We start from the raw sequence: 234669 nt of genomic DNA, 5'->3' as shown, positions 1-234669 counted from the left end.
CAACAAATAAATAATAATTGATTCATAATAAATAGTATCCATTATAATAGAATTAACTTCATGTACATTAATAACTTATCAGAGTACCATTATATGAATAAACTAAGTGTACAGAAAAAGAAAATAATTTAAATATTTTCTGAATTACAAAAGGAGGATATATGGGTACTAATTGATCCCCATTGCAGAATAGTTTAATCTATACATTATAAAGCCCACAAAACAACAATAAATATTATACCAAGATTAATCACCAAATTAATAATAACTATTATAACAACTCACTGAGTTAATAGAATTGATATATGGGTCACATGAACAATGATGACGTATCCCCCGGGGGGTCAGGTGACACAAATCCAGGAACTGAAAGGATGTATTACGAGAGGAATATGCATAAGGGCGTCACTGATCCCGTGATGGATCATGTGACGAATGTAAACAAAGGACGCCAGCGTATGAAGCAGGGATCAGCTGAGGAGACACATGACCGCACTGAACCCTGAAGCTCCGGGACTATCGGAGGACCAGAGCGCCGTCCCGGAAATCACCTGTAAATGCAGGTAGGGATAACATTGATTACTAAAAAGTACAAGAACATCAATTGGCCATTCAGGGATATACCTGGTAACGGAAATGACATACATACTCTCAGAAAGTATGATTGGTAGAATTGAAACGGGTAGCTACACCTGCTTACAAACAGAGGATATATAAACCCCGCAATCTAGACTAAACACCATTAGCACCTCAACCTTTGATAAAGCCGGTTACAGCAGGCGAAACATCGAGGGGGGGGGGGGGCTGTCAGTGTGATATTTTAACAGCAGCATTGGGACAGTAAATCAAGACTTTGACCTAAATAGAATAAAATTTAAAAGGAATTATTCCTTGGAATAGAAGTGGCCTCTGGATAGGAGGAGTCATATATCTTAATTTGAAGGGGAATATACTATATTAACCCAAAACTGACCCAATTACTGTGGTTTTAATCCACATCATTTTTTGATTTCTCACAATACCAATTTTATTAAAAACTAATAAAAGTTACATTTTAAGTTAGGGTCTCCGAGTTTGGGAAATTAGTCCCAGGAGGGCGTAAGCCTGAGTGGGAATTTGAGAAAGTACTATATATATCCCGTGGAGACTCTTTATGGGTAATTTGGATTGAAATGTATGCTGCATGGACGGGAAGTCAAATCTGTGCTAGTTCGCAAAGTCAAATCATCCGGCGTCTAAGCTGAGATGCCGGATGATTGTGAACAGTCCCATTCAAATGAATGGGATCGGTTCTGGTTTCCTTTTCCCTCTGGCTCAGCTTTTGCAGTGCCGGAGGAAACTGACAACAAATGCCACATATATGTAAAGGGGGCCTTAGTGTGTGTGCAAAGGTTCTTTTTTTTTAATCAAAACTGTTTTCTCTACCTTAGACAGATTATCCACTTTCCAAAGGATAGTGGATAAGATGTCTGTTTGTGGGGTTCCCACTGCTGTGGACCCCCGCAATCTCGGTAGCTGCTCCATAGCATAATCTCTACTGAGCACACTTGCTCTGTGCATGCTTGAGGGGTGTGTCAGGGGATGGAGCATCATGACAACTGGCTGCATCCCCTGTTTCTTCATTCATACAAGTCTATGTGAGGGGACGTGACTATGGCCATGCACACTCCCATACACTTTTATTTGGGGTTGCATGGCTTTACGTCATGGGTGGTGGAGCTATGATGTCACGATGCTCAGTCCCCTGCATCGAACAGTTATCACGCATAGAGACAGTATGCTCTGTAGTGATAATGGTGTTGCCCCGCTCCAGATATTTGAGGTGTCCCCAGAGGTGCAAATCCCCCTATTAGACATCTTATCCCCTATCCTTTAAATAAGGGTTAAGATGTCTACTACGGAGTAATCCTTCAATAGGTGGACTGTTAGGCCCTTTCCTTGCCCGCCTCCAATTATTTGTCTAGTGTTAAAGGCGAGAAGGCTCTTTCACTTATTTCCAAGCCTAACCCATAGAACAGCATTGTGGAGGTGTCTGGGCTGCAATGCCATACTATTGACAACACACCCCCTGGATGGCTGGACCAGGTTCCTGGCCAGTAAATCGTGTAAGGTTTTTCATCGTTTATTAACCTCTTCAGGACATAGGGCATATGGATACGCCCTGGCATCCCGGCATATCGCCCAGGGGGGTCATTATGCCCCCCCATGTCGGCGATCGCCGCAGACCGCTGGACAATTCAGTCCAGCGATCTGCGGCGATTCCGGGTGAATCGGGTCTCCAGTGACCCGGAATTACTGGCTGTTCGGGGCCGTCTCTGACGGCCCCGAACAGCCAGAGCCTGCAGGGGTGAGGTGGCACTGGTGCCACCTCACGATCGCCCTGATTCGTCGGCCGGATTACCGGCCGACCAATCAGGGCGCCTGCTGCGGGTGTCACTCCCGCACCCGCTCCTCTTCCGGAGGACTTGAGCGGGTGCGGGACGTGCACCCCGGGTGCTGGGGACCCCGATCCCCGGCGTCAATGTTGGGATCGGGGCCCCAGGAGCAGCGGCGGCGGCGGTGACGACGAGGGACTGACTCTCCGGCGTGGATCGTTGGAGGTGAGTGACAGCCTCCTGCTGTTGCTTAGCAACAGCTCCCAGCATGCAAAAAGGGCATGCTGGAAGCTGTAGTTATGCAACAGCAGGAGGCAGACCACCACAACTCCCAGCATTCCCTTATGGGCATGCTGGGACTTATGGTTTTGCAACAGCTGGAGGCACATTTTTTCTATGGAAAAGTGTACCTTCAGCTGTTGTATAACTACAACTCCCAGCTTGCACAAACAGCTAAAGTGCATGCTGGGAGTTGTAGTGGTGCATCTGCTGGTTGCATAACTAAAACTCCCAGCATGCCCGTTGGCTGTCGGTGACTGCTGAGAGTTGTAGTTTTGCAACAGCTAAAGGCACACTGGTTGTGAAACTCAGAGTTTTTTTTTTACCTAACTCAGTGCTTCACGACCGGTGTGCCTCCAGCTGTTGCAAACTACAACTCTCAGCAGTCACCGTACACCCTGCACCGTACATGCTGGGAGTTGTAGTTTTGCAACAGCTGGAGGCACACTGGTTGTGAAACACTGAGTTAGGTCACAAACTCAGTGATACATAACCAGTGTGCCTACAGTTGTTGCAAAACTACAACTCTCAGCAGTCACCGACAGCCAACGGGCATGCTGGGAGTTGTAGTTATGCAACAGCTGGATGTCCCCCCCCCCCCAATGTGAATGTACAGGGTACACTCACATGGGCGGAGGATTACAGTAAGTATCTGGCTGCAAATTTGAGCTGCCGCAAACTTTCTGCTGCAGCTCAAACTGCCAGCGAGAAACTACTGTGAACCCCCGCCCGTGCGACTGTACCCTAAAAACAATACACTACACTACCACAAAAAATAAAATAAAAAGTAAAAAACACTACGTATACACATACCCCTATACAACCCCCCTCCCCTCCCCAATAAAAATGAAAAACGTCTGGTACGCCACTGTTTCCAGACAACTCCCAGTATTGTCGGACAGCCGTTGACTGTCCAGGCATGCTGGGAGTTTTGCAACAGCTGGAGGCACCCTGTTTGGGAATCACTGGCGTAGAATTCCCCTATATCCACCCCTATGCAAGTCCCTAATTTAGGCCTCAAATGCGCATGGCGCTCTCACTTTGGAGCCCTGTCGTATTTCAAGGCAACAGTTTAGGGTCACATATGGGGTATCGCCGTACTCGGGAGAAATTGTGTTACAAATTTTGGAGGGTATTTTTTTTTTACATATGCAAAAGTCGTGAAACACCTGTGGGGTATAAAGGTTCACTTAACCCCTTGTTACGTTCCCCGAGGGGTCTCGTTTCCAAAATGATATGCCATGTGGGTTTTTTTTTGCTGTCCTGGCACCATAGGGGCTTCCTAAATGCGGCATGCCCCCAGAGCAAAATTTGCTTTCAAAAAGCCAAATGTGACTCCTTCTCTTCCGAAACCTGTAGTGCGCCAGCAGAGCACTTTTCACCCCCATATGGGGTGTTTTCTGAATTAGGAGAAATTGGGCTTCAAATTTTTAGGGGTATTTTCTGCTATTACCCTTTTTAAAAATTAAAAATTTTTGGGAAAACAAGCATTTTAGGTAAAAATTATTATTTTTTTTTTTACATTTGCAAAAGTCATGAAACACCTGTGGGGTATTAAGGTTCACTTATCCCATGTTACATTCCCCGAGGGGTCTAGTTTCCAAAATGGTATGCCATGTGGTTTTTTTTTTTTGCTGTTCTGGCACCATAAGGGCTTCCTAAAGGTGACATGCCCCCCAAAAACCATTTCAGAAAAACGTACTCTCCAAAATCCCCTTGTCGCTCCTTCCCTTCTGAGGCCTCTACTGCGCCCGCCGAACACTTTACATAGACATATGAATTATTTCCATACTCGGGAGAAATTGGGCTACAAATACAAGTAAAAATTTTGTCCTTTTAACCCTTGTAAAAATTCAAAAATTGGGTCTACAAGAACATGTAAGTGTAAAAAATGAAGATTGTGAATTTTCTCCTTCACTTTGCTGCTATTCGTGTGAAACACCTAAAGGGTTAAAACACTTACTGAATGTCATTTTGAATACTTTGGGGGGTGTAGTTTTTATAATGGGGTCATTTATGGGGTATTTCTAATATGAAGACCCTTCAAATCCACTTCAAACCTGAACTGGTCCCTGAAAAATACTGAGTTTGAAAATTTTGTGAAAAATCGGAAAATTGCTGCTGACCGTTGAAGCCCTCTGGTGTCTTCCAAAAGTAAAAACACGTCAATTTTATGATGCAAACATAAAGTAGACATATTGTATATGTGAACCAAAAAAAAATTTATTCGTAATATCCATTTTCCTTACAAGCAGAGAGCTTCAAAGTTAGAAAAATGCAAAATTTTCAAATTTTTCATCAAATATACGGATTTTTCACCAAGAAAGGATGCAAGTATCGACAAAAATTTACCACTATGTTAAAGTAAAAAACTTTCTCGGAATCAGAATGATAACTAAAAGCATCCCAGAGTTATTAATGTTTAAAGTGACAGTGGTCAGATGTGCAAAAAACGCTCCGGTCCTTAAGGCCAAAATGGGCTCCGTTCTGAAGGGGTTAAACTTGTTCTCCTACACATAGCCTCTTTTTTTTTTTTTTTTTTTATCTGGATATTGTAATACATTTTTAAAATCCCCTGAGCCCTTACTTTCTCCTTAAGGGTACATTCCCACACGGCGTATTTGCTGCGTATTTGCTGCTGCGTATTTTATTTTCTCTGTTGAAGTCAATGGGTAGAAAAATACGCAGCACCAAATACGCAGCAAATACGCAGCAAAATACACCGTGTGGGAACGTACCCTAAAAGTTAGAAATTGACCTAGCTTTAGGCCTGACTATTAGGAAAAAAACATCAGTGGTACCAATGAAGCTGGTTTTTGTTGCCCATCTTCCTCCTCCATGTCTAATCATTGTGTACATTTGTAATTTTATTTATTTATTTTAAAAAAATCACAGTAAAGTGTAAAAGACTATAGGACATGAAACATATGTCATCCACTGTTTATTGCCACTTAATTAGGGTGTAATGTGTTTGAACTCATTTTTTAGATACATGAACTAGTGTCGCAAAGTTCAGGACATGTGCAACTTGTTTATTTAAAGAAAAAAAATGATATTGTCAATCATGACAATGGTTAAGCTAAAAAGTGCTAACCCACACAAACACCATCATTATATCATGAATGAACAATAACTAAGGGCGATAGAACAGTGATGTCCAAACTGTGGGACTCCAGAGGTTGCCAAACTACAAATCCCAGCAAGTCCAGATAGCCAACGCGTGTCTAGCCATGCTGGAGGCGCTCTGTGAGTTTGACTGTGGTAACATCTGGCGGGGCACAGATTGTACATGCCTGCCTTAGGCAAAGGCTTATTTAATCATTTTTGACAAAGATAAAAAGCACAATAATAAGGAATAAACTATAAACCATACATAAAATGTAAAAAAAAAAAAATTACCTCCAGCAAGTGTATCTGAAAATCCAACATATGGGCAAAGAAGAAAAGAACGCCACAGACACACACGCTTCCAAAACACGAGGTTTATTTCAAAGTTCACAATGTTTAAATAGACAAATCATATAATTAAAGGGTACCTCTCATCAAATAAACTTTTGATATATTTTAGATTAATGGATGTTGAATTACTTTCCAATAGCATGTTCATAAAAAATATGCTTCTTTCTATTGTATTTTTCCCGATCAGTCCTGTCAGCAAGCATTTCTGACTCATGCTGGAGTTCTAAACAATCAGAGCTGCCAGCCTGCTTTGTTCTCAGCCAAACAGGCTGTGAACAAAGCAGGCTGGCAGCTCTGAGTGTTCTCCTTTGTGAACAAAGCAGACTGGCAGCTCGTAGTGTTTAGGACTCCAGCATAAGTCTGAAATGCTTGCTGCCAGGATTGGTAGGGAGACCCCTAGTGGTAATTTCTTCAAAGTGGAAAATTAAATAGAAAGAAGCATATTTTTTAATAACATGCAATTGTGAAGTTATTCTGCATACATTAATCTAAAATATCTAAAAAGTTTTTTTGATGAGAGGTACCCTTTAACCTGTTAAGGACCAAGGGCGTAAACTTACGCCCCTAGTCCCCCTCCCGTGATATAACGCGGGCTTACACGGTAACCCCTCATCATATCGCGGTGGGCCCGGCGTCATAGTGAAGCTGAGACACGCCTCTAATAGCGCGCCTCTAATAGGCTAAAAACGAAAGTAAAAGTGCCCGGCTAGCTCAGGGAGCTGTTCGGGATCGCCGCGGTATAATCGCGGCATCCCGAACAGCTGTAGCACAGGAGGAGGTCTTCTTACCTTCTCCTGCGCTGTCCGATCGCCGAATGAATGCTTCTAGCCTGAGATCCAGGCTTGAGCATTCAATCGCCCAAAACACTGATTGATCCATTCCTATGGAGATGGATCAATCAGTGTAAAAGATCAGTTAATGCAATGTTATAGCCCCCTATAGGAGCTATAATATTGCATAAGAAAAACCTTTCAATGATCCCTTCCCCTAATAAAAGTTTGAATCACCTGGCATTTCCAAGAATAAAAAAAAAACAGTGTAAATAAAAATAAAAATAAACATATGTGGTATCGCCACGTGCGGAAATGTCCGAATTATAAAAATCTACCGCTTTTTAAACCGCAAGTTCAATGGCGTATGCGCAAAAAAATTCCAAAGTCCAAAATAGCGTATTTTTGGTCACTTTTTATATCATGAAAAGATGAATAAAAAGCGATCAAAAAGTCCGATCAATGCAAAAATGATACCAACAAAAACTTCAGATCACGGCACAAAAAATTAGCCCTCATAGCTCCCTGAACATGGAAAAATAAAAAAGTTATATGGCTCAGAAAATGACAATTTTAAACGTATAAATTTTCCTGCATGTATTTATGATTTTTTTTCAGTAGTAATACAAAATCAAACCTATACAATTAGGGTATCATTTTAACCGTATGGACATAGAGAATAAATAAAAGATGTAATTTGTAACGAAAAATGTACTACGTAGAAACGGAAGCTCCCAAAATTTACAAAATGGCTTTTTTTTTCAGTTTTGTCGCACAATGATTTTTTTTTTCGTTTCGCCGTAGATTTTTGGGTACAATGACTGATGTCATTACAAAGTAGAATTGGTGGCGCAAAAAATACGCCATAATACAGATTTTTAGGCAAAAAATTTAAAGAGATGATTTTTTAAAGGTAAGGAGGAAACAACGAAAGTGCAAAAAACTAAAAACGCCTCGTCCTTAAGGGGTTAATAATGACTAACACACTGCCGATATTAAAATCACCTGATTACTACACATTATAGCATATCTTACAAAACGAGATGCACGGCACATGCAGCATCCCAATCAATATGCACAATAATGATAGAAGAAGCCGGGACAATACGCATGTGTCAGCAGCGCAAAGACAAACACAGTTAGGCTGAAAGGCCGACCAATGAGGAAGCATCTATCAGAATTGACATCAGCACCCGAAAGCGGCCTGTCAGGAAGCACACACACAGAGTGTCACAGGTAGAATACAGCTGAAATACGCATGCGCCAGGGACAGCGAACTATATGTGCACCCAGGAAAACATAGCCAAAGAGGCAAGGAAACAGGTAACCAATCCGGTCACTGCCCAAATTAACAAGAATGAATATTCATTTCAGGGGAGTGGAAAAAGCCAGCAAGAGGGGCCGCCCCCCACCAAACAAACACACCCGCACAGCAGATGTTTTGTCCACAGCATGAAGTATCCATTACGCCGAGGGTGGATGACAGTAACAGCCAGACCAAAAAACTACAGAACTTCCTGAAAAGCAAACAGGTCAGTAAAACAGCATAAACTGGGGAAACATCTAATGCAAGTAAATTACAAAAATGCTTTACTATAAACAAACTTTGTCTTGCAGTCTGAATTTCAAGTTGTACTTTTTGGCCAAGCAGTTGAGGTGTATAAAAAAGGGATTAACTGAATGATAATTAATCATAGTTTACAGATCAATAAGATTGAAAGAAAGGGTAAATTTAAAACATTAGAAGCAGCTGCACATGTGCTACTTATCCCCACACAGCTTCTATACATGTGGTTATAGTGAGAACTCTGAATGTCCCAGGTGTAAAAAGAACCAAGCTGACTTTTTACATATTATCTAGAGCTGTCAGGTCATCCAGCTTTAAGATTTGAAGGGCCAGTGCGCTCATTAGTGTAATTCACCTGTGGCTCATTGATAAATTCCTCCATCCTCCCATGCCGGATCTTTGTTGCCTTGTGCCTGAGAGAAAGCATTCCTGAATATTGTCTTGCCGTGTATCTGACCCGTTGCTCTGTGACTCGACCTTGCTCCTCTGCCGCCTGTCTACTGACCTCCTGCTACGTCCTGACTACGCTACTGTGCCGCCTGCCTTAACCTTCTGCTATCCTGACTATAAGCTGCCTTATCCCTCCTGTGCCTCGCATCTCCTCAGCCGCCTGTGTGGTCGAGCCATGCCAGGGGTAGCGACCTGGGTGCCACCTGCCGCAGCAAGTCCATCCCGCTTTGTGGCGGGCTCTGGTGAAAACCAGCGGCACCTTAGACTCCGCTCCCTGGTACTGTCCGAGTCATCTGCCACACAGGTCCAGCGGATCCATCGGAGTTCCTGTCTTCGGAAACGTGAGTGTTACAATATGTCACTTTGTCAAGCACAAAAAAAATAGAGGAACTACGTTTTCAAGAGGTGGTGAGTGTTATCCTTTCATCTTTATACTCGTGTATATATATATATATATATATATATATATATATATATATATATGTGCAAAGTCCAGGAATCACAGCACAAATAGGTCAAGGATCTTCATAAGCTGGTTTCTTTATTCACCCCAAAAGTTACAACGTTTCGGCAACAATAGCCTTTATCAAGCAAGAGGTGGTGAGTGTTATCCTTTCATCTTTATACTCGTATATATATATATATATATATATATTCCAAACAAAGAAGAAGCGGCACTCCAAAGTAGCTTCAAAAGCTGTGGTTTATTCACCCATCATGTGAATGGTGCACAAGGGATACAGAGTCCTATCCTAAGCAGCAGAGCACCCACTTGGACCTGGAGTCCTATACACGGCCCTTTCTCCATATTGCAATATATATATATATATATATATATATATATATATATATATATATATACAGTGATCCCTCAACTTACAATGTTCTGTACTATTCTTTACCTGTGCCAGGAATAGCTGCTCCACGTGAGGGCGGCTCCATGTTACTTTTTTAGGACATTGTGTGTACTGTACAGGACCCTGAAGAAGCTCCTCTCCTCTGCATAGACATTGATTTACAGCTCCCAGCAGATCTTTCTTACTTTTATATGTAAGGACTTGCTTTATCTGTATTAGTTATCTACTTATTTTTCTTTAATCCTTCTTTAATATATATATCAATTTTTCCCCTCATTCTGTCCACAGGAGGAGGGAAATGGGAGAGACTACATTGAAAATAAAAATGGAAAAATGGCAAACTGTTTATAGATTGATTATGTAAATTTAATCATATGTAAATTATGCGTTTGTTAAAAGAATGAAAGTACTAAAAAAATTTTTTTTAAATTACACCTTCAAACCTTTTCTTTTGTCCACTCACAGCATTACTTACTGCCACTATTAATAGCACATGGACTGGTTGTTAAGATGTTTCTGTCATCTAGTGACAAAATATCAGGCTACCTGACACAGCATTTACTGTATATCCAGCTACAAGCAACCAATACAGGTGAATAAAGAAATATTTTTATGACTTCTCTTTATATATAATTGGAGAAATTCCCTTTGGTTTATATCCATCTGTTTCCGCACATAGAATTTTATTGTGTGTATCAATGTAATCAGTGAATTCTCTTAAAAAGAGGATTTGACACAATTGTTTCACTGACATGATTTATACCTCAATTAAAATTGATACGTGTCAGACATTTCTTTAGATGGTCTACAATTTTCTGGAACGTTCATGTAAAACTGTTATTACACACAATAGGTTTTAATGCACAAACACTATTTTAACTTCACTGTCCGTATAAAGGCCACACATGAACATGTCTACTAGCTTCTGCTGCAATACAGATAGGGACACCTTCAGCTCATTAGATTGCTAGCTCATCAAAATGAGAGATGTTTTACTTTATATTACATGCTATTTTGGAGGGCAAAGGGTTAAATGGCTCAGGGTGCAAGCAGTATAGGATATGACCCACTGGTCAAGAAAAGGTTTATATTGTTAACAATAAATGTCATTTTGTAAGTAATGACTGCAGATTCAGTAAGGGAATATCAGCTGAAATTGGATACGTTTCTTGATGAAAAAGCACAATGGATTTACAGGAATTTGAAGGTTATGTCTTTAACTCTTCTCAAATGAAAGAGCTTTCTTCACACAGAGAATTGAATTTTTTCACCAGACTCCTCCTTGCTATTGCTTATCTTCATTTACTCAAATGCTTATCGGGGATATAATGTTATTAGATAATGTGCATTAGGTGGGAAATAATCAGCATAGGCGTATACATAATTCAGAAGCATTAGTATTCATGTGTGTCTCTCAAGTGTAATCCTTGTGTCTTCATCACTGATCAGACAGGAGCCACAATGAGTTTTGCATACTACAAACTGTGTACTTTTTAATAAGATTTTAAGATATTTTTAGTTTAGTTTTAATATACAATAAGCTGTCAGCTTCACAATCAGATCAGGAGTGTCTTTGCTGCCATAGAAGGCTTGATACCTCAGGCTTGTCACCACCTCAGGTCCTAATATTTATTGTACAGAAGATTTATTTAGATATTTCACAATATTTATTGATCTGTTATTTTGTCAGTTTATGTTGGTATTACTGCTATTTAGACACTTCATAATATTTTATCTTTACAGTTTGTGGTGAACAAAGGCATCACTGTATGACCATACACCATGTGTGCAGAGGCCCCTACAAAATGTATTACAGAGGGGACCATCTAAAATGAGGTTGCCACTGAATTTGATGCAAGGTAAAATGGAACTATAGCAGAAAAACTAGGAAAAGTCAGCTTTTATCTAGAGTCACAGAAATTTATTCATGTAAAGTGTGTTTATATTTATTTAATGTATAGAAAATATATGTACAGGATCTTAGTGGTTACGGTTGTGTTATATAAAATGTTCAAGGACCTTAGAGGTCATGTGATGTATCCATAGTTCGCTGGGTTCATAACTTGCAGGTTTGCTGACCAATGAGCTTTGTCCAGCCCCTTATTATATAAAGGGCTGTAGTCAATCAATTATCTCTCTTCTTGACAGACTACAAAGCAAGCACAACTATCTCATCAGCATCAATTCAATTCAACTAGGCCCAAAGCCTAAGAACCTGAAGCCATAAAACGTGAGTTACCCAAAGCTCCATCTATCAAGTCCTGTGTGACTACTAACAGCTCAAATCCTCTAAATTAGTAGCACAGTGGCCTGCATAAAAGCTCATTGCTTCTAAGTCCCAGCAAACCTGTGAGGAACCTGTATGCCATTTCACTCTTGAAAAGACTGTTATGTTAAAGACTGTTTCATAAAATCCGCAAGTAAAGTTTCTTCAGTTTATTCCTAAAATCTCCTGTGGACATTCCGTTATTTCTCCCTGCCGTTTGTGGGACGGTTGGCGGTAGGAACATTACTATTGAGGAAACCTCACCCTGGCATCACTACATTCAAGGGTTAATACCACCAGACCCTACATTATTACCACAACACCCTAGACACCGTTACTCTCCCGGCACCACATATGTAATCACTGGTGTGGGATATATATCCTGTGTAGTGCTCAGATTTAACTCTGTTTGTTACTGTATGTAATCACGTATATGTGGTATATATCCTGTGTAGTGCTGGTAGGGCTAGACTGGGACCAAAAAAAAGGCCTGGGCATTTAAGACCATGTAGCTAATTTTTTTATTTTCTGGGGGTTCGACTGCTAAGACCCCCACAATCACCTTGGTTCAAGTGGCTCTCCAGTTGTTACAAAGCTACAACTGCCATCATGCCTACAAAGCCTCAGGCATTTTGGGAGTTGTAGTTTCTAACAGCTGGGGAGCCAAAGATTGGGGTACAGTTTCACCCATCATCACTGCAGTACTTACAAAAGCCTGCCGTACTGATGGGACATAGTTAAGCAGAATACACAATTATTTCAATGACTCACAGGTATTGTATTCTCTATAGTCTCTTCTCTATATATTCTCTAATTTCTTGGCTCCTCACTTTGTCAGCAGATCCTCTTCTTCAACATAAAGAAATCACTTTTATAACCCTGCCAGAATCTGCACCTCCTAAAAATATTACCACACACTGTTTTTCCCCTCTGTCCTCCTTCACCATACCCCCCCCCCCCCCCCCATGCCCTTTGGACAATCTCTATATTAGAAGGTTCCCTTGACAATAAGCTAAGTACAAAATAGTCATTTGCTTGGACCCGCAGCAATCAGCAATAATCTATGAGGAAGCCAAGCAGCAAAGCTGGGGATACAAATTAAACATATGGGTGGTTACACTTTTGTTCTATCGGAGATAAAAAAAACTGTCAAAGGAGTGTGACAGCTGCTTTCTCTCCATTGAAAACATATGCATGCTTTTCTGAGCCATGCGTACCAATGTATGAGGGGATTGGGAGGAATAAGTGTTTAATAAACAAATGTAAGAATGTTTGTTTGATGCTGAAAAAAACAACAACTCAATGAGAAATGTCCACAGCACAGTATTATCATCACCAATAAAATGTACATTTTCGGAATATAGATGTACTATATCTAATATGCAGTTATGTATCAGATAAATAGTGAAGTGAAAATAAACTGCCTAGGTGAATTAGCAGTTAAGTTATTTTTGCACTTTGTTATTTTCAAGTGCCATTTTTCATTTAATCCAATAGTATCAGAAAATATATAGTTCACTAGTACAAACTAACTGGCAGCAGGGATGTGCACACCTAGATTAGAAAGGGGGCTCAAACACCTGCCCTTTTAATGCTCCTCCTTCAGGTGCCCTTTACCTGGATCATTATGTGGGTGCTGTGGTATTTTATTAAATAATGTTAATGCTGGGCCTAACTGGTGATCAGAATCCAGCAAACTTCTGGCTGACAGTAGTAGTTATTGGACTGAGATCCACATCAATGAAAGGAAAAAAACAGGTCACTACGGCGCCAACTGCTACAATAGATTTATGAGATGAAACACAGATATAATAAGCCTAGGGTCTATTCATAGATGCTTATTAAAACAGTCCAGCATGTCCACTTCAGGTAATATTATGTGACTGAGTTATTTGTGATTATACTGTATACATACCTATTGACACTTTACATATCTGGCTAGGACTGATGTGGTTGGCTGCCCCTCACCTTTTTTGTGGGTTGTTTGTATTTTAAGGGTGGGTTGTTTTTAGTGGGAGGGTCCTGTCATATTTGTATACAGTCATGGCCGTAAATGTTGGTACCCCTAAAACTTTGTAGGAAAATGAAGTATTTATCAAAGAAAAGGATTGCAGTAACACATGTTTTGCTATACACATGTTTATTCCCTTTGTGTGTATTGGAACTAAACCAAAAAAAGAGAGGAAAAAAAGCAAATTGGACGTAATGTCACCAAACTCAAAAAAGGGGCTGGACAAAATTATTGGCACCCTTAACTTAATATTTGGTTGCACACCCTTTGGAAAAAATAACTGAAATCAGTGGCTTCCTATAGCCAGCCAGAATCTTGGACCACTCTTCCTTTACAAACTGCTCCAGGTCTCTCTTATCGGAAGGGCGCCTTTTCCCAACAGCAATTTTAAGATCTCTCCACAGGTGTTCAAAGGGATTTAGATCTGGACTCATTGCTGGCCACTTCAGAACTCTCCAGCACTTTGTTGCCATCAATTTCCGGGGGCTTTTTGACGTACGTTTGGGGTCATTCTCCATCTGGAAGACCAAAGACCTCGGACACAAACCCAGCTTTCTGACACTGGGCTGTACAGTGCGACCCAAAATCAGAGGCAGCAAAACAACCCCAAAACATAATTGAACCTCCACCATATTTCACTGTAGGTACTGTGTTCTTTTCTTTGCAGGCCTCATTCCTTTTTCGGTAAACAGTAGAACGATGTGCTTTACCAAAAAGCTCTATCTTGGTCTCTTCTGTCCACAAGACATTGGCAAAATGTAGTCTTGCTTTTTTATATCTCTGTGTCAGCAGTGGGGTCCTCCTGGGTCTCCTACCATAGCGTTCCATTTCATCGATGGATAGTTCACACTGACACTTATGCTCCCTGAGCCTGCAGGATAGTTTGAATATCTTTGTAACTTGTTTGGGGCTGCTTATCCACCATCCGGACTATCCTGCATTGACACTTTTCATCAATTTTTCTCTTCTGTCCACACCCAAGGAGATTAGCTACAGTGCCATGGGTTGAAAACTTCTTGATAATGTTGGGCACTGTGTACAAAGGCAAAATAAGATCTTTGGAGATGGACTTGTAACCTTGAGATTGTTGATATTTTTCCACAATTTTGGTTCTCAAGTACTCAGACAGTTCTCTTCTCTTCTTTCTGTTGTACATGCTTAGTGTGGCACACACAAACACACAATGCAAAGACTAAGTGAACTTCTCTCCTTTTTATCTGCCTTCAGGTGTGATTTTTATACTGCCCACATCTGTTACTTGCCCCATGTGAGTTTAAAGGAGCATCACATGCTTGAAACAATCTTATTTTTCCACAATTTTGAATGGGTGCCAATCATTTTTGTCCAGACCATTTTTGGAGTTTGGTGTGACATTATGTCCAATTAGCTTTTTCTCCTCCCTTTTTTGGTTTAGTTCCAATACACACAAAGGGAATAAACATGTGTATAGCAAAACATGTTTTTCTGCAATCCTTTTCAGTGAGAAATACTTAATTTTCCTGAAAAGCTTCAGGGGTGCCAACATTTAGGGCCATGACTGTATATGTGGTTACCAATAAAGGTTTTGTACATTTTTGGATATTTATTGATGTCCTGGTATTCTTTGTAGTGGTGTATTATAGATTTAGTATTGTTTTCTACCATCACTTATATTTTGGGTTGTGTAACTGCTAGGAGTTGTAGGTTGGTAATTTATGTTTCCACTTGTTTTTTTCTGGCAAAAAATGCCAGAATAAACTTTATTTTCTGCCATTTTTTCCTTTGTGTGGAAATTGCATTCTTGGCCCCTTTGGTGTTTTTTAAAGAATTTAGTTGGGTACCAAACATAAATAAATAAATAAAAAAGGATGCATTAGGGATAGAAAAAATTGTATTTAACGAAAGTTATATTTTTTAGAACAAAATTTTTAGTAATTCTTAAACAGGAACCAATTTATGTGTGCGGGCAGGGACCTAAAAATGTAGCCGACCATATTAAAAATGTATAAAAGGGCTATTTAATTGTAAAAATAATATTTTTTTATTATTAATTTTGTGAAACTTTTTATTAGTAATGCATTTTAATTATGTGTTTAATAAAGTGCGTGTTTTTTCTTCTTTTTTCTTTATTTTTTTAATTTCTCTGCTCCCCTGCACTGTGCTCTGTGATGTGAAGTTCTCTTCACATCACATATTCGTATATGCCGCTAAGACTTGTGATTGGCCAGAACCATCTGACCAAACACCGCTCTCAGCGGGAAATATGAATCTGTGATGTGAAGAGAACTTCACATCACAGTGTACAGTGCAGGGGAAAGGAGAAGCGGCCATGCCGCCCCCCTCTTCTATAAATAAAAAATTAGTTTAAAAAAAGTAAAAAAAAACACACACAGTTTATTAAACACATAATTAAAATACATAATTAATAAAAAGTTTCACAAAATTAATTATAAAAAATACATTATTTTTACAATTAAATTGCCCTTTTATAAATTTTTAATATTGCCGGCTACATTTTTAGGTCCCTGCTAACCCACATAAATTGGTCCCTGTTTAAAAATTAATAAGAATGTTATTCTAAAAAATATAAACGCCAAAGAATAGTGAAAAAACATCAAAAGGATAAAAAAAGCCAAACTGAAAAATGCTAAGTGGAAAAGGAATTTTGCGATTTCTCTTTGATTTACAACTAACATCTGGCCGTACCGTTTTTCTTTGCATTTTTGAAGAAGAAAAAAAACAAAAAACTTAGCCCAAGGAATCTAAGTACAGATTGATATGACTGCCATATAAATACTTTTATATATCTCATATGTATTCTTTTAAGCTTAAAGGGGGACTCTGTCCTTAAACAACTTATCCCCTATCCAAAAGATAGGGGATAAACTGTCTGATCGTGGGGGTCCCGCCGCTGGGAACTCCTGTGATCTTACCTGCAACACCCTGGTCATCTGGTGCACGGAGCGAGCACCAGAGCACTTGCATAAGCAAATCAGCAAAAGTTGGCAGTCGATGTATATCAATCATCCAGCAAGATGCTGGTGGTGTGAATATTCCACAGTGGGAAAGCGGGACACTGAACTCATTTCGAGGTGCTTTCCACCTTTTTCAACAGTAGTAGTCCCTAACTTGGACATTGGATATTTATAGCCCAGTGATTCAGTCAAGTCCTTACAGGTGTAATATAAAATGGGCTTACAGGTAGGGAAGGAAGACCCGTAATGGATCATAACACATGATGAAAACGTAAAAATATTGAGTTAATTCAACATTAGGATAGACAATGATGTAAAGTTAAAATGATAACAAAAGTCTGCTTGCTACTGTGGAGTTAAAAATGTATACTTTTTGGAAAATGAATGAATTTGTAATCAACACAACAACATCAAGACACTTGATGTAAGTTTTACTACTAAATAAGCTTTCCTATTCCTATTTTTCCTAATTTTTTTTAGAATATATACAGTACAGACCAAAAGTTTGGACACACCTTCTCATTCAGAGTTAACTCCAAATTGGCAGTTAATCTGGTAAAAATTGCAATGCTTCAGATTTTTAGTTGTACAATTAGCCATAAAATCATTAGCTCCTATTCACACAGCAGCGTTATCCATATGGAGGTGGTTCATTTATTTATTCCAAGTATATCATGTTTCACTCTCACGCTTCTTTTACCCCTATCCTCCCCCCCTGTTCCCCCCACCTCCTTCAGCACAGTTCACCACCATAGTTCCTTATTGGTTCATCATATAGTCATACATGCATTTAAAAAAAAAGCCATTCCCAGCGTGGCCTTGATTTACTGCCACCCGCAATCTCGGTTCATAACGTAAAAACATTACTACTCGCAAACAGCATTTCGCTAAAAGGGAGGAGTGGGCTCTATCTCACCACTTCAGGGGTTTTTCCTCCAGGCTTGGTACGGGTCCCGGCAGCTGCCTTCCCGACGTCAGGTCCCCGTAGCAGCTAGTGTCTCTCTGCAGCCGCTCAGCGGGCACAGTCACGTGACTTCCCCAGACTGCTTTGCGCTCCAAGCGCCTGCTTCCTGGCGCGCCTCCTCCTCACCTCCTCGCAGCCAGGTCTCTTTTCTTCACCCTGGGTGCCTCTCCACCTGTACGCCTCCGCCACTATCTGCCGCAGCACATACGCAGCGCTGTCTTCTGGACCGTCCATTCCCGTATCCTTAGTTAAAAACATAACCCAGCCGCCGGGATGATTCATTTTTCCACCCCAGTCAGGGCCATCCAGTCTGGGGTTGTAAATCATATTTACGGGGGGAGGAGGGAGAGAGCTCTGGAGCGTTCAGAGCTGACGAGATCACATCCTATTGTCACGTGACCTCACATGGGACAACCCCAATTACTTTGAGGTCCAAGATCAGAGAGGGGGAGTAGTAAGGGAAGGGAGGAACGTCTTAGCAGAGTTCTGGGAAGAATTAGGTTGGAAGGATGTATGGAGAAATCTGAATCCCGGAAGAGAAATGTTTTCCTGATACAATTTGTCCCATAAAACTGCATCACAAATCAATATGATTTTGGCCAATGATAGTGGGGCAAGGGTTATCAAAAAAATTGTCTATGAACCCAAGGGTTTGTCCGATCACTCTGTGGTGGTCTGTAACTTTGGGTACGATGGTCAGGATCCCCACCAGAATAAGAATAGAAACATGGTTTGAGGTGGAAGAAGTAACGAAAGGCATAGAGGAGGAGATCAGTTGGTTTTGGGGTACCAATAAAGGCTCTACAGATCTGTTTATGGTATGGGATGCTTTGAAAGCATATCTGAGGGGGATCCTGATGAAAAATATAGCCCATTTTAGGAAAAAAGTAAGAAGGAAAGAAGATAATCTGGTAACTCAGATTAAAAAGTTGGAGGATGAATATGCAAGTAATGCAGGAAAAGAGAATTGGGAAAAATTACAACAGGCACAAAAAGAATATAAGGAGTTAATGCTTGAGAAGGCCCAACATATGATATTTTTTTGGGGACAAAAGCGATATGTTGAAGGGGGGAAATCCAATAAATGGCTTGCCGGTATAATAAAAAACCAAAAGGAAAGTACGGAAATTATTAATCTAGAAAATAAGCAGGGGAAGATAGTGACAGGTCAAGAGGAGATAAGACAAATAGCGATGGAATACTATCAAACATTATAGAAGAGGAGACAAGAAGGATGAATGACGCTATTAGTTTGGGAGAAGTCCAGGAGGCATTGAGAACGTGTGCGGGTAATTCCGCCCCAGCTTCAGATGGATTTACATTTGAGTTATATAGGAGATTCCAGGGGTCCCTGTTGCCCTGCCTGTTGGAGATTGTTAATTAATCCTTGGAAAGGGGGGCTATGCCACTCTCGATGTTTGAAGCAGGGATAATATTGATCCCCAAGAAGGGGGTAGCAGGGAAAAGATGGAAAACTTCCTGCCAATATCGCTATTAAATACGGACTATAAAATCCTGGCAAAGATTTGGGCAGGGAGACTAAAAAAAGTTCTTGGTGAGGTTATAGTAGAAGAACAAAGGGGATTCCTGGCGGGTAGGAACATGTTTGGAAATATACACAGGACATTTCTTAATATCCAAACACATGGAGTGGACCCCCGCTCCATCCTGTCCTTGGATGCTAATAAAGCGTTCAACCGGGTGGAGTGGGGATTCCTTTTTGGGGTGGTGGAGAAATTTAATTTTGGCACGTTTTTTCTTAAAGCTATTAAAACTGTTTACTCTGCACCTACAGCAAAAATTAGTATTAATGGGAATCTGTGTGACACAATATTCTTAAAAAGAGGTTCAAGGCAGAGATGTCCGTTATCATCGTTATTATTTGCACTTTTTATAGAGCCGTTAGCAGCCATGGTTAGGAGCACTGGGGTTTTTCAGGGGTTCGGGGTACAAGGAGATAGAGAAAGAATGTTGTTATACGCTGATGACGTCCTCCCGTTTGTCAGGGACCCAGTGGAGAAGGTTCAGGAAGTAATCCGTCTGGTGGAAAAGTTTGGTTGTTTTTCAGGAATTAAAATGAATTGGCAGAAATCCGGACTTCTTCCACTGGATGTAGAGATTGAGGTTCCAATTGGCCCTGTTAAAGTGTTAAAGGTAAATGATAGTTTGGAATATCTGGGCATTAAGATCTCCAGGTTTGCCTCGGATTTTGAGAGACTAAATCTAGTGCCCCTGATGGGGAAGGTAGTGGGGGAAATAAATACCTGGAGTAAGATGAGACTAAGTATGGCAGACAGAATAGGACTGCTTAGAATGGTGTTACTGCTGATGATAATGCATTATTTGAGAGCCTCTCCTATGTGAATTAAAAACATGTTCTTTAAAAGATTAGAGAGTAAAATAAATAACCTGATTTGGGGACAAAAAAGGGTTAGGTTAAAGAGCCAGTACCTGTACCACCCCTTAGAAAAAGGGGGTTTGGGTATCCCCAATTTTGCCCACTATTTCATAGCATCACAATTAACATTGATCATTCAAGAACAGCAATCTTTGGTGGTTTTCCTTGAAAAGGGGAATACAAAGTACGGGTCAATATGGGAGCTACTGGAGAGTGGGAATCTAAAGAGGGATATCGAAGACGGGAGTACAGTGAAAGAGTTATTGGGACAAGTGTGGGAAAATATGAAGGGAAACAGGGATGGCAAGTAGCGTTTGGTGTACCCCAATATGGGAGAACGAGAACTTCCCAGAAATAAGGAAAATTGCAGAATACCTGAATTGGGGAAAATAAAGGAATTAAGCTGGCGGACCATGTTTGTTCAAACGGGGAGATAATAGATTGGAAGGGGTTGAGTGAATGGTTTAATTTAAATAATAGAAACTATTTTGGTTATGTACTGTCAGGATCCGGACTGGTATGCGGAGAGGACACTGGTGGTGGATCCTCTGTGTCAGTGAGGTGATGGCGTGGGCCGTACCAGGGGAACGGAATCTAAGGGGTTACTGGTTTTCACCATAGCCCGCCGCAAAGCGGGATGGACTTGCAGCGGCAGGTAACCCCCAGGTCGTTCCACCCGATAGCGACTCAACCTCACTGACAGCTGAGACAGGCGCGGTACACAAGGACAAGGCAAGAGCAAGGTCGGACGTAGCAGAAGGTCTAGGCAGGCAGCAATGGTTCGTAGTCAGGGGCAACGGCAAGGGTCTTGGTACACTGGCAATGGAACACACAGAAACGCTTTCTCAGGGCACAAGGCAACAAGATCCGGCAAGGACAGGAAGGGGAAGTGGGTTTTTATATGTTTGGAAGGTGTAAGTACTGATTGGGCCAGGCACCAATTAATGGTGCACTGGCCCTTTAAATTTCAGAGAGCCGGCGCGCGCGCGCCCTAGAGAGCGGTGCCGTGCGTGCCAGGACAGAACAGCAGGAGGACGGAGCAGGTGAGGTGATTGGGATGCGACCCGTGGGCGGGCGCGTCCCGCTACGCGGATCGCATCCCCGCCGGTGATGACAGTGCAGCGCTCCCGGTCAGCGGGTCTGACCGGGGCACTGCACACAGAAGAATGCCGCGAGTGCTCCGGGGAGGAGCAGGAACCCGGTTCGCTCGGCGTAACATGTACAGCTTAGGGACGCCTTGAGACGGGAAGAAATGAAAGAAAAATTTAAGGTAGTTAGTTATCACATTACAGCATACATTAAGACATCACAGAGGGGAAAGAAGAAAATAATGAGCTCCCTATATAAAATAATAGGGGAGAAGGGATGGGAGGACGTAGTACAACGATTAGGACGGGCACGAGATATAGGAGGAATCACAGAAGAAAAGTGGAAATTGGTGTTAAAGAATATTAGGAGAACCACGATTAACCTCTTCAGGACATAGGGCGTATGGATACGCCCTGAATCCCGAGTCCTTAAGGACCGAGGGCGTATCCATACGCCCGTGGGAATTCCGTCCCCCACCGCTAGCCGGTTGGGGACCGGAGCCGGATGCCTGCTGAAATCGTTCAGCAGGCATCCCGGCATATCGCCCAGGGGGGTCATTATGCCCCCCCATGTCGGCGATCGCCGCAGATCGCTGGACAATTCAGTCCAGCGATCTGCGGCGATTCCGGGTCAATCGGGTCTCCAGTGACCCGATGACCCGGAATTACTGGCTGTTCGGGGCCGTCTCTGACAGCCCCGAACAGCCAGAGCCTGCAGGGGTGAGGTGGCACTGGTGCCACCTCACGATCGCCCTGATTCGTCGGCCGGATTACCGGCCGACCAATCAGGGCGCCTGCTGCGGGTGTCACTCCCGCACCCGCTCCGCCCCTCTTCCGGAGGACGTGAGCGGGTGCGGGACGTGCACCCCGGGTGCTGGGGACCCCGATCCCCGGCACCCCTGTTGGGATCGGGGCCCCAGGAGCAGCTGCGGCGGCGGGACTGACCTGCAGCGTCTGGATCGTTGGAGGTGAGTGACAGCCTCCTGCTGTTGCTTAGCAACAGCTCCCAGCATGCAAAAAGGGCATGCTGGGAGCTGTAGTTATGCAACAGCAGGAGGCAGACCACCACAACTCCCAGCATTCCCTTATGGGCATGCTGGGACTTATGGTTTTGCAACAGCTGGAGGCACATTCTTTCTATGGAAAAGTGTACCTTCAGCTGTTGTCTAACTACAACTCCCAGCTTGCACAAACAGCTAAAGTGCATGCTGGGAGTTGTAGTGGTGCATCTGCTGGCTGCATAACTACAACTCCCAGCATGCCCGTTGGCTGTCGGTGACTGCTGAGAGTTGTAGTTTTGCAACAGCTGAAGGCACACTGGTTGTGAAACTCAGAGTTTTTTTTTACCTAACTTAGTGTTTCACGACCGGTGTGCCTCCAGCTGTTGCAAACTACAACTCTCAGCAGTCACCGTACACCATGCACCGTACATGCTGGGAGTTGTAGTTTTGCAACAGCTGAAGGCCCACTGGTTGTGAAACACTAAGTTAGGTCACAAACTCAGTGATACATAACCAGTGTGCCTACAGTTGTTGCAAAACTGCAACTCTCAGCAGTCACCGACAGCCAACGGGCATGCTGGGAGTTGTAGTTATGCAACAGCTCGATGTCCCCCCCAATGTGAACGTACAGGGTACACTCACATGGGCGGAGGATTACAGTAAGTATCTGGCTGCAAATTTGAGCTGCCGCAAACTTTCTGCTGCAGCTCAAATTGCTAGCAAGAAACTACTGTGAACCCCCGCCCGTGCGACTGTACCCTAAAAACACTACACTACACTACCACAAAAAATAAAATAAAAAGTAAAAAACACTACGTATACACATACCCCTACACAGCCCCCCTCCCCTCCCCAATAAAAATGAAAAACGTCTGGTACGCCACTGTTTCCAGAACGGAGCCTCCAGCTGTTGCAAAACAACTCCCAGTATTGTCGGACAGCCGTTGACTGTCCAGGCATGCTGGGAGTTTTGCAACAGCTGGAGGCACCCTGTTTGGGAATCACTGGCGTAGAATACCCCTATGTCCACCCCTATGCAATCCCTAATTTAGGCCTCAAATGCGCATGGCGCTCTCACTTTGGAGCCCTGTCGTATTTCAAGGCAACAGTTTAGGGCCACATATGGGGTATCGCTGTACTCGGGAGAAATTGTGTTACAAATTTTGGGGGGTATTTTCTGCTTTTACCCTTTTTTAAAAATGTAAAATTTTTGGGAAAACAAGCATTTTAGGTAAAAAAATAAATATTTTTTTTACATATGCAAAAGTCGTGAAACACCTGTGGGGTATAAAGGTTCACTTAACCCCTTGTTACGTTCCCCGAGGGGTCTAGTTTCCAAAATGGTATGCCATGTGGGGTTTTTTTTGCTATCCTGGCACCATAGGGGCTTCCTAAATGCGGCATGCCCCCAGAGAAAAATTTGCGTTCAAAAAGCCAAATGTGACTCCTTCTCTTCCGAGACCTGTAGTGCGCCAGCAGAGCACTTTTCACCCCCATATGGGGTGTTTTCTGAATCAGGAGAAATTGGGCTTCAAATTTTTAGGGGTATTTTCTGCTATTACCCTTGTTAAAAATAAAAAAAAATTGGGAAAACAAGCATTTTAGGTAACATTTTTTTTATTTTTTTTTTACATTTGCAAAAGTCGTGAAACACCTGTGGGGTATTAAGGTTCACTTTATCCCATGTTACATTCCCCGAGGGGTCTAGTTTCCAAAATGGTATGCCATGTGTTTTTTTTTTGCTGTTCTGGCACCATAAGGGCTTCCTAAAGGTAACATGCCCCCCAAAAACCATTTCAGAAAAACGTACTCTCCAAAATCCCCTTGTCGCTCCTTCCATTCTGAGCCCTCTACTGCGCCCGCCGAACACTTTACATAGACATATGATGTATGTGCTTACTCGAGAGAAATTGGGCTACAAATACAAGTAAAAATTTTGTCCGTTTACCCCTTGTAAAAATAAAAAAATTGGGTCTACAAGAACATGTGAGTGTAAAAAATGAAGATTGTGAATTTTCTCCTTCACTTTGCTGCTATTCGTGTGAAACACCTAAAGGGTTAAAACGCTGACTGAATGTCATTTTGAATACTTTGGGGGGTGTAGTTTTTATAATGGGGTCATTTATGGGGTATTTCTAATATGAAGACCCTTCAAATCCACTTCAAACCTGAACTGGTCCCTGAAAAATACTGAGTTTGAAAATTTTGTGAAAAATCGGAAAATTGCTGCTGACCGTTGAAGCCCTCTGGTGTCTTCCAAAAGTAAAAACACGTCAATTTTATGATGCAAACATAAAGTAGACATATTGTATATGTGAACCAAAAAAAATGTATTCGTAATATCCATTTTCCTTACAAGCAGAGAGCTTCAAAGTTAGAAAAATGCTAAATTTTCACATTTTTCATCAAATTTACGGATTTTTCACCAAGAAAGGATGCAAGTATCGGCAAAAATTTACCACTATGTTAAAGTAGAATATAAAAAGAAATAATAACATAGCACTCCACTTTGCGGTGAAAATAGTAGTAAATTTTATTCTTGCAATCCAAAAATATATGTGACGTTTCGGTCAAACATGACCTTCCTCAGACCGGATTGCTGCGGAGGAGAGGTGGAGTTAAGGAGAAGACGGTATCCTGTGACCGTGTGGCAGGTAAGTGGAAATGGCGACAGAAGTCGCATGTGGATCGTCCACATGCGACTTCTGTCGCCATTTCCACTTACCTGCCACACGGTCACAGGATACCGTCTTCTCCTTAACTCCACCTCTCCTCCGCAGCAATCCGGTCTGAGGAAGGTCATGTTTGACCGAAACGTCACATATATTTTTGGATTGCAAGAATAAAATTTACTACTATTTTCACCGCAAAGTGGAGTGCTATGTTATTATTTCTTTGAATCTACACGGGTTGGGACCCTAACAGTGCACCCACGCTTAGACAGAGAGTGGCGTATCTTCTATCAACATTAAAGTAGAATATGTCACGGAAAAACTATCTCAGAATCAGAATGATAACTAAAAGCATTCCAGAGTTATTAATGTTTAAAGTGACAGTGGTCAGATGTGCAAAAAACGCTCCGGTCCTTAAGGCCAAAATGGGCTCCGTCCTGAAGGGGTTAATGCAAATAACAGGGTGTCCTTTTTGATGTTAGCATATCGAGCACAATACTCACCACAATTTCTTTTTAAAGTTAAGGCTAGGGAGAATTCGCAATGCCCCAAGTGTGGGAATGAGGGAGTCAACTGGTTACACATGATATGGAACACAAGGTTGCAGAAATTTTGGAGTGCGGTTTATGGAATAATTAAGGATAGAACAGAAGTGGTCTTGTCTTTTGAATCCAAGATTGCAATATATGGATTGGAGATAGTGGGAACCAAATATACAGACCTTTTACTGGGAATATTAGGAGTGGCAAGACTCTGATTCTTAGGAAATTGATGGCCCCTGTAGTTCCGTCAATGGAAGAATGGTTGGAAGGTGTAAATAAGGTTAGAATGTATGAGTTGTTGTTCTTTCAGAATAGCGCAAAAAATAAAAAAATTAAGAATAAATGGCTACCCTGAGAGAAAGGAGACTGAGATAAGTAGGAAATGAAAGTAATGAAAGTGTTGTAAGAGTTGTAATAACAAATTTTGTATGCAATAAGATTTCTAAAATAAAATAAATAATAAAATAAAAAAAGCACCAGCAAAGCACCCCCACACCATCACACCTCCTCCTCCACACCAGCACACCTGTGAAGTGAAAACCATTTCAGGTGACTACCTCTTGAAGCTCAACAAGAGAATGCCAAGAGTGTGCAAAGCAGTATTCAAAGTAAAAGGTGGCTACTTTGAAGAACCTAGAATATGACATATTATCAGTTGTTTCACACTTTTTTGTTATGTACATATTTCCACATGTGTTAATTCATAGTTTTGATGCCTTCAATGCGAATCTACAATTTTCATAGTCATAAAAATAAAGAAAACTCTGAATGAGAAGGTGTGTCCAAACTTTTGGTCTGTACTGTATATATATATATATATATATATATATATATATATTTTTTTTTTTTTTTTTTTTTTTTTGCCGCACATTACTTTTATACACCATCTGGGTTCTTATTACATAACAAAATAAATTAGCATTGCACTTATGTCCCACATCACTACATCATTTCTGACTTGCATTAAGGGAGCGGGGCATGATGTTATGAGGGGGCGGGGCTATGATGTCACAAGCTCCTGCCGCTGGCTCCAGAGTTCGGAACAGTTTGTTCCAAAAGCTGAGCAGCGGAGTACCCCTTGTAACCCTGATATTCTACCCCATTGGTCTATACTAGCAACTTTGCTTCTCTCCTAAACTGTCCCCACATGCATCATTTCTTTGCAGTAAGGATATTTTATTTCCTGATATACTGTAACAGGTTATCGATTTGATAGAAGGGACCACACTTCTGCTCATACATCAGCTATTTACTATATTTAACCCCTGATACCATTTAGTCAACCCTGCTTTTTTACTTTTACTGACACTACTTTTGAGATATAGGTTGTGGGCTTTGAGGAGTCGCCCTGTTCTTTTGTGTCTATTTGCATTTAGTGCCGTTCGGTTGGTACCAGAGCAGACACTCGGCAACAGAGTGGGTGAGCCGCCTTCTCCTTGTTTTCTCTACATAATTTAAAAATCTGTTAAACTTTCTGGCACCAGTTGATTTAAAAAAAAATGTTTTCCAGTGGAGTACCCCTTTAATGCTGGGCATCACCATGATCAGTGGTCTCTAGAGATGTCGCAAATTGTTCGCTGGCAAACAGTTCCCGGCGAATTTAGCATGTTCGCATTCGCATCGCCGGGCGAACATATGTGAAGTTCGATCCGCCCCTATACTTTAACATTGCAGTAGACTTTGACCCTGTGAGTCAGAGTCAGCAGACACATTACAGCCAATCAGCAGCAGTCCCTCCCTTCCAGACCCTCCTACCTCTTGCACGGACACCATTTTACCCTCATTCAGCATGCTGCAGGCTTAGGAAGTGGAGGGTCAGAGAAGCTGCTCCTGCTGTATAGGGAAAACGATAGCTAGGTTGCTGCTAGGTGGTGTATTCAGGGTCCAGTTTATTTCTAAATCACTAGTGTAACATCTGCTTTAAGGACAGCACCCAAAAAAGCCCTTTTTAGGGCTGAAAGATATCAGTCCCGGTTGGGAGGGTACCCCTGGTTAAAAGGGGTACTCCAGAATCAAACTTAAGTTCCGTCAAGCAACTAACTACTACAGTATTCAAAGGGCTGAAAGATATCAGTCCGTGTGTCTTGCAACAGCTGGAGGCACCCTGGTTGGGAGGGAACCGCTGGTTAAAAGGGGTACTCTTGAATCAAACTTAAGTTCCTCCAAGCAACTAACTACTAAAGTATTCAAAGGGCTGAAATATATCAGTCCATGTGTTTTGCAACAGCTGGAGGCACCCTGGTTGGGGACCACTGCATAAAAGGGAAACTCCGCTGGCGAGCTTTTTTTCTTTAACCTCTTCAGGATGCAGGGCGTATGGATACGCCCTGCATTCCGAGTCCTTAAGGACGCAGGGCGTATCCATACGCCCGTGGGAATTCCGGTCCCCACTGCTAGCCGGTTGGGGACCGGAGCCGGATGCCAGCTGAAATCGTTCAGCAGGCATCGCGGCATATTGCCCAGGGGGGTCATTATGCCCCCCCATGTCGGCGATGGCCGCAGATCGCTGGACGATTCAGTCCAGCGATCTGCGGCGATTCCGGGTCAATCGGCATAGCATAACCAGCAGGGGTGAGGTGGCACTGGTGCCACCTCACGATTGCCCTGATTCGTTGGCCGGTTTACCGGCCGACCAATCAGGGCACCTGCTGCGGGTGTCACTCCCGCAACCCGCTCCGCCCCTCTTCCGGAGAACGTGAGCGGGTGCGGGACGTGGACCCCGGCAGCTGGGGACCCCGATCCCCGGCGTCCCTGTTGGGATCGGAGCCCCAGAAGCGGCGGCGGCGGCGAGGGACTGACCTGCAGCGTGGATCGTTGGTGGTGAGTGACAGCCTCCTGCTGTTGCTTAGCAACAGCTCCCAGCATGCAAAAAGGGCATGCTGGGAGCTGTAGCTATGCAACAGCAGGAGGCAGACCACCACAACTCCCAGCATTCCCTTAGCTTTGCAACAGCTGGAGGCACATTTTTTCTATGGAAAAGTGTACCTACAGCTGTTGTATAACTACAACTCCCAGCTTGCACAAACAGCTAAAGTGCATGCTGGGAGTTGTAGTGGTGCATCTGCTGGTTGCATAACTACAATTCCCAGCATGCCCGTTGGCTGTCGGTGACTGCTGAGAGTTGTAGTTTTGCAATAGCTGAAGGCACACTGGTTGTGAAACTCAAGAGTTTTTTTAACCTAACTCAGTGTTTCACGACCGGTGTGCCTCCAGCTGTTGCAAACTACAACTCCCAGCATGCACCGTATATGCTGGGAGTTGTAGTTTTGCAACAGCTGGAGGCACACTGGTTGTGAAACACTGAGTTAGGTCACAAACTCAGTGATACATAACCAGTGTGCCTACAGCTGTTGCAAAACTAAAACTCTCAGCATGTACAGTCTGTCAGCGCATGCTGGCAGTTGTAGTTTTGCAACAGCTGGATGTCCCCCCCCCCCCCCCCAATGTGAATGTACAGGGTACATTCACATGGGCGGAGGTTTACAGTAAGTATCCGGCTGCAAGTTTGAGCTGCGGCAAATTTTCTGCCGCAGCTCAAACTGCCAGTGAGAAACTACTGTGAACCCCCGCCCATGTGACTGTACTCTAACAACACTACACTACACTACCGCAAAATAAAATAAAAAGTAAAAAACACTACATAAACACATACCCCTACACAGCCCCCCTCCCCAATAAAAAGGAAAAACGTCTGGTACGCCACTGTTTTCAAAACGGAGCCTCCAGCTGTTGCAAAACAACAACTCCCAGTATTGTTGGACAGCCGTTGACTGTCCAAGCATGCTGGGAGTTTTACAACAGCTGGAGGCACCCTGTTTGGGAATCACTGGCTTAGAATACTCCTATGTCCACCCCTATGCAATCCCTAATTTAGGCCTCAAATGCGCATGGCGCTCTCACTTTGGAGCCCTGTCGTATTTCAAGGCAACAGTTAAGGTTCACATATAGGGTATCGCCATACTCGGGAGAAATTGTGTTACAAATTTTGGGGGGTATTTTTTGCTTTTACCCTTTTTAAAATTTAAAATTTTTGGGAAAACAAGCATTTTAGGTAAAAAAAAAATATAATTTTTTTACATATGCAAAAGTCGTGAAACACCTGTGGGGTATAAAGGTTCACTTAACCCCTTGTTACGTTCACCGAGGGGTCTAGTTTCCAAAATAGTATGCCATGTGTTTTTTGTTTTTTTTGCTGTCCTGGCACCATAGGGGCTTCCTAAATGCGACATGCCCCCCGAGCAAAATTTGGTCTCAAAAAGCCAAATATGACTCCTTCTCTTCTGAGCATTGTAGTTTGCCTATAGTGCACTTCAGGCCAACTTATGGGGTACCTCCATACTCAGAAGAGATGGGGTTACAAATTTTGGGGGGTATTTTCTGCTATTAATCCTTGCAAAAATTAGAAATTTGGGGGGAAACACATTTTTGTGACATTTTTTTATTTATTTTTTTACATACGCAAAAGTCGTGAAACACCTGTGGGGTATTAAGGCTCACTTTATTCCTTACGTTCCTCAAGGGGTCTAGTTTCCAAAATGGTATGCCATGTGTTTTTTTTTTTTTTTGCTGTTCTGGCACCATAGGGGCTTCCTAAATACAACATGCCCCCCAAAAACCATTTCAGAAAAACGTACTCTCCAAAATCCCCTTGTCGCGCCTTCCCTTCTGAGCCCTCTACTGCGCCCGCCGAACACTTTACATAGACATATGAGGTATGTCCTTACTCGAGAGAAATTGGGCTACAAATATAAGTATAAATTTTCTCCTTTTACCCCTTGTAAAAATTCTAAAATTGGGTCTACAAGAACATGCGAGTGTAAGAAAATGAAGATTGTGAATTTTCTCCTTCACTTTGCTGCTATTCCTGTGAAACACCTAAAGGGTTAAAACGCTGACTGAATGTCATTTTGAATACTTTGGGGGGTGTAGTTTTTATAATGGGGTCATTTATGGGGTATTTCTAAGATGAAGACCCTTCAAATCCACTTCAAACCTGAACTGGTCCCTGAAAAATAGTGAGTTTGGAAATTTTGTGAAAAATTGGAAAATTGCTGCTGAATTTTGAATCCCTCTGGTGTCTTCCAAAAGTAAAAACATGTCAATTTTATGATGCAAACATAAAGTGGACATATTGTATATGTGAATAAAAAAAAATTATTTGGAATATCCATTTTCCTTACAAGCAGAGAGCTTCAAAGTTAGAAAAATGCAAAATTTTCAAATTTTTCATAAAATTTTGGGATTTTTCACCAAGAAAGGATGCAAGTTACCAACATTTTTTACCACTATGTTAAAGTAGAATATGTCACAAAAAAACAATCTCGGAATCAGAATGATAACTAAAAGCATTCCAGAGTTATTAATGTTTAAAATGACAGTGGTCATATGTGCAAAAAATGGCCGGGTCCTAAGGAGTAAAATGGCTGGGTCCTTAAGGGGTTAAGGACTGAGCCCTTTTTCACCTTAAGGACTGAGCCCTCTTTTGTAATTCTGACCATATGCATTAATAACTCTGGGATGCTTTTACCGATTGTTTTGATTCCGAGACAGTTTTTTCGTGACATATTCTACTTTAACACAGTGGTAAATTTTCGTTGTTACTTGCATCCTTTCTTGGTGAAAAATCCCCAAATTTCATGAAAATTTTGAAAAATTTAATTTTTTCTAACTTTGAAACTCTCTGCTTGTAAAGAAAATGAATATTCCAAATAAATTATATATTGATTCACAAATACAATATGTCTACTTTATGTTGGCATCATAAAGTTGACATGTTTTTACTTTTGGAAGACATCAGAGGGCTTCAAAGTTCAGCAGCAATTTTCCAATTTATCACAACATTTTCAAAATCGGAATTTTTCAGGGACCAGTTCAGTTTCAAAGTGGATTTGGGGGGTCTTCATATTAGAAATACCCCATAAATTACCCCATCATAAAAACTGCACCCCTCCAAGTATTCAAAATGACATTCAGAAAGTGTGTTAACCCTTTAGGTGTTTCACAGGAATAGCAGCAAGGTAAAGGAGAAAATTCTAAATCTTCATTTTTAACACTCGCATGTTCTTGTAGACCCAGTTTTTGAAATTTTACAAGGGGTAAAAGGAGAAAAAGCACCCCAAAATTTGTAACTCAATTTCTCTCGAGTTAGGAAATACCTCATATGTGTATGTAAAGTGCACAGTAGAGGGCTCAGAAGGGAAGGAGCAACAATGGGATTTTGGAGAGTGAATTTTGCTGAAATGGTTTTGGGGGGGCATGTCACATTTAGGATGCCCCTATGGTGCCAGAACAGCAGAAAATCCCACATGTCATACCATTTTGGAAACTACACCCCTCAAGGCATGTAACAAGGGGCCCAGTGAGCCTTAACACCCCACAAGTGTTTGACGACTTTTCGTTAAAGTTGGATGTGTAAATGAATTTTTTTTTCACTAAAATGCTGGTTTTCCCCCAACTTTTACATTTTCACAAGGGGTTATAGGAGATAATACCCCCAAAAATTTGTAACCCCATCTCTTCTGAGTATGGAAATACCTCATGTGTGGACGTCAAGTGCACTGCGGGCACACTACAATGCTCGGAAGAGGAGTCACATTTGGCTTTTGGAAAGCAAATTTTGCTGAAATGGTTTTTGGGGGGCATGTCGCATTTAGGAAGCCCCTATGGTGCCAGAACAACAACAAAAAAACACATGGCATACTATTTTGGAAACTACACCTCTCAAGGAACGTAACAAGGGGTACAATGAGCCTTAACACCCAACAGGTGCTTGACAAATTTCCGCTAAATTTGGATGTGAAAATGAAAAATTAGTTTTTTTTTCCCTAAAATGCTGGTTTTACCCCAAATGTTGTATTTTCATAAGGGGTAATTAGCAGAACTCGCTGTAAACCCGCCCATGTGAATGTACCCTGTACATTCACATGGGAGGGGGGGGGACCTTCAGCTGTTGCAAAACTACAACTCCCAGCAAGCAGACAGACCATATATGCTGGGAGTTGTAGTTATGCAACAGCTGAAGGCACGTTGGTTGCAAAACACAGAGTTTGTTACTTAACTCAGTGTTTCACAACCAGTGTGCCTCCAGCTGTTGCAAAACTAGAACTCCCAGCATGTACAGTCTCTCAGTGCATGCTTGGGGTTGTATTTTTGCAACAGCTGGAGGCACACTGGTTGCGAAACACTGAGTGTTAGGTAACAAAATCATAAGGGGGGGGGGAAATTCCCAAGGGTGGTGCTCTAAAGTATAACTTTTAATAAATCATCATAAAATAAAACCATTAACATATGTGACCCATTAAAGTTATTAAACAATATAGGTACCAAAAAAGTGCAACTCAACGAGTTTCCACTGTATATGACAGTTTCCTCAGGGGAATAGCATTGGTACAATGACTGCAGCCCAATTCTGGGCAAAATGCAATAGTCAGAGTCTATATTATTGGTATGCAGAATTTGCCAGGTTTTTAGATGAGCCCTGGTTAGTGGGCCCTGACATCCAAAAATGCTACTCATAATATGGTGTGTGGTTCCATAACCTTATATTGAACTGAGTTATTATAGTTCACATATACTTGTTACTCAAGATAGTATATTCACAATAAAATATAAAATTGTTTATGCCTATACCGGACTGGTTGGTATCCCACCGTGACCTAGGAATAAAGGACAGCAGAAATAGGAACAATTACTTCTTGTTCAACCAGTATGTGGGGTTGTTTTAGTAAAATCCATCACAGTATCTACCTGCCGTCACCTAGGAAACCTGTAAGTAAACAGAGGAAATAGAATTCCCCATCAGGGGTACTGTCTCACTCCTGAGTACCTGTAAGAAAAAGAGTGCAGGCAGAGGCCTGGCTACTCACGTTTAGATGTCTGAGTAAATGGAGCAATGAGCGCTACCTACAGTGGTAGGGAGCAATGCTGCTGGCTACTGGCGCTCTGCTCGAACTTGCCGGTGTCCGGCCTAATATCCAGAACATCGCGCTCGCGTGACCCGCGTCAAATGACGCGAGCCCCGCTCACCCAGATCGCGATGCCGCGATCTCGTGAGAGGCGCATTCATGCGCATCCATAATAAAAACATGACCACGCCGCAGTGCGCTCATGTGATTAGTGCAGGTGACATGATGTAAGTCCCGTTCCGTAATGACAGACATATATAGCAATAGCGCCACAGGGCTATAAATAGTGATTTAACACTAATAGATAGACGGGCATGTTAATAAACCAGAAGGCTGATGGGCAAATCCAATTTCGGTGTAATGCCCATAACTGTGACATCGGATATGGTACAGGGGAGGGAAGGTGCTGAAGCAATCAGGCGATCAATTCACAGTATGAAGATAACGGATGAGGTAAGGCACGCGTAGAGTCACCGCAGTCGCAAAAATTTTTTGGGGGGGAGAAATGAGAATATGCATATCAGAATTTTTTTTTTTTTAAAGACATTTTTAACAATATTATAATAAGAGGTGAATGAACAAATAGATGAGAATTAGAGGTGGCTACCCCAACCAATGTGGGAACACTAACCAGGGGGGAGGGGAGAAAAGGGGAGTAGACAGGGGCCTAGTGGACCTGCCCTAGGTCCCTAAAGCAGTCCTAGTTGTGAGCCCTAATGCCTAGGCGGGGTGGCCTCCCTAAAAAAGGCGGTCCCGCTCAGGAACCTCCTGGTAGTCCCTATAATGCACGCGGCACCCCATTTGTAATCAGTCCCCGGAGCGTGTTCGCTCCGGGTCTGATTACAGGCGACCACCGGGCCGGCGGCGTGTGATGTCACGCCTCTGCCCCGGTGTGACGTCACGCTCCGCCCCTCAATGCAAGCCTACGGGAGGGGGCGTGACAGCTATCACGCCCCATCCCGTAGGCTTACGTGCAAGATCCCGGGCCGTGTGCAAGATCCCGGGACTCCCGCGATCAGGCCTCTTATCCCCTATCCTTTGGAGGATGTATAAGCACCAGAGAACCCCTTTAAGTCCTGATCCATGTGTAGGACCCCCAGTGTCTTTCAAGTATAGATCTAATAGGACTAGCGGCCAGATCATATGTGCCTATTATCCTAGTGGGACCATTTGTTTGCTCCTTCTTACGGGGAACCAACAAGTCATCCCTGGGGGTCCATCGAGCCTGTTGAAAGGCTCTCCTAAGGATGTAGTCTGGATAACCTCGATTCCTGAATCTAGTTCTCAGGTCATTGGCTTGTGTCAGGAAGTCCTCCGTCCGTGAACAGTTCCTCCTGAGGCGGAGATACTGGCCCCTCGGTATCCCCCTCTTGAGGGGGGCCGGGTGCCAGCTCTCCCACCTCAGGAGGCTGTTCGTTGCTGTCTGTTTGCAATGTAAGGTGGTTCTCAGCGCGCCCCCCTCATCCTTTTCACTCATCAAGTCCAAAAAGGCCAAACTTGTACTACTGATTTCAAATGTAAAGTAGAGGCCAATAAAATTCATATTAAGGGACTGTACGAATGCTCGGAATTCGACCTCCGACCCCTGCCATAAGATCAAGATATCATCAATGAATCTTGACCAAAGTAGGGCAAGATCCCCAAACTTTTCCCTCTCGTCCACAAAGACGAGGCTGGCCTCCCACCAGCCTAGGAGCATGTTGGTGTAAGTGGGGGCGTAAGGGCTCCCAATGGCCGTGCCCTTAAGCTGGTGGTAGATCTGGCCATCAAACAGGAAAAAGTTGTGCGTGAGGACGAATTCCAGCAAGCGTCATATTAAGTTGTTATGTGCTTGCAGATGGTTACCTCTAGAAGAGAGAAAAAATGAAATGGCCCTCAACCCCATCTCGTGGGGGATGGATGAATAGAGGGCCTCTACATCAATACTTGTAAGTAACAAACTCAGTTTCACAACCAATGTGTCTCCAGCTGTTGCAAAACTGCAACAATCAGCATGTATTGACAGTCGAAGGGCATGCTGGGAGTTGTAGTTTTGCAACAGCTGGAGGTACACTGCTACAACTCCCAGCATGCCCTTTGGTAGTCTGTGCATGCTGTAAGTTGTAGTTATGCAACAGCTGGCTGCACACTTTTTTATAGAAAAAATGTGCCTCCAGCTGTTGCAAAACTATAACCCCCAGCATGCACAGACTACCAAAGGGCATGCTAGGAGTTGTATTTGGAACTCCAGCTGTTGCAAAACTACAACTCCCAGGATGCCCTTTGGCAGGAAGTGAACAGCAGGAAGTGAACAGGCCTCACCTCCTGCTGTATCCTTCCACTGGGACCGCCACCGCTGCTGCTGCCGATTCTGCTGCTCCTGTCGCAGCCACCGATCCCGAGGGGACCCCCGTCGGACCAGGGCAAGGTAGGAGACCCCCGCCGACGCCGACCTCCGCCGTCCCTATCGCCGCCCAGCAGGGTCGTTCCAACCGATCAATCACATGATCGTGAGGCGGAACCCGTGCCACCTCACTCCTGCTGGGTAAGGGTGAATGGGGCTGTCTCGGACAGCCCCATTCACCCTTTTTTTCTGGGTCACCAGAGACCCGATTGACCCGGAAAAGCCGCAAATCGTTGGTCTGCCGACATGGGGGGGGGGGCCTCAGGACTCCGCCCCAGGGGTTTGCACGGGGTGCCTGCTGATAGATATCAGCAGTCACCCCGGTCCCCGCCCAGCGGCGGGGACCGGAATTCCCACGGGCGTATCCATACGCCCTCAGTCCTTAACCCCTTAAGGACCAAGGACGGACCGTTACGTCCTTGGTCCTGCTCTCCTGATATAACGCGGGGTTACACAGTAACCCGGCGTCATATCACGGCGGGCCCGGCTCAGAGCTGAGCCGCGCGGCTAAAAGCGAAAGTTGCCGGCTAGCTCAGTCCGGCTGTTAGGGATAGCCGCGGCTAATCGCGGCATCCCGAACAGCTTATAGGACAGCGGGAGGGCCCCTACCTGCCTCCTCGCTGTCCGATCCCCGAATGACTGCTCAGTGCCTGAGATCCAGGCATGAGCAGTCATGCGGCAAAATCGTTGATCACTGGTTTCTTATGAGAAACCAGTGATCAATGATGAAGATCAGTGTGTGCAGTGTTATAGGTCCCTATGAGACCTATAACACTGCAAAAAAAAAGTGGAAAAAAAAGTGAATAAAGATCATTTAACTCCTCCCCTATTAAAAGTTTGAATCACCCCCCTTTTCCAATAAAAAAAAACACAGTGTAAATAAAAATAAACATATATGGTATCACCACGTGCGGAAATGTCCGAATTATAAAAATATATCATTAATTAAACCGCTCAGTCAATGGCGTGCGCGCAAAAAAATTCCAAAGTCCAAAATAGTGCATTTTTGGTCACTTTTTATATCATTTAAAAATGATCAATAAGTCCTATCAATGCAAAAATGGTACCGTTAAAAACTTCAGATCACGGCGCAAAAAATGAGCCCTCATACCGCCCCATACACGGAAAAATAAAAAAGTTATAGGGGTCAGAAGATGACAATTTTAAACGTATTAATTTTCCTGCATGTAGTTATGATTTTTTCCAGAAGTCCGACAAAATCAAACCTATATAAGTAGGGTATCATTTTAATCGTATGGACCTACAGAATAAAGATAAGGTGTCATTTTTACCGAAAAATTTACTACGTAGAAACGGAAGCCCCCAAAAGTTACAAAACGGCGTGTTTTTTTTTTCAATTTTGTCGCACAATGATTTTTTTTCCGTTTCACCGTAGATTTTTGGGCAAAATGACTGACGTCCTTACAAAGTAGAATTGGTGGCACAAAAAATAAGCAATCATATGGATTTTTAGATGCAAAATTGAAAGAGTTATGATTTTTTAAAGGCAAGGAGCAGAAAACGAAAATGCAAAAACAGAAAAAAACCCGGTCCTTAAGGGGTTAAGGACTTTAAAACGGGGGCGTATGCATACGCCCGCCGTCCTTAAGGGGTTAAATGGGCACTGTCAGATACAAAAACTTTTGATATGCTGTAAAGCATGCAAAACCAATAGGTTTTGCAATTGCTTTCATTACAAAATTTTCAGTATTTCATACTGAAAAAGCCAGTCAAACTGCCCCCTCTGCCTGCTTAGACACATACTAGTCCTGCTGTGTCCATGCATCATCACATATGTCATGGACACACTTCCTTGATTGACAGCTGTGAGTGCAGGGCTCACAGCTGGAGGAAAAATCCTCCCACTGTCAGCTTGTGTCCCACTACTGTCAGTCAGGACAAGCTGGGCGTTGTAGTTTTGCTAATGCTAGGGGAGATGTGAGCAGATAGCATACTGAGGGAGGGGGTGGAGACCTGCACCATGAGGCCACGCCCCCTCTATTTGAGAGGAATTCAGACTAGTGAGCTAAATTAAAGGTATGTTCACACTGAGGAATTGGAGAGGAATTTCCACAAGTAATTCTACTTGCTTTTTCCTCTCCAATTCACTCAGCAGTGAAAACCCCATAGAGCTGTGCAGAATTTCTGCCCCTCAGTTCACACTGAGGAATTTCCTCAAGCAGAATTCTGACAAGGAAGTATGTTCCGCTTGAAGAACATGTTCTTTCTTTCAGGCGGAATCAGTGTCGTTCTCCCATAGAGATCAATGTTATTTTATTTTTTGAGTCAGAAGCATTTCCACGCAGAATCCGCACGGAATTGACGTGGAATTCGCACGGAATTTCCGCATGAAAAAAAAAATGTTATGAATAGAAATACTTGATACTCCTCCTCCGCATGTAACCTGCATTTCCGCGTGAAATTCCGATCAAAATCTCTGTGAGTTCTTGTGGAAAAGTAACAATATTTTGAGGCAGAAAATTTCTGCTTGATTTCCGCCCCAATAAATAAAAAAATAAATAAAGGTGCTAGACACATAAAAATTTGATGAACAGGATTAGGTACTGAGTGATTGATATATATATATATATATATATATATATATATATACATTTAAAAAAATTGTTGGCCCTGAAGAGTACGCTTTAAGGCAAAAATAGGCTGTCCTGAAGGAGTTAATGGAATTCTGCTGCAAATGTTTGATGTTAAACGTTCTGATGCTGAACTGGATTAAATGGGGGAGATTTATTAAAACCTGTCCAGAGAAAAAGTTGCTGCGTTTCCCATAGCAACCAGATTGCTTTTTCATTTTTCAGAGGCCTTTTCGAAAATGAAAGCAATCTGGTTGCTATGAGCAACTTTTCCCCTGGACAGGTTTTAATAAATCTCCCCCAATGTTCAATCCTCTAGTGCAGTGGTCTTCGACTTGCTGACCTCCAGATGTTGCAAAACTTCTGGAGGTCCGCGGGTTGAAGACCCCTCTAGTAGAATTCACCGAGGAAGTGCTGTCTGTCATTAGGCATTAAGCGCCCATTGCAGACAGCACAGATCCATGCAGGGATTTTCCTCTAAAGAGATACCATTCTATAAGCTCCTACTACCCTGGGACTTCTAATAACTTTGGGGCTGACGAAGTAGTCATATATAGCGGACCAGACGCAGTAGAAAAGACTTTCCTGATCAGCTGTGAGCCATTTTCCAGATACCTCACAGACCATACTCTGAGGTAGTCCTGATTCTGCACCTCGGTAAAACACATCGCTGGTCACATAATAAAGTAACTGGAGGTCCATGCTTTATTATGTAGCATCTCGTTTCCATGCATGTACTACAGACACCATGGAAACGCGCAGCAGCCTTCAGAAGAACCGCGCAGCTGTGTGAGGAGAAGGATGGTGGAGAGAATAGTCAGCGACTGGCATGTTCTGGCGCCACACAGACTGAGCGGTACCGAACACAAGACGAGAGGCGCAGTCTAGCTACTGGATGCCGCCTCTGCCTCCACACAGGTCCTAACGCCACCGCCAGGGCTCGGTGATTTCCCCGTACTCAGCAACTCCAGAGACAACCGCACGCAACATTTCTCTCAGACAGCACTTCTACTGCTCCGCGCCGCGGCTTATATAGCCCTCTAAAAATAGCCCTCTGTACACTGCCATGTAAGGCAGCGGAGAGGATTCCCTTCAGCCAATCCGAGCGCTCGTTTCCTACCTTTCCCCGCCCACGAGAGAAGCTCGGCAGTCTAATTGGCCCTGCGGTCTGTTGCATCCCTCTGCCGTGCGAAGACACGCCCACTCCCTCCCTGTTATCCTAACTTGGTCACGAGCTCTCTCCAGAGTGGCAGATTTTTTATTTATTTATTTTTTTTAACAGGAAAAATGTTACGCATGCGCACCTCATTTAGCGAGGGGAGGAGGCTGAGGAAGGAAGAGGGGAGGAGTTTACTCATCTGCCAGATCTGGAGGAGGAGGTAGAAAGTCTCTTAAGAAGCAAAAAGGGGGGGGGAAGGCTAGGAGAGAGAGGATGAAAAAAAATTGAACCACTTCTTTCCCCCCCTTCCTCCTAAAATAGAGAGCAAAGCTTGCGTCCATGAGCAGGCAGCTGTGGTACACAACAAATAGATGACAATTCCATGTCAGTGAGTTTGCATCTCTCTTCCTGGTCCAAGCTGTGGAGTGAGCACAGCCCTGCCAAGGATTCCTTGGACCCATCTCATCCACTGGATTCTTGTTCTGTCTCCTCATTTCTCCAATGCTTGGGTTTGATTGATCAGCACTTATTCTGCTGCCTGTGCTTTCCTTCTCCTGACTGTAATAAGCACTTCTAACCACAGGACTTGGGATCTATCTTTGTCATAAGAGGACAGCCATCCAGGATTATAGAGCTGCTTAGCTTTCCTTGTGATCTTTCCCTGCAATCATGGATGTTTTGGCTAGTTATAGCATATTCCAGGAGCTGCAGATTGTACACGACACGGGCTACTTCTCAGCAATGCCATCTTTGGAGGAGAATTGGCAGCAGGTGAATGATTTCAATTAATCCTGTAAATCTTTAACACTTTCACATTCATTTTTGGGAAATTCCCTGGCATCTTGCACTACCCTAGTAAAGCAGCTCCTTTCCAATGTCACCAGCCATCAGCAGGCTTTTCCTAAAAGCATCAGGTTTTTTTCTTGTATTCTCCATGTGGCTGTACATGCAGAGAATAAGTTAAAGGGCTGGCAGTGGCTTATAAGTATTGTCATTTACTATTAGATGACACTGATTTTTGGTTCTATTATATGAAGCTGGTGACTTCTTCCATGCTGCTGCTTTCTTATATCAGCAAAAATCCCATGACACTTAATCAAGTTATTTCGTTACAGTGCCATGATCTCATTCACACATATGATCAGACAGTGCTGACTAACAGGAACAGTAGGACTGATATATATATATATATATATATATATATATATATATATATACTGTATATTGTTGCATTTGGTGGGTGCCAATTGTCTGTCTCCATGTGCTGCACTGTAATACTGTAGCAGAATGGGAGCTGGGGAAGTCACTTACAGTATTAGACAAAAGAGTTGCCTTGAATGTATGTACTATGTGTACTAGGTACTGTCTATGGCACTGTTTCCCAACCAGGGTGCCTCCAGCTGTTGCAAAACTACAACTCCCAGCACGTCCGGACAGCCAAAGGCTGTCCGGGCATGCTGGGAGTTGTAGTCTTGCAACAGCTGGAGGCACTTTGGTTGGGAAACACTGGTCGATGGGAATGGATGAATGGATTCATGAAATGTGTTTTATATTGAGCAGTTGCTGATGCTGGACAGCTCTAAAACATATACACACATATGCATTAGTCAAAATGATGGAGGGGCAATAAATAGCCTGGGCTGCTTTGTTATATTTATATAAACATGGTCTTTATTAGTAAATACTGTACAAGTTCAATGAAGTAAACTTCTGAATTGACATGTTTATGGCTACAGAAGAATAAGATGTTGGATGCCTCAGATCTCTTGTGCTCACTGCTGAAGTTTCATGTGGTGGATACATTGTAGCTTGGATTCAGAAATGACAATGAGCAAACAAGAACATAGCTTTTCATTGTTTGTCCCCATGCCCCTTTTATATATGTGCAGGAGAGAAATGACATGCCATGTGGTCTCAGCTAATGAAAGGAATTATTACAGGTTTTCACTCTTGTTAATAAAAAGAACTACAACTAGTAGGTCAGTACTTTGAATCAGTTGCATATTAATAATAGTCTAGACAGCTCAATGCAAGATAATCTGTTGACATAGCCAGCATGCCCAAGGCACACTGTATGTGATACTTTGGCTGCAGCTGTTGCCTGCCCCAGTAGGAAACCATAACAGCATTTGCACTTTAGAACAATAGATCAAAGTACAGTAGAATCCCCATTTAAGTTTGGAGAGTCATAATAAATAGAAATGCATGTATGTGTCTCAGGTCATTTGCTCCAGCCTCAGCTGGCTATTAATAGGAAGATAGCTTGGGAGATGCTTTCTAATTCCAAGCATTTTAGCCTTGACAGCCTTGACTATAAGAGAATAAACCAAACCAGTAAGTGCCAGTTGCGGTGTTGGTTGCCATGCTCATTTCTGTGCTGCTTTCCTTTGACTTTTCCATGCAAATGGTTGCCATGCAGCCATAATAGGGACAGCCATATTTCTCCTTGCAGATAAGAAGATGATACTTTTACATGTGTTGTATGTCACAGATAATTGTTCCAACAAAGAAACCAGGCACTAAATCTTCTTGTTTGGCTATTTTATATGGAGCCTTGCATTGACGTTTGACTTGAGTTCTCAGTAACTAGAGGAAATTCCTGGAATTCCAGAACAAAATAAAGATTCTTGACTTTTATTGCCTACATCCATAGCCTTGTGAAGCTTCTTGCCTATGGGTATTTCTCCAGTGTATCTTTAAGGCTTGTCATACATTTTCTCAGTTCTTTTGAAGACTTTGAATGTTATACTGTAGGCCAAGCTTTACAGGATAAGAGGTTTATTATTATTATTATTATTATTATTATTATTATTATTTATGTATCTTTTTATGCTTTGAAGCATGTACCATGGGCTCCATTATTTACGCTTAAAAATGATCCGTTAAGATAACCTTCCATTCTGCCTCTGAACACCAATATGAATAATTAAAAGAAGGCCCAAAGAGCATTGCCCTAATGTTTAATAATTCAACACAAAATCACTTGCACAACCATTAGTTTTTGAAGCCTGTGTATGGATTGGAGAGATGCATTGTTTCATCATTAACCTCTTTTCCTTTTTATTACCTACTGGAAAAAAAAAATATTGAAGAAATGGCGACTTAGAAATGAGGTCTAGGATAAGCACATGGTGTATTCGTAGGATCAGTATTAGCTCTTAGATCTTTGAAGTGCTTGCTGATATTTTTTACAGAGGACACATGGTGGCCGGCATGAATACCTAATGACATTGTCTAAAGGAGGATGCTTGTCTCATTTAAGTTGGAAAGAGGAAAAAAAAAAACACCTTATGGATAAATAAGGGACTGACATAAGGGTATCCACTAAATTACTGCTAACCATAACCCTTATTTTACAGAATAAGCAGTTAATTGTAGACTTGTTTATACAATAGTAATTCTTCAAGAATAGAATTATATTACACACACTAGTGCATTTTCAGAATGATGACTTTGTGACATACTAAATTCTTGCAATGTTCTCGACGGACTGGTGGCCAGATATGCAGTAGATTGCATCTGAAGCTCATGGTGGCATTGCACTGTGACATGCATAGTGATAGGAGTAATGTAGCTCACTTACATAATAATGGGAAATGAGCACAAGTCGCTTTGCCATGAAACTCTGTCCATGTGTCTGCATCAAAGTCACCCATGTAGAATGAGCCTGAGGGCTGCAGGAATAGGAGCTCCTATGGTCATAGTTAAGCAATTATTTATCAATAATTATGGCATATAACACAGGTCTTATTATGAAAGGTAGATAAGCAATAATTCAAGAAGTCTATCTTCTATTTAATACACTTAAAGGGGTACTCCCCTGGAAAAAAATTTGTTTAAATCAATTGGTGCCAAAAAGTTAAACAGATTTGTAAATTACTGCTATTTAAAAATCTTAACATTTCCAGTACTAATCAGAGCAAATCCCCTTAGCAAACCTATCCTGCTCTGGACAGTTCCTAAAATGGACAGAGGTGTCAGCAGAGAGCTCTATGGTCAGACAGAAATGAAATTCAAAAAGAACTTCATGTGGAGCATATAGCAGCTGATAAGTACTAGAAGGATTAAGATTTTTTTAATAGAAGTAATTTTCAAATCTGTTTAACTTTCTGGTACCAGTTGATAACATTTTTTTTTCCATGGTAGTACCCCTTTAAAGTTACAGCAATGACCAATGTATTGTTGTAAGGATCGTAATTTTTATGGTTGATGATGATCAGTGAGTTGCAGTTAGGCCTCATTCACATGGCAGAGGCATATGCAGAATGCTCTATAAAGGTGCACTTAATCCATGTGGCTCTTCACTGTATAGTGCTGACGTTTCTCCCTTGGAAGCAATGCTTTTAGGGGAGAATAGCTCTGTGTTATGGCAACTGATAAAGCATGCCATAATTTATTTTCCTGTTGGAGTCATTTGGAATTTTGGAATACAAAAAAGGGTTGTATGCCTCTTGAAATCAGATGCATACAGAGATACAGAAAGACCCTAAAGGTCTAGGAGCACTATATTATGACTGTATATGGCCTCACTGCATGAGCACCTACAGTGTCTTCGATAAAACAAATATTTTGTACAAATAACTGCATGCACTGATAAAAGTGATACATTACAGTAATCAGGTTCTATGTCACTAAATCATGTGCCACATGCGAGGATCTATGCGCATGTGCCACTTTCGCAGCAGCAGCTACCTGCAGAAGAGAAATGTTATGTATACATATGCTGCCTAAGTTGCTCACCCTACCGCCTTCCCAAATTTGTAAAATATTGCCCATACTTACTTTCCCAAATCTTAAGTGACGCTGCCTGCCCTGTGGATGGTATACAGAGAGTGCTAAGTGAGTGATTGCAAAATCATTATTAGAGTAATGCTTAAAGGAGTAGTTATAGATCGCGCGGGGGAGTCTGAACGCTGGGACCCCCTGCGATCTCCTGAACGGGACTTTCAACTCCCTCCAAAGGTTTGTTACTGATGGTAGCCTTTGTTACTTTGGTCCCAGCTCTCTGCAGGTCATTCACTAGGTCCCCTTGTTTCGTTCTGGGATTATTGCTCACTGTTCTTGTGATCATTTTGACACCACGGGGTGAGATCTTGCGTGGAGCCCCAGATCGAGGGAGATTATTGGTTGTCTTGTATGTCTTCCATTTTCTAATAATTGCTCCCACAGTTGATTTCTTCACACCAAGCTGCTCGTCTATTTCAGATTCAGTCATCTTCCCAGCCTGGTGCAGGTCTACAATTTTTTTCTGGTGTCCTTTGGTCTTGGTCTTGGCCATAGTAGAGTTTGGAGTGTGACTGTTTGAGGTTGTGCTTGTTTGTAGGTGACCAAATACTTATTTTCCACCATCATTTCCAAATAAATTCTTTAAAAATCAGACTATGTGATTTTATGGATTTTTTTTCTCATTATGTCTCTCATAGTTGAGGTATACCTATGATGAAACTTACAGGCCTCGCTCACCTTTTTAAGTGGGAGAACTTGCACAATTGGTGGCTGACTATATACTTTTTTTGCTCCACTGTATTTTAGTGCAACTTTTAATATGTCTTTTTACTTCGAAATTACAAATATTAGTCTTTACATAGTACAGTTGAAAAAAGACACTTCTCCATTAAGTTCAACCAAAGAGGGTAGGAGATGGGGTATGGGTGAATAAGGGGAGGGGGATGTGATTCTATATTCTTACATATGCATTATTGTTATTTTGTTCTTAGAATGTAAGCCTGTTTTGAAGCCATCAATTGTTCCAGCTGTGACCAGTTCCTGAGGTAGATTTTTCCATAAATTCAGAGTTCTTATGGTAAAGAAGGCTTGTTACTCCTGAAGAATATATCTTTTTTTTCTCCAGATAGAGAAAGTGCCCCCTTGTCTTTTTAGGGGTTTTACTTGGAACAATTTTTGTTCATATTTTTTGTATGGGCCATTTGTATACTTAAATAATTTGATCATTTCCCTCCTTGAACTTCTCTTCTTAATAGTAAACAAATTCTGTTAATCTTTCCTTGTAACTTATATGTTCCATGCCCCTTTTTATTAGTTTTGTTGCGCACCTTTGTACCTTTTCCAGCCCCAGGACAGGTGATGCTGTACCAATGCTTTATAAAATGGTAATATTATGTCCCTGTTTTATCTGGCCTTGGAAACAGCTGCTTGACATTGCACACTGTTTTGTAGTCTATAATCTGTAAGTACACCCAGATTCTCCTCTACCAATGACTATCCTAGTTTTAGACCCCTAGGAGATATGATGCATGCAGGATATTATTACACAGATGCATATCTTTACATTATCCACATTGAACCTCTTTTGCCAGGTCGATGCCCAAACACTTAGTCGGTCCAAGTCATCTTGTAACTTATGTACCATACACCATACTGTGCTACAAAGCTTGGTGCCATCTGCAAACAAAACCATTAATCCCATCCTCTATATCATTAATACATCAGTTAAACTTCCTGTGCTGCATGTACCTGGATGAACACATAACTGTGTAGAATCTGCTTCTGGTTTTAACTACCATATAATCCAAAGTATTGATTGAATGTATCATATGAGAGGAGATAACATACATTTATGGTTAAGTTCACATCTAGGCTCCTTTTAGGCCTCCTTTGCATCTTTGTAGATTTTATTTAATTTTTCCTTGTCATTTAAAGGGTACCTCTCATCAAAAAAACTTTTGGTATATTATAGATTAATGTATGCAGAATAACTTTACAATTGCATGTTATTAAAAAATATGCTTCTTTCTATTTAATTTTCCACTTTGAAGAAATGGCCACTAGGGGTCTCCCTACCAGTCCTGGCAGCAAGCATTTCAGACTCATGCTGGAGTCCTAAACACTACGAGCTGCCAGTCTGCTTTGTTCACAAAGGAGAACACTCAGAGCTGACAGCCTGCTTTGTTCACAGCCTGTTTGGCTGTGAACAAAGCAGGCTGGCAGCTCTGAGTGTTTAGGACTCCAGCATGAGTCAGAAATGCTTGCTGACTGGACTGGTCGGGAAAAATACAATAGAAAGAAGCATATTTTTCATTAACATGCTATTGGAAAGTTATTCAACATTCATTAATCTAAAATATATCAAAAGTTTATTTGATGAGAGGTACCCTTTAAACAAAATTGTGACAGAGGTCATGAATGGAGCCTACGATAGAGATGCGATTGAAGCCTGATGCCACTGTGAACACAGCCTATCACCTAATGTTTCCTATAAAAATAAAATAAAAAAGTAATGTAATTCAATCCAAAGGAGACCATTTGAATCTTTACACATTCTGTCATAAAAAAAACAATGACAGAATCTTTAAAAAGGTTTTATTATTATTAAAAATAATAATAATAAAATATATTTTTTATTTTATTTTGTGGACTAGTTTGGGAAGGGTTCTCTTTCTATTTCTATAGGGGAAGGAGGTTAGTTTCCATGACACCCAATATTTCATTAGAGAGGTACCAGTTGAATCAGCTCCAGGACCTTTGTTCTTGATGCTGTGTGTAATAAGACCTCCAACAATGTGACCCTTATGACATTCCAGTGACGTTTAATGTTGTTATGTAAATTTCCATTTAATCATTAGTGATTTATTCACACTGTATACTATAAATAGTCACTTCATAGTTCTCCCACAACATGTGTTTAATAATAGCTTGTCTGAAAAGTAGAAGTCACGTTGGTTTCCCATGAGCTGATGTTAGTGAAGTTGTAACTAGAGAAGTTTTGTCACAAGTTATAAATGCTATTTATTCAGACTAATATTATAGTCCAAGTGTGATCAGAGAACAGTTATCAGAGACTTTTATCATATTCTCTGTATTTTCTATATTGTGGTTAATATAGGACTGAATTTTAAATTATTAATGTTAAATCTCAAAGGGGTATTGCAGGGAACTCAACTTATCCTCTATCCACAGATAGGGGACAATTGTCTGATTACGGGGCTCTGTCTACTGGGAACCCCGGCAATCTTCTTTACGGGGTCCGACAACGTTTCTCAGCTTGTGATTGGTGGAGCAGGCTGTCATTCCTGCTTGTCTCAGCAAGTGACGGCTTGAACACATGGGAGAATATGGGAGGGGGGTGGGGGGTTCCAGCAGTCAGACTCCCTTCTATCAGACACTTGTCCCTTGTCGTGTAAACGGAGTTATGTTGAGTTCCCCGTAATACCCCTTTAAAGAGAAGTTTCTATAGCGATCTTTTTATAATAGTATTAATTTAATTTAGCTGTACAAAAGGTTAAAACCATAGCAAGTCTGTCAAAGAAATTTCAGATTCACCTTGTTTCCCTTATAATTTTTTCCAGAATGCAGACAGTTATTCATGGCAGCAGTCTTTAGTCTGAACGGGATATAGACTTCTGCAAATCAGTCTGTGCTTCCCTGATAGATCAAAGGCAAAATGTGGATCATTTTAAATGCTTCTAGTAACCGTACAGCCAAAGGTAGCTAGTCACACAAAAGCTGTATCACTTTAAGCAATATGTTCCTTGCACCATAGATAATAGGATGGTTATGTCCTATCTATATTAAAGGCATGGGTTTTCCATCTGGCATACTCATAGCTTGCAATTTTCTGCTGCTTTTCTGTCTTGTCCTTGTATATGTGACCCTTACTAATTCCTTGGCGTCGCTTTACCCAGGAGATAAGAGAAAGCCTTTGGTGATCTTATTTATATGTATCACATAAACTTGAAAAATAAAATGTTACATTTTATATTTTGATTACGTAATCTGAATAAAGGTTTTCTAGCTCTTAGTTTTTTATATTTTTTGTAACATAAAAGCAGTTTGTTTCTTTGTATTTTTGTCTATTTCATTATCGGTAGGTAAAATTAGATGTCAACTATGCAATTTATATTGTGCTGTTACTAGAAGTGATTTAAATCAAACAAGAATTCTAACTGAAGTTTTGAATACTGTATTCTAAATCTAGAGTATACCTGAAAAATTATATTAAAGAAAACATTATTATGTGGGATTTTATTGAGCTACATATTAACCAATGAAGTAGATGGTCATCTACTTCATGGGTTAATATTTAGCTCAATATTTAGCTCTTTTTTTTTTTTTTTTTTTTTACAAAATCTGACAGTGAAAAGATATTCTATAGATACAAGAGAGACCATATAAGGCTATGGGCTCAAATATTTGGAGGTTGTACAGAGATGTAATACACTGGTGTTCATGAAGCCATAAGTCAATCAATATGGCACTGTTTTATAACTGTTTTATATACTGTTTTGTAACTGTTCCTATTTTATAATATTCATAGTAATTTTGTGACAAAGTCCCTGCAGAATTACAATAACATTTTAGCTATAAATTTGTGCTTACTGTAAATTATCCTATTTGCAGTCCAGAAGCTGAGCAATAGGGGTTTCAGTCTACATGTTCTTCTAACATCTGTGAAGGGGATTCCTTCTAGACTTCTGTAATCCCCGGATTTATTCCCTTATTTATAAATCCTCTTAAATGAAAATTCCTGGGTAGCTAGTTAGTGGACCAGTATCCTATTTTACAGCATTATAAAAGGTAAACTGAACAGACCCTTTTTTTTTTTTTGTGAACAAGGTAATTCAGTATATGAACGTTTTGCTTTTTTATTTTACTGATTAAGGTCACATTCACATGTGCATATTTTCTGCTGCGGATCTGCTGTAGATTTGCTGTAGCATATTTTTCTACCCATTGAGGTCAGCAAAATCTGCGACAGCAAATCTGCAGCAGATCTGTAGAAAAAATACACACATGTGAACGTACCCTTAAAGGAAAACTGTCAGATATTTTCTCCTGCACTATCCACAGGTACTAGTGGATAGTGCGGGAGATGCTGATTCCAATGAGCCCTACCTTACCCGGAGCCGCCTGGCAGTTCGCCCGCAATTGTAGTTTTATTCTATGTGTATATCTTGCTGCAGCTTAACTGGCACTGATGTCAGCGCCGCTTATGAATATTCTGCAGCTCTCCCTCTCTTCGCCGCTTCTAACTGGAGGGAGGTGGGATGAATATTCATAAGTGCCAGTTAGCTGCAGAAGCCCCGTCCGTGCCAGTTACAGCAAGATATACACATAGAATAAAACTACAATTGTGGGGTGAACGGCCGGGCGTATCCAGGTGAGGTAGGGCTCATTGGAATCAACGTCTCCCGCAATATCCACTAGTACCTGTGGATAGTGCGGGAGAAAATATCTGACAGTTTTCCTTTAAGCCAGATATGTAAAACACATTCTAATCTGTTCCTAATTTCTGATTGTAAGTTTTTTTTTTTTTATGGGGCAGCCATATTGTCTGAGCTTTCTGCACTGCATTTCGAGATATGCTTTACAGCAGCTCTATGGAGAGACACAATAGACAGATGGGGACTCAAATGGGAGAGTTTTCTATGCACGTGTGTCTGATTATTAGGTTTGATGCAAGATACTAGATTTTTTTTAAATAGATCATAAAATGTAAGTATGTTTCTCACAAAACTTGCTTAAACAAAGGTCATTTGCTGATGACACAATCCCTTTAAAATTATTTTACGGCTAGATAACTAGAGAACACCCCAGGAATATTTTGAGTGCTCTTTGCTCTCCCAATGACTTATGACTCTTTTATCATAGCCTCTCACTCCTGTGTTTAGTTTTTCTCCCATGTGGCACCTGTTCTATGAAAGTCAGTTCCCCCAATGCATTAAATTGGCTCCTAACACTCTCAGTTTTATATATGGTTTAAAACTGATTTCTTCAGGGAGGCATTAGTCACAAAGCCATGGTCCATACACATCCTGACTTGGTTACAGAAATGTCCATTCTACTCTGCCCTCAGTTAGCTACCCTTGTAGAATGGCTTTTTATATCTATGTTAGCTCAGATACTTGCTGGGTTTAAAATCCCATTTATTTTAAATCCCTTTGCCAACACAAAAGACGGGTCCCTTGGACAAAATCAATAGCATTTACCCATCAACTTATTCCTCTTATTTAATTTTGATTGTAAGCTCTTATTCACGTGGACCTCTCTGATTTTGTCTCATTGTTTGCTCGTTTTGAAGCCCTTGTTATTTTACCTGTTGGTTAATGGGGCTACGGAATATTTTGGCACTATATAAAGTTTTATTAGCATTATTGTTATATCTCAAGTTGGTCACTATCGATTAGTTTTTCTAACAGTTTATATATTCTACAAAATCAAACATTTGACATGTTTTTGTTTCCTTTTCTGCCCTTCATATCACTGCCATTTTCCATCTGCTGCTTTTGACCGAATGACTAATGTACTCCATTAGGCTTATAAGCAGCAGATACCCACTGGTGTTTATTTGAATAAATTGTAAAATAATAGAACACTGTCTGACAAGCTGTTGCTATTGTATATATTCCACTATGTCCACTCACCCTTTTCTGCCATTCAGTCTAACTTTTTGGCTGGCTCATTAATCTTTTTTTAATAGGTTTTCCAAATGAGAAGTTGGATTTTCTCTATAGCTAGGTCCGTGGCCATAGAGCGTGATAAGCACACTATAAGGAAAGATAATGCTTATAAATCTTGTCTCGAGTTCTCTTGCACTTGCCTGTAGGCGTAAATTTAAATTAGGTAAAACAAGGAAAATAAAACCTGGCTTTTTCTATTAAGATCAAAGAATAAGATTGAAAGGGAAATTGATCACAGACTCTCTTTCCACATCCAGGTCAAGCAGTAACTTTGCAGGTGCACTAATAGAGCTCATTGATTTGCTTTGCTGACCATCCTTACTAACCAGGTGGTTCTATACGGGAACCATAATGGCCATTGGTTGGTGCATCTCATTGGCTAGAAATAAAGGGATATTACCAAGGAGACACTTAGGAGCACATGCATCAAGCTCATTGTGCCATTTTTATTGGTGTTTTGCTATATTTGGTGTGTTTCTTCTATGCCAAGGGGATTTTTTAACCATCTTATCCATTGGTCAAGTTTCCTTCAAAAGAGCATATTTTGGCAAAAAAAAAATTCTAAGCCAAAACTGAAGGGGGCCTACGTAGAGAAAAACTATAATGCAATCATATGCACCTTTTCTGTGAAAACTGACCAAAATACTGATGTATAAAAGTGGCCTAAGATGTGCATAATACAGCTGTAATGCTGTCATTAGACTTATGGTCAGGTCCACAGACACGAAAATCCGGCAATACAGTCATGGCTGTAAATGTTGGCACCCCTGAAATTTTTCAAAAACCTGAATTATTTCTTACAGAAAATGATTGCAGTAACACATGTTTTGTTATATACATGTTTATTCCCTTTGTATGTATTGGAACTAAACCAAAAAATTGAGGGAAAAGCTAATTGGACATAATGTCACACCAAACTCCAAAAATGGGCTGGTCAAAATTATTGGCACCCTTTCAAAATTGTGGAAAGATAAGATTGTTTCAAGCATGTGATGCACCCTTAAACTCACCTGCGGCAAGTAACAGGTGTGGACAATATAAAAATCACACCTGAAAGCAGATAAAAAGGAGAGAAGTTCACTTAGTCTTTGAATTGTGTGTCTGTGTGTGCCACACAAAGCATGGACAACAGAAAGAGGAGAATAGAACTGTCTGAGGACTTGAGAACCCAAATTGTGGAAAAATATCAACAATCTCAAGGTTACAAGTCCATTTCCAGGGATCTAGATTTGCCTTTGTCCACAGTGCGCAACATTATAAAGAAGATGGCAACCCATGGCACTGTAGCTAATCTCCCTGGGTATGGACTGAAGAGAAACATTTATGAAAAGTGTCAACGCAGGATAGTCCGGATGGTGGATAAGCAGCCTCAAACAAGTTCCAAAGATATTCAAGCTGTCCTGCAGGCTCAGGGAGCATCAGTGTCAGCGCAAACTATCCGTCGACATTTAAATGAAATGAAATGCTATGGCAGGAGACCCAGGAGAACCCCACTGCTGACACAGACATAAAAAAGCAAGACTACATTTTGCCAAAATGAACTTGAGTAAGCCAAAATCCTTCTGGGAAAAGGTCTTGTGGACAGATGAGACCAAGATAGAGCTTTTTGGTAAAGCACATGATTCTACTGTTTAATGAAAATGGAATGTGGCCTACAAAGAAAAGAACCCAGTACCTACAGTGAAATATGGTGGAGGTTGAATGATGTTTTGGGGTTGCTTTTCTGCCTCTGGCACTGGGTGCCTTGAATGTGTGCAAGGCATCATGAAATCTGAGGATTACCAATGGATTTTGTGTCGCACTGTACAGCCCAGTGTCAGAAGGCTGGGTTTGCGTCTGAGATCTTGGGTCTTCCAGCAAGACAATGACCCCAAACCTGGAGCAGTTTGCAAAATAAGAGTTGTCCAACATTCCAGCTGGTGTAAGAAGCTTATTGATGGTTATAGGAAGCGACTGATTTCAGTTATTTTTTCCAAAGGGTGTGCAACCAAATATTAAGTAAAGGGTGCCAATAATTTTGTCCAGCCCATTTTTGGGAGTTTGATGTGACATTATGTCCAATTTGCTTTTTTCCCTCCCTTTTTTGTTTTTTTTCCAATACACACAAAGGGAATAAACATGTGTATAGCAAAACATGTATTACTGCAATCCATTTGTGTGAGAATTACTTCATTTTCTTGAAAAATTTCAGGGGTGCCAACATTTACGGCCATGACTGTATTATGCTTGTGTGGCCTTAGACTGTATTCATTGTATAATTGCCTTTTCTCACCTTTTTACACTACAGTTAAATACTTTATAATTAAAAAAAAAGAAATAAAAAATGACAAGTTGCATTAGTCCAGTTGTCAATAAGGGACGACCACTGGCAGCTAATTTTTTTGTTACGGATTCACCACAGATTTCAATTCTGCTACATACTGAGAAAGGACTGTGTGCTGACGTGTGACTTTATGCATTAAACAAAAGTGTCCCTATTTAGTTGTTGAAGGCGTAATTTGACATTTATAAGGATGCATTGTGGGCAGGATATATAATCATGCAAGTGTACCTCTAAATCATCACAAAATAAGTTGAATTTAATGCAGTTTTGGCAAATAACTCGTATGATTTTCTATCCATCTTGTGGAATTGTGAAAAAGAGAGATTTATGGTAATTGCCCCAAAATTGCTCTTTAGTAAACGTAGCCCACAAAGACTGATTATAAAGTCCCATATGTCAAGAGGATCACTGAAATGGTTTTTCTGTGTCAAAAAAAGGGATCTTCGTTTTGAGAAAGAAATTGCCGGCATTATTACATTTGAATCTTTGCTGGCTCCATATAATTGTGTTTTATCAGCAGAAGCCAGCACTGCTGCATATGTCTGGACTACTTATTACTCCTCACTTTTATTATCTAGTAAAGCTACAGAGACAATTAGTAAATGCATTTTTTATGGTTGGGTCTCGTGAAAGTAAAATGGATCACAAAGAATGTGTCCTTTCATTGATTTAATTAACATAGACTTTTATAGTGAGTCTAAACCTTAAATTTGCTAAATACCCCTTTTTATGTATGAATAGCCTTGTCCAGGTTTTTTTTAATAGACCTTTAATGATAAAGGTGAATTATTTACAGTATGTGACATGGGCTTATTAATCATCCGCCTCATATTCTTTATGCTTCGTCTGCTGATGTACCCACTTTTTTCATAGAGATAAGATTGATCGAAAAAAGCATTTCCCCAAAAAAGAGAAAACAGTGCCCTCCAAACGCCCTTCAGTTGTACTCTCCTATCAAGTTTTTCAAATTCGAATAAGTCATTTCCTTTAGTTATAACTGTTTCTGGATTGCAAGCTCATTGCCTCCCCGCTGCACTCATCACCCAGCTTTCTTAAGCTCTTGAATAGCAAATCTGCTATTGTGTGAACCCAGTCTTACAGTGCAGTGTTTGATACTGTAATGTTGACCACCTGTCAGCGAGTAAGCTCACTAACATGATTTAACTGGCATCTGTACAGGGTTAGGATGTATTGGAGTACGTTCACATATGCATATTTTTCTACATATTCTGCTGCAGCTTTTCTTCTGCAGATGGATGGCAAAATCTTCTGCAGGAAATCTGCAGTAAAATATGCACATGTGGACAGACCCTTCGGCAAGAAATAATCTATTTGTAAAGCTCATGTGGAGGAAGCAGGACAAATTTGCACATATAAGGATCTGAGCGACTTTATTAAGGGCAAGATTGTGACATCTCAACCAGGGCTTCTCAAACTCTTTCTACAAAAGCCTAACCCCACAAACCAAAATGATGCCTTAGCCTTACCAGTCAGGGGGATGCCTGGGCCTCACCATTAGTGGTGAAAGTTCATGTGCAAAAATTAAAATGTTACTCAATCTACTTATTATTTGTCTCCCAAGCTCAGTATAACATTAAAACCAGAGACTGTTTCAGTACTGGAAAGGACTGTGCAGCTTATAGTGAATTTTGTGAAACCTGCCTCCCTAGCTGTGACTCTCCAACAACTATAGGGTGCCTTTAAAGGACTGGATCAGGGCATCTCCAAAACAATGGTTGTTGTTGTGTTCGCATTTTGTCTTTATGCCAGATACCAACAGACACCTTCAAAGATCTTGTGGGGTCCATGTCCTGATTGGTCAGATTTGTTATGGTAACACAAGATATCCATACAGATATACAAAATATCTAGTGTTAAGCAGGTGGCTTCGCTGATCATATAGTTTTTGCAATGGAAAAACTTGCATGCAACAGTGCAGCGCTTTCCTTACTTTAACCCCTTGCCACAAATGGACGTTAATTAACGTCCTTCTGTGGCTCACGAGGTATGAGACACGCTGAGCAGGGGAGAGCACATCATACCCAGTGGGTCCCGGTTGCTATAAGCAACCAAACCCACGGCTAATGCCAGACATCACCGATCGGGCTGATGTCCGACATTAACCCTTTAGACGCGGCGATCAAACTCGGAACCGCCGCAGTGAAATTCCTAAGTCCAAAATAGCGTGTGTTTGGTCACTTTTTATATCATGAAAAAATGAATAAAAAGCGATCAAAAAGTCCGATCAATACAAAAATGGTACCGTTAAAAACTTCAGATCACAGCACAAAAAATTATCCCTCCCTTCCCGTAAGTGGAAAAATAAAAACGTTATAGGGGTCAGAAGATGACAATTTTAAACATATTAATTTTCGTGCATGTAGTTATGATTTTTTCCAGAAGTAAGACAAAATCAAACCTATATAAGTAGGGTATCATTTTAATTGTATGGACCTACAGAATAAAGATAAGGTGCCATTTTTACAGAAAAATTTACTATGTAGAAACGGAAGCATCCAAAATTTACAAAATGGCATTTTTTTCTTCAATTTTGTGGCACACTGATGTTTTGTTTTTTCTTTCGCCGTAGATTTTTAACCCTTAAGGGGTTAATGACTAGAAGTAGTTGCTTGTTGCCTCAGGGCCTTACATATTGTAAATTATTAGATAAAATCCACACTAAGGCCCAAATATATCAATCTGATGACACCAAAATTGTCTGGTTTTGTCCGTAGCGACCAATCACAGCTAAGCTTTCACTTTACCAGAGCTAAAATGAAAATCTTCCTTTCACATGATCAAATTCTGAGAAATTATAGAAGGAAAGCTAACAGACATATTTAGAACTTAATTATATGTTACAAACTGATCAATCATTATTATGTACAATTTGCAATTTACAGTATTTGTTTTATTTCGGCTCCCACACATATTGAGATTTTTATGCAATTAAATTAAATGTCAAAAATTGATCAGTTACATTGTGATGTTGCAGGGATTGCAAGTAATACATCTCCACATAGTACGTCTGGCTGTGTAAATAATGGAATTACATTTTTTTTTTAATGAAAGGCTGTTTACAATGCAGTTAATTCTATATTCACATTTTCTTGTTAGAGAAAACTAATATCACGACACAAAACTTAATTCAAGCATCACTTATGGGTAATGCCTTAGGGCTTGCGTTACTACAGTGCCCTTTGGATACTGCTTCTTTTTTTAATCAACATTAAGAATGGATCCTAAAAAAGAAGGCTAAAAAAAATAGTTCAAAAAAAAAAAAAAACTTGAGGAGTTAGATTTTATTTATTCTTCAATATTCATACACCACAATGTTGTATCTTGCTTTATTTTTAAATGTATAATAAAACAGTATGATAGTCTAAAAAAGTAAAACCTAAATTACTGGCAGATTATAATAGCGTGAGCAAAATACCAAAGTATCCACCACAATTATCAGTTCTTTATACCTAATTACAGTCTATAGCTGACAGTAACGCAGTGCTCCAAATGTGAGCGAAAGAATGTGTCACCCATACACTATAATTGAATTCCTAGAAAGCACGTCTGATCACGATTTTGAAAGAGGTAGTGCCCTACAAGAAACCACCCATTTAGTTTATGCTCAATGATGAATAACACACATTTTCTTTTTTTTCCCCTTTATTGCTTTCGACTTGCAATGCACTACACTGCAATGAAAACCATTAGCTAACTGTATTGTTTGTTATTTCCATAATAGTTTTAGTGCACAATGTAAAGTGTATCCCAAAACAAAAAAATCACAACTCATAGGCGGTTCTGGTCCTGTGTCTGTATGTTGCTCTCAATGAAGAATCCCGTTTTTATGGCACCATGAGCTGGAGCTACTTAGGCAGGATTCACATATATCAGTCGTCCGACACAGTTTCCCTCCGGCGTGCACTGGGGGAAACTGATGCTAGAACTGATTCCATTTATTTCAATGGGACAGTTCACCATCTTTCAGTGTCTCAATTTGGACGCCGGATGGTTGGACACAGCGGAGAGCATTGGACAGGGGAACGCATCTGGCTATACAACTGATGCCAACTTGTCATTAGTTGTGGCATCAGTTGCTTTGAGATCTGGGCTGAGTTGATCTATGCAGGATGCCGGACATATGTGAACCCAGCCTTACTTGAATGTAAAGTGTATGTCCATATTAGGTAGTATAAGGGGAATGTGTGAAGCAGGACCCGCTAAAATCAGCTGATGGTTTTCATCTTCATAAAATACATTCATTTAAAAATATGTCATGTGGCTGGTATAGGACATTACTATAAGAGCTGTAGTTGTCACCTCCTTGTGGTTCAGATCACGCAAAACGTGGGTGTAAAATGGACTGAATTGGTTTGTGCTCCATGGTTAAATTACTATGAAGGCTGATGTATATTCTAGGATCCTCATATAGTGAGACAGTGAGAATATATTATTTCTCTGTAATGCTGGCTCAGGAGGTCTGTAAAGCTTTAAAGCTTCACTTTATTTTTACAGAGAGTAAAATGTCTATATGTTTCCTTTTAAAACCACTGACTAACAGCTTAACATCTGGTATGGAATATAAAATATTTCTTATTTTGAAATCTTTGGCTTGTACACATTAAAGTGCTGGAAAAATTGTCAAGCCTACTGTGTCATTTTCTAATGGATTATACAATTGTGGCCTCTCTAGAGCTCTTAAAATTCCACCGAGAAAGAAAGATAGTTTAATAAAGCAAGTCAGGTGCTGGCACAAATAGCGTGGAAGATATCCAACATATTTTCTTCTATCAGGCTATACGTCAAGCTCTGATGGCTGTCTAGTCGCTCATCAGATGTTTCTTCAAGTGGCCTAATCCCTCTTCTGATGCCTTGGTGCTGGAGATAATTTTTTTTAGTAGATTTTTGTTTTAATTCCATAGCTGCTGTAGAAATAGCTGTGACTTTTATCCATCCTAAAGTTTTTTTGCCTTTTAAACCCTAAGGTAAGAATTTATCTATGTCCCTGTGTGTTATAAATAGAAAGAGCTGTTTAATTTTTCTTCCAAGACCTACATTGGCAGTAACCCACTTTCCTTATGCAGTACTAAAACACATAAGGTTCTGCGTTCTTGTTCTTTACCAGTAAATAGGGCAATGGAAGACAAATAAACTAGACCTTATAATATGCAAAAATAATAAGAGGTATACTATAATACATATGTTCACCATTCACCCGATTAGTCTGCGGTGCTATAGTGCTAAATCACAATTTCTATATACATCATAGACATTTGATGTACATGAAATGTGGGTGAAAATCTTAGGCAGTGAACCGGTAGATGTCACCGTCATTAGAGACCATAGCATCTAGTTTGTTAGAGGGAGGAGCCCTCACTGTCCTCAATTGTAGTGGCTTGTGTTTGTACAACTTGCTAGATGCAGTTGTAGCACAATACACTGTCATACAGAAGTATTGCAATGTATTGTGCAAGTCAAAACAAAGTAAAACATTTGGTACACTTTTTTATATTTAAAAACTATTAAATATATCTCTAAAAAGAAAATAATAGTGGTATCGGCACACCTATAAAAGTCTAACTTTTAAAATTGCACCAAAAAAAATACTGTTTTTAGTCTCTTTCCTCCCCCAAAAAATGGAGGAAAATAATTAACAAAAAAATCACAGATTCCTTTCGGGGAAAAATACAGCTTGCTCTATAATAAACAAATCATCACATATTGTGGGTCCATAAGCAGAAAATAAAATTATGGTGCAAGATTATGGGGTTTAAAACACATTTTTGTAAAGTAGCATAGCATAACAAACACTATATAAATCATACTACGATTAAACCCAATGGTGCAAAACAATGGTGGAATCACATTTTTTTCCATCCCATCACAGAAATAATAACAATAAAAAAGATTCTTAATACATCATTTAGTACATTAAATACAACTTGTCCCACAAAAAGTAAATCCTGTCATCTCCATATGGAAAGGAAAATAAAAAATGTTATGGCTCTTGGAAGATGGGTATAAAAAAAATAAAAAACAGTTGCCACAAATTGTGTTGGAAAGAGGTCAAATACATTTTTTTTGCCTCCTTCCTGTATGTACTTTGGATTGCTTCGACTTTTAAAGGGGTACTCCGGTGCTAATACATCTTATCCCCTATCCAAAGGATAGGAGATAAGATGCCTGATCGCGGGGGTCCCTTCGCTGGGGACCCCCATGATCTTGCATGCAGCAGCCCGTTACAATCAGTCCCCGGAGTGTGTTCGCTCCGGGTCTGATTACTGGCAATCACGGGGCCGGAGCATTGTGATGTCATGTCCCCGCCCCCGTGTAACGTCACACTCTGCCCCCTCAATGCAAGCCTATGGGAGGGGACGTGACAGCTGTGGGATGCAAGCCTATGGGAGGGGGCGAACATGCTCCTGGGACTGATTGTAATGGGGTGTTGCGTGCAAGATCACAGGGGTTCCCAGCGGTGGGACCCCCGCGATCAGGCATCTTATCCCCTATCCTTTGGATAGTGGATAAGATGTCTTAGCGCCGGAGTAACCCTTTAAAGTGGATTATTCAGGATCTGGTGGGTGTCAGAAATAGCTCTGAAGCGACTAAACATCAGGATTTTTTGAGGGCCTGTTGGTCCTTATTGTAGGGAGTAGCATACCTGTAACGTTTAGATTGGGGATTTAATTTATATGTTTCTAATATGTAGAAAATAAAAAGTTAACAATTCCAAGACTTACCACATGAAATATATGTATATTTTATAATTATCATTGACCCAATGGCCCATTGTACTTTCCCTACTTGCTGTAGGAAACTCTCTATGTCAAAGCTGCATGCCATTGAAGATCTTATGCCCAAAAATACAATGCACTATTTTTTGTAACCAGAAATGTCCAAGAAGTATGACTTTTGACCCAGAATAAACATTCATTCTGGTATAAGAGGGCTGTATAATTATTTTCCACAACGAGCATATACCATACTTGCCAGGTATCAAGTTGCAATACTTTTTTGTGGGTTGCTTGAATGTATTGGATTTCCAGTGCAGTGCAGCTATCACAATACATTCTATCTCATTTTTGTGTGACTTGAATTGTAGTGAATAAATATTGTGCAGCCAAAGATGTCATGTAGCACAGGACGTGGAATGTTTCCCTAACATAGTACATAGGTAAACCTGGTGACTGATACAAGGGGAAGTCATCTGTCTGGCACATTTACTTTTTGCCACTGCATGATCGGACAAATGCAAATGGTTTTCCATAGAGGAAATTAATGTTTATCTCATTTGTTAAAAGGGAAGTATTATCTTCTGCTTAAACACCTGGAAAGAGCAATGTTATTGTCTGTTTGGAGCTGTTCCAGTTTAATGTGTGCATTCGATGTTCCATATGAGTTTTTTTTATATTGTGTACTACATGCGGATGTAAGGATGCGTCACATGACATGTAATGTTTGTTATGCTAAGATGTGTCAGATATGCATTAGCAGGGGGTTATCCAGGAAAAAAAACTTTTTTTATATATCAACTGGCTCCAGAAAGTTAAACAGATTTGTAAATGAATTCTATGAAAAAAATCTTAATCCTATCAGTACTTATGAGCTGCTGAAGTTACATAGTAACATAGTTCATGAGGTTGAAAAAAGACTAGAGTCCATCAAGTTCTACCTATATCCCTAATGAGTCCCTACTGAGTTGATCCAGAGGAAGGCAAAAAACCCTCATACTAGAGGTAAAAATTCCTTCCCAACTCCAAATATGGCAGTCAGAATAAATCCCTGGATCAACGTTCTGTCCCTATAAATCTAGTATACATAACCAGCGATGTTATTACTCTTCAAGAATGCATCCAGACCCGTTTTGAACTATTTTACAGAGTTCACCATGACCACCTCCTCAGGCAGAGAATTCCACAGTCTCACTGCTCTTACAGTAAAGAACCCCCGTTTGTGCTGGTGTAGAAACCTTCTTTCCTCTAAATGTAGAGGATGCCGCCTTGTTATAGATACAGTCCTGGGCATAAATAGATCATGGGAGAGATCTCTGTACGGTCCCCTGATATATTTATACATAGTTATTAGGTCTCCCCTAAGCCTTCTTTTTTCTAAACTAAATAACCCTAATTCTGATAATCTTTCTGGGTACTGTAGTCCTCCCATTCCCCGTATTACTCTGGTTGCCCGTCTTTGAACCCTCTCCAGCTTCACTATATCTTTCTTGTGCACTGGTGCCCAGTACTGTACACAGTATTCTATGTGTGGTCTGACTAGTGATTTGTACAGCGGTAGAATTATTTCCTTGTCGTGAGCATCTATGCCCCTATTGATGCACCCCATGATTTTATTAGCCTTGGCAGCAGCTGCCCGACAAGGTTGAGTTGTTCTTTTCTGTCTAAGTGCTCTCTGATGATACCTGTCTCGGGAACTGTCCAGAGTAGAAGCAAATCCCCATAGCAAACCTCTTCTACTCTGTGCAGTTCCTGAGACAAGCAGAGATGTCAGCAGAGAGCACTGTTGCCAGACAGAAAAGAACAACTCATCTTCAGCAGCTGATAATTATTGGAAGGATTAAGATTTACAAATCTGTTTAACTTTAAAGATAGAGGATGTGAATTGATTAGATTTATAGTTATTCCACCAAGTATTTTCTAATTGACATTTATCACATTTAATGTTGATTTTACACAATGCTGGATACATATAATGGACTTAGAAATGTTATCCACTTTTGAATAGTCTTGAATTGTGTAAACATTTATATAGGAATATAAGACAATTTTGACTTACTTTTAGGCCTCTTGTCCACTTTGCTTTGCACTGCATTACATAGTTGTTATCCCTTAAGCAATCCTTAGAGGGATTGCCCATGTAATACATTGCTTGATGGAGCTTGACAATGTTTTTTCTTCTGGCGAACACATACAGAATCTGACCAAAAACACCCTCTGTAAGCTTCTGTAAGACATCAAAGGCATATGGGGTACATTAGAGTCCAATAAGAGTCTTTACAATAGTGTAGGTTGTGCAAAGTCATAATACAGTATTTTCTAAATATATTGATAGATGCAGTGGCTATTATTTCGTGGTCTATGAGCTCTCACCCTACAGAATTCCATGCAGAAGGAAATTTGTAAAATAGACCTCATATAGGTTGTGAATTTTTAGGCATGATGTAGTTAAGAAACTACCATGTGGTTGTACTGCACAGTCTTCACATACTTTTCTGTGAATGTAATGCATTGTTGAGGAATAGTAATGTCACCAAATAAGGAAAGGTTTAGGGGAGAGATGTGACGTTCAGATGTAATCTTTGTAATATTCTTCCATTAAACAGAGTTGTTCATGTTTTCATACAAGAAATACATGACGTTCAACTTGTTCCAGACAAGACATCATGACTGAGGCCTAGATGCTCTGCCAGGGCCTCAAGCTCAAATAAGTGCTGCTGCCAAGGCTTATCTCGTTGGCTGAGAATGCCATTTCCCTAAGGGTTTTAACGCAATTAACATCATCTCCTCAAGCCCATTCTTATTTTCCTTGCTATTTGACATTCAATTTGGAAAGAAATAGCTCAGAATTAGACCATGTCTTCTGCAATTACTAAAATTCACTAAAAACCCATCAGTCTCAAGTGCCTTCTATCTTTGAAAAACAGGCGATGGAATATACAGCAATTGGGGCAACTCTTGAGCACAAATTCCGAGGAATGACATTCTCATGTGATATAGAGAAATGGAGGCATTGTTTCAGGATGCGATACCTATGATGCCTGTAGTAATAATTATAGGGTATTTTTAACAATGTGCTTGTTGTTTTTCACATATACTTTTGTAAAGCCAGATATGCACATATCATTTTTGTGTTTTTTTTTTAACTTAGGCTATGTTCATATATAGTGTTTGCTGCAGATTTTATGCTGTGTTCAATTATTTATTTATTTACTGTATATTGATCCTTTAGGTAGAATTAAGGACAGCATAAAAACTGCATCATAAAATCTGTAGAATATACACATTGGGGGAGATCTATCAAAGGATTTAGACTGTTTTTTCATGTCTAAATTTGTCGCACAGAAAGTCGCAGTCTAAATATTTGCGACTTTTTTGAGAATTTTGCTTTAGAGGATTTTTAGAACATGATGCATTCTAGTCTATTTTAGACAGAAAAAATGCATTGGTGCTGAATTTATCAAAAGCGACTTTTCAGCGACAAGTCGCATCGGCTGGAAGTACGCTGAAATGTCAGACCATGCTGGAGCAGGTTTAAATACAGTCTAAAGCATAAATACCAAAGTCTGTGCGCAGAATTTAACAAGAGCAATAGAAAGCAGTATAGACGAAAAACTGCAGATGGTGCTTGCTTTGTAAAACAGCAGATTGGTGGGGGTGCAGAGAGTAGGCAACCACCAATAGTCTGATATGATATTGATAGCTTATCCTAATAAAGGGTCATTAATTCTTTGTCTCTTGCTACTTTGTCTCTTGCTACTTTAACCCGATAACGACCACGGACGAGTATAGACGTCCAGGTTGGCGGCCGTTCCCGCACCTGGACGTCTATACTCGTCCATTCTTCTCGTGGGTGCTGCCCAGTGCACCCTCGAGATCGCGGCAGGGACTCGGCTGTATCACACAGCCGGTACCCTGCTGCACTGCCAGGACCGAAGTAAACTTCGGTCCCGGCAGTTTTAACCCTTACAGCCGTGGTCGGAAGTGACCGCGGGCTGTAAGTGTTATGACAGAGGGAGGGAGCTCCCTCTGTCACTCCTGCAGCACCCCGCATCGCGATCACGGGGTGCTGTGTGTGTCCGCGGCTGGCCGGGACCTGCCGCACTGCCGGGAGTGAAGTTCACTTTACTCCCGGCAGTTTAACCCTTACAGCCGCGGTCAGAAGTGACCGCGCGCTGTAAGGAGTTCTGATAGAGGGAGGGGGCTCCCTCTGTCTCCTCTGCAGCACCCCGCAGCGCGATCGCGGGGTGCTGCTGCATACCTGGGCAGCCGGGGGTCCTACAAAGACCCCCAGGTCTGCCCCGGGTATTGCCTGAAAGGACGTGCCTAATATGCTGCCTGCTAGTGAAAACTGGCAGGCAGCATATAACTGCAATGCTTTGGAATACTAAGTATTCCAAAGCATTAAAAAGTGTAAAAATAAATAAATAAATAAAATAAAAGTGTAAAAATAAATAAAAATGTAATAAAAGTGTAAAAAAAAAATAAAAAAAAAAATAAATAAAAATAAATATATATATATATATATATATATATTAAAAATACATTTATTAAATGAATCTAATTAAAAAAAATGCATAATGTGTAGGATCGCATTGGCGGACATCCGCAGCATGTAATATGCTGCGGATGTCCACCATGTGATCCTACACATTATGCAGCAGTCACGGTAATGAGCTCGCTGCTGCGGCTGGGTAGCTTTGTGTGTCCACTCATAGCCGCAGCAGTGATGGATATATTCGCCATGAGCGGGTGCTTATTCCCACAACATGGCGGATATATCCATCAGGAGCCTTAACTGTCACAGACAGACGCGTTATACTGCCAGCCGACCAAGGACTAATCAGAGTGGTCCCTGGTGCAGCCAATAACTTGTAGGAGTGCGGTATATAAATGGGGTCACTTGTGGGGGTGGGGGTACTGTTCTGCCCTGAAAGCCAAATGGCGCTCCTCTCCTTCTGAGTCCTACCACACGGCCAAGGAACCATATATGGCCAAAGCGGGGGTATTTCCGAACATGGGACAAGCAGCTAACTAAAATATAGGGTGCATTTCTTTCAATATCAGAAGTGATGTACAAAAAATATGCCCCCCAAATGATGCATTTGTGAAAAATTGCAAATTTCGAATTTTTAACACTGACTTTGTAATAATTCCTGCCAAAAAACTATGGTGTTAAAATACTCACTGTACCCCCTAGTGAATACCTTGAGGGGTCTAGTTTTTAAAATGGGATCATTTGTGGGGGTGTTCCTATGTTCTACTACCTTTTAATTTCTGCAAACCTTGCATAGCACACAAAAAAAGATGTACTTTTCACATTTTCAAAATTTTCAAAATTTCAAGTTAAATTGTTAGGCTTCTAACTAATTTAAAATGTTAATTAAAAACAAAAAAAATGACGTCAAAATAAAGTAGACATCTGAAAGTATAAGTTTCATAAACTATTTGGTCAGTATGTATAAATATATGCACCCTATTAGTGTTAAAATAGCAAAAAATCGTAATTTTTTGTAAAAATTTCATGATTTTTTGCATTATAAAAAAAAACTACAAATTATATCGGCTTACTTTTACTATGTACATGAAGGACAACTTGTGACAAAAAAACGATGTCAGAATTATTGTGATTGGCAAAACGTTACCAGAGTTATTCTCTAATAAAGACAGACATCCCCGATTTGAAAAAACAGGCCTGGTCTTTCAGGGGCGTACAGGTTTATTTGTATTGGTCCTTAAGGGGTTAAGGATTTTCCTTAAAATGAAATGTTACAGATGTACCATGTGAAGGAACATGGAGTTCCTTAGTTTCTATGATATGGACCCGTAGGGACTCAAGTCTACCACATAGAAGGATTTATGGACACATTTTTGCTATGCATGTAAGCCATAAATGAGGTTTTCTGAGCTTTTTATAAAAATTCACTTTTAGGTGTATATTGTATAATTTTATGAATAAAAGACTATACTAACCTTCTAGCCCCCTGCGGCTCCAGTGCTGCCAATCAACAGTTCATTCTGGTTGTATTAGCTAAAACTGCAAAGTGCAGTCCTGGTATGTGACTGCTGCTCCCAATCATAGGCCACAGTGGTATTCCTAGTAGGTGACCACTTTAGCTAGTGATAGTGCCCTATGTGTTACAGATGGGAAAGCAATTTTTGATCTCATCTGTCCCTATATTTTTGTTGTATTTTGTAAGTAACTCTGCCAGAATTCCCATACAGTAGGCTGCTGCCTTTTAAGGAGCAGGGTTTTGGTGAAGTTTTTAGGTTTCAATAACATGTACGGTAGCTTAATAATGTTTTCTTAATTAAAGTATCATTAGAATTCTATTTATGGCAGTGCTAGCTTAAGTAGACTACATGCTATTACTTTTTCTTGCTTAGGGCTCCATATAGCAATAATCCTTCAAATTTACATCAGGTGTTTCATTCCATGTCATCATCGACAATTGCTACTTAGTACCATGTTTCATAGACTCTGAAGATGGCTGCATATTTGATCATTTTTGCAATGTTTAAGGTTTTATATTTTTGTGTTTTTTTTATGTCTCCAGGTCTGGATTTATGCTTTCCTTGTGCCTTGTGAAAATCACCATAGTATTTTCTCATACTAGTCTGTAGTGGTTTTCTCATGCACCTACAGACAGCTTTTTATTCGGAAAATGCTCTATGCTTTTAATTCTTGCTTCAGGGGTTATGAGTGTAGGAGGCTGCCTTAGGGAATGACTACAATTTTGTTATTGTTGTTTTCTATGTTATTGTTGCTGTTGCAAAGGAATGTGCTGTGATAGAGAAGAAGGCTCTCCATCGTTCTTAGTGCTTTACTCCTTTGTTTTGCAGCACTTCTATATTTTGTTCTTATGCCTCTGTACTTTTCCTGTGTCTTTATTGTTTGTTGTGTTTTATGTATATCTTTCTCTTATGTGAACATAAACTTTAATCTTCAATTCATTGCGTATATGGGAATCACGATTACTATGCATCGACTGTTTATGTGTACAAAAATGCTTTTCCTTCGAGATTGATCTTTCTGCTGTCTCTCCCTGTTCTGAAGCAATATTCTTTGCCATTGTGTCTTCAATTCCCTTCTTCATTACTTTTGATTACTGGTGATAAAACTGCATGTTTATTGCAGTCTTTATTATTTCACCTTTGCACTGACCTAAACCCCTCCTTTATTTCTCTGCCCGACAATGATGCTATAATGTAATGCCAGTTTATATTTGTGTGCCAGGATCTTCAGAGGTACATAGCTATTAACCCTATCCAAGCTAAATACGTACTTTGAGAGGGCAATATGTTTGCTGCATTTCGATGTGCATATATGGAGCCTAATGATCATGCGGCACAGAAGTTCCATGCTGTTGAGTATAACAGAGGGACTGTGGACCTGTACACTATGTGGTTATTGAATTTTTACTCTAATGCAGTGGTAATGCAATATCCCCTTTATTTCTACTGTGTTATTTTCTGTCTGCATGCTCAGCCAACTGTATCATCTGCTCTCCAAAAGTAACAGTACTCTAAGCTTTATAACTGTTTTTTTGTTTTTTATTGTCTCTATCTTTTTATGTTTTAAGTTTTGGAAGAATAAACAGTTCTTGTCCAGATTTTAACACTGATAAACAACAAAAAGGTCATGCGCTGTATGTATATATATATATATATATATATATATATATATATATATATATGTATATTTTTTTTTTTAGCTATATATAATGAATTGGATTAGGAATTAGGAATGCATTCATTTTTCAAAGAGTATGTGTCATCTGTTCCATAAATGACCAATTGTTTCAATCAAATTTATTATCTTTGAACACAGTTTGTAAAAATAAATAAATCTCAAAATAAGTTTGTGTGTAAAATGTGCAAAATTATAGTAAGTGACTGTCTTTCCATATACTGTTGAAAAAAAACTTCCGTAATTTTATTTTCTTTTTACAGTATTTGCATTGACAACCACTTTTGCAGTGACTTTTATTATACACATTATTAGATTAAAAATACACACATTTTATTCCTATTTTACAGACATATTTTGCTATTTACTTTACAATGTGTGACCATAGCCTTTCTGTTCTGTTAAAACAGTTTTCCTCATACAGATAACACAGGCTTACACCATTCACAATCGGTGATGGTCACAGCTCCCCTCCTCTATGACTTCTAAACGGGTCACAGAGCATGGTCAAAACATTCTCTTATAGAAGTCAATAAATTTGCTCCAGATTACTATGGTGTATGTTGCTGCTGAAAAGCATAACTCTAAATGCTGTAAACAGCAGCTCAGACAAGATGGATTCCCTTATAATCATGTTAAGTAGATAAAACTCTACACTCCCAGCACATGCATTGAATGTATTTATGAGACTCAGTGACCTAATGTAGAACACGTGAAACATTCATGTCCTTTGACACATGTTGGGAAGGTTACCACTGACATGCCCTTTTTACTAGGGATGCATAAAAAATTTAGGTTGTGCCTGGCTAAAAACCGAAACCGAAAATGCATGGCATTTAATATAGTTTTTGTTTTTGTATAACTTTTTTGGGGGATGTAATGTGACCAAAATCAGCATTGCATGCATTTTTTGCATTTGGAATATTTTTTGCATTTACGCTGTTCACAGTGCAGGATAAGAAACATAATAATTTAATAGTTGGGACAATTACGCACACGGCGATATGTTTATTTTTATAATTTTTTATTATGTTTTATATGGAAAATGGGAAAAGGAGGGTGATTTAAACTTTTAATATGGAAGGGGTTAATGGGTGTTTTTTAAACTTTTTTTTTAACACTTTATTAGTCCCCATAGGGGACTTTTAGGAGGAATCATTACATTCCTCATACAGATCAATGTAGTTCCATAGAACTCCATTTATCTGTGTGCTCTGTGCTCATTTGGTTGAGCCTGCTTTGCCAGGACAACAACGATGGAGAGGTTAACTCTCCGGCTACATCCACAGGGGATCACGTCCCCGCAATCATGCTGCGGGGCGTCAACTTTGACAGCGGCAATCTAAAGAGTTAATAGCCAGCCACGGCGATCGCTGCATGTCAGCTATTAGCAGCATTATAACGCCTCAAGAAGTAGCAGGGGTCTGCAGGTTATGGTCGTTATTACAGGCAGATGTCAGCTGCTGATAGTAACAAGCATCTCCTCTGTATGACACGCACCCGACCCGCGGGCCCGCATCATGTCCTCACCCGACCCATGACGTACATGTATATCATAGGTCGGGAAGGGGTTAAGCCACGCCTCACTAACCCCCCCCCCCCCCCCAATAAAAAAATTGTCGGCAGAAAACTCTATCAGCCGAAAATGCTTAAAGGGGCTGTATTGAATAACATAGTTGGTAATGCATTATTCAATGCAGGGGATTCCTAAATACCACAATTTCTTTGGTGGTACATATCACAGCTTTTTATTGAAGGTATTCATCGGGACGTTATCCCAACATATAATTGTTTTGATGGAAGGCTGCAATATAATGTAAGCAGAGCCTATTATGTAAATCAAGCAGACCTGACAATTTTAATCCGCTGATAAGCTAGTATTAAAGGAAATGAAGGATTGGTTGTCTTGAATTTCAATATACCAAAATATGGACCCAAGGTTAGTAAGGGGCCAAAACTACAATAAATCCAAACCCCAGGGCCAAAGCCCGGGGTAAAAAAAACAAACATATGCACACTCCTAAAATGTAACTATTAATAGTGTCACTTAAAATGTCCCCAAAGTTAAAATGGCACATGACAGGATATTTTGCTGTCAACTGTAAATACAGAGAACACCTCTCTTAGTACTGGTGATTTGTGGCGCTGCAATCTACAGCAATTAACACCTGTCTATGTGTCTTTAAAAAAAACGGCATTTTCAAGAGGTATATTGTGGCAAGGTCAGACACAAAATGGCGGAAGGGGGTATTTAAAATGATGCCATCTAACATCATCATCAGTGGACCCAATAGTGCAACCAATCAAGAACCTCCTTACATAGCCCTATTTGCACATAAGTTTGCATCGCATAATTGGCATGCTATGAAAGACAGTGACTCACAAGCTCAATTATTGAGAGATGAAAGAGCCGTTGATACATTGTATGAGCTACTGTCAAAGAGTGAGGGATGAGAGGCAAGATTTGAGGCTCCATATACGGATATGAAACCTAAATCTAAAATGGTACCATCTTTTTTCTCAGTACCCCAATATTGAGATTTTTGTAGATATTGTAACACAGGAATTAAGGAATATCCATCCGGGAAGGTGCATGGTTAGCTCCAATTTGGATAAAGATGAATATGCTGCATTGGCTTCACTCAAGAACAATGATACATTAGGGATTAAGCCTAGTCATAAGGGAGGAAATGTGGTCATTATGGATAAAGAGGCATATGTAGATATGGTAATGGCACTTCCATCAGACACTACTAAATACGAGAAAATAACACCTGACCCCACGAATAATTACTTGAGTGAGTACAAGAAGTTGTTAGGATCAGCTAAGGACAAGGGCCTTATTACAGAGGATGAGTATAAGGTACTGTTTAATCCCCGTACCACTATTGCAACTTTTTACATACTTCCCAAAACACTTTTCCCATTAGAGATAGACCTATAGTTTCTGTAAATAACTGTCTTACACAGGGTGGTAGTATTTATATTGATCCTGTTTTATCTTCTTTTGTCACTACACCAGCTTCTTACCTGCGCGACACCAAGGATACTGCATTGAATTTATCTGACATGTTGATTATCTGACATGTTGAGAGTTTATACTCAAATATCCGGCATGAATTAGGCATAAAAACTGTCTCCAGGTTCGTAAGCACAAAAAGTACACTATTTCACAATCACAATAATTTCATTTTGGCACTATTAGAGTTTATTCTTACGCACAATTATTTTCTTTTTGACGGTACCTTCTATCACCAGACACAGGACAATGCCATGGGGGCTTCCTGCGCACTGAATTATGCAAATATTTTCTTAGGGTGGTGGAAGAGCATGTTTGTTTTTTCTGAGGAGTTGAGTTTGTTCACTGAGCACATATTATTTTTTTTTCACTACATAGACAACGTCCTTATTTTGTGGGACGGGACGCCTACCTTGTTTCAACAATTCGTGGAGGCCTTAAACTATAATGAGATCGGAATCATCTTTACGTCATAGATAGGGGGACAGTCTATGAACTTCTTAGACCTGACCATCTATATATATGGGGATAACCATATTCAAACTGACATATATTACAAGCCCACTTCCACTAATTAATTCCTACACTGGGATAGCTGGCACCCTAGTTGGCCAGTACCTCAGGGCAAGGAGGAACTGTTCAGAGGAAATCAACATCTTGCGGGAGAGCGCTAATCTCTATCAGAGATTTAGACAGAAGGGCTGTCCCCAACAACATCTTAAACACACATTCCATAGAGCCTGCCATTCTGAGAGGAGTAAACTCCTGATGGCAACCAATAAGCCAACTGCTCCTAAACAGGTGAGGTGCATTGGCACCTATGATGGCATTGTGATCAGGTTATGCCAATCTTGCGCAGGCATTGGCATCTACTTGCGAGAGACCAGGATTTATTGCCAGTTGTGGGAGCAAGACCTAGTGTGACATACCGGAAAGGACCAAGCCTGAGGGACCAATTAAATAACCGTAATATAGGAACGTATCCTGTGGTCATTGCAGCTTTTGTCAATGTGTATTGAAAACTAAAGAGGTTATCAACCCAGTGGATAACCGCAAATACCAAATTTGACAGTTCATCAACTGTGGCACTAGGAATATCATTTACATTTTGATTTGTTCATGCCTCAAAATATATGTGGGGAAAACCACGCAGGAATTCCGACGAAGAATGTCACAGCATCTGAGCACGATCAGGAGAGGTGCGGAAACACCAGTGGCAAGGCATATTCATGTAGTACATAATGGACGTATGCAGGATTTAAAGTTCATTGGCCTTTGCCAATTGAAGCTTGGACCTAGAAAGGGTGACCTGGATGCCTGTCTTTTTGTATCAAAGAATACTTTAGTCCCTATTATTTAGTGTGTTGGACAACTTAGGTGGCTTAATTATGACAATGATAGTTTAGAGTTCAGGCTGACACTAATTGATATGGGGGACTGTGATGGAGATTTCTCCCATTTGTCCACCCTTGATAGGGGGTTTATTAATTATAGACATACTCAATAATCAGATCTATTGATCTCCTCCAACCAAGCTCAACATGGACCATACACGTAGATTGTTTCTCACCATATGACCTGTGGATTCGACCATACATGTAGTTTGCTTTTCACCATATGACCTGTGGATTCAATTTAGACACATGCATACCATCATCAGCTTCTTTTAATATGCTTGGATCATGATATGATTAGAGAAACTTTATCCGAATGTTAAAGACTGCCATTGGCATAGACAGTTGATGCAGATCCAGGCAGTGAAGATATAACTCACATTATTCTCCAAATATACTTATTGGTCCTTGGAGACTGTTGTTTTGAGGATTAATCTTTATTCATGTTAATGTGAGAATTACATTAGTATTATAACCAGTTGATTATCATCTCCACATTTGTTAAAATGATCTTTGCCAGGAATACTGTTACATCACTGTATTATTATAGGGATACCTACAGTTAGCAAAATAATATGAAATTATTTCCATTAACATAATACTACCAAGCAAGCTATAGGGACCAATACTGCCATTCATACTAATTAGTAAGTTATAGACATGGTTACTGTATATGTAGCAAGATTAGTGACTGCCTATTCAGAGACTAAGTGTAATGACATGCGCACTCTCATTCAGCACAGAAAATCTAGGTGTGTGCAGAGAAATAGAGTGGATAGGAATTTCACAGAACGTGCACCTAGCAGGCAAGTGAGGTGGTAAGTCACGGCTGCGCATTCTGATGACCGGAAGATAACGCACCGTTGCAATGAAACACGTCAGTATCCACAGTCTTTGTGATAGGTCCATAGGAGATCTGTACCTGGAAGTACAGTAATAGCCAGGTGAGGTTTTTGTATGGCCAGTTTATTTTGGGCTATGTAAGGAGGTTCTTGATTGGATACACTATTGGGTCCACTGAGGAAGATGTCAAAAGGCATCATTATAAATACTCCCCTCTGCCATATTGTGTCTGACCTTGCCACAATATACCTCTTGAGAATGCCGTTGTAACAGCGAAACATGTAGAGGTTGGCATGTTGTGCAAATTTTAAAGACACATAGACAGGTGTTAATTGCGGTAGACTGCAGCGCTGCAAATAACCAGTACTAAGGGAGGTGTTCTCTGTATTTACAGTTGACAGCATAATATCCTGTCATGTTCCAGTTTTAACTTTTACTTTGGGGACATTTTAAGTGACACTGTTAAAAGTTAAATTTTAGGGGGGTGTATATAGGGTTTTTTTTTACCCTGAGCTTCGGCCCTGGGGTTTGGATTTATTGAATCTCAATATGCCCCATCCTTAACAAGTTAAACTTAATACCCTGATCCCTATTGAAATAAACAGTTATACTTGAATATCAACATTTTGAATCTTTTTTTCCATGATAGGTTAACCCATATACCTCTGTCCACATTAAAATAAATACACAATTGTGTTGTGTGGTGCATGTTGTTTATGGTAGAGTCAGAAAAGATACTGTAGTCATTAGTTGACCATACATGCTGTATGGTTTGTCTCACCCATATTTTGCTTAATACATATTCATCCAATGAGGTTAACACTAAAATGACCATTACTGCTCATTGTATCATAAAATAAGTGAAATTCATGAACCTTATGCTGATGTTTATTAGAGCAGTTTAATGGAGCAGCCTTCCTGCCCAAGGTTTATTGCTATGCTGCTTTATTGGTAAACTAGCTGAGTACCCGGCGTTGCCCGGTTTTTCTTCCTAATCCTTGTTGGGGAGGAAAATAAACAAAGGAGGAAGCTTTTGAATTCATATCCCGTCCTCATATATTCTCATATCCCAACCCCACATCCCGACCTCCTATCCCATCCTCCTATCTAGACCTCCTGTCCCGACCTCCTGTCCCGACCTCCTGTCCCGACCTCCTATACCATCCTCCTATCCCGACCTCCTATGCTGACCTCCTATCCCGTCCTCCTGTCCCATCCTCCTATCCCGTCCTCCTATCCCGACCTCCTATCTCAACCTCCTATCTCAACCTCCTATCTCAACCTCCTATCCCATCCTCCTATCCCGTCCTCATATCTCAACCTCCTATCCCGTCCTCATATCCCGTCCTCCTATCCCGTCCTCCTATCCCCACCTCCTATCCTGTCCTCCAATCTCAAGCTCCTATCCCGACCTCCTATCCCGTCCTCCTTTCTCGACCTCCTATCCCGTCCTCCTTTCCCAACCTCCTTTCCTGTCCTCATATCTTGACCTCCTATCCAGACCTCCTATCCCGTCCTCATATCCCAACCTCCTTTCCCGTCCTCCTATCCCATCCTATTATCCCGACCTCCTACCTGACCTCCTATGCCAATCTCCTATCCCGTCCTCATATCCCGTCCTCCTATCCCTACCTCCTATACCGACATCACATCCCATCCTCATATCCTGACCCATACCTCCTATCCCGTCCTCCTATCCAGTCCTCCTATCCCCACCTCCTATCCTGTCCTCCAATCTCGAGCTCCTATCCCGACCTCCTATCCCGTCCTCCTTTCTCAACCTCCTATCTCAACCTCCTATCTCGACCTCCTATCTCGACCTCCTATCTCGACCTCCTATCCCATCCTCCTATCCCGTCCTCCTATCCCGTCCTCCTTTCTCAACCTCCTATCTCAACCTCCTATCTCGACCTCCTATCTCGACCTCCTATCTCGACCTCCTATCCCATCCTCCTATCCCGTCCTCCTATTCCGTCCTCCTTTCCCATCCTCCTTTCCCGTCCTCATATCTCGACCTCCAATCCCGTCCTCATATCCCGTCCTCCTATCCCGTTCTCCTATCCCGACCTCCTACCTGACCTAATATCCCGTCCTCTATCCCGACCTCCTATCCCGACCTCCCATCCTGCTATCCCGACCTGTAATATGTGTACCAGGTATTGAAATAGCTCCAGCCGTACGGAAATTATATGGGAACATACATTTCCCATTGATTTGCATGGGACTTTAAACAAAAACCCCTACCCTCACAAATGTGGATAGTTAAGGGTTAAATTAACTATCCTATATTTGAAGTGGACATATAAGTAACATGTGACCAAGTATTATCGAAATATCTCCAGCCGTTTGGAAGTTATGCGGTAACATATATTTCCCATTGACTTGCATGGGACTTTAAACATAAGCCCCGCCCCTGGCAAATGGGGGTGAGGAAGGGTTAAATCACCTATTCTATGTTTGTTGTTGACATATAAGTAACATGTGTGCCAAGTTTCATGTTAATATCATTTTGTTTTTGAAAGTTTTTGTGGAACATACACACATACATACATACATACATACACACACACACACACACACACGTTGAGTTTTATATATATAGATATGCACCTGTCTTATGCACAGTCTGTGGTTTCTTGCCTCTGTCATTTTCCTCATGTGACTCTTCTCGAGGCATCCTGGTCTGCCAAAAACTTTCTAATGGTCTACAGATGTAGCAGACTGTCACTTTACTCCCTAGGGTTACACACAAATCACTCAGTATTAATATACGTGCTTAAAAAGTAAAAGTACTAAGGTACTGTTGTTTAGCAGTAAAAGTAAAGTTCCCTAAGGTGTATAGACACAAGACCACGATCCATGTTACAATTTTCGAAAAGGAATGTAAGCCATAAATTACGACCATAGTATTATATAACTTTACACTTACTTTTAAATATATGCCCAGAAAATAACCCAATATATAAAAGGCTGCTTTGACTGGTGCCCAAAGTTGTCATCCATCACCCACAGACTAAAATGATATCCTTTCAATCTTTATGTCATATCTACTTTTGATAATTTATTAATTAAATGCATGCCATTAAAGCCTAAAGGTGATAGTTGCCACTGTTAGGGATCAATTTATGGGAATTTGTCTCTTGCTCTATATCATGCTTAAAGCTGCAGACACAAGCATACGGCTGATAGGCACATTAAACAAACTATACTTGTCTCTCATCTAATGGCTGTATGCCACGTCTTAACCCAAAAGTTGTAGAGACCAGACTGAGCTGCAGTATACACTTCTTCTAACTCCTTCACCATCCATGCCCTGCATGATTGATGTGTAAGGCTCAGTGATTGAAGCCAAGCTAGGGAGGGTGGTGGACAGAGGAGGCATGCATGCAGCAGCAGCCTGACCTCTACTACTCTTTAGCTTAGAGGCAAAACATGATTTTATAACTTTGCAAACAGCCAACAACTAAAAGAAATGTATCTGTTTATTATTATTTTTTTTAATCTCCCTCAGCTATCTGCCCATGTTCTCAACTCTCAGCATGATATGGCATCTGTCACTCGGAATAGGTTTAACATGTACTTTATCAAAAGTTATTGAAAAGCTCATGACCTATCAGTTTAATGGGTGCTTGTCACAGAAGCCATGGGGTGGCATCAGTCACCTGTAGCCTACCATGTTAAAATGTATGCTTTTAACCTATGCTTTTTGATGGACTCTGCAGGATGAAATAGTTTACTAACTCATTTTTTTTCTAGTATACAGACATATACCAGCCTGACTCAGGCTTCCATGTAGTAATGTAAGGTTATGGATACATTTACTTTTTACACAATGAACATGTCTAAAAAAAAAAATGCTAAGAGTAGTTATAAAAATGTCTGTCTGAGCTGGGCATTACTTGGCAGAAATTGTCCTGAAGCTCTTTATCTGGTCAGATGCTTGTTTGAACAGTAGAACACAATATTTAACACAAAGCTCTTATTTGTGGTATTCTGCACTAGATGTCTCTATGTTTTTAATTATTTTTCAACTCTGAAACTCCTTTTTGTCTGTTTTCCACAGTATTGGATGCAGATACTGGAAACATACATGGTCATTCGCTGAGTAATCTTTTCTCTCTGTCTGTGCCAAAGATGCTGATGTCTTCACTGGAAAAAAGCAATTCCAGGAAGACAGATGAAATGCTCTTGCATAAGGAAGCAAAATGCTATAGTCTCTGAAGAAAGGAATATCTCCAGGCAGTAGGAGAATAGATTGTCTACCAACATGGTCTTCTTCAATTTATTTTATATGTGGTCTTCTGCATATCTAGTATCTATGGTCAAGTTTTATTAAAATACTACAACGTGCACTATAGATAAGGCATTGGTAAGATTATTTGCACGTTTATAGTCAGATAGGCCTATTGTAATAGATGTCTGTCTGCTTTAGCAGCATTGGTAATCCTTCAGTTAAGTAGAACCCTACAGGCCATAATCATTTGCTTCTCCTATCTGAGTATATTGTAGATGAAACTCTGCAAAGAGCATTTCTGCTGAAATTGAATTGCTTTTTCCTTAGAATTGTTGCACAGATTTATAAAGAGATATTTTAGGGCAGTTACTAACACTGGCGATCCTGACAGCACATTGGTGGTTGTGGGGAACAGTATAGTATGTGCAGTATCTACCAACAAGTAACACACCTGGTGAAAAATACTGCACCTATAGGACAATGCCACTTACCTTTTCTTGAATTTAGTTGAACGGAACCTGTTACATAGCTTATGCTCCCCTTGCTGTAGTCAGCATTATGTAAGGACAGTGGTCTTTTACTCCAGAAGGCCATAGAAGAGTCACCACAGCTAGGCAAGAGTCATCGTTGCCACACAGATTTTTATTTCATACAAATCTGGTCTAGTATAGTTATTAAAGGGTACCTCTCATCAAAAAAACTTTTGACATTATAGATTAATGTATGCAGAATAACTTTACAATTGCATGTTATAAAAAAAATATGCTTCTTTCTATTTAATTTTCCACTTTGAAGAAATGACCACTAGGGGTCTCCCTACCAGTCCTGGCAGCAAGCATTTCAGACTCATGCTGGAGTCCTAAACACTACGAGCTGCCAGTCTGCTTTGTTCACAAAGGAGAACACTCAGAGCTGCCAGCCTGCTTTGTTCACAGCCTGTTTGGCTGTGAACAAAGCAGGCTGGCAGCTCTGAGTGTTTAGGACTCCAGCATGAGTCAGAAATGCTTGCTGACAGGACTGATCAGGAAAAATACAATAGAAAGAAGCATATTTTTCATTAACATGCTATTGGAAAGTTATTCAACATTCATTAATCTAAAATATATCAAAAATTTATTTGATGAGAGCTACCCTTTAACTGCAATGATGATATCTACCATTAAAAACCCAGTATATCAGCTTGACTTGTACATATGGATTAATGGAAGAGGAACATTTGTGGACATCATAAATAATGTGAAATTGAAGCTGAGTATATTGTAACAGATTAGTAAAGCTTCTTATGGATCATATTATACTTTCATGGTTTAATGGCCTTTGCATGACATATTCAGAGATCACTGTAATTCTATAATGTATTATATATTGTGTTCCTTGTCTACATGTATCCTGAATTTGCACAATAGACATGGAGTTTCTTTACTTATAATGTTGTTCCGCTATTAGAAGCAGTGTTATAAATTCATAGGTCATGGAAATATTTGCTATTCAGTGGATAGCTTCATTGTCCTTCCTAAACTTTATTATGTCCTCTGCCAGCTTGCCAGGGTAAAATTCTTTTTACACTATATAATATAGGTCTGTGCAGTGTGGTGTATATATTACTGCTTCTTGGGAATGAGTAACCCTCCTTTAGTAGCTTCCTAGAAACTGCAGACATTGCTGAATTGGTTGACTTATCTATCAGAAGGCATTTTGTTCTTCTATATCCTGTATCTTCGTGAACATTTCTCTTTACATTTTGAAGGAATACAGGTTTCTAAGTGACAGATTGAGAAGATCTAGAAGAGCCGGCTGTTAGTATTTTTGTATCATATACAATCACTTCTGCATAAATGTATGTATCTCATTGAAAATGCAATGGAATGATAATGCATTGAAATAAAAGTGCTCCAGGCAAATAAGTCTTGGGAAGAGTGTAACAATACACTGAAGTCACTATAATGCAAATGGAGCATGTAATGAGTGAATATTACTGCGAGCTATATGTTCTAGTCCTTACAGCAAATAGAATATCAAGGTGCATATTTTGCTGCTGTGGTTTGACACAACTCTCTGAGAATCTAAATATTTCTGTAAAAATGATCATTTATTAACATGATTCAATATGTGTTTTAAAACTTGTGAGTTGTTCTATTTAGGTGTAATAACTGCGCTTTTTTTTAATGTTATGGGTCGAAGGATGCTGCTCATCTATTCGCAGTAAAACATAGTTGCTTTCATTCTGAAACGGCACCATTTTTGTCTTAAGTTTGCATGTGGTACGGCAGCTCAGGTCTATTAAAGTCAATGGGACCAAATTGCACTACCACACACAACCTGAGGACAGGTGTGGTGCTGTTTTTAGAAGAAAGCAGCTATGTTTTTTTAAATTCCTGGATAACCCCATTAAAGTAGGGATTTATGTTTTATGATTTTTAGCCAGGAAGGATTTTCCCTCCCTAATATGAGCAAAATTGTCTACTCTTCTCTTCTATGTCATAGGGATCTTCTCTACTGGAGAATAGGTTTAACTAGATGAACTTAGTAAACGTGTTACTATGAAACAGTCACAACAATAGTATAAAATAACTTTACTGTAGATGTCAGTTTGTAAAATTTAAACATTAAATTAAAGGGGTTTTCCAGCACTTTAATTTTACTTAAAAATTTTTCCAGGCTAGGATTAAAAATGTTTTCAGTACTCGCCTGCCTGATAGCCCATCGCAGCCATTCTGATAGTACCTTGTCCATGCTTCTCACTACTTTGTCTCAATACAAGGAAGTTCCCACTCCGCCAATCACTGGCCCAAACAGTTCGCTGCTGGGATTTGATTTGCTATGTGGCATTTCCTCCTGTACAGACAGAGAAGTAGTTGTAGTAGTGATCAGCAGGGACTGGGAGCTGTTGGAAGAGCAGCATCATGGGACCATGGTGTGTAAAGGTCTTTTTATTTTTAATCTTCAGAAGAATTTAGATAGTCGGCACTCACCCCAAGGAAGCACTAGATGTGAAAATGCTGCTGTTGCCTTCTGATCTATCTTCTGATTCTCCCTGTATGCCCCCCCCTTTTTCTACAGAATATATATATATATATATATATATATATATATATTAACGAAGATGATTTTTTTTAAGAAAATGCGATGAGTGTCTACTATCTATATTCTTCTAAAGATTGTACTATTGCACTTCGAGCACCACGATACATCTTGAATATAAGTAGCTATCCTGTATATTGCTGCCCAGTGTACGTGGACAGTATGAAGTAGCGACAGTGCTAACCCACTATTGTTCTCTACCATTACTCATTTTGATTTTAATTTTTTTTTGTCCCAGCCTGGACACTTTTATAATAGAAGTAAAAGACCAGACAATCCCTTTATTGTCAGTGTCTAAAAATACCAATTTGCCAGGCATGCTGGTTATTGTTTTATACAAGAAGAAAAGGGGTCTAGCACTGGCTAGTTACAGCCATAAATCTATATTCAGGCCAATAAAAAACAAAGATCCGTCAGTTCCTATTCTGATTAATTTTGGGCAAACTAGGAAGTGAAAATTTAAACCTTAAAGGGGTACTCTGGTGGAAAACATTTTTTTTTAATGAACTGGTGCCAGAAAGTTAAACAGATTTGTAAATTACTTCTATAAAAAATCTTTACCCTTCCTGTACTTTTTAGCAGCTGTATGCCACAGAGGCAATTCTGTTCTTTTTTAATTTCTTTTTTTGTCTTATCCACAGTGCTCTCTGCTGACACCAGATGTCCGTATCAGGAACTGTCCAGAGCAGGAGAAAATCCCCATTGCAAACCTATGCTGCTCTGGGCAGTTCCTGACACGGACAGAGGTGTCAGCAGAGAGCACTGTGGACAAGACAAAAAAGAAATTGAAAAAGAACAGAATTTTCTCTATAGCATACAGCTGCTAAAAAGTATTGGAAGGGTAAAGATTTTTTTTAATAGAAGTCATTTACAAATCTGTTTAACTTTCTGGCACCAGTTGACTTATAAAGACCTAAAAAAAAATGTTTTCCACCAGACTACCCCTTTAAATGGTTACTCTCTTTAAAAATCCTTTTTGCTAGTGCACTCCTTATGGTAAATAAAAAATCTTTCTAATGTACTTTGTATAAAAAAAGGAGTTTTCTTTGTTTTATTTGTGTTTAAAAAAGCTACCACTAGGTGTCTCCCTACTTGCCCAGAGCACACTTTTCCCCATCTTTTGCACATACATTGGACTTTTGCTGGGCTGGCAGAAGTCCAAAATCAGGAAATACTGAGGGGTGTGTGTGCAAGCTTATCCAATCATCTTACACACTGAACTGCTCTGGGCTGTGTGTAGCAGAGTGAGGGAGGAAGTTCTCCCCTGTATGGCTTCAGTTGATGTCACAGCCTGCGGGGGAATGCCCCTTCCAAGTTTGTGAATCTGACTGAGACAGAGCAAAAAATACAGAGCAATATCAAGGTAGAAATCTAAAAAAAATTATAAAAAATAAAGGCAGGGGGTGGTTAATCATAATGGGGGCAGTGAACTGGGAGGATTATAAAGTTTAACAAGATCATGAGAGGTACTCTTTAAAAAAGCTGTAACTGCCAGTGCAGGTAGTTTCCCTTTGAATGTTAATACCAGCACTGAGATACACATTATAAACACAGTATACAGGAAAGAAAATGGTATGGTAATCACAGTGATAAGAAAAAAATCCATGGGTGGGAATGGGCGCAATCCTAGATGCTTTTTGCCAGGAAAGAAAAAAAGGCTATGTATGATAGCTATAGACTCACAATGTCTGATTATGGTGATTTAATGCATATCTTTCTTTCTCTAACTGTATAAGTAGGACAATAACTAATGTAACTCTTCAGTAGATTGGACCCCTGAGTCGTATAGAGAGGTTATTAAAAGGGCACTCGGATGATAAATTAGGTTTTTTCATTCATGCTGCTCTGTTTCTGAACTCTTTGGTTGTTTGGGACCTTTTCGAAGTGGTATAGAGGAGGTGGAGTTCTACAGAACATTTTTCACCCATAATGATTTCTGTCCACATGTTCACCTTGAGCATCACTTGTGTTTTTTTTTATAACGCGTAGAAGGAAAATACTGTGCACTTCTGGCGGTCAGGTGAGTTATTCTTCAGCTGTCAGGCGCTTTCGTTTGCTGTATGTCCTTTTAATCAGTAATTCAGGCTCAATGGATTAATTTTGTTAGTGCAGAACAGATAATAATTACCGTATATACAAGAAGGACAATTATGTTTAGCCAATTCATCAAATGAACGGATTTAACTGTGCTCGACAATTACATGACAAATATTTTTTGAGGGTGTGTACAGCTATAAAACCATTTGCAATGTTTATTTGTTTTTAGTCAATTTGCAAATGAGACTTGCTACTTTAATTTGGAGTCTTCAGAGTTTTATTAGTCGAGTTTTATTAGTTCTTCATTTTAGTAGCCTGTGTTCTGTATTATATAAAACTGTTTTACAATTGTATTGATTATCCAAGTTCTTCTCCTCTCTTGAGTCCAATAACAATACTTCTGTTCCTGAACTACCACCAGTCACAGGTGGTTCCTATTGGTGTCTATATTTTAATATGACAGTGGAGTTTAATTCATAACAATATTTTCACATCTCTTACAAACAATTCTTATTATAAAAAATGTATGTTTCTATAGTTGAAGAACCCTCCATAAAAACTTTTATATAACATTTGTAAGATCCATATTCAGATTACTGTGTGGGGGCCCCCGCTCCGGCCAGGGTTGTGATGTGCCACTCTGGGAGAGTACTGAGGCTCCATACAGGAGATTGCAGGAGGGCCCGAGTGGTCAGACCCCCCCAGTGATCTGAAACTTATCCCCTATCCTGTGAATTTTAGGCATAAAACTTCTCTTTTAAAGGAGAAATGCAGCAAAAAACTTTAACTCTCCCTGTGCCCAAGCTGCAAAAACTTAAAAAACAAACTTTACCTCACCTTCCTATGTTCCCCATTGTGCCAGTATCTGCATCCCATTCCTCCGGCACTGCTCGTCTCTCGCTTCTTATCCTCGGAATGTCACACTCTGGTCAGCGTATATCGCTTGCCGCAGCGATGTCTCGCCTGTGCCGTTGATAGGCTGAGCGCACTGTCATGTAAGCAGCCGGCCAGAGCCGGAATGTACAGTGGGGCAAAAAAGTATTTAGTCAGCCACCAATTGTGCAAGTTCTCCCACTTTAAAAGATGAGAGAGGCCTGTAATTTTCATCAAAGGTAAATCTCAATTATGAGAGACAGAATGGGGGGAAATAATACAGGAAATCACATTGTAGGATTTCTAATGAATTAATTGGTAAATTCCTCAGTAAAATAAGTATTTGATCACCTACAAACAAGCAAGATTTCTGGCTCTCACAGACCTGTAGCTTCTTCTTTAAGAGTCTCCTCTCTCCTCCACTCGTTACCTGTATTAATGGCACCTGTTTGAACTTGTTATCAAACTCCACTATGACCAAAGAGCAAAGAGCTGTCGAAGGCCACCAGAAAGAAAATTGTAGACCTGCACCAGACTGTGAAGACTGAATCTGCAATAGGCAAGCAGCTTGGTGTGAAGAAATCAACTTTGGGAGCAATTATTAGAAAATGGAAGACATTCAACACCACTGATAATCTCCCTCAATCTGGGGTTCCACGCAAGATCTCAACCTGTGGCGTCAAAATGATCACAAGAACGGTGAGCAAAAACCCCATGGGGGGACCTAGTAAATTACCTGCAGAGAACTGGGACCAAAGTAACAAAGGCTACCATCAGTAACACACTACGCTGCCAGGGACTCAGATCATGCAGTGCCAGACATGTCCCCCTGCTTAAGCCAGTACATGTCCGGGCCCGTCTGATGTTTACTAGAGAGCATTTGGATGATCTAGAAGAGTATTGGGGGAATGTCATATGGTCAGATGAAACCAATGTAAAACTTTTTGGTAAAAACTCAACTCGTTGTGTTTGGAAGAGAAAGAATGCATCCAAAGAACACCATACCTACTGTGAAGCATGGGGGTGGAAACATCATGCTTTGGGGCTGTTTTTCAGCAAAGCAACCAGGTGGACTGATCCATGTAAATGAAAGAAGGAATGGGGCCATGTATTGTGAGATTTTGAGTGAAAACCTCCTTCCATCAGCAAGGGCATTGAAGATGAAACGTGGCTGGATCTTTCAGCATGACAGTGATCCCAAACACACCGCCTGGGCAACATAGGAGTGGCTTCTTAAGCATTTCAAGGTCCTGGAGTGGTCTAGCCAGTCTCCAGATCTCAACCCCATAGAAAACCTTTGGAGGGAGTTGAAAGAACGTGTTGCCCACCGCCAGCCCCAAAACATCACTGCTCTAGAGGAGATCTTCATGGAGGAATGGGCCAAAATACCAGCAACAGTGCGTGAAAAACCTTGTGAAGTCTTACAGAAAATGTTATTGCCAACAAAGGGTATAAAACAAAGTATTGAGATGAACTTTTGTTATTGACCAAATACTTATTTTCCACCATAATTTGCAATAAATTCTTAAAAAATCAGACAATGTGATTTTAAGGATTTTTTTTTTCTCATGTCTCTCATAGTTGAGGTATACCTATGAGGAACATTACAGTCCTCTCTCATCATTTTAAGTGGGAGAACTTGCACAATTGGTGGCTGACTAAATACTTTTCTGCCACACTGTAGGAAGGTGAGTTAATTATTTGTTTTTTAGTTTTTGCAGCCCGGGCACAGGGAGAGTAGTTAGACAGTTTTTGTCCCAACCTTTCAGATTTTTGTCAATGAATAAAAAAATCTTTATCATTTAAAGTCTAAAACCTTAAAGGGGTATTCCAGGATTTTTTATGCTATGCTACAGGGGCTGTAAAGTTATTGTAGTTCATAATATAGTGTATGTACCGGTGTGTGACAGTTTTCTTACAATTCTTATGTGATTTCCCCCCCCCCCAATATTTATTTTTAACAGCATACAAAATGACTGTTGTCTCAGATTTTTCCCAGGTTGACATGCAGCCCAGACCTGACCTCACTAGTCAGCTGATGACAGAGAGCCTTTCTGCTTCAATGGGCGGAGCAATCGCTTGATGCGAGAGAGATCAATCTGCAACTAATGCAACAGCTGTAGGCTCCCTGATTGGAAACCACAGGTCTTTTGAATGGATGCAGCTCATTTATGTTTCAATGGGTGGGGTGGCTGATGAGTGGGAGGGAGGAAAATGGAATTATGGGATTTGTAGGCAAAGAAGAAAACTCAAACAGGAAATACCAGTTCACAAAAAGCTAGCCACAGTGTTATGGTAATCTCACAACATAGCCATTTAGCCCCAAGACAAGCGCAGATCCTTCCTAAGCATGTCCATTACTGTCTGGCAGGTACATACTAAAATCACCTTATGGTGGATATCCCCTTTAAGCTTGGAGTTGGGAAAAGATTCCAGCATTCAGAAATATTAGGTCCCATTATGTATAATGTAGATCTACAAAAGCCTCTGTGAATGCTTACTGCTGGGGTTTCCTCACTCTAAGATGTTGTTTTTTTATTGTTTGCATTTATTTTATTCTTTATCTTTTCATTATGTGTCAGCTGGCTGAGGTCCTGTACATCTGATGTGATGGAGTGACACAATCGTCTCCAAGTACCTTTGACATCATAATTCCTGAGGCATGAAAACAGGACCCTCTGACCTCACCACTAATTCACTTAGGAGTGGAAAATCTGTGCAAACAAGTTTTTAGTTGGCTGCACATATCTGTCAGGATGCAATTACTATTGAATGGAGAAGCTATTTCTGATAACCATATTAATGCTTATGTGACTTACTGCACATTCTCTGTGTTCTCTGTTCAGTAGGCTTTATTGTATAAAAGACATCCTGACATAATCTCACCAACTATGTTTTGTATTTTACAAGGGAAAAAGACAGCATCCAATTACATTAAGAACCAGATATCAGATAGTTTATATGTTTTCTTACCTTGGTCGTGCACCTATTGAACAATGCATGTCTTTTATTTACATTTTAAATTATACAAATAATCCAAAATATCCCAATAGCTACTGTAAGAATAAGCAGTCTGTAAAATAAATAAGCTATATATATATATATATATATTTAAGATTTACAAGACTTGTATGTTGTTATGTAGATATTTGTTTTAAGCACTAAATCAATAGTACAGTATTAGTTTAATTTTATACACAATACCACTGCTTGGTTTACCTTTACCATATCATCTAAAAAGATATATAAAACTTCTGCATTTAGACAAGATGGAATTTTCTATGTACTAAAGACTTAAGACTTGTACTCTATTCTTAGGTTAATTGATAACATCTACTAATATATCATCATGAAGTAGACAATAAGTAGACTATTAAAAAGGGTTGTCTTGTGCAGCAAAACGGAGCTCACAGGTAGTCGGGAACCATGTGCTTCACCTGGCTATAAATATAGAGATTGGTGGGAATCTGATCCCATCAAAACTTTTAAGATGTCCCTATGAATGACAGGGACACTTAAAGGATTCCCTCAAGAGAAGCTGATCATAGTGTCATGTTGATGGGACAAGTAAGTTGGCAACAAGTATTCATTTTCCTTGCAGTGCCACTGACACCAATGTGCTTGAAGAGAAAACCACAGATGTTCCAACTCCTACAGAGAGGCTCTTTGTACCCAGTTTCTGCTTTAGCTAACTGACGGAGGTATGAAACTAATGCCCGGGGGGAGTCATTGACAACCCCTTAACGTAAAATGCTTCATTAGGGCAACTTATGTCCAAATTGCAGGACATTTTTTAGCATAATGCTTTTGTTTTTATGCAACCACTCTTTTTTTGAAAGTAGAAACAACACACAAGTATATGCCATCAGGAGACCAACCATCAGCAGAAACTGCTGAACGTCTGGTGATGCCAGGAAGAAGGAAGGCAGAGTGATTGATGACTGCATCCAAGCTCTATAATATAGCTCCATGCAGCTGTTTCTCACTCGTGTTTACACTGTGGATAGCATGATGAGCTATTTACAGTATAATTTCATGAGGATTCACAAAAGCACAACTTTAATTTATGTGCAATTACCTTACTGCGTACAAGCATGGATCAGTGGCTATGTCAGGATAATAAAGAGGAAAATGGATGCAACTGAGAAGCTGATGGTATAAGCCACATGTCAGATTGATGACAAGTGATTGGTGATATCAAACGGACAAGCATATAAAAGATGGTTCCAAATCATCCAAACGTTGGCCAAGTATGGTAATGTATTGTTATAGCATTTAACAATGTGAAGCTGTAGACATGCCCATAAATGAACACTTCGGCGTTGAGCACTAGTCCTATCCGTTTATCAGGATTAGTTTAACTGGATAGTTTTTCCATTAATCTTGTTATCCTCTTGTACCAGTTTAGCCTGCTTACTTATGTACATTAGTTTCCTGTTATATCGAGTCAAGCATTTCCCCCCCCCCCCCCCCTAATGTTTTGTGCTGCTATAATAGCTGTCAGTAAATCTAAAAGGTAAATATTCGCTACTAGTAAATGTGAACCAGCCACTGAGGTGCCGGATCTAGGCTGTAAAGATCTATCCTTAAAAGGCTTGCTTTTAGTGAACTGAAGCTAGAGTGGGCCAATGAATCAAATGCCTGAATTATCCAGTTCTCATTTAATTGCACTTTAATTTCCATTGCTATATAGACTGTAGTTTTTATATGAAGCTTATATGTGCAAAATCCCTTCTCCTCTCGTACAGTAACTTGCATATCCTTTCATGGTTTTAATAGTCTAATTGCTTTCATTAGCATAGCAATTTACTATGCATTTTTAACAGACTGTTAATCAATTGTAATCCATTTTTGATAAAACTGCATTACAAAGCTGCACAAAGGCAGTCTGGAAATGTGCAGTTCTGTTGTAACAATCCAATGTGCCCCTGGGCTTGTGTAATGAGTTATGGGAAGGTGATTATCTGCTAATGCCTTGTTATGCAGAAGGCAGTGTATAAAGATGCCAGCCCACCATTACCCACTGTACATGATTCTCAAAGCTGCTTTACCTTATGTATGTGAGGGCACAATGCCATGTATACTCTAAAGAATAATATTTTAAGGATTATTTGTAAACCTACAGAATGGTGACTTTCTACCCTTAGATAATTATGGTAGTAGATAAACAGGCCTTACTTTTCAGTCAGAGGATATTGCCAATGTCATTAAGACAGAACCCAGCAAGCAAATGTGTGTACGCCAATTTGAATTTGTTCTTTGATTTTCCTAAATGCAAAGCTTAAATTGAATCATACAGAGTTTATGTGAAACAAAGATGGATGGAACAATGTGGGATCCGGTGTCTAAGAAATATTCACTAATATAGTTGTTTAACCATAGGTATTTTGTTTCTCAAAATATATGTAGGATCTCAGTTATGCTGGAAAGGTGTACAACATATAAGTAATAAGTAAAATAATGGTGATATTAAATATTGTTACATCTATTATATAAAAATAGGAATCATTCTCTGTCAATAATGATTAAAACTACAATTGATGCATTAAAGGGAGGGGGAAAAAAACTTGCTGGTCACTGCGCCCAACACATATGAAATGCAATCTAAGTCAATTACTGTCTAGAGTAGTGCCCAACCACAAACATACAAAAGTAGTATACAAATATTATTTCCCATTAGGTAAGTCATTATCAAAGAGGAAAATATCTCAGTTTTAAACTGAACTTGTATGAAAGTGACACTTGTCAGTCTGAATTCAGCAGCAGTGAAGCATCTCTATCTTGACAGCTCTGTGAGACTTCCTGCTTCGAGGGGAGACTAAACACAGGGATATTTAATGTCATCTTACTTCCTGCTGGCTGTTATTATACGAGCAAGCAGCAATGTGAAATGGAGGAGTCATGCATATTATGCAGTAGGAGGAGAAGAAAGTAGCTAAAGGTTGCAGTGGAAGATGCAGAATAACCCCTTACAAGCAGTTGTCCTAGCAGATTATGGGTGCGTCCAAATGGCACAAAGTACATGTTCAGTCTTCCGGCGCAAGTAAATTCCTTGTTGGAAGTTCAGCAAATTTACTTGCCCACCCTGTAATACTGATGGAAATCGACAGATTTTCTGTAATATGTAGTTGTTTTAAGTGTTGAAAATATCAAACTGCCACTTAAAACTAATAAGCCGAGAAAAATTTCACAAAAAGATGAAACACAGCATTGTACTGATCGACAAAGATATCCGATTATTTGTATTAATTATATGAGACTTACCAAAAGTCTTTGAAGCTCCTGAAAATTTTCAAGAAAATGAAGTACTTCTCACAGAAAAGGATTGCAGTAAGACATGTTTTACTATGCACATGTTTATTCCCTTCGTGTGTATTTGAACTAAAAAAAAGGGAGGGAAAAAAGCAAATTGGACATAATGTCACATCAAACTCCAAAAATAGGCTGGACAAAATTATTGGCACCCTTAACCTAATAATTGGTTGCACACCCTTTGGAAAAAATAACTGAAATCATTCACTTCCTATAACCATCAATAAGCTTCTTACACCTCTCAGCCAGAATGTTGGACCACTCTTCCTTTGCATACTGCCCCAGGTCTCTCTTATTCGAAGGGCGCCTTTTCCCAAAAGCTATTTTAAGATCTCTCCACAGGTGTTCAATGGGATTTAGATCTGGACTCATTGCTGACCACTTCAGAACTCTCCATCGCTTTGTTGGCATCCATTTCTGGGTGTTTTTTGACATATGTTTGGCGTCATTGTCGTGCTGGAAGACCCAAGATCTTGGACGTGAACCCAGCCTTCTGACACTGGGCTGTACAGTGGGACCCAAAATCCATTGGTAATCCTCATATTTCATGATGTCTTACACACACATTCAAGGCACCCAGTGCCAGAGGCAGCAAAGCAACCCCAAAACATAATTGAACCTCCACCACATATCACTGTAGGTACTGTGTTCTTTTCTTGCCTCATGTGTGCTTTACCAAAAAGCTCTATCTTGGTCTAATCTGTCCACAAGACATTTTCCCAGAAGGATTCTGGCTTACTCAGGTTAATTTTGGCAAAATGTAGTCTTGCTTTTTTATGTCTCTGTCAGCAGCGGGGTCCTCCTGTGTCTCTTGCCATAGCGTTTCATTTCATTTAAATGTTGACGGATAGTTCGCGCTGACATTGATGCTCCCTGAGCCTGCAGGACAGCTTGAATATCTTTGGAACTTGTTTGGGGCTGCTTTTCCACCATCCGGACTATCCTGCGTTGAAACCTTTAATACATTTTTCTCTTCCGTCCACGCCAATGGAGATTAGCTACATGGCCATGAGTTGAAAACATCTTGATAATGTTGCACACTGTGGACAAAGGCAAATCTAGATCTCTGGAGATGGACTTGTAACCTTGAGATTTTTCCACAATTTTGGTTCTCAAGTCCTCAGACAGTTCTCTTCTCCTCTTTCTGTTGTCCATGCTTAGTGTGGCACGCACAGACACACAATGCAAAGACTAAGTGAACTTCTCTCCTTTTTATCTGCTTTTAGGTGTGATTTTTAAAAATACTAAAAATAAAATATTAAAATTATTTTGATGTAAAATTTTGATGTAAAGTAAAATCACCCGCTAGTCAGAAAGAGAGAAATCTGGGTTTAGAGCTAATTTTGTGCAGTATAAGCTATTATTAGATAATTATGTTGAGATTCTTGTGTATGCCTTTTGCTAACCTATTGTAGCTGATATAGCAGGCATGAGATTGGCTCCATGTTGGTTTGAATTCATTTGGTTTGAAATGATTCTATAATGCGCCTACATTTCCCTCTGGCTTTGGGTGTGGTATTTGATTAGTGCAGCTAGTCATCTTATTAAGCTGATAGTGCTGAAGTTTACTCAGGTGAACTCTTTAGACTCATACGTAGGTTGAGGTCAGTTCATATCATGTGCAGTCTTTATGCGTTTTATTATTACCATAACATTGCCATATTTTCTCAAATCATTTTGGCTGCTTTTGCTGCCATTTTCCCAAATTTTGGTAAAAATGACCATGGTTTGTACAATTGCAGTAAAATATCTGAATGAACACAGACTTTAGAGAGGTGTACAACTACTAAATATTCTGATCCCATAGAAATAGCAGCAGCAGTATACAGATCTAAATGGGAGGGGGTCTTTGATTAGCTAGGAGCGAATCTGATAGGAAAGATGTCATCCTGTATTTTACAGGAAGTCCGCTGACTCAGTCAGGACTGACATCCTATGCCTTTTCAAAGGATTCCATATGGAACTTTTTTTTTTTTTTTTTGCTTTAAATACCATAGTAACATGGCAGTATTCTGTTGAAGAAGATTTTTATAACTAAAACACATTTGCATTAATTATGGAATCTGTTCCTCAGAGAAATTGATGTGAAGATGTATAATACAGTATGCTTCACTAATCTTTGCGTTCTTAACATAGACTATAGAAATCAAGAGTCAATATATTCACTGGCCTAATGAAAACAACAAGAGAATCAACATATATGTTCTTACATTCTTAAAGGGGTACTCCGCCCCTAGACATCTTATCCCCTATCCAAAGGATAGGGAATAAGATGTCAGATCGCCACGGTCCCGCTGCTGGGGACCCCTGGGATCCCCGCTGCGGCACTGCGCTATCATTACAGCACAGAGCGAGTTCGCTCTGCACGTAATGATGGGCAGTACAGGGGCCGGAGCATTGTTATGTCACGGCTCCGCCCCCCTCGTGACGTCACGGCCCGCCCCTTTCAATACAAGTCTATGGGAGGGGGCGTGGTGGTCGTCACGCCCCCTCACATAGACTTGCATTAAGGGGGCGGGCCGTGATGTCACGAGGGGCGGCGCCATGACGTCACGCTGCTCCGTCCCCCATATCGCCCGTCATTACGCACAGAGCGAACTCGCTCTGTGCTGTAATGATAGCGTGGTGCCGCAGCGGGGATCCCAGGGGTCCCCAGCAGCGGGACCGCGGCGATCTGACATCTTATCCCCTATCCTTTGGATAGGGGATAAGATGTCTAGGGGCGGAGTACCCCTTTAAAGGCGTACTCCAGTGGAAAACTTTTTTTTTTTTTTTTTTATTAACTGGTGCCAGAAAGTTAAACAGATTTGTAAATTACTTCTATTAAAAAATCTTAATCATTCTAGTACTTATTAGCTGCTGAATACTACAGAGGAAATTCTTTTATTTTTGGAACACAGAACTCTCTGCTGACATCATGACCACAGTGCTCTCTGCTGACATCTCTGTCCATTTTAAGAACAGTCCTGAGTAGAAGAAAAGCATACATATGCTGCTCTGGACAGTTCCTAAAATGGACAGAGATGTCAGCAGAGAGTGCTGTGGTCATGATGTCAGCAGAGAGCACTGTGTTCAACAAAAAAAAAAAGAATTTCCTCTGTTGTATTCAGCAGCTAATAAGTACTAGAAGGATTAAGATTTTTTAATAGAAGTAATTTACAAATCTGTTTAACTTTCTGGCACCAGTTGATTTAAAAATAAAAATAAAAAATTAAGTTTTCCACCGGAGTACCCCTTTAAATAATCTCAAACCTGGTGAGTGTCAGAGCTGGGCAAAAAATCAGATGATGTACGCACTAGAGATTAACCTATTGCGTGTGTGTAAGTATGTATTAACCATGCCCCAAAATCTAATAGCAACAGCGTATATTGTATTTTTCCTGCTTGTCTAATGTAAAAATGTATAATTCATTTTTTCTGCCTATTTGATTGGCTTCTGCCAACTATTAATTCACTCAATTTGCCCTTAATTTCAGCAGGTACGTGAGTGCATTTAATTTGTGCAGATGTGCCCATTCCAGGGTTATCTGCCATGCATCATTTGCTATAAAGTGCAGTGGGATTCAGGATACTGACTGTGCTGCTTACTTACCAATTAACCATAAGCTGCTCCATTCGGACACCTGGCATCCTATCCATCTGTCGCCGAGTTCCTTCGCCCCCTCCCCTTGTCTTATTAGCTAATGCCGACATGACAAGTCAATTTCACCTTGATGGCAATACATATATACTTATGTTAGCCAAAACAAAGACCTTTTTTTTATAACACTTTCCATGGCTAATTTGAAAGTAGCCTTTGCCTTGTGCCTGGCAGTTAAATGGTTAATCGTGCATATGAAATAATCAGGTGACACCTATGTCTTTCTGTGAAAAATTCTTTGTATACTACTTAACCTTTTATACAGGGATGTCTGATACCATTTTTAAGACCAATACTTTAATTCTAGTACTCGCAGATACCAATTACGAGTACTTTTATTTTAAAGGGAATCTGACACCAGGGTGACCCGGTTTCAGGCGCTGCTTACCGTGCTGATATGTGGGTTCATTGTTGTGTGCAATGGAGGTGGCTGCTGCTGTAGTATGAGCCAAGATTTCTCTCTTCTCCATTGGGCAGAACAGGGAATTTGCATTGGCGGCGAGACCGATCACCTATGTTCACATGATGAGCAGTGGTAGAAACTGAGTCACCTGCACTATCTACCTATAAATTCAAGTTAGTGCAGGTGACTCTGCTGTAAGATTGCCTTTAATAGTAGGTAGTATCCCCTTGCAGACATTAGTAGCAGCCTCCCTGTAGAACGCAGCCCCCCCTTGTAGACAGTGCTCCCCCTTGTAGACAGCATCCCCCCCTTGTAGACAGCAGCCCCCCCCCCTGTAGACAGTAGCAGCAACCCCCCTGTAGACCGCAGCCCCCCTTGTAAAAGCAGCCCCCCCTTGTAGACAGCAAGCCCCCCCTTTAGACAGTAGGGCCCCCTTTAGACAGCAGGGCCCCCCTTTAGACAGCAGGTGCCTCCTTTAGACAGCAGGGCCCCTTTCCCTTTAGACATTAGAAGCAGGCCCCCCTGTAGACTGCAGCCCCCCTGCAGACGTTCGTAGCACCCCCCCTGTAGACCACAAACCCCCATGTAGAAGGCAGGGTCCCCCTTTAGACAGCATGGCCCCACCCTGAAGATATTAGTAGCAGGCCCCCTGTAGACCGCGGCCCCCACCCTTGTAGACAGCTCACCTGCGGCTGTCCTCTGTTGGGTGCTGCCCCATTCTCCCGTCCGCATCATGGCGTTCTATGGAGGAGCGTATGACATATACTTCACTCTGCTTCCTCCTTAGCGTTACGCTGGGCGCAGTGGAGGAGGTGGAGTGATGTGTGTGTCACATGCTCCTCCATGGAAAGCCATAATGTGGACAGGAGAATTGGGCAATGGAGTGGCAGCAGGTATCGGATTTGGTATCGGGGACATTGAACGAGTCCCCAATTCCACGGAAATGGCTAGTATCGGCACCGATACTAGTATTGGTATCGGGACATCCCTACTTTTATATTACAAACAAAACATTTTTTACCTTTCCCTGCTTTAGAGCCTGCTATGTTCCAGCTGTGCATGGTGCTCTGCCAAGACTGTGCCGAAATGCAGGTGGAGTGCTAATAGACTCCTAATTCTTGATTTCTTTCCTGTATCAAAAAATATGTTGGATTTGCAAAACCACCAGAATGTTTCCTGCTTCTAATTCATAATAGTCACCTCTCTTCCAATAGTCAAAGATTACAGTTTAAAAAAAAAATATTTACTTACATTTAAAACAAGGGAATTTATTTTGTCAATTTTATGTAGCTATTTTGCATCAAGTTTAAAGTGGTATTCCAGGATATGACTATGCTACAGGGGCTGTAAAGTTAGTGTAGTTCATAATATAGTGTCTGTACCTGTCGTTAACGGCTGGTCTCGTATTCTTTTGTGATCTTTGCTCTGGATGTTAATTTTTACCAGCATACCAAATGACTCCTGTCTCGGGTATTTCCCAGGATGCAGTGCGGCTGAAACCGGACATCACTAGTCAGGTGATGACAGGGAGCCTGTTTGCTTCAATGGGTGGAGCAGCCACAGGGAATTAGCAACAGCTGGAGGCACCTTGATTAGAAACCACTGACCTTTTTCATTGAATCTAGCTTGTTTGTTGTCAATGGGTGGGGTGGCTAATGTATGGGAGGTAGGAAAGTGGAATTCTGGGATTTGTAGTAAAAAAGAAAACTTCAACAGGAAATACTGAGGTTCACAAAAAGAAAGCCACAGCTTTATGGTAATCTCACAACACAGCCATTTAACCCAAAGACAAGTGCAGATCCTTCCTAAGCATGTCAATTACTGTCTGGCAGGTAGGTGCTAAAATCACCTTATGTGGATAACCCCTTTAATTCTTCATTTTACTTTCTACTGATGTGTGTATGCCAATATATATACCATTGTTAGATAGATAGATAAATGTCAATTGTCACATAATTCTAGGGAATTTAAAGGGGTACTACAGTGGAAAACACTTTTTTTTAAATCAACTGGTGCCAGAAAGTTAAACAGATTTGTAAATTACTTCTATTAAAAATCTTAATCCTTCCAATAATTATCAGCTGCTGAAGTTGAGTTGTTCTTTTCTGTCTGACAACAGTGCTCTCTGTTGACATCTCTGTCTGTCTCAGGAACTGCACAGTGCAGAATAGGTTTGCTATTGGGATTTGCTTCTACTCTGGACAGTTCCCGAGACAGGTGTCATCAGAGAGCACTTAGACAGAATAGAACAACTCGACTTCAGCAGCTCATAAGTACTGAAAGGATTAAGATTTTTTAATAGACGTAATTTACAAATCTGTTTAACTTTCTGGAGCCAGTTGATATATATATATATATAAAAAAGCTTTTTCCTGGATAACCCATTTAAAGGGGAACTCAGGGGTGTTGAAAAAAAAAACAAAAAAAACTACTTGTCCAAGGGACTAAAGGGGAAGACACAATCTGCTTGTCCCTCAAGAAAATCCACTTGTCCTGGTAGATAAAATAATTTCAACCAAAATAGTATGTAAATATTGTCTTTATTAGTTTCTGCACTTTCGTTTTTTCCTCCTCGTCCTATAGTAGCCATATATATAGAGTAGTACAAGAAAAAACTTTTTTGGGAGCGGTGTACAGATCCTTCAGTTGGCAACACTTTTGAATGAATAAAATTCACACTTACACTTGGTGAGTGGTTACTAGAACCACTCACACACTTTAGAAAGCCCATAGATACAACCAGTGATCTCTCATATCAGTCCTTTCTCCGCATCAATCCTCCTCGGCAAGTGACTCGTCACTCCAAATAATATAATGAAGAAACAAAAGAACAAAAATAGGAGAGCGGATAGGATCGATATTCATATGCAGCCAATTTCCTGCGTTAAGGGCGCAACCCTACTTACTTCGGCGAGAGGGTTTTTTTCGTCCTTAAACCCCCCTCAATCCGGCCAGCCTGCGAACGAGTTCGTCTTTCACCACGCCATCCAGGTACTTGACACACCGTCAATCATTCGCTCCTTTTTTCGTATCCGTCCGAAAATTTTCTTTATAATCACTTAGAGAGGTTGGCGCTGACAAAATGCTGTTGAATAGCAGCAAAGTGAAGGATCTTCATTATTTACACTCGCATGTTCTTGTAGACCCAGTTTTTGACATTTTAGAAGGGGTAAAAGGAGAAAAAGCCCCCCAAAATTTGTAACCCGATTTCTCTTGAGTACGGAAATACCTCATATGTGTATGTAAAGTGTTCGGCGGGTGCAGTAGAGGGCTCAGAAGGGAAGGAGCGACAATGGGATTTTGGAGAGTGAGTTTTTCTGAAATGGTTTCGGGGGGCAAGCCACATTTAGGAAGCCCCTATGGTTCCAGGACAGCAAAAAAAAAAAAAAAAAACAACAACATGGCATACTATTTTGGAAACTACACCCCTCAAGGAACATAACAAGTGGTACAGCATGGGCGGATCCAGAGTCTAGTCTCGGGAGGGGCACTATTAGAGTATTTTGTGTTGGTGGACAGAAAATAAGGTGTTGCTTAACCCCTTCCCGCAAAATCAGGTACATGTACGTGGTGATTAGGGACGACTTCCCGCAACACTATGTGCATGTACCTGATGAGAATAAACTGTCACAGCGCCACCGGGCATTCTGGCATTCCGCTGTAGTAGAGTCCTGTTGAATTCAACATGATTCTGCTGCGCTGTGTTCACGGCAGAATATCCGTGCCAGATGTTTCCAGCACGTTCATTCTTTCTTCAGACACCGCTCGGAATGCTTAGCCATCTAGGAGACGGCTGTCCGCACAGAGATTTTCCCTGCGGACAGATAGGATATGTTTAAACAGATATATCAATATTACAAAGATCATAAGACATTTTAAGCAGTTTACGTATAATATATTAGAATGTTTACATGAACAGGAATACACATAGGACACATGGTCACACATTTAGTGGGAAATTTATCAAAACCTGATCAGAGGAAGAGTTGACTAGTTGCCCATAGCAACCAAGGCCTTTTTACAAATGAAAGAGGCGATCTGATTGGTTGCTATGGGCAACTCAGCAACTTTTCCTCTTTTGATAATTCTCCCCCTTAGACTGAAAGAAAGGAGATTTTGTCTAAGGCAAAGGAAAGGGTTTTTTACACCAAGAACAATAGGGACGTGGAATCCTCTGCCTGCACATGCGGTTTTATTAGAGTCTGTACAGACGTTTAAACAGCAATGGGATGAATATTTGCAAAAACATAACATTAGGGGATAAATGCCCTGATGTTTTTAAGCAGGTTGTGATGCCCGCGCTGTAGCATGTTGTGATGCCCGCGCTGTAGCATGTTGCAGATAATTACTTCCAGTATAATAATCAAATATACCAATTGCCAAAGAATGGGAAAGTGCTAAAAAAGTTTTTACCATTTAAAACTACAGCACCCAGTAGGACCTTAAGTATGTGGTAAGGTTATGCTGGGAGTTGTTGTTTCACCCATCATTACTGCAGAATTGACAAGTGACTTCAGCTCTGATAGGACATAGTGAAGAGGATACAGAATGATATCAGTGATTACAGGTGATGTCTTCTCTAGTCTTTCCTTATCTAATTTAGACGGTACATACCGCCAGGACTTGTTCCAGCTAAATGTTCACTCAGATGGTTCCTATGTCAGCTGATTCTGATCCTCTATATGAAAACAATAATTATTATAATACTGCCAAACACTGTATCGTTTGAATATAATACTGGCACACAGCCTCTGAATATAATTCTAACACACCGTACCCTCTGTATATAAAACCGCCACACACCGTAACCTCTGAAAATAATACTACTACACACTGAACCCTCGGTATTATATTCAGAGGGTAACGTGTGTTGTAGTAATATATTCAGGGGGTTCATTGTGTAGTAGTATTATTTTCTGAGAGTACAATGTGTTGTAGTAATATATTCAACCACATACTGTGCTAACCTTGCCATGCACCCTCTGAATACAATACCGTAATGTATTGTGACCCATAAAAACCATACTACCCCAAAAATTCCTTATAATATACACTATGGCCGATATGTATCATTGTCTTCAGATGTTTACCTGCATACAATGTTTCAAATGGTCTGCTACATTTTAATAAATTTAGTGCTCCTACACATTACCAGCACAAAAAAAGGTGTAGAAAAATGTTTCACTTACACCTACAATGATAAATGCCAGCCTATACCTCTGAAATGCAAAACACTCTGCGCCCCATATATATAGTAATAATGCCCCATCATGTGTCCCCACATATAACTATAACCTGTCCTGTTCCCCCCACATAATAATAATGCCATCTGTCCTGTGCCCCTCGCATATAATGCCCCCTGTGCTGTGCCCCTCACATATAATGCCCCTGTCATGTTACCCTCACATATAATGCCCCCTGTCCTGCCCCCTCAGGGGACATTATATGTGAGGGGCACAGGACATGGGGCATTATATGTGAGGGGCACAGGACAGTTGGTATTATAAGTGATGGGCACATGATAGGGGGGCATTATAAGTAAGGGGCAAATGTCAGGGGGGCATTATATGTGAGGGGCACATGACAAGGGGGCATTATATGTGCATTATATGAGCACATGACGGTGGGGGCTGTCATGTGCCCCCACATATAATGCCCCCCTGTCATGTGCCCCTCATACATAATACCCCCTGTCTTGTGACCCCCACATATAATGCCCCATCTCCTGTGCCCCTCACATATAATGTTCCCCTGACATGTGCCCCTTCTCTGTGCTTGCCCCCCCCCCCCAAAGTCTTCATAATTCCTCTGTACCATACCGTGCCCGAGCAGCTCTCTCAGTCAGCTTTCTCACACGCTGCTCTTGCAGTGTGAGTGAGAGCCGCAGGGATGTGATCTCTGGGGGCTGGCGTGATGATGTGATGTCATCCCGCCGGCCTGCTGTAGATGGCATCCCCATGGCTCTCACTGCAAGAATGGAGCAGCGTGTGAGAAAGGTGAAGGAGTGGTGGAGCGGGACAGCTGACAGCTCCTGCTCCATCATGTTATAGTACGGGAGGGGCAACAATCTCGGAGGGGGGCGGGGCAATGTCCCCCCCCCCTTTATCTGCCAGTGGGGTACAGTGATCCTTAACAATAGGAAGCCCCTATGGTGCCAGAACAGCAAAAAAAATAAATAAACCCCACATGGCATACTATTTAGGAAACTACACCCCTCAAGGAACATAACAAGAGGTACAGTGAGCCTTAACACCCCACAGGTGTTTGACAAATTTCCGCTAAAGTTGGACGTGAAAATGAAAAATTAGATTTTTTTTTCACTAAAATGCTGGTGTTACCCCACATTTTTTATTTTCACAAGGGGTAATAGGGGAAAAGCCTCCCAAAATGTGTAACCCCATTTCTTCTGAGCATGGAAATGCCCCATATGTGGATGTAACATGCTCTGCAGGCGAACTACAATACTCAGAAGAGAAGGAGCGCCATTGAGCTTTTGGAGAGAGAATTTGTTTGCAATGGAAGTTGGGGGCCATGTTTACAAAGCCCACTGCGGTGCCAGAACAGTGGACCCCCCACATGTCACCCCATTTTGTAAACTACACCCCTCACAGAATTTAATAAGGGGTGCAGTGCGCATTTACACCCCACTGGCGTTTCACAGATCTTTTGAACAGTTTGCTGTGCAAATGAAAAATTTAATTTTTCATTTTCATGGACCACTGTTCCAAAAATCTGTCAGAAACCTGTGGGGCGTAAATGCTTACTGCATCCCTTATTAAATTCTGTGAGGGGTGTAGTTTCCAAAATGGGGTCACATGTGGGGGAGGTCCACTGTACTGGCACTATGGGGACTTTGTAAACACACATTCTCTCTCCAAAAGCCCAGTGGCGCTCCTTCTCTTCTGAGCATTGTAGTTCACCCGCAGAGCACTTTACATCCACATATGGGGTATGTTCTTACTCAGAAGAAATTGGGCTACAGATTTTGGGGAGCTTTTTTCCTATTCTCCCTTGTGAAAATGAAAAATGTAGGGTGACACCAGCATTCATTTTCATATCCAACTTTAACGAAAATTTGTCAAACACCTTTGGGGTATTAAGGCTCACTATACCCCTTGTTACATTTCATGAGGGGTGTCGTTTCCAAAAGGGGGTCACATGTGGGTATTTATTGCTTTGTGTTTATGTCAGAACCGCTGTAAAATCAGCCACCCCTGTGCAAATCACCAATTTAGACCTCAAATGTACATGGTGCGCTCTCACTTCTGAGCCATGTTGTGCATCTGCAGATCACTTTACACCCACATATGGGGTAGTTCTGTACTCAGGAGAAATTGCATTACAATTTTTTATCCTTTTTACCGCTTTTTACCATATGGGGCAACACCAGCTTGTTAGTGTAAAAAATAAAAAAAAATTACGCTTATATGCTGGTGTTTACCCCAACTTTACATTTTCATAAGGGGTAAAAGGAGAAAAATTCCCCCAAAATTTGTAACACAATTTCTCCCGAGTACGAAAATACCCCATATGTGGCACTAAACTGTTGCCTTGAAATACGACAGGGCTCCAAACAAAGGAGCGCCATGCGCATCTGAGGCCTATTTTAGGGATTAGCATCCGCCACCAAAATACCCTACAGCAGTGTTTCCCAAACAGGGTTCTTTCAGCTGTTGCAAAACTCCCAGCATGCCTTGACAGTCAGTGGCTTTTTCAACAGCAGGAAGCCCCGTTTTGGAAACCGTACAAGACGTTTTATTTTTTTTATTGGGGGGGGGGGACTGTGTAAGGGTATATGTATACGTAGTGTTTTACTCTTTATTTTGTGTAGTGTAGTGTTTTTAGCGTACTTCACACAGGTGGGGGTTTACAGTGAGTTTTTCCCTTGGAGTTTGAGCTGCGGCAGAAAATTTGCCGCATCTCAAACTTGCCGCAGAAAACTCGCTGTAAACCCCCTCACGTGTGAATGTAACCTCCAGCTGTTGCAAAACTACAACTCCCAGCATGCACTGACAGACCCTGCATGCTGGGAGTTGTAGTTATGCAAGAGCATGAGGCACATTTGTTGCGCAACACAGAATTTGGTACTTAACTCAGTGTTTCACAACCAGTTTGCCTCCAGCTGTTGCAAAAATAGAACTCCCAGCATGTACAGTCTCTCAGTGCATGCTTGGAGTTGTAGTTTTGCAACAGCTGGAGGCACACTGGTTGCGAAACACTGAGTTAGGACACAAACTCTGTTTCACAACCAATGTGTCTCCAGCTGTTGCAAAACTGCAACACTCAGCATGCATTGACAATCAAAGGGCATGCTAATAGTTGTAGTTTTGCAACAGCTGGAGGCACACTGCTACAACTCCCAGCATGCCCTTTGGTAGTCTGTATGCTGGGAGTTGTACTTATGCAACAACTGGATGCACACTTTTTCATAGAAAAAATGTGCCTCCAGCTGCTGCAACTACAACCCCCAGCATGCACAGATTACCAAAGGGCATTCTGGGAGTTGTACTTTGAACTCCAGCTGTTGCAAAACTACAACTCTCAGCATGCCTTTTTGCTGTGCATGCTGAGGATTGTTGCTAAGCAACAGCAGGAGGTGAACAGGCCTCACCTCCTGCTGTATCCTGCCACCGGGACCACTGCCGCTGCTGCCACCGCTCCTGCTGCCTGGGCCGCCACCGGTTCTGAGGGGACCCCCGCCGGTCCAGGGAGAGGTAGGAGACCCCCGCTGACCCCGATCACTGCCAGCCCCGATCGCCGCCCCGATCACCGCCAGCAGGGCAGTGATTGGTCGGCCGTTCTGACCGATCAATCACGTGATCGTGAGGTGGCACCCGTGCCACCTCAATCCTGCTGGATAAGGGTGAATGGGGCTGTCTCGGACAGCCCCATTCACCCTTTTTTTTGTGTTACTGGGTCACCAGAGACCCAATTGACCTAGAGTTGCCGCAAATCACCAGTCTGAATTGAGGAACCCCTGGGGTTTGCACGAGGTGCCTGCTGATCGATATCAGCAATCATACTGGTCTGGTCGTCTCCCGGCGCACGGCGGGGACTGAAATTCCTTACAGGCGTACAGGTTTGCCCAGGGTCCTTAAGTACCAGGGCATCGGTGTGTACCTGTACCCCCTGGGTCCCTAAGTGGTTAATCCTTCCTGTACTTATCAGCTGCTGTATGCTCCAAAGGAAGTTGTGTAGTTCTTTTCAGTCTGACTACAGTGATCTCTGCTGACACCTCTGTCCAAGTCAGGAACTGCCGGTGACGGAGAAGTTCGCTATGGGGATTTGCTCCTTCTCTGGACAGTTCCTGACACAGACAGAGGTTTCAGCAGAGAGCACTCTGGTCAGACAGAAAAGAACAACTCAACTCTCTGGAGCATACAGCAGCAGATAAGTACTGGAAGGATTAAGATTTTTTTATTAGAAGTAATTTACATCTGTTTAACTTTCTGGAGCCAATTTATATGAATTTTTTTTCCACCGGAGTACCACTTTAAGTAACAGTGGTTTATTCACCCATCCCATATGTAGAGTTGAAACATTGCTAAATATGGGAGAATTAAAAACTCTTTAGTTCCATCTGAGTGCTGCATCTATTTACCTATTGCCCCTATTGGGATGCATGTTTATGGCGCAGTCTGGGAGATCTTGTGTAAATTGGCAATATAAAGATTTTTTCATAAATGGAACTACATAAATAGATTATAACTAATATGCTGTACAGTAGGTAGTTTTAAAGCTTATAGAAAATACAGATACTGCATTATAACATAACTTTTTATTGATGCTACAGTTAATTTGTATTTACCTTTAGATATTTTGTTAAAGTATTACTATCAGGGTCTCTCAGGGTCTAGGTAGTCAGACCTTATCAATCACTCAAACAGTTCACTGCAGGAGTTAGGGTCATATATACTAACTATAGAATCTGTCTCCTACAACAAGATGGAGAGAGAACCACTTTGAATGCTTTTCCAGGCTCATTCTAGTGATCAAAGGGGTCTCCAACCCTAACCTAAGACTTTTGACATACTTCTATCACTCTAACCCTTAAAAATCACTCTGATTTCATCTGTATATTTTCTGAAGCAGTGAACTAGAAGCACCTATCTTTTTTTGTATAATACAGATGGACATTTCGAAATCAAATTCATATCTTTTAGAATTGTAAGCAGAATATTTTTAAATATCTTACCTAGATAATTATCAGGACTACCATCAACAACCATCTAAACAAAATATTCATATAGTACTTCAGTCAGTATATGTCCCATTGTGTGTAAGATTTAAAGGGGTATTCCAAGTTAAATCACTTAGCCCTCATCCCCAGAGTAGAGGATAGGTGTCAGATTGTGGAACTGCTGTGAACTCCTGCGATCTCCAGTACGGAGACCAAAGTGTTGTCTTCACCGGAGCAGCTACACATGCACACCATATAATTTGCAGGTAGAAAGATACCTAGGGAATAGTGATCATAATATAATACATTATAACTTCTTCTGCAATAAGGGAACCTCGCAAGGGGCCACAAAAACAAAGAACTTTAGGAAGGCCAATTTTGATCAAGTCAGAGAAGCCCTTAACAATATAAAATGGGATAATGTCCTCAAAAACAAGAATACTGACACTAAATGGGAAACTTTTAAGAATATTTTAAATTCTCACTGTAAGAGGTATATACCTTATGGGAATAAAAGGGTCAGGAATAAAAGAAAACCAATGTGGATGAATACAAAATGTTAAGCGGGCAATAAATTACAAAAATAAAGCATTTAAATGACTAAAACATGATGGCAGTGAAGAATCATTAAAAAGCTATAGAGAAAAATTTCAATTATGTAAAAAACAGATAAAAGCCGCAAAACTAGAGACAGAAAGCCAAAGAGATTGCCAAAAAGAGTAAAACTAACTCCAAAATATTTTTTTATACTATACATAGCAAAAAGGTCAAAAATGAAAGTTTAGGCGGGGATCAGGAAAAAGCAAATATATTACATTCTTCTCCACTGTATTCACCGAGGAAAATGAAATGCCAGGTGAAATACAGTGAGATAAGGTAAACTCCCCTGTACAGATCACCTATCTAACCCAGGAAGAAGTACAGAGACGCACACAAAAAATCTAAGTAGACAAGTAACCAGGCCCAGATGGCATTCACCCCTGTGCTCTAAAAGAATTAAGTAATATTCAAGGACTCTATGGTGACAGGGAAGGTTCCCCAGGACTGGCGCATGGCAAATGTGGTGCCAATATGTAAAAAGGGGTCAAAAGGTGACCCCAAGAATTATAGACCTGTTAGTTTAACCTCTGTTGTATGTAAATTGTTCGAGGGTTTTCTAAGAGATTATATTTTGGAGTATCTTGATAAACATAAATGTGTGACCCCATATCAGCATGGCTTTATGAGGGATCGGTCCTGTCAAACTAACCTGATCAGCTTTTATAAGAAGGTGAGCTCCAGATTGGACCAGGGGGAATCATTGGATGTCGTATATCTGGATTTTTCCAAAGCATTTGATATGGTACCAGATAAAAGATTGGTACATAAAATGAGAAGGATTGGGCTGGAAGAGAATGTGTGTAAGTGGGTAAGTAACTGGCTCAGTGATAGGAAACAGGGTGTTATTTATGGTACTTATTCTGATTGGGTGACTGTTACTAGTTGGGTGCCATAGGGGTCAATCTTGGGTCCTACTCTATTTAATATATTCATTAATGACCTTGTAGAGGGGTTGAATAGTAAGGTAGCAATCTTTGCAGAATATGCAAAACTCTGTAAAGTGGTAAACACAATTGAGGACAGTGCACTGTTACAAATTGTCACGATGCCGGCTGGCAGGAGGTGGATCCTCTGTGCCAGAGAGGGATAGCGAGGACCGTGCTAGTGGACCGGTTCTAAGACACTACAGGTTTTCACCAGAGCCCGCCGCAAAGCGGGATGGTCTTGCTGCGGCGGTAGTGACCAGGTCGTATCCACTAGCAACGGCTCACCTCTCTGGCTGCTGAAGATAGGCGAGGTACAAGGGAGTAGGCAGAAGCAAAGTCGGACGTAGCAGAAGGTCGGGGGCAGGCGGCAAGGTTCGTAGTCAGGGGAGATAGCAAAGTTCTGGTACACAGGGTATAAACACACAAAAACGCTTTCACTAGGCTCTAGGGCAACAAGATCCGGCAAGGGAGTGCAAGGGAAGTGAGGTAATATAGCCAGGAAACAGATGGGAACCAATTAAGCTAATTGGGCCAGGCACCAATCATTGGTGCACTGGCCCTTTAAGTCTCAGGGAGCTGGCGCGCGCGCGCCCTAGAGAGCGGAGCCGCGCGCGCCAGCACATGACCGCAGGAGACGGGAACGGGTAAGTGACCTGGGATGCGATTCGCGAGCGGGCGCGTCCCGCTGTGCGAATCGCATCCCCAACGGCCATGACAGGGCAGCGCTCCCGGTCAGCGCTGACCGGGGAGCTGCAGGGAGAAAGGCGCCGTGAGCGCTCCGGGGAGGAGCGGGGACCCGGAGCGCTAGGCGTAACAGTACCCCCCCCCCTTAGGTCTCCCCTTCTCTTTATCGGGTAACTGCCTCCCCTGGGATGAGGACACCGGGAAAGGAAGGAGGGATTCCTCAACGGCAGGCAGAACCGCAGGAGTAGGAATGGGGAGAGAGGGCAGAGGGCGAGACCTGGCACGGGGCAGTGTGACACCAGGACGAGGGCCATGAGGGGACACAGAAGCTTGCCTGGGAGGGGGGGAGGGGCATTTCCTGTGGCAGGCAGAGTCCTTAATGACCTTAGGGGGACCGGATACAGGAGGAACCACAGAGTTACGGCAAGGGTTACTGGGAACCGGTTTTAGACAGTTCTTGGCACAAGAGGACCCCCAACTCTTGATCTCCCCAGTGGACCAATCCAGGGTTGGGGAATGAAGTTGAAGCCAGGGAAGTCCAAGGAGAATTTCCGAGGTGCAATTGGGGAGGACCAAAAGTTCAATCCTCTCGTGATGAGATCCGATGCTCATAAGAAGGGACTCCGTGCGGAAACGTATGGTACAGTCCAACCTGGCTCCGTTGACCGCGGAGATGCGGAGTGGCTTGACAAGACGGGTCACCGGAATATGGAATTTATTCACAAAGGACTCCCGAATAAAATTCCCAGAAGCTCCAGAGTCCAGACAGGCCACGGCTGAGAGGGGAGAGCTGGCTGAAGTGGAAATCCGAACAGGTACCTTGAGACGTGGAGAAGCCGACTTGGCATCAAGAGACGCCACACCCACGAGAGCTGAGTGTGAGCGTGCGTTTCCCAAACGTGGAGGACGGATTGGGCAATCCACCAGAAAATGTTCAGTACTGGCACAGTACAAACAAAGATTCTCTTCCTTACGGCGATTCCTCTCTTCCAGGGTCAGGCGAGACCGATCCACTTGCATGGCCTCCTCGGCGGGAGGCCTAGGCGCAGATTGCAGTGGAGACTGTGGGAGAGGTGGCCAGAGATCTAAGTCTTTTTCCTGGCGGAGCTCTTGATGCCTCTCAGAAAAACGCATGTCAATGCGAGTGGCTAGATGAATGAGTTCATGCAGGCTAGCAGGAGTCTCTCGTGCGGCCAGAACATCTTTAATGTTGCTGGATAGGCCTTTTTTAAAGGTCGCGCAGAGAGCCTCATTATTCCAGGAAAGTTCAGAAGCAAGAGTACGGAATTGTATGGCGTACTCGCCAACGGAGGAATTACCCTGGACCAGGTTCAGCAGGGCAGTCTCAGCAGAAGAGGCTCGGGCAGGTTCCTCAAAGACACTTCGAATTTCCGAGAAGAAGGAGTGTACAGAGGCAGTGACGGGGTCATCACGGTCCCAGAGCGGTGTGGCCCATGACAGGGCTTTTCCAGACAGAAGGCTGACTACGAAAGCCACCTTAGACCTTTCAGTAGGAAACTGATCCGACATCATCTCCAGATGCAGGGAACATTGGGAAAGAAAGCCACGGCAAAACTTAGAGTCCCCATTAAATTTGTCCGGCAAAGACAGGCGGAGGCTAGGAGTGGCCACTCGCTGCGGAAGAGGTGCAGGAGCTGGCGGAGGAGATGGTTGCTGCTGCTGTAGCTGAGACTGAATCTGCTGTAGCTGCGACTGGAGTTGCTGAGTCATGGTGGTCAAGTACGACAGCTGGTGATCTTGTTGGGCAATCTGTCGGGCTTGCTGGGCGACCAGTGTGGGGAGGTCGGCGACAACAGGCAGAGGAACTTCAGCGGGATCCATGGCCGGATCTACTGTCACGATGCCGGCTGGCAGGAGGTGGATCCTCTGTGCCAGAGAGGGATAGCGAGGACCGTGCTAGTGGACCGGTTCTAAGACACTACAGGTTTTCACCAGAGCCCGCCGCAAAGCGGGATGGTCTTGCTGCGGCGGTAGTGACCAGGTCGTATCCACTAGCAACGGCTCACCTCTCTGGCTGCTGAAGATAGGCGAGGTACAAGGGAGTAGGCAGAAGCAAAGTCGGACGTAGCAGAAGGTCGGGGGCAGGCGGCAAGGTTCGTAGTCAGGGGAGATAGCAAAGTTCTGGTACACAGGGTATAAACACACAAAAACGCTTTCACTAGGCTCTAGGGCAACAAGATCCGGCAAGGGAGTGCAAGGGAAGTGAGGTAATATAGCCAGGAAACAGATGGGAACCAATTAAGCTAATTGGGCCAGGCACCAATCATTGGTGCACTGGCCCTTTAAGTCTCAGGGAGCTGGCGCGCGCGCGCCCTAGAGAGCGGAGCCGCGCGCGCCAGCACATGACCGCAGGAGACGGGAACGGGTAAGTGACCTGGGATGCGATTCGCGAGCGGGCGCGTCCCGCTGTGCGAATCGCATCCCCAACGGCCATGACAGGGCAGCGCTCCCGGTCAGCGCTGACCGGGGAGCTGCAGGGAGAAAGGCGCCGTGAGCGCTCCGGGGAGGAGCGGGGACCCGGAGCGCTAGGCGTAACACAAATGGATCTGGATAGGTTGGAGTTTTGGGCTGGGAAGTGGCAGATGAGGTTAAACACTGATAAATGTGAGGTAATGCATATGGGGAGAAAAAATCCTGGGATTATGTATTAAATTGGAGCACTTTTGGGACGACTGACGTGGAAAAGGACTTGGGAGTCTTAGTTAACAGTAAATTTAGCTGTAGTGACCAGTGTCAGGCAGCTGCTGCCAAGGCAAATAAAATCATGGGGTGCATCAATAGGAGCATAGATTCCCACGACAAGGAAATAATTATACCGCTGTACAAATCACTAGTCAAACCACACATGGAATACTGTGTACAGTACTGGGCACAAGTGTACAAGAAATATAAAGTGGAGCAGGCGAGGGTTCAAAGATGGGCAACCAGAGTAATACTGGGAATGGGAGGACTACAGTACCCAGAAAGATGATCAGAATTGGGGTTATTTAGTTTAGAAAAAAGAAGGTTTATATAACTATGAATAAATATATCAGGGGATCGTACAGAGATCTCTCCCATGATCTATTTATACCCAGGACTGTATCTATACAAGGAAGCATCTTCGACATCTTTTGGAAAGAAGGTTTCTACTCCAGCACAAACGGGGGTTCTTCACTGTAAGAGCAGTGAGACTATGGAACTCTCTACTAGAGGAGGTGGTCATGGTGAACTCGGTAAAAAAGTTCAAAAGGGGTCTGGATGCATTTTTGGAGAGTAATAACATTGCTGGTAGTGCTGGGCGGTATACCGCTTCATACCGAAATTTTTATCCTGCACGATATGAATTTTTCCCATACCGCAATACCGGTTGTGCCCCTCCCCCCTCGGGAATGAATGAATTATCAACCCAGCGCTGCGCTGTCCCCACATCAGGGAACTAATCATATGTGACCCGCGAGCGCTGTTTTGCATCTCCCCCCCCCCCCAATTAATTATCAGCCCAGAGCTGCGCTGGCCCCATCGGGGAACTAATCCCGTCACCCGCAAGCACTGCCCTCCTCGTCCTCCTGTTTGTTGTGGGCCACCGGTGCTGGAACTCTATACTGTATGCTGTATCCCTATGCCCGGGCTGCAAAAGATTTAAAAAAAAACTTTAACGCACCTTCCTACATTGGCCTCACGCTCTTCCTGGGGACAGGAACATCGGAGAGCCATCAGCCTATCACCGGCCGCAGTGATGTTCTGCCTCGGCCGGTGATAGGTTGAGCCCAATGTAATGTAAGAAGCCGGCCGGCTTCTTACATGACAAACAGGAGGACGAGGACGCTTGCTGGTGACATGTGAGTAGTTCCCCGATGGGGACAGTGCAGCGCTGGGCTGATAATTAATTTGGGGGGGGGGGGAGAAGCAGAACAGCGCTCGCGGGTCACATGATTTGGGGGGGGGATACCTGGAACCGTCATAAGTTACAAAAATACCGTGATACACATATTTGGTTATACCGCTCAGCTCTAATTGCTGGTTATGTATACTAGATTTGTAGGGACAGAACATTGATCCAGGGATTTATTCTGACTGGCATATTTGGAGTTAGGACTCCAAGTATGAGGGTTTTTTGTATGAGGGTTTTTTTGCCTTTTTCTAGATCAACTCAGTAGGGACTGATTAGGGTTATAGGTGGAACTTGGTGGACTCTGGTCTTTTTTCAACCTTATGAACTATGTTACTGTTACCTCTCATTCATTGTCTATGGAGCTGCTGGAGATGCAGCAATTTCACATGGTTTACCCCTTTAATAAACATATATTGCATTGTAACAAACACAGGCATCCCAAATATGCAATTAGAAGCCTGACAATTTAAGCAAAAGATTTGATATTTTGGAGGAATATTGGGGAAAATGTAAAAATACTTGTAGAAAGAAAAATTGAATTTGAGTTGACCACGAAATGACAGTTGGAAATGACAACCCCATTTTTTGCAATCATCTTAAATGATCTTAAATGTTTTTGTTGACCATTGTACTTACAAAAATCTACTTCCTTACTGGATCCAGAAAGTTTAAGTACTTCACTAGAACTTAAAACTTCCACTACTAACTTGTGAACTTACTAACCTCTTTACTGGGGCCCAAAAACTCGATATCTACTTCACTGGAGCCTGGAACTGTCTGTACTCCTTTTTGGAACTACCAATACTAACTTCTGAAACTACTTATACCCCTTGCTTACTGGAGTATAAAACTACTTATACCTCTTGCTTCACTGGAGTATAAAACTACTTATACCTCTTGTTTACTGAAGTATAAAACTACTTAGACCTCTTGTTTACTGGAGTATAAAACTACTTATACCTCTTATTTACTGGAGTATAAAACTACTTATACCTCTTGCTTACTGGAGTATAAAACTACGTATACCTCTTACTGGAGTATAAAACTACTTATACCTCTTACTGGAGTATAAAACTACTTATACCTCTTGCTTACTGGAATATAAAACTACTTATATCTCTTGCTTGCTGGAGTATAAAACTACTTATACCTCTTGCTTACTGGAGTATAAAACTACTTATACCTCTTGTTTACTGGAGTATAAAACTACTTAGACCTCTTGTTTACTGGAGTATAAAACTACTTATACCTCTTATTTACTGGAGTATAAAACTACTTATACCTCTTGCTTACTGGAGTATAAAACTACGTATACCTCTTACTGGAGTATAAAACTACTTATACCTCTTACTGGAGTATAAAACTACTTATACCTCTTGCTTACTGGAATATAAAACTACTTATATCTCTTGCTTGCTGGAGTATAAAACTACTTATACCTCTTGCTTACTGGAGTATAAAACTACTTATACCTCTTGTTTACTGGAGTATAAAACTACTTATACCTCTTGTTTACTGGAGTATAAAACTACTTATATCTCTTGCTTGACTGAAACCTGAAACTGACATTACCTATTTCTTCCCTGGAACATAAAACTGAGGATACATAAAGAAGCAGGGTTCTTTTTAAAGAGCACTATCATAGAATCGAAAAATACTTGACCTAGGAAGCATAGTTTTACATTATAATACCAGGCACGGTATTTGAATTTGTGTTAATTTTATAGAAAAATTTATAACATATGAACTTTACAGATGTGCTCTATTTGTTCTTTGTTGGGCAGAGTAACATACAGTAGTTCTATTTAAAACCAGATTATCTTGTCTTACATGTTGGTATGGAGGCAGTACACATTAAGACTAAGATAATTTTTTACAGATGTTAGTTTGATCTCAGAATCAAAGAGCATTCATAGTCTTATAGGTTAAAAGGATTTCTAGACCAAGAAATTGGTGAGAAAAGAGATGAAAAAATCAGGCAGATAAAACAGGGTCCTATCTTTTTATAAATCTTCATGTTTGGCTGGGGATAAAGTGATGGTTAGGCTTAATCAAAATGTGGGGTTTAAGTGGCCTTTCTAGGCAGAGCTCTGGGTAAGGTCAGCCTGGCCTTTCAGAGAACCAGATAATTGTACTGTGATATAATAATGTACTTTTAATATAGGACCCCATAGGTCAAGCAACCTAATGTGGAGTTGATTTTAAAGAGGTTCTCTGGTGGAAAACTATTTTTTTTTGTAAATAAACTGGTGCCAGAAAGTTGAACAGATTTGTAAATTACTTCTATTTAAAAATCGTAACCCTTCCAGTACTTATCAGCTGTTGTATGCTCACAGATAGTTTTATTTCTTTCTGGAATTCTTTTAAGTCTGACCACAGTGCTCTCTGCTGACATATTTGTCCATGTCAGGAACTGAGTAAAAGCAAATCCCCACAGCAAACCTCTCCTGCCCTGGACAGTTCCTGACATGGACAGAGGTGTCAGCAGAGAGCACTGTGGTCAGACTGAAAAGAATTCCAGAAGAGATAGAACTTCCTGTGGAGTATACAGCAGCTGATAAGTACTGGAAGGGTTAAGATTTTTATGTGGAAGTAATTTACAAATTTGTTTAACTTTCTGTTATGAGTTGATTTAAAAAAAATCATTTCCACCGGTGCACCCGTTTAATACCAGCCACCAGATATCCTATTAACCTCATAAGGACTCAAGTAAACGCTTCCCAGCAGCTCAGTCGAGCTGATAGGGACATCGCGATGTGCCGATCAGCTAGGACGCAAGCGGAGACCCCCTTACCTTGCTCTGTCGCATCCGATCTGGGTTTGATTGCTCCAAGCCTGAACTACAGGCTTGAGCAATCGAGCCCCTATCTCGCTGATCCATGCAAAGCTATGGCTTTGCAGGGATCAGCATAACAGATCAGTGTGTGCAGTGCTATAGGTCCCTATGGGAGCTACAACACTGCAAAAAAAAGTTTAAAACAAGTTTGAAAAGGTCATTTAACCCCTTCCCTAATAAAAGTTTGAATCACCCCCCTTTTCCCATAAAAAAAACTGTGCAAATAAAAATAAACATATGTGGTATCGCCATGTGCGTAAATGTCTGAACTATAAAAATATATTAATTAAACCATACGGTCAATGGCGTATGCGCAAAAGAATTCCAAAGTCCAACATAGCGTATTTTTGGTTACTTTTTATATCATAAAAAAATGAATAAAAAGCGATTAAAAAGTCAGATCAATGCAAAAATGGTACCAATAAAAACTTCAGAACACGGCACAAAAAAGGAGCCCTCATACCAGCCGATACGCGGAAAAATAAAAAAGTTATAGGGGTCAGAAGATGACAATTTTAAACATATAAATTTACTTGCATGTAGTTATGATTTTTTTCAGAAGTTCGACAAAATCAAACCTATATAAGTAGGGTATCATTATAATTGTATGGACCAAGAAAATAAAGATAAGGTGTCATTTTTACCAAAAAATTCACTGCGTAGAAACGGAAGCCCCCAAAATTTACAAAATTACATTTTCTTTCTTCAATTTTGTCGCACAATGATTTTTTTTTTCCGTTTCGTCGTGGATTTTTTGGTAAAATAACTAATGTCACTGCAAAGTAGAATTGGTGGTGCAAAAAATAACCCATCATATGGAATTTTATGTGCAAAATTGAAAGTGTTACTTTTAAAACATTTTTTTTAAACAACAGGTACCAGAAAGTTAAACAGATTTGTAAATTACTTCTATTTAAAAATCTTAATCCTTCCAATACTTATCAGCTGCTGTATGTTCCAGAGGAAGTTCTTTTCTTTTTGAATTTCCGTTCTGTCTGACCAGAGTGCTTTCTGCTGACACCTCTGTCCATTTTAGGAACTGTACAAAGTAGGAGCAAATCCCCATAGCAAACCTATTCTGCTCCAGACAGTTCCTTACATGGACAGAGGTGTCAGCAGAGAGCACTGTGGTTAGAAAAAAAGGAGCATACAACAGCTGATAAGTACAGGAAGGATTAAGATTTTTTAACTAGAAGTAATTCACAAATCTGTTTAACTTTCTGGCACCAGTGGATTTAAAGAAAAATGTTTTCCAGGGGAGTAGCCCTTTAAAGTCATAATTTTATATCCAGAGTGTAATAACCTTAATATTATGCCATATACAGCAATGTGGATTCCTCAAGGCTGAAGCGCTAAAGATCTGTTACAACTATTGTTTGCATTAGATTATAATGTTCCATTTTATCAAGCAGGTCCATATATTTACCATATGTCCACAGTAGGTTTACTAGTGCCATAAAAAGTTGTGAAGCAATGCAGCTTAATACCAAGTAACATCGTTGACATGTGTTGAAATGCACATTACTCATTTACAAAGTTCCCACTTCCATCTGTGTTGACTCCTCAGCATTTTAATCCATTGATAATAACTGCTAATTCAGGGAACATGTGGTCGAGACCAGAGGGCAGAATACAGTCATTTGAGGCTGACGAAAAGTCATGGCCAGCTGTGAGTTTATGGTTTGACTTCGAACAAAGAGAAGGTAACGCTTAGAGGTTCAAGGGAACTTGTCAGCTCATTTCTGCTGCCCTCCCGGATTAGAACATTGTTACAGAGGATGTGGATTGTGGTCATCTTGTGATGTAAAAATAGCTTTAAAAAATGCTATATCAGGGCTCTAGATGGCAACTAAAATGGTTGGCAAAGTGACCAAAAATATACAGATATTGGAGCTGAGTTCAATTGAAGTAACTCATTTGTAATAGCGCACGCAGCCCGTGGTCAGGTGTAATGCAGTTTTTGAAAGGAGCATCTTGTTTTTTTTTTTTTTTACATCTTGGAGCTCTAATGTATAGCCATAATAGGAGAACATGATTCTGGATGCCTGCAGCTGTTAATAGAGGGGACTTACAGCGTACTGTAATGTTTATCAGTGTGTAGAGAGACCCTAAGCTTCTTATAGTGGTAGCCACAGAATAGAGCACATCGTTTTTATGTCAATGCTTTTGTCAATAGGTCTAGTCTAGTATAAATAATATTGATGCTTTTGAATCTGGCAACCCAAAAAAATTAATTTGTAGACTTAGAAATCAGGTGTCTGAGTATTTTTTTTATGCCTGGAGTTCTGAATATGACCATTCCTTTTTTCAGCAGACACCTTATTTAGACCTCAGGTTTTTAGTTTGCTTTTCCCTTTGCCCCTGAAATGTGTGGATACATCTATAGAGTTCACTGAATCATGGAAAAGAAGGTTATAGATGCCTATAGATAAGTACAAATGCTAACTGAAATATGTTTATAATAGTAATGATATAAGCTGGAGAGCTGGAATGACACCAAATGAAGAAACTCATGCCAGATGTATGCAATCTAGAAGTTTCTCTTTCATGTACCATGGGGAATTTTTATCTGTAGGTTGCAATCTTCAGATATTCTTTGTGAGCTTCCAATTCCTTTCTGCACCAGGTTAGGTCAAGTTCACATGTGCATCAGAGTTCCATGGCAGAGTCTGTTCCAATGACAAATAATGGACCTGGACAGTCCGTTGCACAGACACCGAGTTCCAATGTGTCTTATTGACTTTGAATGGGGTTAGTTGGTTTTTCATCTAGTGTCTATATTTTTGTAGGAGTTAAACGAGAAAGAGACTGGACCTGCACTGTCTAGTTTCACCTCCACGTTTGCACACCAGCCAAATAATTGGAAATGTAACATCCACAGGAAATGTACCCAATGAAGATCAAGTGACCAATTTTTATGATCCTTAAAGGGGTATAGACATGAATGGTGGTGGCTTGGCTTGACGTCACGTCCCCAGTCCCACAAACCCGGAGGTTTCCGAAACTGGAGATTCAGCACCCGTATAGAGTGCGGGTGCTGCAGGGAGATCACGGGGGTCTCAGCAGCGGGCCCCCCACGATCAGACATCTTATCCCCTATCCTTCGGATAGGGGATAACTTTTTTTGCCCGGAATACCGCTTTAATGTTGTTCTACTGAGGTGCCAGTACAGTTGATAAGCTATTTTCTTTTTTATCTAGCACTTTCCTGACCCTTTTTTTGTTGACATTTGAAAATAAATGTAGGAAATTATTAAACTTTTTTATTGCTTTCCTATAAAGGAATAAATCATTTGATGTGTTAAATGATGGGGAACCACTCCCGTCTGGGAACACTTTTCATTTTTACTGTGCTGCTGTGAGAGCAGATAGACCTGTGTAATAGCCAATACTTTCTGTTGAGACATCCTGCACCAGATGAGGTACAGAGTATCCATATCCATACTGACTGCAGGTGTATGGTAGGGTCATCTTACAGAGTATTTATGGAGAAGGTCTTGTCCCACAAGTAAAATATATCAGAAAAATTTAATGGGTACAGTATTGTTGATTTGATTCTGAAATGTATTTCATACATTGCATACAATCCTTGAGAAGGAAATAGAATTTGGCAAGACCTTCTTAAAAGACATGAAAAGTAACTAAATATATATGTATATTTAAGGGATATCCCACATGCTCCATTGTAAATCATGTAGATCTAGAAATGTGATCATGGACAGAGGATGGAGGACAGCTGCATGTGGAAGTGTACAGCAATGGATAACAATGACTACACAATGTAATGAACACATAGATATTGTTAGTCTTATAACACATCCTGAGCCTCATTTTGTACCATGTGTCTCCATCCATTTACAAAATAGACAGTAATGGGATTATTTGAAAATAAAAAAAGGAAAACTATATGTTCTCTCTTTATATGTTCATAGAACAATGTACATGTCCTAAGTATATGGCAAGAGGAACAAAGTACTGCTTGGCATATAGTCTGCAAACACATGAAAGCATTAAGCATGAATGTTTTCAGAGTCACATTAGGCAATAGTTGTCATTAGACTTGTATGTCATTTAGTGCAGTTAGGATCACACCTTTTGAATTTAAGGACAGAAGTCACATGGCATAGATAAACAGCAGCAAATCAGTGGCAATCCTAGCAGTGGTGTAGCCATACAGATCACTGGAGTCACAGTTGTGGGGGAGGGGACGGTGGTGTCACAGGGTCCCCGCACCACACTGATCATTACCCATTCCACTGCCTTCCACCAGAGATTTTTAAAAGGGTACTCCGCAACTGGGGCTGGACATGAATGGAGGGGGCGCACAGATATTGATCCCCTCACTGCCTCAGACCACTAGAGATGTAGACAGCAACCTTCACTTCGCTAGACCAGGATGCTTTGTACTATTTGCCTGGATGCCATTTGGCCTGTATATCTGGCTGCTTTTTAGCTGTTATTAGGGCACGATATATTATTATTCATTTGGTGCCGCTCTGTATTCTTTGGCTCAAAGGGAGCAGTGCACAGGTCCCTACCTGCCACACTTGGTAGCTATAAGTGCATAAAGGGAACATTACAAGTGATGCAGCTTAAAGTTACGAGCAGGCAGTGGTTAGTGTTGCCCTTCAGGAAAGGTTCCAAGGTCAATTTTACCCTAAGGTCCTTAAGCCTTTAGCTACACCCTTGGATATTAAAACCATGGAACACCCCATCTTAGAGAACATTGAGAAAATTATCCATCCACTGTAGAATAGAGTTTGAGGGTGTTCTTAGTACAGACATTTATTATAGCCTTTAATACTTCAAGAAGCCCTAAGAGGGCATATAATGGGTAGATGTCTAATACCAAAGTCATTTCTTTTTTATTATACAGCCGGCCTTGTATGGGCCAAGTGCATATGGATACTTGCCCAAATGGATTTTTGTCAGCAGTGCATTTTATTTGACTTTCTCTGAGATTAAAGTGTACACAGACTATATTCACTGTACAAAGAAGCTTGTCATACTTGTCTAAGATCTTCTAACAAGGGATTAGCAGCCCTGTTGGTATTATACCAACAATGTATAAAGTCATTGCATACTTTTTGATGTTTGCTTTGTTCATTGTGAACTCCTGCCTATCAGAAATCTGCTGGATGTTGCATGTTCACATCTAAGAGCTCATACACATGGGCATCAGTCATCCTTTGAAGTTTCTGTATTTTTTTTTATATCACAGATAAACAGACATTAGAGGAGATGCAATAGTAGAGTATATTTTCTGTATTCCTGTGTACATGTGATTTGTGGAGCTGCTTTGCAAATAAATGATGCAATTTTAAACTTCAGTTTGTGCAATGTGATAGATAATCCACCAATATTGTGATCTTACATGTGAGGAACTCTTAAAAAATGCATTAATGTCCAGCATTTCCTGACAGCTGTGTATATACGGGCTAGTTACGTTTTATTTTTTTTTTTAACCACTGCTGTTTTGCACAATGTCATATAAAATTATAATCTGCTACAGTTGCTTTTTAAATAGGGTTTACTCTTAACATTGGCCAAATATGTCTAGTGCTCAAAGATGGTAAGGCATGTATTGAATGTATTGAATGAAAACATTTCTTTAGAATTTTTTTTTTTATCCCTAAGGAAAAAAAGCAACCTTTTTTTTTTTTTTAAATATAATTAGTTATTATAATAATAAAATAAAGGGATTAAACTGTTAATCTTGAGTTTTTTTAAGTTGCTATATAAATTGCCATTGGATTGTGCATGTTATGTAGCACAAAAAGACTGTGGAGATAAACTAGATATGGGGATTTGTTCTTACTCTGGACAGTTCCTGACACAGACAGAGGTGTCAGCAGAGAGCACTGTGGTCAGACAGAAAAGAAACTCAAAAAGAACTTACTGTAGCGCATACAGCAGCTGATAAGTACTGGAATGATTAAGATTCTTAAATAGAAGTAATTAAAAAATTGGTTTAACTTTCTGGCACCAGTTGATTTATAAAAAATAATAAATTCCACCGGAGTACCCCTTTAATAGGTTAAAAGTTTTTTTTACTGGGCCTAATGTAAAATCTTCCAGTAATAGTAATCATGCGTGCAGGTAAAGAGCAGTGATGGGAGGCAGGGTTAAAGCCGCTTCTCCCATTTACTAAAGCACTGACACTGGCCCTCCCTTGCCAATCCTTCTCCCCCTTTGGGTTCTTAGTGGAGGCTGTTACGTCATTGATGTTACCAGGACCCTCGTTCCTTGCACTGTATCACCATCGTGGGATTTGTCAATCTGCAGGCAGTGGGCCACAGCCATCCACACGATGCAGAGGACACAGTGGGCTCCTCTGGGGTCAGAGGACACCAGGTGGGACAGATCCAGGTAACCATGATAGATCAGGTCCCAGGGCTTCTGAGTCAGGAGGTAACATCATCTGCGCTCTTATTCCCCCAATATACTGTCAGTGCTGTGTGTCATACTACTACGCCCATTATATATTACCAGTGCTTCGTTTCATACTACTACCCTTATAATACTATATCACTTCTCTGTGTGTTAAGGTATTACCCCTGTTATACAATACTAGTGTTATATGTTTCATACTACTTCTACTACTCCCATAATACAACACCACTGCTATATGTCATACTATTACTACCCCCATTATACTCTACAAGTCCTATTTGTGTCATACGACTACTAGCACCGCCATTATACCATACCAGTGCTATGTGTGTTGGTCAGACTACTACCACCCCATTATACTATACTAGTGCGTTATGTGTTTATTATATTATTACATAATATAATTGATTTATAAAATAATATATTTCTAGTGTGAGTACTGTACTGTGTTGTATTTAATAAACTTATATACTCTTTGTGAGCTTTTCTGCTTCATCTTAGCAGTTCCCCTGACATTTTCCTATGTTCACTAGTAATTTCCTGTGGCCATTAACTAATGCATCGATTGGGGAAGGATTATACGAACCTTAGATTAGATCACTGTCTATTCAGCTTTCTTGTTATTTCCCTTTGTTCAGTGTATTCTTCCAGTCTCTATTTTTGTGCAGTTCTTTCTTAAAAGAAATGAGTACTATTCCTTCAGTGTTCCTTGAAGACCCCTGTAGTTCTTGATCTCTGTCAGGGGTTTGAGTCAAATAACTTGAAAATGACTGTACAGCATGATGATTATTTTACTAGAATAAGGTCACTTTTTTCACATGGCTTCCTGTTTGTACTACTTCAACGCTATATGAATAAAGATTAATACTATTTGTTTCAACCTCACTGCCTATTGACATGTATTTGTAATGGTTCCAAAATGTTTGACACTTGTTCTCTGGCATAAATTGAAGTAACAGGCAGATGTTTTGAAAGCCATCTTAAGTAAGCAGGAAACCTATCCTGTTCCTCCATGCACGTGTGTATCCGCAGTAAGTTTATTGTATCTTCAATAAGTATCCCAGTAGGCACATTCTCACGGAAGTGAGCTCCAAGAAGTTCACATTTCACATGGACAATGAATATTAGATGCATAGCAAATGTCTAAAATGACATGGTTTGCTCTTTTTTCACTTTCTGGGAGGAAAGAAGTTTCGTATAAAGAGCACAATGTATTGAATAGTACTTTACATAACTAAAAGTAAGAAGCTGAAATCTCAAGGTTTAGCATTAGTGAATTCTTAATACAATTATGTAAAGTAGTAGTTGGTGCAAAGGTAATGATTGTATCTTGGTCTTGATGCTGGAAAGGCCTTCCGTCCCCTCTGCCATATTATACACCAGCTATAAATGGCACACAGTTTTTAGTTTTAGTTTTTGTATTAAAGCCCCAAGCTATGTCTCTATGTATAGAAATGTGGTCTAAGAAGCCAATCTAATGCTGCACTCGTTAACTCACTTTCCCTAAATTTTACCTTGCTTCTCCTGGGTTAGAGGCCCTTTTAGACTGGCCAACTCATTCACTTCAATAAGCATCAATCTAGTAAATCGGTGCTCATTTAAAGGAAATCTGTCATCATCTTCACCTGCACTAACCTGTCGGTATATACAGGTTGTCCAGGTGACACAGATGACAACCATACTTATACTGATCCCGTTCCTTGCTCTGGATCTCTTGCTGTCATTCTCCGTATTTTTGGTTCTGTTCCAGGGCCGTTTGGAGTACAGACAGAGCTTCCTGATGTCACAGAGTCAGGAAGCTTCGTCGATGCTCCAAGTTGGCACCGGAATGGAAAATACTGTGGAATATAGTGGGAGAACCGGAGCATGGAACGGGATCAGGTAAGTATGGTTGTCATCAGTGTCGCCCGCACTATCGGTCTGTACCGACAGGTTAGTGCAGGGGAAACTGATGACAGATTTCCTTTAAAGTGCCCCTATTAGTCAAGCTCCATTATAAATTTGTGGAACTTGCAGATGGAGATTGCAGGGAGCCGGATAGAGAAGCCTCTAACGACCCGCTTCTTCCATCTATATCTAGAGATTGATTGAAGTCTGAACACTTGAACCATAACCGATTGAAACTTTTGTTTTATTTTATAATGACAGGGACACGTAAAAGAGCCTTTACACAGCTCAACCAAGATAGAGGCAGAGTAGCATGAATGATGGCTGGATCATTCATGCTGCCACTTACCTCCATCATTCGTTGACCACACAGCTATGAATTGGAAACATGTACATTGACAAATAAAGATTTTTAAAATTCTGCCAAAATTATGTGATTGCCTGATGAAAAAGCATTTTTCAGTTGATTGCTGGGCGCATTACACAGGGCAATATCCACCTGTTAAAGGCTATTTACCTTCTATAGTTCACAATAACCTGACTCTCTACAGATAGCCTTCCTCTTCCTGTCAACTTTAAAGGGGTACTCTGGTGGAATTTTTTTTTTTTAATCAACAGAAAGTTATACAAATTGTCTAAATTATATTAAAAAATCTTAACCCTTCCAGTACTTAGCTGCTGTATGCTCCACATGAAGTTCTTTTCTTTTTACGTTTCTTTTCTGTCGGACCACAGTGCTCTCTACTGACACCTCTGTCCATGTCAGGAATAATTTGTACTCTGATTGGTCCACGGTTATGAATTATCAATGATATAGAGGATGGTATTAACAGCTCTGTTTCTATCTTTGCAGATGACACTAAGCTTTGTAGCACGGTACAGTCTATAGAGGATGTGCATAAGTTACAAGATGACTTGGATAGACTAAGTGTCTGGGCATCCACTTGGCAAATGAGGTTTAATGTGGATAAATGGAAAGTTATGCATCTGGGTACTAATAACCTGCATGTGTCATATGTCTTAGGGGGGATTAAACTGGCAGAGTCACTGGTAGAGAAGGATCTGGGTGTACTTGTAGATCACAGACTTCAGAATAGCATGTAATGTCAGGCTGCTGCTTCCAAAGCCAGCAGGATATTGTCATGTATCAAAAGAGGCATGGACTCGAGGGACAGGGACATAATACTCCCCCTTTATAAAGCATTGGTACGGCCTCACCTGGAATATGCTGTTCAGTTTTGGTCGCCTGTCCATAAAAGGGACACTGGGGAGCTGGAAAGGGTGCAGAGACGTGCGACTAAACTAATATGGGACATGGAACATTTTATCTATGAGGAACGATTAAAGGAGTTACAATTGGTTAGTCTTGAGAAGAGACGTTTAAAGGGGGATATGATAAACGTATATAAGTATATAAATGGCCCATACAAAAAATATGGAGAAAAACTGTTCCAGGTTAAACCCCCCCCCCCCCCCCCCAAAAGGACGAGGGGGCACTCCCTCCGTCTGGAGAAGAAAAGATTTAGTCTTTACCATAAGAACTGTGAATTTATGGAACAGTCTACCTCAGGAACTGGTCACAGCAGGAACAATTAATAGCTTTAAAACAGGGTTAGATACATTCCTGGAACAAAATAACATTAATGCTTAGGCAGAATTATAAAACTACATCCCTTCCCCTTTTCCCCTTACACCCTTCCCTTCAATTCCCTGGTTGAACTTGATGGATGTATGTCTTTTTTCAACCATGCTAACTATGTAACTATGTAACTGTCCAGTGCAAGAGTAAATCCCCATGGCAAACCTATTCTGCTTCGGACAGGTCCTGACATGGACAGAGGTGTCAGCAGGGAGCACTGTGGTCAGAAAGAAAATAAATTAAAAAGAAAAGAACTTCCTATGGAGCATACAGCAGCTAATAAATACTGAAAGGATTAAGATTTTTATACAGAAGTAATTTACAAATCTGTTTAAATTTGGCACCAGTTGATAAAAAAAAAAAAAAAAAAATTCCACCAGAGAACCCCTTTAACTGCTTCTACTATGCATGTAAACAGGTAATCTATGACATTTGATAAAGGCAAGCAAAGAGATTCTTAAAACAACTTATGTTTTCCAGACATGGCAAAAGTTGTGACTTTTGAGACCCATTGTGATCAGAAGTTATAAGCTTGGAAAGTGACAGGTATCGCACTTCACTCCCCTGCTGCCTAGCAGATCCATCCTTTTCTCTTCTCTGCATAGACTTATTCAGAAAAAAGGTCAGATTTGATTGACAGCTGGGGAGAGAGGTGCATGCACTTCCCTGGCTTATCAGTGAGAGTTGCGCACACTTCCCCGACTTATAAGTTAGATCTGATGGATCACAACTTGTGACATGTCTGGGCGACATGTCATAAGTTGTTTTAAATGACAGTAACCTTTTAAAAATCTCAGCATGATAAGGTTAAAGGACAAGTCTCACAGTAAACAATTGTTCAGCTTCTAGTGCAGAAGGTAAAGTTATACAGGTTTGTAAATCACTTCCATTACCAATGCTGCTTAGAAACAAGCTTTATCTGCATTCTTCTGTCTGACAGGAAATTCAGCTGTTCCAGGTTTTCATGACTTTCGACCCCCTATTCAGGCTGTTATCAGCAGCATCCAGGGGCCGTGACGTGACAATTACCCAGAAAACCCCTGTGCTGCAGAGAGCTGCCTGAGCTCGGCCTTAGCCCCTCCCATCTGATGAATATTCACACTGTCCTCCCTCTGTTCTGCAGTGATTGGCTGAGCAGCACTGCCTATATGCCGGCTGATTCAGATCATAGTTCTCTCCCCTCTCCTTGCTAATGTTTTTACACTGATAACGGAGGAGAGGGGGGAGGGAGCTGCCAGCGTAGGGCTGTCACACTGAGAATGGAGGGGAGGGAGAGTAGAATTGTCACACTGAGCACTGGGGAGAGAGGAGTGCAGGGCAGAGGAGGGGGGAGGTGATTGTGCCACTGTAAAGCTGTTTCATTGAGAGGAGGAGGGGGAGGGAGTGATTTTACAGTGTAAAACTGCAGCTTCAACTCCAGGGTCCCTCTCTCTGAGCACTGAGATTAGTTTGTTTCCTCGTGGCCACCCTGCTGTATAGGGCTATGATTGGAGCTCAGTGTTATGTGGGAGTGACTAACATAAGTTAGGGGTGGTAACAAGTTCTCTGCTCAGGCAGCTGAGAGCAGGAAATGTGAGAAGTGCATGCAGGGAAATGTAGTCTTTGAGATCACAGGGATAGCCACCATAACCAGGAAGTAACTGCAATTTATGAGCTGAATAGCCGGTGAATGGGGGCCGGAAAAAAAATCACAAACATGTCAGAGAGGTGGTAGGTGAATATACTATGGAATGGCTAGGTATTTTTTTTTTCTTTGCTGCATGGGATATCTTCTTTAAATACAAGTAAAGTATGGATAAAAAAAACTTCTATAACAATTATGATAAGGAGACACTTTTCATGAATGCAGATTTGTTGCAAGGGAAGCTAAACTGCTTCTTAAGTGGCTTGTTCTAATAACTGCTTGTGGGGCTGTTTGTTCTTCATTGTAAGAGAATGCATATGAAATGTACTGATTTATATGCATATATAAGGGTGGGATTTATTAATACAGAAAAAGGATGTTGATATACCTGCAGAAAAAAACACTATAGCTCTCGGGCTTGAACTATACTCTGTTTCTAGTACTTAGACCTGCATATGAGTTTAGCGCAATAGTAGATTGATCACTTACCACTACTGAAATTGTAATGTGAATGAATAAGGTTCTGATGGGTACCAGGGAAGGGTTTGTGATTGCCCATCTGATGCTGTCCTGATTTTTCTTGTGTATTTTCCTTTTTTTTTTTGCCAAAGAGGTTAAAGGATGTGTCCTATTAACTGTTTATATGTCCATGTGATGTCCAAGAGATGCTAACAAAGTGTGGTACTGTACTTGCTCAGGTAGACCTATCTTGTCCATCAATAGTTGCATTCATTACTATATTTCTCCTGCAGTGACTGCTATGGCTGTCTGTCTGCAGCTTCTCTTACCAGTTAGAGTTAATCTTGGACAGTCTCTGAAGACAGACACACAGTGATCAGTTGACTGCTGTGCCATATTTGTTTGCAAAAGTGGTTGTCTTCATGAGGCAACCTCATTCATTTTTAAGAAACATCAAAAAAGGTGCTTTTCAGTGATATTTTTAGCACCTATTAGTTGAACAACACGATGATCACTTGCTTGTGCATATTTTGATATTAAAGGGGTATTCCAGCCTTAGACATCTTATCCCCTATCCAAAGGATTGGGGATAAGATGTCTGATCGCGGGAGTCCTGCCTCTGGGACCCTGCGATCTCAGTGCAGCCCCTGGCATTCTTTGCCTATGTTATAGTAAAGAAATATCTGGAAATAAGCTTTATCTGTAAGGCATTTTTCCCCTTCTTGATAGCAGGACATAGTTCCTAAAGAGATCATGAAGGTAATTGGTAAACAACGTTTCAATCTAGCTTCAAACATGAAATAAATGATTAATTTACATCTTTGATAGCGCAAGTACATTTCTATATGTTATGTTTGCCCTCTAAAGCTGCAGTAACTAGATTTCCTATCGTAGCCTGCAACGGTTTGTGCTCCACTACTTATGGCTGTTCTAAGCAAAATGTTTGTAATATATACGATTTGTCGCTTTCATCTGTTTACACAGCTCTGGTTACGACCCTAGGGCACAATTCACTACCTTTTCATACCATGAAAGAGCCTTTTCAGAAACCAACGCTGGCTTTCGACAGCACTAAGAAAAGTTTATTACGCGAACAAATCATCCACAATAGAAAAACTGAACGCTTCAACGCTCGGGGAAATCTTAAAGCATATTTTGTTGAAAGCTTGTGTAACATTTTCTTGGCAGGCTCTCGCTTTCATTCTACTTGGATTTGTTGAGGTCAAGGAGGCCAGGCACCTAGCTTTTAGTGGACCTTTGCCTCGTGTGTGATTGGGGATTTAATGATGCCACATTGGGTTATATCTTGTGTGTTTGAGTGACAGTGACAATGCAGGCATTTTATTTCTTCATGACAGATCAGGAACCACAATCCAAAATTATTGATCTATGTAGGTTACAGTAAAGTTTAATTCTGCTGGTTAGTGGAGGTTATTCTGTTTCTTTGCTTGGACAGTGTAAAGTAATTGTGTATTACCGTTTACAAATTCCTGTTACTTTATGTATGTACTGTATGTATGTTTACATGAAGAAGGGTTGAAACAATACACAAAATACAGTAGGCTTCCATTAGTAATGGTTGTCTGCACTTATTAATCATCATCCATTGTGATGGAAAGAACATAATATGGTTTCAGGCATTCAATATAGAACTCATAGGCCCTGATTTACTAACAGTGGAGTGTAGGTTTTGTTGTGTTTTTTGCTGTTCCGACCTTTTTTTCCATGGTATTTACTAATTTACTCTGCTTTCAGAAAAAATGTACATGATTTTAAGAGTGGTTTTCAGAAAACACGAGTGATTTTGGATGAAATGTAGGGAACACGCCTCTTTTCACAAAAACCACACCCATTTTGTAGTTTTTTTAAATAATTTTTTTCACTCCGAGTGTTTCTGATTCTGTAATTTACACAGAATTTAGGCGCAAAACCTGACAAAAAGAGCCGGAATGCTGTTAGTAAATGAGGGCCATAGTCTCTTCTCAAAACAGTAATACTCTTTTTGCTTAAAGAGGATCTGTGATGGGAGAATATGTTCATTTTATATTAAAGGAGTACTGTGGCTCTTTTTTTTTTATTAACCCTCCGTGCTCGGGCTGCAAAATGAAACAAAACAAACTTTAACTCACCTGCCTACATTCCCCCGTTGCTCCGATGTTGGTGTCCTGCTCTCCGGTCCCTGTCTTCTTCCGTTTCTTGCGGGTCGGTTAGTCACGCTGCTCTCAGCGTATCACCGGCCGCAGCAATGTCCTGCTGCAGCTGGTGATAAGCTGAGAGCCACGTGACTCACCAACCCGCAGGAAGCGGAAGAAGACAGGGACCGGAGAATGGGACACCGACATCGGAGCAACAGGGGAATGTAGGCAGGTGAGTTAAAGTTTGTTTTGTTTCATTTTGCAGCCTGGCCACGAAGGGTTAATAAAAAAATGTGCCATAGTACTCCTTTAAAGCATGTTCTATCATCAATGGAATGTGGGTACCAAATATCAGTATCAGAGGAAATTTCTATCTTTTGGACAGAGGCTTTGTAGTAGATTTTTTTGCGTAAAAAAGTTGCATGTACTTGCACAAGTGTGACTTTTTGATTTTTGCTTATTCCACAGCACATTTCTGAAATCTGCTCATGTAGTAAATTTTTTATTTTACTTTGCAGTGGTCATGTATTTATCAAATGCGATAGTCGCTATTCATGAAGAAAAAAAGTTGCATCTCCATTTAAAAGTCCCATATGTATTCCAGGTCCAACCTGGCTTACAGAAAGTGCATACGTCTGCAGAAAAGGACATTAACACCCACTTTAACAACTGTTCTTGTTCTGCATCATGAAAAAAAGCTACTACATTAATCTTAATGTTAATTATAGAAAATATTAATTATATAACTTATAACTATTAATTTTAAGGTTGAAAATACACACTGCACACCTTGTTAATTTTAGGACACGTACATGATGGCGTACCCACTACATTTTAAAATTAATCAACCCAAACAAAAGAAAGGGGATGTGCTCAAATACCTATACTAGGTAATTAAGGCCCTGTGGTATACACACTAACTGTAAAACCGAAAAGAAAATAACCCACATAAAGATGGACCATTTGTAAAAAAGAATAAATTTTATTTATGGAAAGTTCATATAATACATAAAACAAACACAGCGTGGACAAACATACGTGGGAACTAGGGAGCAGGGGGAGACCAGAAATAAAGAAATAAATAATCCGGGTGCACTGGCCTATGGCATGTAAAAACAGGTAAGTCACAAGATAAATATATAGATGTGTAAACATGAGATATGTACAAAGGCAGAAAATGCCTCAATGAAAAGGGTAAATATTTATACAGGTCTCATATCAAGAGTACCAACATATAAAAATTGCATGTGGTTCCTTCTTTAGTCCGGTTAGCATGTTTATTACTTCCTATGGCATTTCAGTTCAATTTTTATATGTTGATACTCTTGATATGAGACCTGTATAAATATTTACCCTTTTTATTGAGGCATTTTCTGCCTTTGTACATATCTCATGTTTACACATCTATATATTTATCTTGTGACGTACCTGTTTTTACATGCCATAGGCCAGTGCACCCAGATTATTTCTTTATTTCTGGTCTCCCCCTGCTCCCTAGTTCCCACGTATGTTTGTCCACGCTGTGTTTGTTTTATGTATTATTGGAACTTTCCATAAATAAAATGTATTCTTTTATTTTAAAATTAATGTTGTATTAAAATAAAATAAGGCACAAAATAATTGTGTAAGAATTTTTACAGACTACGTAAATAAGCCTCCAGAGTACGGATATTCATAGTGTGGCATAGTATGTTTTTTATATTTTTTTATTTCTGAGGAGGGTGGATTGGTGCAAGATAGTTGAAGTGCAGCTATTTAGTGCCAGGCAGCCCAGTCAGGGTCGTCTGATGCAGTACGCACACACCGACCCCATTACCCCCCCCCCCCCCCCCGTCATTCTCTAGCAACGCTACTGGTAATAAAGTATAGATAAAGAACTTTGGATATTAACATAAGGGAAAACTTTTCTGCTTTAAAATATGCTTATTTGCGATTTATTTATCAAGGTCGTACGACTATTTCATAAAAAGGTCGCATGTAAGCAAAAGTAAGTTAAAAAAAGTTGTCATATAAAAGCCATATATTTGAAAAGAATGATAAATCTCCTTCATAATTTGACAGTATTCTTCATGCTTAGGTTATGTGTACACCACAACTGTGCCTACTGTTGCATCTAAACATTAAAGGGGCACTCCAGAGGAAAACCATTTTTTTTTTAAATCAATTGGTGCCAGAAAGTTAAACAGATATGTAAATGACTTCTATTTAAAATGTTAATCCTTCCAGTACTTATCAGCTGCTGTATACTACAGAGGAAGTAATTTTCTTTTTGGATTTCTTTTCTGTTTGACCACAGGGATCTCTGCTGATGCCTCTGTCCATTCCAGGAACTGTCCAGAGCAGGAGAAAATCCTCACAGCAAACCTCTCCTGCTCTGGACAGTTCCTGACATGGACAGAGGTGTCAGCAGAGAGCACTGTGACAGAAAAGAAATTCAAAAAGAAAAGAACTTCCTCTGGAGCATGTAGCAGCTGATAAGTACAAGAAGGTTTAAGATAGTTAAATAGAAGTCATTTACAAATCTGTTTAACTTTCTGGCAAAAAAAAATTGTATTCCACCGGAGTACCCCTTTAACAACCTGTCAAAATGGAATGTTAACATAAATGTGCATGGACGGGCACAAGCCCTATATACTTTAATGGCTCAAACATTGTCAGGTAGTGACTACATTCACATAATTTTCTGAACATATACATGTAAGGGCTTGGAACCAAAAACAAAGCAAAATACACTTTTGGGTTTAAGCCAAAATCCATATACATTTGGAAAATGACCTGAATATAGTCACCAGCTGACTCTGTACGGGCCATTAAAGTCTATGGGGCATATGCCTGTCTATGCACATTTATGTTGACACCCCATTTTGACCGGTTGCCAACGTTTACATGCCATGGAAGGCATAATTGTGGTGTGAACCCAACCTTAGTACTAAAAGCTGGATGCGTCTTAATGAACATTGATATCAAGCTAGTTTCCAAAAAAAAGAGCCTAGTTTAAAAAAAAAAAAACACTAAATGTTTCTCCTTTGACAGATCCAATTTCATAAAACACAGTTAAGTGCAAATTGTTTGAGCACAATAATTTATAATAAGTAATAAATCACATGTTTTGTTACAAAGGAATTAGCTTTTTGTGTATGTTCTTGCTGGTAAGACTTGCTATAATAAAGACAATTAAGGATGGTATTGAGCAAGATGACAAATTTCATCAGATATCGATCAGTGAATAGCTTGTATTATACTCTTCATCTTCTGTTAAGAAGCTGAGAAGAAAGTCTAAAAGTTCTATTGTTACATAAACCGAGAGCCTCTGCTTTACATAAATTAGCATTCACTGTGTATGGAGATTGCTATGGTGTCCCAAAACCATAGTGAAGCGTTTTAGAAGACTGCTTTCTCTTTTAACAGGAAGAATTAAACATCTTTACAATTTTCATGGGATTCCAGTTCTATCAGTAGTGAACAAATAAACAGAAGTGGTACAGAAGGCTTAGAAATAAGTCTCTGTAGACTGGCTGTAGCTTGATGTGTTAGTCGCGTTACCTTGGTAGTACATTTCCGAGAAGTAGGCAGGGTTAGCTGATTATAAGTAATGAGGGAAGAGCATCCCAGGAGAGCCCTGCTGTGTGTGATACAAGCCGACTGTGTCCCTGCAAGCAGATTAGCCACGGCTGGACCCCTTACAAAATAACGCAATGCATTCCAATCTAAATGGTTGACCTGATTTCTCTGAAAAAGACTATGAATATATGTAGATATACAGTCCTGTGTTGAACCAGGACATAGCAATATGTTGAAGGCTTTGGGGCAGCAGTAAATAGGTACTTGCATTGGATTTAGCTAGAAAGTGGAGCAGTCACACATGTTCTGTAATATGTCTCTTGTGCCGACAATCTCTGTATTCCACACTCTCATTGATCATTTCTTACTGCAGATCTGAAACTTTACTGCAGTATGTTTCCACAACCTGGAAAGATTATTTTGTGGAAAAGCCCTAAGGGCCAAACAAGCTGTTTTGCTGTATTTATTTATTTATTTTTGCCTTATTATTTGTTTATAACACAAGGCTAAAATCACTTGTAATGATTGAAAGAAAATCCAGCGGGGACATGAGACTTTCCTTCATAGCCATGCCACAGATACGACAACCTTGAACCGGCTCCAAGAATCATACTCTGTTGACGTATCCTTTCAGAGGCTCTATTTCTGACATCAACTATGAGCCATACTTCTCTGGGCCAATTTCTATCCTAAACTGGAAATTAATTGTGTTCACGTTACAATCAGCTTGTAATCGACATTTTCATACGCCTCTCCTTGTATGTCCTCTCATGTCCTGGCTGGTTACTCTCAGTATAAACTTACAGACTGCGCTGCTGTACACTGAGATATGCTTGATAGGTCTTGACACCAATGCTATTAACATTTATCACAGACTAGTTCTTCATTTTATGAATTTATGTGTGTAAAATGTTATGAAATGTGGTGATCTACCGTATATACTCGAGTATAAGCCGACCCGAATATAAGCCGAGGCCCCTAATTTTACCCCAAAAACCCAGGAAAAGTTATTGACTCGACTATAAGCCTAGGGTGGGAAATACATCATCCTCCCCCCATGTCATCATCCAGACCCCCGTCAGCATCCAGACCCCCCTTCATCATCACCGCCTGTCAATCCCTTCATCAGTGGTCTTCAACCTGCGGACCTCCAGATGTTGCAAAACTACGACTCCCAGCATGCCCGGACAGCCATCGGCTGTCCGGGCATGCTGGGAGTTGTAGTTTCGAAACGTCTGGAGGTCCGCAGGTTGAAGACCACTGCGGCCTTCGTCATCATTTAGACACCCCCTTTAGTTTTCTACTCACCTCCCCTCGGTGGGAAGGACGGGTGAGCTGGTCCAGGCCATCTATGCTGCAGGGACTGTCCGGTGGGGAGGGTAGGTCGTTCCGGGCTGTCCATTTTCACCGGGGGGGCCCTCTTCTCCACACTCTGGGCCCGGCCCCGGACTAGTGATGTTGCCCTGACGACGACGCAGAGGGACGCGCATATAAGCCGGGGGGGGGGGGGCCGTTTTCAGCAAAAAACGTGCTGAAAAACTCTGCTTATACTCGAGTATATATGGTGTATCTATATTGATATACACGTAGCTTTTCCTAAAAGTTAGATAGTTATGTAATTATATAAATAGCAATTCCTCATTCTAGTGGGATTCTAAAAATGAATACCATGCAGGATATGGATTATTGGCTGTTGCTTTCTATGAATAGAATCTATAAGCATACCATATAAAATCCAGAACCTACTAATAGAGCCTGCTTTTACAAACATTTGTGAAAGAATGGGTCGCTCATTGAATTTCAGCCTGGTACTGCAATACGATTCCACCATCTTCCACAATCAACTGTGTATTGTATTTTTGAAAACTGGAACCATTTAGTAACCACGGCAACTCAGCCACAAAGTAACAAAGCAGGGTAGCCAGATTCCAAGGCAGATAGTTAGAGATTTATCAAAACCTTGCCCATAGCAACCAATCAGATCGCTTATTTCATTTTGAAGATACCTTGTTAAAAATGAAAGAAGCGATCTGATTGGCTGCTATGGGCAATTTTTCCTCTGGACAGGTTGTGATAAATCTCAATCTTTATGTTTCAGCTTACCAAGAAACATGGACAATTTTATACTTCCAACTTTTTTAGGAACAGTTTGGGTTCAGCCATCATATGTTCCAGCATGACTATGCCAAAGTGCACAACACAATGGGGGAGATTCATCAAAAATGTATAACAGTTACCCATAGCAACCAATCACATTGCTTCTTTATTTCTTTATTTTTAAATGCCCCTAAAAAATGAAAGAAGATAATTTTGATAAATCTCTCTTATGGTCCATAAGGTACGGATGGATAAGGAAGAACTTCATTGGCCCTCATACTGCTCTAACCTCAACCCCCTTGAACACCTTTGGGATCAGCTAAAACAGAGACTACGAGCCAGGTCCTCACCTCCAACATCAATATCTGACCTGGTTTTTTTTAGATGAATGGGCAAAAATTCCTACAGACAGCCTCCAAAATCTTGTAGAAAGCTTTCCCCAAAAAGTGGAAGCTGTTATAGCTACAAAGTAGAGAGTCTGCTGCATATTAATGCTAATGGTTCTTGAATGATATGTCCTAAATGCTTCTGTAGGTGTAATGTGTAGGTGTCCCAAATCTTTTGTCTGTTACAGATCTTTATTCTTTTGTCTGTATAATGGCTGTCACATAGCATCATTTGCATGAGCTGACAATAGCCAGTAATTCCCCAGGTTTCCATTTGAGTACTTCTATTACGTTTGTGATTACGCTTGCCTTATTTTAATATTATAATACAGGATCTGATTGTTGAATGACATATTCTGCCTGTATTTTGTACTCTCCTTTTTAATGTTATAGTTACTTGTGCTCTGCAGTTGGTCGATATCTGGGACATATTGTTAAGTATTCATACTGTCTAATATGCGCACCCTGCTGCCACCAAAGGGTATTATAGCAGACACTGTACAGACAGCAATGCTGCCGGGCGCTTTACCAGCTGCTTCTCCAAACTGACACAGGTGCAAAGACAGTGGGAAGAGTCTAGGGAAGCTGAGGATAATTACAGGTTGCTGGAGCGCCAGACCAGACTGGAAGGGACTTGGGGAGATGGACTTCTTCACAGAGGTCTATGTCAGGACACAAAAAGAAAAACGTCCCTGTCTTCCTGTATGATTGGACTGATAATTCTGGTTATTGATTAGACTGATCATTCTGGTTATTCCTGTTTAGTGCATTTACTTAAATGGTTGCTTCTACGTCTTAGGATTGGGCAACAGTTGGGAGACATATTGTGTGCTTCCAGCAATCTGAATAAGCAGAGATTTTCTGACAATGGACGATGACAGATTTTTCACTTTCCTTACAGAAAAGAAAGGGTTGAGGACCAACAGATGTCTCATTGATCAATGGTGTCATTGAGACATCTGGCCCTTTATGACCTCTTTTACCCTCATAGAAAATACTGTATATATACAGACTGATACTTACATATCATGGTGCAGCCATTTGCTTTATAGATTTTTCCAGATTTTTCCTGCTGCCTACATACAGCCTTTTTTATTGGCCCTGTCCAATATCTTCTGATAATCTCAATGACCTTGATATCACACACACATGGACATAGACACAAGACAGAATAACTTTAAGATATAAAGAATTTTCCATATGGTAGTTTTACTATACTAGGTACCTGACATAGATTGTAAACATTTATTTTATGCTATTAAAGGGGTACTCCGGTGAAAACTTTTTTTCTTTTAAATCAACTGGTGCCAGAAAGTTAAACAGATTTGTAAATTACTTCTATTAAAAAATCTTAATCCTTCCTGTACTTATTAGCTGCTGAATACTACAGAGGAAATTATTTTCTTTTTGGAATTCTCTCTGATGACATCACGAACACAGTGCTCTTTGCTGATGTCATTATAATAATAATAATAACTCTTCATTTATTGTTGCCCTTAGTGGGATTTGAACCGAAGGCCCCAGCACTGCAAGGCAGCAGTGCTAACCACTGAGCCACCATGCTGCCCTTAGCATACATCTGCTATGCATCTGCTATGCATCTGCTATGCATCTGCTATGCATGGTTGCTAAAATGGACAGAGATGTCAGCAGAGAGCACTGTGCTCTTGATGTCATCAGTGTTCCAAAAAGAAAGGAATTTCTTCTGTAGCATTCAGCAGCTAATAAGTACTGGAAGGATTAAGATTTTTTAATAGAAATAATTTACAAATATGTTTAACTTTCTGGCACCAGTTAATTTAAAAGAAAAAAGGTTTTCACTGGAGTACCCCTTTAAATTATCAAGGTGAGACGGTTCATTCATGGAGTTTAGGTCACATAAATACAAACCAAAAATTTGACATGATGGGGGAGATAATCAAAAGTGTGTAATTGTCATACTAGAAAGTCTAAAAACGCACCTGATTTATATTAGAAAACCCATAAGAAAAAACAGAGTGACTGATATCTAAATTTTAAAAATATAGGGGGAGATTTGGTAAAACCTGTGTAAAGGAAAAGTGGAACAGTTGCCCATAATAACCATATCACTTCTTTAATTTTTCAGAGAACTTTGAAAAAATTAAATAAAATTCAGATTAATTGCTACAGGCAACTGCACCACTCTTCCTCTTTATAGGTTTTAAAAACACACAGCAAAGGCGCACCCTGTGGAGGATCACACATGCTAATGCTGGACAGGGGCGGGGGTCAAGATGGTCACTTACATGCTCCGGTTGTGTACCAACATACACAACAATGATAAGCACGTATTGAAGAATGGAGGATTCTTTGTTGTCCGTCTGCAGCCTTCCCATGTAAACCTGTGCAATCCAGTGAACTTCGTGGGTGGCAGGGAATTCTATGGCGCTGACCAGGACAGAGACAATTCCTCTGCACCACTCTTCCTCTTTATAGGTTTTGGTAAATCTCGCCCATAATCATTATTATGAGAAGGAAAAAATCATATCCAGAATAAAAAAAAAAAATAAAAAAAAGGAGCTTTATCAACTTTATAAAAGGTAACTAAACCAGGGCCCGCACACTGGTATAAAGTGCAACAATTAAAGGGGTATTCCAGGATTTTTTTTTATTTGACTATGCTACAGGGGCTGTAAAGTTAGTGTAGTTCATAATATAGTGTCTGTACCTGTGTGTGACGGTTTTCTCACAATTCTTATGTGATTTTCACTCCAACATTTATTTTTAACAGCATACAAAATGACTGTTGTCTCAGATTTTTCCCAGCTTGCAATGCGGCCGAGACCTGACTCACTAGTCAGCTGGTGACAGGGAGCCTGTCTGCTTCAATGGGTGGAGGGATCGCTTGGTGGGAGAGAGATCAATCTGCAACTAATGCAACAGCTGTAGGCACCCTGATTGAAAACCACAGGTCTTTTGATGGATGCAGCTCATTTATGTTTCAATGGGTGTTGTGGCTGATGTGTGGGAGGGTGGAAAATGGAATTATGAGATTTGTAGGCAAAGAAGAAAACTCAAAAAGGAAATACCAGTTCACAAAAAGCTAGTCACAGTGTTATGGTAATCTCATGACATAGCTATTTAGCCCCAAGACAAGCGCAGATCCTTCCTAAGCATGTCCATTACTGCCAGGTATGTACTAAAATCACCTTATGGTGGATAACTCCTTTAATAATGAAGTTTATATAAACCTACATCACAAATGAGGATACTGGTGAAATAGCAATGACAATTTGAATCCCTAATAGTATTAAAAATACAATGCACCAGTAACAAGTCAAAGAGCTGCAGATGCAGCTAAAGTGCTAAGTGCATACAGACTGAGGATAAATTGGCTATTACAAGTTAAGCATCTAAATCCATCCTACCAACAAACTAGAATGCCAAGAGGCGGCATGGGTCTCTTCTTTCAGGGTTCAAAAAAGTGTCTTAAACACAGTAAAGATGTGGTGTGAGCCACGTATGTCAGTTTTTGTGTGCAAATTGTACCAGATTTTTGGCCCAGGCAGTTGTGATGATGATATCCCCCTTAATTTTACTTAAAAATGCATATATCTTATATTATGCACAGTCACAAAGGCTTTTTTTTTTTACTATGATTTATGTAACAGTTCCTCCTAACCCCTTCCTGTCGCCATTGAATTGGAAACTTTATTACGTACTTCAAGAAAATGAAAATCTGTCTGATGCTGAGATTTTTCACTCTGCAGCAAATGTGCTTTGTCAGCAGAAACCCCTTTAAGACAAGGAGGTGGTTTGCTCTTCTGTAGAAATCCTACAGCACAGTATCATTGGCAGCACCTTAAAAGCTTCCATTGTGTTTATTTTGTAATCTACAGCAATAACCCCCTGTACTGTAGTAAATGTCACGATTCGGCTTCCAGGTAGTGGATCCTCTGTGTCAGCGAGGGATTGGCGTGGACCGTGCTAGTGGACCGGTTCTAAGAGGCTACTGGTATTCACCAGAGCCCGCCGCAAAGCGGGATGGTCTTGCTGCGGCAGTAGCAACCAGGTCGTATCCACTAGCAACGGCTCTACCTCGCTGACTGCTGAGAAGGCGTGGGACAGAAGGACTAGGCAGAGGCAAGGTCAGACGTAGCAGAAGGTCGGGGGCAGGCGGCAAGGTTCGTAGTCAGGATGGGTAGCAGAAGTTCAGGTACACAGGCTTTGGACAACACTAAACGCTTTCACTGGCACAAGGCAACAAGATCCGGCAAGGGAGTGCAAGGGAGGAGACTAGATATAGCCAGGGAACAGGTGGGAACCAATTAAGCTAATTGGGCCAGGCACCAATCATTGGTGCACTGGCCCTTTAAGTCTCAGAGAGCTGGCGCGCGCGCGCCCTAGAGAGCGGAGCCGCGCGCGCCAGCACATGACAGCAGGGGACCGGGACGGGTAAGTGACCTGGGATGCGATTCGCGAGCGGGCGCGTCCCGCTGTGCGAATCGCATCCCCAACGGCCAAGACAGTGCAGCGCTCCCGGTCAGCGGGACTGACCGGGGCGCTGCAGGGAGAAAGACGCCGTGAGCGCTCCGGGGAGGAGCGGGGACCCGGAGCGCTAGGCGTAACAGTACCCCCCCCCTTAGGTCTCCCCTTCTCTTTGTCCGGTAACTGCCTCCCCTGGGATGAGGACACCTGGAAAGAATGGAGGGTTTCCTCAACGGCAGGCAGTACAGCAGGAGTGGGAATGGGGAGGGAGGGCAGAGGGCGAGGCCTGGCACGGAGCAGTGTGACACCAGAACGGGGACCATGGGGAGGCACAGAGGCTTGCCTGACGGGACTGGGAGGGGGGGAGAGGCACTTCCTGTGGCAGGCAGAGTCCCAGTTCCTGATCTCCCCGGTGGTCCAATCAATGGTGGGGGAATGAAGCCGGAGCCAAGGCAGACCGAGGAGGACCTCAGAGGTACAGTTGGGGAGAATGAAGAACTCAATCCTCTCAAGGTGGGGTCCAATAGACATGAGGAGGGGCTCTGTGCGGTAACGCACGGTGCAGTCCAATCTGGCTCCGTTGACCGCGGAAATGTAGAGCGGCTTGACGAGACGGGTCACCGGGATGCTGAATTTATTAACAAACGACTCCAAAATAAAATTTCCTGAGGCACCGGAGTCCAAGCAGGCCACGGCTGAGAGGGAGGAGCTGGCAGAAGAAGAAATCCGCACGGGTACCGTGAGACGTGGAGGAGCAGACTTGGAACCAAGAGACGCCACACCCACGTGAGCTGGGTGCGTGCGTGCGTTTCCCAGGCGTGGAGGACGGATAGGGCAATCCACCAAGAAATGCTCGGTACTGGCACAGTAAAGACAGAGATTTTCTTCCCTACGGCGATTCCTCTCTTCCTGGGTCAGGCGAGACTTATCCACTTGCATGGCCTCCTCGGCGGGAGGCCCAGGCGTAGATTGCAACGGATACTGTGGGAGAGGTGCCCAGAGATCTAAGTCTTTTTCCTGGCGGAGCTCTTGGTGTCGCTCAGAAAAACGCATGTCAATGCGGGTAGCTAGATGGATGAGATCTTGCAGATTGGCAGGAATCTCTCGTGCGGCCAGCACATCCTTGATGCGACTGGATAGGCCTTTTTTAAAGGTCGCGCAGAGAGCCTCGTTATTCCAGGATAATTCTGAAGCAAGAGTACGGAATTGTACGGCATACTCGCCAACGGAAGAATTACCCTGGACCAGGTTCAACAGGGCAGTCTCGGCAGAAGAAGCTCGGGCTGGCTCCTCGAAGACACTCCGGAGTTCAGTGAAGAAGGCCTGGACTGTGGCTGTGGCAGGATCATTGCGGTCCCAGAGCGGTGTGGCCCAAGACAAGGCCTTTCCTGAAAGAAGGCTTACTACGAACGCCACCTTAGACCGTTCTGAAGGAAACAAGTCCGACATCATCTCCATATGCAGGGAACACTGAGACAAAAATCCACGGCAGAGTCTGGAGTCCCCATCAAATTTGTCCGGCAGGGACAAGCGGAGGCTAGGAGCGGCCACTCGCTGCGGAGGAGGTGCAGGAGCTGGCGGAGGAGATGGTTGCTGCTGTAGCAGAGGCAGAAGTTGCTGTAACGTGGCGGTCAACTGCGACAGCTGCTGTCCTTGTTGGGCAATCTGCTGCGATTGCTGAGCGACCACCGTGGTAAGGTCAGCGAGACTTGGCAGCGGCACCTCAGCGGGATCCATGGCCGGATCTACTGTCACGATTCGGCTTCCAGGTAGTGGATCCTCTGTGTCAGCGAGGGATTGGCGTGGACCGTGCTAGTGGACCGGTTCTAAGAGGCTACTGGTATTCACCAGAGCCCGCCGCAAAGCGGGATGGTCTTGCTGCGGCAGTAGCAACCAGGTCGTATCCACTAGCAACGGCTCTACCTCGCTGACTGCTGAGAAGGCGTGGGACAGAAGGACTAGGCAGAGGCAAGGTCAGACGTAGCAGAAGGTCGGGGGCAGGCGGCAAGGTTCGTAGTCAGGATGGGTAGCAGAAGTTCAGGTACACAGGCTTTGGACAACACTAAACGCTTTCACTGGCACAAGGCAACAAGATCCGGCAAGGGAGTGCAAGGGAGGAGACTAGATATAGCCAGGGAACAGGTGGGAACCAATTAAGCTAATTGGGCCAGGCACCAATCATTGGTGCACTGGCCCTTTAAGTCTCAGAGAGCTGGCGCGCGCGCGCCCTAGAGAGCGGAGCCGCGCGCGCCAGCACATGACAGCAGGGGACCGGGACGGGTAAGTGACCTGGGATGCGATTCGCGAGCGGGCGCGTCCCGCTGTGCGAATCGCATCCCCAACGGCCAAGACAGTGCAGCGCTCCCGGTCAGCGGGACTGACCGGGGCGCTGCAGGGAGAAAGACGCCGTGAGCGCTCCGGGGAGGAGCGGGGACCCGGAGCGCTAGGCGTAACAGTAAAATTAATGGGGTAGGAGATGACGCATAAAAGGGCAGAAGTGAGCCGAGTATGGAGTCACTAATTGATGGTGTAGTCACTGATGGTGAACACGGCTGTAAATATAGCTCTGTGTTGATGTCTCATTTTCACCGCAATTTACTGAGCTTGACCACTACCTGCATTTTATAGCTTTATATTACAAGTACTTTAAATTGTAATATCTCCTGAGTGGTTCTTCCAGTAATCTACAACTTCTATTCTCATGTAGAGTAGCTGAGCTCAGTCTCGGGCCCCTATTTTAAGAGCAATCCTTGCTTTGTAAGCCTCTGCCGCTTGTAGGACCTTTCATTGCTCTTGTGCATGGGTCATAATTACCCCTGTGCGTTCGCTCCGAGTGTCAACACTGACCTGATCGCCTATTTCAGCTGGTGTTATTTTATTAATTGTTGCTGATATTCATAGGCAATAGGCATCATCACATGAATAGCACTTACAGGAAACACCATTAAACACAGGAGCTTAACAGCCTGCTGTTATCCTGAAGTAGCATCAATTCACATTCTAATTGCACTTAGGTTACTGTTGATCTGCTGCAAACGTTCACTATGAACATAATAGTAGCCATTCATAATGGATTAGAGAGAAAAAGAGGAGTTAAGGAAGCCAGCACGCCATATTTATATACACTTGTGTGATCTGCTGACTTAAGATTATTCCCTCGCTTCTCTTCGCCGGGGCACTGACAAGTTTGAAAGTTCATTTAGGGGACAAAAAACACAGCAGAGCCAGAGGAGGCATTGGTGCTAAACTAAGGCTCTGAAACATGTCATTGACTTTTAGCTTCAGCGGGGCATTACACAGCAAAAACATGGCAATATCTTATTTGAGGAAATAAACTCTAGCAGAAGAAATCAAAGTCCCTTGTTGGTCCCTCTGAAAATAGGCTACATAAAAAATAAACCTATACACTTATCCCCGAATGCCTTGACCCATTGCTGCTTTCCAGCTGTCATGTTCCTCTCCCCAGCAGCTGGGACTGGAGATGCTCTGGACTTGTACTAATGTTAAGTGAATTGTTTTGGAAGCTTTGTGTGCACCTATTCTGTAATGTCCATCCAGCAAAGCTTCTAATAATTTGTCAACATTTCTGATGTTATGGTTTTAGATGGCAGTGTAGGGGTACTCGGACTGAAATTAAGGGGGAGTTATAAAGACTTTAACATTTAAAGAGTAGCTATCACTAACCTAAATTTCCCTGATCCCCCTCCCCATCTGTCCCTGTATTTTTTTTTTGTCAGAATCCCCATAAAAATTCCTTTTGTAAATCAGCTTCGGTAGCTCAGAGTAGCTCATTGCGCTGCGCAATGACGAGTGATGTCCTCAACGCGACGTCACCGTCAGTGCGCACAGTGACAGCTCAGGAGGACGCCGCCGGAGCCAGAAGTAGCGCGGACCCCGGGAACAGGTAATTATAAAACCGGGGATGGGGGAGGCAATGGGGCAGCAGCGGCGGTGGTCTGTGGCCGGGGCGGTGTGGTGGGGGGCGCGGCGCGGTGGAGGGGTGCGGCGCGGTGGTGAGTGAGGGATGGGCGTTGGTGGTGTCGGTGATAGGACTCAGGAGGACCCCAGGACAGGCAGGGGGAGAGAAGCAGGTGGCGGCGGCGCTCTCTGGCACCACAAAAGCCGCTACAGTTCATTGATTTAAAGCGCCCGCTTTAAATAGCCGATAACTTATACCGGAATATCGGTATAAGTTATCGGCTATCGGCCCTAACCTCCACAGAGTATCGGTATCGGCCCTTAAAATTCGATATCGGTCCATCCCTAATATATATATACACACATTTTTTTTCTTATTATTTTTAAACAGTCTGGCTCTTTAAATAACAATCTACCCCTTTTAGTGAGACTGAGGCAAGCTAGAGGGTGCCTGTAATAGGTAATTCCAGCATTGCAGTTTTCAGACCATCAGCAGGTTTTAGGCAGCATGTTCTTTATGTAACAAGCAGCTTCCTACCATATTGTAGATAAGTTCTTAATTGTAAATTTTCCGGCATAAAGTACAGGTTACAATAGTTGCTATGATGTACATGAAGAAATGGTGTACAGAATTCTATGTATTTAATGCAGTAGGAAAGTGTTTGACTAATGTAGAATGGTTAGATGCCTTTCTGTGCCTCATCTGTGTGTCTACGACCAGGAATTAGTTGTGGGCTATGATTTCCTACCTTGGACAGCTCAGTACTCCACAAGGTTGTAAAGATTTCTCCGGTAGCAGTTATAGCTCAGGAGGTTTAATATATGGAACTTTTAGTAATTTTTCAGTTGTAATCTTTAAAGTTGAGCAGTTTTGTAATGTGGCGTAATTCAGAGCTTGGCATATGCCAGGCGCCTAGAGATTCAGCTAGAGATTTCCATTAAGTGCCTAATAATAAAGGCTATGTTCACATCATATCATCGGGGAAGAAACACTGAAATGGTAGCAGTGGCAACTACATCAAATAATTGCCATAACAGTTTGTATTTACATTAATGGGGTCTGTCTACATTCCATCATAGATTTTTGATTGAATTTGTGACTCAAATATAGATAAGAACATAGCCTTAAGCATATATACATAAGACAACTATCTCTCCCCATTCCCACATGCACACTTGGTTAAGCATGCAGATGTTCTGAATGGAGAGAGAGGAAAAGTTGCTGCCAGAGACATCTGCCAGTGGCTTGAAAAGAAATTGACAGCAGTGCCGCCTACACTAACCCGCTGGTAAGGGGTAATAGGGGAAGTGATGCTGATTACTTATATTTATATTGTTTTTTTCCCTACACTTGCCCATTTTTAAAATATGGCCCAAAATTTATAATATGTAAATTAGCTCCTTTGGTGCACTCAAAGCATCTCTTGCCCCCTTTGTGCTCTGGTACGGCCTACCGGCTGATTCCTGGTCAAGACCCCCTTAATAAATAGTCATCCCTCAGCCCATAAGCACATGGGGGAGATTTATCAAAACCTGACCAGTGGAAAATTTGCTGAATTGCCCTTTGCTGTATCGCTTCTTTCATTTTTCAGAGGCCTTTTCAAAAATGAAAGAATTAATCTGACTGGTTGCTATGGGCAACTCAGCAACTTCTCCTCTGGACAGGTTTTGATAAATCTCCCCCATTGTCTCTATGTGCAGTGTGATCCTGCACATGCATAGTGATCCTCTAGGCTGGTTGTGCTAAAGATCTCACTACATGTGTGTGGGATCTCACCCTACACATGTTTATGGACAGGAGGATCAATATCTATTAAGGGCTGTTGATCAGGGACCAGCCAGGTGGCCGTACCAGTGCAGCAAGGAGCTAGAGAACACCCTGAGTGCACCAAACTGATTTATATATTATCATTATGGGTCATATCTCGGGACCGGAGCAACCTATATAAAAAAAAAAAAGGTAAAGACCACTGTAATCTGCATTAGCCTGTACCAGCAGGTTAGTGTGGGTGACACTGCTGTCAGTTTAATCAATGGGATCGTATGCCCGATCCTGCTGCCTCTGGGTAGTTGAGTGGCCTTTATTCACATTAGATAGTTGGTCTGTTTCACCAAAGTTAGTGCAGTTGGCCAACACATATCTAAAGTACATGGGCCACTAAGGAATAACTTCTGTTCCAGACAATACGTCTTTTAGATTGGACTGATCACATTCTGTATCCTACTTTCTTTTTTGCAACCCCAGAGTAATTAAACCTGGAATAAAAGGTTTAAACCTTCTTTGTACAACCAGTTGGAAATTACGTTGCAGCACATTTTACACAATTCCCCACCATCTCTAGCACATGATGTCGGGGAAAAGAAGTATTGGGCAGACTGGATGTCAACTCTCGTCCCTATTGTTCTTGGAGAGATAACAGGCTTTAGCTTACCCCTCCCCTCTCCATAGAAATGTTCAACTGTGCCACACATTTATGTGTATGGGGAGGTCACTATAAAACCTTGTCATGTCCCCCACTCGTTGCTCTTTCTACTTGGTTAAAGTGAACAGCAATAAAGACCACTACTAGTTCACTATGTTTCAGTCCTGAATTTTCTGGTTCCTATGATAGCCACTTTGGGTGTTGGGTATCTTAGACATAATGACAAATATAAGACAGGAAGCTCTTTCCTATAAAGAAGATCATTAGGAAGCCATTATTGTGGAGTGGAATGAGTATACATCTCCATTGGTTTTCTTGCTGATTCGTAGTGCATTCGTTTCTGTACTTTTCTTAGCATGCACATCTTTAAACATCTTCTAACATGTCACTGGAAACTGATAGATTTTATTGGTAATGTGAATATATCATGAAAGTAACCAACCCCCTCGCCTTTGAAGAAAATGGCCGATATTTGTGTTCCACTATCTTTCCTACAATAGCTGTAGAAAATCCATTTGAGCAGCTGAACCTATTCCTTCTAAAAGAATGACTATTCATAATAATGCTGGGTTCAGCCATCAATAATATAGCTTTGAAGAAAGTTAATGGCAGGCGGTGCTTTATGGCTGGATTTGCTATTGTGAAATGGCTTTTTTTTCTATTTGCTATTGCTTTTTGTAATGGTATGTGTGTCAAAATAATCTATCCTGACACCTTTTTTCACTCTGACTTTCGGTTACATGAAATATTATAGAGTAGGTTTCTCATAGCAATTCATTAAAATTTCAACTCTCTCACTATGTCAGCTTCTAAATCTCCATCATATTAGGCTAGCCCTGGGCTACCATTTTAATATCCACCAAATAGCTTATTTTCCAAAGCGCTTACACTCATAGGAAATCTATCTATGTTCCCCATTGTCTCTAGGCATCCATTATGTTTTATAAAAGCTGTTATTGTCAGTCTACTAACCATTACCTAAAGTTAATAACATGTTAATTTCTCACGGTATAACTCGTTGCAAACCCCTAATCCTGCTCCGTTTGTCAATGAAAGTAAGGTAAAGTAGCTTTTTTATATGGCGCATTTAGAAAGTGTTTTAGATAAATTGGTATTCATGGTGCTGTTTCCTGAATTCCACTGAGAAGTTGTTACAGGCTAGTAAAAAGAAATGGGAGCAGAATGAATGTTATCGCAGCCTTTCAGATATTCCTGGAATGCTTCGCAGAGGTTTTTTTTTTTCTCCATCATTTATTGTGCACTAGAAAACAGATGCTGTAAGCCCTTTACATCTTGGTGTGAGAGAGAGAATGGCAGCAGAATTCTAAACCTTCTGAAACTTATTTACCAGTGTACTTGCAATGTTACTTAGGACAAAATGACTTTCTGTTTAGAAAGTAGCAGGAGTTCTCATAAACCTATAATAAACGTTTTTTTTTACGCATCCCTAGCTTTATGTCAGATGGTGGTATTGCTTTGTTAATGGAAAAATGCTCATTCTGTATGATGATCAGAGGTTACATTGAGGAAAGGGCTTCAGCCATTTAATGGTCCTTCTAATGTAACTGATACCGTATATACTCGAGTATAAGCCGAGTTTTTCAGCATGATTTTTTGTGCTGAAAATGCCTCCCCTCGTCTTATACTCGAGTGACCTCTCCGCCTGTCGATCCCTTCTCAGTGGTCTTCAACCTGTGGACCTCCAGATGTTGCAAAACTACAACTCCCAGCATGCCTGGAAAGCCATCGGCTGTCCGGGCATGCTGGGTGTTGTAGTTTTGAAACCTCTGGAGGTCCGCAGGTTGAAGACCACTGCCGCCTTCGTCATCATCCAGCCCCCCCCCCCCCCCCCCTTTTTGTTTTATACTCACCTCCCCTCGGCGGGAAGTTAGGGTGAGCTGGTCCGGGCTATCTATGCTACAGGGACCGTCCAGTGGGGAGGGTAAGTCGTTGCGGGCTGTCCATTTTCACCCGGGGGCCCTCTTCTCCGCGCTTCGGGCCCGGCCCCGGACTAGTGACGTTGCCTTGACGACGACGCATAAGGACGTTCATGCACAACCTAACTTCCTGCCGAGGCGAGATAAGTACAAAACAAAAAGGGGGGGCTGGATAATGACGAAGGCAGCAGTGGTCTTCAACCTGTGGATCTCCAGAGGTTTCAAAATTACAACTCCCAGTATGCCCAGACAGCCGATGGCTGTCCAGGCATGTTGGGAGTCGTAGTTTTGCAACATCTGGAGGTCCGCAGGTTGAAAACCACTGATGAAGGGATTGACAGGCGGTGATGATGTAGGGAGGGATGATGACGGGGGTCTGGATGATGACAGGGGGGGATGATGTATTTCCCACCCTAGGCTTAAAGTCGAGTCAACAACTTTTCCTGGGTTTTTGGGGTGAAATTAGGGGCCTCGGCTTATATTCGGGTCGGCTTATGCTCGAGTATATACGGTATATTGTCTTGTATCAATAGTAAAGCTACAATACAGAACTCTTTCTAGTTTAATACTCAGAGGCAGAGATCAAGAGAATTGGAAGGGAAATAGAATAACTGCAAGCACCGATGGGCTCCTGTTTCTTGCCAGCAATGTGATATATTATTTATTACCATTATTCATTCCATTATATTGTATCAGAACATGAAATGCTATGCACTGCAATATATATGTTTCCTAGAAAACTCCAAACCAAGTCTCATTTTTAGAATGGCTTCTTTAGCAAATACATTCTGCCAGTGGATTTATGGGGTTGCAAGATGTTGCTTTTGCTCTGAGTCTATAAGAAAAATGCAGCCTGTAGTTTATTCTAGTACATATTCTTTCTGTAGATCTGCAGATTCAGGTTGCTATAAAGCCATCCGTGTTGGCTCCAGAATAGTAAAACAGCCTACATCTACGGATAAATGTTCTATATTTGATAACTCACTTGTATAGGGATCCATTCAGGGGTCAAGTCCTGGGAAAAAAAGTATGGGAACTCATGCTAGATTTCCACTTAAAGGGGTACTAGACATCTTATCCCCTATCCAAAGTATAAGGGATCAGATGTCTGATCCCGGGGGTCCCGTTGCTGGGGACCCCCACGTTTTCCCTGCTCCCAGGGTTCGTTTAGAGCGTTGGGTGCAGCGACAAAGGCTCATGACGTCACAGTAATGCACCCTCAATGCAAGTCTATGGGAGGGGGCGTGACGGCCATCACGCCCCCTCCCATAGACTTGCATTGAGGGGGCATTACTGTGACATCACAAGCCTCTGCCCTGAATCACCAGTCATCCGGCACAGAGCGAAGTTCGCTCCGTGCACCGGATGTCTGGGGTGCCGCAGCCGAGACCCCCGCGATCAGACATCTTATCCCCTATCCGTGGAGTAACCCTTTAAGGGCTAGTCCTGCAGGACTCCTGCTAATGGGAACTGCGTTCCTGCTGTGGAAAAAGTGCAGGAACTCCGTTCCCATGAGTTCCTGCAGGACTTGAGCCCTGGATCCATTCATTTACTAGGTTTGTATTTGTTGAAGGGTTGTCATGTATATTAGTGTAGGTTCACTTTACAAGGGTTATGGATTAGGGAAGAGGCAGATAAGAACTGCTCTAGAAACAGCACCCTTCTTTCCCATGGGTTAGGGTGGTATTGCAGCTCATGTACATAAGCCTTTCACAAATATCACAATTTAATTCTTCAGTAAATGTGTAAATATTAAGCATTGTGGAAAGGAAGAGAAGAAATGTTAATGTCAATGTCATATGTTTGCATAATGCTGAAAAAAGTTGGCCGTGTGATGTAATGCATTGCATACTGAACATATAATAGTTGTTTTTTAATATGAATCCAAAATGCCCAATCCTTCTCTCCCTCAACATCACCTGTCAAGGGAGAGTCAGGAGGCAACCAACATCCCCAAGTTGGTGGGTCTGGTCAACCTTTCACCTGCTACATCTTAACATGGATGTAGTATCTGGTCTAGCACGTCACACTAGCATTAATAGCATTAACCTTGAGTTACATTCAGTTACTTCAGCAGTGTAACTCAATTACTTCAATATTTTCTTAACACATTATATGAAATATTTACTGATGGCATTTTTCTCCTGTTATTTTATAGACTTGTCTGGAGTTGGAACGGTATTTGCAGACCGAACCAAAGAAGATGTCAGAGACATTTGGGGAAGACTTAGACACTTTCTTGAATGGTTCTATTTCTCAAGGTACAGATGGATGTGCCCGTAAACTGGATCCCATTCTAATTCCTGTGGACATCAGTACGTATGAGAAGCGTCCCAGTATGGACCTGTTACTTTCACAAGACAAACTTCTGTCAGAAACATGTGTTAGCTTACAGCCTGCCAGTTCTTCTACAGAATGTTACACATCTGTAAATCAGGCACAGCTAAACGCCGTGACATCACTAACGCCGCCATCTTCTCCCGAACTTAGTCGGCATCTGGTCAAAACACCACAGTCTCTTTCTGCTTTGGATGGAACTGTTACATTAAAACTGGTTGCAAAAAAAGCCTCTGTTAGTTCTGGAAAGGCTGCAGAATCCTCATCATCTGCCATAACATCAAAGTGCGGGCTAAGTGACAGTGAGCAGGCTGGGAATGCAGGAGAAGCCTCACCGGAAAATAAGAAAAGAGTTCATAGATGCCAGTTTAATGGTTGCAGAAAAGTCTACACAAAGAGCTCACATTTAAAGGCCCACCAGAGAACGCATACAGGTGAGAGACTTTGCCTTCTTTTTTATGCAACACTTCTATGAACATGGCTTTAAAGGGGTACTCCGCCCCTAGACATCTTATCCCCTATACAAAGGATAGGGGATAAGATGTCAGATTGTGGTGGTCCCGCCGCTGAGGACCCCCGGGATCTACCATGCAGCACCCACCTTTAGCGGCTTCCGGAACCGCTGGAGGTCCTCAGGCTGAGTCCATCTCGACCACGAGGACAAAGCATAGTGACGTAACGGCTCCGCCTCCGTGTGACGTCACGCTCTGCCCCCTCAATGCAAGTCTATTATCAGCTGTCACGCCCCTTCCCGTAGGCTTGCAATGAGGGGGCGGAGCGTGACGTCACACGGGGCGGGGGCTGATTCTAACGGGGTGTGGCGTGGAAGATCATGGGGGTCCCCAGTGGTGGGACCCCCGCGATCAGGCATCTTATCCCCTATACTTTGGATAGGGGATAAGAGGTCTAAGCGCCGGAGTACCCCTTTAAACTGTGGAGTAGACAGTCAAAACTCAGTGCACACTTTTAATGTGTTTTAATCACTTTTACACACTTCTGTGCCACACTTTACAAGGAGCGTGTGGCTTACCAGAAAGTGGGTGTGGCTTCCCTGGAAGGGGTGTGACCTTAATGCTAAAAAAAAAAGTCACTTTTTGGTGCAAATTGTAAACCAACTAGTAGATGGTGCAAACCTACACTAGACAGTGCCAGAACAATAGCCACTGTTAAATATCTAATGCATTCTTAGGTTGTGTGGTCTAATGTACACTAAAATGAGATGGTTTTTATTTTAGCTGTATTCTTTTTCATTAGAATCTGTTCATCTAGAGCGCTATTCTGTCCAATAAAAAGTATGTTAACAAGTCAGACTCCTTTTAATCAAGTCATTGTAATACAAAATAGATCCACCATTACATCATGTCTACAGTAAAAATTGAAGCAGGATTTTCAGTGTGAAAAGAGTCTTAGAAGAGTTTCGCAATATCAGGGAGCCCCGCTGCAAATACAATCGATAAGTCAGATAACCGATAAGTCAGAAAACCGATAAGTACATTAACATGACCCATTTCAATAAGGAGATTCCTTAGGGTGATTTTTACATCCCTGAATCAAACCTATCGTAATCTAGTCTAATCTGCCAATCATTGAATAATAGGAAGGAAAAGCTAATGTATAGTTTAAAATGGTTCTATACTGTAAATATCTAAACTGAGCCTGACCACAGTGGGCCAATGCAGACAGATTTTGGTTGCCATGCCTATTTGTTTAGCCTAAGTCTCCATTTACACAGACCTAATTGTCTCTGCATAAAATGTATATAGACAACTTAAAGGAGTACTCCAGCGCAAAATAACTTATCCCCTATCCAAAGGATAGGGGATAAGTTATAGATCGCGGGGGGTCCGAGCTCTGCCCCCCCCCCCCCCCCCCCCCGGGATCTCCTGGATGGGGCCGCGGCAGTCTGCAGGAATTGAAGTTTCATCCCCAGCAGAAAGCCGCGGCAGACACGCCCTCCCCATATATCTCTATGGGGTACAAGAAGGGGGCGTGTCGGCCGCCGCGTCATGCGGGGACGGAATGCCCCCTTTCCTGTACATTGCCGTGGCCCCGTACTGGAGATCGCGGGGGGCCCCAGCGCTCGGACCCCCCATGATCTATAACTTATCCCCTATCCTTCGGATAGGGGATAAGTTATTTTGCACTATAGATGTCCTTTAATGAAATTCTGAGCCTTGTGATTCATTTTCTGCTTTGAAATAAAAAAAAAGAAGAAATAGAATTTCAACTGACTGTCATGGGCAAAAAGGGGACTTATCTCTGTAGGATGAGAGCCTAGAGCAATGTTCCCAACCAGGGTGCCCACAGGTGTAGCAAAACTACAACTCCCAGTATGCCTGGACAGCCAAAGGCTGAGATTTGTAGTTTTGCAACATCTGGAGGCACCCTGGTTGGGAAACACTGGCCTAGAGAGAGGATCACAACTTTGTATTGCCTACAGAAATCCAACCAGGGGACTTGGTAATTTACAGTACCATACTTGTAAATGGGATTTTAAAATTTCTAGATCATTCTAGTGTAGATCTGTTGCAGATTTCCACAGAAAATTTCTTTTTGCAATACATAGGGCACCATCCTTAGCAAATCTGGGGGAAAAAAAGTCAGCTGACACATTCAGATTTAGTACCCTTTCACACAGCAGAATTTCCTAGAATCCAGCTACATCTAGAAAATCCTGCTTTCCGGTGGAAACTATATATATATATATATATATATATATATATATATATATATATATATATTTTTTTTTTTTTTTTTTTTTTTTTTTTTAAATCAACTGGTGCCAGAAGGTTAAACAGATTTGTAAATGACTTCTATTAAAAAAAGTCTTTACCCTTCTAGTACTTTTTAGCAGCTGCATGCTACAGAGGAAATCCACAGTGCTCTCTGCTGACACCTGATGCCCGTATCAGGAACTGTCCAGAGCAGGAGAAAATCCCCATTGCAAACCTATGCTGCTCTGGACAGTTCCTGACACAGACAGAGGTGTCAGCAGAGAGCACTGTGGACAAGACAAAATATAAATTAAAAAAGAAAATAATTTCCTGTGTAGCATACAGCTGCTAAAAAAGTCCTGGAATGATAAAGATTTCCCTAGGCTGCCATACTACAGATATAAGTCCCCTTTTTGCCCATGACAGCCAGTCGAAATTCTATATACTTTTTCATTGCAAAACAGAAAATGAACCACAAGGCTCAGAATGTCATACAGTTGTCTAAATATGTTTTTAAGCTTAACAGGCATGACTACCAAAATCTGACTGCTTTGACCCATTGTGGTCAGGCATATCTTAGCTATTTATGGAATAATGTCTTATTACACTCCTTCTTACATCTCCCTTGCAGAATTTCTGACACATGTAAGGCTGCCATCACACACAGCTGTTTAGTGCAGCTTTTAATGCATGCTTTCTAAGCTAACGTCAGATGTGCAAAGGGAAGAAATTGTACAAAGAAAAATTGTATGCTTTTTCCTTAAAGGGTACTCTGTCGAAAAACATCTTATCCGGGATATCTTATCTGATCGAGGGGACCCCCGCGATCACCGGGCCTGTAGCCGTGGCGTCTGGAACACGGAAGCTTGCAGATTCCGCGTTCGTGATGTCACATCACGCCCCCTTCATTCATGTCTATGGAAGGGGGCGTGACGGCTACTACGTAGCCGTCACCCCTCCTCCCATAGACATGAATGGAGGGGGGCATGTCGGCTGTAGTCACCAGTCATCCGGCATGGAGCGGAGTTCGCTCCGTGCGTGGATGACTGGGGTGCCACACCGTAGATCGTGGTGGCTCCCAGTGGTGGGACCCCTGCGATCAGACATCTTATCCCCTATCCAAAGGATAGGGGATACAATGTTATTTTGGCAGAGTACCCCTTTAATTTGTTTTGCATTTGTTTTCTTGTTCACTCCTTGTTTTGGCTAAAACACTGCATTAGGTGAACCTGGGGTAAAGAGCGGCAGTCAGGGCTCATGCACACAGCCTTTGTGGCTCAGCTTTATATAGAGCCAAGACAGGGTTGCAGTAATGCATGGGGTTTTCTACTTTACCTTTATATGTCTCCAAATTCATACAGAGGCATATACAGTTTAATTTTATAATGTATTTTCTCCAAATCTGAGAAAAAAACTGTTAAGTTGTAAGGAGTTGTACAGTTTGCATACACAGGGCTATACTGTGTGGATAAGTCTTTGTATCAGGAAATAACAGGTACTATATATTACTGTAAGTAATATCTCCCCTTTAGGTTACCAGCCAATTTGTGTGAGTGTTTATTATGGGCCTTCTGCTGTCGCCAAATAAGAACAGTTACCATAAGAGGAAGTGGCAAACAACTAATTCAGCCAATAGATCACAAAAGGGCATTGACAAAATGCAGAAATGGAAAGATCAGGCAGCAGATAGATTTGAAAACTGAACATGAGCCAGGAATTGATTCTTTCCTCTTCTGGTGTATTTTTTCAGCAGACAGTTTAAACCAATTAGTAAGGATTATCTCCTAAAATCATAAAATCTTCAGAGAATCCAGAGATATATTTAACAGTACATAAAATGAGCATTCGTGGCTCAGAATGGTATGGTGCCTTCAAAGAAATGCTTCTGCATTTACAGTAAACACAATGCAGTCATCCTAGCCTTCCGGTCTGTCTAATCATTGAAGCTGTCTTATCTATCCTCTGGAATATCTGCATGCCAACAAATAGATGCAATGCCGAGCTGAACTCTGGATTTAGCTCAGTAGTTTCTATCTTGCTGAATTCTGTTAACTGATTTAAAGGGGTTCTCCAGTGGAAAACTAATTTCTTAAAATCAACTGGTGCCAGAAAGTTAAACAGATTTGTAAATTATTCTATAAAAAAATCTCAGTCTTCCATTACTTATCAGCTGCTGTATGTTCCACAGGAAGTTGTATTTCTTACTGGAGTTATCTTCAGTCTGACCACAGTTCTCTCTGCTGACACCACTGTCCATGTGAGGAACTGTCCAGAGTACAAGTAAATCCCCATAGCAAACCTCTCCTGCTCTGGACAGTTTCTGACGTGGACAGAGGTGTCAGCAGAGAGTAGTATGGTCAGACAGAAGAGAACTCCAGAAAGAAATAGAACTTCCTGTGGAACATACAACAGCTGATAAGTACTGAAAGGATTGAGATTTTTTAATCAAAGTAATTTACAAATCTGTTTAACTTTCTGGTGCCAGTTGATTTTAAGACATTTTTTTTCCACTGGTGTACCCCTTTAAGGCCATGTTCACACGGCGGAATTTCCATGTGGAATTCGACTGAATAATTCCACCAGAAATTCCACCGAAATTAAAATCCCATTCTGTTCAACGGAATTTCACCGTCCCATTCACACAGTGGAATTTCCGGTCTTTAAATTTAGCAGAATTGTGGGCAGAATCCCTTTGAACTCAATGTGGCTTTAAATTCTGTCAGAATTCTGTTTTGTGTGAACATAGCCTATAAGTGTCTGTGGATGGCAACCTACATATTTATCATAGGGAGATGAATATAATAGTCTGTTTTAGTAAATACTTCTAATCTATTGAGTAGTTTCTCTGTTGTTCCTACTGGAAATCTGTGACGCTTTCCAGTCAATGCTGAAATTATCACAACCTATGGACAAAGGAAATGGTAAAACTTCAATTTGTTCCTATAATTTAGGATGAATAACAGAGGAACAGCACAGTGCAAACTCTAAGTGGTCTAAGAATATTAATTATTGGATAGATATTCATAAAAATGGTCTATAATTTACTTCTGACACATTGTACCAATTCCAGCATTAAATACTAGTTTAGAGATGTGGTGACTTAACAATGAATCCCACTAAAGACAGAGCAGGTAATACTTTGGGCCACTGTAGATGCTTTGTTAAGATTGCAACATAGGTTTCCTCAACCCTAGAGGGAACCAAAGAGTTGTTTCGGATTCAGCTCTGCTACATCTGTATGCAATAAACATATTCATGCGACATTCCACTGAAGACATTTGTTACAATGTCATGAATTATACGTACAAGACTGGTTTTGTTTCCAGGCGCAAAGGATTTAATTGATTTCTTTGTATTATTTTCCATGAACATTTTCCATAGTGATCGGGTTAAATTGTACATTTAGGTTTCCCTTTACCCTCCAGAGACTTAAATAATAACAAGAGGAGGTGAATCAACTATAATTAGGGCTATACAAAGATCCAGAGGAAGGTGTTACAGAAGGAGATGGGGCCGAGGAGAGGTGGGGGGACGCCATGATGATGACTGTTGCTAAGTAACCCCTTCAGCAGTAGATGCAGTCTGTTAATTGGCCAGCTTGCTAGAACCTGGGCGCCGGCCCTAGCTAGCTACTCAGCTGTTTCTTCTGTTGCTAGACTACTGCATCTCTTCTCTTGCTCGCTCTACATCCTGACAGCTAATTGGCTGGCAGGCTGGTTGGTGTTTCTGCTGGGTACCAGTCTGAGCCTGCATCTCGGCTGTTATCCCTGGAGGCAGGAGGGGGAGGGCGAGGGAGAGGGAGTGAGAAGGATATGTCAGCAATTAATGGAGCACAAGTGTAAATTCTACACAATGTCTGCCACCTGCGGCCCCCCTGAATCAGCCTTAAAAAAAACAAAACCAAATCCTTTCTGGCCCTGAGCACATCACAAGCCTGTCTTTCCCGGATTAGCTTTGTGACTTTGTTAAAGCTGGATGCACTTTTTATTTATTTATTTTTTTTACTTAATTTCTTACTGGAAATGCACATACATTGAGTTTTATCTGCAATCCCTAGATTTTGCAGATAAATTGCAATTATAATCAGAGGAGTGTTTATGGGGGAAAATGCTTTATTTATTTATTTGTTTTGTTTGTTGAACATTTGTTGCATAACATTTTTTATAAATAATAAACAAATAAATCTAGCTTATAAATGCTTTGTTCATTTTATGAGCATTTTGTCAAGAAAGAGACAGCAGGGTCTGAAGTGCCATATTAAAGTCAGTGAGTGTCCATTTATAGCCATTTTCGAGCAGATCCATTACAATTGTCATAGCTCTGTTATAAAGAAAGCCTTGATGCTGGTGTAAACGGAGCCTAAAGTTTCTTGGGCAGAAAAAGAGACAAATCACAGATCTTTTATTTTTTCCCGTTAACGTCAATAGAGACAAATTGAAAACAGAAATAGACATGATGACAATGATGACATTTTGTGCACTATTTGTTCTGTCATGTATTGACAATGATGATAAAAAAATATACAGTGGTCCCTCAAGTTACAATTTTAATTGGTTCCAGGATGACCATTGTATGTTGAGACCAGAACTCTATGGAAACCTTGTAATTGGTTCTAATGGCACCAAAATGTCACCCAAAAATAGGAAAAGTTAAAATTAAAGAAAAATAAGTAGATAACTAATATAGATAAAGCAAGTCCTTATATATAAAAGTAAGAAATATCTGTAATGACTGTCTATGTCAGTGTTTCCCAAGCAGGGAGCCTCCAGCTGTTGCAAAACTACAACTCCCAGCATAGGAGTTGTAGTTTTGCAACATCTGGGGGCACCCGGCTTGGGAAACACTGGTCTATGTAGAGGACAGGATCTTCTTTGGGGTCCTGTACAGTACACACAATGCCCTAAAAAAGTAACATGGAGTCGCCCTCACCTGGTGTCCAAAGGAGCAGGTAATCCTGGTACAGGTAAAGTGTACAGAACATGTAATACCTTCCTGTACTGTAGGGGGCGCTACCAGACATCAGTCAGTGCATACGCTTCAGTAATATAGGGGTTTTACCAATAAAATGCCCATTCTGATTGGTCAGTTCTTCCGGGCCATTGACACATTTCACAGATCTGGACTGTTTGTACATTGTATGTTGAGTCTGGTTTCAAGTTACAATGGTCCAGAAAAGACCATTGTATGTTGAAACTATTGTATGTTGAGGCCATTGTAAGTTGAGGGATCAGTGCACACTGTTTTACCATTGTAAAACCCAGATCCACCATAACTAGAACATCCTGTACACTTAACGGTAAATTCAACCACAGCAGATTTGTTGCCGAAATTTCTGTGAATGAAAATCTGCTTCATACATGTCAATGGGGCTGTATCATGCTGCATGTGCATGGATTACTATAAGCCGTTTTCAAATAAATGAGTCACAGAAATGTCTGCATCAAATCTGCCATGTGTGAATATACCCTTACATGTGCAGCTTAAAATAGGGCAGATTGTTTTGTTAATATGAAGCATCTACTGCAAAAAACAAGATCCAAAATATACTGTTTAAAAGTTCTTATTCATCCAATTTTGTTGTCAAAGACCTGTCAGCTCTGAACAATATGTGCTCAGTTCCTGTATAGAGGAGGCATTAAATTGTCTATTTTATTTGTAATAGGGAGATATATTTTGCAGAGTTATTTATTGTAAACAAGAAGCGTTGCTCTTTAGTCTGTATTTAGCTGGCTGTGCTATTGTACTGTAAGGAAAACATTTAAAAGTGCACTGCTGGCTACATTTTTCTTCCTTCTCTTTAATTCAGACAAAGATGATAGCTGAGTGGAGGGATGGAAATAAAAATGCAAAGCCTCCAAAGACTGTGCACATTTGCACCCTTCGCTTAATTCACATCAGCGTTTTTGTGTTTCATTTGAGTAATCCAGCAGAAAAAGACAGAAAAACTGACATGAACTGATCCCCTTGAAGTCTATGGTAAAGTCTCTGCTATCTGTGGTCTCTCAGCACCCGAAATTATCCACCCCAATTCCTGGAGATCGTTGGTTTATCTTGAAGTCTATCGGGCATTTTTGTGATCAAGTCATCCCAGTTTTCTACAGTTCAGTTTGCAGTTACTTTCTCTGTCTGATCAAAAACCATAGCTTATACTATTTTGTTTGTCCTGCCAAAAACCTGACTATAAATGGACGGTAAAAATTAACATTAATTTCTATGGTGCCGCAAACATTAACATGCTCAGAAGAAAGAAAACAGAAAAACTGAATGAAAGTGACCAAAAAACTGAAACAAACGGTCCATTTTCTAAAGCTAAACATGCCAACCATCCAGTTTTGCATCAGTTTATCATCCATTCAAAATATGATCCCTTCAACTACAAAAAGGGGGAGATTTATCAAATTCTGGGGCGGACCCTATTAATTTGAAAAGGCCTCTGAAATATGAAAGAAGCGATCTGATTGGTTGCTATGGGCAACTCAGCAAATTTACCTATGGACAGGTTTTGGTAAGTGTTCAAGCCTAAACACATCACAAACGGGCTCTCCAAGGGCTGTCTGCGGCTGTCAAACGGGCTCTCCAAGGGAATCTCTGCTGTGGGAAATCCCCCACAGACCCCATTGTAAACAATAGGGTCTGCGGCAGATTTTCAACAGCAGAAATCCGCTGCCAAAAATCTGCTGTGGGCATCTTGTGGAGAGCCCTCCAGCTTTCAAACTCGCAGCTGGAAACACACTGCGAGTTTGAAAGTAAATCTGCTTGTGTGAACGAGCCCTTAGGTTGAATTCACATCACCTGTGGAGCATTTGAAAAATGGCTGCTGCCATATCCTTGTTGGACCCGTGCTGAACCCCATTCATTTCAAGGAGTGAGACAGTTGGTGACTGGACGGGTAATTTTTGGACCGTATCCATTTTTGTTGCCGGACTGAAAACCGTTGTCTGCTTCGGTTTCAGTCTGGCAAAAAAAAAAAAAACAGATACGGTCCAAAAATGAGCTGTCTGGAGTCACTAGCTTACTCTGTCCGACTCATTTAAATGAATGGGGTATGGCACGGATCCCCACAGTGTGCCTGCTGGTAGCGGCGTATTGCCACTACGAGCAGGCACATGTAAAGCCAGCATAGAGTGGGCCTTCACCAGTGGATCTGCAGCGTAAAATACGCTGAAAATCCGCGCGTGTGAACGTATCCTTAGAACACAAAAGGGTAGTGTGTGTGTGGTCTGATTCTGTTCGGACAACCCCTTTAAGAACTGTAAGTTGCAAGGAGGAGCCTTTATGGATCAGTCAAGACTTTGAAATCCTCCTAAAAGAGGAGACTTAAGAAATAATAACCACATGTAAAAGTAACATCTACTTGAATGTCAGGATTAAGATTTCCCGGCAGAACGTTGTCTAGAGCATTTTTACTGCCTCAGTCAGTTTGCTTTTTTCCTATAGTGCCTCTTGGTGTCATCTTTAGATACGTAATGCGCACACACCTGGCTATCCACATGATGTACACAGCCTTGAGGATTCTGACAATTTTCATTTTTTCCTCTTCACCTTTCAAAAGCCATAACTCTTTACATTTTCAATCTACAGAGCCACATAAGGGCTTATTTATGCAGTACTAATTGTACTTTGTTATGACATGACATCTTTCATTTTACCATAAAATCTACAATGCATTTTTGTTTAAATGGGACTTTTTGATCACTTTTCATGAAATTGTTACTCCAATACTGCTCTTGCAGGAAGATATTTTTTTTTAATTGCCTGCAACTTTGTAGTCTGAGACTTGTACAAGACTACAACAATCACAATACAGATTTGAATGAAATCCTGTGCAAGTCTATGGGAGTTCCGACAAATGTGTTTCTTGATTACTAAAGTCTTTTGGGCTATAAAGTTGTTTGGACCTTAAAAAATTATCTTGCCGCTGGAGCCTGATCAGAGTTACGTCTGAATTTTATTTTACATTTGATATATGATGTGACCAAAATCAGCAATTCAGGCGTTTTTTTTTTTTTTCGTTTACACCATTCACTGTGCAGGATCATAAACATTATATTTTGGTAGTTTGGACAATTATACACGTGCCTATACTAACATTTTTTTTTTTACAATTTGTTCTGCAGCGGTCGGACCCCAGCAATCTTTTGGATTTCCTAAGGGGATACATTTTCCTAAACTAGAGTACCCCTTTAAGTCCCCATAGGGATCTGATTGCTTATACAGATCAATGCTATGCTATTGCATAGCATTGCTCAGTTAGATCACTACTCTGATAGTACAGTCTGCATGATGCATAATGCAGGTTAGTATTGCAAGCCCACCATTTTAACTGATCGGCACCCTGAAACCACATTGCGAGGGGTGCCGCCCAGTATTCAAAAGCCTGCGGTGCAAATAATTTTTCTTTATAAATGCTACAGTTATTATTAATCACAGCATTTAAAGCAAAGAATGAGAGGCAGGTACTCATAATTTTCGCGATAGTCCTTGATGGTGCACATGATGTAAATGTCTGTTGTGTTTCATCAAAGGGTTTATAACTGAAAATTCTGGTTTCATGAAACATGCTTCAAACTAATGAAATTTTAAATTCTGTTGTTAATTCTGATCAACTTTGGAGGACGGGGCATTGTCATGGATCAATGTTTGAATAGAAACCAAAAAAGACTGAAATGCCACAATGGATGCACACCCAATACACAATATAAAAAGTTTATTAACACCATATATGAATATCAAAAAAAGACACAATAAAAACATTTAAAAGGCTACATAGAGCCACACTACAACAGTGGGACCTGTAAAGATCACCACTGGACATGGGTTAAACATTCGGGGACCCCCCTGACCTAACCATACATAGTGGCCTAGCAATAAAAGATATATACGGTATGTCATGCAAACATCTTAACAAAGTAGCAGCATAAATAGCAATAAGTAAAGTGCATAATATACAATACAAAACTGCAAAAAGGCAATGTGTATGGAGATAAATGAAAAAAAAAAATGATGTGCTGTAAGACAAGTCACCACAATATATAGGCCACAGACGGAGGAAAGGAGGGACGGTAACCCAGTCAACCCATGTACATAGGAGCAAATCCCACGCGTTCCGTCACCGGATGTGACTTCCTCAGGGGTGTAGTGCTGAACTGAAAACTGGTGTCTTAAATACCCCAATAATTGTGCACATACCTATCATATGTGTAACAGAGGCCAGGCAGGTCCAGTAATGCATACGTGCCATCCTCCAATATGGCTGCGGCTCAGTGGTCGGCATATGTGAGATGCCAGCCTCGGCATCCTGGCCGACTACCGGTAAGTCGGTCAGGTGACAAGATCACATGATCAATGTTTTGGTGCTGTCACAGAGCCTGTCCCCTTCACTCGCATCATGCGCCGGAAAGAAGAAGAGGCCCGATCACGTGATCATGTTAACCTATATGATCTGATAACATACTGTCAGCATTGGTGATAAATATAATGAGCCAATCAGAGGCCACAAAGGCGCACCAGAGGCATTTGAGCCGGCTCCGGTCACATGGATCAATGTTTGGTCATCTTCACTGTAAATGTTAAATCTGCTTGAGATGTAGATGTTTAGCTGGTAATATAACAGAGTTCCTGAAGAATGGAACAGGGCCCGACTCTATCTATGCATTGAGCAACATTTCAGCACACACTCCATGCATTCTCTAGGGAGTGAACATAGACACTGCTCCAAACACCAGTCCATGCACAGGGAGATACTGGACTCCATGCTTGAGATTGTCGGGACCACAGGATAGGGTATAAGTTTTAAAGTAGTGAAGTACCCCTTCAATTCTAGTCTTCAACATTTAGTAATTCCATTCTTTTTACTCTACTGTTTTATGAAGCCAGAATGTTCAGCTATTAAAAGTGTATTGCAGGAAAAAAACTTTTTTTTTTTTTTTAGATCAACTGGCTCCAAAAAGTTAAACAGATTTGTAAATTACTTCTATTAAAAAATCTTAATCCTTCCAATAATTATCAGCTACTGAAGTTGAGTTGTTCTTATCAGTCTGGAAATAGTGCTCTCTGCTGACATCTCTGCTTGTCTCAGGAACTGCACAGAGCAGAATAGGTTTGCTACGGGAATTTGCTTCTACTCTGGACAGCTCCCGAGACACGTGTCATCAGAGAGCACTTAGACAGAAAAGAACAAATCAACTTCAGCAGCTCATAAATACTGAAAGGATTAAGATTTTTTAACCCCCTAACGACGAAGGACGTATATTTTCGTCCTCCGCCGGCTCCCGCAATATGCGTCATATCGGGTCGGTCCCGCGGCTAATACAGGACATCACCGATTTCGGTGATGCCCTGTATTAACCCTTCAGATGCTGCGATCAAAGCTGACTGCCGCGTCTGAAGTGAAAGTATCCCAGCTGCTCAGTCGGGCTGTTTGGCACAGCCGCGGTGAAATCGCGGCGTCCCAAACAGCTTACAGGACACGGGGAGGGCCCTTACCTGCCTCCTCGGTGTCCGATCGGCGAATGACTGCTCCGTGCCTGAGATCCAGGCAGGAGCAGTCAAGCGCCGATAACACTGATCACAGGCGTGTTAATACATTCCAGTGATCCGCATGAGAGATCAGTGTGGGCAGTGTTATAGGTCCCTATGGGACCTATAACACTGCAAAAATTTTTTTTTAAAAAGTGTTAATAAAGGTCATTTAACCCCTTCCCTAATAAAAGTTTGAATCACCCCCCTTTTCCCATAAAAAAAATAAAACAGTGTAAATTAAAATAAACATATGTGTTATCGCCGCGTGCGTAAATGTCCGAACTATAAAAATATATCGTAAATTAAACCGCACGGTCAATGGTGTACACGCAAAAAAATTCTAAAGTCCAAAAAAGCGTATTTTTGGTCACTTTTTATACCATTAAAAAATGAATAAAAAGTGATCAAAAAGCCCGATCAAAACAAACAAAAAAAAAAGTTATAGGGGTCAGAAGATGACATTTTTAAACGTATACATTTTCCTGCATGTAGTTATGATTTTTTCCAGAAGTACGACAAAATGAAACCTATATAAGTAGGGTACCATTTTAACCGTATGGACCTACAGAATAATGATAAGGTGTCATTTTTACCGAAATATGAACTGTGTAGAAACGTAAGCCCCCAAAAGTTACAAAATGGCGTTTTTTCTTCGATTTTGTCGCACAATGATTTTTTCCCCGCTTCGCTGTGAATTTTTGGGTAAAATGACTAATGTCACTGCAAAGTAGAATTGGTGACGCAAAAAATAAGCCATCATATGGATTTTTAGGTGGAAAATTTAAAGGATTATGATTTTTAAAAGGTAAGGAGGAAAAAACAAAAGTGCAAAAACTGAAAAAAACTGCATCCTTAAGGGGTTAATAGAAGTAATTTACAAATCTGTTTAACCTTCTGAAGCCAGTTGATATATATAAAAAAAAGTTTTTTTTCCTGGATAACCCCTTTAATAAAACATTGTTTTGTGTCAGTGTTTTAAGTTTTTTCCATGAAGAAAAAAGCTGAGTGAACATCCTCTATAAGTGCTGTGATTTCATAATTTTCTTTCCATAGACATAGCATCAAATAAATTTTTAAATTTGGTTAAAAAGAATAAACAAAATAAAAATTGGTACACTTTAGCAGATATATTGTTAATTATGGTGCAGAATATGTTAATGTAAATGGAATTATATAAAACCTTACTCACATGTGGATGAGCAAATTGCATTTTTTTGCTGCATGACAATATGACTGCACTGTTACCTCTGTTGTAATCTGTGTCCATGCATTACAATGGCCGAAAGATGGTGCAGACATCTTATTATAGCAGTGTCGGATTGGTATGCTGATCCTTGTGCAATTGGCGCTGTTGTAGTTCAGTGGAGCTATTCCAGATTTTCTTTCAGGGCATGTGAATAGGCATAAAATGCCTGAGGCACATGCATTGCCAATTAAATATTTGTGGGTACTGATGATTTAGGTATAGGTTCTGGACAGAATCAACAATTTGTGAACATGACAATATGAGTCATTGTGTTACCAGTTCAGTGGCTGATGCAAATCTTACACTTCCCAGAATGCAAATAAATAGGGCATGCATTGCATATACACTGAACAAGCAGGGAATGCTGGTACATTTTCTAAAATACAGGCAATGTAAGTAGATGATTTTTCTTTACTGGCTGTCAGTGTCTACATTGCTCAGATTAAAGATTATTTTCTCTTCTTGGTATGCACGCTTATGTAACATGAGGTATTTTCGGGATCTGTAAGACAAGTGAGAAGAATATTCTCACCTCCTCTGCTGTAGCTCACTGTTTTCAGCTTCCCTCGCATAAGGTGTAATATTGCAAGATTCCTTTTGCTTTTTTCTAGTGTTGAATTTACAGCTCTGTGTCCTTATTTGTTAAAGATTATTTATTTATTTTTATATATATTTTTTTATCTAGGCTGTAATTTGTTCAAAGAGTGTCCCAACATCCTGAAACACCAATCAAAGGTCTACAACATAGGGTGGCAAGTGGCAAACCATTTATTGATGGTTGGTGGCAAATAGATTGCAGGAGCTAGCTCAGGCAGTACTGCAAAATAAGGTTTATTCTACAGTACTGACTGAGAAGTGCCCGGTTGCTATGGAGCTGGGCGATTTTCATTTACATATTGGTGCACTGAAGCTTACAACTGTAGAAGGGGTGAGCTCCCCAGCTTTAGCGTCAGTGCATCAGCATGCATCACTTGCCTCCATAGATTCTTGTGAATAGATTCTATGAAGCCATGTGATGTATGATGAGCAAGGTAAAATGGAATATGACGACAAAGATATAGAAAGAGGCAGACTGGGAAATGAGGCAGGGGGGTTGGACAGAGGAGAGTCTTTCAAAATCTTAGAGACTGCTCGAGTCAAAAAAGCTATTGGCTTCAGGGCAGTTTATGGAAAGAAGGTGTCAGAATGTTAGAGATTTTGAAGCCATGTCACACACACAGAAAAATTGGTCTTTTGATTAGCTGTAAAACAACATTTTTAGGCGTTCTTGTATCTGTACCTGTATAATGCAATTAGAATCCCTTTCATCTGATTTTGATCTGTTTTCAGTTTAGTTTAGTTCAGGCCAGATATCTGCTCCATATCTGCTCACTTCCCCTGCATTCCTCTCCCTAGCAGGGGGCGTGTGTTTAAGCAAGCTGGGTCAGTTTTCATTTCCTGTGTGTTTCTCAGCTCTTGCTGCAGGGACTCAGATGGCATGCTGTGGTACATACATGAAATAGCTGAGAACTGAATATAAAATTAGCCTGTATGGGGACATCATATCTAGTGTCCTGAATTAAAAGGAAAAATATTAGGTAAAAACCACAATGTTTTTAAAATACATATCTTAGAGATAGTGTTAGAATTACTATGTATTTAACATATCAATATGTTATGCTGGTGACAGTGCCTCTTTAAAGGGGTACTCCACTGAAAAACTTTTTTTTTTTTTTTTTTTAAGTTAAACATATTTATAAATTACTTCTATTTGAAAATATTATCCCTTCCAGTACTTACCAGCTGCTGTATGTTCCAGAGGAAGTTCTTTTCTTTTTGAATTTCCTTTCTGTCTGACCACAGTGCTCTCTGCTGACACCTCTGTCCATTTTAGGAACTGTCCAGAGTAGGAGCAAATCCCCATAGCAAACCTCTCCTGCTCTGGACAGTTCCTAAAATAGACAGAGGTGTCAGCAGAGAGCACTGTGGTCAGACAGAAAGGAAATTCAAAAAGAAAAGAACTTCTTCTGGAGCATATAGCAGCTCATAAGTACTGGAAGGATTAAGACTTTGAAATAGAAGTAGTTTACAAATCTGTTTAACTTTCTAGCACCAGTTGTTTAAAAAAAATGTTTTCCAGGGGAGTACCTTTTCATGGTTAAAAAATCTGTTAAAATTAGCAAATTTTCTTAATAATGATGTGTTCCAATGTTCTCAATGGAACGTTTTCCATTAGTGCAAATACAAAGAAAAAACATGTTGGTTATTTCAGTGGCCGTTAAATTTTTTAGCATGTTCTTTTTTTGGCCCAAAAAAAAACTGTATGAATAGCAGTGCTGAGGAGTGGAGAGTTCCGTACAACAGATTTATTTTCTTAACTTCCAAGTATTTGTTGTATCATGTAAAAAAAAAATCTATTAAAAAATATTAAGGAAAAACTCCAGTTCATTGTTCATGAACACATTTCAGTAAATCCCCTGTTTTGTACTGCAAGACAGGCTTTTATACTTTGAAAAGAACATTCTAAGAAACTTTTTTTTTTTTTTGGCTTAGCAGGTTATTCCGTTACTTGTGGAAGATGTAACTACCACAATATGTCCCCCCTATGGTGCTGTCAAAATACAGTACCAAGTGGATCTCAAGACCTCTGAAGTTAGAACAGTATATTCTTCTTATCGAAAGTTGTCTATGCCGAAACAATTTTTTTTTAAAGTTATCATTGTGTTCATAAAAGAAAATAACTGGTTTATATTTATTTACACTAATGGAAATATCAAAGTGTGTGATCTCTATCTGCAACTATAGCGGATGGAGTTTAGCGGTAAAAACAGAGATTTTTGTCAGTAAAGAAAGACTTGAGTAGCACAGGACAATGTAAATGTTATTGGTATATCGGGGACAGAGCATTTCGGCATACACTAATGCCTTCCACAAGTCCACTTACAGGTCCCAGACGTCATATATGTTTGGTCCTGTTGGTTACTATGCTGCCTCGGTCTCGGCCTTAGATGACATAAGGAGGTAAGTATGGCATCCAAGAGCATATCCAATGCAATGTAACCCTGCATGCAAAATAACTCGCAGAATACTAAATTAAATCATAAACAAGAATACCCTACAAAAAATGGAAGACACAAACTGTCCATGCTCACAGTGGGAGTATTCTCCCGCTGCATGCATTGCAGTGTTGTCTCCAAATCCATACACAAAAATACAATGTGAATTGCAGAAAACAAACATAAAGAAACATAAAAAAAGGGGGGTGGGGGTTGCCGGCAAAACCTAAGGCCTGTGAGTAATACTCTAAAAAATGAAAGAAAGGGGGGGGGGGGGGGTCTATATGCTGAAAATCATAAGAGTTCAATATTCATGCTGGGAAAATCCCTCCAGCATGATTCCTTTATCTTTTTTTTTCATATTCAGAACTCATCAATTGTAGCGACAATCCATTGGGAATCGTCAATAAAGGCAGAAAAAGAGTGCACTTCGTCTAGACGTCACAGAACAAATGTCCATCCAGTCCTTCCTGGGAATTACTAGATGGACATTTGTTCTGTGACGTCTAGACGAAGTTCCCAGTGGATTATCGACACAACAGTGAACCCATGATGGGTTCTGAATAAGAAATAAGAATGATAAAGGAATCATTCAAGAGCTGGAGGGATTTTGCAAGCATGGATCTTGGACTCTGATGATTTTCAGCATATTGGGGTCCCCCCCCATTTCATTCATTTTTTAGGGTATTACTCACAGGCGTTAGGTTTTTATGTCACAATTTATGTTTAGAATTTTATGTTTGGAATTTTTTGTAGGGTATTCTTGTTCATAATTTTATTTAGTATTCTGCAAATTATTTTGCATGCAGGGTCACATTGGATATGCTCTTGGATGCCATACTTACCTCCTTATGTCATCTAATTGCCTGTATTTCGGCATATACATTGATACATTTGGATCTACCATGATTTTTTATTACTATTATGTGTTTAGTTGCGCTCCCGCAACACTTCTGGCGGGGATGGGCAGTAGAGAATAGAAATCCATGCCACACTTCCTCTCTACGTCATAACAGTGGGCGTAGTGAGGGTGTAGCAGGCTTGTTCATGAATGAGATGCGCTCCCACTACTCAGTGGTGATGCATAGTACAATGGCCGGATGTTATTTGCCACACTTCTGTCCTATTTTCCTGCCCCACTTCAGGTGATAGCGTGCTTTGCGTGGGGACTAGCGATCGGCATGGACACCGGATCCACACCACAGATTGAGGTCATTGTTACAGGTTTTTCTAATTACTGTGTAGATAAATTATGGACACTGGGAATATGCATTCTCTAGTGAGAAGCCACCTTCACCGGTGGCGGAACGCATCGAGTCTGCTTTTTCCCCGTACCCAGGTGATGGTGTCCCGGTTCCACTATAGATAGGATATACAGCTAGTCTCCTATACCTCACAGACATCCACTTCACATCCCACATATTGAGGGTTTGATATGGCATCTATGGTGGATTTCCATGGTACTATGCACTTTGTGATTGTATGTAGAGAATAACAAACTGTGCACTGTATTTATTGTATTGTATTTAACATTTGTTGATATATTACCTTATTGATCTTTTGTCTGGAGGTTAAATAGGCAGCTATTATTCATATATTACCTTGTTGGGACCCTCCCTTCGGGCTATGGTAGAAATGGTACGGGGGCTAGTGTTTGAGGACTACACTCCTCCAATTGTTTTCATATACATTTTTAAGTGATTTTAAATGTTTGTGCATTTCTATTTGTGTCCAATAAAACACATTTCTCTTATTCACAATACAGTTTATTTTGTGTGCATCATTGATATATAGTTGTCAGCTTTTCTTTCTTCCTGTTTGACTGGAAAGAACTACACAACTTCTTCTGGAGAATACAGCAGCTGATAAGTACTGAAAGGATTAAGATACTTAACATCATCAGACAATTGTTGCATCTTCAAACCCAGTGATCGGAACAAGCTGGCTGCTGTTATCAGTAGCCTGGACCTCATGGATAATGGCCGACATCAGCAATCACACTGATGTCCGCCATTAGCCTGTCAACAGGGTTTGGGAGGACTCATCATACCACTTGCAGCAAGATTGGGGTCCGATGAGTCAAGATGGTAGCCGGAAGTTGCCTTACCTCCTCCATGACGATCTTCTGAGATCCATCTCTAATGGATGACAGATAGCACTGATCAGTGCTATGCAAATGCATAACACTGAACAGTAATAGCAATCAATAGATTGTAATAAATAGTCCCATGTGGGGACTTAAAAAATGTAAAAAAAAAAAAGAAAGAAAGAAATGAAACGTGCAGAAATTGCCATGTGCAGAAATGTACAAAGTTACTTATGTACAATGTTAATTATCTCATACGGTGAACGCCGTTAACATAAAAAAATACAAAAGTCCAAAATAAGTGATTTTTGGTCAGATCGCATCCCAGAATTATAGAATAAAAAGTGACCAAAATGTTATACAGTGGTCCCTCAACATACGATGGTAATTCGTTCCAAACGAGCCATCGTTTGTCGAATCCATCGTATGTTGAGGGATTCGTGCAATGTAAAGTATAGGACTCACCTGTACTCACCTGTCCCCACCGCTCGAGATGGTGTCCCCGCCGCTCCCGATGGTGATCCCGGGCCTCCGCTGGGCTCTCCTGGTCTTCTCCGGTCCTCTTCTGTCTTCTCCGGTCCTCTTCTGTCTTCCGCAAGGCCTTACTGGGCCTACGTAGCGACGTCATAATGCCACTGCGTACGCCATACCTATTGGTTGGCGTGCGCAGCAGCGTATTGACGTCATCGGAGAGGGCCAAGAAGACACCGGAAGACCAGCGCTGGACCCGGAGGGCACCCCGGAGCATCGTGGAGGGGTAAGTAATACTTACCGCACCACACGGGGAACATTAAGCTGCTATCCGGCAGCAGCTTAAGCATTTGGCGCTGCCGGATAGCACTTAATGCGATGGCCCCGACATAAAAAAGCATCGTATGTCGATGCTGACATCGACATGCGATGGCCTCTGAGAGGCCGTCGTATGTCGATTTCATCATATGTCGGGGCCATCGTAGGTCGGGGGGGTCACTGTATATTCGCAAAAGTGGTACCGATAAAAACTATGTATAATGTTTCAAAAAATAAGCGCCATACAGCCCTACATAATAAAATGAGAAAATTACAGGGGGTCAAAAAACAATTTTAAACATACTTTTTAGACAGAATAAGTTACTTTTTTTTTTTAAGAAAAGCATGTAAATTTGGTAATCATTTCAATCATATTGACCCCTGAATAAAGAGGGGCCAATGTCATGTCAGTTTTACCATAAAGGGCACTGCGTAAACCAGAACAATCCAAAAGTTGTAAAATTGCAGTTTTCTTTTACGCCGTACATCTAATGGTAAAATGTCATTACAAAGTACAATTGGTCACGCAAAAAACAAGCCTCGATTGCTGGGATGATCAAAGTGCCGCTTACTTGGATCCCCCGAGATCTCCTCCCTAGTGCTCTGGCTCTCCATGCGCACAGTGCCAGGGTAGGCATGTGCCCTCCATTTATCTCTATGAGAGAGCCAGAGATAGGTGAGTATAGCGCTCAGGTATCTCTGACTCTCCCATAGAGAGGAATGGAGGGTGCGTACCGACCCCCGCTCTGTGCACAAGGAGAGCTAAAGCGCCGGGCAGGAGGTCGGACCCCCAATGATCAGACTCTTATCCAAAGGATTGCAGTACTTCTTTAAAACGTTTTCTTCTTCTACATTACTATAATGTTAGCATCCAAATGCTAAATGTTCATATTATTAAAATGGAATGAGCACATATGCCACATTTTATAAATGGAAGGCCATCTCTATATACATTACATTGTTTCTTTTCTCCTAGGATTTAATAATCCTATAGGAAGCCTATCAAATTCTGACATCCTAAATTACCCAGGAGAAAACTGGGCCTATTATATACTGCAACAAAAAATCCATTTTCTAAAAAGACTAATGCACATTATGGATGACACTTCCAAATGGATATTTCCATGTCTTCTGCATTACATAATATGATCATGCAAAATGGATTAACAATTTAGTTCCGCTGTCCTCAATGTATTTCTCCCAGCCTCCTGGTTTAGTAATGGAGAATGTAGTAGCCATAAAATGTTTTGTACCTGCTGCTTTTAGCTTTCATTAGTTGAAAATTAAATTTTTCTTTTTAAATTGATGTATTTTCTACTAAATAAATTATAAAATCATTTAAATTCTTGCTAATTCATTATTACAATCTCCCTTTGTACTACACTACCTTGTATGACATCAGCATACCTTAAGGATAATGAAAATATTGCTTTTTCCTTCTGGAGTACTGTTTATATTTTCAACCTTTACATTAAGTAAAATTACCATGTGCTAACCTATATTGCTTACAGATAATATGTTACAATGTTTCAGTCTTGGTTTTCCTGCCTGGATTAAACATGCAGAAGCACAATTATATTCCATTTCCAAGGTTCAAGGTTGATTGGTCTTTTATACTGTGAAAAATAAGTAACAACCTGTAAGTGTCTTATATACAGGGCGATTGTCAGCTGAACTGGCTGATTATTACCTTGTGTAATAGACTCAGCGGTCAGTCAAAGAACGAGCAATTGCTTCTTCATTGCCTGATCCCTGGGATTATGTGGCCCTTTGCACCATGTGCTCAAAAAAAGAGAGAAATTATAACTCCCATTGTTCTGCTTCCCATTATGATGAAGTAAAATCATGAGTATCTGATCAGGGCCCAAATGGGGCCCCCGCATTGGCGCTCTATGTGAGCGGCTAATGTGCCTAGCGTCAACCTCTCTGAGGTCGATGATACAGTTCTATGGGAGAGGCGGGGAGGCACGAATGCTGCCTCCCCGCCTCTCCCATGAAGATACATGGAGGAGGCGTGTCGGCCGCGACATCATGCTGCGGCTGACACTCCTCCTGCACGGGAGAGCCGTGGCCCTGTGCAGGAGATCGTGCAGGGTCCCAGTGGTCAGACCCCCTGCAATCAAACACTTATCCCCCCTGTGGATAAGGGGATAAGTTGTCTTAGGCTGCAGATATCCTTTAACCCCTTAAGGACCAAGGACGTATGAGTACGTCCTTGGTCCCGCTCCCGTGATATAACGCGGGGTCCCAGCATCCCGAATAGCTGTATTACAGGAGGAAGGTCGCTTACCTTCCTTCCTGAAGTCCGATCGCCGATTGAATGCTTCAAGCCTGAGATCCAGGCTTGAGCAATCAATCGCCAAAAACCCTGATCAATGCATCCCTATGGAGATGCATTGAACACTGTTAAAGATCAGTAAATGCAATGTTATGTGGTATCGCCGCGTGCGGAAATGTCCGAATTAAAAAAATATACTACTAATTAAACCGCACGGTCAATGGCGTACACGCAAAAAAATTCCAAAGTCCAAAATAGCGTATTTTTGGTCACTTTTTATATCATGAAAAGATGAATAAAAAGCGATCAAAAAGTCAGATCAATGCAAAAATGGTACCACTAAAAACTTCAGATCATGGCGCAAAAAATGAACCCTCATAGTAGGGATCGACCGATTATCGGTATGGCCGATATTATCGGCCGATAATCACGATTTTGGGCATTATCGGTATCGGCAATTATCTTGCCGATAAGCCGATAATGCCCCGCCCCCCGCACCGCCCCCACCGCACCGCGACCGCCACCCCCTCGACCCACCTCACCGCACCCCCGACCCACCGCACCGCACCGCATCGCACCCCCCACCGTGATGCTAGGCGGTATACCGGTATGGATTTTTGCCCATACCGCTATACCGGTCGGGCCCCTCCCCCACCATCCGAGTCAATATAAAAATTAAACTTACCCGTAATGGGGGTGGTCCGGGCCATCCATCCTTCCTTCCTGTAGTGTCTGGGGGCGTTCCGGGTGAAGAGTGAACCGGTCCGGGCTGTCCTTCTTCTCCCACAGTCTTCTTCTCCACTCCGGGCAGGCTCCGGCCTAGTACGCTGCATTGACGCCGCTACACCGTGACGTCAGGTGCGTCGCTGCGCACGGGCGTCACTGCGCAGCGGCGTCTATGCAGCGTACTAGGCCGGAGCCTGCCCGGAGTGGAGAAGATGACCGCCGGAGAAGAAGGACAGCCCGGACCGGACCACCCTCCACCCGGAACGCCCCCGGACACTACATGAACGATGGATGGATGGCCCGGACCACCCTGACAGGTAGGGGAGAGAAGCCGGTGGTGGCGGCGGCGGCCTATGGCCCCGCAAAAGCCACTGCAGATCATTGATTTAAAGCGCCCGCTTTAAATCATTGATCTGCAGCGGTGTCGCAGGGGGTTAAGTAGCCGATAACTTATATCGGAATATCGGTATAAGTTATCGGCTATCGGCCCTAACCTGCACCGATTATCGGTATCGGCCCTAAAAAAACGATATCGGTCGATCCCTACCTCATAGCGCCTTGAACACGGAAAAATTAAAAAGTTATAGGGGTCAGAAGATGACAATTTTAAACCTATAAATTTTCCAGCATGTAGTGATGATTTTTTTCTGAAGTAATACAAAATCAAACCTATACAAGTGGGGTATCATTTTAACCGTATGGACCTAGAGAATAAAGATAAGGTGTCATTTTTACCGAAAAATGTACTACGCAGAAACGGAAGCCCCCAAAAGTTACAAAATGGCTGTATTTTTTCCATTTTGTCGCACAATGATTTTTTTTCCTTTTTCGCCGTAGATTTGTGGGTAAAATGACTGATATCATTACAAAGTAGAATTGGTGGAGCAAAAAATAAGCCATAATACAGATTTTTAGGTGCAAAATTTAAAGAGTTATGATTTTTTAAAGGTAAGGAGGAAAAAACGAAAGAGCAAAAACCGAAAAACGCCTGGTCCTTAAGGGGTTGAAGCACCTTTGACAGTGATTACAGTCTCCAGCCTTCTCAGGTATAATGGAACACCTGGATTTGGCGATATTCTGCCATTCTTCTATGTGTGCTTAGTGTCATTGGGGAAGATTTATTAAAACCTGTGCCGAAGAAAAGTGATGCAGTTGCCCTTAGGAACCAATCAGAGTGCATCTTTCATTTTTCAGAGGCCTTTTAAAAATGGAAGCGGCAATCTGGCTGGTTGCTATGGGCCCCACTTTTCCTCTGCACAGGTTTTAATTAGAGATGAGCGAAGTTACAGTGATTCGATTTGCCATCAACTGCCGAGCTGAGAAGTTTGTGACGAATTGAATTACTGTAAGTTCGCTCATCTCGAGTTTTAATAAATCTCCCTCATTGTCTTGATGGAAGGTGAACCTTCTACTTAGTCTGAGGTCCGGAGCACTCTGGATGAGCTTTTTATCAAGAATATCTCTGTACTTTGCTCCATTAAGTTTTGTCTTAACCCTGACCAGTCTCCCTTTCCCAATCACTAAATGACTGATGGTCGACCTTTTGGAAGTTTCTCTCATTTATACAAAAGATATTTGGAGCTCAGCCAAAGTGACTTTTGGGTTCTTAGACACCTCTCTTACCAAGGTCCTTCTCCCCCACTTAGTTTGGTGGGGTAGCCAGCTAGGAAGATTCCTGGTTGTTTTAAACTTCTTCCATTTACGAATTATGGAGGCCACTTTCAGTGCAGAAGAAATCTTTTTGTAAACTTCTTCAGACCTTTCTCCACACAATCCTGTCTCTGAGCTCTACAGGCAGTTCATTTCATCTCATGACTTTTTGCTCTGATATGTATTGTCACCTGTGAGACCTTATATAGACAGGGCTGTGTCTATCCAAATTATGTCCAACCAACTGAATTTACCATCTAGAGGTGGAGTACTTCTTTACGCAAGTTGTTTTGACCAACAATCTCTGCCATGTCCAAGTTTTTGCAATTGTCATGGATTTTTTTTCCTTAGAAAAATGAACATGCATTAAAAGTTCCCTTTTGTAAGGCTACATGTTGCACTGTTACTCAAGTGTTTAAAAATACACATATTGATGGTCAGTGCTGTATATAGTATAGCATAAGTCTAGCAGCCATTTCTCATTCTAACTCATAATTTGCCCTTTAGACTAATCAGAATACTTAATGAGCATCTGTGGGATATGAAATTAATCCTTCTGATGAAGGAAAGACCGTCCTAATTCACTTCCAGTCTTAATGTTTGCGAATCCCTTAACACTAGCCGGATTAGTACAGCAATAAACATTTCTTGCTCTGTCAGGCACGCAAGGACTGCAGATATCACTTCAGCCTAAGTCTTTTATAAACCGCTTCAAAGTTATACAGTTTTGCAATTTCCTTCGAACACCACTAACTGCACAAATTGTAGTTATGTTCAAGACTGTGGGGGAGATTTATCATTGCATATAGGGGTTCTTTTCCGTCTATCCTTGGTGCTGTAAAGGAGCAGTACTTGTTTATTAGTTAATTTTTGTGCGACTTTTAAAGTAGACATTTGTTAAGTTTTTGATTTGCGGTGCACTTTTTTCACATTTAGACATGCAGTGCACCCTTATTTATCATATGCAACTTTTATGAAAAGTCGCAAAAAATGCGCTATCGTCCATTTCTAGACATAAACGTACACCCCCCTGAAGTATGCATAGAAATTTCCTCTACCCTACAAAAAGCAGCATTAAATAGAAAAAATGGCAATACAAACTCTGGTCATGCCACCCTTGTCTGCATGAGGGGTGTTTCTTTTCGACCTCCATACGTTGATGGCCATTGTGAAGAAGCTGGCATGTCGGTCCCGGCAAAGTTAAAAACTTACATTAGCAGAATGTGAACTGAGCTCCTGAGGTGAGGGCTTTCAGCCCCTTTCTACTGCTGACCACGGTTATGATAACGGTTCTTCATAAGCTAGAGGTTAATGACATTGGTAAGGGCTTGGGAATGGGGATATTAGGATCACACCCACAGAGCTGACTGCATGGTGACCAAAACCGAGAGACACACACCCAGGCTCTCTCCCACCTCCACAGAAGGATGCAAAGGAAGCCAAGGAAAGTGAGGGTGGTTGGACTTCTATATGACACTTCTTGGCTGCACCCGAGGAGCTGACACTCATTCATGTTTCCCCATTTCTGTTGATTCGGTAGGCCGACAGATGCTTCGCTAGGCTCCTCATTCAATTCAAGGTCATTGATAACCTCTGCCATAGAATCATTTTCATTCTTTATAGACTCCAGCAGATCACAGACTGCTGAGGTGGAGGGTTGGGCCTTTTTTCTTGACCTGCCAGAGTCCCTCATGTCTCCTGCACACCACAAGACAGGAGGACTGATAGATTTCCGGAACACACTAACATAATGAGGTAAACAGTGCGAGAAGATGTCAAGCTGCAGGACTATCTACAATCTTCGTAACCTACACCTTTTCCTGCCCTTGGATTTTTGCTGCATATTTTCACTTTTATGGTATTTTCACACATACAGTATTCTTTGCAGATTTAGGGTCTCTTCACACATACAGTATTCTGGGCAGATTTGATGCGCAGGATTTTCTGCTGCAGATTTCAATGTAAACTGAATGACTGAACACAGCTTGAAATCATGCGGATCAAATCTGCGCAGAATACTGTACGTGTGAATAGACACTTAATGCCACAGATTTGGTCTTGGTTTCTGACATGGAATATAGCCACATTTATCAGGGATATACCATGGCCAGGCTACCCAATGCAGAATTCCTCAGGAATTCAGGAAGGAGTTTGTTACCTTTCCTTTTTGTGTAATGCAGAGTTCAATTCCATGTGAAAATGTGGATTCCACATGTTCTCAAGTGGTGAACACCCTATGAGTACACCTCCTCTACATATTTCCTGAGGTAGTCATGTGAATCTGATGATCTGCATTATATCCAGCCAATCAGCTGCAAGTACACTGCACTGTCTCCTTATGTGTAGCTACATGAACTGTGCCAGAATTTGTTCTTCCTTCCCACTCAAAGTATAAGCAAAAGATTTGGCTTATGAGGTAGAGGAACTTCCTGTTCTCGTAATCTATTTTCCCTACACACACAAATATACACAAACACTCTAGGGGAAATATCATAGGAAGCCAATTAATTAACCCCATAAGGACTGTGCCAATTTTCCTTTTTGTGCTTCGTTTTTTCTTCCGTCTTCTAAGAGCCATAGTTCAACATCAACAAAGTTGTATGAAGGCTTGTTTTTGTGGGACAAATTGTACCTCATAGTGGTATACTTTACTATAAAATGTAATGGAAAAAAGAAACACAACTTGGGGGAGAGGGGACTTTGTTTTTACATGGGTGACTATACACTAAAACTGGCTTGTAATCTTTATTCTGCGAGTCAGTACTATATCTGTGGTAGCCAATGTATATAGTTATGTTTTACCTCTTTGAAAAAAATAAAATCTGACTGCCATGAGAGACCTTGATTTTTGCCCTATGATCTGTAGTTTTTATTGGCATTTTTTTTTTTTTTTGTTTTTTTGTTGATTATTCTTTTATTTTCAAGGTGATATTATGTTGTAGGTGAACTAAAAGCTGACTCTTACCATGTCATTTTTCTAACTTTGGCCATGCTTTCCCTCACTAGACTGTACTGTCTAATAGTTTGATTTCAGATAAATGAAAAATGATGATGCATATTGTTTGGTTCCCCTCTTGTGGTTGTCATATTGTTGCCTACTGGGAATACACTAAGATAGACTCCCTGTCTTTACCGCCTATAACCACTTTCACATTCAAGGTCCATCTCCATCAGCTGTCTTATTAAAAAAGCTGTAAAGGACAAAATAGAAAATAACATTTTAGATTTCACAGGGTCAAGTATGCTATTACTTTATGGTAGCAAAAAGCATAAGAAAATGAAAAAAAGGATTTTATCAGTGCACATTTTGTACTATTATTAGAGTTTGAGTGCATATAAAGCTGAGCTATTTATAAGAACATATTTCAATTAAAGGTTCATGTTGAATTTACACTCTTAGTTTACTTTCCACTACATAGACCTTGGGGGTAAGCATCATCACCAGCAGTGGTGTCATGATCCACCCTGCCTTCTGTATAAATAAATCATTCCTAACTTTACAATATATTACAGAATACAGTAGATGAAGTATGTATTTATTTATGCAATGACCTGGAAATTCATGACTGAGGGTAAGGTTTCGTGCTATGGTAATCTCTAACCTAGGTAAAAAAAATAAATAGAGTAGAATGTATTACTATGGTTATTTTTCAGAGTGTCCTTCATTCTCTCTAATAAATAATGTTCTTTTGGCACTGCAATAAAGACAAAAATCAGTGAGATTGTCGATTGGCGACAGATAGCACAGCCAGCAGAGGACACATCCTGATCTCTACTTTCCATAGCCACAGACTATGGAGAGTGGAAATGGGCCGATGCATATTAATATGTGCCCCAGGACTTCCAGACCTAAAAGAAGAAAAATGTTGCTGGTCCAAAGGTCAATTGTGTGTATCTGTAAGTAATATAGAAAGAAGTAAATTAATGAACATATTTAATTAAACTGAATCTGAATAAAATTAACCAATTTATAAGGTGACTGCATGGAAAAGAATAACCACTACCATGTTTTAATATTACGCAGACTTTGTGTATAAAAAAAAAAAAATACGTTTATAATAAATAAATGAGCAAAAGCTTCCGGTTTCTACTACTACTACTACAATCCTTTCAACTACATTTGCTATTGGTGTAGATGAAAATCAGACAGGTAAGATTTCAATCTACTTGGTCCTGTAGTTGTCCATGAGATAACTGATGACAAAGGTGCCTTCACACTTACTAGGATATGAAGGAGGAGAAAAAACCTTTGCCAGCAGGCGCTCATAAGTCCATGGAAGCTATCACACTTGAGTCATGTAGATAATGTATAAGCAACTTTATTGATGTCCAGCAATGACGCGTTTCAGGGTACACACTTCCCCTTCTTCAGATTGACATAGTACATTCATAACAGCATACATGTTTTTTTTTTATAGGTTTGTTCATTAGTAATCAAAAGGACAGTGCAAAGGGAAAAGGTCACATTGGTAAAAAAAAAAGAGAATTTACTAGTCAGTAATCATATCAGGCTCATAGAGGTACATCTAGGATAAATGGAGGAACTGAGCTATGAGATAGAGATCAAAATAGGTATAAAGTTATGAGCAAAGTACAGTTTGTAATGTATGCTCTGTTTCTTGTGCTTAAACTGTGTCCGGTGCAGGAACAAAAGCGAGGCTTGGAATGTAAACATCAAGCTGTGAATGCGTGTCACGGAGATAAACTACGGCACACCGGAGTTGTTGTTATTGTGCACTGAAGGTGACCAGTGATGCATCGCTAGTCAGCTTCACTGCTGACCAATAGAAGTGCAGGGGCATGGATACAGAAGTGCTGCAGAGTGGATGATACTTGTTCTGCAATAGAAAGGTATTTAAATGTGTGCAGAAGGTTGGACAAATGGAATGGCAAGGTTGATACAAATATGAGGCAATGCATAAATATTGTTACATATAATAAAGATAAAAACTAATGAGCACAGTATGTGTAAAAAAAGGTATGCACATAATGAATGAATGGGGAATAAATACTACTAATCATCATTAGGTAAATAGATGATAAAAGTGTATCTAAAATTAGAATTTAAATATTTTAAAAGCTGATGGATATTATATAGTTAGAATAGGTACATAAGGGGATAACAAAAATTAATAGAGAATACATTTACACGACCATAAGACATAACCACACACATAAAACCATATATGAAAAAAAGACATGAGCCAATAAAAATAATAGTTTATAGGTTGCTTTCAGTGCATTCGTTCAAATCCAAAAGTTTTCACGTTGGCGTAAAACATTGAATCTCTGTGGAATTTCTTTATCTATGGATTCAATAGTAGTTACTGTAAAGTCTGAAAAGCTGCCTTGGTGGTGAGTAGATGCGTGACGGGAAACGCTGTGTAATTGATATTTCAATTTTATATTGCTACGGTGTTTGTTGATGCGGTTCCGGAGGCATTGTATGGTGCGGCCTACGTATTGTAGGCCACACGTTCACTCAAGTAGGTAGATTAAATATTGTGAATTGCAGGTCATGTGAGTTTGTATTTGAAAAATGTCTCCTGTGATTGTAGATTTGAATTCAGTTTTGGCGTTTGAGAGGCTGGGGCAACATTTGCACCGTGGGTGGTTGCATTTAAAGCAGGCAGTTTTTGAGAGAAATGTAGACTTATTTTTCTTCGGGTTTTTAAGTTACTCAGAGCCAGTATGTTTTGTAGAGCCCTTGCTCGGCAATAGGTGACACAAGGTTTAGGTGGGAGAACGGACCGAAGGAAGGGATCACTTAGCAGAATGTCCCAATGTTTGGTTAGAATGGACCTGATTTGTTTGCTGTTATTAGAAAACGTGGTGCTGAAATTACAGGATCTTGCATATATATCTTGGTCATTTTTGGAATTATTGCTGGATTTAGCATGGGTGAGTAGGCTAGCACATTTGTTGGAGGCTTTACTGAGGTTAGATGGATATTTCTTGGCTCTGAATCTGGATGTTAAGGTGGTACTTTGTTTTTTATAGTCTGCATCAGATGTACAGTCCCGGCGAACGCTTGAACTGACCAAACGGCACATTTAGCAACCATTTTTTGTAGTGGGAGCTTTCAAAGGGAAGATAGCTGTTGCTATCACCCTTTTTGAAGTATGTTTTAATGCCAATTTGATTGTCAGTGGAATGAAAAATGGAAACATCCAAAAATTCTGCATTGTTATCAAAAATTTGTTGGCTAAAAACTAGACCTAAATTATTTATATTAAGAGAATTAAAAAATATTTCTAAATCGGTAGTGGAACCATCCCAAACCATAAAAATATAATCTGTATATCATCTATAGTACCTGCAATGCAGGAAGAAGGAATGGTTGTAAAGACATGTTTCCTCAAAGCGGCCAATGAAAAGGTTGGCATAGCTTGGCGCAAACTGTGTCCCCATTGCGGTGCCCTTTTGTTGCGTATAGATTTTGTTTAAAAAGGAGAAATAATTATGAGTAAGAATAAAATAAATCCCTTTCAAGACAAAATATCTTTGCATAGGAGGCATACAGTCATCCAGAGTAAGATAATATGATATAGCTTCCAAACCTAGATGGTGGTCGATGATGGTAAACAGCAAGGATATATCGATAGTGAAAAATTTTAAATGATCTTCCCACTTGACTTCTAAAATGGACGTGATAAAATCAGTAGTATGCTTTAAAAATGAGTCCAATTTAATGATGTATCTTTCTAAAATATATCAATTAAATGGGATAAATTAGAGGTGAGGGAATTTATCCTTGATATAATTGGTCTTCCTGGTGGATGGTCTATATTTTTATGCACCTTGGGAAGGTGATAAAAAATCGGAAGAGCAGGTTCTTGGATGAGTATGTAGTCTGCCTCTTGTTTAGATAGGGTTCCTTCTAAATGGTAGTGATTGATGAGTTGTTTGAGTTCTTCAGTGTAGTCCTTAGTGGGGTTAAATGTTAATGGTTTATAAAATGTGGTGTCTCAGAGTTGTCTGTGGGCCTCAGCAATGTAGTCCTCTCGATTCAGTATTACCACCCCACCCCGCTTGTCTGCCGGTTTTATGACAATGTAGTTGTGAGCGAGATTCTTTAATGCTAGCCTTTCTTGTTTAGATAGATTGGAGTGGTGTGAGTCCCGTTTTAGGCTCTCAAAGTCTTTAGAGACCAGGGTGGAAAATGTCTCAATGTAACTACCATGATGGTGAAGGGGATAGAATTGGGATTTTGGACGGAGACCAGTGTTGATGGGACTAAATGGAAGAGTGATGTCGGGGGGTGATGGGGTGTTGCTATCAGTTGTGTGAATATTAGTGTTCATCATATTGAAATGACGCTTGATGGTAAGCTTTCTGTTGAAAGAATTTAAATCCAGGAAGAGTTGAAAGTCATTTGAATTGTCAGTGGTACTGAAGGAAAGGCCTTTTACCATATATTAATTCTTATTATTAGATACACTTTTATCATCCGTTTACCTAATGATGATTAGTAGTATTTATTCCTCATTCATTCATTATGTGCATACCTTTTTTACACATACTGTGCTCATTAGTTTTTATCTTTATTATATGTAACAGTATTTATCCATTGCCTCATATTTTTATCAACCTTGCCATTCCATTTTTCCAACCTTCTGCACACCTTTCTATTGCAGAACGAGTATCATCCACTCTGCACCCTGCTTTCCCAGATGCAGATTGCGATACCGATGCGCTCTGCACACTGAGCGCTTCTGTATCTACGCCCCTGCACTTCTACTGGTCAGCAGTGAAGCTGACTAGCGACGCCTCCCTAGTTACCTTCACCGCGCAATAACAACAACTCCGGCATGCCGTAGTTTATCTCCGTGACACCCATTCACAGCTTGATGTTTACATTCCAAGTCTCGCTTTTGCTCCTGCACCAGACACAGTTTAAGCACAAGAAAGAGAACATACATTACAAACTGTACTTTACTCATAACTATATACCTTTTTTGATCTCTATGTCATAGCTCAGTTCCTCCATCTATCCTAGATGTACCTCTATGAGCCTGATGTGATTACTGACTAGTAAATTCTCTTTTTTTAACCAATGTGACCTTTTTCCTTTGCACTGTCCTCCATTTTGATGTTAATCTGTAGAAGGGGTAGTGTGTACAGAGAAACACATCATTGCTGTACATCAATAAAGTTGCCTATACTGTTTCTACGTGATTCAAGTGTGATATCTTCCATGGACTTCTGAGCGCCTGCTGGCAAAGGTTTTTTCTCCTCCTCCATATCCCAGTTATCTACAGGACACTGGCTGGTACTCCTGGATCTTAGGCTGCACAGGATCCACATTCATTCCATACCCCTATACGGGGTGATATGCGTATTTCCTATATGTTTAAGGTGTTATCAGCAGGGAGGGGAAGTAATATCCCCTCCCCCACCAACCCCCACTGATATCTGTCACACAGGTCAATGCTTGTACATCGGCTTTTGTGTGGTCCACAGGATGGTTTGTGTGGCTCCTTCATTCATGCACTAGCTACACATATCCCTGTGTTACATTTGTAAGCAGGGCAAAACAGAGCGATCAGATGACGGTTTATCAGCCAATCACTGGCCGTATTATTTAGGCAATATTGTCCTGTTCGGTCAATAATCATTCCTTGAAATAGGGCCCTTGGCTGCTGGAACCATGTCTCTAAAGAATACTTCAATCATCTATAATGCTTTAAAGGGAACCTGTCAAGAGTTTTTACAAAATATAAAGCATGGCAATGCGTTATATAGGGTAAAACCTTCTTTCTCACCACCTCTGGGAGACATTCCTGCATCCTGCAGGGATAGTGAGGATATATAGTTTACCAGTGTTCCCCGCCAGCCTCATAGGTAGTCCTCGGGGCGGGGAGCTATACTCACCAACTGTAATCAAACCCGTTCAGTGTAATTGACAGCCCTCGTCACTGCTCTTCTACCTAAGCAGATGGAGCAGAGCGATGACCCAGACCATTCCAGGGCTGTCAATTATGTTAAAGGGGTGTTATTTCATCCAGAGCAGTAGGAGTAGAGGGCTGGCGGAGAACACTTTCTAACATTATATCCTTACCATCCCTGCGGACAGGAACATCTCCTTGGGATGGTGAGGAAGACAATTTTACCATATATAACCTGTTGCCACGCATCACATTTGGTAAAATCTGAGGACATTTTTCCTTTTAGTGATTAGACTAGAACTCTATAGATATAGAATCCTTGCACCAGGGGAAAACAAAGTCAATAATGTCAGGTGATTTAAACTGCTTCTTTCTCTTTAACATTTTGTTTCTAGGGGTGACAGAAATAATAGAAGAAACATTTATAGTTACACAATCCTATGTACATCATATCTATATAGAGCAATTTTAAGAAGTGTCCATGGGTGAATACATGTGTCAGCCATTAGTTATAAACATGGTTGGAACCTACTCAGTGAAAATATAGTGATCTTTATGAAGAATGACTGTAAAATTTTACTTGATAAACTGCTTTAATTTCATTGTATTGAGTGCACAGCTTCACCTTAATGTCTGTTGCTTAAAAAAAATCCAAAGAAGTTCATGCAAGCAACCTTGAGTGGCAAAAACAACCTCTAATCTTCCGAGGGTCGAAAATCCTATTTGACTGGGTTTAATAGGTCACCTCCACATTTAGCTTTAAGTAATACTGGAAGGATCGTATCCTAACCTTTCTACTCCAGCCCCGGGCAGGGCAATGACTCACTGTCTACCAGAAGACAGACGCTGCCTTATAAATGGTGGATAACAATGAGACAAATTTATCAGATCCCAAGTATTCTTCTAGGGGATGACTACCCAAGGCTTAGCAGAAATAATTCCTTTTACGGAGTCTCAGATACTGCATTCAGTTTATAAGCATTCTTTTGCAATTACCATTTTTGTTGTATGATAACAAACCAGCTAAATTTGGGTTTAGAGAGTCTTTTTCTATTAATGTTGACTTTTAGCTAGACAATTAATAGTGAGAGAGAATCATAAACCTCAATATAGGGGAGATTTGTAACTCTTAAAAACTTTTGCAGCGCATCTCAGAACAGGCTTGCTTGTTTTAAATCATTCAACTACCGTATTTTTCGCCCTATAGGACGCACCGGCATATAAGATGCACCCAATTTTAAAGGTGCAAAATCTAGAAAAAAAAGATTCTGAACCCAACAGTGATCTTCAACCTGCGGACCTCCAGATGTTGCAGAACTACAACTCCCAGCATGCCCCGACAGCCGTTGGCTGTCCGGGCATGCTGGGAGTTGTAGTTTTGCAACATCTGGAGGTCCGCAGTTTGAAGACCACTGGATAGGAGGTAGTACTCACATGTCCCCGCAGCTCCGGACCCATCACCGCTGCCCTGGATGTCGCTCCATTGCTGTCGCCGCGTCCCCGCGGTGTCCCCGATGCTCCGAACGTCTTCTTCCCCGGGATTCACGCTCTCTGTCACCGTCATCATGTCGCCGTCAGCACGTCGCTATGCACGCCACTCTTATTGGATGACGGGACAGCGTGCGCGACAAAATGATGACGTCGAAGGAGAGCGCCGGCCATGCAGGGGATCCCGGCACGGAGCAGACACCCAGGAGGCAGGTAAGGTCCCTCCCGGTGTCCTGTAAGCTGTTCAGGATGCCGTGATTTCACCGGGTTAATGTCACTTTCCCTTCAGATGCAGCGGTCAGCTTTGATCGCCGCGTCTGAAGGGTTAATACAGGGCATCACCACGATCGGTGATGTTCTGTATTAGCCGCGGGTCCCGGCCGTTGATAGCCGCAGGGACCTCCGCGATAGGTGTGTGTATTCGCCGTATAAGACACACCAACTTTTCACCCCCAGTTATGGGGAAGAAAAAGTGCATCTTATACGGCGAAAAATACGGTATTCTACATGTTGGATTTTGTTAGTGACCATCTAGGATTATCTGACAGAGAAATGCAAAAGAATGAATTAGACATGCACCTTGGGGACTATTTTGATTTGAGATTAGAAACACATTACAACTGAAGTAGCTATAAAAAAGGAAGTTTTAGCATCCCAAAGACAATTACAAGCAATTGCCGTGGGTAAATGATCTTCCAGAAATCAGCTTAACTATCCATTAGTAGCAACATGGCCTATAGACTGGTCAACATGTCCTGCTGGGAAGAATGATGCACACCCCCCAAACAAATTTGTCACTCGAGACTCCTAAATAATGCTGTCCAAGTTTCAAAAGCTGTTGAGAGGATTAGTAGGTGGCCCTGTTCACAACCAAGAAATTAGCTGACAAGTTTTCTTTTTCTATTTACTATTGAGATTTACCAAAGAAAACAACTACTGTTCTTGTCATGGGCTACTGTTTGATGTGGAAAACTTCACAGGTTCAAGAAAAGGCTCATTATATGCCATTTTTATGTTGCTTGTTTTTTTCTGCTTAATGAGATGGAAAGCCTGATCTTTTTACTTCCAATAATTAGGTGTCCTTATAGCAACTTGTCCAAGTGTTCATGGGAATAAAACAAAGATTAATGTAAATAGGCAGATGTGCATTAGAGTATAAGAGCCCCATTTCATTGCGGAGTTGTTCGCCAAACTGGCCGATATAACCCTGTGTAATAGGGCTAGGGCCAGAAATCAGCAGATGATTGGTTTGTTTTACCTGTTAAGAAATCATGGCTTATTGTATCGTTCACGCACCCTCCTTGTCTGATGCTCGATTTGGCCTTCATTTGGAGTTCATTTTAACCATTATTTGGTCAGTATTTTTAGCTATAACCAGGAGTTTAACCAGCACAGGAAAAAACTAAAATGGAAATATTTGACTAGTGACTGACTACTGACTAGTGACTGATTACTGACTAGTGACTGATTACTGACTAGTGACTGATTACTGACTAGTGACTGATAGTTTGTAAAATCATTTAACTAGCATTGGTGGAGTACAATGAGTGAGGGACATTTGGAAACTGGGGTAATAAGAGAGATGTCAAAGAACTGACATAGAGGAATAAAAGTTTGGAGCTTAGAACTGCATCTAATAATATAATGCTGTTAAACCTGCCAGATCATCTGAAGTTACTTAAGATCTTACTTTTTTTCACTTTTCTTTAGTAAGTGTGCAGAAGTCACTTCAAATGTGTGAAGCTAGCAAGAGGCTTGTAAAAATGTAGCGTTAAAAAAAAAGTGATTTTTTTTTTAATAGACTTCTGTGTTATGATGAAGCGGGAGGCGATAACTGGAAAACCTTGCTTTAGCTTCAAAAATAACCTAATTATCAAGAAAAGGATTACAGAAGCAGTGCGATTTCAGGAAACACAATTAAAAATGTTCTCATTGAGGTAGCTTGTGCTATGCTCTGCTATATCCAGCACAGATCAGCTTTTACTGCCTAATGATGTTGGCAAAAATCCTGTTTGTCTTGTTCTAGCAATGGTGCACTGTCTGCCTCTTTAATACTTGTTCACCCATAAATGTACAGTTACATACATGGATTTCCAGCATATTAAACACTTAAAACAATCACCATGAAATGTTCTTTCTTTCTAGAAATAATATGGGAATTGTACTCAGAGGCAAGATGTGCAGAAGACTAAAACTGAGCCCCTTTAATAATAGTCACTTATCACATTTTCTTCCCTGTAATGCTGAACACGACATTCTCTCAGGCCGGTCATTGTGTTAATATACCATTGGAAGATAATTAACCATCAAAGGTGACCTTACATAAGGTTTCAAGCTTCTTAGCTTGGTCACCAGGGAATGGATGCATTTATTGATCATTTACCTTATATAGCATAAACCCTATTAAATGTAATGTTCCTCTAGTAACTCTTCTTTTGGTAGCTCTATGTACAATACTTTTTTTGCATTCATGCATTCTGTTTGGTTTATTTTTGTTTCATTTTTTTTTGTTTTCTGTCTATGACATCAGTGCTTTTTGGGAGATATCATGTACCTAGACAAAGTAAGTGTGTGCAAAAATACTATTAGAAATAAGGGTTTGCAGTTTACTTTTCTAAAATACATTTATATATGCTGTCTGTCTTTTAGGTGAAAAGCCATATAAGTGCTCCTGGGAAGGTTGTGATTGGCGTTTTGCTCGGAGTGATGAACTTACACGGCACTACAGGAAACACACAGGGGCAAAGCCATTTAAATGCAACCACTGTGACAGGTAAGGTTAAGCATGGCTGTGACACCTGCATCGAAAATGTTTACAATGTAATATTATTCTGAGCTTTACATTAGGGCTGGGCGGTATGGCCAAATTCTTGTAACTTATGGCGGTTCCATGGTATATAACGGTATTCCCCCCTCCCCCCCAAAAAAATTAATTATTAGCCCAGCACTGCACTGTCCCCATCATGGTACTACTCATGTCACCTGCAAGCGCTGCTCTTCTCATCCTCCTGTTTGTTGCCGGCGCTGACGCTATACTGTGTGGTGTCCCTATGCTGCATCCCTATGCACGGGCTGCAAAAGGTAAACAAAATAAACTAACGCTTGTTCCGACATCGGCCTTACGCTGGGGACGGGAACGTCGGACAGCTGTCAGCCAATCACCAGCCACAGCGATGTTCCACCTCGGCCGGTGATAGGCTGAGCCCACTGTCATGTAAGAAGCCGGCTTCTTACATAACAGTGGGCTCAACCTATCACCGGCCGAGGCGGAGCATCACTGCGGCCGGTGATAGGCTGAAGGCTCTCCGACATTCCATTCCCTGGGAAGCAAGTCCGGACCGACGGGGAAGGTGAGTTAAAGTTTATTTTGTTTACCTTTTGCAGCCAGGGCATAGGGATACAGTATAGAGCAGTGGTTTGCTGGGAGTTGTAGTTTTGCAACATCTGGAGGTTGAAGACCACTGCTATAGAGTGTCAGCGCCGGTGGCCGCAACATACAGGAGGAACAGGAGGGCAGCGCTTGCGGGTGACACATGTGAGTAGTAGCGCTGGGCTGATAATTCATTGGGGGGGGTGCAGAACAGCGCTCGCGGGTCACATATAATTAGTTCCCCCGATAGGGACAGCGCAGTGCTGGGCTGATAATTCATTCATTCTCGAGGGGGAGGGGCCAAACCGGCATTGCGATATGGGTTAAAATTCATATCGTGCAGCACAAAAATTTCGATATTCGGTATGAACCGGTATACTGTCCAGTCCTACTTTACATATGTTGAAATTTCCAACTGCATTAAAGGGGGTAGTCCCATTTGAGGACGTTATCCATTATTTAAAGGATAGGGTATTGCAAGCTCATCACTGGGAGTCCGACCAATGGTATTTCTTCTGATCCTGTGAACAAATGAGGAATGAATAGAACACCTATGTGTTCAATCTCTATGGGGTCACCGAACATTGCTGGGTTTAGTAATTAATGTAAATATTACCCATAGAAAATACATACATCTCCATACATCTTGGGCACTATTGATTCCCTGTTCTTGGATTGGGCATGGGGGGGGGGGGGGGGCAGTGGTTGGGGACCCATTGGTCAGTTTGTTATCTTCTATCCCCTAGATAGGGGATAACTTCATTAGATAGGAATACACTTTTAATTGTAAATCATGTGAAGTAAGTGTTCCATGTTGTTGGGGATAGTGTCGATAAGTGGACCATACCTGTATGCTTTTTTGTATTCTAATCCTAACACCTCACAGTAACAGATCAATAAATGCAGCAGAGGTTGCACATCTGTTTAATCACTCTAGACTGAGCTACCTTCTTGTATACATACTTTATTTTCATGGCATTCATAGATCATTACTAGGATGACATCACCATATACAGAGGTGTTTAGTCCTTGGTTTAGTTGGCATTGGAGCCAGAAAGAGTTAAAACTATGTCTCCAACCTCAAGGAAGAGTTGATCTTCTGCAGATCTTATCTACCTGCATAGAGTACAGGAGCTAAATTGCGCGGCTCATTTTTTTTAAATGGAAAGATGCTTCATAGCAGAGGGTTCCGCACGGAATATGGGAGCCTAGGAGACAGAGCCAACGCAGTCACTCCTGCAATACCTAAGGCAAACATCTTCTTGGAATCAAGTATATGTAGAAAATACTCAGCTAGTTATACTCTGTATTATGTCAATGTATTGCTTTAGCAGACGGAACAACTTTATCCTATACTAATGATATCTACTTAATTATTAAGTATTTTTTCATATAATTCAACACTATTTCCATTTATATCACTTCTGACATCACATATTTTAATTCTACATTACTCATTTTATATGGTTTATAACATGTAAAACCGCTTGAGATTGGTTTTGATAGACATTTTTTATTTAATACTTTAAGTGCAGTCCACTAGTTAAAATGCCGTCTTCATTATTGAGCATCTCTGAACAGCAAGAAGTCTCCCAGAAGGTAGAAGTCTTCTTGTGCGGGGATGGGAAGTGGAAGGGTGAAAGGAACAGAGTGCTGCAATAATTACAATTGACAGCCCTGACATTATCATCTTATGAAAGCTGGATTGTTGAGGCCTAGCAGGCCAAGCAAAGCCTCGGTCAGGCTATTGTCAACGTTATTGAATAAAGATGTGCTTTTAATCGCATTAGAAAAGGGCTGAGGAAGATGAGTTATCAGGCCAGAGAACCCAGGAGTAGCATTAAAAGAAAAGGCCAGGAAAATGTCTGTAATAGAATCACCATTATATTTATAGCTACTGGCAAAATAACAGGTCAGGAAACAGGAAGGCAGTTTTTGCCTTTGATTGCAAGGAAATGTGTTTTTGTGAACATCCTGCCTTCCCAAGCCTTGGCCTTCCCTCCCTCCCGTGACATCGTATTATTTAGTGACATGCTCCACAATAGATAACATCCCCCTCTATTACATATAGGTTTATACCATGATTCTCATTATTATGTAATTACCAATTTTGTGAGTTACGGTAAGGATTTTTGTGTTATCTGTTCAAGTATGACAGAGATTTTATTTAGTTGCTTTATATTCACATTTACCACACTGACTTCTGGGAGAATTTCTCATTCAGTGATTACACAGAACACTGTTTGCTCTAGCAGCTTTTTATGCTGAACAACTCTAATTCCTTGCCTACATATATTATTCTGGCCAATATTCACCACTGAGTGTGCCAAAGTAAGTTGTACCAGTCATGTAATTATGCTTAAAATATATCAAATGGTGCAGAAAATCCTGTGCCCCTCAGATGATATACCAGCATGTGCGGTCATACACTGTGCCAACTGTCCATATGCACAGCTTATATCAGGCTTGACATGTCAGTTTCTGTCACTGTTAATTATGTTTCCTTCAGATATTTTTTAAAACCATATTGGGAGAGATTTATCAAGGGATTTAGAGCTTTTTTGGTTTACAAAAGTTGCACAAAAAGTCGCATGTGCGCCTAAGCAATTTTTTGTGTGACTTTTGGCTGTAAGCAAAAAATGACAAAAGAGCTTACCAAAGCAAATTTCAGTTTTCACTTTGCAGTGGTCAGGGATTTATTAAGTGCGAAAGTTGCACAAAAAGAAAGCAGTGTACATGTAAGCCAGCCCGGACTTAGCTTACAAAATGTGCTTTGGAGAGCGGGATTTCATATCCAGAAATATGAAATCACAGCTGCATAAAGGCCACACATCTCCCCTCGGCCGCCACTCATCTCCCCCCGCCTGCTGCTGATCTCCCTCCGGCCGCTGCTCATCTCCACCAGCCGCTGCTCATCTCCCCCCCCCGGCCGCCGCTCATCTCCCCCCCGGTCGCCACCACTCATCTCCCCCCGGCCGCCGCCGCTCATCTACCCCCTGCTGCTGCTCCTCTCCCCCACCGCTCATCACACCCCGGCCGCTACACTTCTCACCCCGGCTGCCGCACACCTCACCCCTGCCGCCGCTCATCAACTCCCCGCTGCCGCTCATCTCCCCCCACCGCCGCTCATGATGTGTGGTGGAGGGGAGATGTGCGGCGGCAGCAGGGGGAGATGTGCATCGGCGGGGAAAGGGGAAGATGAGCGACAACGTAAGGGCAAGATGAGCAGTGGCAAGGGAAGATGTGCGGTGGATGGGGGGAGTTGAGTGGCGGCCGGGGGGAGATGAGCGGCGGCGGGGGGGAGATAAGTGGTGGCGGCAGGGGGAGATGAGCGATGAGCGGCGGCGGCAGGGGGAGATGAGCGGCGGCAGGGGGAGATGAGCGGCGGCAGAGGAAGATGAGCGGCAGCGGCAGGGGGAGGTGAGCGGCAGAGGCAGGGGAGATGAGTGGCGGCAGGGGGAAATGTGCGGCGGCGGCATGGGTAGATGAGCAGCGTTGGCAGGGGAAGAGGAGCAGCGGCGTGAGATGTGCGGTGGTGGGGGTAGAAGAGCGGCGGCGGCAGGGGGAGATGTGCGGTGGCCGGGGGGGAGATGCCGCACATCCCACCCTGCCGCCTCCACTCATCTCACCCTGTTGCCACTGCTCTTCTTGCCCCAGCGCATCTTGCACCCACACTACCTGTTGCAAGACTACAACTCCCAGCATGCCCTTACAGTGAGGACATGCTGGGAGTTGTAGTTATGGCGGTTGGTTGACGCAGGCCTGTGGCCGGGGTAGCGGAGCCGGACGGCACACTTTTCATGCTCTTTTTAAAAGCTCTTCTAGATTTCAGTCGGAGCTACAAAAACTACATCGAAAATAGACATGTCCCTTCTTTTCTAAGCTTGTCACTTGTTTATTTTTTTTTCTAAAATGATAGGGGTCAATGATACTACTAAGAGGTAGGAGGAATCTTACCAGTCCTGCGGCTGCATATATTCTAGAGGTGGAATGTACATTCATTATTGGGGAGATTTATCAAAACCTGTCCAGAGGAAAAATTGCTGAGTTGCCCATAGCAACCAATCAGATTGCCTCTTTCCATTTTGAAAAGGCCTCTGAAAACTGAGAGAAGCGATCTGATTGGTTGCTCTGGGCAACTCAGCAACTTTTCCTTTGGACAGCTTTTGATAAAGATTTGGGTAATAGAAAACAATTGATCGGCATTGGCCCCTCCTGCTGCGGTCTATAGCGTGTCTCAGGGAAATTTAATATGGTTGTGCTCTACTGTAAGAATAGCAGTTGCTTCAAATACAGTCCCAGAAGAAAATGAACAGTGGCAGTCACCAGGTAAAATGCTTATTTTCTTTATTTCATCATAAGGTGCAGGTATACATTCAGCGTCTTGTCCGTCCGGACTGGGACGCCAGTGCGTTTACGTGACACGGGTTACAATTGTTTCATGCAATCGTGCACTTCAACAGACCCTCCCTCCTTCCGTTCTCCGCACCTGTTAAATGCACACTATCCAGGTGACATCAGGACCAGGAGGATTTTATCAAGACAAACGTTTTAAAAAACAAGTTTAGAAAAACAACATTTTAAAACTACAGTTTACAAAAAGATCCCTAAGTCAATTCTGTCATTAAGCCCAGCACGATCTTGAGTATTTGTTTTCAAGATCCATCAGGTTTCATATTCTCGTAAAGCTCTCACCATATCATTACCTTTCTGCTGTGTTAACCGTTTGATTCCCATAAAGCTGAGGACCTTAGTGTCACCGTTATGCTCCTTGGTTACATGCACTTTTAGCCGGGGCGAACCTTTGCCCGATTTAATGGATCAGATGTTCCCTAAATCGGGTACTTAGTGCACGAATTGTGCTGCTGATGTGAAATATGCCACAGATGCATACAATTGCATATAAAGTACCACGTGGCTTGTCTTACAGAAAATGCATTCTGTAACATCTTTTGTATGACCTCCGACTGATACTGTCTTTCCTGGCACAAACTGTGGGCACCACTTACACTGTCCACATTGGAAATGACCTTTCGTTGCCATTTTGCTCAACCAATTCTCTGTGTTTATTTCTTTAAATTCACTGCTTACAAGTTCATCCTTCAAGTTCCTTGTCCTCTTAAAAGTTACCAGGGTCTCTGCAGTCTCATAGGACCTATTGATGGATCTCTTTCAATTATGCCCCAGTTTGCAACAATAGCTTTTTTAATGTACACTGACATGGGGCTATACTTAAAAGAGAAGCAAAAACGCTCCTCCTGTCTTTTTTTCTTTAGAAGCTCCAACCTACTGATTTTCCTTGCCCATTTATACACTTTCAAAAAAAACAAAAAAGCGGAAGAGCGTTTTTGCTTCTCTTTCAAGTATAGCCCCATGTCTGAGTACATTAAAAAAGCTATTGTAGCAAATTGGGGCATAATTGAAAGAGATCCATTAATAGGTCCTATTAGACTGCAGAGACCCCAGGTAACTTTTAAGAGGACAAGGAACTTGCAGGATGAACATGTAAGCAGTGGATTTAAAGAAACAAACATAGAGAATTGGTTGAGCAAAATGGCAGCGAAAGGTAATTTCCAATGTGGACGGTGTAAGTGGTGCCCAGTTTGTGGCGGGAAAAACTGTATCAGTCGGGGGTCATACAAAAGATGTTACAGAATTTATTTCCTGTAAGACTGGCAGTGGTATATGCAATTGTATGCTTCTGTGGCAAGTTTTACATCAGCAGCACAACTAGTGCACTAAGTACCCGATTTAGGGAACATATCTGGTCCATTAAATCGGGAAAAGATTCACCCCGTCTAATAGAGCATGTAAGCAAGACGCATAATGGTGACACTAAGGTCCTCAGCTTAATGGGAATCAAACGGTTAACACTGCAAAAAGGTAATGATATGGTGAGAGCTTTACGGGAATATGAAACCTGATGGATCTTGAAAACAAATGCTCAAGATCTTGCTGGGTTTAACGACAGAAATTACTTAGGGATCTTTTTGTAAACTGTAGTTTTAAAATGTTGTTTTTCTAAACTTGTTTTTGAAATGTTTGTCTTAATAAACTCCTCCTGCTCCCGATGTCACCTGGATAGTGTGCATTTAACAGGTGTGGAGAACGGAAGGTGGGAAGGTCTGTTGAAACGCGCGATTGCATGAAACAATTGTAGCCGGTGTCAACTGAACGCACTGGCGTCCCGGTGCGGACGGAAAAGACGCTGAATGTATACCTGCACCTTATGATGAAATAAAGAAAAGAAGCTTTTTACCTGGTGAGTGCCATTGTTCATTTTCTTCTGGGACAAGTTTTGATAAATCTCTCCCATTATCATTATTATTTTGTGACACGTTTTGCAAAAGAATATAGTGCATTTTGTTTAGTAATATCCTTCATTGCTCCTAAGTAATAAAACCATTATCTTTATCAAATGTCAGACTGCAGGGAGGCATTTGAAAACACCAAGCCACAACTTTTCTGCAATTTAGTAGAACATTATAAATGTACCATGTCATAAAAAAAAAAACAATTTGCACATGCACTTATGCTACTATGTATTATATGGGTGTAAAAAAAATGCAGCCCAGTTTACTATATTTCCTTAAGAGGACAATTAATCATCATCCAATGATAGATAGGTATCCAGACAATGGATTTTTAACCACTGGAACCCATACTGATCACAACAATGGGGATCACTTGTCTCTTGGTAGGGGTCCCAGTGATTGGACCTCTCATCGATGTCCAGTCTCCACTGTCACCTAAATATCTGTCAAGTCCTTAGCCATTGACCCATATTTATCAAACTGTGTGAAAGGAAAAGTGGAGAGATTTTTCCACAACAACCAATCACAGCTCAGCTAACGAGCTCTGGTTAAGTTAAAGCTGAGCTATGATTGGTTGTTGTGGAAAAATGTCTCCACTTTTTCTTTCACACAGTGGAAGAAGTCAGGGACATTGTTTATCACATTGCAGCAAAGCATATCATCAGCAAATTTCACAGGCAAAAATGTGCACTGAAAAGACCATCTCAAAATCATTGTGCTTATTTAGGTTAGACTTTTCATGCAGTTTTTAAAAGCTCTTCTATATTTCAGGGGGAGCTTTCATGAGAAATTGCTCTAAAAATTGACATGTCCCTTCTTTTCTAAGGTAGAACAATGTATAGTGTTTCCACTGTCTGAATTCAAAAAGCCCTTTAGCTTCCTCTGCATTGTTTTTTTTTTTTTTTTTTGTGGTATAGCTTACATATGGGAGGAACCATGCTAGGAAATACTTCAGTGGCAAAAACAATATAGGCAAAAACAATATAGGCAAAAACAGACAAAATAGCCAAAAACAAATAGCACACCATTCTTTAAAGAAAAAGTCTAATTATCCTTTTGAATGGCTGATTCAGCAGTCAGAAGAATACTCTTTTATCCATTCAAGCATATGGTGGACCCATTTTATCTATGGATGGGTCAACGCTAGAGATGATCGAATTTTTGAAAAATTCGATTCGGACGATTTTCCGAAAAAATTTGGTCTGGTCCGAATTTATTTACGGCGAATTGATATTAAAAACGGCTATATCTGGCCTACAAAGATCCTCAGTAGGCGTGTAGAACACTTTGCCTCTCAGCGCCCCCTGACTGTGAAAGTGCGAATGTTTCATTTAATCAGTTATGGTTCATTGTTATTGCTCCAAGCTGTTTCATTGGATTCTTGTGGTAATTACACAGGTAATTTATGACGTCGACGACCATAGGGCATCAGTCTTGAAAAGATTTCGATTTTTTTAAATTTTAATTTAAGATTTATATTAGAATCCCAAGCTTAATGTCCCGGTGTTTACTTTGAACTAATACTGTATGACCACAAAACTCAATCTAACAAGGAGTCGCATGGCGGCACAATGACAGAGCCTAGAGGTGGCATCAGCCCGACGGGGCCATAGGGCCTCACAATAGAAAAGATCAGCTAGTGCTACCATAAAAATTTTTAGGTAATGTCCCAGCAGCATGATGAGACCATAGGGCCTCACTATCCCTAAGATTAAAGATACATTTTCACATTTTAATTGTAGATTTATGGTAGCTAGTGCTACCATTAACATTTTTAGGTAATGTCCCAGCAGCATGAGAAGACCATATAGTGGCTGAATGAAACAGGGAGGAGGTGGCGGCAGCATGAGGAGACCATATAGTGCCTGAATGACACAGCGTGGGGTTCGTGGAAGCATGAGGAGACCATATAGTGGCTGAATGGCACAGCCTAGAGTTGGCGGCAGCATGAGGAGAATATATAGTGGCTGAATGATACAGCGTGATGGTGGCAGCAGCATGAGGAGACCATATATGTAACATCTGCGCTCCGGGCAGACTCGCTGGCCGTGAGCCCTCTCTTGTCATGTCCCCGCTGCTGGCGGGGCTGGGATTCGCTTCGCAGGAGGCGCTGCATGCGAATCCCAGCCTGTCACTCACCTCCCTGATATTTCTGTTCCCACAGCTCCGGCACGCGTGCCCCCTCCTTCTAGGGCACGCCCGCACCAGAGCTCTTACATTTAAAGGAGCATTACTAATTTAATTAAGTGTATTCACCTGTGCTCTTGTTATAAGTTCTTTCTCCTCCCTTGTATCCCTGCCGGATCTTTGTTGCCTTTGTGCCCTAGAGAAAGCATTCTGTGTTTCTGTGTTCCTGATATCCGTGTTCCTCATCCTTATTCTGTCCTGAACCTGCACCTGTGCCGCCTTCCCTGACCTTCTGCTACCTTAACCATGTGTTGCCAGTTTCCTTTTGTGCCACGTCACATCCCAGCAACCTGTGTGGACGAGTAATGCCAGGGGTAGCGACCTGGGTGCCGCCTGCCACTCTGATGAAAACCGGCTGCACCTTAGACTCCACTCCCAGGCACGGCTTACGTCATCATCCACACAGGCCCAGAGGATCCACCACCTGCCATGTCCCATTACAAATGTAGTGCCTGAATGACACAGCGGGAGTTGGCGGCAGCATATAGTGGCTGAATGACACAGCCTGGAGTTGGTGGCAGCATGATGAGAACATATAGTGTCTGAATGACACAAGGGAGGTGGCAGCAGCATGAGGATACCATTTAGTGCCTAAATGACACAGCGTGGAGGTAGCGACAGCATGAGGAGACCATATAGTTCCTAAATGACACAGCGTGGAGTTGGCGGCAGCATATAGTGGCTGAATTGAATGACACAGCCTGGATTTGGCGGCAGCATGAGGAGAACATATGGTGCCAGAATGAGACAGCCTGGAGGTGGCATCAGCATGAGGAGAACATATGGTGGCAGAATGAGACAGCCTGGAGGTGGCAGCAGCTGCATCAGGAGTCCTGAAAGTTACCCAGTGACAGAGTGGTGTGGTGGGTGACAATACCAGTACCCCGTGACGAAGGTGGGAGAAAAAAGGAGAAATTGGCATCAGATGTGTTGCATTAGGTGGGTGGCAGAATCAGAATAATAGCTGAGGCAGGTAGGCAGAAGAAAACGGTCTCTCTTGTAAAAGTGTTAGTGTGCACAAGTAAGTATTGAGGATATGCATTACATAAAACTTAACTTTTAATAATATGCTTAGGATAAAATATATGGACCCACTTTTTTTTAAATCAAACAAAATGAAAGGTGTGCAAAAAATACCATGTGTCACCTACACCACCAAGTATTAATGTGACGCAACGAGCTCTAAAAGGTGGAAGGGAACAACGTATTGGGCCATTGTAACGGGTGGGGGTAGAACTTCCCTTGTAAGGCCCTACTCTCGCCCTATTAATTCCCTTCTTGGCAAGTGTTACTCACCCTAAAAAGGGTGGCCCCACACAAGAAACTTTCTCTATTTCCACCTAAAAACCCTGGCAAATGGCAGTGTTCGTAGGGGGATATAGGAAGATCTTGTGTGGAGCTGCCCTCTTTAGGGGGGGTAACACTTGCCAAGAAGGGAATTAATAATGCGAGAGTAGGGCCTTACAGGGGAAGTTTTAGCTCCACCGGTTACAATGGACCATACGTTGTTCCCTTCCACCTTTTAGAGGTCATTGAATCACATCAATACTTGGTGGTGTAGGTACATATATTTTATCCTAAGACAAGCTAAGTTATAGCTAATGCATATCCTCAATACTTACTTGTGATCTGATGGTAAGGAATGTCTGTAACTGGGGAGCAGCACCTTAAACATGTTTTGCACTATCTATATTTTTGAAGTGTTGGTGTGGCATCATGGTCAATCTACTCTGATGCATCAGGCATTGGTAGGTGGAAATCCTGGATGATCCATGCCTGATTCATCTTCACAAAGGTCAGTCTCTCTGCATTTTTCGTGGACAGACAAGTTCTCCTTGGGGTTACTATGGCCCCCCCACCGTACTAAACACCTGCTCTGATGGCACACTACTGGCCAAGCAGGACAGCTTTTCCAGGGCAAACTCTGCTAGTTGTAGCCACAAATCAAGTTTGGCATGGTCATATCAATGTATGCCATCACCTGCTGGTTCAGATCCTGCTCCAGGTCTACCTGCTGCTGATGAGTTGCTTCACTATGTGGGTGAAGAAAGCTACTCATCAGTGACTGTAGACTCAGGCTGCTGCTGATGGAGCTGGTACTGCTCCTGCCACCCCACCCTCCCCATCAGCCATGGCAGTGGAAAGTGAGCGCAGAGGGCCCCCCGAGTCAGACCTGCGAGAGGATGGACGGTGGTGCAGATAGGCATCGGCCAACTGACTACGTAGGATGTCTCTGTAGTAGGACAGTTTGTCCTCCCTCTCAGTGGGTGTGAAAAAGGCCCCCATTTTGTGCCAGTAGGGAGGGTCCAATAAGGTGGAGAGCCAGAAGTCATCCCACTGCTAAATTGTGACAATTAGGCGGTCACTACGCAAGCAAGTGAGCATGCATTGTGCCATTTGTGCAAGTGACTCAGAGGGACTCCCTGCCTTCATCTCCACTGCATACTGCCATGGTGTGTCTTGGTCCTGTGTCTCGCCTTCCTCATAACCCTCTAGTTCCTAGTTGGAAACATCGCAAATCAGACTATGTTGGGGGATGCCGTTCTGACGCTGCAGCTCAAGGAGGGTGTGCTTTGTGGTGTATGAGTGGCTGAAGTGCATGCAAAGTTTCCTTCCCATTGTAAAGATGGTGGGAACACTTCAGGATCTGCTTGACAACCAGATTGAACATGTGTGCCATGCAGGGCGCATGGCTCAGGCTTCCATGTCGCAGCACAGACAAGATGCTCTTCCTGTTGTCGGTCAGCTACCAGGAGCTCAGGCCTCTCGCTGCGACTCCTGCTGCCACTAGCCCCTAGTCTGCTGCGACCGCTGCCTGATGAATTTAGGCCTCTGCCACTCCTCTGTGCATATCCTGGCACTTCTCTGTCTGACATACTTAGTGCGTATATGAGGGGAGTTTAATACGCTCCACTACGCTTAAAACAGAATTTGTCTACAACACCAGCAGGTGTATACTTTTGCCTGGCCTTTCACAGTATATAGACCCTTGAGACTTTAACAGGAACAAAATAGTACATAACTTAGATGTACGTATGTGGTATGCAGTACTTATTAGGGGAGGACAATGCGCTACAGTACACTTAAAAAAGTATTTATGTACAACACCAGCCGGTGAGTACTTTTGCCTGGCCTTTCACAGTATCTAGGCCCTTGTGACTTTAACAGGAACAAAACAGTACCCCCCTTAATGTATGTATGTGGTATGCACTTATGAGGGGAGGACAATGCGCTACAGTACGCTTAAAAAAGTATTTGTGTACAACACCAGCAGTACACACCAGTGCTGCAGCACACAGTCGCTGTGTACTACTCCCAAAATTGCACTTTCTCGCTCAATCTCACTCCCTTCCCTATCAGTGCTTCTAGGCAGGATTTGTGCTTGAGCTGAATTGCTGTTCTGTGCAACACACTGCTCTCTGTCTCTCTGCAATAGAATGCTGTAGTGACTGGGAAGTGAATCACTGTAGTAAGAATGCTTTTCTGTGCAACACCCACTGCTGACATCAGAACACTGATGTGACTAGGAGGTGAATCATTGCTGGAAAAAAGCTTTTCTGGCCAACACACAGCGCTGTCTGTCCCTATCTATCTCTCTGCAAAGAAAGTCTGAAGTGACTGGCCGCAGTATGGCTGCCGATTATATAGGGCTCTGACATCACAGGGGTGACTGGCTGCATGCTGCATGTTTCTAGGATTTCCCGCCTTTCTAGGATTACTTTCCTAATGTCCTCACATGTGGATCTGCCATTTTAGATAGCCTGGACCACACTAAATGGAGTTTAATGAATCAAATTTTTACTGAAATTCGTAATGAATTCGGATTCGTCAGATTCGATTTGCTCATCTCTAGTCAACACTTATCGCCTATTTGGGCTCTGCTTTTCACATAACTGTATCCAGCCAAAAATAAACACCTTCACTCCATTACATATTAGAAAAACATACTTAGTACTATACCTTACACAGATTAGATGGAAGGACATATAATACACCAGAAGGCCTAACTTTTTAACTATGCTCTATTTCTTTGAAGATATAGTCAATGTATATACAGTACAATACCTTGAGCACTGGTTAAAAATTCCTTTGCGTTATATGTGTCCTAAAAGGGGAAAAGTTGAATTAAAGGGGTACTCCGCTGGAAAACATCTTATCTGTCTGATCACAGGTGTCCCGCTGCTGGGTACCCCTGCAATCTCCGGGCCTGCAGCAGCGGCGTCTGGAATACGGAAGCTTGGATCCCCCTCCATTCATGTCTATGGGAGGGGGCTTGACAGCTAGTACATAGCCTCCATGCCTCTTCCCATAGACATGAATGGAGGGGGCGTAGTGGCTGTTGTCGCCAGTCATCCAGCACGGAGCAGAGTTAGCTCTGTGCATCTGATGACTGTCCCGCCACTGGTCATTACACATCTTATCCCCTATCCTTTGAATAGGGGATAAGATGTTTTTTCGGCGGAATACCCTTTTAACTTAATTCTCTCATGTTGTCCTGTCATTGTGATTTCTCTACAGCTCTAGAATGGCGCTTTTTCATAACATAAAGGCATATAGGGAAAATTGACAGCCATGGCTAAAATGGCAATGATAGACCAGTAATGTAAAAAAAATTCTGATCCTTGCCAGACCTATTATTTACTAAAAGTGTAAATTTTGTTTATATAGAAAGAAGCCAAGTGGCTCATTTTATTTTAGAATCCTTACGGGCATTAGAAGAAAATGAGTGTAATAATGTTGATACTACACTGATAATGTGGAGAAATGCACACTTGAAACATACGTAAAATATATTTAATAATTTATATTTACATTAGTTTTCAATTAGTTTTTTTTAAATGTTTAATGAGTTAAATGGCATCCGTCAATGGTGACAATTGCCTGATAATTCTGTATAGTCTTGTGCCAGCTACAGCTAAGAACTGTAGTGAGCACTGTTGAAATTCAGAGCACATACTCTGTATTGTCAGCATTGTCCAACTAACATAGAAGTCGACACCCTGTTAATTGTCCTAATGAAATAAAGTGCATTAGTTGCAAGAGGAAAAAGAAAATCCAGAGACCTTAAAGCAATGCCTGAGGAACTCAGTCTATCTGGGAGGACATTAAGGATATGGAAGCTTTCAGACTGAGACTAATGGATCCTCAACAGATGGTTCTGAAGAAGCAGAAGGCTCAGGGCAGGGATGGGGGTAGAGGAAAGGTAAATACATAATAAAACATTTATGGAACATTCATTGAGCAGGATGGAGGCCTTTTGTATCTCTTAAGTTTTCTATTTAAGTAACAATTCTACTTCAGTCACATCTCTATTTACTTTGGTATAAGAAATTATTTTGAGTAATTCAGGAAAATTCTGGGAAGGAGATCCTGAACAACATCAGTGCAGATCCATTAGCCATGGCTCCTGAGGTTGCCACTTGGGGACTAGATTTCAACACATGAAAATTACAAAATATGTGCTTTATTTAATGCCAGCTTGGAAAACCCCTATAAGTACATAGTGCAATGCAGTGCAGTTCCCTAAGGCAACCCAAAGGTTAGAAATGTCAATTTTGATGTGTCCTACAAATTATTTTTATTTTTAGCCTGTCACCTTTTGAAAGCTGCAGATATTAACCCCTTCAAGGTGCAGCTATTTCAGACCTTGTGGACATAGTGATTTCTTTCTACTTTCAATGTTTTCATCTTTGCTTTCCAAAAGGCATTATTTTTTATATTGTTTAACATTTTTTATTTTTGTAAATTTGGTGATGGTAGTATAGTTTGGGGCACTAGGAATCAGACAGTACTCAATATTTTTTGCTTTTTTATTGTTTTACTTTTTGTGTAGTACATTTTTACATAATAAAACAATGTATAAGAAAAAATCTTAAAAATATTTTAAATATATATTTTTTTTAATACCCTACTTAACCAAGTGATCATTGGATCGCTCACAAAATGCGCTGCAAGTATACACACCAAGGAGGCCTATGGGTTGACTTAGAAAGCCTTCTTCCTTTGTCTAGCCAATTAGATGAGGAGGGGGTTAAACTGCTAAGATTGGAGTTATTTCTGATTCCTGCACTTGTGGAGGAGCCCATCTGTGTATATTAGCTTCACTCCTACCATTAATGAAATGGCAATACATTTGAGATTATTGTGATGTATATAGCGATGAGCAAGCATAAGGAAACCTTCACCCATAACGTATACATATGTCACGTAGCATAAAGGGTTTAAGTGCCTGTCCTTTATTTTTTAGCAATGCCTTATTTCAATCTGTCCCTTTTTGTTGTCTGTAGTTGTGGTTAGAAAAATAACACAGTTTAATATTTCCATACATCATTTCGACCCTCCATAAACACTCAGTATTCCCTAGGGTGGTCACAGTGCAGCTCACCACACATACTAAAAAGCACATATGGTGCAAGCTCCAGGCCTTCTGTAAACCCTTTTACCCTCTCCATGCAATTAGGTAGCAGCAGGAGGGCGGGCAGCTATAGTGTGGCTGCTTCACCACATGTTGCCTTGAATTAAGTAGGTGGCGCTTAGGAGGATTCAGGTCCTTATGAAGAGGAGGTGAAGATGAATACATATTTTATTATTATTATTATTGTTATACCTGGGCTATGACAACATGCTTGCAGTGGTACTGGATTGACAGTTTACAATATCTGCTATCAATGTTACAAAATAATATTTCTATTCAAAAACAAATACATTATACAATGTCAAGACCTACATTTTTCATACATAATACATTTGCTTTTGAGTGTAAATGTAGGTTGTTGATGCTTAATAGGTGGACAATTGTTTATTTAGAGATATCTATAATAAATATCTTAATAATCTGCTTTCTTGTAGGTGCTTTTCCAGGTCTGACCACCTTGCCCTGCATATGAAGAGGCATATATAAGGACATTTTGAGGTGTTAATGGCTCTTCTGCCTTCTGAGGACCAAGGGTTGCAGTGGACACTTGTCATTTTGTCCATGGAATTACAGGATATAGTGAACACTTTTACATGTAAAACCCTGTACACAAAAATCCATATCAAATCTCCATACACCGTCACGTTTCAATATATTTGTCTGTTATGCCTTACCCTCCAGCCTGACTGAAAGAGATGCACAGAGGTGGAGAGTTGGAGGATTTGGAAACAACTACATACAGTACCAGGTGTTTTGAAGCCCTGCTGTGGAAATGAAGAGCAGGAGAACAGTCATCTTAAGGGGCTCTGATGAACTCACTTTACTGAAGCTCAGAAGCTGCTAGGAAACCTCCTTCGAGTTGCATTGTTGTAGCACTAATATTATTTTTTTCTTATAATATGTAATGTAAGGGAAAATGAAAAAAAAAATGGATTTCAATCTAGGAAACCAAATTCGAGCCTTTTGGTTCATAACTGAAGACTCCTTAGAAAGAAACGTTCTAGACCTACTTAGATTCTGTCAAGTGTTCTCCACTGGTTTTGCCTCATTATGGAGCTTTGACATTTTTTAGGCTCATTGCCATAGGCCATACTGGCACTGGACTGGTGGAATAGAACAACTCAACCATTTATGCGATTCTTAGATCTATTTTTAAGAAAGACATATGGATGGAGAAGCACTCAATTCCTAACTAATTTATTTTTACTTCTGTTGGCTGTAGCACATCATATGCACTAGGAACTTACATAAGCCACTGATTTTGAGTAAAGATTTAGCTTATCTGTTGCATTAGAGCACCCCACCACCAGTGTGTGCACTTCCAAAAGTTAAACAACCTTTCCATTATAAAATTTTCAGTTGATATTTCCCCATTTTTTTTTTTTTTTTTTTGAAAGGCTTTTTCATAAGCTTTTACTATATGCGCTACATGAACAAGTATCTTGGTGAACTATTGGATCTCCATCTGGACAGTTTTTGCTCGAAATGGACCAGCGACTTAGACTTGGCTCCTATCATCTAATGAGCGACAAGCCTTCTCCTACTGAACTTTCCAAACTTTGTGCTTGATCATTGACTTCTCCTAACAATATAACTAGTTAGAAACTTGATGTTATTTCCAGAGCAGCTGCATTTTTGTACTTAATATTACCTTTTGAGTGTCAACAACATAAAGCCAAATATATAAAATCACACAACATTGGGTAATGGAGGAAACTTTAAGCAAGTTGATTTTGCCCTACTACTGACTCATGAAGCAGACACGTTCTTGTTTACTGAGGTCATTGATAGGATTTAGCCAGGTTATTGGTAAATTTTCCACAGGGTTATTTCAGATATTACAGAGTACAGGTCTTTTCAGACCTTTTGCTGGTAACAAAATCAATAGTTAATAGTAAACGTTTCCCATAAGTGCATAAACAGCAAAGTATCTATTAACATGCTATTTAAGTCTGTTGTCTCTGGTCTTTGCTCCAAAGACTGCCAATCGTACCATATCAAGTGGTCAATTCAAGTAGGTGTGTTGGGGAACAGGTTGTATATTTTGTATATTCTGGGACCACCCCTAAGCAGCTAGTAAAATTGCACATTTGGTCCTACTTTTGTCCACATAAACGCAGCTCTTTTACCCCAGCCGGCTGGCATCTTTTTAACTTGTTTTGACTCCTTGACTGTTAATCAAAAAAAAAACGAAAAAAAAAAAAAACAATAAAAAAAAAGAAAAAAAATGTAAAAAAAAAATCAAAAACAAAATATGTCATAAAAAAACAAAAAATAGAAAAACACCTTAAATATCTGAATCTTAAAACTCAAAGGAAAAGATTGATACATGAAAGAGTATCCATGGCACTTAAGGCTTAAACTTAAAGATGCCAGTGGGTCAAGAATTTCCGTTGATCGACCCCGCTGGTTTCTTTCTAAACAATTTTCAAACTTCTATTAAAAAATGAGACGTGGACCCTGCATAAAATAATTCTTTCACCGTCTATATGTTTTTATTATTTCATTGATTTTAGTATGACCTGAGACCAAAACATAACAAGATTATAGGTGTTCCTAAGAATCTGATGGAAGAAGAAAGAGAATAAAAAGATAAAGTTTAATTCCAAAGATTTAAAAATCGCAATGTACTTACAATACCTGAAGCACTGCTTGTCGACAATCCTTGTAGTCATCTGCTTCTGCATACTAGATATACATATTTTAATGTTGTGGCCATTCTGATGAATTTTTAATGTTGTCGTAAAAACCAAGGAACATTGACACATACAATGTAACATAAAACTTTACATTCTTACTGTGTAGTGCATTTCAGGAGATACCTTCCTTGTACATATTTGTAACACAGATGGTTGACTGAGGAGCATGTAGAGAAGAGGAAATAACACTTCCCACCAGCTCGGTGTACCTTTTGGGTATGCAACTTTTATGAATGGGGAAACTAATATATCTTTTAATGCCATTACTGCAACTTGTTTATTTTATATTGGGGGAGGGGGGGTCTTTAGCACTGTTTCGAGCTCTATTTAGAGTAAGATTATACAGATCAGTATTGACCCCAATGCTTGCGTAGGTTTTAATAACACAAAATTGTGGAGGATTCTTTGTTTAATGTTAGGGATAAGCAACTGCAGAAGGTGCACATTTGATTGTGCACTTTAACTGCTTTAGGCCATCAAATATTTTAAAAATACATTTCTGTATTTACAAAGAGAATGAAAATCCTGAGTAAATACTGTAGAAAAGATCGCTGCAATCATATAACTGAATTATACTATGGTCTGACTCTTATTTTTACAATGTGTGGACAGCTTATGAATGTTATTTTGCCATATATGTTACCAATATTAAATTGCAGTCAAGGTTTCCCGTAAGTGTCATAAACATAAATATTGCCTTTAATGTTTAAATTCCACAAATTTACTGCGTGCAAAACACAAAACTAAAATCCATTGTAACAAGAGCCCACATGAAGCCCAGAGAAAAATCACTGCTTTTGCCATTGGGTTGTATTGGTTTTGCAGAAATCTCCTATTTACCTGAACTGGAGTGAGCAGCTAAACCATACGCAGTCCATGGGGGAGGCGTGGTTCTGCTTCTAAAAAAACAGCAAGATCTTTTTTGTAAACTCAGGACACCCTTTTATGTGGATAATGTAGCAGAATTTCCTTATTTTTTTATCACTTAAAGGGTTACTTACGTTCCGAACGCTGTGTGCGGGCTTCTGTGTTCACCCTCGCCCCCTCTTGACATCACGCCCTGTCATGTGACGTCACGTCACGTCCCTTCAATGCAAGTCTATGGGAGGGGGCGTCGCGCAACCTTCCCATAGACTTTCATTGAGGGGGCAGGCCGTGACGTCACGAGGGGGCGGGCGTGAACACGGAAGCCCACACACAGCGTCGGGAACTCAATATTCCGGATGCTGGGGAGCGGAATAACCCTAATAGTATCAGCTCCCTCTAATTATAATAGACAAATAGTGGACCAATTTCCCTTCATATATTCATATTTCTGGATTGACAGCTGTAGGGAATATATAACAAATTAATTTCAGCACATTAGTTAATTGAATTTCGGAAAATAAAGCTCTAATTTGATACAAAAAACAAACAAAATGTTTTTAGTATGATTGAAAATAAGAAACACTTTCTAAAGATCCTGAATATTATTATGCAAGTTTTAGTCCTTTTCATGTTTTCACAGTAACATGTTCTAGACATTATTTTAAAAAGTTTGAGGCTAAGTTCATGTTAGTGTTGTGCTCCTTTCCTTTGAATATCCTTCTGGCTTTTTTTGTTGTTGTGCTGAATGAACCATGAACGGTTCAGAGTACAACATACTCCGCCGAGTCCTGATGGGTCCCAATGACTTTGAATGGGGTCTGTCGGGTTTCCATCAAGTGTCAGTTGTTTAGCAGGGAAAAATTACTGCTTGCAGTATTGTTTTCTCTGCTAAAGTCCTGTAATTTAGGTGGAACTTCTAACAACGGAGCACAACGCTGATGTGAATGAGGCCTAAAAGACAGTTCTGTTATGTCACAATGATACACCATCTGTGAGCAATATTGAAAATGACTGTGTCAGTATATGATGGCCAATTTGACTATGCCTAGTTTATCCTGTGTTGGGCATCATGAATTACTTTATAGCTGAAGTGAAATGGATTTGAACAGAAGCATTGGTTCACTGCTGCGTAGCTCACACACCTCAATATCATCTTTAATATTTATGATTCATTTTCTTGGCTGCTTCATGGCTTTGTGCAGCAGATTGCAAAAATAGTATCCATAGGAAAAGTTTCATGAAGCGTGGGATAGCTTATGCTCTTCTCATCTGTGCAGCATTAAATGCACGTGTATTCCTATTTTTTGTTTGTAATCTATGTTCTGCATACATGATTGGAATACACCCAAAGACTGTTACAGTCATTTTAAACCCTGTTTGAAAAGTATCTATTGAATTTATTCATAAAGTCATGGCTACCTATGATAGCTCATTGCAATCTGCAGGATATACATAGGTCTTAATAGTGTTTGATGCATTACCTATCCACAGGGATTCATACATTAATGGCAGACATGTTTTCCCCATCTGCTTGATGTAGGCAGCAGAAGAAACAAAAACGGAACTTATTCCAAGCGCCAGATTCCTTGAGATAGTCAGCCTAACAAAGTAGACCAATTTCCATAAAAGATAACATTTATTCCAAGCATAGATCAACGCGTTTCAGACCCGAAACGGGCCCTTCATCAGGACAGAATGCTTCGTCCTCTGTTCCCTAAGGAACCGGCCTCATGGTCCCTCCGCTGTTCTTGCTGCTCCAAGAACAACGGAGGGACCATGAGGCCGGTTCCTTAGGGAACAGAGGACGAAGCATTCTGTCCTGATGAAGGCCCGTTTTGGGTCTGAAACGCGTTGATCTATGCTTGGAATAAATGTTATCTTTTATGGAAATTGGTCTACTTTGTTAGGCTGACTATCTCTACAGATCTGGTGCTTGGAATAAGTTCCGTTTTTGTTTCTTCTGCTGCCTACACCATTACCGGACCAGGCGCTGCCTGGGATCGGGGGAATCAAGCTGCAGGATCCCATTTTATGATATATGCGATATCAGATGTTGTGCTCTGAGCGCAACACTACAGGGTGAGTGTTATTACCAGCATCTCCCTACCTGTGCCTAACGTACTTCACCAGGGGCGCTATTGTGTTCCTTTTTTTCTCTTTTTATCTCCATCTGCTTGATGGGGACACATCTTGATCAAAAAGTGCTCTAAGAGCCTCCATTTTTTGACCAAGTTCTGCTGCAATCTTGTATTTTGTATGTTTTCTGCTAGTTGCTTTAAAAAGAAAAAAAGTACCCTCCCCATTATCCGGTAGTCGTTTCAGCCACGCAAGCATATCTATGAAACCACATTGTTCTACATGCCGGCACCAATTCACAGCATCGTTTAACCTGGTTAACTAAAGATTGCATATCAGACTGCAGTTAGTAAAATCATATATGGCAAAACAACATAAATACAAAGTAATGTCTATTTGGCCATTCATTTAGGCTAATTTGTGAACTTCTCGGACAGTAATTCAACTCTGTAAAGTTCAATTGTAAATCAATTTTTTTTGCTATAGTGGTTCCATTTTTCCTTTTGGTATGTGCCAAAGCAGTCCTTGGTAGATGATATATGGTCTCTTCCACCTTATATTCAGTGTAGATTGCCGACATTAAGTCTATTACATATATGAAAGTAGTTTGTCTTTACAACAAAACCTTTCTATTGTTTTTCTTACGTGAATTAACATGCTCTATGATAGGGTTTATTCTCCCTTGGCAGCATCATCAATATGAGAGGGGACCCTTGTTTTTTTGTGTCTGCAGTTAAGAATCCTCGATAAACATGTGACTTTCTTCTGCTAATTCAGTGTTCATATTATGTAGACGAAACTGATAGTGATATACTTTACAAGCGTTTATTACTATCTAGCAACTAAAGATAACAATGAGTCATGCATTTCATGATTATTGACCACCATATTTTTTCATTTTGTCTGTGGTTGTAGAACAAGGGTTGTAGAACTGGGAATATGGTTATTCTTAACATTATCATGTTTTTCCCTATGAGTGCTTAACAGGAACCAAGATAAAGCTTCATGATTGGTTTTATCTATTCCATTAGTGAAATTTTTCATACTCAAAGTAGCTGTTGTTGGAAAAGCTGATAATATCTATCAGTTGGTAGAAGGATAAGATCTGACTTCACATTCCCAGTTAGTTAACTTTTTTTTTAATATATATATATATATATATATATATATATATATATTATAGATTTTAACCAGTTGCTTACTGGGACCTGGCTCATTTTGTTTTCCCTCTGGAGTGTGCCCTGAAATGATCACTTTATGAAGCCTAGTGTAGTATTCCATAAATGTTGCACTTTTTTTCAATCTTGTATTGAGACCAGAGAAGCAGAGAAAGTAGTCCTTCTTCCTCTGCCTTCCTTGCATGTATGAAAGGGAAGAGTGATTGCTTGCTTTGTAAACTCACCTACTGGTAACTCTTGGTAAGCAGATATTCAGTGAGTAGGAAATATTTCTGCTGCCTTATTTTCAGATCCCAAGAGTTGAGTTGTATAGTTAGGTAGAACATTTAGAAGCTTGAAGCGACATCCTTTTTTTTTTTTCTATGCCCTTACATAAGAGAAAGATCAGTAATGCAATGCATTGCATGGTCTTATGGCACTGGAACGTTAACACATTATGATACCTTTTATCACTCCCTTTCAGGTCTGTTTTGTGTTTGCAAAAAAGTTGAAGAACATTCAGAATTTTTAAATGTACAATTTTCTTTATAAAATTGACTTTACTGTTCTACTGTAACTACTGTTGCTACCAATTTAATGATGTTTTATGAGTAGTTTTAGTTTATAATATTTGCTAACACCTTGGCATCCAATTTCTTTCTTACTTTTTTTTTTATTCTAAAATCTGACTTTGTTCTGCCATTGTGTGTTTTAGAGGAATATGGTATTCCATTTTTACGTCCTTTGTATGGTCCTAGGAGTTCTTTATTCACTTTTAAAAGCTGATATCTTTTCTACAATTCCATGTAAAACTAGATTTGTTGTAAAAGTGATGTATTTCAGTGAATTGGTTTCTCCTCCAAAACTCATAAGGCTTGGTTCACATTGGGTAAAAGGCTGTGCATAGTTTATTGTATGGGCCAAAAATGTTTCCATAATCTGTAAAAATACAGCCGCATTTTCGTGAGGAAACCGCGTGTAAAATACAATATGCTCTTGGATTTTTACATTGGTGTGAACCCAGCCTAACATTGCAAAACCTACAAATGCCATTTTATAATCATTAGAAAGGCCTTGCATATTACAAAAATTTTGTTGTATTTGTATAGCTGGTGATACCGCTTAGTTAACCATCACCTTCTCTTTAAAGACCATGTTTACTTTAATACAGTAAAGAGAGGATGCCCCATAGCAAAGTTGAAAATGGGTCCCTTATTATAGTGCCCAGTTTTGTCTTACAAGATATAGCAAGTTTCATTGCCATGTACACTTTTTCTATTACACAAGCCAGCTCTCATATCCCTTGATCAAAGCAGTTCCTCTAAGGAGGAAAGTCCTGCACAAGTTCCGAAACAACCAGTGTTGGGTCCCTTCTTCTAAGGGCTCCATATCAGCTGCATGGATTCTTTCAACAGTATGTATGTCCCCAACCACAGCCCAGCACATACTGTTTTAATGGAAAATATGCTTAGAACATTATATTGAAATTTAGTTCCCAAAATGAAACAATGCGCAAAAGTCAGGTTGATTCTGCTCATACATGTAGACGATGCTAAACATTACGGTCTGAAATTGAAGTGTATTGGTTTGTTAAACAGTATCACAGCTTACAATTGATCACCATTGAAATTCAGGACCAAAATAACTGCAGAAGAGGAATAGAGTCATCAGTTTGGACATATTGACTAGTCCTGTCATTCTATGTGATATAGCTTTGCATTTAGTATTGTTAATTGGTTAAGTAATTGTATGCAAAAAGCTTGTTACTGAATCTAAAAAGCTAGAAAAGTAATGTAATGGCCTGTGAAATTATTGGTACACAGATGATCATTTTACATATGACAAATTATTGTCCATTTAGATAAGTGGACCATAAATTGCCTTAAGGCTCAGCGTAGCTTTTGCAATCTGGTCCTTGATGCTACATTGGCAAGATGTATTGCTAATTTGGATTGCACATTTTAAAAGCACTTTTGTGCTAAAGTATGAAAATGCAAATATGAGAAAATTCTGAATGATTTTCAAACTTGAGAAAATTGCTTGAAGGAATTTAATTTTGCACTATAATTTTAGGAGTTTTATTTTCCTGTTTTATTTTGGCCAGGCGTGTCGAACAAGTGCTTATTGGAGAAACCCTCAATTATATTCTCTCAGGCCTTTATGGTATTTCTCCTATATCTCAGAAATACCCAATTTATAGCTCTCCGTACTCCCTTTATGATTTTTTGTGTTTTTGTTGATTTTGTTACCTTTTATTTTTTAGTCTTTTTTTTTATATATATAAATATATTACTTTGTCTTTTTTTGCTGTACAAAAAGTCTTAAGATTTAAATAAAATATTATTTGTATTATATGATGGTGGTATGTTAATGTTACAAAATTATTAATGAAGAAAAAAATTTATTTTTGTTACTGGTCTGTTTCATAATTCTTTTTTAAATTGGTATATTGTAAGATATCTATGCAAAAATGTTATGTGACGCATTTTTATTTAAGAATGTAATATGTGTAATAAACAGTAGAATGTGTTTGGCCTGGAAATGATTAAATGTCTCTTGTGCATCATTTTAAGCTTCTGTTATATAAGCAACTGATGGAAAGGTTGTCTATAAAGGGTATTCTATATATATCACTGAGATATATACAAAATATGTAATCTAACAATGTATAATATGATAATATTGGTGGTAAGAATTTCATGTTTAGCATTTTGGGGAAACTATAAAAAGATTGCTAAAATGGCATGTAGGCAAGAAAATGACTAAATATTTTATATAGAAACTTATTCACACTTAGTACTTATTGAAACAGTTGGAAAAATGAATTTGAAGCGTCCTGAGTAGCTTATAAGTAGTTGGAATGTTTCGAGTAGCTTGAGTGCTGCATGACTGTCAAGTTGTTATGACCAACATAGGCTTTAGCTTTGGCCTAGTACCCGGGGAAATGAGGGCTCTCCAGAATGGTACCATTCAAATAAGGGAAATATTTGGGCATTATGTAATTCATGACTCTGACTTTCCATATTTGCCTCAGGTTACACATTCAAAATGGTTTAATGTGAAAGACAACCTCTTCTTATTCGGATGTTCAGCTAATGGTGGAGACTCTCACTGAACTATTTCTATCATGATCACTTCAATCATCATGACATGTCAGAAGGTATTTGTAAAGTTAAGGTACCCTTTAAAGGAGTTAATCCAGGGCTGAAAAACGTATCTCCTATCCTAAGTTTCAGATCGCGATCTCCTGTATGGGGCTCCAGCTCGCTGTTCAGATAACAGGTTTCGACCACTGCACGAAGCGGCGGCCGACACACCCCTCAATACAGCGCTTTGGCAGAGCTGGAGATTGCCGAAGGCAGCGCTCCGACCCTGCCATAGAGTTGTATTGAGGGGGCGTGTTAGCCGATGCTTAGTGCAGTGGTCAACACACCCCCTTCCCACAGGCTGCCTGGGCCCCATACAGGTGATCGCAGGGTGCCCCAGTGGTCGGATCCCCACGCGATCTGAAACTTATCCCCTATCCTTAGGATAGGGGATAAGTTTTTCAGCACTGGACTACTCCTTTAATAAACTATGAAACATTTCCAAATACTTAAAGCTTAAAGGGGTACTCCAATGGAAAACAAATGTTTTCAAATCAACTGGTGCCAGAAAGCTAAACAGATTTGTAAATTAGTTTTATATTTAACAATCTTAAAGGGGTATTCCAGGCCAAAACTTTTATTTATATATGAACTGGCTCCAGAAAGTTAAACAGATTTGTAAATTACTTTGATTAAAAAATCTTAATCCTTCCAATAGTTATTAGCTTCTGAAGTTGAGTTGTTGTTTTCTGTCTAACTGCTCTCTGATGACTCACGTCCCGGGAGCTGTGCAGTTCCTATGGGGATATTTTCCCATCATGCACAGCTCCCGGGACGTGACATCATCAATGAGCAGTTAGACAGAAAACTTCAGAAGCTAATAACTATTGGAAGGATTAAGATTTTTTAATAGAAGTAATTTACAAATCTGTTTAACTTTCCGGAGCCAGTTGATATATAAAAAAAAGTTTTTGCCTGGAATACCCCTTTAAGCCTTCCAGCATTTATCAGCTGCCTTCTACTACAAAGAAAGGTGTGTTGTTTTTTCCAGTATGACCACAATGCTCTTTGCTGACACCTCTGTCTGTGTGAAAACTGAAAGTGGCTTAGGTCAGGCTGTTTACTACTTAATGCATACTCACAAAAAAAAGAAAAAAAAAGTGCTTAGGCACATGTGTAACATTTTGTGCGTCTGAAGTAAGCTAAAATAAATTGCACTAAAATTGCAAACAAACAATAGAAGAGGTCCGGCACAATGGTAGCAGGTAAAATCCGGTGCTTTATTCAACATGCAGAATAGCATATGGTACAGGAGACAATAGCCTATGCGTTTCGGGCTGTTGAGCCCTTAGTCATGGCATAAAAACATGGTGTAACAATGGACTTATATACACAGATATCCAGTCACATGACCATTAACACATACAGAGAATCAGGATAGACATAAAAAGCGGCATGGATCCAGACATATAATCTACCTATTACATATAAATACCTGGTTACAAAAAGGATATAAAAAAGATATATATATAAACACACAGGATATGTATATGGAAAATCTCCAGCCCTTTCTCAACGGTTTGCATTCAATTATCCATACATAGTACGATATTATGCTACTCATGTATATATGAATGTGTGCAAGTACGTGTACACCTATAAATGAACAAACATGTGCATATATATATATATGAGGAGGTATAGGAAAAAATAGGAAAATAATAAGAAAAAAATTCCTTGGGAGGAGGGCTTACGTGCACTGGCTAAACATATGGATCTTTATAGCACCTACTCCCCTGGTTTGAAGGAGTTAATTTTAATGGCCACTGAATTTTTGTTAAAAAATAATTTTTTTATGTTTAACGGCCATTTTTTCCTTCAAACCAGGGGGGCATCGATGGGGGCTAAATATTCCCCATCGTTTGCAAATATCTACATGAGCCAGTGGGAGGAGGAGATCATCTTTTCTGATACCAACCCATTCCAATCACACATTAAGTGGATGGGGAGGTATATAGATGATCTCCTCCTCATCTGGAAAGGGACAGAGAGGGAATTTGCAGAATTTATGAAATTTATAAATTGCAATAACCTTAATCTTTCATTTACGTCTACCTTTTCACACAACAGTATTTCCTTCCTGGATGTGTGCCTATTCACCAGGAATAACAATATCGTGGTGGCTCCATACAGAAAGGAGAATGCGGGGAACTCCATACTACAAGCTAGTTCGTGCCATCCATCACATGTTGTGAATAATATCCCCTTTGGAGAATGGTGTAGGCTTAAACGTAATTGTTCTGAAGAGAGTACTTTTTTGAAAGAATCAGATATACTTTTTGAAAGGTTGCAAGAAAGGGGATATAGTGCCTCTGTTCTGAGTAAAGCTAGAGATAAGGCGGCTGCCCTTGACAGATGTACACTTATATCACAAAAACCCTATAGAAAAAATAAAATACAAAATAATGATTTGGCTCCATATTTCATTACACAATATAGTAAGCAGTATCATAAGATAGGACAAATTATCAGGAGATACCTACCTATATTAGAACAGGACCATATGTTCTGCGATTTATTACAAAATAATGTGAGAATGGTATCCAGAAGGGGACCTTCTTTGGGGACTATCCTTTCTCCAAGCATGTACAATAGTTCCATCCAGAATAGGGGAGATGGGGAAAGTAGATGGTTACGACATATTGGCAATTGGAAATGCGGCCACAATATTTGTGTCACGTGCAAACATATGCATGTGGACAAACATTTCCAATCTTACTATAATAATAAAATCTATCATATGAAGGATTACATTAATTGCAATTCTAAAAATATTATTTATTAGCTTCTTGTGAATTATGTCATTGCCAATATGTTGGGTGTACCAGCAATACATTAAAAACTAGGATACGCAGACACATGTCTGATGCGAGAAATGCACTTTCATTTAATATCTCAGCTCTGTCCAGGCATTTTAAAAATACCCATAATGGGAATGTGGATTCCTTGCGGGTTATGGGAATTGAAAAAGTCAAAAGACCTGTTAGAGGAGGAAATATGAGAAGATTATTATTAAATCGTGAGTCCTATTGGATGTTTATGCTGGGGACCAGGGAGCCCAACGGACTTAATTTACGTCAGAATCTTATACTTACCTATTAATGTGTATCATTGATATTTGTCCCGTTGGCTTCTTTTCCGATTTCCCTATTTTTTCTTATTATTTTCCTATTTTTTCCTATACCTCCTCATATATATATATATGCACGTTTGTTCATTTATAGGTGTACACGTACTTGCACACATTCATATATACATGTGTAGCATAATATCGTACTATGTATGGATAATTGAATGCAAACCGTTGAGAAAGGGCTGGAGATTTTCCATATACATATCCTGTGTGTTTATATATATATCTTTTTTATATCCTTTTTGTAACCAGGTATTTATATGTAATAGGTGGATTATATGTCTGGATCCATGCCGCTTTTTATGTCTATCCTGATTCTCTGTATGTGTTAATGATCATGTGACTGGATATCTGTGTATATAAGTCCATTGTTACACCATGTTTTTATGCCATGACTAAGGGCTCAACAGCCCGAAACGCGTAGGCTATTGTCTCCTTTACCATATGCTATTCTGCATGTTGAATAAAGCACCGGATTAAACCTGCTACCATTGTGCCGGACCTCTTCTATTGTTTGTTTGCTGCACGTGGAGAGGAACGCCACCTCTCTGGTCGGAGCACTGGAGCAGCGGTAAGGGGGATCGAGCGGAGGACTTCACATATTACTAAAATTGCAAAGGTTAAATCTCCCCCATATTTTTTTTATCTAAAATATTTCCTATAAATGTTTATTAGGAGGGGAAAATGAATATAATAGCTAGTGCCCCCATATAGTAGTTAGGCCCGCTCTGTGCCCCCCATATAAAAGTAGGCCTCTATACTGCCGCCATATAGTAGAAGGCCTCGATACTTCCCCACATATAGTAGTAGGCCTCAATACTGCCTCATAAAGTAGAAGGGCCTCATACTGTTCCTATATTTTTGTAGGCCTCCATACTGATAAGCCTCCATACTGCCCCCATATAGTAATTAGGACTCCCATACTTCCCCCACCAGCTCTGTCATGTCACTGGTGCAGCACATGTTCAACTGTTTATTTATCTGTAAGATGCACACACTGTTGAAATATGTGCTCATCTAGTGATCTGGAATGTGTTCCGAATCCTTAGATGGGCTTCCCTGCAGGCCCAGTGACAGTTGCATCCATCGTGACCATGATTTTCATGCCACTGCATGTAGTTACCACTGAAGATCTCTGGCAGGCTGCACCTCCCTGTCCGGCAAGCCTCATTTGGCCTGCAGATGGCATGTTAGACACACTGGGTATAGAGATTAGGTGTCAGATCACTGGGATCTGACTTCTGGGTCCTTCCATGATCTTCAGAACATTGTGTTGTTTTGAACGGAACGATGCACGCACATCACCTTTCAATTCATTGTCTATGAAGCTGTTGGAGATAACTATAAAGGTTTTCTTTGCTAAAGGTTAAGTGTTTATATTTTATTGGGTTTTTCTATAAAATTCTATAGAACCAGAAGTTTTCTTATCCTGATAATGCTGTTGTAAAACCTTATCCTCAAACCTTGCAGGATTTATATTTTATTGTTGTTAATATACATAATCTTATCTCTCACATTAAGGCGCTTATGTTCCTGGAATGATGGGATCAATTGAAATCATTTCCAAGAATGCTGCCCAGAGTAGTTTTATTGTCTTTAAATATTCATAATGATGGGCTTTGATTAAATTCTGACTTGGAAAGTGCTTTAAATGCCACTGGTTTCCAAAGATGTTATAACTCTGGATATCTGATTTTTCACATAGACTTTAAAGACATTATTCGTATGATTGTTCAAGTGTTCAATATTCTTCTAGTTGCAGGGATGTGACAACATACAAAAAATGACATCGATTTTGAAAATACAATGCTAAAGTGTCAGATGTGAGTAAGTAGAATCATTCAATAAAAAAAAATTTAACTCTGTGCTCATGTGATTAAATTGAGCAAATGACAGATTTATTTCCCTAACATACCATTACAGGTACACATTCATAAATTACTAATAACAAATCTTTTGTTGTCATTGAGGCTAATTTTCATAGATAGTCTTCATCATATACAGCAGTTTATTCAATCCAGAGTCTGGGAGTATTACGTTGGGTTTATACATAGTATTATGGCTATATTGTGACATTATTTAAGCCAAAAGCAGGAGTGGGTCCAAAAGATAGAAAATGGTGCAAATGCCTCCATCATAGTGTCAGTTCCACTCCTGGTTTTGGCTAAAAAATACTAAATAAGCTCCAAAATACTTATCAAGATACTATGTGTGAGCATAGCCTAACAATCCCAGCTAGGGCTCATGCCTGTTGTATTATAAGGTCCATGGTATACAGATGTTTAATATGGTGCCCAAGACAGCTATGGACTCTTACTGTACCTATATGTGTCTCCAGTCTTGTATGGAGGAACACAGATGTTTATTTTCTCATGGAATAATGGTAAAGCCACAAGGGAAACTACTATGGCATATTCTAACACATATTATATTATGGCAATATTCTTCTCCCAGAAGCATGTTTTCTAAAAAAGAATGCAGAGCATACTCACACTTGTCAGCCAACTGTTGTAAAAAGTTCTTGTGTGCAGCAATACCATGTACTTAGACTCATAGGGGGAGATTCATAAAGAAACATAGAAACATAGAATGTGTCGGAAGATAAGAACCATTTGGCCCATCTAGTCTGCCCAATAACCTGAATACTATGAATAGTCCCTGGCCCTATCTTATATGAAGGATAGCCTTATGCTTATCCCATGCATGTTTAAACTCCTTCACTGTACTTGCAGCGGCCACTTCTGCATGAAGGCTATTCCATGCATCCACTACTCTCTCAGTAAAGTAATACTTCCTGATATTACTTTTAAGCCTTTGCCCCTCTAATTTAAAACGATGTCCTCTTGTAGTAGTTTTTCTTCTTTTAAATATGCTCTCCTCCTTTACCATATTGATTCCCTTTATGTATTTAAAAGTCTCTATCATATCCCCTCTGTCTCTTCTTTCTTCCAAGCTATACATGTTAAGGTCCTTTAACCTTTCCTGGTAAGTTTTATCCTGCAATCCATGTACTAGTTTAGTAGCTCTTCTTTGAACTCTCTCTAGAGTATCTATATCCTTCTGGAGATATGGCCTCCAGTACTGTGCACAATGCTCCAATTGAGGTCTCACCAGTGTTCTGTACAGCGGCATGAGCACTTCTCTCTTTCTACTGCTTATATCTCTCCCTATACATCCAAGCATTCTGCTAGTGTTTCCTGCTGCTCTATTACATTGTCTTCCTTCCTTTATGTCTTCTGAAATAATTACTCCTAAATCCCTTTCCTCAGATACTGAGGTCAGGGCTGTGTCAAATAATCTATATTCTGCCTTATATCTATATTCTATATTATATCTATATTCTGAGGGTTTTTACACCCCAGGTGCATTATCTTGCACTTATCCACATTAAATTTCAGATGCCAGAGTTCTGACCATTCTTGTAGTTTGCCTAAATCCTTTTCCATTTGGCGGAACCCTCCAGGAACATCAACCCTGTTACATATCTTTGTGTCATCAACAAAAAGACATACCTTACCATCGAGACCTTCTGTAATATCGCTAATGAAGATATTAAACAATATTGGTCCCAGTACAGATCCTTGAGGTATCCCACTGGTGACAAGACCTTGCTCTGAATATTCTCCATTGACTACAACCCTCAGTTGTCTGTTACTCATCCACTGCCTAATCCACTCAACAATATTGGAGTCCAAACTCAATGACTGTAGTTTATTGATAAGTCTTCCATGTGGGACAGTGTCAAAAGCCTTACTAAAATCTAGATATGCAATGTCTACTGCCCCTCCGCCATCTATTATTTTGGTCACCCAGTCAAAAAAATCAATAAGATTTGTTTGACATGATCTCCCTGAAGTAAACCCATGTTGTTTTTCATCTTGCAATCCATGGGATTTTAGATGTTCCACAATCCTATACTTTAGTAGGGTTTCCATTAATTTCCCCACTATTGATGTCAGACTTACTGGCCTATAGTTGCTTGATTCCTCCTTACTACCTTTCTTGTGAATAGGCACAACATTTGCTAATTTCCAATCTTCCGAAAGAACTGTGCAGATGAAAAGTTGACCAGTTGCCCACAGCAACCAATCAGATCACTTCTTTTATTTTTCAGAGGCCTTTTCAAAAATGAAAGAAGTGATCTGATTGGTTGCTATGGGCAACTGGTTGACTTTTCATCTGCACAGGTTTTGAGGAATCTCTCCCATAGTGGGGTAGAGTACATAGTTACATAGGGGGAGATTTATCAAAACCTGTCCAGAGGAAAAGTTGCTGAGTTGCCCAAAGCAACCAATCAAATTGTTTCTTTCATTTTTCATAGGCCTTTTCAAAAAATGAAAGTAGCAATCTGATTGGTTGCTATGGGCAAGTCAGCAACTTTTTCTCTGGACAGGTTTTGATAAATCTCCTCCATAATTCCAAAGCATGGTTCCTAAGGTTGGTTGGGGTTTAAGTGAACAGACCAAATACAGTTGTGGGCAAAATTGATAATACCCTTCCGTTGAAGACAGAAAAACCCACAATGCTCCCTGAAATAGTTTGAAACTGACAAAGTAATAATAGACATTTAGTGAAAATTAATTGATTAAATTCAGACAGTGATGTTAAATTGTGGTTCAACAGTATCATTAAAAATATTTTGTTGCAGAACCTTTTAAGGCAGGCACTTTAATCAAGCAATTTCTGCAACTTTTAATGAGGCTCTTGTCTCCAAGTGTCTTGGCCATTTCCTCATAATAGGATTCAGATCAGCGCTTATAGAAGGCCTCTTCAGAATATTCCAATGTTTTACTCCTAGCCATTATTGGGTTTTATTAGCTGCGTGTTTTGGGTCATTATTCTGTTGGAGGAACCATGACCTGCGACTGAGATCAAGTTTCCTGACACTGGGCAGCACATTTCACTTCAGAATGTCTGTACCCTGTATAGATTCAAGACACCTTATGCCAGATAAATCAAAGCAGCCCAAAACACAACAAAGCCTCCTGAATGCTTCACTTTTGCATCTGTGAACATAAAGCCGATGTGACTAGCCAAAAAAGCTTGTTATGTTTTATCTGTCTAAGGGTAGGGTTACACTGGGCAGATACGTAGCATATTTGATGCTGCGAGAAAACAGCCAAGCAGCAAGAAATATGCTTTGTATGTGCTTGAGGCAGACAAAGGGCTTTCCCCACTACAGCCCTGTGTCTGCAATAAGGTTTGGAGGCCAGACACGCGCATCTGCATCTGCACCCGAACCTTATTGCAGACACAGGGCTGTGGCGAGGAAAGCCCTGTGTCGGCCCTTAGTGCATATGCAATGTATTTCTCGCTGTTCAGCTGATTTCTCGCAGAATCTTGGCATATATTCCCAGAGTGACCCTACCCTTAAGGGCATTCTCCTAGAAGCTTTGTGGCTTGTCCTTTAGACAGATGAGACAGTACTTGAGGTTTTTGTCAAGTCACATCAGCTCTATATTCACAGATGCAAAAATTAAGCATACAAAGAAAAGAACACTGTACCTTCTGTGAAACATGGAGGAGTTGCAGTTATGTTTTGGGGCTGCTTTGTTACATCTGCCACAGGGTGTCTTGGATCTGTACAGTGTACATACCAGTTTTATTGGTATGTATTTTAAAATGATTGTGTTGAAACACAATTCAAACGCAATTTCTTATTTTTATCAGCTCATTTTAAAAGCAATAATAAATAAAAAATTCTTTGTCAGTTTCAAGTTATTTCAGGGAGCATTGTGGGCTTTTCTGTCTTTATCGGAAGGGTAACAACAAGTTTGTCGACGTCTGTATATCCCTTTTAATCAACCATGATGTAACATTGCTTGCTGGCAAAAACTTCCAAAAACGCCCCTCATTGCTGCAAAAATGCTGCGGTCAAATGTTATCTGAAAGTCAGTAGGGATTAATGAAATGTCAAATGCCCTTGGCATCAACTGGTGCTAGAAAGTTAGACAGATTTGTAAATTACTTCCATATAAAAATCTTAATCATTTTAGTACTAATCAGCTGCTGTATGCTCCAGAGGAATTTGTGAAGTTCTTTCCAGTCTAATCACAGTGCTCTCTGCTGCCACCTTTGTCCATGTCAGGAACTGTCCAGAATAGGAGAGGTTTTCCATGGGGATTTGCTCCTGCTGTCTTCACACAGACAGAGGTGTCAGCAGAGAGCAGTGTGGTTAGACTGAAAAGAACTACACAACTTTCTTTAGCATACAGCAGCTGATAAGTACTGGAAGGATTAGGCTTTTTAAATAGAAGTTATTTACAAATCTGCAACAGTATAATCAAGACGTTCGGCGCTGCTTACTTCTGTACCTATGGTGGGCGGACACTGAGTCGCTATTGCGGCAATGGACTAGGTGGTGCTCAGACACATATAAGACGTAACCTTGGTGTTCTTCATAGAAGAATGAAAAGTCGGCACTCACCGGTACTTCCAGTTTAGCAATATTTATTGCACATACTCACAGCCTGATACATGATCAAAGGGAGGACAGCAGATGGTAACGGGGGGTATCACAGAGAAGCGACACCGATGTTTTGCACGGGCCACGAAGCACTAATCAGTGCAAAACATCGGTGTCGCCTCTCTGTGATACCCCCCCTTTACCATCTGCTGTCCTCCCTTTGATCATGTATCAGGCTGTGAGTGTGTGCAATAAATATTGCTGAACTGGAAGTATCGGGGAGTGCCGACTTTTCATTCTTCTATCAAGTACACCTTATTTACAAATCTGTTTAACTTTCTGGTGCCAGTTGATTTGAAAACAGTTATTTTCTACCGGAATTCCTCTTTAAATAGTGCTGCTGAGCTATGCTTATTAACGACTTGGAGGAAATACAGTATACAGCCATCCATATAGATGGCTGTATACTGTGTACCCCCTCCCAAGGAGTTAACTAGCACTGATCTGCAGCACTGGTTAACACTTTTCTTGCTTGCCCTGCTCATAGTGCTCAGCCCAACAAGGGGTTACAAAAAATCAGTATTCTGTATAGATTGCTTGTTTACTGTATAACTTAACCCTTTACTTGCTGGGTTGGTGCATAGTGCTCTGCAAGAGGTAACAGTAAAATGCCAATCTAAACAGATCACTGGCTTACTGTATATTCTTGCTGAGCAGGAGGTATACAATGTATAACTCCTTGTAAAACTCACGTTTCAGTAGACTGGAACACTGATGATAGTGGGTCCGCTGGACCTGTGTGGTAGATGACTCGGACCGTACCAGGGAGCAGAGTTTAAGGTTCCGCTGGTTTTCACCAGAGCCTGATGCAAAGCCTGACGGGTGTTACTTCACTAATGGGCACACTGGCCCTTTAAATCTTAAAGCTCCGGCACGCGTGCCCTAGGGGATGGGGACACACACGTCAGAGCAAAGAGGCAGAGGGGGGGGGGCAGGAAAAGCACCAGGTCAGTGTCTCTGCGTGCGCGACCCGCGGTGCGAATCCCAGCCCCACCGGCAGCAGGTAACGGGACCATGCATTCAAGGCCAGCGTGTGCGGCCGGAGCACATAACATAACAGTACCCACCCCTTTGGTCTCCCTCTCCTTTTATGATTCAGAAAACTCCTGAGAAGGTCACGGTCAGGGATATTCTCCTCAGGCTCCCAAGATCTCTCCTCGACCAGAAAAAATGGTTTACCTCTCATGGTTTTAGTGACAAGAATCTCTTTAACATTGTAGACATTAGAAGAGCTGGAGACAGGTGTAAGGAACAAGATTGTTTTGAGAAAACCTGTTTATGACAAGAGGCTTGAGGAGAGAGAATTGGAATTGGAAATACGTAACATAGCAGGTAGACGGAGCTTGTAGGAGACAGGATACATTTTTTTGTGTAATCTGGAAGGGACCAAGGTAGCAAGGACTTAGCTTGTAACAGGGTATTTTGAAGCGGATGTACTTGGATGAAAGCCACACCATGTCACCAGGAGAGAAGGACGGAGGAGGTCTTCTTCTCTTATTAGCTTGCGCCTTCATGCGTGAAGAAGCCTGGGATAATGACTGTCAGGTCTGTTGCCAGATGGTGGAGAAGTCACGGACCAGCTCATCAACGGCAGGCACTCCGGAGGAAACTGGGAGAGGAAGAGGAGAACGAAGATGGAGTCAACCTCGTGGACTCGGAATCCTTATGATTATATGAGAATTCAGCCCAGGGGAGAAGGTCAACCGAATCGTCTTGGCGAGCTGAAACAAAATGCCGAAGATAAGTCTCAAGAATTTGATTAACCCTCTCCACCTGACCGTTGGACTGAGGGTGGTAGGCCGAGGAGAAGTCCAGATTGATGTCCCGACGGTTACAAAGGGCTCGCCAGAACTTATAGACAAACTGCACACCTCGATCTGAAACGATGTGGTGAGGAAGACCATGTAAACGAAAGACATGCAACAAGAAGTACTTCGCCATCTGTGGGGCAGAAGGAAGACCTGGTAGAGGAATAAAATGAGCCATCTTGGAAAACCGATCTACAACGACCCAAATGACACTGTTATTATGAGATGGTGGCAAATCGGTGATGAAATCCATGGCGATATGGGACCAGGGAGTCTCTGGAATGGGTAAAGGCTGTAAGAGTCCTGCAGGTTTCTGTCGAGGAGTTTTGTCATGGGCACAAGTTTCACAGGAACGAACAAAATCAGAAACATAACATTAAGAAGGGGCCGCCAGTAGTGCCGGGAGATTAGGAGTAGGGTCTTGCGTTTACCAGGATGACCTGCTTTCAAGAAGAATGATCCCATTTCAGTATCTTGCGTCTAATCTGGTGGGCACAAAGGATTTTCCCAGAAGAACTTGCTGAATTTCAGCAGGAGGGGCAGGAATGAAATGGTCAGGAGGAATAATATGCCTAGGCGTGGAGCCCAAACCAATGACGTCTGAGGACCTGGAGTGAGCATCTGCCCTGATGTTCTTATCTGCCGTACGGAAGTGGATGAAGAAGTTGAACCTAGAAAAGAACATTGACCACCTTGCCTGGTGGGGGTTCAAACGCTGAGCAGATTGAAGGTATAGAATATTCTTATGGTCGGAATAGATGCTGATCGGATGAGAAGAAACTTCCAATAAATGTTGCAGTTCCTCCAAGGCTAGCCGGATAATGAAGAGTTCACGATCTCCAATGGAGTAATTCCTCTCAGCAGGAGAGAAGGTCTTGGAGAAGAATCCACAAGTTACAGTCTTGCCCTTGGCATTTTTCTGAGTAAGAACGGCACCCGCTCCAATAGATGAGGCATCAACCTCCAAAGCAAAGGGCCTCTCCAGATATGGTCTTGTAAGCACAGGAACAGAGGCAAACGCAGACTATAAACGAGAGAAGGCCTCTTCAGCCTCTTGAGGCTAAGACTTACGATTAGAAGTCTTCTTAGTGAGAGCCACGATTGGAGCAACCAAGGACGAAAAATGTGGGATAAATTGACGATAATAGTTAGCGAATCCCAGAAAGCATTGAACAGCACGTAGGCCCAAAGGACGAGGTCAATCCAATACTGCAGACAGTTTATCTGGGTCCATCTGCAGGCCCCGATGTGAGACAATGTAGCCAAGAAACGGAAGACTAGACTTCTCGAATAGTAATTTCTCCAGTTTGGCGTACAGATCATTCTTAAGTAGTCGAGTACCATGTTCCTCTAAGTTGTAAGAGAAGATCAGGATGTCATCTAGGTATATGACAACACAGGTGTAGAGAAGATCACGGAAGATATCTTTGACAAACTCTTGAAAAACGGCTGGAGCATTGCAGAGACCAAAAGGCATTACGAGATATTCAAAATGTCCGCACGAGTATTGAAGGCTGCTTTCCATCTCCCTTGCTGATACAAATGAGGTTATATGCTCCACATAAGTCCAACTTGGAGAAAACCTTGGCACCACATAGACGGTCAAAAAGTTCTGAGATAAGGTAGTGGGTAACGGTTCTTGACCCTGATTTTGTTAAGTCCCCTGTAGTCAATGCATGGACGGAGTGAGCCATCCTTCTTCCCTACAAAGAAGAAAGCAGCTCCAGCAGGAGAAGAGGATTTAAATCCCTTTTGGAGATTCTCCTGGATATACTCAGCCATAGCTTTGGCCTCAAGAACTGACAGAGGGTATATCCTTCCATGAGAAGGAGTGGTACAAGGCAGAAGATCTATATGGCAGTCGTAAGGATGATGTGGAGGCAGAGACTCAGCCTGTTTTTGCAGAATATGTCAAAGAAATCTTGGTAAGGTGGCGGCAGGCCAGGTAAAGGAGGAAGACAAGAAACAACTTAAGGCTGAACTGGTGGGAGGCAAAGGTTTTGACAGGATTGTCCCCAGCGAATTATTTCTCCAGTTCTCCAATCCAGTTGCAGAGAATGGCGTTGCAGCCAAGGAAGGCCAAGTAGAATATATGGAGTACAGTGTGGCAGAACATAGAATTCAATCTTTTCTTTATGCAATACACCCACTTGCATGATGAAAGATTCTGTAAGGAAGTGAACCATACAGTCCAGATTTTGACCATTAACAGAAGAAATGAACAAAGGCTTGGCAAGCTGAGTGACATGAAGATGATACTTGTGAACCAAAGCAGCATCAATAAAGTCACATGCTGTGGCACTGAAGGAAGACTTGGCTGAAGCGAAGACTTGTACAGAAATAGTTAAGCATGGAGATGTAGTATTCACACCCAGGGATGCCTCTCCCACGTACCCAAGGTGCGGGCATTTCCCGGACGCTGTGGGCGAACTGTACAGTCCTTGAGAAAGTGCTCCAGGCTAGCACAATACAAGCACAAATTCTTACTGCGTCGTCATGACCTCTCCTGTTACGTAAGACGAGAACGATACACTCTTTGGTAAGAGTCGCAGGAAACTGAAGAGGTGGATGTTGAAACACGGGTGCCAGGTGAAGATATCTCCGTGTTCGGGCTGGTTCCCTCTCTAATAGCATTCCTCCAGTCTCTCAGCAAAATGCACATCAATGCGTGTGGCCAAGTGGATACGTTCAGTCAAAGAAGATGGAGGATCACGTGCTGCGAGGGCATCTTTAATCCGGCTGGTCCATTTGAATGTGGCACACAAGGCCTCATCATTCCATGCAAGTTCTGAGGCTAGAGTGCGGAATTGAACCGCGTAGTCACCAACGGAAGAGTTACCTTGACAGATGTTCAGCAAAGCCATCTCAGCAGAAGAGGCACGTGCAGGTTCCTCAAAGACATTGCAAAATTCTGCCAAGAAAGCCGACAAATTGGAGGATACCGGATCACCACAGTCCCAAAGGGGTGTAGACCAGGCCAGGGCTTTTCCGGACAGTAGACTAATGACAAAGGCCACCTTCGCACGTTCCATCAGAAACTGTTCAGACATGAGCTCCAAGTGCATGGAGCACTGTGTGATGAAGCCTCTGCATAACTTGAAATCACCATCATATTTAGAAGGTAAAGATAGACGTAGCTGGGAGCCAGAAGACACTGCAGGAACTTATGGTCGGAGTGGGCCAGGTTGTGGTACTGCTTCTGTTGTTGCTGCAAGGCCAATAGCTGTTGCATCATAGCAGACAGTTGGGTAAGTTGCTGCGCCTGTCACGCCAATTGCTGAGACTGATGTATCACAATGGAGGGAAGATCCGTGACTTCAGGCAGGGGTACCTCAGCGGGATCCATGGCCGGATCTTACTGTAACACTCAAGTTTCAGTAGACTGGAACACTGATGATAGTGGGTCCGCTGGAACTGTGTGGTAGATGACTTGGCCTGTACCAGGGAGCAGAGACTAAGGTGTAGCTGGTTTTCACCAGAGCCTGCCGCAAAGCTGGATGGACTTTCTGCGGCAGGTGGCACCCAGGTTGCTACCCCTGGCACGGCTCGACCACACAGGTGGCTGAGGAGATTCGAGGCACAGGTGGGATAAGGCAACTCGTGGTCAGGATAGAAGAAGGTCAGGACTGGCGGCACAGTAGCGTACTCAGGAACATAGCAAGTGGTCAGCAGGCAGGCGGCAAAGGAGCAAGGTCAGGTCACGAAGCAAACGGTATATACACGGCAAGGCAACTTTCAGGAACGCTTTCTCTCGGGTACTAGGGCAACAAAGATCCGCCAGGGAAGTGTGGGAGGTGGAGGAATTTATCAATGAGCCACAGGTGTTACTTCACTAACTGGCCCTTTAAATCTTAAAGCTTCGGCGAGATTGTGCCCTAGGGGATGGGGACATGCGTGCCAAGTAGAGAGGCAGAGGCGGGGGCAGGAGAAGCACCAGCTGAATGACGGGCTGGGATTCGCTTGCGGGCGTGTCCCGCGATGCAAATCCCAGCCCCGCCGGAGGCAGCATGTAACGGGACCATGCGCTTACGGCCAGAGTGTGCGGCCGAAGCGCATAACGTAACTCTCCTTTCCAGCAGGAACTGTACCTGCAACTGTATAGCTGCAGGCACAGCTCAGCCCTGCTTGGAGGGGAACTCCTGTCAGTATAGCGACAGTAGTCCAGGCTCCTGTATAGTATACAGCAGTGGTCTATGCACAGCTGTATACTATACAGCCGGCAGAGGTAAGTAGGGATGTTATGCATCCCTACTTACCTCCTTACATTCCAAGAGCCGGGCACCCTGCATGCGACCCATGGAGTGATACCCTAAGGCAGTAAAAAATTGCCACAGGATAAAAAAAATTGGCATTTCCAAACACATGAAAAATGTAATAAAAAAACAAAAATGCTGAAAAAAGCAGGTCAAGAAAAAGCCACAAAAAAGTGAAAACCTATCTTTAAAATGAAGAATGTCTTACAAAGTTCTTTCAAGCAATAGACTAACAGCCCCAATTTAATGGTTTTAATATGTGAAGCCTCAAAGCTTTTAGCATATGCCTGCCTCTTTCATGGTCAATATACGTTGAGACGTCCTTTCTTCCTGTAGAGTTTGTGTTTTCTTAGCTAGTCCTCAGAGATGGGAATGTTTACATACCCCTCATTCTCCTGACTCAGGACCTCAAGTTCCTGCCATTCTTGGACAGCTGGTCAGGAAGAATGAACAGGAAGAACAGCATGTGGGTGGAAACAGATAAGAAGCACACTTATTATTATTTTTTTTTACTTTTTTCCAGCTGGCAGAAACCAAGTGTGTAAATATCCTACATAGATGCTATGTAAATACTCTCATTAAATACTACTGCATGGTCAAGTTACTCTACAATACATGTTATAATAAGATGCATTGGATGTGGAATAACAGAGAGAACTCCTATTTGTTTCACTTAAAATCATTTGTTTCAGCTGGACTTGTTTTCTAGTTTTGAATACTTATAATGTAGAACACAGTTGAGTATTTGGTATTGTAATGTGTGAAAGCTGTATGTTTACAATACACTTTTTAAAATAAAGAAATCACATTGTAACAGCAACCCCTTAACTCTTTCCTAGCTGGGCAGGAAGTATGTAGCTCAGAGCAGGGACTCCAGGACAGGCTCCAAGTACAGTATACAGCTATGTGCTAGACACCCAACACTCCCGATACATTTATTATGCCTACACTCGACCAAGTCTATTTGGATTGCCTGCAGCGCAAATCTGTGCGCTGCAGGCGATCCAAAAGTTCCGGGGGTAAGCATGAGTCGGCATGTATCAAGAGGAGCAGTCGCTTTATATATGCTGGCCAGTTGTGCCAGCCAAAATGATGGTCGGGACTTTGGTGTAAAAAAAAACAGCTACAGTGTCCAATATATCATATAATTTTTCCAATTCACAGGTATCATTTGGAAACCAGATATGGTTATGTGGATTCTATTGATAATGCCAAAGCATGGCATGTTGAGTTTCCCAAACATATTCCTGCAGTGCTTTGATATTAACTTGTGGTTTGTTATTGTTTTCTATCAATGTTCATGAAGAGGAATTTGTCTTGAGCATATCAGAATTATGAACTGAACATTAATTTAGATATGACATAAATACATAACTTCCTTTTATTGGTGCCCCAATCTTTAGACAAAAAGCTAAGTCAGGCCACTGTTTCTGGGAAACCTCTTTGTTCTGGTAAAATTGTCTTTTATTGTCAATGTAGTCCGCCAGCTGTTGTATAAAAATATGCTTGAGCGACCAGATTCTGTTAAAAACTAATTTGTTTCACACATTTCCCGGGTCTTTTGTTTTGACAAGAACAGTTTCAGCTTTTCACACTGATTCTCTACAATAGGCCACATGAAGTTCTGGATTACATAGTACTCCAGAGAAAAGTATTACCTGTGCCCCAAACCTGATGTTGAGATATGCCTGTGTCTATTTAATAAATCCCATACGACCGTTACAAAACACCATTAACCCCTTCCCGCAGAATGTCATATATAAACGCCGGGTTGTGCAGTGCGTTCGCGCATCCCGACGTTTATAAATGACATTCAATAACCCGGCGATGCGCAGCATCGCACGGGTTAACCAGCAGAAGTCCCGCTGTTTCCAGCAGGGGACAACTTCTGCTTCACCCCCAGGACCATCCATTGATGGTCCTGGTCAGCGATCACTGTGATTGGTCCCTGTGGACCAATCACAGTGATCTGGGGTGAAAGTTCAGATCCCCCGCACTGCCCGCCCCTGGAAGTCAGGCAGAACGGGGGACGATGGCTGCGGGGGCTCGCGGCATAGGTGGGGGAACACGTGGGGATTGGCGGCCTTACCCGAACCAGCGGCGGGACCGAGGAGCAGCGCGGGACCGGCCACGTGGACGAGCAGCGACGGGACCGGCAGGTAAGTATATGGTCCTCAGAAGCAGCAGTGAAGATCTTCACTGCTGCTTCTAGGAGTCTGAAAACTACAACTCCCAGCATGCCTAGACAGCCTTTGGCTGTCTGGGCATGCTGGGAGTTGTAGTTTTGCAACATCTGGAGGGCCCCAGTTTGGAGACCATTGTATAATGGTCTCCAATCTGTGCTCTTCCAGCTGTTGCAAAACTACAACTCCCAGCATGCACTGACTGTCCAGGCATGCTGGGAGTTTTAGTTCAGCAACATCTGGCCCTTCAGATGTTGCCGAACTACAACTCCCAGCATGCCCTTCAGCTGTCTGGGCATGCTGGGAGTTGTAGTTTTGCAACAACTGGAGACACACTGGTTGGGAAACATTGTCTGTTTCTAACTCAGTGTTTCCTAACCTGTGTGCCTCCAGCTGTTGCAAAACTATAACTCCCAGCATGCACTAACAGACCATGCATGCTGGGAGTTGTGGTTTTGCAAAAGCTGGTGCACCCACCCCCCCCCTGTGAATGTACAGGGTACATTCACATGGACGAGGGTTTTACAGTGGGTTTCTCGCTGCAAGTTTGAGATGCAGCAAATTTTGCGCTGGGAAACTCGCTGTAATCCCCTGCCCATGTGACTGTACCCTAAAAACACTACACTACACCAACACAAAATAAAATAAAAAGTTAAAAACACTACATATACACATACCCCTACACAGCCCCCCTCCCCCAATAAGAACGTCCTGTACACCACTGTTTCCAAAGCAGAGCCTCCAGCTGTTGAAAAACAACAACTCCAGTATTGCCGGACAGCCGTTGACTGTCCAGGCATGCTGGGAGTTTTGCAACAGCTGGAGGCACCCTGTTTGGGAATCACTGGCGTAGAATACCCCTATGTCCACCCCTATGCAAATCCCTAATTTAGGCCTCAAATGCACATGGCGCTCTCACTTTGGAGCCCTGTCGTATTTCAGGGCAACAGTTTAGGGCCACATATGGGGTATCGCCGTACTCGGGAGAAATTGCGTTACAAGGTTTGGGGGGCTTTTTCTTCTTTAACCCTTCATGAAAAGGAAATGTTGGGGTCTACACCAGAATGTTAGTGTAAAAAAATTTAATTTTTTACACTACCATGCTGATGTTGCCCTATACTTTACATTTTCACAAGAGGTAAAAGGGAAAAAAGCCCCCCAAAATTTGTAATGCAGTTTCTCCTGACTACGGAGATACCCCATATGTGGGCGTAAAGTCCTCTGGGGGTGCACAACAAGGCCCAGAAGGGAGAGTGCACCATGTACATTTGAGGTGATTTGCACAGGGGTGGCTGATTGTTACAGCGGTTTTGACAAACGCAAAAAAAACAAAACCCCACATGTGACCCCATTTCGGAAAAGACACCCCTCATGGAATGTAATGAGGGGTGCAGTGAGAATTTACCCCCCACAGGTGTCTGACGGATCTTTGGAACAGTGGTCCGTGAAAATGAAAACTTGTACAGCCCACTGTTCCAAAGATCTGTCAGACACCAGTGGGGGGCAAATGCTCACTGTACCCCTTGTTACGTTCCTCAAGGGGTCTAGTTTCCAAAATAGTATGCCATGTGTTTTTTTTTTTTTTGCTGTTCTGGCACCTTAGGGGCTTCCTAAATGCGACATGCCCCCTGAGCGAAATTTGCTCTCAAAAAGCCAAATATGACTCCTCTTCTGCGCATTGTAGTTCACCCGTAGTGTACTTCAGGTCAACTTATGGGGTACCTCCATACTCAGAAGAGAAGGGGTTACAAATATTGGGGGGTATTTCCTGCTATTAACCCTTGGAAAAATTTGAAATTTGGGGGGGAAACGCAAATGTTAGTGAAAATTTTTTATTTTTTTTTACATATGCAAAAGTCGTGAAATACCTGTGGGGTATTAAGACTCACTTTATTCCTTGTTACGTTCCTCAAGGGGTCTAGTTTCCAAAATGGTATGCCATTTGAGGGTTTTTTGCTGTTCTGGCACCATAGGGGCTTCTTAAATGCAACATGCCCCCCAAAAACCATTTCAGAAAAACGTACTCTCCAAAATCCCCTTGTCGCTCTTTCCCTTCTGAGCCCTCTACTTCGCTCGCCGAACACTTTACATGGACATATGAGGTATGTGCTTACTCAAGAAAAATTGAGCTACAAATATAAGTATACATTTTCTCCTTTTACCTCTTGTAAAAATTCAAAAATTGGGTCTACAAGAACATGCGAATGTAAAAAATGAAGATTGTGAATTTTCTCCTTCACTTTGCTTCTATTCCTGTGAAACACCTAAAGGGTTAAAATGATGACTGAATGTCATTTTGAATACTTTGGGGGGTGCAGTTTTTATAATGGGGTCTTTTGTGGGGTATTTCTAATATGAAGACCCTTCAAATCCACTTCAAACCTGAACTGGTCCCTGAAAAATAGTGAGTTTGAAAATTTTGTGAAAAATTGGAAAATTGCTGCTGAACTTTGAAGCCCTCTTGTGTCTTCCAAAAGTAAAAACTCGTCACTTTTTTGATGCAAACATAAAGTAGACATATTGCATATGTGAATAAAATTTTTTTTTATTTGTAATAGACATTTTCCTTACAAGCAGAGAGCTTCAAAGTTAGAAAAATGCTAAATTTTAAAATTTTTCATCAAATTTTAGGATTTTTCACAAGGAAAGGATGCAAGTTACCACAAAAATTTACCACCATGTTAAAGTAGAATATGTCACGAAAAAACATTCTCGAAATCAGAATGATAACTAAAAGAATTCCAGAGTTATTAATGTTTAAAGTGACAGTGGTCAGAATTGCAAAAAACGCTCTGGTCCTTAATGCCAAAATGGGCTTGGTCCTGAAGGGGTTAAAGTCTATGGGATTTTTACATTATCTATTTTAACCCATCATAGCCCGTTATTAATAACGGATTTTATTTGTGAAGGGAGAAAAAACAGTACATGTACTATTTTTCACCTGTCACAAAATAATATCCGTTATTAATAACGGGCTATGACGGGTTAAAACGGATAATGTAAAAATCCCATAGACTTTAATGGGATTTTGAAACGGCCGTATGGGATTTTGTAATGGCCGTTTAACGGCCATTTTTAAGGGTTTTCATAACGGAACATTATAAGGGCTCTTTAAAACGGGAGAACTTTATAGTGAGAAAGCAGCATTAGCAGGTTATTGTAACATCTGCGCTCCAGCCAGACACACTGGCCATGAGCGCTCTCTTTTTATGTCCCCGCTGCCGGAGTGGCTGGAATGGACGCGCCCTCATGCGAATCCCAGCCCGTCACTCACCTCCCTGCTCTTCCTTTTCTCGCAGCCCCGGCGCATGTGCCCCCCCTCTTCTAGGGCGCGCGCGTGCCGGAGCTTACATTTAAAGGGCCAGTACTCATTTAATTAAGTGTCTACACCTGCACCCTGTCTTTAAGTATCAGCTCCTCCCTTTGTTCCTTGCCGGATCTTTGTTGCCTTTGTGCCCTAGAGAAAGCTACTGTGTTTCTGTGTTCCTGATATTATAGTACCTGATACGTGTTCCGTTACCAGACCCTGCACCTGTGCCGCCTGCCCTGACCTACTGCTACTTTGACCTTGTCTTCCCAGTTTCCTTTTGTGCCACGCCACATCACAGCATCCTTTGTGGATGAGTCGTGCCAGGGGTAGTGACCTGGATGCCGCCTGCCGCAGCAAGACCATCCCGCTTTGAGGTGGGCTCTGGTAAAAACCAGCAGCACCTTAGACTCCGTTCCCTGGCACGGCTCATGTCATCATCCACACAGGCCCAGAGGATCCACCACATTGCCGTGACTATTACAGTTATGTTCACCACAACTTTGTGGTGGTTTATGTTAACCTCTTCAGGATGCACGGCATATGCATACACCCTGCATCCTGTGTCCTTAAGGACCCAGGGCCTATGGGTACGCCCATGGGAATTCCGGTCCCTGATGCTAGCCGGTCGGGGCCCGGATTGGGATGCCTGCTGAAATCATTGGGCAGGCATCCCGGCATATCGCCCAGGGGGGTCCTGAGACCCCCCCCCCCCCATGTCTGCAATCGGCAGAAATCGCTGATTCCGGCTCCTGACGCTCGCCGGGCGGGGAACGGACCGGGATGCCTGCTGAAATCATTCCATCTCATCACCGGAGGGGAACCTGAGATCCCCTCATATCGGCGATCGCTGCAGTATGCCGGTAAATACTCACCGGTGGTCTGCGGCGCTTCCGGGTCACGTGGGTTACATGTGACACGAGGACCCGGATAAGGATGATGATAGGTGGTGTAACAGACACCACCAATCATCATCCGTACAGTACTGGGGGGAGGCACTGTTGCCATCCGTCAGTACAGCAGTGATTGGGCAGCCGTAGTGACCGCACCAATCACTGCAGTATGGGGAGGGGGGAGGTGGGATCAGGAGCACGCTGCTTCGCTCTGCCCAACATTTTCCTCAGACCTGGTGTGCAGAACGGAGCCCCGTGCCTCCATCTCCCCCTTACAGTGTAAAAAGTGTAAAAAAGTACCAACCTTGCCCCCTTTCTGTGGCCCCTTGGCACAGAAAGCAGTAAGGGTAAGCTTTTAGATTAGGTAGGGACAGTTAGGAGTTAAAAAAAAAAAGATATATTTTTTTGCAGCGTACTATACTTAGGTGTCCGCGGGTCCGTAGCACCTTTAGCTGAGTGACCCCGGCCCTACTGGGTCGCTGTGGTCTGCCGCCAGCCTTTTTTTTTTTTGGCGCAGACCTTTTTTTTTTTTGCTTAACGTGTGGCCGGACCCTCTTAGCTATAAGAGAGTGGTCCACTACCATTAGCTAAAGCCCACCCGCCGCTGATCAGTCCCGTACTACTGATCAGTATTATTTTCTTTTTGTGGTGCAGGCACTCGGGTTATAGCGGCTTTTTTATTTTCATTTTTTGCACCTATAGTCGGTCCATGCCACCAGTAGCAGGCCTGTGATGTGTGGACGGACCGTACCTCTGTGTGTGGCCTGCCCCACCGCTGTCAGTAATTTATCACTGATCCGCGTTTTTTTTTTGGTTCAGGCGGGTGCATTTTTTCGGGGTTAAGCGTTTTATTATTTTATTTTTCGGGTATTTTGTGTGGGGGTCTGTGTACGTGCCACCAGCCACTGTTCTTGGCTGAGTG

At 41.3% G+C, this 234669-nt stretch overlaps 1 protein-coding gene across 2 annotated transcripts; it reads left to right on the top strand.

Moving 5' to 3' along the window:
* The first annotated feature begins 39942 nt into the window (after nucleotides 1-39942).
* KLF7 (KLF transcription factor 7) lies at nucleotides 39943-206919 on the top strand. 2 transcript variants are annotated; one of them, XM_056534543.1, is made up of 4 exons: nucleotides 39943-40461; nucleotides 147874-148486; nucleotides 186123-186246; nucleotides 202194-206919. In XM_056534543.1, the coding sequence occupies exons 1-4, from the start codon at nucleotides 40360-40362 to the stop codon at nucleotides 202243-202245; spliced, it is 891 nt and encodes a 296-aa protein (XP_056390518.1). In that variant the 5' UTR covers nucleotides 39943-40359; the 3' UTR covers nucleotides 202246-206919. The 2 variants fall into 2 exon arrangements, with proteins under 2 accessions (XP_056390518.1, XP_056390519.1); XM_056534544.1 differs by lacking the exon at nucleotides 39943-40461 and adding an exon at nucleotides 142584-142644.
* The last annotated feature ends 27750 nt before the right edge of the window (nucleotides 206920-234669 follow it).

This window comes from Hyla sarda, chromosome 8 (genome assembly GCF_029499605.1).
Source record: "Hyla sarda isolate aHylSar1 chromosome 8, aHylSar1.hap1, whole genome shotgun sequence".
NCBI classification, from domain to species: Eukaryota; Metazoa; Chordata; class Amphibia; order Anura; family Hylidae; genus Hyla; species Hyla sarda.
Note: the sequence above shows the minus strand (reverse complement) of the source record. Positions and strands in the feature narration are given on the sequence as shown.

Bases quoted from the DNA above. Each gene is read 5' to 3' on its own strand.
- KLF7 (XM_056534543.1), top strand. From the start codon at position 40,360: ATGGATGTTTTGGCTAGTTATAGCATATTCCAGGAGCTGCAGATTGTA. The intron at 40,462-147,873 runs GTGAATGATTTC...GTTATTTTATAG, and splicing joins TGGAGGAGAATTGGCAGCAG to ACTTGTCTGGAGTTGGAACG. The intron at 148,487-186,122 runs GTGAGAGACTTT...TCTGTCTTTTAG, and splicing joins CCACCAGAGAACGCATACAG to GTGAAAAGCCATATAAGTGC.